The following is a 254,351-nucleotide window of genomic DNA, read 5'->3' as shown; positions in this document are numbered from 1 at the left end:
CAAAATATACGAAAACAGTCACATAATTGTAGAAAAAATTAATTGTATACATTAATATCCTTTGATGATAATTTTCACTAGTTAGGAAATTCCCTTATCGCATACAAACCTACACAACCTTTCCATGACTATTTTAATGAAAGATTTACAGATTGAGAATATCGGAACCATACATTTCTTCCAAATAATAACGATTTTCAGAAAAAGAGACACAAGAGCAATCAAAATTATGCTTCACCTATTGTTATTGCCATTTTTTTATGCTGAAGCTATACTTTTGTTTTATAGTATTCCCAGTTTTATGTTAGCAGTTGATATACAAAATATAGGAAACCAGTCACATAAATGTAAAAAAAACTAATTAAGTCGAGTAGCCATAATTATCCTTAAAGTTTGGTGTTATATTTACACTACTTAAAAAAATACCCTTTAATCACTCAAACCTACATGTACACGAACTACATGTATGCATGCATATTTTATTCAAAGCTTTACAGATTAAAAATCTTGGATCCATTTCAACCAGGTCTGCGTTTCCTCCGCATAAATAACGATTTACTTTTCGAAAAAAAGAAAATAGAACAATGAAAATACATGCATACGACGATTTTATTTATTGACATATTGTTTTATAGTAGTCTACATTTATACAAAGAAAAAAAAAAACGAAATTAGTCTGTCACATCATTGTAAAAAAAGTAATTTAGTCGTGTGCATGTATGCATAACTGTCCTTTGAAGACATTTTTTTACACTAATTAAAGAAATATCATTAAATTAGCTCTGTTAAACCTACACGAACTATTCATGAATATTTTATTCAAAGATTTACAGATTTAAATATTGAAACCGTTTTTTGAAGAAAAAATCAAAGAAAATCAAAGGAACGATAAAAACAATACATGTCGGCAAATGTTCTTAGCGCTTTACTTCTTTATGTAAGGGAGCTACCATTTGATTTTTATGAGGGGGGGGGGGGGGGGGTGGGGGGGGCTAGGATGAAAAATTTTGTCCTGCCTTTTTCTTTTAGTTGTAATCTCTGTCCTGCCTTTTTATTTTTCACACTATTCGGTCCTGCTTTTTTTTATTAGTTTATCCTGACTTTTTTTTACATAAATTGTCATCCTGCCTTTTTTTTTGCAGAGTGTCTCATCCTGCCTTTTTTTTTACTCAAAACTCCTGTCCTGCCTTTTTTTTTTTTGAAATTTCACCCTAGCCCCCCCCCCCCCCCCCCCCACTAAAATCAAATGGTAGCTCCCTCCCCCCCCCCCCCCCCCCCCCCCCACTAAAATCAAATGGTAGCTCCCTAATTGTTCGTGATTATGAGTATGCCACGTTCCTTGCACGTTAAAGGACCCTTTTTTGCAAGAACTCCTTAATTAAGGGTGTATCTAGGTACAAAAGTCATGAAGACTTTTACATGGTTAGATGTTCTGTCATTATCCAACATATCCTATTTGGTCCTTGGCAATATAAATTTCACACCATTCATCCAAGTCAATACACATTAGGAGATCCATCCAATTTAAGTTTTCATTACAATTTGTTCTCGTCCTGAATATTCATGAAATAATTACCACAGGACGTTGAGATAATAGCAAATAAAAGCCTAAACATTGTTAAATGGACGGATCATTTCCATTGATCTTCAAGTCCGTTATTGAGTACGTCGCTGACACCAGGCCCTGATTCAGAACTAGACACACTGGGTGCGCATTCCCTAAAATTGTTATAAAATATACTTACAGCCAATTTTGTGTCAAAATAAGGTCCTTAATCCCTTATTCTTAGGAGCGCCCCTTGTCATACCCAACATCAAATCCTGGATCCGGGACTAGATATACACTCATGTATCAACAGACTTAGGAAAAGTCACGTTATGGGAGGATAGAGCGCTCACAAACATGTTTAATCCCGCCACATTCTTTATGTGCCTGTCTCAAGTCAGGAGCCTGTAGTTCAGTGGTTGTCGTTGGTTCATGTATGCCATTTTTGTTTTTCGTAAATTGTCTTGATTAAATTAGCTCACTATACGGTATAGGCTTGTCTCATTGTTGAAGGCTGATAACCTCAAATTGCTTACATCCACTTCATTAGTACTTTGGTGAATATTTTTCTTTTTTGGCAATCATACCGCACCTCCTCATGTCTATATTAGTTAAGTTTTGTATCATCCACCTAAACAAGAATAAACAACAACAACAACAAAAAAAACAATCCATAAAATTTGAATATATCTATCTTAACCCGAAAATTCTGAAAGAAAAAAAAAAAAGAAGAAACATTCGTCGTATCTGTGTTTACTTATCGTTTGCATCTGCCGCCTCGATAGCAGTCAAGACGACCAAGAAGACAATGTGGATATCGTGGGGTGGGGGGGGGGGGGGGGAGGGGGGGAGAGGGTGTCCGGCCTCCCTTATGGAGCTACATTTATGATTAATCCAGACTTTTTACCGGTTCCACTCCAAACTTTGTCTACTTTGGGGGCCCGCTCACCCTGCCCCTTCCCCCTTTTCTTAATCTTGATTCTGCATCTTCTCAAAAATGTTGAACTTCATTAGTCCAGTCAGTCATGACTGGCACCTTTTGCAGCAAGAGGACAATAACAAATCTGGAGTTATTTATACTATACATAACCACAGAAAATGATACATAAGCCACAATGACTGTCAAACACTAAATTATAGAGTTCAACAACTCTGTAGGATGTTACCATGTTACTTAGAAAAAAGTGTTGTCAGATTAAGGTTAACTAGTATTATTATAAATGATCATATTTCAAAAAATCATGCAAAAGTTGAATATTGATATCATTATTTCATTCAATGATATTTGTGTAAACAAGCACTTGTATATACAAGTACATCAGTTTCCGTGTATTGTGACAATATGACAATGTAAGTCGTTACATATGAGCTTGTGATGTAAAATTCATCATAAAATCCGTATAAAAGTCTAAATATAGCGTGTGAAAATTTGAAAAAATTATCTAAAGATACCTGTGTAAATGTGTGGTGACATTAAATTAAGAAGGAACTTAGTACATGTAATAACGGAACATTTTTTAAGGTGAATTGCAATCTACTGTTTAAGTGATCATTTTAGTAAATTCGGATAAATAACTATTCGATTGCCAATGTGGGTTAACTCGTCTTTTATTTGATATTTACAGGACAAGATGTTGAAAACGTCGAACAAAGTATTTACAGCATTATTCGTACTTATAATGATATTAGTCATAATGGTGAATTTGACAGTGCTATGCTTTATCATTTACAGAAGTGTTAAAAAATCTTCAAATAACATTTTATTATTGTCCCTTTGTATTGCGGACCTTTGTGTTGGTATTTTTGTTATACCAAACCAGATTTTCATTGTCTCAACCGTAGCAGAATGGAGCCCTGTTATGTGTAAAATGTGTCTTTACATGGAATTCACTGCGGCATTTGCAAGTGCAATGACCTTGACCTGTATTGCAATTGATCGTTTCCGAGCGATTATGTCCCCAATCAAATACAAACAAACAAAAGAAAAAGTGTCAAAAATAACGGCCGTCATTGTATGGATTTCTGCTTTTCTCTACTCGTTCAGGGCTTTGTTTGTGTTTGACGTTATTGAAGCTGAGATGACAATGAATAATATGACAGTTATTCAAAAAAGGTGTACCGTACCGATCAAAATTCAACCATATCACAACGCTTTAATTATAACTGATTTCATCCTGTTATTTGGAGTGCCTGGAATTGTATTACTTGTCACCAATATCGTAGTTTCAGTATATCTTAATAAACAAAAACTGTCAAATTCCGATCAGATGATCCAAAAAAGACAAAAGGCTATACGTTTGCTTATTGCAATGGTCGCCATTTTTGTCACATGTCATTTGCCGTTGTTTGTTATAAGACTTTGTATGTTAACACACAAAGTCGAAAACGGAATGGTTTGGATTCGATCTTTTCTCGTGTTGTCTTTCGTTAATAGTTTTATCAATGTCTTTTTCTACAGTTCGCTCAATGAAGATGTAAAGAAACTGAGAAATATAATCTTGAATAGAATTTGCTTTTCTGGTCAGGAACGTACGACTTCATCTGTGCATCCGCTTACGACGTCTGTAACAAACTTGACATAAGTGTTTCCATTTGACCTCATAGATGTTCTTTTAAAACATTAGAGAAGAGACCTAACAGTTATTACAAATACAAACAACGATCCCAGTGCCTCAGACTAGTGCTGTAAAAGAATTTTTTGTTATCTTGAGGTGGAACACCAGAGAACCATTATAAAACATGTTTTATTGTTATCTTAAGGTGGAACACCAGAGTACCATTATAAAACATGTCTGATTAAAAGAACATTTAGCTATAGAAATCGGAACAGTAAATAACAATTCAACTACATATACGAGCTGAGTAATCAGAAAGACGAACTGCTTTAGAAATCGGAACACCAGAGAACAGTTCTAATACGTGTATAATCAGAAAAAAATCAGATCTATATCGGAACACTAGATAACTTCACGAATACTCAAAAGGACAAACTGCTATAGAAATTGGAACACCAGAGAACAATGTCAAAACATGTGTCTACTCTGATTTACTAACAGATATAGAAATCGGTATACCAAAGAACAAATCTAGCACATGTATAATTAGAAAAAAACAAATAGCTATAAATATCGGAACACTAGATACATTTTTTGTAACAATCCAACTACCGGTACATGCACATGTGTACTCAAAAGGACGAACTTCAATATAAATCAGAACACCAGAGAACAATTTCAAAACATGTGTCGACTCTGATCAACAAATAGCTATAGAAATCGAAACACCAGAGAACAATTCAAACACATGATATATAATCAGAAAAAAACCCCGAATAGCTATATAAATCGGAACACTAGATACCAATATCACTACACGTCTACTTACAAGGACAAACTGCTATATAAATTGGAAAACCAGAGAACAATTTCAAAACATTGTCTACTCTAATCAACAAACAGCTATAGAAATCTAAACGCGAGAGAACAATTCCAGAACGTGTGTCTACTCTAATTGACAAATAGCTATAGAAATCAGAACACGAGAGAACAATTTTAAAACGTGTGTATTCTCTGATTAACAAACAGCTATAGAAATCGGAACACATGGACACAATTTCAAAACATGTGTCTACTCTTATAGAAAACTGCTATAGAATTCGGAATACCAGAGAACAATTTCAAAACATGTGTCTATTCTTATGAACAAAAAGCTATAGAAATCGGAACACCAGAGAACAGTTTCAAAACATGTGTCTACTCAGATAAACAAACAGCTATAGAATTCGTAACATCAGAGAACAGTTTCAAAACATGTGTCTACTCTGATTTAAAAACTGCTCGGAACACCATATGACAATTCAAAAAAAAATGTATAATCAGAAGATGTAATTTTATGATCTATCGCTATGAATTTGATCCAAGCATGAGAAATGACATATGTTCTTACCTACTTCCCCGCCTTATATTGGTATCGTCAATTAATTATAATGCAAGTCAACAATAATTAGACTGAAAATGGTGGTAAAGTTTGTTGGTTCTATTGTTTTGTTTGGTAAGAATTAACTTTGTATTTATGTAAAGAAACAAATTGGAAATAAAGGAATCAATTTAGACGTATATACGTACATGTATTTCATATAATTATATGATTACATACGTACATTTAAAGAACAATATTGTTGAAAAACAGATATCAATATAGGGCTGTGAAGATGTAAAAATTTTGACATGAGGGTCTGGATTAGGGTCCTTCATTTCTGTATTCTTTAATTTTTTGGGGTTATTTTTCTCTATTCTTTATATTTTAGCACCCCATTATTCTCTATTCTTTATTTTTTCGGCCCTTTTTTCTGTAGATTTGGCCCATTATTCTGTATTCTGTATACCCACCCAGACCCTCCTACATTGTGGTATGTGTTTGGTTATAAGCCGTATAAGATAGTTATTTCTATTGTTTATGTAATGAATTCAATGGGTTTCTAACCGATAGGACCTCTTAGACGGACAGATGAGGGATTCAATATGTGCAGTTCTCGTTAATGTAGTAAAATCATTTCATACTCGTCTCCCTTGATAAAATGTTTTGAACATAATCTTGTTAGATGCAATTATACTATCTTCTTATGGTGATTCTATAAAAAAAAGATTGAAATCAAACCGTTATCCTATTGCCTATATGAAAGAATTGACTCTCATTTAAAGATATCTTCTGTATTATTAAATTACCAAAAACCCAGCAATGTTTGCTAATAAATAAAAGTACTTATGTTGGCAATGTTGAAATCAGATACTTGAAAAGTACTGATACTAAGTATACGGTACTTCAACAAAATTCGCGATTTCGAAATCCATAAGACACACACAAAGATACGGTTAAACAGTTATCGCCAAAGTTTCCTTATTATTGTATATTTAGTTCTTTTAGCGTTTTCATAATCACGAGACAGCAATTCTACATACTATTGTCTTTTGTCAAAATATTTCGGACTTTTCTGTCTTTTTCATAGCCCAATAATTAATATAGAACTGTACAACGATGAAAAGAAGAATATTTCCTCGTGCACGGTACTGAAAATCAAGAATATACCTACTTGCAAGTATCAATAAAATAAGAAGATGTGGTATGAGTGCCAATGAGACAACTCTCCATCCAAGTCACAATTTGTAAAAGTAAACCATTATAGGTCAAAGTACGGCCTTCAACACGGAGCCTTGGCTCAGTCCGAACAGCAAGCTATAAAGGGCCCAAAAAATGACTAGTGTAAAACCATTCAAACAGGAAAACCAACTGTCTTATCTATATAAAAAACGAGAAACGAGAAACACTTATGAACCACATCAACAAAAGACAACAACTGAACATCAGGTTCCTGACTTAGGACAGGTGCAAACAAATGCAGCGGGTTTAAACGTTTTAATAGGCGCCAACCTTCACCCTACCTGCAACAATAGTGTAACATCACAACATAGAACGACACACTATAAAATATCAATTGAAAAGACTTTTTATCAATATACAGGCGTACTTTTGTTATTATCTACATTCATAAAAAATGAGAACAGTCTGATATTTTCATCCTTTTATTGTTGTTTGAAAAACTGAAGCGTAAGTAAAAATTAGTACAATGCATATCTGTACAAAATTTACAACCCGTACGGTTGCTTATAATTGCTTACATTCAATTAATTTGAACTTTGGTGGATAGTTGTATCATTGGCAATCATACCACATCTCCTTATTTTTATAAAGTGAGTGAACTCTTATAATTACAAACTATAATTGAAAGGTTAACTATAATTTATGAATTTTTTCCCTATCGGAAAAACACTTTAACAATCGGAGATTTATATCTAGATAGTTTCCATCCTGTATCGTCCGAAAGTGAAAGTAAACTAGATATAAAAATTCCCCAAAAATCATGAATACATTACCTTGAATTTTTATTAGCACAACGTTAAAATTTATGCCTTATTTGTATAAAATATGTTACAGTAGTTCTTGGCAACAATTTCGTTTATTTATTACACGTACAACTGCATAGTTTACAAACCTTGTCGTGTATGCCCTTATACATGTATAATTCAGTTCTTAGATACATGTATATATCTGTCCCCCCTATTTTTTCATTGTTGTATGAATTGTATTCTATATCTTATGCCCCCTACACTATTTTACTAAGAAATCTTATATTTTCTGTGTTCAGTGTTTTTGTTTTAATGTTTGTTCTGTTTTATTTGTGTCTTGATGCCGGGCACTACATGTTTTAATTGCGTCTTGATGCCGGGCACTACATGTTTATTTGCGTCTTGATGCCGGGCACTACATGTTTATTTGCGTCTTGATGCCGGGCACTACATGTTTTATTTGCGTCTTGATGCCGGGCACTACATGTTTTATTTGCGTCACTACATGACAGTTTTCAAAAGAGTATTTCAACTGCAATACCTACATGTACTTGTATGCGCCCCGAAGATTTTTCAAAGCATACGCAGCTTTGTTCGTCGTCCGTCTGTCTTTTCCCGTACATTTGTCCCAAACCAATTCTTTCATTTAATTAGAACGAAACTTACCAAGATTTAAGATACACGTATAGGGAAGGGCAGAATCTTATTGATTTTTAGACTCTTTACGTTAATGTTCAAAGTTGCTCTCACTAACTATAATTTTTTTACACAAATGCTTTTTAGAAGAAAAATACAGAATTTTTGCAATTTTCCATTGTTATTTCCATTACGGAAACATCGTGCGCAGCCAAGAAACATCAACATAATTTAAGAGAAGCTTTATTATAACTATTGACATAATCTCACCAAATATAGAGTTGTTTCTTGGGTGCGCACATGCTTTGCCAATCTAAAATATACTAAGAATTTGATGAAAAGCAAGCAAATTTAAGAAATTTTACAAAATATACAAATTTCGTCATGGTTTGTTGCCATGGTCGCTCGTTTAATGTGAAATTTGTTTTTGTTTTTTGAAAACCTTGTACCTTAGTCTAGTTAGGACAAATTTAAGAATATGTATATTAACTTTTAAATTTGCAGTAATATTTTGGCCAAATAAGGGCCTTATTGCCCCTACTCCAAAAAAAAGGATTTTTAGACATACATGTATGTGTGCACCTGCAGCACTTTCTTAACATACATGAAGCTTGAACAAGTGCTTTAATTAATTAAGGTCTATAAAAACATTGGCCGCCATTGACAAAAAATAGTACGGTCTGTCTTGCATCTTTTTTTTTGTATTTACGATTAAAAAGTTGCAGTATAATTTTACTTTAAAAGTAATATAATTATGTATCCTTTATTTGTTACAGTTTCGTGTGTTGATCCGCCTCCACAATGTAACCGGACGTGTAATTACAATATAAAGTAGTCTGAAGTCGGTGTTGATTAATATACTTAGTGCCTGCCGAAACGCAACATATCATATTCTAAGCCCCCTTTGAAACCTTTTTTAAATAAAAATACAAAAATGTTTTTTCAATTAATTCCTCAAACAATTTGAAGACTTATTTGGGGTTTAACTTATTTACATTTTTTCATATCAGTGTTTGCATGCTTGATCAGTCGCTGTACATGTAGTCTTTCATTTGTTACTGTGAAATTTGTTACATTAAAGAAGGACAGAGACCTAACCAATATTAAAATCACTTTGAAAATGCTCAAAATAGAAAATAGCGTTCGATATACAAGGCGACTTGACATTCAAGTATGGAGAAAAGACTTCCGGAGCTGTCGAAATCATAATAAACATCTCCTGATTTCCGAATTTTTTGTGTATAATTACTATTAGTTATCTGTAAAAATTTAAATAATTATACTGTTGGTGTTATTTATTGTTTCCAAAATATCAATAGCAATTAATTATAGTGAAATGGAGAGGATATGCAATGACATTTAACATAAATTGTGATTCTACAACATTTCTAATTAGAGAAGCAAACCAACTCGTCATGTCATAAGGAGAAAAGTAAAACAGGAATTGCAAAAACTACCACACAGAACAAAAGACCGCACTATTTATCAATACCGACTACTCCGTAAAAAACCCAGACATACAAACAAAGGCAAATGACAATGATTAGCATATGGTTTAGATAGCCTGACTTCTTGATACAGGCCCAAATTGGTGGGATTAAACCATTTTATGTGCACACAACTCCCTCTTTTGACTATCTAGACGATAGGTCGTAAAACTCAAACACAATAAAACACATGCATAGTGCAGCTTCCAACATGGCGACAGATTAATTTTGGTTTTTCATGGACTTTGGAAGGGGCGAGAGTATCTTATTTAACTTAGCTCACAATACCTCTAGTTTTGTGTTTAACTCTTATGACCCCTTTGCAAAAATTAAATTTGTTATTTATTTGCTTGCTCTCAACAATAGTTTGAATTATGCTTCAAACTGAACTGACAAGCGGACGAAAGAATTTTTTGTGAGGAATGTAAAAGGGGGAAAAATCAATGGGGGCGATAAAAAACCATAAATCCAATAAAAAAAAAACAACACCATGGTCAAAGAGAGAGAGAGAGAGAGAGAGAGAGAGAGAGAGAGAGAGAGAGCCTTGCAGAAAATGGGGACTAAGTCAGGAGCTCCTGAAGGGTCAGTATTTCCTATTCCAGTAGTGATACCCTCCGTGGCTTTACATTGAAAACACTGACACCCTTATTAGCAAATGAAAAAAGACTAATAAATAACACTTCACAAAACACCAAACATAAAACAAGAGATTGAACATCACAAAAGACATTATAGTCCAAGTCGAGCCTTTGAAGACCTCCTAACTTCTATACAAAGATGCTATCCGTAGACTACTGAGGAGGTGTGTTATATACGTACCAGAAGTTCATGAACAAAACACATACATAACAGACATGAACCAACGACAACAACTGAATATGAGCTCCTGACTTAGGACCGGCATATAAAGAATATGTCTGGTTTAAAAATAGTCATGAAACAAATCAAACTGAAGTAAAACTAGAAATCCGACATGTCAGCCCTTCCCCCGCCTACACAGTTTTGTGCGAGGCACAGACGCAAAATAATAATACTGATGCAAATATAGAAAATACATAATTGAGTATCATTTTTTGTAAATATCAAGTGTCATTAACATTTAAGCAATATGAACTTTTTCATATATGTTTGCATTCCTTAAGAAAAAAGTGACCAACAGATAATTTTTCGCACAGGGTAAATTTGAAATAGCATATTATTCCTATATATCAATTGTCACTGGAATCATTGCACAAAAACATATTTTCTCAAAATTTGAGATTTTTTTTACAAAACTAAATGTCCCCAAAGATTAATACACACACAAACTGTTGTAATCGTCATCCAACCCGTAAATTTGGAGCTTTAGCGTTCACAAAAACTGTTAACGGACAAACGAGCGGACAAAGCAAAATCTATTCGTTGAAGAATAATAAGGACTAAATATTCGTAAAAATGGATGCCACTTTGGTAAACATGATACATAGATAACAAATATAATATAAAACTTTTAACTTTTAATGATCGAAATTAGTTACCAATTACTAGAGCAACTGTTGAAACATAACCTCCTGATTGGTTGAATTCAACCTTAACCTCATTGGAATTTGAATGTAAGAAATTGGCGGGAATTTGATATTCATATATTTCCCATCTGGTATCTTCGTGGCCTCGTCCTGGTGCAAACAGTTGATAAAATGCTGTCACGTGGTGATTGTTGATCAGAACAGTTTTAGGGGTTGGATTGCCACCTGATTTACCGGGCAAACTCACTCCGATTCTAAGTCGGGCGTACTGAACATTCCCAAGTGAATGGACGTTTACATTTGCTGACGCTGCATAGGTACACGATGCGCAGGAGAAAATGCAAATAGCACAGTCTTTTTGTATTCTCATTACCATTTTGTTTCCATAATAGGTAGTTTCCTTAATAGTGTGAATATTGTGAAAGTTATATTTAGCGTGAAAAACAAAAATACAACTACCGTCAGCCGGAACTGTAACATAGCCGTTCGAAACATGCATTGTTTTCCATTCTTCTAAAACTGGTTGTTTATTCGAGTTAAGGTGATGACAATGCGAAATCCCAGAAGATGGAGTAAACCAGTGATGATCGAAATTTAGCTTAATTCTTGCTTGTGACTTGGCATAGTTATGGAGTAAAACGAGTATGTCACCATTACTAGGATTACCCATTGCTAAAGGCGAAATTTTTCTTTCTTTCTTGTCAAACGTACTATCAATTCGTAGAAATTGATTTTGGTAGGATAAATGATGCCAAAATTGGTAAGCCTTGGCAGCATTAGCTAAGCTGCCATCTCGATGAAAAAGGCTGTAATGTAAAGATGCTTGACCTAGGGTGGTTGCATATGACAGTATGAATCCAATAGCCCTGTCAATCACGTTTCGAAAATTCAAATACGTGAACATGTGACTGTTATGTTGATTGATATATGCCCAGTCTATGAAAGGATTAGGTTTATTTACGTCAATTCCCCTAACTTGGCTTAAACCATACTCGCTAATTATTAGAGGAACAGAATGGCCCTTCTTTTGATTGGCGTAACTTTCCACTAAATCAATGAACCCTGCTAATCTAGCTTCATTTATACCTTCAAATCGGTAGTTGTTACCCTCCACTATGAAAAAGTTGTAAGGATGGAAGGAAAAGAAATCTAGATGGTCTAGTGACATATCTAGAAACTGTCGAGAAAACTCCCATACACGGAAATCGCTCTTATCACTTCCGGAAATCGCACCGTTCTTTGTTGGCCCGCCAACTTTAATCCCTGGAAATTGGCTTTTCAGTTTTCTTGCAACTATCTTATGGAAATCAATCACGATGTTCCATTTGATATATTTCCAAGCTGCATCAGGTTCATTTATGACCTCGAAGTACTTTGGTACGATACCATGCGTGCATTGTTTAATAGACTTGAATAACAAAACTATAAATTCAGCGCCTGCATCTAAATTATTAGGAAACTTTCGGCCGTGTTGGGAAGTGTTCATCCACTTTGGCCAGTAGAGCCCTGTAAATGTATTGATTATTTGATTATGTTTAATAATAATAGAATGAGTCTAATCTACATATACGGAGGTAAGGCTAAAGTACATTCGTCTTAAAAATCACCGGCAGGTTTGTGTCAATCTCCGGCGCAGAGTTCATATCCGTTCCTGACGTGCTCCTCTAAACTCCACTTAATATTTCAGTGTAGTGTTACGTAGTATGGAACGGAACAGATATGAACTGTGCGCCGTAGATTAGGGTTGTGCTTACCATTTACAAAATATATTCTAAGCTTCCAAGTAACACATATTAGTTTACTCTGAGTCACACGGCATCTTAAAAAACATCGATGAAACAGACTATTCACAATCAGTCTCCAGCGCAGAGATCATATCCGTTCCGTTCCATATATACTACGTTACAATACACTCAATACAAGTGAAGCATTGCGAATCACGTACGGAACGAATATGAACTCTGTACCGGAGATTGATTCACAGTTTGAACCTCATTTAAAGAAAAATATCCCTTAATCAGGTCTACTCCGATAAACATGGACGAACTAGGCAAAATTTCTACTATCCAACTTTATTGATTGCCAGGGCCAGTTCATATTCCCCCCGCCCTTTTGCCTAGTCGTCCAAATCGACAAAACCTATATTTTTTGTATCTATTGTAGTTACTGTCAATAGTTTGTCATTCTAAATATGCAATATGAAAATTAAGCAAGCAAACAACATCCAAGCAATCTATCCCACGTCAGGAGACTCATCAGTGATAGTCTACAAAAATATAACATATTATCCGTTTTTTTGTTGTTGTAGAGGAAATTGATGTCAATGGCAGATCTTTGATAATGTCGAAACTATTGATGTTTCATTGGCATATCCTCTTTATCTTTTTATGTTTATGCCATTGTATTTGTACTTACATGAGCAGCACGACGGCTGTCACATGTGGAGCAGGATCTGCTTACCATTCCGGAGCACCTGAGATCGGAACCGGTATTTGGTTGTTGGTGTTGCCCAGTCTTTAGTTTTCTATGGTGTGTTTTGTAGATTGTTGTATCCCTTTTGGTTGTATTTCGTTTTTTTGTTCTAGCGTTGTCAACTAGACTAAGTCTTATGTGTTTGAATATCCCTTTGGTATCTTTCGCCTTTCGTTTGGGTTTAATACAGTACGTGTTATAACACTTCGATATGTTTACACAAGCTAAATAAAGCAATGCTAAGTAACCTTATGTTTGAAACACACACACACACAACACAGCAAACTTCTAAGCTCTCCATAGACCACCAATCCTGTCTTATGAGGACTTGACTAAGTGTTGACCTCTGGTTGTCTCTCGGTTGGTCTCGTATTGACGTATACCCCGCATCTCATTTTATTCATTTTTCATGAACTATGAAGAAGAATAACTTGGTTTGTGAATGCAGATTATTTACAATATAATTCTTTGTTGTTTAAAGCGTATAACAAATTCCTCTAAAATGCTACCCAACAGCTTTAAATTCGTCATGCACCGATCATTTTTCTTTTGTGGGGGCATGCTTTCAAACAAAAATTAAAATTTTGAATCTAAATTTCTTGAAAAAAAATTGTTTCAGAAGGCAAGTGATGAAAAACATAGTTTGTTTCCATCGACAATTAGTAGAAAACGTTGAGTTTTAAAAACATTCTTGTTCCTGTATTATTATTGAACAAAAATGTTTGCCTTTGGTTTATTATAAGTCAAAACAAAGGATTGTCCCAAGAAAAAAAATCCATGCTATCATGAAAGATGAAAGAGGGACGAAAGATAACAGAGGGACAGTCAAACTCATAGATCGAAAACAAACTGACAACGCCATGGCCAAAAATAAAAAGACAAACAGACAAATAATAGTACAGATGACACAACATAGAAAACTAAAGACTAAACAACACGAACCCCACCAAAAAACTGGAGGTGATCTCAAGTGCTCCGGACGGGTAAGCAGATCCTGCTCCACATGTGGCACCCGTCGTGTATGAATGGTCGCTGACGTACTACACTTTGTTAGTCATATTTCATTCTTGCTTATTGTAATATTTTACTGTTCAGGCTAGAACACCCTATACATATTAATACTCACCCTTGATTTCCATGACGATATCCGAATTGTTTCCATATCCTTGAAGATTTTGCTTATACTTAGCACATATATTCTGGACAAAAGTTGGGTCTTTAAAATGGTTTGGATCAGGATAACCATGATGATTAGGGTCTTGGGGTGTCTAAAACAAATACAAGATAACTTAAGCAATTATTCATTCTCTATTTTTTTTTAAATTACTAGTGGAATATAATAGTAAAGGGTCAAAATTAATAAAGCACTCTTATTGTAATATCGTATTGATAAGAGCAAGAACCCATTAAATATTAAGTGAAAATAAGTTAAAATATCACAGAATATTTACCCCAAAAAAATAAAAACACCGAAAAAATATTTAGAAAGGGGTCTATTACCCAAGCGCCTGTGATCACCACAACATGATTCTGACTCGCTCAATTATCATTCGATAATCTTGACGACTAATATATTACTGTATTTTCCTGTGGACGTTTTATCTTCAAACAACCAAATAATTAATATAAACTTTAGAAAAATTGGCAATACCAAAAATAAACATCAGTAATAAGAATTAATAACTTAAAACTGTTATAAAAATGGTGATATAAATGCTAGGAAAGAATAAAAAAAAACCATTATAGGGGGAAACCGACCAGATACATACGATGTTTATATTCATTGGCACACACACATTATAAACCGAACATTTACAAAAATTACAAAAGAACATTAAGCAAAGAGTGCATAAAATGTTGGGCTTACATTTTGAAATGTCTGTCCGTTCAAGTCACGGTTCAACCATCTACCACTTTCAGTAGCAATTGACTTAGCCTTGTCAATGAAATTCGCAGAATCCAGTCCATTATGGCCGTCCCAGCGGTCAACCTCGAAATGTGTTCGACCACCTTGCGATAGGTAACTTGGATATATGGTGACTTGGTAGTCAGCCCCTAACACAGAGACTACCAGAAACAGCCATAGCCCGACTTTACCTGACATCGTTCGGTCGTAGAATAATCACATAAAATTGTTAAATTAACACCTAGTGCATTAAAACTGAGGTTATATCTTCACATTAGACACGATTTCCGATAAGAGGTTCAATGAAGGTGTGATTGTTGTCATATCTCATGTACAGTTCGACTTCTACAAAGCTGTAATCCGGCATAATGTAAGTCAACTGTGTCAACAATTGCACTGACTTTATCAAGCGTTATGTAACCGACACATTTTATTTGTTGTTATTGGCTTTCAACTAGCTGTCAATAACTGCGAGTACCTCTCAGATCTGTAATTTGTGTCTTTTGTGTTGTGAGGATGTAGAAATACCCTGTCACGTCTGGTCTGTGTTTTTGTTAGACGTTTTTCTGCTTTGTATCGATCTGATGAGTTAAGCCCTTTTCAACTGATTTTTAAAGGTTGTTCTTCTGCTGTGCTGTACCACCACTGTCCAAGGTTAGAGGAGGGTTGAGCGCTCACAAACATGTTTAACCCCGACACATTCTTTATGTGCCTTTCCCAAGTCAGTAGCCGGTAGTTCAGTGGCTGTCGTTGGTTCATGTCTGTCATATTTGTTTTTCGTAAATTGTTTTGTTATAGATTATGCCGTTAGTTTTCTCAGTTGAAATGTTTCATATTTTTCATGTTGGGACCTTTAATAGCCGACTATACAGTATGGGTTTTTCTAATTGTTGAAGGCCGTACGGTTGCCTATAAATGCTTACATCCACTTTATATGAACTTTGGTGGATTGTTGTCTCATTGGCAATCATTCCACATCTCCTTTTTTATAACAATTTTTTTGTAGGTGTGGAAGGCCTTTTTATAATTAAATTCTTTATTAATCTGGTTCTCTCTCTTTCAACATACGGGAATTTGAGTCACCCTTGTTGTCTTGTATCTGTCGGAGCTAAACAGATAAAGGACAGGGAACCAGTCTAACTCTTTATGTTCTAAGTTTGTTGTATTGTATAATGTATTGTTGTACGTATTTTAGGCTTTATTGATTATCGTTGTCTACTAATATCCATATCCTTCTTATAGTTATATCTTCTTTGTTGTCAAGAATGATAAATACTCCCCATACAGTCAAATATTTATCAAAACAAGATATGGAAAATATTCATTTTTTCTATTTTTCTGAAATGGCCTACGTTACTGAAACCAAACCATTCAGTCCAATTATAGATCTGGAAATTTATATACATGTATTACATGTATGATGTGGTTTAAAATCCGGATATATAATCACTACCAGATAGCTCATTACAAACGCCAAAACCCAACAAATTATTATTGGTATACACATATGTACCTTCACGGTCCTACAATATTTTGCAATTGATACATACCGGTATATTTTGGAATTGCACAAGGTCATGTTGTTCTCTGACTGATAATGACGTCTCTACACTAAATACATTGAATGTTGGATGTGTACTGGTTGATATTTAAGTCTTAGATACAAGATTAGTTAATTAGTTATTCTTGGCTTTCAACTAGCTAGCTTTCAGTAACTGCGAGTACTCTTAGATCTGTACTTTGTGTTTTTTGTGTTTTTGTTAGTTTTTTTGTGTTTTGTATCGTTCTGATGAGTAAAGCCCTTTCCAGCTGAGTTATATATTTGTTCTTATGTTGTACTGTTGCACCACTCTTCCATGTTAATCGTATGGTTGGTGCCAGCAAACATGTTTATCTCTGCCACATTTTGTATATGCCTGTCCCGAGTCAGAAGAGAACTAAAGATTTTGAAAAATGAAATCAACCAAGGTCTTTGTATAACTTAGTTGTCCGGAAATTAAGGGCTAACATTTTATTATTAGCTAGCACCACCCATGTTAAAATTTGATGAGTGATAGTCTATGCTCCATTGAATTGGCAGTTATCTCTTATCTATCACTTAGGCATTACCAAAATCACGAGCCATCAGGCCATTGGTATTTATTATACTATCTAATACATGTGAAAATTTTAAAATAAAAATCCGAACAGTTTCTCAAAACTAAGGATGGGCAAGATAATCGTATGATAGAAACAACACAAACACTGGAAAATAAAATACCGCCAAAACAACACATACAACAGAAGAAAAATGCAACTTGAATCTCACTCTAAAAGAAAGGTGGACACATTCTTTATGTGACCGTCCCAAGGTAGGAACATGTAATTCAGTGGTTATTGTTGGTCGCTGTCTGTTTATTTGGATTTGTTTTTGTTAATTGTTCTGTAATAAATCAGGTTGTGGATTTTCTCGTTCGAATTGTTTAACATTTTGTCATGTCATGAAATTTACATCGCATTTTAGCGAAGTACGATTAAATCAGAGCTTTCTGAAAATTTGTTTTCCGGCTTCATGTGGACATGCTATACCGTATGGTGCATTTTTACACCCATCGCTTACCAACTTCCAGTTTACCGAATACTTAGTTATTCTTACACATAATACCCACGTATGAAATTCTCGTCACATTTTCCTCATTAACTACAAATCAGAGTACTCAGAAATTTGATGAGCACATTCATGTATCACTCAGCATTTTATACCTTGTGATACATTTTCAAATCCATTGCTCAACCTCATGGTTTAAGTTATACTTATAGCAAGGATATCATTAGTGAGCAGTAACGAACGGGGATATAATTAGTGAGCAGTAACTAGGGGATGTCATTTGTAAGCATGCAGTAACGAGCGGGAATATCATTAGTGGACAGTAACGAACGGGGTTATGACTAGTGAGCAGTAACGAGCGGGAATATCATTAGTGAGCTTTAACGAGCGAGGATATCATAAGTGAGCAGTAACGAACAAGGATATCATTAGTGAACAGAAACAAGCGGGGATATCAAAAGTGAGCAATTACGAGCGGATATATCATAAGTGAGCAGTAACAAGCGGGGATATCATAAGAGAGTAGTATCGAGCGGGGATATTATAAGTGAGCAGTAACGAACTAGGATATCATAAATGAGCAGTCAAGATCTGGGATATCATTAGTGAGCAGTAACGAGCAGGAAAATCATTAGTGAGCAGAAACGAGATGGGATATCATGAGTGAGCAGTAACGATAGGGGACATAATCAGCGAGCAGTAACGAGCGGGGATATCATAAGTGAGCAGTAACGAGGAGGGACATAATCAGTGAGCAGTAACTAGCAGGGATATCGTAAGTGAGCAGTAGCGAGTGGGGAGACTATTAGTAAGCAGGTACTAGCGGGGATATGATTATTGAGCAGTAACTAGCGGAGATATCACAGTAAGCAGTGTCGAGCGGGGATATCACAAGTGAGCAGTAACGAACTAGGATATCATTAGTGAGCAGTCAAGATCGGGGATCATTAGTGAGCAGTAACGAGCAGGAAAATCCTTAGCGAGCAGAAACGAGCGGGGATATCATGAGTGAGCAATAACAATAGGGGACATAATCAGTGAGCAGTAACTAGCAGGGATATCATAAGTGAACAGTAGCGAGCGGGGAGACTATTAATGAGAAGTTACAAACGGGGATATGATTAGTGAGCAGTAGCTAGCGGATATATCATTAGTGAGCAGTAACGAGCGGGGATATCATTAGTGAGCAGTGTCGCACAGTTCAACATGTATAATTATAGACTGTTGTTACTGAAAAGTTTACTTGGCAAATACAGAAGATATATAATCTTGGGATAGTGTCTCATATATTGAAAAGTAGGATCTGCAAATAATTTGTTGTAAAAAAATTAGGAGATGAGACTGCCAACGAAACTACCATCCACCAGAGCCTGAGTGTTCTTGTACTTACTTTAAAAAAACATTCTTTTCGGTTAAAGTGATGCCTAATTGCTGTTTTAATGACAATTACTCCACACTTCATTCTATTCATATTTTGTGAAATTGTACTATGCCGTTTAATGATTAATAAGTATTTATAGGTAATTAGTTACTTTGTAAGTTATAAATTTGAAACGTTTACTGAAGAACTCTGGATTAACGCTAAAGTATAAGGGATATGTGTACAACGAGCTCAACAGTAGGCACTTTACAAAAATATTGTATATATAAACAAAGTACAGAAGTAAAACAATCAGTTTAATTATGTACATTAGTTTCGCCCAATTACAAGAGCAACTGTTGAAACATAGCCTCCTGATTGGTTAAATTCAACCTTAACCTCGTTTGAATTTTGACTTAAAAATTTTGCAGGAATTTGATATTCAAAACTTTCCCATCTCGATCCTTCATGACCTCGGCCTGGTTCAAACAGTTGGTAATGTGCTGTCACGTGATGATTGTTGATCAGAACAGTTTTAGGGACCGGATTTCCACCTGAATTACCGGGCAAACTTACTCCGATTCTGAGTCGTGCGTACTGAACATTCCCTAGTGATTGAATGTTTATATTTGCTGACGCTGCATATGTACATGATGCGCAGGAGAAAATACAAATGGCACAATCTTTCTTTATTCCCATTATCATTTTGTTTCCATAATAAGTAGTTTCCTCAATAGTGTGAACATTGTGGAAATTATATTTAGCGTGAAAAACAAAAATGCAGCTACCGTCAGCGGGAACTGTAACATATCCATTCGAAACATGCATGGATTTCCATTCATCCAAAACTGGTTCTTTGTGCGAGTTGAGATAATGGCAATGAGAAATTCCAGAAGACGGCGAAAACCATTGATGATCGAAATTTAGCTTTACTCTTGCTTGTGATCTGTCATAATTTTGGAGTAAAACCACGATGTCACCATTGTCGGGATTTCCCATCGCTAAGGGTGAAATTTTTCTCTCTTTATTGTCAAACGAACTATCGATTCTTAGAAACTTATGACTGTAGTAAACATGATGCCAAAATTGGTAAGCCTTTGCCGCATTAGCTTTACTGCCGTCACTATGGAAAAGACTGTAATGTAACGATGCTTGGCCTAAGTATGATTCATATGAAAGCAAGAATCCAACAGCCAAGTCGACCACGTGACGATAATTCAAATAAGTAAACATGTGACTGATGTGCTGGTTAATATATGCCCAGTCAATGAAAGGACTTGCTTTATTTTCATCCATTCCTCTTATGCCGGCTAAACCATACTCGCTGATGATAAGAGGCACGGAATGACCTTTTTTTTGATAAGCGTAATTTTCAACTGTATCCATAAATGCTACTAATCTTGCTTCATTCATGCCTTCCCATCGGTAATTATTTCCCTCCACTATGACAAAATTATAGGGATGAAAGGAAAAGAAATCTAGATGGTCTAATGACATGTCAAGAAACTGTCGAGAAAAACCCCATACACGGAAATCGCTCTTATCACTTCCTGCAACCTCAGTGTTTTTAGTGGGTCCACCAACTTTTATTCCGGGAAATTGCCTTTTCAGTTTCTGTGCGACTATTCTATGAAAATCAATAACAGTGTTCCATGATATATATTTCCAAGCAGCATCTGGTTCATTTATGACTTCAAAGTACCTTGGTATTATACCATTAGTGCATTGTTTAATGGACTTCAAGAGCAGAACCATAAATTCAGCACCCGCATCTAAGTTATTAGGAAACTTTCCACCATGTTGAGAAGTGTCCATCCAGTGTGGCCAGTAGAGACCTACAACCGACAGTAGTAAAATGAGATTGGTTGATTGAATGATTAAATTGTTGGCTTTAACGTCATTTTCAGCACGCTTGAATATATCTTGGCGGTCAGTTTTTTGGGGGGAGGTCGCCGGATTGACTTTGTCAATTCAGAACGCATTTAGACCATGTGTGCTAACAGAGCTGAAATTTCCTACTGTACATGTACTTCAGTAGTTCTTGAAAAACTAATGTTAAATTGTCTAAAGAAAACTGACATTTTAAAACATGCTTAAAATATTAATTTACATATATCGATCACCATTTCAAAATAACACGAGAACGGAAATGTGAGTTCGATCAAAATATGATGACAATGGAGAACTTAATGCCATAAAAGATTAAAATTTAACGTGTGTATAGAATGCACCAATAACTCATCAATTTTCGTAGCGCGCAGGTATGCCGAATGTTTTGTAAAATTTGGTTATTGTCAAGGCTGGCATAATATCCTACATATTAATACTGTAAATTCAGATATCATTGCGAGAATTTTATTAATGCGAATAATGCGACTGGGTGAGTATCGCAATAATAAGAACTCACATTCTACATTCCAATTAATAAAGTTGTATGCAATTTTTTGCCTGAAATCGTAATATTTAATCTCCCCGCATTTTTGTCCACTATTAAAATATCGCCACGATAATAAATGCAGGCAAATATTTCTGAATTTACAGTATTCACCTTTGATTTCCATGACCATATCAGAATGGTTTCCATATCCTTGAAGATTTTGCTTATACTTTGAACAGATGTTACGAACAAATGATGGATCTTTAAAATGATTTGGATCTGGGTAGCCATGGTGATGAGGGTCTTGAGGTGTCTACAATAAATACAAGAAAGGTTTTGAAAAAACAGCAAACCATTATTATTCTTATCGATATGCTCAATTCAGAATAAAAAAAAATCATAGCTATTAATTTTTACAATATATATTTTCAATCTGCAAAATGTGAATATTTTTGAATTGTTGCGTTTGATGTAATTTGCATATGATTCTGGAATTCTATTGGTGAAAATGTTTATAGATTGAAATTTTATTTCCTTATAAAACCAAAGTTATTTGACACGTCCACAGTTAAACAGACTAATTTTGATCAAATTTCATATACTGTATACCAAAATATATTTTATATTATACTCGACTCTCCGTAACAATCACTTAAATGTAGGAATATTGAAAACAATTATACAGTCATGTACATGTATGTTAAAGATTTTTACGAACCGCTTAATATTAGTATTAATTTCCTGAATTAAGCATGCATATGTATAGAATAGGATGCTTCTTCTTTTATAGGGCTTCAAAAGCGTTTACCGAGGCACATTTACTATGAAGCGCGAAAACATTACACTAAAACTACACAAAAGATGAAATTCGTAAGTAATGATTAATGAAAATCAGCATTTAAGTAACTAAAGTAGATATGAATTATTATATACATTTCATATTTTCAATCTATAATTGCAAGTATGTAGACCCCAAGGATCAGCAGGGGTATAGAAATGTGATCATCTGGACTTCTCTAATCCTGTCGATAAATGCATGTTTAATGCGTCTATTTGGATAAACGGGGTATGTGTATAAATACGCAGCCACGTCCGGTTCGAATGAGAACCTTATATCTGATGCCTCGTTTTGAGAGTGTTCAACACTTTCTGCTGCACGGTACAGAACCACAGCAACAACTATGTTAGGGGTCTGTATGTAGTATGTTGCAAGACAAGATGTCGGTCCCTATCCAACGTATCCACATAATCTTTCGGTCCAGGACGACCCAATATTGCAGAACCTACCTATGATATTATTTTAATTTTTTTATCGTCCTGAATATGCCTCAATTATTTGCTACTGGACATATCATATACAAATCATTCAATTAATCAATCAATCTATCATTCTGTGTCCTTTTCAGTAATTACATGGTCTAAAGTTATCAAATTTAAGAATGTCCCTAGTAGATTATAAAAATATAGATTCTACCACTGCATCGAGTGTAATACGATATTTATCCACTCGAGACAGTTAAATTTTCAAATTTAAAACGCGAGGCTCGCCGAGCGTTTTAAATATTTAAAATTTAACTGTCGAGAGTGGATAAATATCGTATTACACGAGATTTGGTGGTGAAATCTGTTTCTCTAATGATTTTCAAACAATATGCAGACAAACTTATTCCTTCTTTTCGAATGATCTGCAAAACGATGTGTTCTTTCTATGTGAAGTCATCAGGCATGGTCGCCTTTTTTCATGCCGTCACAATAGGAAATTCAGAGGAAAGCAAGAAAATTCGACGTCATAATCGGGTTTTAACCAATGAAGAGCTGAGATCAAACGAACCACACGTTGATTAAATTTTTTTCTCTAATTCTATGGAAATGTATCCCTTTCCGAACCCATTGTATAAAAAAATTTAATCAACGTGTGGTTGCCAGTGATCTCAGAAGATGATTGGATAAGTTTAAGGGTCAAAACCTTTCTCACTGGATGCATCAAAATATGCTAACAGGTGTTAATGAAATTGACAACTTTATGGAAAGTGGAAGGCACTCGAAGGGGATTTTAGTTTAGCAAAAAAGGAAAATTTATTTTTTAATCATTAGAGAAACAGATTCTTACATAGTTACTCGTGGATTATCGGATTTATCCAATCTCGATAGTTAAATTATAAATTTTAAAGTCCTCGCCGAGGCTCGGACTTTAAAATTGATAATTTAACTATCTCGATTGGATAAATCCGATAATCCACTGGTATCAATGTAAGAATCTATATTTATACAATGGGTGCAGAAAGGGATAAATTGACGAGGAATTAGAGAAAGATCGTTTAATGATATAGGAGGAGTGATGTTTAAAAAAAATAATAATGAAAAAAGTAAGAAGATACCAAGGGGGTAATCGATATGAGGGTCTGGATTGGAAAAGGGGGGGGGGGGGCGTCCTTCATTTCTGTATGTTCTAATTTTTTCGGCCATTTTTCTCTATTCTTTATATTTTTTGCCCATTATTCTCTATTCTTTATATTTTTTGCCCATTATTCTCTATTCTTTATATTTTAGCACCTCATTATTCTCTATTCCCCTTTTTTGGTCAATTTTTTCTCTATTCTTTATATTTTCTGCCCATAATTCTCTATTCTGTACACCCCCTTCCACACCCTCCAATATCATACGGCAAAAACGGACGGACAACTGCATGAAAAATAATCTCTTTAATCGAAATGTTACAATCTTTGGCTCAGCGTTTATGAAAATAGTAAATCCAGAAATGAGCAAAAAACGCAACAATAAAAAAAAAGAAAGAAAAGAAACAGACACAATAAAATAATTTGGTTCTTCTTTCTATGACTTTTATCTATAATGCACATGTTGAAATATTTCTAGCTAATAAACTGGATACAATTTTGAAATACAAAGCATCCATTTTCCTTCCGGAAATGTTACCTTAAATGTTTTTTTTTGTTATCGGCACCATGTAGCTAACCCCCGCAAAGTATATACCTTTTAATGACCGAGAAGTTGATTGGGGGGGGGGGGGGGGGGGGAAAGGATAAACATACAAAAAATGAACAACATGCATGGAAATATGAATCAAATTATAGATAAATAAAAAGCCTTACATTCTGAAATATATTCCCATTCAAGTCACGGTTAAGCCATCTTCCACTTTCAGTAGCAATCGCCTTGCACCTGTCAATATTTTGTTGAATATCTAGTCCATTATGACCATCCCAGCGGTCAGTCTCAAAGTGTGTTCGGCCACCTTGTGACAGATAACTTGGGTATATGGTCACCTGGTAGTCATTCCCTGACACAATGGCCACTAGAAGAACCCATACACCAACTAATCGATACATTGGAAGGTTGCATAATATTTACAAGTGAACATATACTTACTATATAAATATTTAGTACAAATGTACACCGCAATGTTGTCAAGGTTAGGCACGATTCAAGATAAAATGTGGCACAAATTCTCACTCTTGACTCATATCCAAGTTCTAAATTGTATATACATGTATATCACAAGTCAATTTTTGAATTTACTAGTATATAATAGAACTTGACCGACATATTTTCTGTCTTTAAGATTTCGAATTCACTTGTCCGTCCGAACTGTTGACAACTTACAAGTAATATACACGCTACTTTCAACAAATAAAAAAATGACCAATGATAATAACAATAACATTAACAATTATAATAAAACAAAACGTATTCAGCACTTTTTTGTCGTCTTAGCTGCTTTTTCAATTCATTCAACTGTTATACAAATTTCGTACATTTGCCAAATATTTCAGGGAGTGTGTTGGCTCTTTTACAATCATAACTTAATTTGCAATATGTATGTGAGATGTATGGAGAATTTAGGGCCAAATTATAAAGAAGAGAGAAAAATAGGTCTACTAAATAAAAAATAGAGAACATGTTGCTAAAATATAAAGAGTAGTTCAATTCCCGTATCTTGACTTTATGATATACCCGTCTCAAGTCAGAAATCTGTAATTCATTGGTTGTCGTTTATACATGTAGTTGTATAGCATATTTGTTTTTCGTTTGTTGTTTTGTACATTATAGATTTTATAAATCAGGCTGTTCGTTTTCTCGTTTGAATTGTTTTGCATGTTATCATGCCATAGTCTTTTAAACGAATTATTCATTTTCAATTGTTGCTAGGCAAATCCGAGCGAAAATATAGTTCTTATTTTTATTAAATAATTTTGTGGTGTGGATTGTTCATTTCCATCCTGTCTTGGCCAAGATTATTCTTTGTCAGTTCTTACCAGACAAGGAACTTCCTTCCCAAAATCCTCCTATCCCAACTCCTGAAAATCAAATGGTCGTATTCTTGATAATATTGGTTCTTACTTTAGAGAGTCGTATATAAAATATGCCGTTGAAGGTTGGTCTACATACACATATACAGTAACAGACAGGCCAAAGATACCAAAGGGACATTCAAACTTAGAAGTCGAAAATAAACTGGCAACGCTGTGGCAAAAAAATAAGAAAAAGACCATAAGACAAACAATAGGTTTCAAAACAAAACATAGAAAACTAAAGACTTAGCAACACGAACCCTACCAAAAACCGGGGTAATCTCAGGTGCTCAGGAAGGGTAAGCATTGTGGTGTCTCAAGGCCAAACACGATTCAAGATAAAATATGGCACACATTCTGACTCTTGACTTATATTAAAGTTCTAAATGGATATATATTACAAGTCATTTTAAAAATTTATTATATATTAGAACGTGACAGAGATATTTTCTGTCTTTAATTGTTCAAATTCACATGTTCGTCCGACCTGTTGACATTTTACAAGTAATGTATGCGCAAATTTCTACAAATTAAAAAAAACAACACCGTAATTAACACTTATGTGTCGTCTTAGCTGCTTTTTCAATTCATTCGTATATTTGCAAAATATTTTAGTGAGCATGTTAGTTCTTTTACAATCATAACTTAATTTGCAATATGCATGTGCGATTATCACAATAGTATGAGGGTCTGGTCTGGAAGGGGTTTACATACATAGAGAATTTAGGGCCAAATTATAAAGAAGAGAGAAAAATAGGCCAAATAAATAAAGAATAGAGAATAAGTTGCTAAAATATAAACAGTAGTTCAATTCCCTTACCTTGACTTTATGATATATCCGTCCCAATTCAGAAATCTGTAATTCATTGGTTGTCGTTTATACATGTAGTTGTATAGCATATTTATTTTTCCTTTGTTGTTTTGTACATTATAGATTTTATAAATCAGGCTGTTGGTTTTCTCGTTTGAATTGTTTTGCATGTTATCATGCCATAGCCTGTTATACGGAATATCCATTTTCACCTGTTGCTAGTCAAAACCGCGAGAAAATATGTTTTCACTTTATTAGAAAATAAATGTGGTGCGGAATTTTCATTTCCATCCTGTCTTGGCCAAGATTATTCTTTGAAAGTTCTTACCAGGTCAGAATCTTCCTTTCCAAAACCTCCCTACCACAACGCCTGAAAATCAGATGGTCGTATTCTTGATAATATTGGTTCTTACTTTAGAAAGGCTTATTATCAGCAAATTAAAAGCAAACTAAATATTATTGTTATATACATATACACATTCATGGATCTACAATCTGTCGAGGTATCTTGGCATTGCACAAGGTCATGTTTTTCTCTGACTGTTTATGACGTCTTTACACTAAATCCATTGGATGTTGGATGTGTACTGATTGATAATTTAGTCTTAGATGCATGATTATTTTTATTAGTTGTTAGTGGCTTTGAACTAGCTGTCAGTAACTGCGAGTACTCTCAGATCTGTACTTATTGTCTTTTTATTGTTGGGATTGACAAGTACCCGGCCAAGTCCACTTGTATTTGTAGTATTTGTATATTTTTATCCATCTGATGAGTTAAGCCTTTTTCAACTGATTTTTATAGTTCGTTCTTATGTTGTACTGTTACACCACTGTTCCAGGTTGGGAGAGGTTTGGGATCCCGTTAACATGTTTAACCCCGCCACATTATCTTTGCATGTTCCTGTCCCAAATCAGGAGCCTTTAATTTAGTGGTTGTCGTTTGTTTATGTGTTACATATTTGTTTTTCGTTCATTTTTTGTACATAAATTAAGCCGTTAGTTTTCTCGTTTGAATTGTTTTACATTGTCATTTCGGGGCCTTTTATAGCTGACTATGCAGTATGGGCTTTGCTCATTGTTGAAGGCCGTACGGTGACCTATAGTTGTTAATTTCTGTGTCATTTTGGTCTCTTGTGGAGAGTTGTCTCATTGGCAATCATACCACATCTTCTTTTTTATATTATATAAAATATATACCGTTGCAGGTTGGTCTACATACACATGTACATGTACATGTACATTAATACTCATTTATATACAATATAACGAGCCTCGTTTTTCGTCCTGTTTCTAACTTTTATATTTTCTACAATGTACATATATTGTTTTATTCTGTAATTAACACCCGGCACTTTAAGGTTTAGTTGCTTCAATCTAAATAGTTGTCTCTGATTATTAAAGAAATCGACACATTTTAAACGCGGACCGCGAAGAGAACCCCAAAATGAACTTTTATCAAAAAAAAATATTCATATTACCGATTGCTTTACTTGGAAGCAGGGTAACAGGAGACTTTATTTGTACAAGGTCACATAAAGCAAAACAATATTTGTGTACATGTTATTTTTACAATTGTTGGCTGATTGCAGTATAAATATAATTGGCGATTAAGCGAAGAATTCAGGACAGTTATGATAATCTTTATTCAAATAACTAACTGTAAATATGGTATTTTTAAACGTTCTCTATATAAATAGGTCTCGACTTATGTGATATTTTTTTCTGGTTATAAATTTGTGGTCTCTCTCTGGTGTAAAGATTTCGAAATAAATCCGATAATATAAACAGGATAATATATTTTTAAGTGAACATGTACGAAATGTGTTTGCATGTTTATAATATAGTAATATTATCATATTCATATTTGTTTTAGAGGGTTGGGGGTATTGGAGAATGTGGTGTTCGTTACAGATCTCAGATTGTTTCTCTTAAATTCATTCTAAAGTTTAAAGACTCTAGACGAATAAGTTAGAGCTGAGCATAACATGTAAATAACTGTTTTTGTGGACGATTACTTTGCTGTAGACTATGGCTGTTTTATTGACGTATACCACAAGTCTCATTGACGAATACCACGCGTCTCATTGACGTATACCACACGTTTCATTGACGTGTACCACACGTTTCATTGACGTATACCACACCTCAATGACGTTTACAACAAGTCTCATTTTAGTCATATAAATGTTATACAAATCAAGGACATCTTTTTATGATGGTTTTCTATGGACATTATTACTTAGACTTTGCAAAGATTTGATTTCTAGTGGCCGGTAACTAAAAGTTTCGTCCATTTTATACCAAGCTTCGATACTGTACTTTGCCCTCTATATATATTTTTGGTTCGATTCTTCGTTGGGTTACTATCCAATTACCCACATCTCCGTTTATCCACATCATTGACCTATATAAAGTTAATACAAATCAAAGATATCTGTCTCTGATGGTTGACCCTGGATATCTATACTCAAAGTTTGCAAAGATTTGATATCTAATTGGTGGTAACCAAAAGTTTCGTAAGTCCTATGACAAGCTTCATCAATAATACGCAAATGCTTTTTGTTGATAGCTGTGCGCCACTTAATTGCTATGAGGGTAGAATTTCCTGACTTTGCATTAAAGTTAATTTCGTGTCCTGTGCCACTCTCCAACATATGGTGCCGTATATAGCTGTCTACTCTTGTCGTGAAAGGTAAATTAGAAAAGCTAAACAGTTTTCTGAAATTCTGTAGTGGATTTGTAACAAGAGCTTCATATTTTAACATGAATATATTATTATGATAAGCTCTTTTTAGAATTTTTGTTGAGTTGAAGTCTGACATCATATCTTCACACAATTCTCTAGAGTGAACTTTGACTGACTTCTGATCAAGCAGTCCTGATTTTATTAACGAATGGATCTGAGCTCTAGGGTCTCTTACGACATAAATGATTTTAAGATTATCAGTTTTTTTCAAGATGTGTTCTACTGATTTCATTCTTAGTCGGACGACTTTCATTATTCGTCTCGTTTTAGGTACACATACGCTCTCCAACATTTTAATACAAAATGGAAATGGTGATTTTCTCAAACAAGCAAAGTATGACTTAGTGGCACGAGAGTGTATTAGATGGTTATTCTTCAGGTCTCCAATGTTTATTTTAGTAAAATAACAGTTGAACCAATGATTTAACATTTCTGTTTGTACTCTGGCTAAGTTTCTATCCATAGAAATATTTCTGGAAAAAATAGAGAATAAATTTGACCAAATAAAGTTTGTACTTTGGGTAAGTTTCGATGCATAGAAATATTTCTGAAAAAAAAAAATAGAGAATAAATTTGATCACGGTAGTTTGAGAAGTCGAAATAAAGTCAAAATCAAGTTATACTTATCAGTGACATGTACTTCCTTCTGAATATCGTGCACATAATTTGAAAAAATGAGAAGAGAACCATGACAAATAAATGTGTACCTGTATGCCTGTTAAGCATTAAACAGGCATAGTACAAAAGCTACACAGAAAATAACGGGTGCCACAGTTGGATCAGGATCTGAAAACATTACGGAGCACCAGACATTTCCATTTACTTTTGATGGGGATCGTGTTGCCCAGTATTTTGTTTGTATGTTATTTTCTATAGACTTTTGTTTACCTTTTCGTCATTTCGTCCGTTTCTCTTCGACTTCTGAGGGTATGGATAGAGAATAATGGATAAAAAGTGCCGAATAAGGATAAAAAATATAAAGAATGGTGAATAATGGAGTGCTGAAATATAGAGAATAGAGAATAATGGACCAAAAATAAAGTAAAGGGAGAAATGACCTAAAAAGTTAAAGAATACTCCTTTTTGAATGATCTGCCTCTTTTTGCGATACTAAAATAGTAGAATAATTTACAAGTACTACTGAAACGGTACAAATGATATTATATGTTCTATACTTCGAGATAATAGCATTTAAAATGTACACAAAAAATTGCAAAAAGAGTATACTTATGATTTTAGAAAGTTTGTATTTGTTTGTTGTTTGAAATACAGAAAAAAAGTCACAGAAATCGAGCCACAACAAAAGGAAAGAATGGCATGCAGTTCTGTTTATTGCTAAATAAACTGACTGATATCATTTTAAAAATTTGGAATATCTACCTTACTGTTCCGTTATAGAAAGTAATTGGCATGTTTGCATAAGAGCTTTCTGTCAGGTTTCGTATAGGTTCAAACAAATAAAAATTACTATTCGTTTCGGCCAATGTATCCAATATCATTGTTGTTCCGCCACGAACATAACCGACAATTAATACACAGGTCACATTATTGCAAAAGTTGTCTGAAAAAAAGAATAATACATGACTTTTATCATGACGTTTTGTACATTTATAGTCATTGAACACAAAAAGACAAGAAATTCATGCATTCCAAAATTAAACTAGAAAGTCCTAAAACATTTTGTCATACACCACGAACAGTTTTAACTTCTAACAAGGGAATACCTCCTTGTAAAAGCATGAGAGCAAATTCTTTTTCATACTCTACTATTTTGTTAGGTTGTGGTGCGTTATCGTGTTTATTTTTTATTTTCCTTTCCGCCATATTGGAGGGAAACGAGCAACAGTTCCATCTTAAATCAACAAAATCAAATTGTTACACTGACTACTACAATAAAGAAAAAGTTTGTTTTCTAAACAATTTTCATTTGCTTAGGCCTTGGATAATTTATCACTATCCAGTAAGGATCTTTTATCAGATTTCTTATGCCCCCTAAACTTAATTAGTGAAATGATAAAAAAAGTTCAAATACTAGATTAAACAAAACTACTAATAAATAACAATACTATTATAAAGCTACCAACCAGGTTCTGGTTTTTCCTCAATCCATTCCTTGTCATTTTTCACCAGAAGAAAAGGTGATGTCATCTCTGTTACAATTTGATTTCTTGCTTTTATCACCGTTCCTGCATTTTGCTTTCGAGGTACAATAAATCCTATAATCATATCTATTTCTTTTAAAGATGTCAGCATAAAGAAAAAATGAAAAAAGTACTACTTAAAGGAGAAGATAATGACCAGCTTAAGACAAAGAACTCATGTTTTGTAGAAAGCAATATTAAAGCAATATTAAGGATTTTGCTACTCCGTTTCAAAATAACAAGCTTTGTAAAAGAATGTTATAAATAGATAGAATCTAAATAAAGGAACCAAAAAAGCAGAAAAGAAAGAAGGGTTCGTGTGCTTGTTTTCGAGATATAAGCCATTATAAATGTAACGGGAAATAATTCTCTCTAGACGTTTCATATATTTAACATTGACACCCTTTTTTTTTCAAAATTATGAAAAAAATAACAAGGATTTTATAGGATTTTCAAATATGCCTTTTTAAACTAAATTATTAAAAGAAAAGTAGGGTAAGTGAGGAATCGTTTTAATAGTACTACATGATAAAACCAGAGGATTCCGAATATTTGGCTAAAAATCAAAAACAAGAGGAGCAAACATCCTTAAATGTTACATGAGGTACAATATCTCTTTTTTATTACATGTTTATGTAAGTCAGACAAATAATTCATTTCTATATGTTCATATTTAAATTCGTCTTTTTAGACTAGAATAAAATGCATGCTTTGAATTTTTGGAATGTAAGAGTATTATTTATTAACATCCGCTTTTGAATAAAATTGAATTTCTTTGGTAAAAAAAAAATACTTAGTGCAAAATGTACTTCCTGAAAATATGCATGACTGTATAGTAGTATAGTAGTATAAAATAGTGAATATAACCAAACATTTAATTATACATATATATTAGAAACGTTGTCGCTATGATGTTTCGGACACTGTTTTAGCGTTTAGAAATGATTTTTGGGTTCAATGGTCTTCAATATAATTTTACCTACTGTATTGATTTATTGTTTTAAAAAATACATCATTCTTTCTTATGTGAACTTATACAGCTTTAAAATACGTGCCACTTAAACAACAAAGAAAGATTTAAGGGAACATGTAAATAAATACTACTGAATATTTACATCGTTAGGAAGATATTTTGTATTTTTTAAATCTATCAATCAAGCTTAGCTTACAACAACAAAAAGTTGCAAAAACTCAAACATTCATACATATACACTAATAACTATTTACCTCTTGATTTGTTATGTGTTAATAACATATACAAATTTCCAAACACAAAAATCACAATTGTTAAAAACATGCATTTCTTTATATTTGAAACTTTGTACAATATTTTCTTCATATTCCTCAAAATTACACACACTTCAATGTCGTAAAATATCGACGATTCACTGATCAGTAGATTTTGTTTATAACAATAACTTTTACTCAACCGAATAAGCAATTCTTTAAATAACTATTTATACTATCCATGTTTTATCGGTGACATAGTATCAAATATGTCGTGTAGATTTCTTTGTCAATTACAAAATATGCAATATTTCCGATATATCTGCTGGTCTTCTCTTGTAAATAATTTATACTTAAAACGTATACCATTTCCGATGAGTTTAGAATAGTGCACCTGAAACTGATATTGTATTTTATGCTTTCTAATTAAATTTTGGTAGGGAGGTTCCGAATGAAACTATTTTTGTATTCATTAATAACAAACACGAAACAGCAAGAATTGAGATTGCGTAACGGTATTTACAACAGACACGAATGCTGCAGGAATTGGACGAAGTGTCATCAATTCATCGATTATGTTTTACCGTTCGGATCGAACAATATTCCTCGATATAAGTGGAATATCCTCATAAATATACACTGTAGTATATCATAAATATCTTTCTTAAAAATCGCTTTCCCTATTCAAGGAACTTTAAATCTTAAGCAAACCTTGTTATTCTCTTGTCAAAGTCATATTTCCTCTTCGTTTATGTTGTTCCCTTCGAAGGATTAATTCCTTCAGTCCTATAAATCTTACTTTAATTTAGTTTACCTTTAAGTTACCAACTACATCAAATATATTGTCAGGTGTATCACATATCTTAACTATCATAAACTCTTCCTTTTGTCTTCAATGATAGTTTAGGAAAAGTTCACAGAGCAATTTTAGGTATGAACATATATATTTAAAACAAAAAGAGTTATCTTTCTTTGTACAAATTTCTATCGAGTCTACTTTAAAAAAATCGAATGTAAAATTTAAAGAGAGAGTGAGAATGTGTTTGTGTGATGGCTGTTTGTTTAAATAGTTTTGTCTTTTACATCTAAATCTGTTCATTACTCTTGAATTGCCTCATTTGATTATGTGATTTTATTCTAATAAATACGTATTTTTGATTAAAATATTACATATTTAGATCGTTTTCTACTACTAGTATCTCTCATATTAACAGATAACCTGTACTAAGTAATACACTGAAATGATCTTAATTTACTCGAGAAGCTCAGTCTTTGTCTCATGGAAGTTTCTTGGAACGGCTTGTTCCTTTTTCCGAATTGCAGGTCTCTTAAAGAAGAAAACACCAACACCTTCTGTAAAATTTCATTGAAAAGATAAATTAACTTGCACAGCTTAAATAACGTCTTTAAATAATAATATATCTTGCTTTCGGAATTACATATGCTTATGTCAGAACGAAAACATTCTGGTTTTTATAATTGTAGGTACACATTTCTTATTTTTTGTCCTTGTAAATATTAGTTAAGAGCCGCACTGATACCAATAACACATACGCCGAAGATTATATCTAAATGATGGATTTTTTATAGCCAATTTATTTGTTGAGTTTGCTGGATTGTCAGTTCGACAAGTTCAACAGACAGTCGGTATTCAAACACTATCTTATTGTCACCCCCTACTGGCCTATTAGATTTGTTCTCATATAAAGTAGAATTCGCACAAAACCTTCATAGACAGAATGAAAAAAAAAAGACATCTTGCAAACCAAAAAGAACCAACAAAAAAGAAAGCTAAACCCGCACAGAGAATCAGAGCTATGGTTGAAGGAGATGTACATTTTAAAATGTACAATTATTGCGTTTTCCATAACATCCAATTTCAATAAAACAATATCTATTAGTTCATGCTAGTACTGAAAAAATTGCTACTTGGCTGATTAAACCCTGGAGACAAGCAGTCCACCAATGAAAATACTGATCCGGTGGTAGTAATTACACACATGGTACAAATGTCCAACTTTAAATACGCATTTCGAAGATTGATGTAGTGATGATATTAGACACGATACTATTTTGAGTAATTGACTGAGCTTAACCAAGTGTGCTTTTTTGAAGAACAGACGACTGTGAAATAAAGATGTTAAAACTTTGGAATTATGAAATGTTTGTAGAGAATTGAATTTCTAGAGAATTTAACTGTGTGAAAATTGGAAATTTCTAACTGCCGAGCTTAGCCAAGTGTGCTTTTTTGAAGAGCAGATGACTGTACAATATAGATGTAAAAACTGTTGAGTTATCAAATGTTTGTAAAGAACTGAATTTCTAGAGAATTTAACTGTGTGAAAATAAGGACTTTCTTACTGCCGAAGCTGCATCACATGTAGCCGTTTTGGGTTTCTAAATTTGTGAAATATTAGTCTCACTTTGTACCCGGAAAGACATATTTTATACATTAAAGATATCTGATTCTAAGACAGTAAAATATTATAAAATAATCTTTTCAACGCAGAAGGTTACGCACCAATAAACACAATATCAGAATGTTAAGAATTTGTTTGGACGTTTATTTTCCAGAAATAAAAGAAGCAATAGTCACGGCTTCCTCTGCCTCATTTTTAGACATATAGCTTGAATTTGACCCAAGCGGTCTTCTCAGTACCAGGGTCGAAGACACACGATTCGATTTTTATTTTGGAAATATCAAATTCCCCCACCTTAGTAGCAATATACCAACATCACCTGCATATGGGATTAACATTTCATAACTCATTCGGTATTCAAGAGCTTGCAGCTCCTACACAGACTTTGTAAAACGTCACCAGTGTCTGAGCAGAAAGTTGATGAACCAGGTTTATATGAAAGAACGTCTCGTCCTTTTTCTAAAAAAAAAAGGTTCATCAGAAAATACAAAAGACCTTGTTTATATATATTCCGTATCAACTTCACAAATAAGACACGATGGTTTAGAAGTTTGAATTCTAAGTACTGACGTTGTTTATCACCATGCTGTTACAAAATTTTTGAAATTATCTAAAATTGAGATATGTTTCTCCCGCATGCAAAGCTCTGGTTCCTTTCCCAGCTTTAGATATGCTTTTTAGTCCTTTTTGGTTTATAGCTCTTCATATTTTTAATAAGCTTTGGATTTTCAAATATTTTGGCCTGGAGCATCACTGAAGAGACATTGATTGTCGAAATGCGGATCTGGTGCAGAAAAATTGGTATCGTTACGTTATAACTACCACTGATTCGATGCTTGTGCTGTAGACTGATAGTCCCCGAAGGTATCACCTGCCCAGTAGCCTTAACTTTGGTATTGGCATGAAAATACGGATTTTGTATTAATAGAATTTGCGGTTACAAAATTTTGAAAATTGTTTAAAAATAAGGAATGTATCTTCCTCATGCAAAGCTCTTTTTCCTCACCCAGTTTTGGCTTTGTCCTTATTGATTTATATTTTTAATAAGCTTTGGATTTTCAAATATTTTGGCCTCAAGCATTACTGTAGAGACATCGATTCATTAAATGCGCATCTGGTGCAGAAAACTGGTACCGTTTATGTTATTAATTACGTGTTATAGTGTTCTTTTTTTTTATTTCTTTGTAAAGAATTACTTTTACCGTTTATCCTATTTTTGGAAATATCCATTTGACGTATCTCGGTACTTATACATCCCGTTTTTGTATTATTGTGCTATCAATGGTGTTTTTTTGTATTTTTGTATTTCGTTTTAGCTAAATAAATATGCTTTGTCTATATGACTTTTTGTCTTTGTTTGTTGACATATTTGTTTGTTTTTATAGTGATTAAGATTATAACAAAATGCTGACTGCTGTGCTTTTAATTTTGACATTTATACCTATTATGTCTGTTTGTTTTTCTCGCACTTTGTTGTCAATATAATGGAATGTTAATGCGACTTTCATACAAGTGAGAGTTTAAGCTAGATCTAAAACCAGCTTTAATCCACCATTTTCTAAATAGACCGTACTAAGTCAGGAATATGACAGTTGTGATACATTCGTTTGATGTGTTTGAGCTGTTGATTTTGCCATTTGATTAGGGATTTTCCGTTTTGAATTTTCCTCAGAGTTCGGTATTTTATGTTATTTTACATTTTACCATATATTTTGAATGTCCCCTTGGTATATTATAACTCTTTTTTCTCATATTGATTATCTGGTCATGTTTTTCAATTCTCAGTTTCAATTAGGAAGTAAATTAGTAAAGCGCGCATACTATAAATTCAAAACTTGCTAAACAATTAAAATCGTACAATGCAAATGAGTAACATACGCTATGAATATCAATAACAAATATGCATTACAATTACTGCAATTATAAAACGATGGATAATTTGAAGCAATGATTTTCTTAAATATATTAGTTTATTTTCTAATGCTTTGATATCCGAACATAAAATTGTGGATCATGATCGTTCTTTCATTGTTTTTTTCCATCCTTGTCAAATTTAGAGTAGTGCAATATGATAAAGCTTGGAACTAAATCTGATATCTTTACCGCTTTCTCGTTTGTTTTTGGTAGTTAGGTTGTTCACTTATTAGCAGATACTGCCATCAACATGAATTAATTTCTAAGGTTGATAAATATAGATGTTTGATTCGTTCACTTTTATCAAAAGTAGCTGGTCAAGGATACGTTATTGTTTGTGGAGTCATCTGCTGTCGTTAATGCAAGAATTTCGTCGTTAATCGTGGGTTTACATGTTAGTAATGTACAATTATATTATTTTTTATGCGTTTCTGTGTGCTGAGTGGTCATGAGTTTGTTTGTACTGTATTCCCGCCATGTAGTGTTGTCATTTAAGCAACATCTTTTAACATTGCCATATAAGCGGCAGGTTTGGCTAGCAATAAAACCTGGTTCAATCCACCATTTTCTATTAAAATGTCCTGTATCAAGTCAGAAATATGGCAGTAATATCAAAGAGTCTGTAGCTATGTATGTTGCCGATCGTTTTTGTTGCTGCACTTCATTGTTTCTGTTGTTACTTTGTTTTAATCTTATAGTTGATTTCTTCCCAGCAAACACAAAAACATCTTTAAAATGTTTTTAAAATGTTGTGTCTAATGTCATGAAAATATCACAAAAAAACGTGAGAAAAACATTAAATGTATGGTAGAATATATATCGCTAAAACGTTTTCTAATATATTTTCTAAAATATTTGCATAATATAATTAAAATGTTGTAAAGAAATATCATGATAATGTGAAAAACAATGGCGTATAAAACATTTTGATAATCTTTTAAAAAATATTTTCTAGAAATATTTTCTGAACGTTTGAAAAACATCATGAATATCAAATAATGTTATAAAAATGTTTTTTGGATGTTTTCTTGCAACTGAGACTGTGCCTAAAAAATGTTTTCAAAATTTTTTAAGAAGATGTTTTTTGTTGATATCTAGATCATATCAATATAAAAATTTCTGTACTTTTGATTGAGTTTCCTGCTTTTTTAAATAACAAATCATTAGTTAAATTAATTTATACACAGTGATTAATTCTGTATACAAACAAGAATAAATCAGTTGTTTTGCTAAGCATATGAAATTCACAATTCAAAGTATCTAAAAATTTTGACACATCCAAAATGGCAGACACAACTCATCATGGTCAAGCCACTTACCAAATATAAAGTCATTCTGTTCATCAGCATTACTAATTAAAGTAATGAAAAATTTGAGAACATTCAACATTTTGAAATACAATGTATAAGCAAACAGGAAACAGGTGCCAGATACAAAAATGTTCACACATCAGAGTTCATCACTATCAAGCAGCTCATTAAATATGAACTCATCTTTATCAGCAGTTTTGGGAAAAACAGTGATGAAAATATTTGTTGGACAAAATCCGACAAATATAGGTGGACAGACGACAGACAGTGCAAGAAGGCCCACATTCCAACCACAATGGTATAATGTTTAGTTTTTCACTCTCAACTTTTATTACCTATCTTATACACATCATGCATATGTCAACCTGAACATGCATGACATATATCCCATTGGACATTATGCAAACATTATACACATTTTTAAGTTCAAGTTACATTGACTAAAACTTGTGTCCCAAATTCAGATTTTTCAATACAACTTCTCTTTCTAAACTAAAACGCTACACTTCTAATAGGGTTACATCTAAAGTCAATAATCATTGATAATTGACTGAAGAGATGAGAACAAAACACCATTTTACATCAACTATTTGATTTATTTAAGAATACATTGAAAAAGTCAATCAATTGTCTTATTCAAAATCACTTGGAATGTCTTGTAGTGTCTTATATCTATTTCTTGCTGTGCCATGCTTCTGAAAAAAAAATTAATCTTACATTCATATATAAACTTCTTGCACATTCCTTTATTATAGAACGATTCACGTTGCCTGAAGGATATACATCCCCTCCCCTTTAAAGTTTTGAAACAAATAACGATGATAGTCTGTCGGAAGGGGACGATAAATGGCTGACCGTGTTAAGAGAGAGCAATATGCCACGCTGAACTTCATTTAGTTATTAAAAAAAAACCACATAAAAACTTTAGACTAGATATGTGTCCAGTCAAGAGTCTTATTTCATTATACTCGTTAATTGTTGTCTATCATATTTTTTTTCTTTTATTGTTTTGTATAAATCAGGCTGTTGTTTTTCTTATTTTTTTTTAGTTTTCATAAAATGCATTGTATCATGTAGGGGCCTTTAAAAGCCCTGCTAAATAATGTCATTAAACATCTTATTGTCCTTTTTAAGTGTTAAACTCTGTACGTAGAGTGACATAGTTTATAACTTGTCATTTGTATCTAAGGGCATATGATACAGTCCTAGAAGTATACTATAGGCACATAATAACTTATCGAAGTGTTACGCATTGTTTTCGCAATGATGATAATAATATAACTTAACTTCCGAGAAACACACAGATGTCATTAAATGAGTTGTTTATATGTATTTGAAATACTTCAAAGGAAAGCAAATGTGTTGTTTATGAAAGCACACTGTTGGACTAAAAGATTGATTTAAATAAACAACTTGTTTCTATTTTGTCACAAAAAAAATAATTTATTCAAATATCCAGATATCTTTTCTGTATTGTATGCCCTTAATCTTGAATGTAATGCATTGTTTATGCTAAATATTTGAATTAATTATGGAATAACAGTCATGACAGTAATTCTGTATAAAAATCTTACTTCAAAAAAAAATTCTCCTGAAAGGTTGTAGACATTCCAAAGAACCTGCGCCACTTCCAAATTGTAAACCTGCATATTGAACTTGTCCTTTGTGGCTTTTCTTTTAGCTCCTGTTAAAAAAATTAAAGATACATTGTATGTACATTGTGTGTATGAAGCAATAAATATAATTTTAAGCAACAGTTTATATTATCTTGCTTGTACTGAAGTCTTCCATAGTCTTTGTAATGTTCATTAAGCTGTTAAGGGAAATTTAATTTACTGTTTTGCAAATACATACATACACTGATTTTACTAGAAAAAAAATCTCCATATTCAAATGGTGCTTATATTAGTGTTATTGTAACTTGTTTGTGTGCCTCGGAAACAAGGTAGTGAGTCATGCTTATTGCAATAGTTGTTGTTGGTTTAAGTCTGTCAAATTTCTTTTTCATAATGTGTATTTAATGTATGCAGTTAGTTGTTTTGTTTCAATTGTGTTTAGAAAAATTTAACATTTGTTTGTCAAGGCTTCAAAGTGGACTATATGGCATTGGTTTTCTCAGTTTTGAAAGCAGTACAGTGACCTAAGGCTTCCAAAACGGTCATGAGTGACCTATAATTTCTTTTATCCAAGTCATTTAAATTCTGGTGGATAGCTGTCTCATACACCTTATCGCTATTTCAGTATTTGGAAATCTGTCCCGCTTGAACTTTTTACGTCAGCATACGTCATACAATAATACACCTGATCGCTATTCCCGCTTGACCCGAGAATCTATCCTGCTTGAACTTTTGACCTCAAACAACAATCACTTTTCCATTGTGGCATCAGATATTTTTTATGATGTCAAAATTTTACGGGAACTTGTGAAGGTTGTGTGATGTCCAGTAATGGCGGACAAATAGCAATAAGGTGTATTACTTTCAATTGTGGAATCAAATATTTTCTAATATGACGTCAACATTTTACTGGAACTTTTGTGATGTCCATGGCCAGTAATGGCGGACAAATAGCGATAAGGTGTATTGGCAATCAAACACACAAGCCACATATCCTTATAATTTTTTTATATCAACAGATCAATGAACAAATTCATAATTGGTGTACGTAGATGCTTGAACAGTGGCGGATTTAGAGGCCCCGACCCCCTTATGGAGCTACTTATAAGATAAATGTATAGACTATTTACAAGTATCACTCCAAACGTTTGCTTGCCTTGGGCAGGGGGCCCCCTTTTTTTCAAAACCTTGATCCGCACCTCCAGAAACAGATGTAATTTGGTTCCGATTATGATTGTGACACACACAATGAATGCACAAGTTTCATCTTAACAGATTAATCATTCTTACCAAGTGAGTATATATCGCGTAACAAACAATTTTCGTGGCTCTCTTTGTTGATATCCTGTCTTCGTTTCGAAATTCAAATTTCAAAATCATTTCCGGTGATAAAACAAAAGTCGATTCCGGAAAAGGTCGGTTTTCCGTAAGGCATATAAACGATACGAAAATTGAACTTAGTACAGTTACAGTTTTCATTTTCTTAATTTCTAAAATATACACGAACGAAATGAATAAACATTAAAGAAACGTGATTGTTTATTAATACATTATTGCTTAATTTAATGTTGACTCTTTTGAATTTTAATATAAGAAGAAATAAAATCTGACTTCAAGGATCTTCAAGATATCAATTAAGGATTTCAACCATGCATAGTATCTTGCTTGTGATGATATTGATGAAATGTAGTACTATATCTTATCCTGAAAAAAAACGAGCTAATTCCACAAAACGTTGTTTGTGGGGTTTTGAATAAAATTTAAATAAAATGTTATTTTTATATCCGTAAAATGTTGAATAAAATATCAGTAAGACTATTAAGTAATGTGTATGTCAGAATATTTTATAGAAAACATTTAGCTGATATTTTTCAGATGTTTTATGTAAAACATTTTAATTTTACGTTATAAAACATTTTATGCAAATAGCAAAACTATATTTTCTGTAAAACATTTTTTTGCAGAATGTTTTTTGGATATTTGGAAAATATTTACTTTAAATGTTGTTAAAATATAAAATACCAATTGAAGAAAATATTATTTTTTTATATTATAAAATATCTACGGGATATTTTAGAACAATGTTTGAGAACATGAATAAAAGATATTAGCAAATAATATTTTGTTAATGTTGTAAAAACATTTTACTTAAATGTTAGAAATAAAACATTTCAAAAACAATAAAATAAACATTTTTTTTATGTTTAAATGATATCTTATTGAAATATTTTGTGAGAGACGTCCATATGACATTTAAAAAATGTTTTTAAAATGTTGTGTGTTTGCTGGGTTGCCCTCTGTCTTGGCTGAGTTTGTAACCCCGATTTGTTTTTTTTTCTACCGATTTATGACTTTTGAACAACGATATACAACTGTTGCCTTTATTTATCATGTTCATACAATTGTAAATACATAATACACAATATTGTTTACCTCTAATATAACTTTTATATTTTTGCCTGGCACATTATACCCTCTATTATTGAGTATATTTTGGAAAAATCGTCGCGTACTGCTTTCAATATTAATGTACATTCATAAAGCAACTTATAAGCGTGCACCTGCTTGTGATAACGATCAGATTTCTCAACAGTTTCAACACCATAATTTGATTCGTTTTCGCTTACGCATTCTAAACTGTGCTTAGAATCATTACTACTCTTCGCATGATTACTTGGCCCGTTTGTTTCGCTCGCTGTCATCAGAACTTTCTGTTGCTACGAATGCACAACTTGGTTGGTTTATAATTTGTTTTATTCTACTTTCTATCAAAGTCATAGCATCTGTTTTAAGCTTATCAATTAGTTTCTTGTAATTGGGATGTTTATCTATAAAAGAAGGATAATCTTCACGGGCGTCATTAAGCTTGGTGATTACATCTGTGACAATTTCTCGGGAACTTTTTAACCAATTGTTTTCCTGAAAACATGAGTAATAAAAATCTCGAAAAAAAAAAAAAAAATACTAACTAGGTATATACAAGTCACAGATTTCGCATTCGCTTACTGCAAGCCTTCTTATAGTATGTAATTATTTTGCACTGTGTTATTTCTTCTTACAACGGAACCCATGTTTGTTAAAGTTTGTCATAAGGATAGAACAATTAATGATTCGGTATATGATATAGACACTCGTATGTCGTGGCAGTCAATGTGCAGTCAATGTCGTTTGTATGATTTTGTTTGGGTAGTTGTTGGGTTGCAATCGTGTCCATGTATACGCAACAATTCCAAGGAATTATTATTTAGATAAAATGCCAAAAAATAGAAGACAAATGGAATGGAATGAAGTACAATGTACCCTGTTTTTGAAAGAAAATAATTATCATGGCTAAAAGAAAAAAAAATACAGAGCGACACATTTTTTGTAAATTCACAATACACGGAAATCGTGGCTAAATAAAACAAAGGTACAATAGGAACATATGCATTAAAACAAAGATAAAATGCTGATGAAGTCCTTTTCCAACGTAGAACAAATTGTTACCGGACGAATTCTGTGTTGTTAAATATATACGAAATGAGATGTAATCTACAACCTCCATGCTTACATTTGGTTTGACGACACCGGTACATGTTTATATCGATATTGTCAAGTTGTTTCCCATTTGGTAGAAGATACCCAAATGATCTATAAAACATTCAATGTGCCTATCAACAGGAAACGATCTCATTATAATTTGACAGTATACTTTAACGTGTACCTACCTTTTGTATATCATTGACTATTTGCTCTGCCTTCTTTTCTGACAGAGGTTTGGCCTCTTTTGACTTTCTTAATTCTTTTTCAACTTTCTTTCTGACAGCATTATTCATTCGGGGACTTTGTATCACTTTGTTTGCCTGATAAATATACGTAATGCTGTTTTAAACATTTTTGCTACACTCAGAAAAATTTAATCACAAATGAGGATTAAAAACTCTAGTTATTTACATTTTTTGATGTCCAAAATGATGTCTACGTAAATAAAACTCGAAAGATTCATGGAAAACATAGAAGAAAATACTCAAAGTAAACTCCTCAAACGAATTTTTTGAAGCTAACGATTGTAGCATTATCAACACCAAAACTGATAGTGCTATCAATTATTTCGAAAGGGATGAATATGCTAATGTGCATTATTTACACAAGCCGTATTTTCTAGTGGGCTAATAAGATAAAGAAATCAAGTCATACTGTGTCAAAAGTATTAACTGAGTACTTGAAGAACTTTTGTCTAATCAATTAATAATCGATCACACTGATTTCTGTATGATATCGATCATAATCGATTACTGTATTAAAAGCAATTCATTTTTGTTTGATTAGGAAACATTTGTTTTCTAGATAGAAGTTCAAACCAAGGATCCAAATCATGGGTTGCTTACCCAATGTTGTTGATATGACAGAACTATAAACAACTATCATACAAGTGGGAGGTTTAGCTAGCTATAAAACCAGATTTAACCCACCAAGTTTCTGCGGAAAATACCTATACCACGTCAGGAATATGGCAGTTGTTTATCACTTTTTCCGTTGGTTGATAGGGTTTGATTTTGTCAGTTTTTATGGACTTCCCCTTTTTGAATTTGCCTTGGACTTCAGTATTTGTGTTATACTTTTTTTATTAACAATATTCTTGTAATAGAGGCACATACTCTAATTTAGGCTAGTTGTCTACTATATATCATATACCAGAACAATTTTTTGAATATTTTGAAGCTTTGTAAGTCATTTGTTTACACAAGCTGAAAATACGTTAAAATCTATCCGGAAATCTGGTTAAACATAAAGTAGCTTTGAGACAAAAACATTTCTGAATAAACCATTAGAAAGAACTCTTCAAGTCATACTTATACATTCTATTTTATCTGTACCAGAAACTAACGGATACCTATCGTTGTCTATTTTCCTTTTAACTATATTACTAAAGTAATCGAAATGTAATCATTTTAGTGTAACCTAAGTAACCAGAATATCAAAAAGGAAGTATTTGAAACTGTCCACATATGAGCTGCGTCAGATAGAAATAGACTTTATGCAAGTGCACATATACATGTACATGTATAGGTTTTTGATTGATTTTGGAACATTCAAATACAAAATAAAAGATGATGTTTGGTCTGTTTTGTAGGGTTATTATATCAACTCAATTCTCAAACAGTTACAGACTTTGCATATAGATTTTGTCAACCCGAAGTAGGTTAACAGATGTATTGATATTCACTTGCATAAGGTCGATTATCCGATGCAGCTCAAGTATTGCCTCAAATCGAACGAAATCAATTTAAAAGAAATATTTTTGTTAGGACTAATGCTGAAGATACGATTCAGTAGATAAAAGAAGATATGTTCAAAAGATGCGCTTAACTTTGTCATGTGTTAATATGTCATGCCTGTGCTGGGCAAGAATGAGATAATTATAGATTTCATTGTTGAATCTAAAACATCTATTAACATGAAGAAGGGCGTATTATAAAACCATAACATTTTGAAGTTTGTCAGCTGTAGATTTATACATTGTTGTAAAGTTTTAACTTCAATGTACACTTAAAATATACACATATGAAACTGTGATACTGATAATGTATAAAAAATAGTTATAAATATGTAGCTAGTGTTCTTGTACAGAGAAAATCTTTAATAACAAGAAAGATTTTTAATAATTTGCAAACTGGAGAAATGCATGTACTCATATAATCCCCATATTGAGATTTTCATAATTGTAGTTTGGAGGACGTGTTTATTCTACAAATGATTGGCATTCCCACATGAACCAAATGTGCTCTCGTCTTCCTGACTTGTTGCTTTATTCATATGAGGCTGACCTCATACAGGAGCTTCTTAGGAAAAATGAAAAGAATCTAGCATTATCTTTTACCTTCACGTCTCGCTATTTATATGATGTCCTCTCAGTAAATGATTTTGTGACAATATTGAACGCATCTATCCCATTAAACTTGAAATAAAAGATACAATAGATACCATTCAGTCTGCCTGATATTTCGACTTAGTCTAATACATTAACAATGAGGTTAGGTTGAGAACAAAACTTTACCACAAAAGGGATGATTTCTGATTACCAATTGTGAACTTTCCATTTCTGTGTACCAAAAAGTAAAATAATTAAAATACCGAACTCTAAGAAAAATTCAAGATGGAATGTCCTTTATCAAATAGCAAAATTAAAAGCTCAAACACGTCAAACGAATGGAAAACAACTGTCATGTTCCTGACTTGGTACAGGCATTTCCTTTTGTAGAAAATGGTGTATTATACCTGTTTTTTTAAGCTAGCTAAGCCCCTCACTTGTATGACCGTCGATTATAATTCCATTATAACAGACATAATATAGACAAATTTCATATGCAAAAATGATAGAAAAAAATACAAAAATGACCATAGCACAATAACACAATCGCCGGATGTATAAATACCGAGCCACGCCAAACATTAATTGCTAAAAATGGACTAAACAGTAAAGGTTAAAAGTATACAAAGACAAATAAAAAGAACACTATATCACGTAATTAAGATGACAAACAACGTCAGTACACATAATCTATACTTCAAGACCATCATGTATTATTTTTGGAAGTTGATACGGAATATTTATCACCAAGCTCTTGGTATCTTCCAATGAACTTTTAAAAAAAAAACACGAGACGTTCTTTGACGTAACCCTGCTTTTTGGTCAGACACTAGTGACGTTTTATAAAGTCTGAGTAGCAGCTGCAAGCTCTTGAATACCGAATGAGGTTAGAAATGTATATCCCATATGCAGATGAAGTTGGTATATTGCTACTAAGGTGGGGGAATTGATAATTTCAAAATAAAAATCGTCTCGTTTGTCAAAGATTCTGGTACTGAGATGACCGCTTATGTCAAGTTCGAGGTATAAGTCTAAAAATGAGGCAGAGGAAGCCGTGACTGTTGTTTCTTTAATTACTAGCTCTGGCGGATATGTTAATGAAACCCAATCAGAAAAGTTTGGATTGTTAATGAAAAGATCGTAATCAATATATCATAATGAGAAATTAAATGAATTGGCTTCTTTGATCTTCTTGTTTTGATAAGTGTCTGAAGGAACTCTGACTCATATGAAAAAAGAAGAGGTCAGTAAGGAGAGGCGCACAGTTCGTTCCCTTAGGAATGCCGACAGTTTGTTTAAAATGTCTACCTCCAAATTCAACAAATATGTTGTCAATAAGAAACTCTAGCATACTGATCACCTGTTCCTCTGTGTAGCATGTTTTACTTTTTGGTTAACTATCAACACAATATGCCGTATGGTATCCCGAAGCAATAAATTGATAGCGTATGCTACCATTTTTATATTGAAAAGCATTGTGAATTTTTCGTTTAGACTATTTTTTAATTTTACATTGGGAATGGTGGTAAACAGGGTTGAAAAATCAAACGTTTTGATAGAACTAATTTCAGAGAAAGATCGAGATTTACAATTGTCCAGAAGTTCTTTAGAGTTTTTTTTTCAGAATCCACATATGGTTAATACCACTACGCGAGTAGAGAGTTTAACAGTATTTCTAAAGACCACCTTTCTCTGCAGAGAGAATTTTTGTCAATCTAATGGACAACATTCTAGCAGTACCTGCATATGGAGTATATATCGTCCAGTTGTTGCGATATTTCAGGACTTGCATTTCTTATCATGATTTCCTCGAAAAAGGATTGTTGATTATAAGGAAGCTTTTAAACCAGGAATTCCCAGCGGTGAAGTTGAAATCATCCCTTCGAAAATTGTAACGACGTCATCAAGAGTTGGTTGACAGTTATGGAATATGACTACATATATGTTCCAATTGTCGTAACCACAATCCAGTCCTCTTCTCGAATGTGACCTAAAAAATTAGACTTATCACCGGGTTTGTACTTTCATGAGCATCACATTGGGTGCCAGACATTGAGCAGGATCTACTAACCTTTCGAAGCACCTGAGATCACCTCCGGTTTTTAGTCTAGTTCGTGTTGCACAGTCTTCAGTTTTCTATGTTGGTGTTTTGTATATTGCTGTTTGTCTTTTGATCGTTTTTCGATTTTTGCCGTGGCATTGTCAGTTTTTTTTTAACTTATGAGTTTGAATATCTCTGTGGTTCATTTTGCCTCTCTTTTATATGAACATTTTTTTATCAGACAGAACAGCCGACGTTAATACAAAGATCCTGTTGTAGGAAGGGATAAATCATACTTGACAATATATTTGTTACGTTTGGATGACATATTGTTAAACAAACAATCGACATTGGTGAAAGCTCGACGCGAATTTTCCCGACAAAAGAATCATTAGTGACACTCGAATTAGCATATCCATAGTTATCTGTAAAATATATATTTAATTCAAAGAATTCGTGAATCTTTCCATCAAACTTTCGAATGAATGACTTAAACTTTACAACTTGGAACCCTTTGTTCAATAGTTCCAAGCAGCAGACAGACATTCCTTCATATTGTTATTTTGTAGCTGATCTCAATTAAAATAAAGTAAGAGCAAAATGACCCAAATGCATTATAATATTGTAGTGTTCAATCAAGGATAGACCAATATCTTTATTAGACTAAATGGGATTTATACGTCAAGGGTTGTCAAACTCATTAAGATAAACCAGAAACTATAAAATGCATATATTCCCACATTTGCCAGTTTAGCAAAATGACAATTTGTAATACAATGTTCAGTTATTAACTTAAAGTATTGCAAGAATCCTATATAAGAGGGTACGAAGATAAGGAAAACTGGCATTCCTAGTCAATTAAGATTGGAGTCGAACTCACATGCCACGTACGGCGTTCGAACTCACAACCTCAATTTTGACAGTCAAGTGATACAGTAGATGAATTACGTAGACCACTCGACGATCGAGGCCCGATTTCTTTCTTTGCTAAAAACGTTGTTTAATATGTTAACAGAGTATCAATTGTAAATACAATGTGTAGGCCAATAAGCTCATAGTATATGCAAAACCAAAAAGGAAATAGATAACTAAAGACACAACAGCATTCCATTCGGACACTTTTCGTCAAGTTAATTAGGAAATGATAAAAAGTAATTCAGTGACATCGTTTTGAACAACAATGAATATCTTAATTTAGAATAAGGAGATATGTTATTATTGCTAATTAGACAACAATCAACGAGAGACCGAATAACGTAGATACAACTTTTTACTTCAGACAATGCCGGCGTCTCATCTGTTTATGAATATCTATACTTAGGGGCGGTTTTAAAAACCGATGATTTCGCAAGTCCATATAAAACAACTGATAAAAAGTGATTTCCTCACCTGTACACAAGCACATTCAAATATAAAGCAATGAATAAACACTTAAATCAACCAGCTGTAAGAAGTTTAAAACAAATGAAAGAAATTCATACTTACAAAATTCTGCTGAAGTTTATCAGCCTCTTCATGGCTTTCATTAAGATAAGTTGTCAAGTCATTATATGTTTCTTTACGATCTAGTGTTTGATGAGTTATAGTTACATAAGATCCCTCTCTTGAAAGAGAACCTACTTTACCAAGAAAACAAAAACAGAGTCCCATTATTTTCTCCTAAAAATAGATATAATAAATCAGCGGTAAATTGAGTAAATAATATCTTTAATATCATAAACTATCTAAAAAAAATAATAAAAAGTAATGCCATGTATTAGTCATGTTTTCTATGTTTAGCTTTGTTTTCGTTGCGTAGTCATTAACCAGTTAGTGTACTGTAACCTTTATAAATAAGTAAAATAGACAAATACGTTGTTATTGACCAAACGGCATCTCATTTTTTTATTTTTCAGTTATTAAACTGTACTATTCATAAATAACTAAAATGGACAAATACGTAGTTTTCACATTTTGTAAAGTCGGGACCTTTTACATACACAATAAGGTACATGTTAAGAGATTATCAATATCCGTGGAAATTTTGTATTGATAATTAACAAAATTAATATGATCCGAATACACTAAATTCGAAAAACATGAATGATATAGATGTTTTTTAGTGATACAAAAATTTAATAATAATAGAGAGAAAATGTACCAAGGGGATATTAAAGTCTCTCTGTACGACTAAAGACTTTGAATATAAGAACCATAGTTAATTTAGACTAAAATGAATGGCGTGCTGTAAAACCTCGTTCAACCACTTCCTTTCATTATATAAATAGCACATAGCTGGGAGGGTGATAGAGCAGATTGTTTACCGGAGAAAACATTGTTAACTGAGTCGAAGCCGAGGTTGACAATGATTTTTCGAGTGTTATCAATTTGCTGTATCACCCACTCAGCTATGTGCTATTTAATTTAAAAGACTGAATGTTCAATCATTATTGTCTTTTACTGTGAAATTTTAAATTGAAAGTACTTAACTATAACGTCACATACACAACAATGCAACAGTTATCAGAAAAACAACAGAAGTGAAGCAAGACAATTTTTCTTTCATTTTGACAGTCGATGGAAAAGTTCTTCTGAGGCTAAAACTTAGACCTTGGGCATTGTCTTTAATTTATTCGTATGAATTCAATTCATTGTCCGTTAAATTATCGATTTTTGATTGGTCTGCACGAGAGGGTGACATTAAAAAAATTGTCTCCCGCTGAGCCTTGGGATAGAGTAAATTATCACCCTCGTATTATCCAATCAAAATCTGGCATTTTTACGTGAAGTATAATAATATAATATACATGTTTCCTAGTCTGCTATATGACATACAATGTCCAAATGGTTCCTAGAGAATTGTTTGAAAAGATACCGAAATTAAATGGCTGTATTGTAATTGGTGAAACTTTTTTTTAAAGAAACAACTAAATGTGATTTATATTGTGACTGATTATGAGGGTCTAGATAAGGGGTGATATCGTTTCTATGTGGCTTTTTTAAAGTTTTATCTTCCTCTATTCTTTATTATGTGGCTCCTTTCTATTTTTTGAACCCCATGCAGTCCCTTCGACTTTGTTTTCAATTACTTTTTGGAGTTATATCTGAGGTAAGAACAATATTGTTCAGATTCAGATTTTTTCTGTCTCAGTGGCTTTTCGCATGCGACAATCAATGCAAAATGCCGCTGTCCTAAGCCAGGTGCCTTTAATTCAGTGGTTATCGTTTGTTGCTGTATATCACATTACTTTTTCGTTTATTTTTTAGTACATAAAATCGATCATTTCTTGCTTGGATTGTTTTACATTTGTCATTGGGGCCTTTTATAGCTGACTAAGTCGTATGAGTGTTGCTCATTGTTGAAGGCCGTATGGTGACCTATAGTTGTTAACTTCTACGTCATTTGGTCTCTTATGGAGAGTTGTCTCATTTGCAATCATACAACATCTTCTCATTTTTATACCGTTCGCAAATTGAATGAACCGTATACATTGACTACACCCGATAATTCTGAACAGTACTGATTTTGTTCCCTGCAAGGATAATAATTAACAAAAAACTTAAACACTTACTAGTCTGATCATATGCATATTCAATCATTTAGAAAGATTTAAATGCATAATGCATATTTAAAGTTAAAATAAATATTTATACACGTTAAACATGATGCATATTTAAAGTTAAAATAAATATTTATACACGTAAAACATGAAAATAACACTTTATAAGTTCTTTGCGACCGAAGCGCTTGTCTCAATTTATCTTCATCAGGAACGCACAAAGCCATACATTTGAAACTTCAAAGTAATATAAGTGCAGAAATACGAGAAAAGCTTTATGACCAAAACGGACCTAGAATAATATCCAAACCCATTAAAGATATATGACCAAAACGGACCTAAAATAATATCCAAACCCATTAAAGATATATGACCAAAACGGACCTAAAATAATATCCAAACCCATTAAAGATATATGACCAAAACGGACCTAAAATAATATCCAAACCCATTAAAGATATATGACCAAAACGGACCTAAAATAAAATCCAACTCCATTAAAGATATATGACCAAAACGGACCTAAAATAATATCCAAACCCATTAAAGATATATGACCAAAACGGACTTAAAATGATACCCAAACCCATTAAAGATATATGACCAAAACGGACCTAAAAAAATATCCAAACCCATTAAAGATATATGACCAAAACGGACCTAAAATAATATCCAAACCCATTAAAGATATATGACCAAAACGGACCTAAAATAATATCCAAACCCATTAAAGATATATGACCAAAACGAACCTAAAATAATATCCAAACCAATTAAAGATATATGACCAAAACGGACTTAAAATGATACCCAAACCCATTAAAGATATATGACCAAAACTGACCTAAAATGATATCCAAACCCATTAAAGATATATGACCAAAACGGACCAAAAATAATATCCAAACCCATTAAAGATATATGACCAAAATGGACTTAAAATGATATCCAAACCCATTAAAGATATATGACCAAAACGGACATAAAATAATATCCAAACCCATTAAAGATATATGACCAAAACGGACCTAAAATGATATCCAAACCCATTAAAGATAATACTTTGAGCGAGGGAGTTAGAACTTTAGTTTCTTGATAATTTCTTAATTCATAAACCAACAATTTATGAAATGTATATTATAAATCATGTAAATATATATTAAATCCGTTCGGAGTTTGTTGCAATATTTATTTATTTAAAAAAGCTATTGAGATGAAATACGATGTTAATGTACAATATGTGTCGATTCAATAATGTTTTACTTACAATATTTAGCTTGTGTCCGATAAAGTATAATGCGTCTAATTTCGTGTTTGCGTCTTTATATAGTGAACGAGACAGTTATTCCTAACGTTAAACAAATGGATAGGGCGTTTTATTTAACATGTGTATTTAAATATTCTGAATGTTTTTTCTCCACACTGATGGTCAATTACAATTAAGGATAGAATCATCGAATACAAGAAGACAATTTTAGGAAACAACACTTCACACAATTTAATTAATATTAATGTACACGAATATTGTATGTAATAGACTAATGTATTTCATTATGTTGTTTATAGTCCTTTAGAAACCTGTCCATGCATTTTTCATTGTTATTCAACGCAAAATAATTATCTAAGATACCTGGGACGATGTCATTTCATACAGGATCTCTTTTGATTACTTATTGTACCTCGAACTTATTAACTCGGTGTAGGTCTTTAAGTTGAGGTTCTATTTACTAAACGTTCATCGTGCATGACTAATTAGACACGCCCACTTAGAATCGGGGGGTCCAAAATAGGATCGGATAAAAACGGCTAGCGAAATACCATAATTTATAATTTCAAAGAATTAAAAGCCTTTGGTTCGAATTTCTCCGATTGGTAATCAGACGGAGTTAGAGTGGCAATCCAAACCTTCCGAAACAGGGAAATTTTTGCTGCAGTAGGAATTTATTTACAAAATATCTCATTTACTTCAAGTGGCCGTTATTGCCTGTAAATTCATTTTGTTTTGTTTTGGCATCCTTCTATCGTGGAGAAAAAAGGGGGTTTATAGCTTAATATTAACTTAAGATTTTCATCATGGTTCAACTTTATTCTAGTAAGGCATGCATACGTTTCACCTCTAGTCAACGCTCCATTTTATTAAAGTGTCACTCTAACATTGTTAACATTTGTTTCAGGTCGACTCACTTGGCATCACGTCATGAATGTGCATGACATATTTGCCACTGGACGTTAAGGGATCAATCAATTAAGTGATGTATAATCATTAGTCTTCAGGGAATAATTGTATTAAACAGATTTCTAGTTTTTGAATATTTGTTTTTTTTAAGCGAGGGTTTCAGTAACTATGAAATTTTTGAATTTCATTTACATGGATAGTTATTAAGACGTCTATAAAAGGGGATTCTACATATGAGAAATACGATGAATATTTTTTACGTATTAAAATCAAAACGATCGATTCGACTTTATTTGAAATAAAAGGTTTATGATGGTAACTTAACATTCAGCTGAATATTACATACAACTCAATAAAACGGTAACTTTGCTTCAGATTTTCGATTATACCAATGATGAAATAAAAAGAATATGTCGAAGGGTAAAAGGGCGACAGCCATAGGGATTGACTTATAATATGGTATTTGAAGATCAAGGATGGAATCATACCTAATCGTGTTAGGAGTTTGGATGTTTTATGATTTTTATGATTTAATTTTAGATTTTTTCACCAATTGAAAGAAGATCTGCAATAAACATTAATTTCAGCATTTTTCCCTCATTTGTCTCTTTCAATTTACTTTTTTATATTAAATAATGTAGTTCACATCAAGGGTTACATTGAATGCTATCCAGCCAAACTAGGGGAAGGGGAGTAGAACATAACAAAATGTTCATTGGGTGGCAATAACTCATATATGAAGCGTACAACGAAGGCAGACTTGTCTAGGTTACAAATTTTGCTGCTTCAAGTTTTCTTTATCTGGTAAAGTTTTCTTAAAGACGAAAATAGATAAAAAGGTGTTTTTAAGGGCAACAATTTATATAAGGATTGAATTTGTACCGTATCATTTATTTGTAGATATTGTCTTACTGGCCGTTTGTGTTATTTTAAGTTTTTCTTCAACTACAATTGTCTTCGCAAAAGGCACAAACAATGTGTTAAAATAAGGGATGTGACTTATTGAAGAACTAACTGACCTAAGTTGCTGTTTACAGATTTCAATCATTTGACTTGTGTGTAGATTTTATTTCCCAATCAAAGCGTTATTCAAATGGTTCCTTAACGTGTATAGAGCGTGAAACTCTCGCTACACGATACGACATCTCCATTTCGACTCGACGTAGCTACATATTTATACATCTGCACAGCAAAACAGACGCACCCCTTTAGCACGGGTTTACTGTCGAGATATTAATATTTTTATACTCGAGTCAATCCTTTAGGTTTGAATTAACGGAGATACGGGTATACATTAATGACAGCAACGCAACGACACAGATAAATTAAAACTTTTTGAGTCAACATACAGTCTTTTATAATAGAAAGATGCCTATACAGAATATCAAGCTCAAAACCACCCCATGACTAAAAAATCCGCAGTTAATTTAATATTGTTTACCGTCAAAATTATCCCAACTGGCAAAAGAACATTTTAGTGGTTGAAAAATATCTTCTTCCCCTTTTCTCGATCAGTGGATATCAAAGGAGGTGTAATAAAAACCAGTACAAGAAAAGCATTTCACTGTATAGTAACGGTAGCTATAATAGAATAAATGACGATAAGGATTGCTGCTTAGCGTCCAGCGACAAATAAAGTCTATATTCAGGACGAGAGCATGTTAATATGATATGAATATCAACCCTGCTTTGTGCTAGACCGACACGTTGAGCCGGATTTGTAACGTGTTAATTCACAAATTAACAGTTCGCAGGAAGAAAAGTCACCCTGCCGGACACATATCTGACTCCGAGCCGATCAGTCTTTGTTCTTACTTATTAATGCCTCGTGTTTAGCGTTGAAACAGCAAATAATAATTTTAACGTCTCTCTTTGACCTTGTCGTTTTTTGAACCTCCGACCTGAGGCACTCTAGGCGAACATGCTCTCACGAGACCACACAGACAGTCGATACTATACCAAAAAAATCAAGTAAAATAAACAATACTTTCACAGAATTCCAACAGCTACTCAAGCGAGCTAAGAGTATCTTACCTTAATTAGGTACATCTAATGATATAATTGGAATCTACACTTAAATATCGATGGCCAACTTCAGAGTAGATTTCATGAATCAATGCTCTCTGCACATTATAAAGCCTTGCACCCATTCTTTCGGGGTCAGTATGTGTCCAGCTGTTGCAAGGCTAAATGTCTGTCCTTATCTAATATACCCTCATTTTCCAGGGGCATTCCAAGTTTCCCGTCCACCCTCACAGTCAATCTCCTATTTCAAGACCTACCTATTGTTTTTAAAATGTATGTTTTCTCGTCATGAACATGAATGCAATATTTGCCACTGGGCGTAAAGCAAACGCTACAAGACTGGACACTAAATTATAATAGAACATGTATTTTTATGGCCCCGCCAATGATTTGGCCGAATAGTGTTACCTTTATTCGTAATTCCGTCATTGCGTCGTTCCGTCATTCTGGCATATCGTTATTTGGAAACAAACAGTTATACGAACTTTTTTTCTTAAACCTTTACATATTGACATGATTTTTATTATGTGAATCTACTATGATGAGTTGCACACCGAGTTTACGTTTGGTTCCGCTCCGCTGATTTTGTGCCGAAAATATGGGCTTTGGATTTTTAAAGTTTCGTTAAAATAACAGTTATACGATTTTTTTTTTTAAACGCCTTCACATATTGAGCTGATATTTAGTATGCGAGTCTACTATGATGAGTTGCAAATCGAGTTTACGTTTAGTTCCGCTCCGCTGATTTTTGCCGAAATTACGGGCTTTAGACTTTGACAATTTCGTGAAAATAACAGTTATACGAACTTTTTTTCTAAAACCTTTACAGATTGAGATGATTGGTTCCTCTCCGCTGATTTTTGCCGAAATTATTGGCTTTAGACTTTGAAAATTTCCACTCCTAAAAATGGCTTCAAATTTGTTGGGAAGTGGGGCCATTTATATGATTATATCAGGCAATTATAGAACGACGAAAGGTAATAGTTTTTTTTTAAAGTGGTTATTGGTTGATTTAGACGTTTAAAGGGAATGGCGGATGACTACACTACAAGTGTTTGTTTTCATAATATACATTCTATTTCAATTTAAGAATGATGATCAATCTTCCTAAAATATCTCATTTATACACGTTTTGAGCGAGTAACTCCCAAATCTACATTACTCGATTCTGAAGATGTTACATGTTGTCTGTTTCAATACGATTTTATTCTTTGAAATTTACAGGCATATTTTTTTTGTCAAAAAAGAACCAAACAAAAAAAGGATTGGTTCAATGGTAGGACTAAACAGAGAACACTAATTATTTTGCATTTGCATGTCACGTAATGTAGGATAATTACATAATCAAAACCAAAATGAACATTAACCTGAATATTCTGAAGTACATATTCACACCTTCCAGTGACATTACAAAATTATCCTTTCCCATTGTAATAATCAAACCTTAATATGAGATCGCTTTAAGTGTTAACATGGTTAAGAAAAGGGATGTAAATCATACCTAATGGTAATTTCAACAGATTGAATGAAATAGCAGAAAGATACTATTGGGAGGACAAAACGGGAAAGTTGTACTAAAATAGAGTTTTTTATTTGTTTTTTTGCTTCAGTTAAAATTAATACATACATTGTATATGTAATATGAGGGGTTCGATTGGATAATGTTTGCAAGGTTCTTATGATACTGCCTCACTGTATAATGCACTTAAAACTTGACGAATGCCCAGTGATAGCTCAACTCACTAAACTCCCTGGGATGTGTTTTAATAGATTTTAGTCTCTGATGCATGATTTGTTTATTTTAAATTGTTTTTTGGCTTTTAACTAGCTTTCAGTAACTGCGAGTACTCTCAAATCGTACTTTCGTGTTAATTTGACCTGTTGACACAATTTGTAATGCATTTCTGTAATTTAATGTTTTCTTATTTTGTGATATATCTCGTCTCACTATTTTTGATAGGTACCACCTTTGATATTTAGTATGACGATAAATTTTCATTTCTGTACTCGTACTGTGAACAACAAATTCATTAATTTTGTAAAAAAAGTTTCCGTACTCCTTATAACAAAATTATTAAATTTAGATTTACCTGTGTACGTTATTTTATTTAACGCTGTTTTGTTCCAGGTTAGAGTTGTCTTTTGGACACTTTTGCTACATCTTTTTTTTTATTAATATTGTATTTATATTGTGTCATAGATCAAACTTATTCGTTCAATGTATGTTTAATTGTTTTTTGTTTATATGTCTTTTTGATCAAGTTAAGCCATTTCAATTCATATTTTTAGTGTGTCTTTTGATGTTGTAATGTTACACTACTATCACAGGTTAGGGTGAAAATTGGCGCCTGTTAAAACGTTGAAACCCGCTGCAATTGTATTCACCTGTCCTAAGTCAGGAGCCTGTTGTTCATTGGTTGTCGTTTGTTGGTGTGGTTCATTAGTGTTTATCGTTTCTCGTTTTTTTTATATAGATTAGACCGTTGGTTTTCCTGTTTGAATTGGGACTCTTTGTAGCTTGCTGTTCGGTGTGAGCCAAGGCTCCGTGTTGAAGGCCGTACTTTGACCTATAATTGTTTACTTTTTATAACTTGTGACTTGGACGGAGAGTTGTCTCAATTGCACTCATACCACATCTTCTTATATCTATTTAGTCATCATAGACCTCATCCAGACGTATTAGTAAAGAAAGATCTAGTGAGAAATCATTCATATCGGGAACCGAACTGCTACCCATATGGGAAAGGAACCGAGAATGAAAGACATCAAATTTTAAATGACATGAGACGGCAAGGGCAGGAGAGAAGGAGATATATGGCAAACACAATCGCGGCAGCAGTTCAGGAAAGAGATTTAAGAACCTTTAATCTTTTGTTTTAAAATTAGATTTGTCTTAGGGGGGGGGGTGGGGTGGGGGGGGGGGGAGGAATGTAGGAAAACGGAGTTATGTTCCATAACAAATGTTTAAATACCTTTTCACTAATTACTTCATCATATGTTCAGTTTTATCTTTGGCATTTAATTCAAAAGCTTTTTACATGAATGAAAATTTCGAAACGTCTTTTCACAAATATCACACTTATGAATTGATATCAACTCTACTTGTATTTTTGTCCAGTGGGCGACATATGCGTTGAAATTAGAGCAGACGAAATTACATCCATCGCCATTACATTTTGAATTGTTTGGGTTCCATACAGGTCTCAGGCTGTGATTGACAAATTTACTGTATTCCTCATCCGGTACATTTATTTCAAACTCATCTATGACGGAAAAAGAGAGGAATCATAAAAAACTATGACAAAATAATCATACTATAGAAAATATAAAATACATATATGTACATTAATAAATTGAACAGAGACAACTAAAATAGATTTAAACAAATGCATACTAGTATGTACAGAGGCACACATGTAGCCTTGGGCAGCAAAACAATTGATCCGATACTAATTTTAAGCCATTACATGAGTTTACTTGAGTTTAAATACATATTTCATTCAGACTTGCAGCAAATCGTTTGAAGGTATGTACCCTTATAAAAGATTACACGTGTTTAAATTTTATTTTATTGGAGAGGGGGATTAAATGTCTCTGGGTTTTACTACTTTTCCTGTCCTGGTAACGTGTCGCCTTGGAGTACTTGTGACATTAGATGGACCTGGTAAATTTAGGTTGTTCAGTGAATCTGGTTCCCCAGGTTCTAATTGAAACTCTGTATTGCAAACATCACTTGGTCTTTCCACAAGTATGTCAGAAATTTCGGACAGATCTGATTCGTGTAACCAGTTTCTAGGGGCATCCTTTCCCGTGTACAACTTTAAATGATCACATGCACATTTACAACCCTACTTTTTTTAGCTTTTTGTTTAGTCAATGTTATAGGACTAATTTTTCTGACAACTGACCAGTTCAACCAAGGCCTATGACGTGTTCAGAATTTCTCCAACATCGGAGATAAATAACATTGTTTTACAATCAAAATGATTTAGGCCCGTTTCAGATGACAAAGGTTCCATACCGCCGGAAGTTGTTGTATATCAATACATGAGACTGGATACATGAACGTTCACATACTTTATTTTTCCATCCAACATATATACAATCACAGTTCATAAAGCATATTTACAAAACAGTAATCATGGCAACATACATTAACCCGCCGCTGCTCGTAGATCGAGAGCGGGGCGAACCGGTGTGTCACATGGTTCTCGCTTTTTTCTCTACCTCCTTTTTTTTGTTTCAAAATTAACCTTTATAAAACATGATCATAGAAACGTTTTGACCAATGAAAATAAAAAAAGGTACTTATAAACAAATAGTTTCCAAACAATGAACTATATCAAAAGCAGATTAAATTAAGACTTAGTGTTAATAGACATTATTCACTCTATATACAGTTTGTGTGTTGACAAATAAATTACATTGATGACCATTGTTGTCAAAAAGTATTGTCACGACATAATCTTAATATTAATCCATAAATATTTCTAAGTAACGCTAAAACAGCTTATAAATGTCTTTTATGAAATTATTTGAAAAATAGTTCAAAATCTTGTTTCCCTAACAAAATGCACTTCTTCCGTAATAAAAATATTGAAACTTAATTACTCATAAGAAATAATGACTTTTGATACCAAACACGACATAAAAAGATGAAAATGCTAAAATGTTTCCAAACAATAAACTATATCAAAAGCAGATTAAATTAAGACTTAGTGTTAATAGACATTATTCACTCTATATACAGTTTGTGTGTTGACAAATAAATTACATTGATGACCATTGTTGTCAAAAAGTATTCTCACGACATAATCTTAATCTTAATCCATAAATACTTCCAAGTAACGCTAAAACGGCTTATAAATGTCTTTTATGAAATTATTTGAAAAATAGTTCAAAATCTTGTTTCCCTAACAAAATGCACTTCTTCCGTAATAAAAATATTGAAACTTAATTACTCATAAGAAATAATGACTTTTGATACCAAACACGACATAAAAACATGAAAATGCTAAAATTCACAATTTTACGCATTTTTACAACATGACAACTCTCCCAACATCCCTATAGCTTCGGACCCCGAAGCTGTATAAATTTTGACATCAACATCTACATTTGACATAAACTTTTCTCAATTTTTATAAACTTGCATATTAATTTTGAAAAAAAATTCTATCATGCGGACGAACCTCTACTTCGTAAACGTAATTGAGAACCATTTACACGAAAATAAAACCAAGTAATATACAAAAATAAAACATCTTCTATTAAATGCTAGGTTTTGGTCCGTTGAGGTTCGAAATTCATAAAATTTTAACCCGGACAGAATACCGTTCGCAATTTCAATAGAACAATATCTTGGTCAAGGTTATCAGAATGCCTTCCTTAGCTTTGGATAACCTGTCAATTGCCTTAATTAGCTTTGTGACAAATACCAAAGATATCCAGTTTTCTGTTTTCGTAGATTACAAGGTGCGTGATCATGCGTTTAAAATCGCTCGCCTTCATGAATTAAAATAAAAAATTATGTTGCTTACAAATTTATATTGATTTTGACTGAGCTTTAAAAATTTTTTTTTGTAGTTGTACAGACTACGTTTAGCACTATAAACATCAAGAAAAGGAAACAATAGACCGGCTATTGGACTTCAACTAGACACGAAATCGTTCAATCAAAAGCAATAAAATATGCAAGTGTAAAATAAAATGTAAATTAGAAAGCAAATGTAATATAAGTTCAAACTGAAGTTCAATACAAGTGTACAGTAATTTCAAATAGAATATCATTTCACAATTCAATTCCAACCGTCTTCTCTGCATACAATACATCACATCCATGGTAGAAATCCACCATACTGCGAATACAAGTGGTCACATCTTCTTTAGAAATAAATCACAAGCGGTTAATCTTATGTTCTTCCTAGTCATGGTCGAGGAATGTCATGTTGTTTCGATATTCTTCAAAAGTCGCAGTTCGTTGATCGTGTTTATGGTCGCTTCGTCAAAAGGTATGTCCATATTGAATAAGTGATTCTGGAAACTAATTTCGGATAACTGGTATAACGTTCTTCTATAGGGACACTCAGCTTGGCAGCGAAAGGTAAACACAGGATCGGCACTCATCCTCCGCCATTTGACATGTTCAGAATTTCTTCAACATCGGAGATAAATAACATTGTTTTACAATCAAAATGATTTAGGCCCGTTTCAGATGACAAAGGTTCCATACCGCCGGAAGTTGTTGTATATCAATACATGAGACTGGATACATGAACGTTCACATGCTTTATTTTTCCATCCAACATATATACAATCACAGTTCATAAAGCATATTTACAAAACAGTAATCATGGCAACATACATTAACCCGCCGCTGCTCGTAGATCGAGAGCGGGGCGAACCGGTGTGTCACATGGTTTTCGCTTTTTTCTCTACCTCCTTTTTTTTGTTTCAAAATTAACCTTTATAAAACATGATCATAGAAACGTTTTGACCAATGAAAATAGAAAAAGGTACTTATAAACAAACAGTTTCCAAACAATGAACTATATCAAAAGCAGATTAATTTAAGACTTAGTGTTAATAGACATTATTCACTCTATATACAGTTTGTGTGTTGACAAATAAATTACATTGATGACCATTGTTGTCAAAAAGTATTCTCACGACATAATCTTAATATTAATCCATAAATATTTCCAAGTAACGCTAAAACGGCTTATAAATGTCTTTTATGAAATTATTTGAAAAATAGTTCAAAATCTTGTTTCCCTAACAAAATGCACTTTTTCCGTAATAAAAATATTGAAACTTAATTACTCATAAGAAATAATGACTTTTGATACCAAACACGACATAAAAAGTTGAAAATGCTAAAATTCACAATTTCACGCATTTTTACAACATGACACCTACCCCAATCTCCGATATCAAACTCTCGTTCTTTTAAACGATTATCGTAATTTCTCATTTGCACTTTAGCATCAGTTTTGAGGTTTTCAGGCGTGAATTCGAATGCACAACTCATTGCTTCCTTAACCCATTCAACAGCTTGAATTGAACACGCAACGTTTGCTCTGTCCGGTGGGGGACCTGCCATAAAATCTATTGGACACCAGATTTCTCGGCCTAACATTAAGAGGTTTGGAGTGCATTTCGTATTACTCTGTTTGGTAGCGGTAAGGTAAGTGATCATCCTAATCGGTCGAATTTTCATGACTTAATATTCCCAATAACTGTTTTAACCTACGGTTAAATCTCTCTATTAACCCGTCTGATTGTGGCCGGTACGGAGTATTTCAGGAAATGTCTATACCTAATTTATAGCAGATAGCTTCAAATAATTCCGATTCGAACTCTCGTCCTTGGTCGCTATGAATTTGAATGGAGCCACCGAATCGAAAGAAAAATTCTGTTACTATTTTATCCGCAACTACTAATGCAGTATGATTTTGTACGGCGTAGACTTCCTTCCACTTAGTAAAACAGTCTCCGATGACTATAATGTATTCATTGGAGTCCCACGTGACAGGAAACTGTCCACACATGTCTATCGCTACACATTCTAATGGCATCGTTATTTCAAACTGGTGCAAAGCAGATCTCTCAAGACCTGGTCCAGGTTTAACGCGTGCACATAAGTCACAACTGGCACACCATCGTTAAACTGCATCCGACATACCAGGCCAATAAAATCTCCGCCGTATACTCGATAATGTACGGTCCCGTCCGAAATGACCTTCTATTCTATTTTCATGTAACTTTTTAAAAATTATGTCACGAATGACTTTTGGAGCAACAAACTGTAGGATAATTTGACCTATCTTATTTTCTTTTCGCCGATAAGTAGTCCATCGACAATTTCTAACGACGGCCATTGGGTTCACAAAATTTTTTGCGTTACCACCTAAATTTTGAATTTGCCGTATTAGGTTTTTTTTTTTTATCAAACTCTAGTCTTAACTGTTGGATCGGACCAATTGCGCGGTCTTCTGATTGCATTTCCTCAAGTGTATCCATTTCCCAAATAGGAAGCTAGTTAGGTTCTGCATATTTTGGTTTTTCTGTATTTTCCGCAACAGAATTTCGACATATGCGGTCAAATTTACTGGTTTCGTTGCTTGATAGCTGACTTTTTTCAACGCAATCTACACAACTTTGATTTGTGCATTTGAAAGGTGGTTGTTAAGACATCGCGACTGCATCTAAATGTTTGGACATCGGTCTATACTGAATTTCGAAATCGTAAGTTTTTAGTACGCTTAAGCACCTAGCCATAATTCCTTGCGGGTCTTTGAAATGTTTTAACCATTTAAATGGGGCGTGGTCCGTCTTTAAAATGAAATGTTGACCCTATAAATAGTGTTTGAAATGCCTGACAAATGTCACTACTGCCAACAACTCTCTTTTTAGGGTGCAATAGTTCTGCTGTGACCGATTTAAGGTTCGACTTGAATAGGCCAGAAGGGGTTCCTCGCCATCCTGTATCTGCGATAGCACGGCACCGATCCATACTTGACTAGCGTCAGCATCTAGTACAAATTGTCCCTCCAATGTTGGAAAACTTAAAATCGGAGAACTAACAAGATATGGTTTTAAATCAGAAAAAGCTTTTTGACCTTAACTCTTTTTCTAGTAAGTTTTGTTAGCGGAGAAGCTATAGTAGAGAAATCTTTTATAAATTTCCTATGGTATCCGACAAGGCCTAAGAAACTTTGAACTCCTCGTTTATCTTTTGGTTCTGTCCAATCCTGAACAGCCTTGAATTTTGAAGGGTCACACTCGATCCCATTTTTTGATATAATATGCCCAAGATAGGTCACTCTTTCTTGAAAAAGAAAACATTTCTGGGGTTTTTAGCTTTAAATTTGCGCTTCGTAACCTTTCAGAGATTTCTCTTAAATTCTGTAATGCAGTCTCAAAATCTTTTATCGTCTAGGTAGCACACACATGTTTGCCAGTTCAGCGTGCCAAAAACATTTTCTATAAGTTTTTGAAAAGTTGCGGGGACATTCGTCAGACCGAAAGGCATGACTCTGAGTTCATATAGACCACGATGAGTAGCAAAAATCTTTTTGTTTTGGTCCCTTGGGGCCATCTTTACCTGCCAATAACCAGACTGAAGATCAGGAGTATGGAACCAACGTGATCCTTTCAGTGCCTCAAAGGTGGAATCAATTTTAGGGAGTGGGTAGACGTCTTTTAATGTACAAGAAGTATTTTGTCTGAAATCTGAACAAAATCGCCAGGTTTTATCATAATTTAAGACAGATTGGGGTTGAGTAACTACTAGTGTTAGGTTGTATCACTTTATCTTTAGGCATTTTCTTAAGTTCATTATCAACTATTTGTTTCTGAGCTAGCGACAGTCTTCTTGGGGGTAATTTGATAGGAGGGTGGTTCCCTGTATCTATCGAATGCATAGCCATATTTCTTTGGCCTAATGGTTGACCGGGAGCTCTAAAGACATCTTGGAATTCAAGCATTAGACTTTTTAATTTATTGCGTTCAGAATCAGTCAAGTTTTCTGATGCGCTATCAAAAAGCTGTTTCCAGTGCTCCGGCACTGTATGTGTTTTCAAACTTTCATCGGCTCTTTAATATCTAAACCAATGTATGATACCATATCTACTTCATTTACTACTCCAATGGTTGTATTCTTGCTCAGCTTAACTGGTCTTTGGTTTACATTCATCAAGTACAGTCTTTGCTTTTGGGTTTTGGAATCAATAAGTGATTTAGCTAGTAAGAGTTCATTGTTTTTAACACAGTTTGTACCCTCTATAAGTCCCATTTCCCCTTCTGGTCTGCCAGCAATATGACTTTCAATTAACAATTCACTATGTTCAGGAATGGTGACGTCATTAGACAGTGTGACTCTAGCACATATATTTCTTTTGCTTTTTTCTAATGGGACATTTTTACCTTTTATTTTTAGGACCTTTTTCCCTATTCTAATCTCAACATCTTGAGTTTCTAACTAATCCCTTCCAATGAAGCCTGCTAGCTCCTCGATGTTAGCAACTATGACATTTTGTTTAAAATTTTCAGTACAAAGTTTAACTTGAACATTTACTTGACCTTTTACCACTAGCTTAGCGCCATCAGCTGTGTACAGAGCGGTATCAGTTTTCTTAAGCTCGGTCCTATCTACTTCCATGGTATCGAAAAGTTTGATGATATTACACATACAGGAGACCCAGTGTCAACTAATAATTTACATGGGGTGTTGTTGATTTCAGCCTTGACATATATACATGAACCCAACAACTGATTCAAGTGAACACTAGGTGGCGTACTTTCTACATTAAAACATGTATCAACCTCTTGTATACATAGGGGTTCCCGGTCCTGACAGGAAATTTTATTTATCCTTTGTTCTAGTCTTGTTGCTTCATTTACAACATCTGCAAACTGGACTTGTTTCTTAAAACTTTCAATTTGTTTTGGACGATTTTTAGAGTCTGATCGAGCTGAATTCACATCCCTGATCTCAGTTCCTCTTCGTTTAAAGAAGTCCTAGGCCCTAGATTTGAATCGAAATAATTTCTCTCCCTTTCCGTATTTAAGTAAGGACATCTAGTCCTAATATGGCCTAATTCTTAGCAATAATAGCAAGTTATATACCTTGGCCTGTCAAATATATTTTGGGGTTGTGAACTTCTATTATAAAAACCTTGTCCTTCATTTCTGTTTGGTTCATTGTATGACTCTATTCTATTTCTGCTTGTACCTACTGTTCTATTCTCATTTAGGTACTCCTTAAATTTATTGTCAATCATTTGCGATATCTGACCTAATATCTTACTTTCAGGGTTCTGTTGCTCGCTTTCAATCAAGGCCTGTAGAGTTTGAATGTTATGAGCGTCAATAGTCTTTAGGTTTTACAAGAAATGCTTCATAGTCACTTGCAGAGCGATGGCTTGACTGAGCGTCTGGTGGTGGTGAAATTGAACATGTTTCTTCAGTTCATGATTATTCAATCCTTGTATATACTGATCAACAACCGTAGTTTCAATTTCATGATAGCGTATAGTGGGATAAGCCTGTTGTGCAAGTCTGCGTAAACCGTATCCGTATTCGGCTACCGTTTCATCTTTTTGCCGTCTTCGATTTCTAAATTCGCACCGATAGGCAACTTTACCTTCTCTTGGATTAAACCGCTGTGACAAAACGTTTTTAGTGCATTGCAGTCTGATAGTTGACCGAGTGTAAGATCACTCAAGATTTTCTGAGCATAGCCGCGTAGAAACATCGTAAGCTGTTGTGCCTTTTCCCGATCGGTCCGTTGATTCCAAGACGCCACTTGCTCAAAATGTATTATATAATCATCCCACTCGGAACATTTGCCGTCAAATGAATCGGGCTCTTTCCGTTTGAGCCTATTATTACCCAGCAAAATAGGGTTAGTTCTGTAATAATCATGAACTGATCTTTCAAAAGTAGGAATAGGACCATAACCTTCATGAGGTAGACTTCCATGCTCCATATAACCAATAGGTCCAACTGGCCTTTGGGGTACATACAATAATCCCGGAACAGAGTTTGATAGTGACATGGATGGCCTTTCAGGTTGTTGGCTTGACAACCTGTAATAACCTTTTGGTTCTACAATATGTGGGCGTAATGTGTCATATTGAGGTGGCACATGCATTGGCCTTCATAGAGAGGTCTCTGCATGTCAACTTTTTGGACAGGGAGTTTAGTATCTCAGTACACACTAGCATATTCATACCCTTTTTGTCTAACATCATTAGGGGCTTGTTATTTTATGATCTATCGCCATGAACTTCTTCCAAGCATGAGAAATGACATATGGTCTTAACTTCTTCCCCGCCTTTTATTGGTATCGCCAATTATTTATAATGCAATTAAGTCAACAATGATGATTAGACTGAAAAATAATTTTATGATTACATAGTAACACGTACATTAAGAGAACAAGCTTTTTGAAAAAAAGTTTTCAATATATAAAGGCTGTTTAGTTGTGAACATATTCCATTGTGGTATGTGTCTGGTTAAAAGTAGTAAATACATTTAAGTTAGTACTTTTTATTGTTTATTCATCTAATGAATTCAATGGGCTTCTTATCGATTGGTCGGCTGAGTCGGACAGAAGAAAGACTCAATGTATGCAGCTCTCGTAAAAGTAGTAGAAATCATTTCATACTTGTCTCCAGTGATAAAATATTTTAAACAAAATAAATAATTCAAAATTTGATGACAATGTTAAACGCATCTATCCCAGCGAACTTGAGATAAAGGATACAACAGATATCGTTATGTTTGCCTCATATCTTGACTTACATCTAGAAATTGACAATGAGGGTCGGTTGAAAATAAAACTTTACGACAAAAGAGATGATTTCAGCTTCCCAATTGAGAACTTTCCATTTCAATGTAGCAGCATTCCAGCAGCGCCTACATACGGAGTATATGTCTCCCTTTTTGATACGATATTCTAGGGCTTGTGTTTCTCATCATCATTTCCTTGATAGAGGGTTGCTGCTCACAAGGAAGCTATTTAACCATGAGTTCCAAGTGGTGAAGTTGAAATCATTCCTTCGTAAATTTTACGGACGCCATCACGAGTTGGTTGACCGTTATGGAATATCCGTATCACCGATGATAGCGGATATATTCCAAATGTCGTAACTACAATCTCGTCCCCTTTTCCCCGAATGTGACCTACCGATTTAGACTTATCACCGGGTTTGTACTAACATGAGCAACACGACGGGTGTCACATGTGGAGCAGGATCTGCTTACCCTTCCGGAGCACCTGAGATCACCTTAGTTTTTGGTGGGGTTTGTTTTGCTCAGTCTTTAGTTTTCTATGTTGTGTTTTGTGTACTAATGTTGGTCTGTTTGTCTTTTTCTTTTTTCGTCATGGCGTTGTCATTTTTTTTTCGAATTATGAGTTTGAATGTCCCTTTGATATATTTCGCTTTCTTTTAAACAGAATCTTGTTTGATGCAGTTACACTATCTTCTAATGTGTGTTTCTATAGAAAAAAAAAATGAAAAGGAAATCGTGTTTTTTTTTCATAACCCTAATAACAAATGTAGAAATGTGTAACGATGACAGAAAGAATAATTCCTCCTGCATGGTACTGATAATTAAGAATATACCTAATATATAAAATTTTCGAACTTCTCGGGTTTTTTCATAGCCCCAATATTTAATAGAGAAATGTACAACGATGACAGAAAGAATAGTTCCTCGTGCAATTTACTGCAAATTCCTACTTGCAAGTATGAAAAGAAATTTATCAGTATAAAGGCGATTTTTTTCTATAATATTTACTTTCATGCAACACTGAAAACAGCATGAAATTTTCATCCTTTTGTGTTTGAAAAAATGAAGGGGTAACATTAGTTCAATGTATAAAGTCTATGCAAAATATAGAAATAGACAAAACATTCCTTTTACAGTCGACTATGCGGTATTGGTTTGTTGTCATTGTTGAAGGCCGTACGGTTGCCTATAATTGCCTACATCCACTTTATTTTTAACTACGGTGGATAGTTGTTTCATTGGCAAACATACCTCATCTCCTTATTTTTATAATGTTTGTGAACTCTAAGATACAAAATACACTTGAAAGTTTAAGCTATCATTTATGAATTATTTCCCTGTTGGAAAACCCTTTAACAAATCAAGATTTATATCTTATTTTTATCATTTTCATCCTGTTTCGTCCGCAAATAATCTAAAACTATATGTAGAAATTCACCAAAAATCAAGAATACGTTACCTAGAATTTTTATCTGCACAACTTTATAGTAGGTCTTTTTTTGTATAAAATATGTGGTTGTTGACAATTTATTGTATTTGTTACATTTACAACTGCATATCTTACCTGCTAAAATAAAATGACATAAAAACGCACGAAACATATTAAGGGAACAAATTGGAGCCAGACATACATTTTCAAAGTTCGGAAATGTACAATTTTTTCAAGATATACGCGTTTTACAGCCTGACTAACAATTACATGTCTCTAGGTGTCTTTTGATTTTTTTTGTATCGTGTGATTCAAACTTATATCATTGATACAAAATGTGAAAAGGGTAAAAATTTAAGGCGAATTTAATGATCTATGAACTTGTAACGATGCATTTTGTATACTTGTAAGTATACTATCATTTGTCAAACAACTCCAAATATGTTACAGTTGTGTGTGTTGATTCGCATCCACAATGTTACTGGACATGTAATTACAGTAGTCGGCAGTGGGTGTTGATAAATATTATACTTAGTACATATAGAATGCAGCACATCATATTCCAAACCCTCCTTAACCGCCTTGGTCTCGTGATAGCGTTGCTCGCTTCGAGTGCGAGAGGTTGTTGGCTAGAACCTCGGTTGGATCAAACCGAAGACTTGAACATTTGTATTTCCTGTTCTCCGCTAAGCACGCGGCATTTATGAGTAATAGAAAAGACTGGTCGGCTTGGAGTCAGAATAATATGTCTGGATAGGGTGACATGTCTTCATGTGGACTGTTACCTTGTGAACAAGCACGTTAAAAATCTGGCTCAGTGTGTCGGTCTAGTACAAAACAGTGTTTATATTTATATCATATTATCATGTTCTCGTTCAGAATATGCATTGGTTTGCCACTGGACCTTAAACAATCATCAATCCAAGCTCCATTTTATCACTTTTTAAATAACAATACACAAATTTCCGTCAATGAATTCCTGAAACAATTTGCTCTGTGATACTTTTAAAGTTTGGTCTCGCATCGACATTTTTACAGTTCAGAAACTTGCGATAAGCCGCATAGCGGTTAAAATCAAAACTAAAGTAATGTCATACAAATGGGATCACATAAAATGCACATGAAAATTCGCAGTTTCAGAATCTTTTGCATTCTGGTGAATATTTTCAAACGCGTACACCGAAACCATGAAAACGTTGTGATTGGTTTAGGCCGTACTAAACAATGGACATTTAACCAATGACATAACGTTATGTTCGTTTTGGTGAACGAACAATGAGATTACCCATAGTCCTTTAGATTTTAAAGAGGCAAATGTTAACCTGCACTTTTTCTTAGTAACCTGTGTCATCGGAGTTCATTATAATGTGAATTTGTCCTCAAAAATTATTTTGTTTTCTATTTTTTGGGTTAAAGATATTGAATTTGCAAACGTTATAAACTGAAAAAAACTAAAAGCTCAGAAAATTGCTGGAAATGCTATGTGTGAATATCCTAAAAATTCTTTACAATTTTTAACGAATAGTCAACTTTCAAAGGATATCTCTCGGTTTCAATTTTTGTCAATTGAAAAATGCAAGTAGAAAGTAAAATAACAAAAATACTGAACTCCGAGAAAAATTCTAAACGGAAAGTCACTAAACAAATGGCAAAATCAAACGTTCAAACACATCAAACGAATGGATAACAACTGTCATATTCCTGACTTGGAACAGACATTTTCTTATGTAGAAAATGGTGGATTAAACCTGGTTTTATATCTAGCTAAACCTCTCAGTAGGGGATTGCGTTCCTTCGGGCGCTCAGTAAATACGATTTTGTAGGTGATATGTACATGTGCACCATATTCTTCGCGTGTATAATAAACTTAACAGGGAGGATTTCTAGTTGCCCATTTACGAGTTTGTAGCAAATTTAAGAACATTTGCATAATCCCCAGCAATGAATGATAATACTTTATTTTAAAAGCAAATACAGCGTATAGGATACATACTCATAATAATAATAATTTTATATGCATCAATGATTAAAATTTTTACAAAATATTCTTGAATTACACAATATATAGATATAAAGGTGTACACGAAATAAAATAAAATACATAATACAAAATACGAAATACGAGCGGAGAATGATATACTTTAATAAAAACAATATGTGAGAACAAATATACTATAAACATGTGATTAAATTCTAAGTTTTTCTGCTGATTTTAAAAATATACCTAACTCATGTAATTCTTCAATATTTCTGACAGATAACAATTGGATAAGTGTGTATGCAGATGGATTTCTCCAATAATACTTTTTTATATACTTTTCTCGGATTTGACTATATTTTTGACATTCAATTATAAAATGATATTCATTTTCAATAGAGCAACTATTACAACTTGTACATAGTCATTATTTTTATCAACATTATCATAAATGCCTATGTCTATGCTTAAATTATGAGCTGATATACGATATTAACAAATATATGGTTTATATATATTTTTATAGGTCTATCTAAATAAAATTGCAAAGCATGTGTACTATACATATATCTATGAAAATGACATTTACTTGAATTCTCAAAAAAAAACGCAGTTACTTCATTAATGAATGCATCAAGCATTATTTCTTTCAATTGTAATAGAAAAATATCTTTACACACTACACTTTAGCCTAACCAAACATCATTAAATCCATATCTAAACAATCTCTAAACTTACAACACCAGTTTTGTTTATTCTTCTTTTTAATACAACTTCTTTCAAACATCTCATCACAGCAGTTCTTTAATATAAGATTTTCTGTACTCACATTTTTTAACCAATATTTGACTATTCTATATTGCCTTTCAATGGAAATAGGCAAACTACCGAATTCACAATAAATCATATTAGTGACAGCACTTATTTTGACTTTACGAACACGTTTTAAATAATACAAATGAACTTTTTCGGTATTTGGTGCCATATGAAATCCCCATTCTTTCGGGCAATAATTCAATATGCTTGCTACAAAAGTATCAAGTGACAACAAAGTTTCATGATTATACTAATCGTCATGTATTTTATCAAATAGGCTTAAACATCCTTTTTACCCCGTTCTGATAGTTTCTTTTGAAAACACATATATTATTTGTTGTTCTTCTGATTTGTTAGGATCGTGTTTTACATGTATTTTGAAGTTTATTTGGGGCTTACCTTAAAAAAAAATTTTGTTATCAGTGTTTGCATGATTGAGTCGCTGTGCGTTCAGTCTTTTTTTGTTATTGCTTTGAAAATTCTTAAAATGGAAAAACATAACATTCGATTTACAAGACAACTTGACATAGAGTTTGGAGAAAACGTCTTCTTGAGCTGTAATAAATCATCATAACTTTTACCAGCTTTCCGGATTTTTCTTAGTAGCTACAGATAGTAATCTATAAAAATTGAAATAGTTATCTTGTTGGTGTTATTTATTGTTTCTAAAATAACAATAAATCATATTGAAATTATTATGAGTATATGCAAAGACATTTTACATTGTTATGTGATTCCACAGCATTTCTAATTAGAGAAGCAAATCCACTCGTCATATGAATTATACAGAAAAGGGTAGAACAGGAAATACAAAAACTACCACACAATTGAAAAAAGCACACTATCCCCTTACATCAACTCCACCGAAAAAAAAAGACCTACAGACAAAGACAAACATATATTCCAAAGAATTCTTGGTACAGGCCCAAATTGGTGGGATTTAACCATTTTACGTGCGCAAAACTACCTCTTTTGACTATCTAGATGATAGGTCACAAAACTAAAACACTATAAAAGACATGCATAGTGCAGCTTCTAAAATGGTGAAAGATTAATTTTGCAAAAAGAAATAATGGACTTTGGAAGGGATGAGAGTACCGTTTTTAACTTAGCTGGAAATACCTCTAGTTTTGTATTTAATTTTTATGACCCCTTTGCAAACATTCAATTTTTTATTTATTAGCTTGCTCTAAATAATAGTTTGGATCATGCTCCAAACTTAACTGACGAGCGGACGAAAGCCTTTTTTGTGAGGAATGTTAAAAAGGGTGAGAAAATCAAATGGGGGGAATAAAAAACAAGAAAAACAAGAAAAACAAACCACACCATGGTCAAAAAGATTGAGAGAAAATGAATCCACAAAACACTACACAGAAAACTATGCGTAATTCTAACCTCACAGAAGAAGGGGAAGAAATCAGGTGCTCCGGAAGGATCAACATTAAATTTTCCTTCTCCACTAGTGATTTCTTACGTGGCCTTACATCGAATGCAGTGACAAACTTATTAGCAAGAGAAAAAAGACGAACAAATAATAGTTCGCAAAACACCAAACATAAAACAAGAAGATTCTACCCGTAGACAACCCAGGGGGTGCGTACCGAAAGTTCTTTAACAAACCAACATAATCAAAAGGAAATACTAATGTTTTGAATGTTTGTAAATAGTCATGAAACAAATAAAACTGAAATTGATGTAAAACTAGAAAAGTGACATGTCAGCCAACCCACCGGTACCCCAACCCCCAACCGCTTGCATATTTTTTTTTGAGGACAAAACACAAAAACAAAATACTGATGCATATAAAGAATAAATCATGGAATATACATTTTCGTAAATTTGGACACAATGACATAATTTAGCATATATGTAAATATAAAGTGTCATTAAAATTCGACCACTATATATGCAATTTTTCATGTATTTTTGCATTCATTTAGAATTTTTGACACAGGGTAAATTTGGAATAGAATGTTATTCCTTTTTCAATTGTCACTGAAATCATAGCACAAAAGTTAAGTGTTAAAAAAAAATGACAGCAAAAATAAAATGCGTATCTACATATAGTGCACAAAAACTGTGTAGTGTAATCAGCATCCAGCCTGTACAATTGGAGCTTGTGTGTATACAAACATTGTTGACGGACAGAAAAGACAATTTTGACTAAATATTCGTAAAAATGAATGCCAATTTTGTAAGCATCATATAAAAATAACAAATATAATATAAAGCTATTAACTTTAATCATCGAAACTAGTTACCGATTAAAAGCGCAACTGTTGAAACATAGCCTCCTGATTGGTTGAATTCAACCTTAACCTCATTAGAATTTGAGCGCAAGAAATTGGCGGGAATTCGGTATTCATATATTTCCCATCTGGTATCTTCGTGACCTCGTCCTGGTGCAAAAAGTTGATAATATGCTGTCACGTGGTGATTGTTGATCAGAACAGTTTTCGGGGTCGGATTTCCACCTGATTTACCTGGCAAACTTACTCCGATTCTAAGTCGTGCGTACTTAACATTCCCAAGTGAATGGACGTTTACAGTTGATGATACTGCATAGGTACACGATGCGCAGGAGAAAATACAAATGGTGCAATCTTTCTTTATTCTCATTACCATTTTCTTTCCATAATAAGTAGTTTCCTTAATAGTGTGAATATTGTGAAAATTATATTTGGAGTGAAAAACAAAAATACAACTACCGTCCGCCGGAACTGTAACATATCCGTTCGAAACATGCATGGATTTCCATTCTTTTAAAACTGGTTGTTTTTGGGTGTTAAGGTATTGACAATGCGAAATCCCCGAAGACGGCGTAAACCAGTGACGATCGAAATTAAGCTTAATTCTTGCTTGTGACCTGTCATAGTTATGCAGTAAAATGAGTATGTCACCATTGTTTGGATTACCCAAAGCTAAGGGCGAAATTTTTCTCTCTTTGTTGTCAAACGGACTATCAATTCGTAGAAATTGATTTTGGTAGGATAAATGATGCCAAAATTTGTAAGCCTTGGCAGCATTAGCAAAACTTCCATCACGATGGAAAAGGCTGTAATGTAACGATGCCTGACCTAGGGTGGTTGCATATGACAGCATGAATCCAATAGCTCTGTCAATCACGTTTCGAAAATTCAAATACGTGAACATGTGGCTGTTATGTTGATTGATATATGCCCAGTCTATGAAAGGATTTGGTTTATTTACGTTAATTCCCCGTACTTGGCTTAAACCATACTCGCTAATTATAAGAGGAACAGAACGGCCCTTCTTTTGATTTGCGTAACTTTCCACTAAATCAATGAACCCTGCTAATCTCGCTTCATTTATACCTTCAAATCGATAGTTGTTACCCTTCACTAAGAAAAAGTTGTATGGATGAAAGGAAAAGAAATCTAGATGGTCTAGAGACATATCAAGAAACTGTCGAGAAAACTCCCATATACGGAAATCGTTCTTGTCACTTCCGGAAATCGCACCGTTTTTTGTTGGCCCGCCAACTTTAATCCCTGGGAACTGACGCTTTAGCTTTTTTGCAACAATCTTATGGAAATCAATGACTGTGTTCCATTTAATATATTTCCAAGCTGCATCTGGTTCATTTATGACCTCGAAGTACTTCGGTATGATACCATGCGTGCATTGTTTAATAGACTTGAAAAGCAAAACTATAAATTCAGAGCCTGCATCTAAATTATTAGGAAACTTTCCACCGTGTTGCGAAGTGTTCATCCACTTTGGCCAGTAGAGCCCTGTAAATGTATTGATTATTTTTAATAATAATAGTACTAGTCTAAGATACATATAAGGAGGTAAGGCTTGTGTTGCATTTTGTAGACTGTTGTTTGTCTTTTTTTTGTTTTCGTTTTTCGTTTTTCAATTTGTCTTAAGTGAGGAGTTTGATATCTTCCGCCTTTCACGATGGAAGAGTACGTGTTATAACGCTTCCATATACATTCACAAGCTAAGGAAACCAACGAATTTAAGTTTAAAAACACACACGCACACAAAATGCAAACGTTTAAGCTCTCCACAGACCACCAATCCTGTCTTATGAGGACTTGACTAAGTATTGACCACTAAATGTCTTTCAGTTTTGTAGTCATTTGATTGCTTTTATTGACGCATAAATACCCAGTATCTCTTTTTATTCATATTTCATGAACTATGAAGAAGCAGAACTTGGTTTCTTTGTTGTTACCAAATTCCTCTAAAAACGATAATGAAACAGCTTAAACCGTCATGCACCGACCATTTATCTTTTGTTGGGGCATGCTTTTTAAAAAAAATGTAATTTTTTAATCAAAATTTCTTTGAAAAATATGTTTGATTGAAGAAAGAAGTGATAAAAAATAGTTTGTTTTTTATCTAAAATTAGTGGAAAACATTGAGTGTCAAAGAAAAAAAATCTTGTTCCTGTATTATTAGTAACTCAAATGTTTGCTTTTGGTTTAATTCACAACACTGAGCACTCATTTGCAAATCCGGCGCCGCACTTTCTAGACATACAGTTTCATCTAAATAACCAAAATGTGTAAAAACGACATGGGATTTACTAAGTACCAAGTTTTAAAGCTCTAGACTATAAAGTGTTTTTCGATTTGAGTTTAAGTAATTCTGCGTTATTCCATGGATTTTTTTCAGTCCCATTGAATGTTTGTAGTCCCATGATTATTTTATCCCATGGGACAAGAAAAATCCCATTGGACAAATAAAATCCCATGGGACAAAATAAAATCCCATGGGATTCAAATTATAAATATACAGTAACATGTATGTTAAAAAGAATTCTGTTTGGTAGTAAACTGTAATAAGATAATTATAAAATAGTTGATTAAGTACAATGTATCAGAAATGCAAGTCACTAAACTACAGTATAAAGGGTTGAAGGATTTTTTTGGAAGTCCATTTACTAAACTTAGCTATTACTTTTTTTTCTCTTCTGATTGTTAAAACATCGTATATTAATGTCTCCTTTAAAAATATTTCCTGTCAACGATTACATTATATCTATTTTCAATTTACAAACATGGCAAAATTATATGCTAAAAATTTCGAGTCAAATTCATGTCTTAAAAAATGAGCTTTGTAAAGGATTATTGATAGTTTTTGATAAACAACAAAGTAAAATGTCTTTTTGACAGATGCAATTCAATTTCAAAATTAAAAGTGATTTGTCAACAGACTTGTGAAAAGTCCGTTAAAACGAATCTGTTAATTTTGAATAGATTTTCAAAGTAACAAGGTTGTAATTTTCTAAAATTTGGGTGTTAGAGCCATTTCATACGCCATAGAGTGTTTCATCTTTAACAAGAATACATGTCTTGGGCCCGTATGCATAAAGCTACTTAAGTTAAGATTTTTCTTCATGTCCTACGATAAATTAGTATTACGATTGGATATCTTAACTTAAGTAGCTTTATGCATACGGGCCTTGCACCTTATACTACTTATAATATTATTAAAGACTTCATACTTGAAGTTTTGTATTTGTTTGATACCATACACTGTTATCATGAATATTAGGAAATTGCATAAAAATATGTAAAGATTAATTTTCATGAATTAATAAATGCTACTGTTTATTTTAAAAAAAATATGTTGTCTTTCCTGTGATGCTGCATTGTTTGTTGGTAATATGTAGTCTATTTATTCACCGATCCTTCTTTTGGGCTATTTAGAAAAGTTCATTACCATAATTGTGGTTTCCATTATTTTTCGTGTCTATTGGTATTTACGACTTCAATTTAAAACAAGAACTGATCTGACGTTTGTCTTTGAATTGATTCTGGTCTTGTTTCTGTGTTTTTATTTCCTTTCTTCTAAGTAATGCATTTCAAACTTTTTGAAAAAGAACCAATCAAATTTTAATTGATGGATAATAAAATCAATTTTTTCAATAAGATACCATGCTAACCTACTAATTATGATATATGAATGCTTGTACTTTTCATTCTATTAGTAGAAGCAACAAATTCAACATAATGATTTCTTCATTTGAAAACCGCATCGGTGGTTTCGTGGTGGTGTATTCGCCTTGAGTGCGGGAGTCGTGGGTACGAACCGCGGCCGGGTCAAACCAAAGACTTTAAAATTCGTATTTGCTGCTTCTCCGCCAAGCACGCGGCATTAGGGAGTAAGGGCAAAGACTGGTCGGCTCGGATTCAAAATAATGTGTCCGGGTAAGGTGATATAGTCTTCAGTCCTGCTGACTGTTACTTTGTGAACTAGCACATTAAAAATCCGGCTCAGCGTGTCGGTCTAGTACAAAACAGGGTTCATATTTATATTACATTAACATGATCTCGTCCTGAATATGCATATTAATTTACCGCTGGGCGTTAAGCAGCCTTCAATCATCATCTTCATTTTCACTTGAAAACTAGAATTTGTTTTGATGGTATAATGGATAAGAAAAACCCTTAAAGTATTCTCACAACTATTTTAGAGGGTGATAATTTGGCACATTATTATCACCGTATAGAAACCATGCATGTAACCTGTAATTCAATGGTTGTCTTTTGTCATATTTGTTTTTCCTTTATTGTTTTTATTGTTTGAAATGTTTTACAATTGTCATTTCAGGACCTTTTATAACTAATTATGCGGTATGGTATTTGCTCATTGTTGAAGGCAGTACGATGACCTATAGTTGCTAACCTTCTATGACATTTGGTCTCTGATGGAGAGTTTTATCATTGGCAATCATACCACATCTTCTTATTTTTATATCATATAACAATTAATTCACGCATTCTTCTTCATAACATTTGGGTATTTTTCCTAGTTGAATATATGCATCACATTTCATTTGTCACAAAAATTTATAATATATACAAAATGCAAACAATAGAAGCAGCAATACTTCAAGCTCCTGTGAAAGTTCAATATGTTTTTACTTCAATGAGAACAAATAACCTTGCTACAAAAATTGTATCTTTGTTTTCCCTTTTTTGTGTTGTTTAGTTGCTGTCTCATTTGTGCATATATACACATGTACCTTAAATCTTTGCTTGATTAGGAAAATTTCAAAACATGATTACTGGGGTACTCTATCAAAAAAATTCTTCAGTGTTCACAAGACACCAATATAAATCATGTATTAACAAGCAGTTACTAGGATATCAGGTTGCACTTCTGTAAATATAGACAATGCAATATCCCACAGGAACTCTTTTTACGACTGTGACACTTTAACTATGAAATTTCGTAAAAAAATATATCCTAGAATGGAAAGTACGTATGTACTTCTATCTATTTTTTTTTTTCAACAGTCAAAACACAGGGCATATTTTCAACATTAATATGCCTCGAACTTCTAAGAGTATAAAGTTATACTGAAATTCTGTACTACCCAACCCTTCACTTAAGGTCTTTCTCAGTATACAATTTGGCCGCAATCCATGTGTATTTATAATGGTAAAATTCCAAAGTTATGTCTCTATGACATGAAACATAGAGATTATTATCTTGGAACCAGTAGGTAAACAAAACAAAATATGTATGAATATTATGTATCTCACCAAAAGAGGCGTGCATGGTGAAACAGCTGTATTTACAAATTGCAACCTGCAAAGTATACACCACTATTATTGAACATTGACAAAAAATTCTATTCTCAGCGGGTATTATCATAATTCCAAGTACAGGACACCATGCTAGCTCACACTGACATGTTCGATGTTCAGTAAATCATGAAATCAGGGTCAAGATCTTAGTTTGACATTAAATATAAAAGTTCGCCACATAATGAACATGTGTACTTAGTTCAACTATATGGTATACTCATTTAAGGCCTTTTATAGCTGACTATTTGGCATGGGTTTTGCTCATTGTTGGAGGCTGTACGGTGACCTATAGTTGTTAACTTTTTTTTCATTTGGTCTCTGATGGAGATTTGTCTCATTGGCAGATATACCACATCGTTTGATTTCTTTATACTTAGGATGGCTCAAACTGCAATTTTGCCAGAATTTAGAAAATTATGAGTATTTATCCAAAAAGGTATATTGAGAAAGATTTTCATGACCAAAGTCAAAATTATGTTGGACTTAAAGTTATGAATTTCTGTTACGTATTGTGTCATACACCTTATCGCCATTTGACCGCCACTACTGGACATCACAGAAGTTCCCTTAGAATTTTGACGTCACAAGAGAAAATGTCTGACGACACAAAGATAAAGTGATTGTTGTATGACGTCAATAGTTCAAGTGTCGGAAATTATAGGGTCAAGTGGCGCAGATTTCCAAATAGCAATAAGGTCTATTATGATTAGTGATGTCCTAGAAACAAAGTATAAACATGACATTTTGACCTACAGTAGACTAAAGGTTTGAACTTTCGTGGCTAGTTGTCTCATTGGCAATCATACCTTATATCCTTATTTTTATATAAAGGGGTCGCCTAGTCCAATAGTTATGACGTCTTGAAAGGCTATTTTAATTTTTTGCTGTGACGCCTTCCTGCGAATTCCTGGGGAGGCATCACAGCCAAAGATTGAAATAGCCTTTCAAGACGTCATAGTCAAAGACTCATTTGGACTACGTAAGGGGTCACCCTACTGGAGTCCCAAGACAATTTATCTTTTGAAAACTTGTTGATTTGTCATGAATATGTGCTATTTCAAAAATAAAATATATATCTAAAAAAATAATTTTACACTAGAAAGGTGTCCCTCATTTAAGAGATTTTGATAATAAGTTAGTCATTTCGGGAACTATTCACAATTTTGGAGTTGTCCTCACCTCACGCCTTCGGAAGTAACGATTTTGGCAAATGAACAAAAGGATCATGTCTATGATATTTTTGTGTGTATGCATACCAGTTTTTGAATTTTCTGTGCCTTCTCTTTGTTTTATTTGCCATTTTTGTGTACTGGCGTCAAACTTGGTTATTTTACAAGTGTGATCGAGAAATGCAGGGGACATTTTAGAACTAGTAGAAACATGAACCCAAACTGACTCCCCCATTAATCTGCCCGGTTTCATATTTTTTCACTTACCTGGAACTAAACAATTGGGAGTAAAGAAAGGCAGGAGATCAGGAGGAATATTTTTTTTATTCTAATATAAACACAAAAAGAGGAATAACTCTTGTAAGTAAAAAAGACTATGGATTATGGATAAAATTAGACAAAACCTTTTTTAATCAAGATTTTGATATTTATTTATCAGTTTTATATATTAAACCCCGCAATCCAAATGTAGACAGTGGGAAGATGTTTGATAACCTTAATAAAGATATTGCAGTATACTCCAATCATGGAAAAACTATTCTATCTTGTGATTCTAATTGCAGTACAGGTGAGCAAGCTGATCACATTATTGATGATACTTTATTTAATAGGGCTGATAATTATATTCTCCCTGAGACATATACTTGTGACACGGAAATTGTAAAAAAAACTGTGACATAAGTATTAAATCACAGGGAAAACTTTTATTGGAAACTTGTATTGAAACTAAGCTAAGAATATCTAAATGGCAGAGTTTTTGGGAGATTCTGTTGGAAACTGTACACATTTTGAGTACTAGAGGAGGTTGTAGTGTTATTGATTATATTATTGTGTCAGAAGATATTTTCACTTACATTACTTATTTTAATGTTCTACCTCCAGTGGAAACATCTGGTCATTGTATTATTAGAATGTCTTTAAAATCCAATGTCCCTATAGTCAATCATGACAGAATATACTAATATGGATTTTTTACCAGGTCATTTTATTTGGGACAACAATTGTCATGAAACATATACAAACGATATTTCATCGCCACGAGTGATAAGCAAATGCAAGTTAGCCAATTGTATGGCAGATGTTGATACAGGAGGTATTACAGATTTAAATCAAATGACAAAACAATTTACAGATATTATTATTGATACTGCTACATCTTGTGTTAAATATAAATTAAACAAAAAGTTAAAGAAAAAACGCAAGAGGTAACAAGAATAGTTTAATAATAATTGTTAATTAATGTGGAAAGGTGTGAGACGTTGAGTTAAAAAAGTACAAAACAACCCTTACAGCCACGACCTTAAAGTTAATTATTTTAGGGCTTGAAAAGAATATAAAAAACTAAACAATAGAACAAAGAGTGCGTTCTTTCAATATATATATTCACAAATAAATGAACTTGACGAAACAAATCCTACTTTATTTTGGAAAATAATTGATAAGTTAAAAAAATGTGGAAAAATACCACAACAAAACCCAATAAAAAAGACCAATGGGAAAATCATTTTAAAAATTTATTTAAGGAAAATGAAAAACATCTGACTCTAAAGGAGAAGGTCCGGTAAGGGATAGTTGTGGCCTTAAATTCGAAGTATATCTAATGAAAGATATTTAACATTTTTTAAACACTAAAGTGTCTAAGTAGTCGGTTGAATTATTTTATGTAAAAGATTTTAACTGATTTGGCCATTAAAGACGCTCACATTCAAGCTTAGATATGGAAAATCTATCAAATATGCCATAAAACGTCACTTTTCAGACGAATTTTGTCTAAAATGTAAGTAGCTGCATTCGTGTTCAGTCTCAACCTTTATATATGTTATGTATTATCATCAAATACAACATAATTTAAACATAAAGACTGCACACAAATGCGGCCACTTAAATTTTAGACAAAAACTGTCTTAAGATTAGCACAAATGCTAAAATTGTGAAGATTTTAGTAATTTTGCATGAATTTACGTTGCTAGTACATTTGTACCTGAATAATGTGCATTGTATTGTCAAAACAGCCCATAATTATGGAACAAAAGTATTCTACTTTGGAATAAATGGCTAAAAGTTTACATTTCAACAAATTTGTAAAAATGCTATATTTTGGGGCCAAAAAGAGGTCTTACCGGCCATGCTCCTTTGAATTTAAAACGTATACATACATTGAAACGTTGAATTCAACCATTTCATGTAAAGAAGTCAGAAACTTATTTTCAGTTATCAGACTAATGAAAAACAAATTTAGATGATGGGTACAAGTCAACAACAAACAACTATGAATGACAACGACATAAATAACCAAAAGACAGCATGTACAGTCCATTCTTTATTGCTCTGTGTGTACTTTTCGTTCCTCATAGGAATTTAAGATTCGCCAAGTAAGAAAATTTCGGTAGATACTTTGTTTTTGTCCAAAATTAATTTTGATAAAAAAATTAGTAAAACAATAATAGTACACATTGACATTTCTGAAATACGGTTTTAATAATTCGTGTCAATTTTCATAGCTTAAGAATTACTGCTATACCAATCCTTTTTGCGTCTTGGGAAACATTTTCTTCACAGATTCATAGAGTAAGAAAATTTTGATAGATATTTTGTTTTTGTCCACAATTAATTTTGATAAATCAAAGTGTATATTGACATTTCTGAACTACTGATTATATAATTACTATATAAATTAACAAACATAAGCTATGACATAAACCGGATAGAAAGTCGGTTCCGATCCGGTACCGGTGATTACACCATGTCCGGTACATAATGCGTACATGGGCGTTTTTCAATAAAAGTGCGAATTTCAGACCTAAAAAAAGGAAAAATCAACTTGTCGAAAATTTTATTTCAAGAGGTATTTGAATACCTCTATTATCATGATTATAGACCTGTTTGTAAATGAAAAGTCCAATCTTAAATACTCTTCAAAATGATATTTTTTTCATAATTTATGTACTGTTTCGAAGTGGACATTTGTCCACTACGGAACTGCTTCTAAACGCACATATTATGGTATTTTAATGTCTCCTTTTGACATTCTAGTTTGTTTTATTTTATATACTAGAAAGATCTCATTTTTACTGAAGGTATAACTCATGTTACGTAGTAGACATTTAGATGAGATACGTAGTTGACAAAAACCGTTTCGTAGTGGACAAAAAGTCTCGTAGTTGACATCAACCCTATTCTATGTTGATAAAAACATATTGAAAATTACACGAAAGTAACCCTTGTTATTTGTTTTGCACGAATATAATTGAAAAAAGAGTAGAAAACGACTGCATGGTAGTGGTAGTGTCCACTACAAAACTTTTTCTCCCATATTTGTTTCGTAGTTGACCGTTACGTAGTGGACATATTCACATGTTTTATTTTTTCCCCACAATCCCTATATTGCAATAGTAACAAAACTGATTCTATTCATCAAAGCACATACTAAGCTGTAGACTGATATTTTTTTTATAATTTTAAAACTAGATACTGAAAAAGATTTGACCCGTTTCGTAGTGGACATTAGAAAAAATACGGTATCACTCTGGTCCATATTATGTGCTCAATTTTGTTTGCCAACAATTTAACTGTCGTTATAAAAGCATCACTTCTATTGTAAGACCATAATGTTTATATCCAGTCCATTTCTTGCAAACATTGATTATATAAAACTGTTTATTCGCAAATTTAATGATTTCGTTTCGTAGTGAACATTTTGTCAGGGACACACCTGCTAAAATTAAAAAATCATTTGTCTAAACATACTTTTGAATAATTATAGCACTTATATTAAGTAAAAATAACATTAATTTCTACCTTTTTTTTTACAATATTTTAGAGTGTGAATGTTGAGTTGGAGACTTAGGGACATGCCATTTTGGTTATTTTTAACCATTCAGGAATGCATATCTTATAAATCCCTCTAAAAATAGTATGTTTCTTTGCTTAAAAATGTTAAATGTAATTAAATGTACTGACTGCACAAAAAATTACTTGTAAAGATCAAAAACATTTTTTTAAAGTGGCTGGGACAAGAATTCTCGTTTTTATTGAAAAACGCCCACTATAATAAAAATCGCAATTTTCATGTTTTTTTAAGTATTATGATTTTTCTTCAGAAATTACATTATTGTCATGCAAAAAATCCAATTAAAGGTCATTTGTGCTCTTATTACATTCCTTTGTGGTCCTTTGTGCTACATTGTGCTCCTTTGTGCACAAAGGAGGTCCTTTGAGGTGTTTAAAGAGAACCTAAAGGAGCACCTGTCTTGTGATATATAGTTATATACAACTACTCAACCGTGAATAACTGCGTGATTGATATGGAAGTTTGACAATTATCTCATCTCTGCTAATCAATATATCTGCAATTCACCTTAAAATTCATTTGTGAGTTCAAATGAAGTGGATGTAAGCAATAGTTGGACAACAAACAGACTTCAACAATGAGAAAAAAACGTATACCGTATGGTCGGCTATAAAAGGCCCCAACATGAAAAATTTGAAACAAATTTAACTAAAAGACTAAAGGGGGGGTAAAACATGTTTGTGAGCGCTCAACCCTCCCTTTTACCTGGGAGAGGGGTGTAACAGCAAAACAGAAGAACAAACTATAAAAATCAGTTGCAATTGGCTCAAATCAAAAGATTTGTCGATGCACAAAAATAAGTAACATAAAAACCATTGGAATGTGTGTTCCTACAATAAGTAAAAAGGAAAGTTCATCATAATGGTTTAGCTATATATATAAAAAAAAAAGGAGCACTATCACAGATGCACAAGAACGCAAATGTGTAAATGCAACGACATAAATATTTAGTGAAAGCTGACAACAAATGTAGAAAGGAGACGAGTCTTTTGTTGTCGAAATAACACTAGTTTTGTCTACTCATTAACATCGCTCCATCCAATCGCAATATATAGAGGAAGATCTTTGAAAAACAAGTTGCAAAAAAATTTTTCTGAGAATTGAAGGAGTATGTCATGTATGTCTGGTGGATGGAATAACATATACTTATACACTGGACTCTTATTTATAGTGGACTGAATTATTTTACACATCAAGCTGAAACAGAAGATATACAACACATGACATGCCAAAGTATCATTTTATTTCAGTTAATTGATTTCATTTCAACAGAAATACTGACCATTTTGGTAATTATTTGAAGTTTCTGAGTGTTCACGTCCTATTTCTCTTTTTATTCAGTTACACTTGAAGGTTGTATTTGAATCTAGTTAACTTTTTACAGAGTTCTGGTTCTTGATCCTAAAGAAAATCAAGAAAGTTTCAAGATTTTTCAGGCTCTCTTAAACATGTTAAACAGATATGTTGAGATCTCACCTGTTCATTGGAAAGACTTTTATATATTTGGTATCAAGTTCCTACTTTATATCTTGATGATGTCTGATAATTTATTGCAGATAGTAACAGCTTTGAAACTTGGAAAATCTATGCAATCTGTTTTTGATGGACTTTTCACAACTGAATTTGAAATATCAGTTTTATTTTGATATAAAATTGCTTCAGTCAAAATGACATTTTACTTTGCTGTTTATCATGTTTATCAAAAACGGTCAATAACCCTTGTACAAGGCTAATTTTTGAAGACATGAATTTTAGCGTATAATTTTTGGGAAAAGTGAAAATAGATGTATAATGATTGACAGAAATTTTTTATCATGTGTTGAAAAGAGACATCAAAATGCAGTGTTTTTAATATCTGAAGAGAAACAGATAGCTACGTTTAGTAGATTGACTTCAAATAGAAACCTTCAACCCTTTATACTGTAGTTTTTTTTAATTACATTTTGGACACGTCATCAACTATTTTATAACTCATTACAGTTTACTACCAAACAGAATTCATTTTAACATACATGTAACTGTTTATTAATAATTTAAATCCCATGGGATTTCATTTGTCCGATGGGTTTATTTCTTGTTCCATGGGATAAAATAAATTCCACGAAACCAAATAAAATTCCATGGGATTTACTCAAAATACCGTGGGATAATGCAGAATCCCATGGGATTATGCTAAATCCAACGGGATCATGAAATCCCATGTTTATTTAAATTCAAATTACAGAAAGAACTTTATAGTCTAGAGCTTTAAATGAAAGGCAACAGTAGTATACCGCTGTTCGAAATTCATAAATCGATTGAGAAAAAAACAAAACCGGGTTACAAACTAAAACTGAGGGAAACACATCAAATATAAGAGGAGAACTACGATACAACAGAAACACAACATTGAAATGTAACACACACAGAAACGAACTATAATATAACAATGGTCATTTTCCTGACTTGATACAGGACATTTTAAGAAAAAAATGGTGGGTTGAACCTGGTTTTGTGGCTAGCCAAACCTCCCGCTTTTATGGCAATGTTAAATATAACATTAAAATAACAACATTACAGGACAGGACTACAATACAAATAAATGGGAGAACATATAGGACAGAGAAACATACGAATAATAGCTAACAAAAAGTAACAGTTTTAAAATCTAATACGCAAGACGCGCGTTTCGTCCACACAAGACTAACCAGTGACGCTTAGATAAAAAAAGTATGAAAGCCAAAACAAGTACAAAGTTGAAGAGCATTGCGGACCAAAAGTTCCAAAAAGTTGTGCCAAATACGGCTAAGGTTATATGTCTGGGATAAGAAAATCCTTAGTATTTAGAATAATTCATACTTTTGCAAACAGTTAATTTATAAAAATGACTATATAAAAGATATACATGATAACACCGAAGTGGTGACTAACTACAGAATAAAAACGGATACATAAAACAACATAAACCAGCACATAGAAATTCACAGCCGAGTTAGCCAAAGAGATCAACGCTAAACAAAGGTGACGTCACATTTGAATTTCTGAAATTTCCCCAAAACAGGATAGAATTAGGATAGAATTCAAGATTTGGTTTATAATACTCATATTACATTTATTAATAACAATGAAAACTAGATTTGTAATTGCTAGCAATAACGGATGGTACCCTCGTTCCCTTATTGCCAGGATAACGGCAGCCATTTTGAAATTTCCAAAGTCGAAATCTACACATGCCAGTCATCATTACTGTAAATTCTCAGAAAGTTTGAAGCATTTTGAAAATTTTTGACATTTTGGCTGTTTCCATACTAACGGCGGCCATTTTGAAAATTCTAAAATTATTTATCAACTCTGCACATGCCAGTTAACATTTCTGTAAAGTTTCATTAAGTTTGGTGCATTTTCAATTTTTTTTAGTTTCCATGGTAACGGTAGCCATTTTCAAAATTCCAAAGACAGGTACCTCTTTGACAAATTACATCTTACATACCCATAAAGTTTCATTGGGTAAAATCTAGTATTCTCCAAGAAAATGCCGCTTTTGTATTTTTTCCCATAGGGCCAATGTTAAACTTTCGCCCTGTTTCCATGACAATGGCGGCCATTTTGGAATTTCTAAATACTAAATTTTTATCTAGGCATACCGGTTAACATTTCCATAAAGTTTCATCCATTTGAGTCTTATAATGAAAGATTTGGATTTTGGATTTTTTTTTACATTTGTGTCGTTTCCATGGAAACGGTGGCCATCTTGGAAAATTCCATAGTCAGATGCACAACTTCAGATGGTGCTTTACATTAAAGCATAGTTTCATCAACATTGGTCCTTTCAATTTCGAGAACTAGCGCGGACAAAAAAAGTGTGGTAGAAAAAAAAAAAGAAAAAAAAAAAGAAAAGTAGAATAACAATATGTCACCCCAACTCCGTTGAGGGTGCCATAATTACAATACTAATTAATATAAAATGTGGTAGTAATAAGATAATTAATAGTATTATCTAGCTATGTCTGTGTTTCTTCTAAATCAAACTGTAAACCAAATATATCGTATAAATTTTGTTGACCCAAACTAAAATCTTATTAACGAACAGGGTGATTAATAATCTTTACCATAACACACGAATACAACAGAAAAAAATAAGATTTACAACTACAAACGATAAGACATTTGACAAAATCCGATGAGAATAACAAATATAACATCAAAACTAAATACATGAATTTTGGATAGAAAGGTACCGTGACACGTCTTATAGCGAATTCACACTCAGTAAAAATAGTCACAATCGGGAATATGTCTGGGATTTTGGTATTTTGTAAATCCCATGTCGTTTTGCACATTTTGGTCAATTACACGACACTGTAGGTCTAAGAAAGTGCGGCTCAGGATTTCCAAATACTAGTAAGTGTTTTGCAAATTTCAAGTGTTCAGTGTTTCAAAACAAAAGATTGTCCTTAGAAAAGAAATCCATGCTCCAATAAAAGAAGAATGTCGGTACCTTACTACATGTTGTAATTAACAAAATTATTATTGCTTATTGTAATGATACTGTTGTTGGGTCCTGAACACACTGTCCATATCAATACTTACCCTTGATTTCCATGACGATATCCAAATCGTTTCCATATCCTTGAAGATTTTTTTTATACTTAGCACATATATTCTGGACAAAAGTTGGGTCTTTAAAATGGTTTGGATCAGGATAACCATGATGATTAGGGTCTTGGGGTGTCTAAAACAAATACAAGATAACTTAAGCAATAATTGATCATTTTATTTCAACATTGTAGACTAGAATATAATTCAGGACTAAATTCTTTTTTTTTGTTAAACTTAAATTGCCGATCATTTTTTCTGTTTACATGTTTTACATTTTCTCTTTATCTTTAATGCTAAAAAAAAATCGATAAACAACGTCATGTAGGGGAACTAACTCCGGACCTATCAAGTGATTCTATCAATATATTATAATTATTAAGATAATAGACAAAACTGCAAAAAAAATAAATAATAATAATAACATTCGTCGTTAAAGCGCAACAAATCCTATAAGGAGTTAACTGAATATTTCGACAAGATGGCTAATTTTTAGACCTTGTCTTGCTGACAATTTTTGCCGGTTAAAGTTTCTGTGTATCTATAATAGTTTTCAAGATAATAGGTAAATCAAATGGTACAATTCGTCGTTTAAGAGCAATACCTACTGCATGTACTATAAGAAGTCGTCTGACAATTTTGATGTTTATAGGCAGTAGTTAGATCACATCATTTTAAACATATTTGGACTGTAAGATTTTCTATATCTGTAGCAGTTTTCAAGATAATAGAAAAAACGTGCATTTCCCTCCCTATGTTCTATTTTAAGCTATGTTGGCAATGTTGGTCTGCAGGTTTGGTCATCAGAATCATTTTGTTTAAACAAGATACCCTAGTGATGATTATAGCTAAGTTTGGTTAAACTTGGCCAAGTCGTTTCAAAGATAAAGATTAGTAATAAGAAATAAAACTTAAACAAACATATAAAAACTATTTCCCAAATTTTATGGGAAAATATATCAAAACGACAAGATCCATGCAATGTTAACATCCATTAGCTTACACTCGTTAGATATGTAATATTAAACATATTATAAACCGAACATTTACAAAGCAAAAAGAAAAAAAAAACATTAAGCAATGAGTAGTTAATATTTTGTGCTTACATTTTGGAATATCCGTCCGTTCAAGTCACGGTTCAGCCATCTACCACTTTCAGTAGCAATTGACTTTGCCTTGGCAATGAAATTCTGAGAATCCAGTCCATTATGGCCATCCCAGCGGTCAGTCTCGAAATGTGTTCGACCACCTTGTGATAGATAACTTGGATATATGGTGACTTGGTAGTCAGTCCCTAATACAGGAACTACCAGAAACAGCCATAGCCCGACTTTACCACACATCGTTTAGTCGTAAAACAAACACTTATCTAGATAACACCTAGTGCATTGAAACTGAGGCTACATCTTTTTATATTAGACACGATTTCCGATAAGAGGTTCAATGAAGGTATGATTGTTGACATAGCTCATATACAATTCGACTTCTGTATATAGCTGTTATTCGGTATTATGTTAGTCAATTGTGTCAGCTATTGCACTGCCTTCTTCAAGCATTTTTTAACCGACACAATTATTTAGTACATTCGGAACCCCTTTTTATAAGTACTTTCTTTATGTTCTTAGTTTTTTGTATCGTATTATAGAATTATTTCTGTTAATTTGACTGTAGGTATTTTAGGTTTTGTTGATTATCGTTGTCTACTAGTATCCCTTTTCATTTTTATATTTTCTTCTATTAGGCTTGCTTTTTTGGTAGATAAAGACAATAGGAATAGTTCTAGCTGTAGCGTAAAATATTTTCACCGATCATCCTTTATAAATATCATAGATACATGAACTTGGGAACAGGACAATTTTTTGTATCCCTCCCCCTTTTTCTAAAATTCGTTATTTTCTTAATCGTGATTCTTTCAATTTGAATTATTTCGCGTGTTTCTGTAATATATGAACCCATATATCAAATATACTAGAAATAACATGTATTTACTATTCACTATCAGCAAACAGGAAGTAGCTGCACGGCAGCTGTATGAAATGATTACACGCTACAACTCAACACTTATTGTGTTTATGACAAGAGACAAATTCTAAAGCTTGATTTTGAAATTCATTTTCAATATATCTTGGGGAGTATTACAACAGAATTATCATATCCTTCGTCTCATTAGGATTAACATTTATTAACCAATATTTAGACCATGTTGAAATATGTTCTAAGTCGCTGTTGAAGACACGCTCTATTTTGTATTGGCTATTACTGGAATAAGAAAAAATAAGAGCTTTCTCAGAAGCTTTTTCGCTTGATATTTTATGCATTTTTTCAACATTGTCACGGATAGCACATACAGTCATAGCTGTATGAGGGTGGTAAAGGATTATTTTCGTGCAACCTGTTTTGCCATTTTTATTTCACGTGCAGCCGTGAAAAAGGTTCGTTATTCACCGTGTTTCGTGAAATCGGTAAAAAGATCAACGTGCAAGAAATTTTTAATTGTTCGTACATCGTGAAATGACAATTTTATTTCGCGTTCTTCCGTGCAGATACCCTCCTTTACGCCCCTCTTTTATATGGAAATACAATATGATATTGGGGTGTCTCGTGATTGTTGTCAGCAAATCAAAATCATGGATTGTAATGAACATACGTGTAATGTAATTATTAGAATTTAAATTGTCAGAAACGTCAAACAATTTTGGGAAATGGAAGACTTCATATCTAGATTGAGATGATTAGATATAAAATTTTAAAACAAAAATTTTCACAGGGCAGAACGTTCTGTTGAATTAAGAATGGATTTGCCATATGTTAAATGCTTATGTAGGAGATTAATTTCATTCATCTCTTTTATTTAAAAAAAACTGATATAGGACAGAATATATATAACTTATATATATATCATACATGCAATATAATAATACAAAAATAATCGATTAAATTCAAATTCAAGAGAATGCTATCGCTTGGGATAAAATAATCGAATATGAATGCCCAACCCATGGTTAAATGGCCACAGACCACAATTAGTTCTTTATAACGCTTATTAAAAAAATGCACCAGGTCTTTTTGTCAAATTTTCATGCCCCCACAACTGAAAATTGGAGAACACATTGTTTTACCCCCGTTCGTCCGTCCGTCCGTCTGTCTGTCCGTCTTTCCGCCTGTCCTTCCGTCCGTCCCAATATGGGTATATAGTTATTCCAGATAACTCCTCCTACAGTTTCAATGCTAGAAAGTTTTCACTTTGCTGGCTGTTTGTACATATATTGAAGGTGTGCATGTGGTCAGTGTTTTGATTTTTATTGATATTTGCTCTTTTGGGAGATAGTTGAACTTTGTCATTTTTTGGAGTATTTACTTGCATAAGAGGTGCATAGCGTTTCCGGATAACTCCTCCTACAGTTTGAAAGCTAGGAAATTTTCAATGTGCTTGCTGTTTGTACATATATTGAAGGTGTGCATGTGGTCAAGAATTTGATTTTTGTTCATATTTGCTCTTTTGGAAGATAGTTGAACTTTATTTTTTTGGAGTATATACTTGCATTAGAGGTGCAAAGCGTTTCCGGATAACTCCTCCAACAGTGAACCATAGACCTATGTGCTCCCATGCTCAATTTTGTGTATTTTAAAATAACACTTTGCATCTGCGGGGGCATCATTTGTGTCTACCAGACACAATAATATCTCTACAGTGAACCATAGACATATGTGCTACCATGCTCAACTTCGTGTATTTTTAAATTACACTTTGCATCTGCGGAGGCATCATTTGTGTCTACCAGACACAATAATATCTCAAAGAAAGTTCTACATTGACTTCGTTATAATACAGTTACTTCAGAGTGGAGTGCGGGGGCATCGCTTTGTCTAGTTTATGTGTGTAATGTACAGGTGCATAGCGTTTCCGGATAACTCCTCATTCAGTGAACCATAGACCTATGTGCTCCCATGCTCAACTTTGTGTATTTTAAAATAACACTTTGCATCTGCGGGGTCATCAATTGTGTCTCCCAGACACAATAATATCTCACAGAAAGTTTTACATTGACTTTGTTATAATACAGTTACTTCAGAGTGGAGTGCGGGGGCATCACTTTGTCTAGTTTAAGTGGGTAATGTACAGTACAAGTCCAAAAATAAATCCAGCATTCAGAAAAATTGCATAATTAGCCAATACACATCAATACCCCTATGGACAAGTCAAGAGATGTTCCGAAAACTATAAATAATACCTTTTTGCATCCGGCCTAATCACTCTTTCCATACAAAATCAGTTAAAATACAACACCCAAAAATTTATTTCAGCGTTCATTTTTCATTTCCAAACCATAAAAACTAAGAAATGAATGAGAAAGGGAACGACAAAAAAAAAGAATAAAGAAAAAATACACTATAATTAAAGGGAACTATAATTGGGGTCTTGGGTCAAATGAAAACAAATTTACGGCTACCATGAATTATTTCTTGATTAATTTTTATTCTTACATGTGTATCTTTATTTATATTTTTTTATTTCTTTGACACCATTGGAAGCTCTCTGTGTTTTATATTGTACACATCTAGTGTTAGAGGTTGATGAAATCTTGCATTGTCTTTACTTTTATTTTTCATGATGTCCCAGTAGTCTTATGGATTATAACTTCATGTTTCTGTCTTTTTATTAAATGATTTGTTTGTAATTTGTTTTCTACATTTTACGCAGTCACACAGTCTGATAACTCAATTATCAGATATTCGTCACAATGATATATATTTGTAAGTTAATATTTGAAGCCTTTTTAAACTCTGTTTGCTTGGCTCATCTGCATACAGGGACTTTACAGCATCAAGATGCAAACAACCTGACAAGTCGGCATGACGGTTTGTACAATTATGTTATTACATCAGAAATCTGCGACAGTCTTGTTTGGATTTCAAACTTCTTTACGGTTTAGTGGCAGTTTTTCTTTTCGCATATTCAACAATATTTCGTGCTCGTCGATTACATTCCAACTTTACTACAGTACCTATTCAAATAAATAATGGAATAGCTATCGTAGACCAATTTAAATATCCCGCTTAGTTTACTGATAAAATTAATGATGAATGATCGTCTATGACGCGATACAAGTTCTAATATATAAACCTTTCCACTTCCTGTCAAAATCCAACATTGTGTAAATTTGTATACAAAAGATTTGTAGAACTGTCACCATTGGCGTATTCAGGCGGGGGCGTGGCGGGCGTGTGCCCCCTAAAATTTGCAAAGCATGGGTTGTCCTCAGCTTAATAAAGAATATTTCGATAATTTTACCTCAAAACAAATTTAAGTATGCGCGACCCCCCACCCAAACCTAAAACCCTGGATCCGCCTCTGGTCACACAGGTCAGGGTTTGTTAAGGGAACGAACATTGGATTTTCTTGGAGGGTCCATTTCACGGACGGAATAATTATTTTCACCTGTTGCCAGGCTGGCTTTTTATTTACTTTCACTTTTGTACACATTTATATCCGGCCTTTATCATGTTTATTTTCTCTAGTGGTAACCCCTGAAACGTAAGTGTGCCATAAATATCGAATGCACGTCGAACGGAAATTAATGCATTTCTTCATTACAAGTTGCATCATAAAATAACTCACTAATGAGTTTTATTCAGTATCCACAATCCAGCACAAACGGAGCATCGCTAAAAATATAACTATCTACAGACGTAAACAACGTCTTAGCATGAATTTGTCATATTGGAGTCTTTATTAGTCTTTAGATCTGAGGACAACAGACCCATATCAGACTGGTTCATGATACTTATGTAGAAAATTTAATCTTAAAATTGTGTATTAAGTTAATTGATTATTTGTATGTATTCTTGTATGCATGTATTTTATTTTTTATTGCTAGACCATTATGGGTGCCATTTTAATCATGTATAGAAGAAAAATGCTGATAACATTAATGTTAACACCGAGGGTCTTGATGGGGACCCTTCATTTCCGTATTGCTAATTATTTCTGTATGTTTTCTCTATTCTTTGTCATTGTTTATTATTTTGCTCTACTTTTCTCTATTCTTTATCCTTGTTTATTATTTTGGTCTACTTTTTTTATTTTTTTGCCCATTATTCTGCAGAATTTGCCCATTAATTATCTAATATGAAAACCTCATCTAGACTCTCATCAGTCTTGGTAAAATTTATCAAATATTTAAATTGATCAAACGGATATCAAAAACACTGACAACCCGTTGTATTACATGTATAAAATACCTTCTTAACCCCAATCTCTCACAACCGGAAGCAAATATTGTTCCTGGGGCGTGGGCCACCTTAAGTATGTATTGTGCGTTATTGTTGTTTAGTTTCGATCTCAAATCACAAGAAGATGTCTCCTTTTTAGAGTTATTGCCCTATATCGACATTTTTTACCGTTTTTCATAGTTTTCAATATCTTCAAATGTATTATAGATTGAGAGAAATTTAAAAGGAAAAATTATAAAAAAAGACATACACATAAGACAGATAGCCGTTATAAAGTAGATAGAAACTTAAACAGAAAAAAAATATCAGCAATTTAAAGATAAAAAAAAGAATTTTTAATAGCGAAATATTTGGTGACTTATTTTTTTGTTGTCATTTCGTTTTTGCCACAGCGTTGTCAGTTTGTTATCAGCTTATAAGTTTTGAATGTACCCTTAGTATTCCGCTTCTTTTTATATTATTCCTGGATCTCGACATTCCATATTGACTCAGTGAATCATATACTAGTAGTTCAATCTTTATGTTTTCATTGTCCGTCTTGATTAAATGTTAAAAAGTGCAGGCTCTATTAATTAGTTTAGTTGTTTGTTTAATCAGTTCGAGTACTATTATAAAATGTTTTCAGCATTACATATAAATATTCTTATTTTGTATAGGTCTTGATGAGAATTGGCAACGTCCACAAGTTTCATCTGTAGCTTGTGTCAAGAAGACGATGAAACCAGTACAGCTGTCACGTGGTGCACAGCATGCGAGGTATTTCTGTGTTCTGAATGTCAGAAACATCATGGCCGATCCAAGACGTCTAAAACCACCAATTCATGTCTGTACATGACTACCAAAACTTACCTGAATTCATGCTGATTATAAAGAACAATTGTGAGGACCACGACCTAAAGTATGAGCTGTTTTGCTCTTTTCATGATTCTGCCTGTTGCATGAAGTGTATAAAAGACAAACATGACAACTGTAAGGGTGTTGTTCCACTCGGTGAAGTTGTAGGAAATATTAAGTCGTCTGCTTTTGTGTCCCAAGTCGAAACGGACCTTGTCAACGTTCTTGAAAATCTAAAGACTATCAAAATATTTTTCTCAGAAAACCTTAGTGCACTGGAAAAGCAGAAAACAGAAGCTATAAGTCTAGTTCGTAACATGCGACTGTCAATTAATGACCACTTAGACAAATTGAAGAATGTTGTAAAATAATATAAGTTCAGAATTCACAAAATTACAAGATATCATTGGGAATTTGAAAAGTAAAATTGTTAGCAAAACTGACCAAGTTGAAGAAAAACAAAGGGATTTTTCTAAAATGGTCACCTTTTCTACAGATCTTCAAACATATTTTCGTCTACATGAAGTAGAAAAGATTATATAGAAAGGAGAACAGTATATTAAGAATTTGAAATCTGCAGACAATCTTCGTGAGAAGAGAATGAAGGTCGACTGTATTGATCTAGAGAAGGTAAGAAGGACAACAACGTAAGTAAAAAAAATGTCGATTTACTTATCACCTGACAATTTACAACTTAAAATAAAAGTGGAAGTTCAAGTTCAGTCTCAACGAAACCCAGTTTCTAGCATAGTCAAACCAATAATAAAGCAAAGATTTGAAATGCCAAAACACCCAATGCACATTTCTGGATGTCAGATATTACCAAACAGTGATGTGTTCGTAGACCAAGAAAAAGTCTTTTTTACTATTCAACAATGCTGGTGTATTTGTAAAAGAAATAATGACTTTTATTGATATGCCATCTGATATCTGTTATGTCAGACAGAGAGAGGTATCTGTTACATCCATCATCGACAAAAAAAGTGTTCATTGTTGATGTAGAAAAAAACAAGGTAGCGAGAAGAACAGTTCTAGATGCCGAGTGCTGTGAATTCGCACTCCACTCTGCAGTAACTGTATTATAACAAAGTCAATGTAGGACCTCTTTGAGATATTGTTGTGTCTGGTAGACACAAATGATGCCCCCGCAGATGCAAAGTGTTATTTTAAAATACACAAAGTTGAGCATGGGAGCACATAGGCCTATGGTTCACTGTTGGAGGAGTTATCCGGAAACGCTATGCACCTCTAATGCAAGTATATATTCCAAAAATGACAAAGTATAACTATCTTCCAAAAGAGCAAATATTAACAAAAATCAAATTCTTGACCACATGCACACTTTCAATATATGTACAAATAGCAAGCACAGTGAAAACTTCCAAGCTTTCAAACTGTAGGAGGAGATATCCGGAAACTCTATGCACCTTTTATGCAAGTGAATACTCCAAAAAATGACAAAGTTCAACTATCACGCAAAAGAGCAAATATCAATAAAAATCAAAACACTGTCCACATGCACACCTTCAATATATATACAAACAGTCAGCAAAGTGAAACTTTCTAGCATTGTAGGAGGAGTTATCTTGAATAACTATATGCCCATAATGGGACGGACGAACAAACGGACAAACAGGGGTAAAACAATATGCCCTCCAACTTTCAGTTGCGGGGGCATGAAAATTTGACAAAAAGACCTGGTGCATTAAGACAAAACGTTAAAAAGAACTAATAGATAACTTAATTGTGGACTGTGGCCGTTTAACCATGGGTTGGGCATTCGTATTCGATTAATTTATCCCAAGCGATAGCATTCTTTTGAATTTGAATTTAATCGATTTTTTTATTATGATATTGCATGTATGATATCAAGTTATATATATTCTGTCCTATGTCAGTTTAAAAAAAAAAAAAAAGAGATAATGAAATTAATCTCCTACATAAGCATTTAACATATGGCAAATCCATTCATAATTCAACAGAACGTTCTGCCCTGTGAAAATTTTTTTATTGAAATTTTATATCTAATCATCTCAATCTAGATATGAAATATCCATTTCCCAAAATTGTTTGACGTTTCTGACAATTTAAATTCTAATAAATACATTACACGTATGTTCATTAAAATCCATAATTTTTATTGGCTGATAACAATCAAGAGACACTCCAATATCATATTTTATTTCCATATTAAACAAAACAGCTATGACTGCATGTGCTATCCGTGACAATGTTGCAAAAGTGCATAGTTAATTTATATGTAGTGTAATAAATTTAGACATGCGCGTCTGCTTTGACCCGCTAATGAACTATTGCTGGTCTTCCTCTGATAACGCGATTTAATGGTCGAGCCCTTTAAATCGAATTATAATTATATGTCACCTTGTTTTTTGTAATAAATATAAGTCACTTTGCTTTTTGTAATCACATTTCATCTTGTTCTTGTTTTTGAATTATATTTCAAGGCCCTGTGGTTATCAGAAATTATCTGACCTCATAGACACTTCTATGAATATTATTGGTTGAGAGCCAACACGTGGAGACCGTGTATATATAATATTTGTTTAGTTGGTGTGTTTTATTTGAACGCACGGTTAGTAGTAGTGTTACATCCCTTTATAAAACCAATATACGGTTACTAGTAGAAAAGGCGTTGTTCTCAAAGTAAGATATATTGTTAACAGACATGATTATGATATGTTCATACTTTTAGACGTAAAAACATGTCTTTGAGACACTGATTTTCTCACTGTAAATAATTGAATTATCTGTTTTATGTGGTGTTAAAATTGTGATATCAAAATTTACAACTACGTCTTAATTACCCATATTAGAGAGTTGGTGAGATAAATTCGTTACATAGAGTGCCAATGACATATTACGATACACAGGGTTGGTAAATTCCATATAGGGTTCGAGCTTCGCTCCCTATAGCCACATATCAAATTTACTAAGTTAAACTCTGTATATGTCGAATAAAGACACTAGCATACGGTGTAACTAATATTATTACGTCATTACGTTTTACCGATAGTAGATAATAACATCACGATACCAATTTTATTTTACCAGAGGCGCATTTCGACAATAAATATATTTAAGTAATGGATACTTTATGGATACATAATGGCCACACGATTTAAACAAACAACACCCAAAATAATTTTTAAATACTAAATGAATATATCCGGGAAGGATTCAAAGGTATAGCAAAACCTGTACAGGAAAAACCTAAATCAGATAGTTAGAAAAGTTAAAAGTACCAGTTTGCCTACTTTATATTTCAATAGAAAATCCTGCCTTCTTTAAATAAAAAAATAGACAGAACAAAATACCAATTAAAGTATATTCAATCACATGTCACGGTAATGGATGTTCTAAATTTTATTGTGAGGATATGTTGTTTACAAACGACCGGAAAAAGTTAACATTGTTGTATAAGGATGTTGACTACATTTCCTCGATAGACAATACTATTTTCGGTTAAAAACTAAGACTTTAATTTTAAAATCTCAAAAGATATTGAGATTTTTTTGTCTATATAACACATTATATATACTGAATAAGTAAAATAATAAAATTTAAAATGTCTCATAATATTACTGATATGGTAGTGTAAAGCTTTCTTTGATAAAAAAAAACTGTTTCCAAACCGAAAAATAAATGAAATATTTATTTAAAAAATACTGCGACAGATCTCTATGATTGAACTATCTTAAGCATTATCAGTAGGTTAAACTGATTTCCGTAACTGCAGGTACGCCCACCACAAAATGGCAGACGGAAAGCAGAGTAAAATAAGGTGTTTAAATCAAAATTATTTTCAGTATTTTCGGTATTTACAAATGTGTCAGCGTATATCAAAACTTTATTTTGGACATATATGATGAACAGGGGTTGTTGTTAAACATGTTAAATGTGAAAATCAACAGTACAAAATATTAGTATGATGTTGTTAAAAAATTTCTTTAGATTTGAAATTGGAGAATTTGAAAAATAAGACAAATTTATGAACGTTTTTCAACGATTTTGTGTACTTTCAACACAAATGTTCACCTATTTTGAAAGCATTCAATATGAATATTTTGGAAAATAAAAGAAATGAGATAAATGAATTATTTGTTTTTCGATTTTACATATAGTTCAAAAGGCCCAAAGTTGAATGCAAAATTGTACGAAGATCTGTGTCAAAGTATCTCCTGAAGATGTACCCAGACTGGATCAAAGGGAACCTTATTAAAGTAAGACCCTTTGGCGACCATGAATATATATAAGCAAGTTTAAACCCAGTTACTGCCATCTGAGATTGCACTTGACTGTTGTGATTGTGGTTTTGTTATATGCACAATTCACCTTTCTCTGTATTCATATTTCATCATGTTTATGTAGTCTAGTTTTTGCCATCCACTTTTGTACTGTCTTAAAACAGTTGAAAATTGAATTTCTAGAACTACGTTCTGAAACTAACTACAAGAATCAATGCCGTCAGGACTGGCTGCTAGACACGACCGATCAGATATTACAAATAATCCATAATTCTATACCTTTAAGTTTCTGTGAATAACAGATTCAATAATTGAAAATAAGTTCCTAGCTGTAATTTCATTAGTTTGCCTATTCTGTATGGCTTTGACAAAGCTAAAATCTTCAGATTGACCATACATTTTATGAAAGAACACAGGAAAATATATCCATTAGGCCAAGCTTTTTTGATTGCCTCACATAATTTTGTTATATTGATATCATTTGTGCTTTTTATTTGAGCTTTGTTAGGATTTCTATTTGGAGTTTAGTTGTTTTGTTTGCTTTATGTCAATTTCAATAAAGCATTATTTTCCCATGTAGCAAGACATCTAGAGACATTTTATTGTTTACTACAAGAAAATATTCAGATTTAAGAATGAAATAAAGATAAGTATGAGAATGTGAAAAAATTTCACCACAAAATTTTACGTTTTAGTAGATAAGGTTTACTTCCGAGCAAATTGTGTTTTGTGAAAACTTCGAAACATCATATTCTTTTCATCTGTTTGACTGAAGACATGTAAGAATAAAATAAGGAGAAATGTGAGAATGTGGAAACATAAAATCAGAAAACATTCAACACAATTGAGGGAACAGGAGGCATCCTTCATGTCATTCAACTAGATGTTTGGCAACACGAAAATTTAGTTTTGGGGAATTTTCGATACATCATACACTTTATATTTGTTTGACATCCCCCTTTTTATTTACCCCATTCATCATATTCATCCCTTCGTAAATTTTACGGACGCCATTACGAGTTGGTTGACCGTATTGGAATGTCTGTTTCACAGATGACGACGGATATGTTCAAATCACCGTCAAATTGTAGCAACATGAGCAACACGACGGCGCCTGATGTCACTCTCGGTTTTTGGTGGTGTTCGAGTAGCTCAGTCTTTAGAACATCATCTATATATCCATCTACCTTAAGCCTTTACGCTTGGTACTTTCTGGAGATGAGTTACAATATCAATCATTTTGAGTAATTGATATTGTAAGTACGTTTTTTTATGCTCGGTATAGACTTCTTTTTCAAGGTACTATATCTTGTAAGAGTCCTGTATATAAGGCACAAAATGTTCATATTATAACTGAAGAATGTATGCAACATTCATTTTAATATGTTTTTTTTCACATGTCTAGATTGAATGTATTTAATATATTACTGGTGTGCAAATGTTTCATATTGTGTTTTTTGTTATATGCTCTGCTTGACATAAATTTGGTGATTGATATTCTTATTCATAGTTTTTGAGTAAAACATATAATTTGTACTGACATTTTGGAACGGGCAAAATTATTAAGTTTACAATTTGAAATCTAACATTGTGTTGTTACCGTAGATTTGATTCTTTTTGACATGGCTTCTGAGGGCTCGCTGCTTCGTGTAGTTTCATCAGAACAACACATGAGATTTCTGTGTATTGCATCGGATGATGCCCTCCTGTCTGCGTGCAATTGGCCCATGTGTTTGCCTCCCACTCCCCATCTAATTTTTTCCAGAGGTTTTGAATACTTCTTAGGATTGGTTCCCCCATAAGATGCACCTGACCATATTTCACCTACAGTTTGAGTTGACAAATGTAACGAACGACGAAGGGCACATTATTTATTTCCAGAGTGTTCGATTTCACAACTAAATTCAATAGGTGACATTTCACAAAGCTTTATAGCTTTTTGCCTATTAGGTTTCAATATATGTGTGCACGTGTGTATGTTTGTGAATATATATATATATATATATAACTCGTCTAAACATCAGCCCAACAATGTTAGATCTGTAAATTTGCTTTCGCAAATTTTTAGTTCTTCCCTCGCCGGGATTCGAACCCATGCTACTGAGATATCGTGACACCAAATCGCCTGCACTGTATCCGACGCGCTAGACCACTCGACCACTTAGGCTTCACAAAAATAAAGCTTTCGGTGGCCGGGTGTTACCTTTCCTCGTCAGTTTTAATCTAGCGTCGTAATACAGTACATGATATATAAGGCATGAAGATGGAATTGTTACAAATCAGCCGAATAATCTATTGTAAAGGATCCTACAAATTAATGCAAGATAGAATTTCTAGGACACTGTAACTCTTTCCACCATTCAATAAAATTTACATATGAATCATCTATGGAGAAAATAAACTTCCTCGACACTACGAGTTACATCAAGAACGGAACCATTATAACGGACCTTCATACCAAACAAACGGACAAACATCAATTCCTTTCTCCTAAAAGTTGCCATCCTAAACACTGCTCCCGTGGCATCCCATTCAGCCAGGCATTGCGAATCAAGAGAATATGCTCTACTGAAAATACGCAAAATGCTAGACTTGGACAACTACGTAAACATTTAGTTGTTCGAGGATACAATAACAACATCATTGATAGCGCTTTCGAAAGAGCAAACAAAACTAGTCGCCAAGAACTTCTAGAGTACAAAGATAAGAATAAAGCAGCTAACAGAACACCCCTTGTACTCACTTACCATCCTGATTTTAAAAATGTGTCTTCCATTGTTCAGAAGCATTGGAAAATTATAGAAAATGATTCAAATCTTAAAAAAGTATTTTCCTCACCACCAGTCATGGCCTTCAGAAGACCTAAAACATCCGTGACAAATTAGTGACATCTGTATTAGCAAAGCAGCCTACTCCATCTTCCGTTTGCTTCACACAATGTGGTCGAAGGAACTGCTTGTGTTGTAAAGCTTCCAATACAAGCAGTTCTTTCATCAGCTCCGTTACTAAACAAAATTATACCATCTACTCAAATTCCAACTGTAAAACGGAGAACTCAATTTATATATTAACATGTGACACTTGTGGCATTCAGTATGTGGGAGAAACAATGGACAAATTTAATATTCGGCTCAATAACCATCGTTCATGGTACAAAACCAACAAAAACTGTCCTCTCACAAGACATCTTCGTTCAACGGAACATTCTTTTGATAATGTTACTTTCCAAATTATAGAAGTCAACACCGAGTGGAACACCACGGCGAGAAGGAGAAGAGAAAATTTTTGGATCCACCAACTCCACACTTTAGAACCTGATGGTCGTAACGAAAAAGATGAGAAAAGATACAGGAAAGATAAAGAATAATTTAGTCCCCATCATCGTCCTTTTTATCCTGTAATATTGGCCAATGGACGTTGCTAACTTCAACTACCAATTTTGTAAAAATCTTGAACGTCATCCAAATTATGTATTATTTTCAAGGCAGCTAAATTCAAGTGCAACATATACATTGAGCTGCAAAATTTTCTTATCATCTACATCCGATTTCACCTGGATAGAAGCACGCTTGATAAAGCTAGTTAGTCTAGCGAAATATTGCGTTTAATTTCATCATTTTGTAAATATTTTAAACATTCTTATATTTACATACTAAATAGTGTGTTAAAATTACATTGTTAGGCAATCTTTATATATATATATATATATATATATATATATATTTTGAGGTAAATTATATGGCCTTCCAAATACCGTTTCGATACTTAACATCACTGAAGAGACATTAATTGTCGAAATCCGGATATGGTGTACAAATTTTTGCACCTCATGTTTGCGGTATACCATCTTTTCCGCAAGTTTATTGTTTTCTGTTTGGTATTTTATTAATAAATTAAGATCCATTTTTACATCTGGTGATCCGTTTATTTGGCAATCGCCATGGCAGTCAGCAGGGTTTAAGAACATCCGCTGTTCGACCTGCTAGTCAAATGCGTTTTGTTAAAATATACTTTTTCACTTTTTTGGTCTTTTGGAAAATGTTGTTTGTGCTGTATTTAGACCACTCTACCAAGAAATTTGTTTTGCATGCACACGTATAAAAATTGCGGTTTTTATCCAACGCAATCATAGGGTTGAACGTTGTTTTCAATTTAGACTTGTTTATATTTTTTCGTTTGGGTTTGTATTATATTTGCCTTCGGGTTTATATGTTTTGACTCTTCAAAATTCAAGAGTCAATCCCAAATTGAGGTAAATTATATGGCCTTCCAAATACCGTTTCGATACCTAAAATCACTGAAGAGACATTAATTGTCGAAATCCGGATATGGTGTACAAATTTTTGCACCTCATGTTTGCGGTATACCATCTTCTCCGCAAGTTTATTGTTTTCTGTTTGGTATTTTATTAATAAATTAAGATCCATTTTTACATCTGGTGATCCGTTTATTTGGCAATCGCCATGGCAGTCAGCAGGGTTTAAGAACATCCGTTGTTCGACCTGCTAGTCAAATGCGTTTTGTTAAAATATACTTTTTCACTTTTTTGGTCTTTTGGAAAATGTTGTTTGTGCTGTATTTAGACCACTCTACCAAGAAATTTGTTTTGCATGCACACGTATAAAAATTGCGGTTTTTATCCAACGCAATCATAGGGTTGAACGTTGTTTTCAATTCGAACTCCTGAGATATCGTGGCACCAAATCGCATTACACTATGCCCGACACGCTAGATCACTCGACCACCTCGGCTTTAAAAATTAAAGATTTCGGTGGCCGGGTGTTACCTTTCCTCGTCAGTTTTAATCTAGCGTCGTAACACAGTACATGACATATAAGGCATGAAGATGGAATTGTTAGAGATCAGCTGAATTATCTTTTGTAAAGGATCCCACAAATTAATGTAAGATGCGGTCACAAAAAGTACGTGTGAACAAGTGACGACTCTTCAACATATTTTATCCATCGGATCACCAGCAGTTATGGTGATACAAGGCTGAAAATACATTCTGTATATATAATTCGTCTAAAAAACAGCCCAACAATGTTCGATCTGTAAATTTGTGGAAGCATATTTTTTGTTCTCCTCTGGCCGGGATTCGAACTCATGCTACTGAGATATCGTGGCACCAAATCGCATTGCACTATGCCCGACGCGATAGACCACTCGACCACCTCGGATTTTATAAAATAAAGCTTTCGGTGGCCGGGTGTTACCTTTCGTCGTCAGTTTTAATCTAGTGTCACTTGATGTGGAATTATACATGCATTTTTGATTTAGATTTTAATACGGTCATTCAAATTCTAAGATACTATTTCTATTTTAAATGTTATTAATTCATGTTTGAATTATTAAGCATTGGGTGAAAAGTGTTTTCACTAATATTTTAAAAAGACCGAAACCGAAAGCGAATATTAGAAAAAGGGCCACTTGGGTCCATCCAAACAAGTTTAAACCTGCACATGTTAATATCACCTATCCAAATTCAAAAGCCTGTAATATAGGGGTTGCCGTCTGTTGCTGTATATCGTACTTTTTTTTTTGTGTATATAAATCAGGCCGTTGATTTTTTTCTCGTTTGAATTGTATTACATTTTGTCATGTCGGGTCTTGCACAGCTTCATGTGCAGAAGGACTTTTGCTCATTTTTAAAGGCCGTTAGGTAACCTATTGTTGCTAACACCTATGCCATGTGGTCTTTAATTGATAGTGGCTTCATTGGCAATCATACCACATCTCCTTATTTTATATTGAATCCATGAAATATATTTAGAAATAATTTATTCTGAATTTCAGATTTGGTATAGAGGAAAAATCTAAAATATACAAGAAGTTTCATGCACAAGTAAAATATGTTTGCACTACTGTTTTTCATGACATATGTACGTTACGGGATATGAATTTTGATATCAAAATTATAGGTAACAGTTTTGATGTAAGAATATACAAATCAAGGTAACAAACAAACACTGAGAGTTTTGCAAAAGGAGCGACACCGATTTCGCTGTTAGGGTGAGCGTCTCTTGCTATACGTTCATCACCCGCAATGCCAATCCACACACACTCAAAAGGTCATAATCGGGAAAAGGATTATGTAATAAATACATACAGGATATTTGTTTTATTTTTTAAAAGCAATAATTGTTGCATGAAAATTTGAATACAAATATGACAAACCACACATACATTGATAAAAACAACTAAATACCTTAGCAAATTATTTTAAGTAATTTATAGCCTACAACAGCAATTGGAAATATTAAAATGTTGTATGAATTCGTAATCATCGAAAGCCTCAAATAATATTATAAACGCTCTTTTGAACTCTTATCAAATTCAGATTGGTCTCATATGACATAGCCTGCAAACACAGTTCACTTTTGAACAACTGCCTTCTTGTGGTGTTTTGTGTCTTTGGGTTGCTGTTACTTCCATAATTTAATTTATTCCAAAGAAACATGGATACGAATATAGTATATTTTCATTACAATTTACACATCTATCATTCTTTTACGTTGTTGTATAGTAGCCTCTATATTATGTAATTACATATTTGAGATATAGTTATTGCCTTCTGTTTCCAATATCAGTGTACATCTAAAAAGCAACCCAAAATCCTCTATTTGGACACAACGACGGTCCAAGACATTTTTACCAGTTTCCACACCACAACTTGAGTTGTTACTTGAATCGTTATGTTTTCCCTCACTTGACCTGTCTGTTTCATCTTCATCTGTAAGCTGTGTATCATCGAAGTCATTAATTGGTTGGTTATAAGTAATTGCAGGGTTAAGCAACTGTAGACAATCTGTTTCTAATTTCCCAATTACCTTGGATAAAGGATTTTGTTGATCTGTGCTGACATTGCCATGTTTCTTGACGTCTTTAAGCCTGTTAATTACACTGTGAATTGATAATATTGATAATACAATTCCCTGTAAATGATAATAATATGAGTTAATCAGTTCATTTAAAGAAACACATGCTGTACTTTATATAGGAGCCTTGCCTTTAATGAATGTCAAAAAACTTATGATATGCGGTATATTTGTATCATTCTTCTTCTTTGTTAAGGAAAATTGAGATATGATGAGTAGGGCAATTTTTATTTTGAATTCTTATTTTACTTTCTTGGTTTTTGCATTGCTTGGTTTTTCCAATTTATGGATTTAACATTTCTACGTTAGTTTAATGTTTGCGTGTTCGTAGTGATGAATCATATATCCCATCATGAGATGTATTAATTACAATGTTTTTTTTACAATACTAGAGATATCTAAAAGTTATCTTGATTCGCTTATATAAAGTTTGAAATATGGGGAAACATTTCGTTCCTTTAGTTTTTAATATTGCATTTGATGATAAAAACCTACCGAATGGTGTTCAAGAAAATGATCTTAACCTATACTGTTCATGACGTAAAAAAAAGGAATACTCTCTCTAAATTAGTAGTCTATATACTTTCAGCTGACATCCGGTTACTGTAAGCCTTGTCAGGACAGTTAATTATTTTGAATGTTGTTGGAAAAACTCTGGTAGTCTCTTTTTCACTACTAGCCTAAGAATCGGAACTAGGAATGATACATATAGCATAGTTAATTAACTAATGTTGAAACAATGATTCATCTCTAAATGTCATTTGTATTATTTGATAGTGCCATGGAGCTGCTTGTTTATTCATGGGTACCCAACTTTTCTATTCTTTTAGATTGAAGATGATTTGTATATTTAAGTTAAAAACGTGAAATTATAAGAAGAAAGAAAGATCATCAATTTGTGGAAAGACAACAAGTTATAATGGTCAAAAGAAGATAAAACGAAAAAAAAAGCCATTAGTTTTCAATATATTAAGGAATAATAGTTAAATAGTGTAAAACATATGAAATCCAAAGGAACAGATTGATATTTCACAGTTTAAGGTGTAAATTTATGAAATAATATTTACAAATTCACAAAATTACCCGGGCATATTATAGCTACATATTAGCTTAAACTTACCAAGACAGTTCTAACATAATAATGTTTAACAATATTGGTTCATTTCTATACTTATATTAGCCATGTTTTGGCAATTATTCAGATGGTCTGTAGTCTGATCAATACATCTATTGATGGAAAACGATCTCTTGAAAATTGACAGGGTAGTTAACGTGTTTACTTACTAGTACTTTTTTTGTGTCGTTTAATATTTGCTCTGCCTCTTCAAATGACAGTGGTGTCATCATTGAATATTGTGTTTCTGTCTGTTTCTTTATTCGAATAGTCTTTTTGTCTTGGATCACTTTCTTTGCCTAATTAATACAGATTATAACAATGATATTGTGCTTCTTATAACAATTCTGAAATGTGAATCTGAAATTATTCGATGCAATAAATCTCTTGTTGTCTTTATTTAAAAAAAAAAACAGTCTAAACATTATTTGCTAATCTGTCTTAAAACGTACAGATTTAGAACTCATAACTCATGTTAGTTCCATGAATTGATGCTCCTTTGAAATAAGTAATACACACAGTTGCGTATTCAAAGTCTAATGAATAGAAAAACATTTCTGTAGAAAATACTTGTACCAATACGCGTTACTTTTTGAGTGTCAAATATTTCATACATAATCTGAATTAATTATCAGTATATCTATTGGTCGAATCTGAACACTCAATTGACATTGACATGGAGAAGGGGCATGAACCCCGCGCATAAGAAAAAAAGACCAGAATGTTCATTAGTGTTTCTCGTTTCTCGTTTTTATACAGACTAGATCGTTGGTTTTCCTGTCTGAATTGTTTTACACTAGTCATTTTGGGGGCCTTTTATAGATTGCTGTTCGGTGTGAACCAAGGATCCGTGTTGAATGCCGTACTTTTACCTATAATGGTTTTCTTTTACAAATTGTGACTTGGATGGAGATTTGTCTCATTGGCACTCATACCACATCTTCTTATATCTATCTAAAGACAGGAATTGATAATTCTATATTTACAAGACATAGATTTGCTTTCTATATTAGTTTGCATGTGATTAAGAATGTCCTTATAATTTTAGGGATAAAAATTCACATTTGTCAAAATCTATAAAAATTGCAGTTTTCATGGTAATTGATCTTATAAACTTGATGATAATATGAGAAGAACATACCAGAAAGTAGGTCATATCTAAAATAAAATAGTTCCTACGCATGGGTGTAACTTTCAAAATATGTAGAATATTTGGGTAATTGATGTATCAAATGAAAGCTGAATGACTGGTGATCAAGGTAGAACACTTTTTGACTGATAATTTGAATAATTAAAAAAATTGCAAGAAATTTAAAAAGGAGGATACATTTCGCCTGTTTGTCAGATCTGAAGTACCTGTTTTGGTACATCCGAAGAGCCGGGAACCAGTTCTTTCTTATGTGCCATTAAAGGTATGTTGATTTTTTCAGTACAATACACCATAAGGTCACTTTATTTGAACTTAAGACAAAAGAGTCGTGCCAGCTTGAAATTGAGGTATTTAACATAGAAAGCAATGGGGCCATGAATTAATGGTGTACTTCCTATTACAGAGAATCATAGAAATTCAATTTTTAGGAGTTTTACCCATTCCTATGAAAATTGGTCATATCTAATGTCAGTAATCATGCTTAATCAACTTTTTTGGATGAACAATTCTGTTTATGGGAAATTTCAGTTCTTAAATTGCCATAATAAGGTATTTTAGCCTTTTTTAGTCATACAACATGCATGCAGTTAAGACTTGACCTAAAAGTCTTATTTTTGCATGATTTTGGATTGAAATTATTGAAACATATATATTATGACTTGTTTATTGGGAAAAAAAAGCTCTTGGTCAAATAATCCTATGATTTTTTTCAAATTTTATTGGTTTTCTTATGGTAGCATTTTACAATTTAGGCAATTCGTATATACTCATATAAGAATTCCAAAATCTCACTTTATATGTAATGGAGCCATGAGCTAGTGATGTGCTTTCTTTAGTGGGTTTTATGTTGGTCAGTTTTTGGTTTTTGTATGTATTGCTTGTAGATAGGTATTTGTCATTCCGTCATTTCGACGTACTTGTTTACCTTGACTTTGTAGATCCTAGACTTATTAGCATGTATTCCCTCTTTGGTATCTTCTGCCACTTGAACAATGATAAATATACATAAAACCTTTTTACTTCATACTTATAATACAATATAGACGTATTATATGTTCACGCATATCTATTCTGAAGGGTCAATTCCAAAAAGCTAATGTAAAATGTATTCATTATCTATAAAAAGAAAGGCAATTTATAATCTGAGGCCATTCAAATTCATAACAAGCTGTAAAACAATGATATCAATTTGTTCTTACAAAAGTCTCTTGAAGATCATTAGCCATATCACAGCATTCACGTAATATAATTTTCAAGTCCTTATATGTTTCGTCAAGATCAACTGGAGGAGGAGAACCCATTTTTGGAAGAAAACCCGAACAGTTTCCAATTATTTTCGCCTGAAAATAAGTAGAATGAATCAACATTAAATGAGTAAATGATAACTTTGATACCTTAAAAGATCTGTAAAGTCCAAAAGATAATGCGTTGTCATATGTATTACTATTGTCTATGTTTATTGTTTTTTTTTGCATAGTAATTAGTTAGTCTTTTAAATGTTTATATGTCATGTCATGGCTTTTTATAGCTTACTAAACGATAAGGACTACGATCAGTATTGAAGGCTTTACACTGACATATAGTAACTTGCATCTACGTCTGTTGGTCTTTGGTGGAGATTTAGTAATCTTAAAACGTTTTTTTCACTTTTATATATGATATTTAGTTTATTTTGTCAATGAAATATTCAATATCTTTATTTATTCGAAATAATTCAGAGCTGTGAAATGTGTTTTGCTGATGAATCTTTTTTCAAACGAAACAACGACATATTATTAATACTGTAGCTGGTTATGTTTTCGGTAAATTAATATTAAATCATCTGTGGTACACATGGTACATGTTATAACAATTCACTCAAAACATTTCTCATGCGGTCAATTATTATCTGTTTAGTCTCTGATGCTTTTCACATATGAAATTCAAAGATTTATAACTTTTTTGAATAGCGAATAAGCAGGAATTGATTCGCCTACAAGCGAGTTTGCAAATACAAATACTCATTTTTACAACAAGGATAATGTCTGCCAAAAACTTAAAATATTAATAATAATTATCGTATATCTTTAAAAAAAAAATGTTGCCAAAAGTAAAAAAAAGAAAATGAAAAATTGCAAAAATTATAACAGAAAATGCAAAATTCCCCAACAAAAATAACAATAGGCTTACAATTTAACTCTCTCTGACAAATTTGGCCTGAGAAAGGTTTAGCTAATTCTTTAGATTCTTTTTTTTTGTCTTTAATACAGAAACGCGCTTTGGACGCATAATTTTTTAACGTGTTATATTCATATTTTACAGCACTAGGTCGATACCGCTGCTGGTGTACTATCAGTCCTCGAGGGTGTCATCAGCTCAGAAGTCAGTACTTCGATGCTGACATGATTTATAATAAACCTTTCTAAATTTGTCCGTTAATAAATTTTAAAATTATAAAGAAGCGAAGGTTTCAACTCCGTCAGTAAAAAGTAAAATAACAAATACCGAACTGAAAGGGAAATTCTAAACGGATCGTCTTTGAATAAAATGGCAAAATCAAAGCGCAAGCACATCTCGCGAATGGAAAACAACTGTCATATTCCTGGCTTGGTACAGGCATTTCCTTATTTAGAAAATGGTGGGTTAAACCTGGTTTTATAGCTAGCTAAACCTCTCACTGGTATGACAGTCGCATTGAATTCCATTAAATTGACAACAATGGATGAGCAAAACAAAGAGACATGATAGGTAAAAACGTCAAAGTTAACCTTCGATGGATTTGGCTATTTTTTTAAGGTTCCTTATCATGTTTATGGTCTCATAGCTGTTCAACTGTTTCTTTACTCATACATCCCTGACTTTCAAATATTCGGCTTTGAGCGTTCCTGGTGAATGTAAATCCAGGAAAGTGCTTTCGACGCAAAACATTTATAAAGCGTTGTTTTCATATTTTTCAGGTTATTTCAGTAAATGAAACAAAAGAAGACGTACATTGTATGCTTGAGGCAGCGGAAACCTTAATTTCTTTATCATTAAAAAATTTATTAACGGACAATGTCAGAAATATTTGTTAAAAATCATTTCAGTACTGAAATACTGACTACTGACCTGATGATACCCTCGAGAATAACAAAATGCAACTGTTCTGCAGTTAAAGACAATTTACAAGGGAAAAACATAATTTTATCATGAAAAATAACATATCTTAGACCCTGCTTGACTTGTACCGTATAAGCGAGTAAATAAGTCGGTAACTGTGTAAGAATCAGTAACACGAAATTTATGAAAGTATTTTTTTAATTGACATATACCTTTGCTGAATAAGTAATCTTTCAAGGAGATATTTGACAAGGTTGGTAAAGTGAAGCATAGTTTGAGTCAATCAACAGCGACTTGTTCTGGACAAAACAAAATTTTGATAAGGTTTAGTGTATTTTTCTTTCAAAAGGTGAAAAAGACAATTTGATAGTTTATGAAGCGCTTTAGAAACCACTGGCGTAAAGGTTTTACCCCCTAATACCGTCTACTCTTTTATTGGAAAAGTCATTTTGAGCTACCTTTGGGGGTTTAAAAAACAAGGTGTCATATTTCTAACCTAAACTTTTACAATATCATTTTGAAATACCTTAATGGAAACTGGCGTTTAAACTAGTTTTATATTAATTGAAATTTCAATTTCTCTTGAAATTCAAGGAATTCTCCTAAACCAACGTATTACCCAATCAAAATGTGGCTTTTAACGTAAAATAAACAGTAATTTTGCATTCCAATGTAAACATTGCTGAGAGTGTTTTTGTGAAACAATAACACTACAAATTAAGTATTTAGAACATGACTAAAGCTTTGTGTACCGAGAGTAAATGTTAACATTTCATTTTTGTTGAAAATTATATCATTCCACTATTAACGACGCTGCAATGATATCATTGCATTTAGATAACAAATAGTGATATGGGTAACTACTTTCAAATATACTAGCCAACAAAAGAAACAAGGCAATGCATTTTCCATATGTAATGAAATTAAATACACTGTACAAAGGTAAATAATTGCCCAATTTGTCTAATATTTACAGAGTGTTATTTTCTTATCAAAACAATTCATTTAAGGCAAATACGCGAATTTTTTTTTTGGGGCTATTTTTGTTATTTCGAAAGTCGTATTTTCACCCAAAAATTCAGAAATCGATATTAGATCTTAAAACTTGTTATACTATGTTAACTTAAACATAGTCTGCTTAAAATTTTGAATGCCTTTGCGGATATTTAAATACTTAATTCTCATTTTCGAAATTAAGTGCTGACTTTTGTCATCATTTTCCGAAAAATAAATTTGACCCTTATGTTCAATAACTATCAAATTTGGTCAGATTCTTTTCATCATATGCATTTGCTTTGTAAATGATTTTTTTTCATGTGATAATTTAACACTCAGTTTTTCCTATTCATTATGTTTTATGATAAACTGGACTTGAAACTTGTGTATCGTTACTTTTGTTGACTAGAATATGATTACTGTTTTGTACGCTTGATCTTACACCATTAAACATGACTTTAAACACATATTGTTGTTACATAATGCATATTTTATGCTGCGATAATATAAATAATGGAAATTACACTTTGTCACTTTTATGCGTCCGACGCGTTTTCCGAATTTTCTCCACATAAGGAACTATCAAAGCCAAATATTTTAAAGCCAATTGTGTATCTAAACCAAAAGAGAGGCGAAAGATACCAGAGGGACATTCAAACTAATAGATCGAAAATAAACTGACAACGCTATGGCTAAAAAGAAAAAGAAAAACAGACAAACAATAGTACACAAGATACAACATAGAAAACTAAAGACTAAGCAACACGAACCCCACCAAAAACTTGGGGTGATCTCAGGTGCTCTGGAAGGGTAAGCAGATTCTGCTCCACATGTGGCACCCGTCATGTTGCTCATGTTAGTACAAAACCGGTAAATAGTCTTATTCGGTAGGTCACATTCGTGAAAAGGGAACGGGATTGTAGTTACGACATTAGGAACATATCCGATATCATCTATGAAACGGATATTCCATAACGGTCAACCAAGTCGTGATGGCGTCCGTAAAACACATGAAAACTGATATTATCTAATCCGTCTTAGGCAAACTTTGCCTGAGGAAGTTGCAACCTTAGTTTTATAAAAATTTCTCAATCTACAAAACAAAAATTTCAGAAGCATTTGTTATCATTTTTAGATCGTGATTTGTTGCAATATCTATTTATTTATAAAAAACTAAATTGAGATGATATATGATGGCAGTTATACCATGAACGTTTCTTTATTCTCAATAAGTCATTTGTCGATTCAATAAGGTTTTACTTACGAATATTTGGCTAGTGTCCGATATCATATTCTAGTAATGTGTGTAATTTCGATTATTTATATAATAAACAAGAGCCAAAATACGGTTATCCCTTATGTCAAAGAATGGAAGGGGAGTTTACTTAATTCGTGAATTTGAATATTCTGAATGTGTTTTTTCACACTGCTGATCAATTACAAAAGACTCCAATCATCGACTACAACACGCCTAGTATAGGAAACACGACACCTCACACATTTTAAATCATTAGCGTACACGGATATTGCATATGGGTCATTTTAAAAAAATGTCGAATTTTCAGTACACCCATGCTAAATTTTTTATTTCTAATGGAAAATGCAGTTGTAAGTGTTTAAATGAAAGTTTGTAGGATTTATGAGTCAGAACATTAATAATAAACACGATTTAGATCTATTTTGATAAGATTAAAATATATTTAAGTCCGATTTTTTGCGTAATTTATGTGCGTACAGTGTCCGAGTTACAAATTTCAAATGATTTTTTTCCTATTTTCTGATCGCCGTGATATCTGCAAAAGGGACTTTTTTAGAACGTAAATAATAACTCTAACAAAAAATAGTAGCTTCTTTATTATTATATGCAACATTTTTACTACAAACTAAATTCAATCAGCGTACATGAAGTTCATGACCATCCTGTTACCGCTACTTAAATCAGCCGATAAATTGTTCTCCCTATGAATATTGAACTAGTCAGTGTTGATTTCAAAAGCGCAAAGTAACCTAAACATTTAACACATCACGTTTCTTGTATAACAGTGTAGAGAAAAGACATTTCAAGACATTTAGTGAAAAAAAAATAGTGGGTACTTTTTTGTCATGTCTATGCTGTTACCAACATATTGATTAATTACACCAATATTATACTTGCAAAAAGTGCAATAACGTGTTGGAAACCAAAATCACAACAGAAAAACATTACCACTTAATCAAAAGAAGTAGTTATTTCACAACAGCATTCAAAAATTAAGAAATTTGTCTTTCCTGTTATGTCTATCCTGTTACTATGGTTGCTATGGTTACAGTAACAGGATGGACAATAGTAGACAGAAACGTCTTTAAAAAGTTTACAATAACGTATAATTGCACACATAATGAAATGTGTCGTTGTTTGAACTCATCTTAAGGTTATAACGTCTTAATCTTCGCAATTTAGCATTTGCAGGTGCAATACTGCTATCGGTAACAGGATAGACAAAAAGGTAACAGAATAGAACTTAATATAGTGATATATCATTAACGTACGTTCCTGTTACCAATGAAATAAAGACAAGAATAAACCAACGTGCGAGGGATTTACTTGGTGTTGGGTTTATTTGAAAGAGAGAACAAATGCTGAACTTTATGAATTGCTATCTTAGATTTGCATTACTGGTGGTTGTTTTTATAACCTTTGAAAACCAATTTTTAGAGGCATTTTTCAGTACAACATGGAAAATTGGCAAATAATCTATTATTTTACAGTATATATATATATATATATATATATATATATAGAAGATTTTACTCTTGAAAACCATCTTATTGGCTATGAAAAACAAGCTTAAAATTTTATCGAAACCTTTTCTAAATAACTCGAAATTTCTTTTAGACATGGTAACAGGAGAGACAAAATATTGCACCACCTATCAAAAAATGTTTCAATATACTCTTGTATGACATTATCAAGATTGCATCTTTTTATATGTTGTTCTTTAAGTATTGTTTGTTTTGATTTGCTTATGACGAGGGTTGTTTGAAGAAGTTACTTAAAATCAATTTTGTAATTTCAAAATTTTTTGAAAATGACCCATATAATAAACTTTTGTAGTCACCATGTCACTATATTCCTTAAATTGGTAAAATAACATAGTGTTTGATTGTCTTCAATAAACATTGTTATCTTCCTACTGTCAAAGAGTATTATCTACATATTTTTGTGAAATATCATTTGTAATTATTAGAAGTGTGGTAAAATCATCATGATTATAATATTTCGAGTAATTAAAGTAAAATGTGTTTTCATTTGAAATTCCGAAATTTGGTTAATTTGTAATAGATAATTACATAAAATATAGTTTATTCTGATACACATTAGGTAGACCAATGATAAGTATAAAAAAATGTACTTATTTATTTACGGGAAATAGAAAATATGTTAATATTTCTTCTCCGGATTAGAAAAAGTATTTTTTATATCAAACCGTTTTCAGTAAATTCTTATTTCAAATGTAAAATAACTTGATAAGATTGTAAAAATATAATAATACACTATAATACTTAGTATGTTGTCCCTTTATTTAAATGCGAAGTGTGTCAAAATTCATCATGTTTATTCGGTACGCCAGACTCGAGTTTCGTTTAAATGTTTAAATATACAAATCAATGTTTTGTGCACACTAGACACATAAATCATGTTAAATATAAAACTTTTAAATATGTCATTCTTGTTCAAATCATTGACTTAAATATTATAAAAATATCATTTCCATTTTTATTTTAACGATTGAAAACAAAATGGATTTTTTTTTATTTTATTCTTTAGACAAAAATTTGAAACAAACAACAATTTCTGATCAACCTTATGTGGAATCAATTACAAGAATAGAAACCAATTTTCGTGGATTGAAGAATACTTTTATTTACGTGAATCTTTAATTTCGTGGTTAAGCCAAAGTTCACACACAAGACTGTAGGAAATGTGTTTCCTTGAACATTTAAATTTGTGGTTTATCTATACCCACAAAATCCGCAAAAATTGGTATCCCACGAATACTGATGAATTCACAGTATAAAAATTCAATTCAAAGAAAAAGAATTGATCCCGAGTTTCAAAGAACACTGTTTTTACCGATGCGTATTAATTTTCTTATTTTCAAAGCCTTCACATTCTACCCAACAGTCGTAGAATCAAGTAATTTTTTTACATGTTTAATATGTGTAGTATATCATGTTTTTATTCATATCTTTGCCTGTGACCATGTGTTTTGTTTTGAACAGTTATACAATTTTATATACTGTCTTAAGTATACCTCCTGAGACGGTCTTCCGAGCATTGAGTTTTTGGACACTGGTTTCCAACTTGTTCCACTACATATTCAGTTTGTAATGTATTTGACCGAGTTAACTCGATTAAGTTGTTTGTTTCTGGCCGTCGGGATCGTCAATGATAAAGATTTTGTCATTATTTGGTGTTAACTTAAAATACAGCTTACTATCATTTCATCATTTATAATTGTATAGATTTCTTATGGATATATGCTTATGCTTATGAGTTGTATTCATGCATATGTTTTGATAATTATTGAAATCCAGTGTCCTTCAAGCTGTTTGGGTTATCGGCAATAAAAATATATTGTTTGTTTTGTTAAGCATATATATTCAAGGGAAAGAAGTTATGGTAAAACTATTTTTTTATTATATACCTATTTGATTACTGGGACTCAATTATAGGTTATTCTGTTTTGTTATCATTTATATGCCTATAGCGTTTCGTTATAGTTATATGGAACTATGTTTTTGTTATAATCAAAATTGTATTTATATTTATTTTTGGAAAAACTTATATGTCATTGAGATTTTATAATGTGCACCTGTATGTTTGTTATAAATCTATGTCATTGTGCTTAAATACATATATGTCACTTTGTTTTTGTAATAATTAAATGTTACTGTGGTTTTTATATATATATATATATATATGTCACTTTGTTTTTATATCGTCATACTTTGTACCACACAATTATTTTATTGTATTTATTAATATTACTTTTACTGTTTTTTGTTATATCCATTTTACGTGACTCTGTATATATGTATCCTGTCATACTTTGAACGACAAAATTATTTTATGTCTACCTGTGCGAATTTCAAACGCGCGAGTTTACGCCAGTACTCAAATCCTTCCATCCTTTATTGGTGGATTTTACATAGATAAATAGAATCGTATAATATAAGCAAAATGAGGATGTTAAATTTGATGTATGCCTTTTTGTGCTTCTTCGTTACATTTGTTTGTTTTTATAGTGATTAAGATGATAACACAATGTTGACTGCTGTACCCCTATTTTTGACATTTTTACCTATTGTGTCTGTTTGTTTTGTTCACGCATCGTTGTCAATATAATCGAATTTGATGCAACTGTCATACAAGTGAGAGGTTTAGCTAGCTATAAAACCAGGTTCAATCCACCATTTTCTACATAAGAAAATGCCTTTACCAAGTCAGGAATATGACAGTTGTTATCCATTCGTTTGATGTGTTTGTTTTTTTGATTTTGCCATTTGAATGGGGACTTTCCTTTTTGAATTTTCCTCGGAGTTCAGTATTTTTGTGATTTTACTTTTTTGTAATAAGTATAAGTCACTTTGCTTTTTATTATCATATTACATCTTGTTCTTGTTGTTGAATTATATTTCAAGGACTTGTGGCTATTAGAAATTATCTTACCTCAAATACACTCCTAGGACTATTATTGGTTAAAAACCAACAAGTAGAGACCGTGTAGATTTAATATTTGTTCAGTTGGCGGGTTTAATGTTAATACATGGTTAGTAGTAGTGTTACGTTCTTTATAAAATCAATACACAGTTACTAGTGGAACTACTTTCTTTTTAAAAAAAAGTGATATTCTCATAGTTGTTCCTAAAAGTGACACATAACAGACATATCCTTTGTATTTCTATTATATTTATAATATATGGTGATATTGTGATAACAAGGTTTACAACTACATCCTATCCTAGAGTGCTAGTGACCTATTACAATATATGCAGGGTGAGTAAATTTCTTATAGGGCCCCAGCTTGGCTCGCTATCGCCCCATATCGAATTGACTGACCCTGTATACATCATAATTGGTCACTACCACGCTGTGTATCAAATATAATTACGTCTTTACCGTTTACCAATAATAGATATTTAACATCACGGAACAAATTCTATTTCACCAGATACGCATTTCGACAACTAATGTTTCTTTAGTGATGATCGATGCCACACGATATAAAAAACAACCTATACAATCTTTGAAGAATGAATATAACCGAAAAGGACATAAAAGTAAAACAAGACCCGGACAAGGAAAACCTTTAACAGATGTTTTGAAAAATTGTGCAAATACCGGTTAACCTACTTTATATTTCAATAGAAAATACTGCTTCGGTCAAGTTTAATACAGAAAAAAAATCAATTAAAGTATTCAAAATCATATGTCACCATAATGGACCCAAATTAATTATTGCGAAAGATTAAATTATGATCGTTAAATAGATCACAGTTTGATTCTGTCATAAAGAGCACTTTGTTTGGGTTAAAATGAGTTTTTTATTTGATTCTTTCATAAATACGTCTACATTAAGAACAAATTGTTTATGTTAAATTACTAAGTAAACACAAAGTACGTGTCCATGGACTCAGAGGTGAATTGTGACTAGCTGTCTCAATATGTCCAGTATCAGGAACTTAAACCGTAGATGTGCTAATGAACAAGTCTTTAATAAGTATGTTAGGCCGTTAATTTTCTTGTTTGAATTGTTTTACATTTGGCATTTTGCGGCCTTTAATAGCTGACATGCGGTATAGGCTTTGCTCACTGTTGAAGGCCGTACGGTGACCTATAGTTGTTATTTGTCTCATGACCACTCATACCACATCTTCTTGTTTATATGTAAATTGACGTATATTACTTTTGCACTGAATTTCAAAAATTAAGTTAACTAGCTTAAAAATCAAAAAGAAAAAAGAAAAAGGCCATACCACTTTTCATGTGTTTTGGATACATATTGTTAAGTGGTTGTCCTCAAGATGAATGCTAAATATCTGTATTCAAATTACGATACCAACAGAAGATAAATAGTAAATACGCAAACAAATGATTATTTAAAAGTTAATTTCACCTTTCCTAGAAGGAATTTTATCTGAAAAAGATTTCCCTTTACCTAATCTGATGACTGGTATATATTTCGACAATGTAAAAATGACGACTTAATGGGTACATACGTTAACGGAATAATACAACCTTTATACAGATCAATCCATTTTTTATATTTATTAGATTTTGAATTGTGAGAGGTTGACTTAATACATATCTTTTTATATGAAATGTTAACAATTGTGAACTTGTACAAAATATATCCCAATGGTTAATCAGGAATTAAACATCATTTTATCAAGTTACATGTATTTGACAATTCAGCAAACACTTTAATCAAATACACAATTATGGTATCTAAGGATGTACTTAGATGAAATTAAAAAAATCTAGAATTTAAAATTGAAATTATATGTCATAAGAACATCAGTTAAGGAACAAAATAAGCTAAAAAAATTGATAGGTTATGGAATTCTTTCTGATATATTTGAGTTTTAAAAAATGGCGGCGGGAAAAGGCTGTTTCGGACTTTTATATTTAGCATTGGCATTAATAGGGTCTCAAATCGTAAGAAAAAATCTAGAATCTACTTAAAGTTGGGTAATGACCTTTTTATTAGCTAACACTTATTGACAAAGCAATTAAGGAAATAAACTCATCATAGATTTTGTATTTGCGCTAGACGCGCGTTTCGTCTACATGTACAAAAGACTCATCAGTGACGCTCGAAAAAAAAAGTTAAAAAGGCCAAATAAAGTATGAAGTTGAAGAGCATTGAGGACCAAAAATTCCTAAAAGTTTTGCCAAATACAGCTTAGGTAATCTATTCCTGAGGTAGAAAAGTCTTAGTATTTCAAAAATTCAAAGTTTTATAAACAGTTTAGTTATATTTATTGACAAAGAAATTAAGGGAGTTTAAGTTTAAATAATAAAAAATGAACTTGACTTTAATTTTTTTCACCAGTATCAAGGAACTACAATTTTAAATAGATTTTGGCAACACTTTTAGAAACAACTGTCGGACCTCTATTCTCTTCAACTTTGTACCTTATTTGGACTCTTTAACCTTTTTTGGTGTGAACTTCACTGATGAGCCTTTTGTAGACGACATGCAAGTCTGGAGTACAAAATTGTAAGCCTGGTATCTATAATGAGTTTATTCTCACACTTTGCAATGACATAAGGCATGATTTCAACCAATCAAGGACCATAACATTTGATCGAAAAAAAATCTTAATTCATCGGATTTAACCTCTATTTTTTTCTTCAGACATACATTAAAATTGGAAAAATATCAATTCAACCACTATCTGAAATTATTACATTGAAACCACATCAAATGCATTTTTTCAAGCCGTAAAGGTTTATACCTCCTAACATGAGGTACATGAAGATCGTTTATAACATTTATTTTAAAAGATCAAATATTAAAATTTGAAATGAATTTGTAGACTAGTTTGCAAATTATTAATCGGAAATGACACGGCTGTTATTGCTGAATTAAGCTAACAGTATAATCGCCCCCAAATCCCTTTCCTCAAAGTTCTCAATTACCGTAACTGTCTGAAATTTGACAAACATAACTGTAGTTCTTTTGAATACATAAAAGATTAATCAAAAAGAAAACACAAACATAAAAGATCAATCGAGATTATGTTTTACCATATTTTCAGTCAGCTGTTGTGTAACAGTTGCTAATTTTTGCACATTGGCATGTTGCATACTTCTTTATAACATTTTTCCTGCAATCAGCAAACTACTGTACAAATAAAAGGTACACAAATACATGTTTTGTTTTATTTGCACTCTTTTAACGTCTCCTGTTACTTCACTTCCATGCTAAGCAAACAATAATTTGAATATTTCTTTTAGCTTTACAGTTCATTTTTGGGGTCATTTATGGGTGCGCTTTTAATTTATGTTTAGTTCTTTGAAAAATATATGGATTTAAAGAACTAAACCTTAAATACCAGCTGTAAATTACAGGACAAATTTGTTTATACTCGCTACGAAACAGGAGAAGAGTTCGATGAGCCTCGTTCTTCGTCCTGTTTCTAAAGCTCGTATATAAATAAACTTCATATTTTCAGATAATGCACATAATTTATATTGTAGATATAGATTACAATGAGGCTGGGGATAGATCTATTCATTTCACATTTATTCAACCCAGCATCTTCAAAATTTTCGATTGAGGTGGTACTGAACACCTTGACTAAAATTTTTTCGGCTCGTTTAATTTTTATAAAATTTGACAAAATATTTACTTTGACCCTTTGACAAAAATATAAAAAATTAAAAAACTTGAACCACACACTTTATCGGAAAAATTTCATTGGATATATACATGTAGCAGTTTGACAAACACTAATTTTGATCATTGAGAAGCTTAATATTTCCGAACGTGATTAAAACGTTCAGCTGATTGTTACAGAGTTATCTCCCTGTAGTGTTATGCACCACATCAATTCCTTTTTCTCTAGAAAACGATTCGACTTTATTATATTCTAAGTCAAGAATATTACGGTTATGTTTCAGTCGTTGCATTGGCGTTGGATTAAAAATTTTTGTCAGTTTTTATGGACCTCCCCCATTTTGAATTTACCTTGTAGTTCGTTTATTTCAAACCTTTCCGTCATGCCCGTCCAAGCTAATCATTGCAATGCATTGTTATAAGTGTGATATTTCATATAGATAATGATATTTAATTTGTTTGGGCACATCGGTAGGGAAAATAGTCAAGATTGTTTCATTTGGAATTTTCCAATTTTTACACACTCTAGCGTACAAAATGTACTAAGCTGCTTTACAAGTTCAATAAAATTTTCATTTAGTTATTACAATGCAATATCGCCATTTTTCTCCAAAGAGAAGATTTATTTATCATGGTTGAATAATAATAATAATATGCAATAGATGCAGTCTTACAGAGCCAAGTTTAGGTAAACAAATTAGAAACAAAAATGGTGTTAACTAATTGATGTGTGAATATGTGTCAGAATGTCATTGAAATTTTCCCGAGGCCGTACAGTCACCTTTAGTTGTTAACTTCTACGAAATTTGGTCTCTGGTTGGTATATGGTTGTCAGTAAATATTTTTTGTGCATTGCACTCCTTTGTTTCTTACAACCTTTTCATTCAACATGATATTACGCAGAGTTACAGAAACAGCAGCAAAACAAAACACTGAGAGTGCGAGTTAGAACGCGCCTGGGGCAAGGTGCGTTCTATTCTGATCTTGATTGACTAGGATTGTCAGGTTTCCTGTCAGTGGTTCTCTCTTGCTACTCCGGGTACTCCTGGTTCCTCAACAGATGAAAGTTGCCTCCATAAAATAGACAAGAGTGCTGAAAGTGGCAATAAGCACCAACAATCAACCGACTAACCAATAAACAAGCAGAAAAAAAACAATCCAAAGGCAAAACTCTTTTTGACCTGTACTTATTACAACGTTTTGATATATATTCATTAAATGAATTTAAAAGATAAATTTAATGGAAGTGCAGCTTCGTTTATTTCAACTGTTGCAAAAATTTAAAATTACATTTGTTTGTTACTTTATAGTTTCTCATCTGTGGTTAATTCACCGAAAAAAATCTTGTTTAGATATCAAAACTTACATATTGTGTTGATTCTTTTGGGTAATTTGGTAGAAATTAACACGCTTTTCGTTAATGGAATTCTAAAATCAAACAAAAATATAAATCTAATTTTGAAAGGACTTGTTCATCAAGCATGCAACTATGTAAATTACTCCCGAAGAAAATAAATAACGGTATTTTGAAATTTGAGAGACATAACTATACTACAAAAAAGAAGATGTGGTATGATTGCCAATGAGACAACTCTTCACAAGAGACCAAATGACACAGATATTAACAACTATAGGTCACCGTACGGTCTTCAACAAGGAGCAAAGCCCATACTTCATAATCAGCTATAAGAGGCCCCAAAATGACAAATGTAAAACTATTCAAACGAGAAAACTAACGGCCTTATTAATGTACAAAAAAAAAGGAACCAACAAACGAAACGATACAAGGCAATGTATTTTCCATATATAATAAATTTGGATACACTGTACCAAGGTAAATAATTGTCCAATTGGTCTAATACATGTATTTTCAGAGTGATATTTTCTTATCAAAACCATTGATTTAAGGTAAATACACGAACTTTTTTGGAGATTTTTGTTATTTCAAAAGTTGTATTTTCACCCAAAAATTCAAAAATCAATATTAAAACTTGAAACTTAAACATGGTCTGCCTAAGATTTTGAATGCCTTTGCAGATATTTGAATACTTAATTCTAATCTTTGAAATTAAGTGCCGATTTTTGTCATCATTTTCAACAAAATTAAGACCCCTGTGTTCAATAACACGGTATTTTTTCACTTTGGTCAGATTCATTTAATCATGTTCCTTTACTTTGAAAATGAATGTTTTTCATATAATAATTTAAAAGTTTTTCCTATTTGTTATATTTCAAACTTGTGTATCGTTACTTTTGTTGACCAGTATACAATAGGGGTCAATGTCTAGGTCAGAGTGACATAATTTGGCAATAGACACATACCGATACAATGATGCATCTGCATACAAAGTTTTGTTAAGTCAGTGCTACGGTTCAAAAGTTAATAACCGCACACAAATCAGGCAATATTTTACTATAATAGGGATCAATGGTCAAAGTTAATTAAGGTCAGTACGGTGTTTCTGTATACAAAGTTTCATCGATTTAAGTGCTACGGTAAAAAAATAATGCACCGAACACAATAGTAACATAAACGGTACCATTTTTTTCTGCACCAGATGCGCAAAATATTTGAAAATCCAAATAAGACATTGTTTTACAATAATACGGGGTCAAAGGTAAAAATCAATGTCAGAGAGACATGACTTCAATATAGGACACACCCCATTCCCATGATGCATCAGCAGAGGGAGAGAGAGAGTCACACTGCAATTTTCAACAACTCTTGAATGAAGGTTCCATGTTGTAAGACTAACTTTCTGTCCCTGTCCAAAATATATTAATTTTGCAGTGGCATTAAAAATTTCCCATCCATCTTCCTTGTTGATCCCTTTTTGCAGAACATACATAATGTAGTTATATTAAAATGTGTTCGTCCAGAACATGCATGAAATATTTACCACTGGACGTAAAACAAACAACAATAAATCAATCAAATGAAATTATGATTGCATTTGATAAGCACTGAAGTAGTGTACACTAGATCACCAGAAATGAACAATACGCCAAAGGGTTTATGTTATAGATTGTATAAAAATGTTTTTAAATTTTAACACTTTTTGTCAGTGTAACCATTCAATTTATTATAACCTTGTGTAAATTTAGATGTAGGAATAACCGTTTGCCACTTGAGATGGGAAGGTGGCACAACATACCAAGATCTTATAGATTGTGTCACCTTTGCGACTCAGTTGACATCGGTGACGAATACCATTATATTATGTGTAATTTTTTCAAAGATGAAAGAAACAAATATTTACCACAATATTGTAATACTAATATAAATGTTATTAAATTCGAACAAGTATATTCAACCCGAAATTGTGTTGAACTTGAGAAACTCTGTAGATTTATTAAATGTATTTCCATGATTTCTGTAAAAGTTTATTCTCCTGGTTAAAACAACTATTGTATATGTATTTATCTTTTGTCCAAATATATATTATTATTATAGTATTAATCAACAATAATTTGTATTTCACACATGCTATATTCAATATTTGTTATTATTGTAATATTATCTTCTCTGTAACTATGTATTTGGTTTACGAGAATAAAAATCATTCATTCTATATATGTAAACCTTTTGTTAGATACATGTATCTGTTAAAGATTGAGGAAAACCGTGAAAGAAATAATAAAAGCTCTCATGCAGGTATTGGAATCATTTCAATCAGTATAATATATACAATTATTTTACATATTAATCTATATTTTTCCAATGGTTAATTGCATACAACAAGAGTTATTGCGCACAATCGAGATCTTATATTGGTTTTAGCTTTAACGTTATTATAAATTAATTACATGAAAGCATCCGATAGGATCTTGAAAATACGTCACATGATCTGACAATAATGTGACAATAATGTGCACAAATGTAACGTTGCCACTCGTTTTGGAAAGCACCTTTGCGTAACGAAAAGACCCAACAGAAGTCAAGGAATTCCTAGGAAAGGTAAGACATATTGTTAAATGTTATTAGTATAAAAAAATAGAAGATGTGGTTTGATTGCTAATGAGTCTTAACACAACGAATGCAAAATATACAATAATCAGTCTCTTATATAATTGTAACAACAAACTAATCTAGTAGTGTTTACATGATACATATTCTTTGATGACATTTTTCACTAGTTTGGAACTTCCCTTTTGGAATTCAAACCTACACAAACTTTGCATGACTATATTGTTGAAAGATTTACAGAATAAAAATACAAGAACCATTTCAAAAGAGGGACAAAAGACACCAGAGGGACAGTCAAACTCACAGATCGAAAACAAACTGACAACGCCATGGCCAAAAATAAAAAAAACAAACAGACAAATAATAGTACAGATGACACAACATAGAAAAATAAAGACTAAGCAACACGAACCCCACCAAAAACTGGGGATGATCTCAGGTGCTCCGGAAGGGTAAGCAAATCCTGCTGCACATTTGGCACCCGTCGTGTTGCGTATGTTATTACAAATCCAGTAAATTGTCTAATTCGGTAGGTCACATTCGTGAAAAAGGGAAGGGTGTTGTAGTTACGACATAAGGAACATATCCGATATCATCTGTGAAACGGTTATTCCATAACGGTCAACCAACTCGTGATGACGTCCGTACAATTTAGGAAGGGATGATTTCAACTTCACCATTTTGAACTCTTGGTTTAATAGCTTCCTTGTGAGCAGCAATCCTCTATCAAGGAAATCATGATAGGAAATACAAGCCCTGGAATATCGTATCAATTGGGAGATATATACTCCGTATGCAGGCGCTGCTGGAATGTTGCTTCATAGAAATGGAAAGTTTACAATTGGGAAGCTGAAATCATCTCTTTTGTCGTAAAGTTTTGTTTTCAACCGACCCTCATTGTTAATTTCTAGATGTAAGTCAAGATATGAGGCAGACTTAACAGTGTTTCTTCCAAATAAATAACGATTTTCTTTAGGGGAAAAAGAACATAACAGAATATTATTATCCTCCTGAATATTCGTGAAATATTTGAAAAGGAACGTTGACTTACATGTAATAGCAATTTAAAGGCCATGATAAATGGGCGGATGACCCTTTCCACGGATCTTCATTTACGTTATTGAGTACGTTGCTGACACCAGGCGCGGATTTACATGGGGGCACACCCTCTGCACGCCCCATTAAAAGAGAAAATATGTAATAAAGATAAAAATACAGCCAATTTTGTGTCCAAATAAGGATCTGTACTTCTTATTATCAAGAGCGCCCCCTTTTCCACACCCAACTTTTAAATCCTGGATCCGCGACTACTGTAAAAGACTAAGGAAAAGTTAGGTCGGGGGAGGGCACTTACAAACATGTTGACCCCAGCCCTAGTCATGTGTGCCTGTCCCAGGTCAGGAGCCTGTAGTTTAGTGTACGTGTTTGTCGTTGGTTCATGTATATCATATTTGTTTTGCGTAAATTGTATTGTATAAATTAGACCATTTGCTTTATCGTTTGTATTGTTTCACATTTCTCGCTTCGGGACCTTCAATAGCCGACTATACAGTATTTTTCCCTCATTGTTGAAGGCATACGGTGACCTATAATTGCTTACATCGTCTTCGTTCAATAAAACACTGGTGGATAGTTGTCTCATTGGCAATCATACCAAATCTCCTTAATCTTTTCATTAGTTAATATTTGTATAGTCCACCTAAAAAAGAAAAATTAAACCAACAAAAAAGCAATCCATAAAATTTTGATATATCTATCTGTACCCGTTATTCTGAAGGAAAAAAATCGCCGGATCTGTGTTAACTTACCTTTTGCATCTGTCGTCTCGATAGCCGCCAAGAAGATCAGATATGTTGACATTCGTCAGTCATGTCAGACATGACTGGCAAATAGACCACTTTACAGTCATATTGAAATGGGGGCAGATTTTCTGAATAGAGATGGAAATAGTATGAAAGTATGGGAAATCCTATGCATGTTCCCAAACAACTGTTCTGTTTCAATGATGTTTCCCGCAATTTTTAAACCATTTTCTACTCTTATGTGATAATCTGCCCCTATTCAAAATGGCTGCACTGACCGTAAAAGGGCCTATTATACTGCATGAGGACCACAAAAAATCTGAAGTTATTTGTACAATACATAAGTACAGAAAATGATACATAAGCCACAATAATTGACAAACGCTAAATTATAGAACCCAATAACTATGTAGGATGTGACCATGTTACTTACTTAGAAAAAAGTAGTTGTATTTACTATCAAATAAGACGTAGTTTTGACTAAAGTGTTCATTAAGGTTAAAAAGGATTACTATAAATGATCATATTGAAAAAAATCATGCAAAATTTGAATATTGATATCATAATTTGAACCGGAAATTGATACAATGATATATATGTAAACAAGCACTTGTATATACAAGTACATTAGTTTCCGTGTATTCTGACAATATGGAAATGCAAGTCGTTACATGTGAACATGAAAGCTTGTGATGCACTCATCATGAAATATGTAAAAAAGTTAAAAAAAAAAAATAGCATGTAAAAGTTTAAAAATGTTGTGTAGTGACATTAAATCAAGAAGGAAATTATTAATAACGGAATATTTTTAAGGTGAATTACAATCTAATGTTTAAGTGATCATTTTAGTTTATTCGGATAAAAACTATTCGATTGCCAATTTAGGAAGAAATTTATATGCTAATTCGTCTTTTATTTGATACTTACAGGACAAGATGTTGAAAACGTCGAACAAAGTATTTACAGCATTATTCGTACTTATAATGATATTAGTCATAATGGTAAATTTGACAGTGGTATTTTTGTCATTCCAAACCAGATTTTCATTGTCTCAACCGTAGAAGAATGGAGCCCCGTTATGTGTAAAATGTGCCTTTACATTGAATTCACTGCGGCATTTGCGAGTGCAATGACCTTGACCTGTATTGCAATTGATCGTATCCGTGCGATTATGTCCCCAATCAAATACAAACAAACAAAAGAAAAAGTGTCAAAAATAACGGCCGCCATTGTATGGATTTCTGCTTTTCTCTACTCGTTCAGGGCTTTGTTTGTGTATGACGTAATTGAAGCTGAGGTGACAATGAATAATATGACAGTTATTCATAAAAGGTGCACCGTACCGATCAAAATTCAACCGTATAACAACGCTTTAATTATAACTGATTTCATCCTGTTATTTGGAGTGCCGGGGATTGTATTATTTGTCACGAATATCTTAGTTTCAGTGTATCTTAATAAACAAAAACTTGCAAATTCCGATCAGATGATCCAGAAAAGACGAAAGGCTATACGTTTGCTTATTGCAATGGTCGCCATTTTTGTCACGTGTCATTTGCCGTTGTTTGTTATAAGACTTCGTATGTTAACACACAAAGTCGAAAACGGAATGATTTGGATTCGATCTTTTCTCGTGTTGTCTTTCGTTAACAGTTTTATCAATGTCTTTTTCTATAGTTCGCTCAATGAAGATGTAAAGAAACTGAGAAATATGATCTTGAATAGAATTTGCTTTGCATGTCAGGAGCGTATGACTTCATCCGTGCATCCGCTTACGACGTCTGTAATGAACTTGACTTAAGTGTTTCCATTTGACCTCATAAATGTTCTGTAAAACATTAGAGAAGGGACCTAACAATTATTCCAAACATAAACAACGATCCCAGTACCTACGACTAGGGTTGTGAAATGATATTTTGCTACCTTAAGGTGGAACATCAGAGTACCATTACGAAACATGTCTAATTAAAAGAACACTTAGCTATAGAAATCGGAACAGAACATAACAATTTAACTACATATACGAGCTGAGTAATCAGAAACTGCTTAAGAAATCGGAACACCAGAGAACAATTCTAATACGCGTTTAATAAAAAAAAAAAAATTATAGCTATATCGGAACATTAGATAACAATCTAACATTACGAATACTCATAAGGACAAACTGCCATAGAAAACAGATCACCAGAGAACAATTTCAAAACATGTGTCGCCTCAGATTAACATACAGCTATAGGAATCGAAACACTAGAGGACAATTCTAACACGTGATATATAATCAGAAAAAAACCGGAATAGCTATAGAAATCGGAAGACTAGATACCAATACTACTATACGTCTTCTTAAAAGGACAAAATAAATGGGAAAACCTGAGACCATTTTCAAAACATTGTCTACTGTTGTAAAACACTGATATATATAGAATTCGGAACAGATGAACATAATTTCATAACATATGTCTACTTTTATAAAAAATAACTACTATAGAATTCGAAACACCAGAGAGCAATTTCAAAACATATCTCTATTCTTCTGAATTACAAGCTATAGATATGGGAACACAAGAGAACAATTCTAACACATGTATAATCAGAAAAAAACCCCAAATATCTGTATAAATTGGAACCCGAAAAAAATACATTCTGTTTCAATACATGTGTCCACTCAGATAAACAACCCGCTATAGAATTAGGAACATCAGAGAAAATTTTCAAAACATGTGTCTACTCTGATTTAAAAACTGCAATAGAATTCGGAACACCATATGACAATTCAAATAATATGTATAATCAGGAGATGTAATTTAATGATCTATCGCCATGAATTTGATCAAAGCATGATAAATGACAGTATGTTCTTGTCTACTTCCCCGCCTTATTTTGGTAACGTCTATTAATTATAATGCAAGTCAACAATAATTAGACGGAAAATGGTTGTAAAGTTTGTTTGTTGTACATGTATTGTTTTGGTAAGAATTGACATTGTTTTTATGTCAAACAAAACATTGGAAATAAAGAAATTATTTTAGACGTACATGTTTTTTTCAAATAATTATATGATTACATACAAACATTAAAAGAACAATCTTGTTGAAAAACCTTTATCAATATAGGGCTGTGAAGATATATTTATTAAAGGTATTGGTCACATGACGTAGTTACGGTCAAGTGATTGTTTACTATAAACACGTGTGTGTGTTTACATCAAGCACATGGTGTGTGTTTATGTTCTATTTGATTGGATGGCATATACCCGGAATGCGGTTTTTACGGGTATATGCGCTCATGAGATTCGTGAAAAGCATGATTAAGTATTACTTAAGGGGTTCGTTTGAGAAAATAAAGTTATTCGAAGTTTGCCTATAGTTAACGTAGCAGCAGTTCGTTATATGTTTACCCACCCACCCACCCCTTTTATGAGTTGGTTATTGTTAACGTGGGCATATACATATATTACACTATATTAATATGAATTTTTCTTCTTTTGTAGATAGTTTTTGATTGTGTTACTGTATATTATATTATATGATTGGATTGGTAGTGTGCTTGTCTGAATTATAGTGAAGGACTTTAGTTTGAAGAATTGTGAATGTAAATAATATTAAAGGATGCTACACCTGTAGGCACACTTATCCTATTTATGTGTTGTTTTATTTATTAAATAATTTATATTCGTTTGAGCTGGCGAATTAGAATATAAGTATAAACATTTATACATAAAGGTCTGGATTTGGGCCCTTTATCTAAGTATTTTATTTTTTATTGTTTGGGGATTATGTTTCTCTTTACTTTATATTTTAGCACCCTATTATTTTCTATTTTTTTTTCTATTTTGTTTATACTCTTTATTTTTTCGGCCCATTTTTCTGCAGAATTGGCTCATTCTCTATTCTGTCAATCCCATCTAGATCCTGTAGACAGGTAAAATAAAAGGGGTCGTCTCAAATGTGAATTTTACGGTGCACGTGATTCATGAAGTATTGTGTCAATAAAAACAGTCCCCATGGAAGGAGCGTACTATCGCTCCACCGGCAATAAGCAGCAAAATTAGAATAAATTATTAGAGTTTCCGTTACAGAACATTTCAATCGGATGTATCGTCAAGGTCGTAACTTATACATATGATTATTAAGCCAGATAAGTACTTTTATAAACGATTTTTTTTCTACAACTACAATGCTGAAATTTAAAAAAAAATCCTGTTTTCTGAAGGAAATATCTTCCTGTTCCACAGATACGAAAATAAAAAGCAATTTATTTGAATCCAATCAAATGTATATGAGATGGGAAGACGCGGCAACAGATAACTAATTGCTTATTGTTTAGTACACTTTTTATGTTGAGACGACCCCCTTCCTGATTCCTGTCAAAGGTGATATAAACAGTCGGTACCGAGACTTTCCGTAAATTTCTAATAATTGGAAATCATACCACATCTCCTTATTTTTATAAAGTGAGTAAACTCTTAACTACAAAATATAATTGAAAGTTTAAGTTATAATTTATGAAACTTTATCTATCGGAAAAACACTTTTAATTAACAATCGGAGATTTATATCTTGATAGTTTCCATCCTCTATCGTCCGAAAAAGAAATTAAACTAAATATTAAAATTCCCAAAAAATCACGAATACATAACATTGAAATTGTATAAGCTCAGCGTTAAAATTTATGATTTTTGTTAATAAACCATGTTACAGTAGATCTCAACAACAATCACGTTTATTTATTACACTTACTCATAGTTTTCAAACCTTGTCATGTATGCCCTTATACATCTATAATCTAATTCTGAGATAAATATATGTACCCCATATTTTTCATTGCTGTATGCATTATATTCTATATCATCATATTTATATGTTATTCCCCCTACACTATTGTACTCATCTTCGCTAGTCAAGGATTACGATGCAGTCCCCTCCGTCGCTCTGGCTATCGAAGATGTATTTACTAGTAACTAAGAAATCTTATATTTTCTGTGTTCAGTGTTGTTGTTTTAATGTTTGTTCTGTTTTAGTTGCGTCTTGATGCCGGACACTACATGACAGTTTTCATAGGAGTATTTCAACTGCACTACCGACATGTACTTGTTTTCTCCCTGAAAATTTTTCAAAGCATACAATCGTCGATATGTCAATCCGTCCGTCTGTCTTTTTCCGGACATTTATCCAAATTAACTTATTTAATTTAATTAGAACGAAACTTACCAAGATTTTAGATAAGGGTATAGGGAAGGGCAGACTCTTTAGGTCAAAGTTCAAAGTTACTTTCAGTAACTACAAAATATTTACACAAATGTTTTTCAAAAGAAATCTTGATTTTTCGTTCTTTAATTTGAACGATACGCAACCGTATGGAAGATACATGTAATTGATATTTTATAGTGTGTTTTTCTATGTTGTGATGTTATACTATTGTTTCAGAAAAGGGAGAAGGTTTGGTACCATTAAAACGTTTAATCCCGCTGCAAATGTTTGCACCTGTCCTAAGCCATGAATCTGATTACAGTAGTTGTCGTTTGTTTATGTAGTTCATACGTGTTTCTCGTTTCTCGTTTTTATATATATTAGACCGTTGTTTTTTCCGTTTGAATGGTTTTACACTAGTAATTTTTTGGGGCCCTTTATAGCTTGCTGTTCGGTGTGAGCCAATGCTCCGTGTTGAAGGCCGTACCTTGACCTATAATGGTTTACTTTTATAAATTGTAACTTGGATGGAGAGTTGTCTCATTGGCACTCATACCACATCTTCCTATATCTATATAGAAAAGGAAAAGAAGCTATTGATTTTGCTCAATAGGCCAAAGTGCAAAGGCACTATTGCCAAAATGGATTGAAAATTGGTTTTTTGATGAGAAATTGAGTTTCAGTTGTTGGTTTAAAATGAACCGTATATAGGTTAAATGTAAATGTATAAGGAAGGAGAGAAACCTTACAAAAATTAAGGTCAGCGGTCAAAGTTCACAGCTGCTGAAATTTGAGTGAAATTATACAAATGTATACATGCTACAATTTCTTGTTTCTTCGTTACAAAATGTAGTATTACTTGATGTTCATTTGATGGATAAAAAAGCTTATACGAATGATTGAAAAGGGAAAGGGAGGAAGTCTATTGGTTTTGAGGTCAGTAGGTCAAACGGTAAGTTCGCAGCTACTAGAATAACTGTTTCAAGTATGAATTTCTTTTTAAAAAAAATTGGCTTCTAGATAGAATATCTTAACTATGGCTTTTAGCTTTCTAGGTATATTTTAATTGGGCCTTTGTCTCAAGCCCTTCCGGGTTCGCAAGGGTCATGGGAATTTTACCTCTGACTTAAAAACCAAGGACCGAATAAGAGTTTTCTGTATATAAAGAGCCAACAGAGTCGTTACAAGTCATATTGCATTAGAATATATGAGTTGTGTCCCCTTTCATGAGTAAAGAATGATAAAAATTAACACGCATAAGGACATGTAATTATATGTCTCTTGATGCCTTTTGTTGTTGTTTTTTTTTGTTGGTGTCGTGTCGTTTGTTTGATATACTTATTTCACAATATCTATTTTTTATTCAGACTTACACCATTGATACTAAATATTTAGAAATGTATTTCCTATTCCACTAGTGACACCCTCCGTGGCTTTACATTGAATTCAGTAACAACCTCATTCGCATCTGAAAAAAGACTAACAAATAACAGTTCACAAATCATCAAACATTAAACAAGAGATTGAGCATCACAAAACCCATTATTATCCGAGTCGAGCTTTTGAAGACCTCCAAACCTCTATACGAAGATGCTACCCGTAGACTAATGAGTAGGTGTGTTCTATACGTACCGGAAGATCATGAACAAAATACAAATATGACAGACATGAACCAACGACAACAACTAAATTACGGGCTCCTGACTTGGGACAGACACACACAGAATGTGTCTGGCTTAAACATAGTCCTCAAACAAATCAAACTGAGGTAAAACCAGAAAGCCGACATGTCAGCCCTTCCCCTGCTTGCACATTTTTGTGCGAGACACAGACACAAAATAATAGTACTGATGCAAATAAATAATTAATAATGGAGTATAGTTTTTGTAAATATCAAGTGCCATTACAATTTGAGCACTATGAACTTTTTCATATATGTTTGCATTCATTTAGAAAAAGTGACCAACAGATATTTTTTTCGCACAGGGTAACTTTGAAATAGCATATTCTACCTATATATCAATTGTCACTGAAATCATAGCACAAAATATATTTTCTCAATTTTCTTTACAAAACTAAATGTTCCCTAATATTAATGCACACACAAACCGTTGAAATCGTCATCCAACCCTGGAATTTGGAGCTTTTTCGCTCATAAAAAATGTTAACGGACAAGGAAAAATCTGTTCGTTGCAATCTAATTAGGACTAAATATTCGTATTCGATGCCACTTTTGTAAACATGATACATTGAAAACTAATATGAAATAAAGCTATAATTGACTTTTTATCATCACAATTAGTTACCAATTATTAGAGCAACTGTTGAAACATATCCTCCTGATTGATTGAATTCAACCTTAACCTCATTGGAATTTGAACGCAAGAAGTTGGCGGGAATTTGATATTCATAAATTTCCCATCTGGTATCTTCGTGGCCTCGTCCTGGTGCAAACAGTTGGTAAAATGCTATCACGTGGTGATTGTTGATCAGAACAGTTTTCGGGGTCGGATTGCCACCTGATCTACCGGGCAAACTTACTCCGATTCTGAGTCGTGCGTACTGAACATTCCCAAGTGAATGGACGTTTACATTTGCTGATGCTGCATAGGTACACGATGCGCAAGAGAAAATGCAAATGGCGCAATCTTTTTGTATTCTCATTACCATTTTGTTTCCATAATAAGTAGTTTCCTTAGTAGTGTGAATATTATGAAAGTTATATTTAGCGTGAAAAACAAAAATACAACTACCGTCAGCCGGAATTGTAACATATCCGTTCAAAACATGCATGGATTTCCATTCTTCTAAAACGGGTTGTTTATGCGAGTTAAGGTAATGACAATGCGAAACCCCCGAAGACGGCGTAAACCAGTGATGATCGAAATTAAGCTTGATTCTGGCTTGTGACCTGTCATAGTTATGGAGTAGAACGAGTATGTCACCGTTATTAGGATTACCCATTGCTAAAGGCGAAATTTTTCTCTCTTTGTTGTCAAACGGACTATCAATTTGTAGAAATTGATCTTGGTAGGATAAATGATGCCAAAATTTGTAAGCCTTGGCAGCATTGGCTAAGGTGCCATCACGATGAAAAAGGCTGTAATGTAACGATGCTTGACCTAGGGTTGTTCCATATGACAACATGAATCCAATAGCTCTGTCAATCACGTTTCGAAAATTCAAATACGTAAACATGTGGCTGTTATGTTGATTGATGTATGCCCAGTCTATGAAAGGATTTGGTTTATTTACGTCAATTCCTCTTACTTGGCTTAAACCATACTCGCTAAGTATAAGAGGAACAGAATGGCCCTTCTTTTGATTTGCATAACTTTCCACTAAATCGATGAATCCTGCTAATCTCGCTTCATTTATACCTTCAAATCGATAGTTGTTACCCTCCACTATGAAAAAGTTGTAAGGATGGAAGGAAAAGAAATCTAGATGGTCTAGTGACATGTCAAGAAACTGTCGAGAAAACTCCCATATTCGGAAATCGCTCTTGTCACTTCCGGAAATCGTTCCGGTTTTCGTTGGTCCGCCAACTTGAATTCCTGGAAATTGACTTTTTAGTTTTTGTGCAACAATCTTATGGAAATCAATGACAATGTCCCACTTAATATATTTCCAAGCTGCATCAGGTTCATTTATGACCTCGAAGTACTTTGGTATGGTACCATGCGTGCATTGTTTAATAGACTTGAATAGCAAAACAATAAATTCAGCGCCTGCATCTAAATTATTGGGAAACTTTCCGCCGTGTTGGGAAGTATTCATCCAATTTGGCCAGTAAAGCCCTGTAAATATAATGATTATTCCTGATAATTATAAAACGAGTCTAAGATACACAGAAGGAGGTACAAATGTTCTAAGCTTCTAAGTATCTTTTTTTCTACAGGTATGGATCGCCCTTCTATATATATCGGCGAACTCCTACAAAGTAGGATGGCTTATGCGCTATATGCAAATATAAACCCGCACCCACTAAAAACTCATATTCACACACACAAAAAAATGTGCCACTAATACACCAATTCATGCATATATATTTAACGGTAACGGTAACGGTAAAAGCGTTCTGTACATATACTGTTTTGTCATTTACATGTTTTACATCGTGCATTACAGTGCAATCGGTGTAACATAGATAAATTTACTCTGTTTCACATGACATATTTATGAACTGTTATTTGTCTTACCGTTGTTTTTCTTTTTTGCCATGGCGTTGTCAGTTTGTTTTTGACTTATGAGATTGAATACCCCTTGGTATCTTTCGTCCCTCTTAAAAATAACATTTATAAAACAGACTATCCAAAATATGTACCTCATTTAAAGACAAACATGTATAGACCTTTCTCAAGGTCTAGTCCGATAAATATGTGGACGAACAAGGCAAAATTTCTACTCCTGTCCAACCTCACTCATTCGTCACAACTCGGCCGATTCCGTACCTTCGGAAATAAGAAGGATAGCGGATTCACCCGAGGATTGCCGATTGCAACCTCATTGTTTTCCAGTGGACTTACAAATTTCCTGCCCTTTCATTCATGTCCAGTGCACAATGTAAAAAAAATATTGTCGACATCGCGATATTCACAATGTTAACACAATATCGTGTCAACATCGTTAATATTGTAAGAACTCTTATATACTGTTGACATCGTTAACATCGCGATGCATACAATATAGCAACGATATTGTGTTTACATCAATTACATCTCGATATTAACAATGTTTAAACGATATCGTGTTAACGCCGTTTACATTGTAAGAACTCCTATATACTGTTTTCATCGTTGAGATTGTTAATATCACGATATTTACAATGTAGTAACGATATTGTGTTTGCATCGCGATGTTATCAATGTTGACACCATATCGTGTCACCATCGTTTAATTGTAACAACTCTAACATACTGTTTACATCGTTGACATCGTTAACATCGCGATGTATACAACTTATTATCAATATCGTGTTAACATCGTTTACGTTGCGGTGTTCACGATATCGTTTCAACATGATTTATATTGTATGAACATGTATGACTCATTATAAGAATCATTACCAATTAAAGTCGACTTTCCTCGTTAATTTTTCAATTATTGCTTATCAAATTTCAAAAGTGTAAACAAAATCAATTATTTTTTTGCAAAAATATGGAGTTAAAAATGCCTATAGAACATAGCTATTATATGAGTATGAGTATTTTAATTAAATGGATTTTTTTTTTTAATTTAACAGTTTCTTATGCACAAAACATTTACAGATAAATAGCAAATGAACACAATCAAATACACAATAAGCGAAATTATTATTAATATAAATTATTGAATTACTCATTATTTTTTTAAGGTATTGTCATTAACATAAGCTTCACTAGGGGACTAACACTTTGACTTTTTTTCTATTTCTTACAAGTCGATCCCCAAACGATCTAAACACAAAGGTAAAGACTCGTAATACAAAATTAACACGATGTCGACACAATATTTTAATTGCGATGTTGACGATGTAAACGATGTAAACACAATATAAACACAATGTTAACACGATATTATCAACATCGTGATGTTGACGATGTGAACGATGTTAACACAACGTCTCTGTTTACGATATAAACAGAATGTTAACACAATATTGTCAACATCGCGATGTTGACGATGTAAACGATGTAAACACAAAGGTAATGACTCGGTATACAATATAAACGATGATGACATGATATTGTCATCATCTCGATGTTGATGATGTGAACGATATAAACACAAAGGTAAAGACTCAGTATACAATATAAACACGAGGTTGACACGATAATGTCTACGATGTAAACAATATAAACAGAAGGGTAAAGACTCGGTATACAATATAAACACGATGTTGATACGCTTTTGTCAACATCGCGATGTCTACGATGTGAACGTTGTAAACACAAAGGTATAGACTAGTCAAATAATATAAAGACGATGTTGACTCGCTATTTTCAACATTGCTTAGTCTACCATGTAAAAACAATGTAAACACAAGGTATAGATACGATACAATGAAAACACAATAATGACACGATACAGTAGACATCGTGATGTTGACAATATTGATAAAACATCGTGCACTGGACATACTTTTGCCCTTAGCACAGTCCCACCCAGCAAAATTTACATTTTTGGAACATACTTTAAAAGCTTTTAATTTAATCAATCCCATGTCAGGAGACTCATCAGTGATCTTCTTATATCATATCATACAGTTTATTTGTTATACGTTTGAATCTAAATTTCTTGAAAAAAAAAATGTTTCAGAGGGAAAGTGATAAACAAAAATGTGTTTCAATCGAAAAAAAATTCGTGAAAGAAATATATATTTTTTTCATGAAGGAAGTGATCGAAAATAAAATAGTCTGTTTCTATGCATTGGAAATTATGTAGGTAAATCAATATTTAGTTTAAAAAAAAAACCTTGTTCTTGTATGTTATTGAAGAAAAAATGCTTGCTCTTAATTACTGATTCAAGGAAAAACGCATGCTCCCATAAAAGATGAACGGTCGGTGCCTTACTACATTTTAAAGTAACACTTATTTTCACTTATTGTAATATTTTACTTGAACAACCTATACATATTCATACTCGCCCTTGATTTCCATGACGATATCCGAATTGTTTCCATATCCTTGAAGATTTTTCTTGTATGAAGCACATATATTCCGAACAAAAGTTGGGTCTTTAAAATGGTTCGGATCAGGATAACCATGGTGATGAGGGTCTTGGGGAGTCTAAAACAAATACAAGATAACTTATGCGCTAATTAATCAGTTTAATCCAACATTGTAGACTAGAATATAATTCAGGCCTAAATCATCTTTTTTGAAACTTATATTGCCGATCATTTTTTCTTTATCTTTTATGCCGACCTATTTGCAGAACTTGTCTTGTTGATTATTCTTTCATTTCAAAGATTTCTCTTTTTATTATAGTTTTCAAGATATTCGGCAAAAAACGCAAAAATCGGTAAACAATGTCATGTAGGGGCACTAACTCCAGAACTATAAAGAGTTTCTTATGTTTTTTTCCTAGGCAAAACTGAAAAAAAAATAATATTAACAGTCGTCGTTAAAGTACAACAACTCCTATTTGGAGTTAACTGAAAATTTGGACTAGATGGCTAATTTATAGATCATTGTCATGCTGATATTTTTTTGCTGTTAAAAGTTTCTGTCTATCTATTATAATTTTCAAAATAATAGGCACATCAAACGGTAAAATTCTTCGTGTAAGAGCAATAACTACTATAAGAAGTCATAGACAGTATATAGATCTCATCATTCTAAACATTTTTGGCCTGTAAGTTTTTCTCTATCCAAAGCGGTTTTCACGATAATAGACGAAACGTGCATTTTCACCCTATGTTCTATATTTAGCCACGACGGCCATGTTGGTCGGCAGGCGTGGTCATCGGACACATTTCTTTTAAACTAGATACCCTTATAATGAATATAGCCAAGTTTAATTAAATTAGGCCCACTAGTACCAAAAATAAAGATCAGTAATAAGAAATACGAACGTAAACAAACTCTTTTTATAAAAATGGTGATGTAAATGCTTCATGTAGGAAAAAGAATAATAAACTATTTCCCCAATTATATGGGAAAATATATCAATACGACCAGATCAATACAATGTTAATATTCATTGGTTTACTCTCATTAGATGTGTAACATTAAGCACATTATAAACCGAACATTTACAAAGCAATAGACTTAAGAAAATTGAAGTAAAGAGTGCATACAATTTAGAGCTTACATTTTGAAATGTCTGTCCGTTCAAGTCACGGTTCAGCCATCTACCACTCTCAGTAGCAATTGACTTAGCCTTGTCAATAAAATGCGCAGCATCCAGTCCATTATGGCCATCCCAGCGGTCAACCTCGAAATGTGTTCGACCACCTTGTGATAGGTAACTTGGATATATGGTGACTTGGTAGTCAGTCCCGAACACAGAGACTACCAAAAACATCCATAGCCCGACTTTACCGCACATCGTATAGTTGTAAAATAATTATAAGATCACAAATACTTGTCAAATTAATTTTAAGTGCATTGAAACTTAGTTTATATAGAACTTCATATTAGACATGATTTCTGATAAGAGGTTGCATGAAGGTGTGATTGTTGACATATCTCATATACATCTCGACTTCTGTATATAGCTTTAATCCGGAATTATGTAAGTCAACTGTGCCAACTATTGCACTGACCTCATCAAAGATTATGTAACCGATACATACTTATTTAGGACGTTCGGAAGCCTTTTTATAAGTAAATTCTGTATGAGGCTGGTTCTCTCCCTTGTTGTCTTATATGTGTCGGAGTCCCAAACATTTAAAGGACAGGAAACCAGTCTAATTATTTATGTTTTACGTTTTTTTGTATTGAATGTTATATTGATCTATTAATTTGACTGTATACATTTTTGGTTTTGTTTATTATCGTTGTCTTTTCGTTTTTCTTTTTTATTTTTGTATCTTATGCTTGCTCTTCTCCATCTGCTGTTAAATTTTAGCTTTGTGCTTCTATCATTGAAAAAAAACCCTGATGAAGTTCAATGTTAATATGCTTATTTATGAAATTTTTATGCATAAAACGATATATATTACTTAAAGCTATACAAGTCATGTAATATACAAAAAAATCGAGTGAATTCATATCCAAGGGAATGCTATCCGTATGGCATGTGCAGCTTCAACCTAAAATATCTCTGGTTTCGAAAAATTGAATTACCTCTTTATAGTTATATATGTCTTTAAATAGTTTCTTTTAAATATTGTCGACTGTTCTATTGTACGGGGAACGGAACCCCCTTTATTTTGACGATCAACGCTTTTGAATGGGGACATATGGTTGGAACCTCCCTTTTAAAAATGGATGGATCCGCCCCTTTTTTGTATTTATATTTATGATTACTTTGACATCATTGAAAGCATGCTGTGTATGTTTATATCTACACGTCTATTGTTTGAGGTTGATGATGTCTTGTCGTCTTTATTTTTATTTTTTTATGATGTCCCAGCAGTCTTATGGGTTAAAACTAAATGTATCTGTCTGTTTATAAAATGATTGGCTTGTAATTTGTTTTCTAAATCTTAAACGATCACACAGTTCAATAGCTCGATTATCAGATTATCGTCACAATGATATATTTGTAAAATAATATTTGATATATAAATAGATAATCTGAAAATGGAATAGCTATCGCATACCAATTTAAAATATCCCGCTAAGTTTACTTATACAATTAATGAGGCGAATGACTGTCTATGACTCGATACAAGTTCTAATAAATAAACCTTTGAACAACTTCTTGTCAAAATCAAAATTCAACATCGTGTAAATTTGTAAACAAAAGATTTGCAGAACTGTCACACATGAGTGTCACACAGGTAAGGGTTTGTTAACGGGACGACCATTGGAATTTTTTGGAGGGTCCAGAAGAATGTTCTGCGGACGGAATAATTAAATTCACCTGTTGCCAGTCCGGCTTATTTTTTATTTTCACATTTGTACACATTTATCATGTTTATGTCCGGCCTTTATTTTGTTTGGTAGAATATTTATTTATCACCCTGTCTTGGCCAAAGTCTCCGCAACCCCCGAAAATCTAATGGTCTCCCCTGAATCGTAATAACTGTAAAGCTGAGGTGTGCCATATGTATATATATATATATATATATATATATACACTATATGACATTTTTCAAAAGACCAACCTAGTGACAAAGTATATTTTAACAAAACGCATTTGACCAGCAGGTCGAACAACGGATGTTCTTAAACCCTGTTGACTGCCATTGGCGATTGCCAAATAAAATGATCACCAGATGTAACAAAATGGATCAAAAATATTAATTTAATATCAAACAGAAAACAATAAACTTGCGGAAAAGATTGTATACCGCAAACAAAAGGTGCAAAAATTAGTACACCATATCCGGATTTCGACAATTAATGTCTCTTCAGTGATGTTAGGAATCCAAACGGTATTTGGAAGGCCATATAACATGTATAATTTACCTCAATTTAGGATAGTTTTACATGCACACGTATAAAAATTGCGGTTTTTATCCAACGCAATCATAGGTTTGAACGTTGTTTTCAATTTAGACTTTTATATATTTTTTCGTTTGGGCTTGTATTATAATTGCCTTTGGGTTTATATGATCCGTTCATCCTATTTCGACTCGTCAAAATTCAAGAGTCTATCCTAAATTGAGGTAAATTATATGGCCTTCCAAATACCGTTTCGAATCCTAACATCACTGAAGAGACATTAATTGTCGAAATCCGGATATGGTGTACTAATTTTTGCACCTTTTGTTTGCGGTATACCATCTTTTCCGCAAGTTTATTGTTTTCTGTTTGATATTAAATTAATATTTTCGATCCATTTCGTTACATCTGGTGATCATTTTATTTGGAAATCGCCAATGGCAGTCAGCAGTTTTTAAGAACATCTGTTGTTCGACCTGCTAGTCAAATGAATTTTGTTAAAATATACTTTGTCACTATTTGGTCTTTTGAAAAATTTTGTTTTTGCTGTATTTAGACCCTTTTGCCAAGAAATTTGTATTGCTGTATTTAGACCCCTTTACCAAGAAATTTGTTTTGCATGCACACGTATAAAAATTGCGATTCTTATCCAACGCAATCATAGGTTTGAACGTGGTTTTCAATTTAGACTTGTATATAAACTATATGTATGTACTCAGATCCTCACGTGAATGGAGCACCCCTCTATTGCTGCGAGGGTACAGTGGAATCCATGTACACACCCTATCATAATTTAGGGATGTCGAATGCACGTCGAACGGAAATCAATGCATTTTTTACATTACAAGTGACATCATAAAATAACTATAACTATACCAATTACTAATTACTAATTAGTGTTATTCAGTATAAAATCCATTTAAAACGGAGCATCACAAAAAATATAATTATCTTTAGACGTAAACAACGTCTTGTATATAAGTATTATTACGTATTCTTGTACAAATTGTATGTATGTATTTTATTTGTTACCATGCTAGATCATTATGGGTGCCATTTCACACGATTCTGATATAATCTATGTATAGAAGAAATATGTTGAGAACATCAATGAGGGTCTTGGTGGGCGCCCTTCGTTTCTGTATATTTTTATTATTAAGTCATTTTTTTTTCACGGCCCCAACATTTTTGCGGGTCGTATAGTTATCACGTCAGCGTCGTGCCCTAACTGTTTAGTAATTAGAGGCCAAAAAAGGGTAAAAAAAACCTAATATTTTCTTGTTTCAGTACCATAACTTGTGTATAAGTAAATGGGTCTCTATGAAATTATTCCACACGTTTCCATGCCTTAAAAGGAAGATATAGATTGATTTTTGGGATTATGGCCCAATTTTTTAAGAATTAGGGGCCAAAAAGGGGTAAAACAAGGATTTTCTGCTTTCCGGACAATAACTTGAGTATAAGTCTATGAATCTCTATGGAATTGTACCACAAGGTTCCATACCAAAAGAGGACGATTTGGATTGATTTTGGGGGTTATGACCCTATAACCGTTTAGGGAATAGGGGCCAAAAACAATGCTTTTCTGATACTTTGAATACATTGTTTATTTCTTGACCAATTTTAATTAAGTTTAATTCAACGTCTTGAATTCTTCGAGTTCTTTAATGTGCTGAATCGAACCATGTATTTAGATTTTGGATTTTGGGGCCTCGTTCTTGAATTGTCCACATTGAGGTCCAAATGGTCCAAAATTAAACATTGAATCTGATCGTGTATTTAGATTTTGGATTTTGGGCCCATTTTCAAATTGGTACAACGGGTCCAAAATTAAAGTTTTGTTTGATTTCATCAAAAATTAAATTCTTAGAGCTCTTTGATACACTGAACCTAATCGTGTATTTAGATTTGGACCATAATAGATACATATCCAATTTCAAATTTTTAAGTTCTTAGACTACATTCCTTCTGTGTTAGAAACCTATGATTTGTCAAATATTTAAACACAATCCAAATTCAGAGCTGAATACTGTGTCCATACTTGCCCCAACTGTTCAGGGTTCGACATCTGCGGTCGTATCAAGCTGCGCTCTGCATTTTATTTTCTGTTGTACTCGATTCTTTATATTTTAGCACTCCATTATTCTCTATTCGTTATTGTTTTGGTCTGCTTTTCTCTATTCCTTTCCCCCCATTTTTCTGCAATATTGGCCTATTATTCTCTAATCTGTAAACCTCATCCAGACCTTCACCAGTCTCCGTAAAATTTATTAAATATTTAAATTGATCAAACGGATAACAAAAACACTCACAACTTGTTGTACATTCTTTTACTATAATAATCCTCCTCAACCCAAATCTCTCACAATCTAAAGTACATGTTGTTCCTGGGCTGGGGGCCACCTTCAGTGTGTATTATTAATGGTAGATCTACAAGGGCGTTACTGTTGCTTAGTTTCGATCTCCAATCACAAGAAGATATATCTCCTTATAGGAGTAATTGCCGAGTAATTGCCCTTTAACGACGATTTTTACGATTTTTCATTGGTGTCAATATCCTGAAATGCATAAGATTTTTTTTACTAGTTGTTAGTGGCTTTGAAATATCTGTCAGTAACTGCGAGTACTCTCTGATCTATACTTAGTGTCTTTTTGTTGTTGGGATGTACAAGTAACCGGCCACATCCACTATGTGTTTTTGTTAGATGTATTTCTATTTGTATCCATCTGATGAGTTAATCCTTTTTCATATAATGTTTATAGTTCGTTTTTATGTTGTACTGATACACTACTGTCCCAGGTTAGGGGAAGGGTTGGGATCCCGCTAACATATTTAACCCCGCCACATTCTGTATGTATGTGCCTGTCCAAAGTCAAGAGCCTGTAATTCAGTGGTTGTCGTTTGTTGCTGTGTTACATATGTGTTTTCGTTCATTTTTTTGTACATAAATTAGGCCGTTAGTTTTCTCGTTTGAAATGTTTTACATTTGTCATTTCAGGGCCTTTATAGCTGACTATGCGGTATCGACTTTGCTCATTGTTGAAGGCCGTACGGTGACCTATAGTTGTTAATTTCTGTGTCATTTGGTCTCTTATGTAGAGTTGTCTCATTGGCAATTATACCACATCTTCTTTTTTATATGATAAACTGAGAAAAACTTTAAAAGCAAATATTAGCAACAGAACAAGATCTACAAATAAGACCGACAGCCGAAATAAAGTAGATAAAAACTTTTAAACAGAAAAACAAATTATCAGCAATATAAGATGAAAAAAGGGATTTTGAGGCAAGAAATGCTTGTGTTTTGTCGTCTTGTTTTTGCCATGCCGTTATCAGTTTATTATCAGCTTATAAGTTATGAATATCCGCTTCTTTTTATATTACTTCTGGATCTCGACATTTCATATTGACTCAGTGAATAATATACATGCACTAGTAGTTCAATTTTTATGTTTTAATTGTACTTGTAAATAATTGTTAAAAAGTGCGTACGCTATTAATTTGTTTAGTTGTTTGTTTGATCAGTTCGATTACTATAATAAAATATTGTCAGCAAATACTTTAAATATTCCTATTTTGTATAGGCCTTGATGAGAAATGGCAACGTCCACACGTTTCATCTGTAGCTTGTGTCAAGAAGACGATGAAACCAGTACAGCAGTCACGTGGTGCGCAGAATTTGAGGTATTTCTATGTTCTGAATGTCAGAAACATCATGGTCGGTTCAAGATGTCAAAAAACCAGTCTTTACATGACTACCAAAACTTACCTGAATTCATACTGAATATAAAGAACAATTGTGAGGACCACGACTTAAAGTATGAGCTGTTTTGTTCTTTTCATGATTCTGCCTGTTGCATGAAGTGTATAAAAGACAAACATGCCAATTGCAAAGGTCTTGTTCCACTTGGTGAAGTTGTAGGGAACATAAAGTCGTCTGCGTTTGTGTCCCAAGTTCAAAAGGACCTTCTTGAAAATCTAAACACTATCAAATTATTTCTCTTGGAAAACCTTAGTGCACTAGAAAAGCAGAAAACAGAAGCTATAACTCGAGTTCATAACATGCGACGGTCAATTAATGACCACTTAGACAAACTTGAAGAATGTTTGTTGAATGATATTAGTTCAGAATTCACAAAATTACAAGAGAAAATTGGGAATTTGAAAAGTGAAATTGATAGCAAAACCGATCATGTTGAAGAAAAACAAAACGATTTTTCTAAAATGGTCGAATTTTCAACAGGTCTTCAGACATATTTCGGTCTACATAAAGTAGAAAAAATTACAAAGCAAGGAGAAAAGTATATACAGAATTTGAAATCTACAGACAGTCTTCGTGAGAAGAAAATGAAGGTCGAATGTTTTGATCTAGAGTCAATTGTAAGAAGCACAAGACCGTTAGGAAAAGTATCGATTCAGTTATCACCTGAAAATTTACAACATAAAACAAAAGGAGAAGGTCAAGTTCAGTCTCCGCGAAACCCGGTTCTTAGCATAGTCAAATCCGTAATCAAGCAAAGATTTCAAATGCCGAATTATCCAGTGTACATATTTGGATGTCAGATATTACCAAACAGTGATGTTGTGTTCGTAGACAAACAACGCAAGTCTCTTTTACTATTCAACAATGCTGGTGTATTTGTAAAAGAAATAATGACTTTAAAAACTATGCCATCTGATATCTGTTATGTAAGACAGAGAGAAGTTGCTGTTACGCTCATCTACGACAAACAAGTGTCCATTATTGATGTAGAAAGAGGCAAGGAAGTGAGAAGAAGAGTTGTAGATGACGAGTGCTTTGGAATTTGCGCCTATGAACAAATGATGTATGTTATAGTTAAATCGAAGTCTGTTCTTGCGTTAGATTTTGACCTTAATGTAAAATATTCAATGCCAATAGTTGGGAAAAGTTTGAGTCGTATTGCAGTATACGGAGACCGACTTTATTGTACCCACTCGATGGACAATATTGTAGTCTGTTACAGCAAAGAGGGAGGAAAGTTATGGTCTTTTAATCACCGTATTCATTCTCCAATTGGCATTGATATAGATAAAAATGGTTTTGTGTATGTTGCATGCAAAGGCAGCAACAGCATTATAGCATTGTCCCAAGATGGAACAAAAGCAGAAATTATAATGTCCGAGGACAGTGGTGTAAAGAAGCCATTTGCTATAAACATTGACAAAGAATTGTCCGTTCTTGTGTTCAGCAATGTGAATGACGAATCTTTTCTTCTTTCAATTTAGGAAGAAATATGAATTTGACTCAATCATGCTAACTATATATACAAAATCAGAATATATTATGGAACTGTATGAAATTTTGGTAATTCCCGTTTGACAATAATTGTTTATTTGATAGGCTATTTAAGACAACTAAAAATGAACGTGTTTTTCCCAATCGTATTACATGAACATATTCTTACACAAGTTATACATTGATAATGATTTACAACAGAACAAATTGTTATTCTAAATAAAGGTTATAAAGAATTAAGATAATTTTCCTGAAGTCTTGTGAATAAGCTCAAGAACCGACTAAAAATCTCATATTCACAAAATCAACAGCTATTTGGGACTTGCAAATCAATTAGGAATTAGAATAAAATTTAATGTTTTATTTTTTCTCTCTTTGAAGAAATAACATCAAAAATGTTGTGCACACTGAATAATCCTCGTAGCGGGTTATTTAAAAGTGTGCACCACAATTTTGAGGTAATTTTGAATAGACAAAATTAAATATTACAGTCATTCCTTAAAATTGAATTCTAAACTCAGAGTAAAACATGAAAAAAACATTGATTACGTCACAGTCACATGCGAGCTGATAAACAAAAACATTCAGCCAACCTGAAGACGTGTTACGTCCAAAATTAATTGTTTGATGAAAACCATTACTATAATGAACTACGTTATTTAAAAGCAATACAGCTTATAGAATATACATAATAATAATAACAGTATTTTTGATACATAGTTTATACATATGGCGGTTATTAACAATTATTGAAAATTATTATTTGATAATTGAGGGATAACTACAAATTACGTATTGGTTTTTCCATTCGACAGAATTTGACCTAAATTATCAAGTTATTTCACTTGTAAACAATATCGCTGTTTAAAAGTAAATCTTAAAACTTTTGTGCATTGAGTATTAGTTGACGTCTTAATCATCTGCTAAAGATAAGTACGGCCTTCAAAAATGAGAAAATCCCATACCGTATTGTCAGCTATAAGATGCCCCGACATGAAAAATATGAAACAATTCAATTGAGAAAACTAATGGCCTTATTTGTTACAAAACAATTTATTACGAAAAAACAAATATGACAGACATTAACCAACGACAACCACTGAACTACAGACTCGGCTCCTGACTTGGAACAGGCATATAAAGAATGTGGTAGGGTTAACATGTTTATGAGCACTGAATTTTGATAGATTGTGTTTTGGAGGCAACAGATCGATTAAAATTCCCGCAAGAATGAAGTCTTATAAATAAATAAAGGATGATACTTGGTAGATTTATTAAACTTTTTGCTTTTTGAATTCAAGATGCCAAAGATATGTCCTTATCATACAGTTCATACTTTCCTTAAATCAGATCTTTGCAAACGTTTTTTTAATACAAAACAGTAAATTACTAACATGTTTGTAAGCACTTTCTCCAAGTATTAATTATTTAATAGGGTATACATGCGACTAGGCTAAACAGTCTTTTAGGTTTGTAGATTTTACTATAGCAGAATTTTGTTTTGAAGAATGAAGAATAATTGTAGATTGTACGAGGAAATTAAATTAGATATAACATTACGAAACCTTCAACTTAACTGCTGTAAACCAACTTATTTTCGCAAGCAATTCCTTTTCGCGACTTTTGCGAGTAGAAAAATAACGCGAATATAAATCGTAACGAATATGTAAAACTTGGATCTTTTCTCATTTAACCAGATCAAACAAAGTTGAAAATCGCAAAATTAAATCGCCGCGAAATTGGCTAGTAAGGACTAAACGCGAAATAAATTATCCGTGAAGCCCTTCATAGAAACTTAAAGACTGAGGAAACAAACAACTTGGGAGAACTAAGTTAATTCTAAAGGGTTAGCAGATCCTGTTGTACTAGATTGACCTGTTATGTTGCTCATGTTAAGTACAAAGTCAGTGATGTCGCAATTGATGAAAAGATGACGGGAATTTTGCTACAACAAAATACAGATATTCCATAACGGTCATCCATTTCAAATTATCCCAATTATAATAACATATCCAACTCCTGTGGTTTACACTGCACGACGTGAACTACCTCTACCCATTTATTCAATTTTGAGTTGACGTTTTAACTTTTGTATCTATAAAATATTTCCCGATGTTAGATTTGTATTATGACACTGTCGGTAATCGCTTCTATACTTTTTTGTTACGTTCAATTCTCTTCATCTTGCATATCTCCATTGTAAGAAATTCCAAAACAGTTCATGACAAGGACTTTAGTCATATGTTTATTAATAATTGTTAATTGGGATGTTGTCATATTTGTTTGTATACCAGAAACAGAAAATTAGATATTTGAAAATAAAATCATCTTAATCTCAAAACAGTTTTGTGTTCAAACGGCCAATGCTGTCTATTCATATATGTTAAATTGTAAAAAGATGCAAACTAGATTGCAATCAAAATCCAAGAGTGAAGAAAGAGGGTTTATATAGCGATCAAGGGAAAAAAGACTAAAAGACAAATAACAGTCCGCACAATATTACACAGACCAATAAAATTGTGCCACATGCATCCTACCAAAATCCATTGCGGAGCACCTGTGATCATCCCAAGGTTTTGATTAGGTTAGTTTTTGCGCAGTCTTATGTATTTTGTGGACATAACCACATTCATAAGGCTTCAGAACACATACATATATCCTCTTATTCTAACACTTTACCCACATGAAATTTTTAAATGAAAATACGATCAGTATCTCTGAATTGAAATAATAATAGATCGAAACATCACAGCCACTAAAGAATTAAACATTCCGAGACACAACACCTAAAAATGTAGAAAAAGCAAGATCTTTCTGACTCAAAAAGAAGGGAACTCATTATTCCAGAAATGAATGTAGTTCCTGCTCAAGATCTGGCACATCATGTTGTTCATTACTAGAAGACTTAATGTTATAAGTCGATTTCGGTGAGGTCATAAACAAAGAATGAGTGACGAGATTGTTGCTACGACAATGAGAACATAAAAAAACCTACAATACTGGAATTCAATTTTATACCAGTATTTTTAACAATGTACCAGTATTATGATCGCCAAAGTCATGTGATCAAAAAATTATCCTTTGCCTTCTTTGACACAAAAATTCATTAACAGTCAATCAAATTATGGTTACGGTCAAAAAGCTTTTTAACAGGTGACTTCAGCTTTGCAATTAAGAACCCTTGGTTCATTAGTTTCATTTGTACATATCTGTTTAAGAATGTGGACTCTTATTATAGGCTGTACCGAATTCCGTCCAATTTATTTAAGCACGCCACATTCTTAATGTGCCTGTCAGGAGCATATAATTCAGCGGTTGTCGTTGTTTCCTGTATGTAATATATTGTTTTTCGTTAATTGTTTTAAAAGTATGTCTTTGTTTTTCTCGATTGAATTCTTTTACATGTTTTCGCGTCGGCCGATCTGTTATTGCGAACCAAATGAAAGTTTTCCACAGAGTCGTCTGCTCTTGACCAGGGTTTTTTTAAAACTTTTGTCTATTCTCTTGTCCTATTGAATAAATACAATAGCTATTGTTCTCTGAGTAGTTTTTTCACTGGGACCTTTAAGTTTCTTCTAGGAGAAATCTATCACCCATTGATTAATTTACCTGACCAAAAAATTATCTTCTTTTTTGGGGGAAATAGTTGTATAAACTGGCATAAACTGCATGCAATATTGTATTTAATCAATATCAATAACATATTTTCAATCTGTTCAATATAAACACTGATTTAATTATAAAAAGTTTATTTCTGACAAAATTTTTAGTATTGTTCCAATGAATTTGCATGTTTTTGTTGTTGTTCAGTTATAGAATACATTAATTAAGACCTTAATTTAAACACAATAATTTTCAAGTTTTTATTTGTGAAACACACAAAAAAAAAGCAAATTTTAATAGGGAAAATATAAAACATTTGTTCAGAAATCAACTTTTAATTTTTGAATCAGTGTATATATTAAAACTATTAAAAATGAAATATTGATATTGAATAAATACAACACCACATGCAGTTTTTTGAGACCTTATTTAGTATTTGTACATGTATTTTCATTATTGACAGTTCAATTTTTTGTTCAGGTAAATTAATCAGTAAGTGATAGACTTCTCTTGGAAGAAATTTAAAGGTCCCATGAAATAAACTACACAGAGAACAATAGCTATTGTATTTATAAGATGGGACAAAAGAACTTACAAAAGTTTAAATTGACAGGTAACTTGCAGGTGAATCTGTGGGAGAGTATCATTTAGCCTTTTCATCTAAATTTGGGGTTTTAATGTAAAATTAGAATAACAGGTAAAAAAGCTTTTGTGAGACCTTGAAAATGAAAGTATTATCCTTTTTCTTTTATTTAACTATTGTTTATCAATAAAAAATCACAAAAAAAATAATTGTGCTTTGGTACTGGCTGTTATCAAAGGGAGACAATTCAATCTCAATCTCAATGTGTTTTAATCACAGGAGAGATAAATCTTGTTACATGAGGAGTTATCTCATCAACTAAAGACTATTCTATAAAACATCTTCTAGGTATTTAGTTTGCTTACCCATGTTTTATATTTAGTTCCTCACTTTGGAACCGCAAAGTAAACTTTAATAAAAAACCTTTTATATTTATTTGCTATGTAATCTTTGTGGATTTAAAAAAAAAAGATTCATTATAGGGTAATAAATAGATAAGAATGACAATTTAAGACATTGAAAAATTCAAAATTAGATTGAGTGTATGAAAGTCTGATTCTTTTTCAATTTATTCTATAGAAAATTTTAAAAGTGACTATGAATTTATCTATTGAAAGAGTACATTTTTATTATTTTGACAACTCATTTGTGAAGAGATATTTTGTATTGTTCTTGTATGCGTTGATGCCATTTATATAGTTGACAGTAAAACATACGCATGGGAGTTAAAAACCACCTTGACTGGCTATAAAGCCTGCGCTAAGTCAGCCCTACATAGCGCCTTATAGTGTTTTTTAAGAATTTAATTCAATATCATAATTCCAAACAACTTATATAAAATGATTAAGTCTTTCAACGAAGGTTACAAATGATTAGCAAGGATGCAAATACTAAACTTTAGAACCTAAATAAATATCTTTAACAAATTCTAAATAGCAATATCTATTCAATTTAACAATTTAACAAATATGTACTGAATAAGTGTCATGTAAATCGTTAAATATAGAAACACTCAATTTCTATTTTTAAACAAGGGAAATAACAATTACATGATAATCCTATCTGCCAAATATATTTAGAAACAATTTGTTTTTTATAAACAATTACTAATTAGAAAAAAAAAACCACACACACTGAAGATAACATGTGTTTTAGTTGCAACAACTTTTTTGTTAATAAACAACTGCCAACCTGTACAAGAAACAAACACTGGTTTGGAACAAACTATACACTACGAACGACAACTCGACCTAGTATGTTACTCTTATTTGTTTATAATATAAACAAAAATTGATTTTAAAAAAGCGGTAATAAGTAGCAATTAATAAAAATCAGAATGCCGTAGTAAAAATCATCAGGAAATTGATTTGCTTTGACGCCTGGAGATGCCGATAAGTGATTTTGTACAAAATCATGTTTTCAGGGGGAAGTGATGAATTGTCCTTGCCAAAATAACAATTAATTCAGGCATCTAACATTGCTAACATATATTGATACCACGATAATACATTGATAATACTGTCTTGTTAAATATACCTTATTGTCAAAGAATGCAGCAATAGTGTCGTCATCGACGGCCAAAGAAAAAACCGTGATGATAAATCATGCAATTCCGGAAATTGACCGTCTCCGAAAATATTAAGTTCTAAAATTGAGTTATCATCCTTTTCGCGCCAGACGACTATTGAACATGCTATATCATTGGGTTTACAATAAATCTGACTATTCGTTATGAGTTTTGCTAATTGATGAAGGGCGTATGGAATCATATAGTTGCTTTCATCTACTGTATTTGTTGGATAGTTGTCACATTGGCAATCACTCCGCATTTGTAATACCACACAATAATGTTTCAGCCCGAAAATTAGATTTTAAATACCTTTATAAATTGTATAGCTAAATAATAATTCTTTAATTGATTTTGTGTCCAATATTGGTAAATTTCATGTTGGAAGATTTCGCCAATATCACGACTCCCATATTTATCCTGGTCAACTGTTTGTTAGTATTAAGGTGTTGTTTCTGTGAAGTGTGCTTAGCAAATACTGGAATAATGTCTGACTTATTATTTCTATGAGTCATACTGACTCATTTGTTTTGTTGAAAGTGTTGTTGGAATGCTCTCTCACTGACATTTACTCCACACATTCACTCTTTTTGTATTATGTGAATTTCTATGACAACATTTGACGATTTATAAGTAATGTTGTGCTTCGATAGCCATTAATTTGAAACGTTTACTTCTGTACCGTAGATTAATGCTATTAGTAGGGTGCCCAGTCAACGAATTTTATCGATTTGGGTTAACGGAATAACACACGGCTGTATGTGATATCATTGGAAAGAGGAGAACAAGCCTCATCGAAATAGTGATGTCGTCGTTGTCTACAGTGGTCACGATTTTTCTTAAATTTGGGTCATAGGTCAAAGCTAAAATTTCAAGGAAAACGCAGAGTCACGTTTAGACAGCTAGTCACCCCATCATATATGCGTTTATAGCAAAATGAATTCAAATAATTCAAAGGATTATAACTATAGTTTCTATATTTAGGACTAATTTGATATTCATGTTGCCAAATATGGTTCGAGATTGATATTTGTACTTATAGGGTGCACATTTACAATTTGCATTCAGCTGTTAAACAACAGTGACCTTGACCTATTAAAATTTCCAAATTTGGATTTTTTTTCATAAGATTCAATACAAGTGATCTCATGAGATGTTTTTTTTTTAGATATTAACATGTATAAGTTGTCCTTCCAAAATGTAATTTTTCCGACTTTTGAAAGAAGGTGTTGGTAATGATTTTCTGGGAAAATATCCAGTTTTCTTTTGGTGAGTGTGGAAGCACATAAAATTGTACTTAGTTCCAAAACTGGTGTAATATTAACGTATAATGAATTGAATGAGCATGTCTGAGTATATCTATGCTTTATAGAAATAAGAAAGACTGCAAACGTTGAAAAAGGGGGAAGGTTGTCCGTCAAAGTAATGAAACAAAGTAACAATTACAAACAGATCAACCAATCTATCTTACAAACTTATATGCCATATTGAGCATAAATTGGCCTACAATTGACATGGAGTTAAAAATTGTCTACAAAAAGAGGGTTGTAACAACATCAATCTAATTAAAATATAAATCTCTGATTTCCTTATCCTCATATGAGTTTATATATACGAGCACACGAGTTAATATAGTTCAGAATTTTATTCAGGTTGAAACAACATAGAACTAGATGTGTCGGAACGACACGAATGGCCCCGTCTCAAAAAGTTGAAAAATCGGCAATTTCAACAACACATGTGGACACAAACATGCATGGATAGTATTCAGCTCTCAAGACCAATACTAGTTTGATGAAAAATTTCCTTGATCAATGAGTATTTAAATTTCAAACTATCAGCAAACAGGAAGTGGATGTACTGAAGATGTGTTGAAACGACATGAAAATCAGCATATTGGAACGAAACAAAAACTTGATCTGTAACTCATCATGGTAGACTCACATATCAAAAATCAGCGTAAAATCTGAAGGCGTATAGAAAAAAATTCTGTATAACTGTGATTTTCAACAATTTATCAAAGTCCAAAGTCCGTAATTTCGGCAAAAATTAGCAAAGCGGAACGAAACTTAAACTTGAACTGTAACTCATCATGGTTAACTCACATACCAAAAGTCCAAAACCCGTAATTACGGCAAAAATCACCAGAGCAGAACGAAACTTAAACTCGATCTGTAACTCATCATGGTTAACTCACATACCAAAAATCAGCCCAATATCTGAAGGTGTTTAGAAAAAAAGTCTATATAACTGTGATTTTCAACAATTTATCAAAGTCCAAAGCCCGTAATTTCGGCAAAAATTAGCAGAGCGGAACAAAACTTAAACTTGATCTGTAACTTATCATGATTAACAACATACCAAAAATCAGCCCAATATTTGATGGCGTTTAGAATTAAAAAAAGTCCGTATAACTGTGATTTTCAACAATTTATCAAAGTCCAAAGCCCGTCATTTCGGCAAAAATTAGCAGAGCGGAACGAAACTTAAACTTGATCTGTAACTTATCATGGTTAACTCACATACCAAAAATCAGCCCAATATCTGAAGGTGTTTAGAAAAAAAGTCCGTAAAATAGTTTGTTGCGGAATGACGGAATGACGGAATGACGGACAAGGGTAAAACTATATGGCCCCGATACCTGTGTTGCGGGGCCATAAAAATTGCCTAAGCTAGCAGTAGCTATTACGTTTCATTGTCGACTGTTAAGTTGAAAGCCCACCGAACAGGTTTTAATTAGAGAGCTAATTTCAGTTGTTTTTTTAAATCGCATTCGAAGCAAGTTGCAGAATGCGAGGCATACAGCATACAATCTGATGGTGGAGGCGGAATCGACGTAAACTATTTGTATATCTTTATATTTCAGAGGGTACAGGAATGGGATGAACCATACTTTGTATATAGATCCATTGTGTTACGAAGTTCCCGTCTGTCATATAATTATTTTCCTTGACCTCATTTTCATGGTTTAGTGACTGCTAAAAAACTGGGTTTTTTTTCGTCATGTGAATGTCTCACTTGTCAGTTTTAATGTCCCTTTGATATCCTTCGCATCTCTTTTATTATGAGTTCTAAGATAACAATATTTGGTTACTAATACATGTGTATATGGCATCCTTGCAAGGTCAACATTTCAGTCAAACATGGTTCACCTGGCCTCGACCTCATTTCATGGATCAGTGAACAAGGTTAAGTTTTAGTGGTCAAGTCCTTATCTCAGATACTGTAAGTACATGAAGTAGTGGGTAAAATATATTTGGTGTATAGAATGGTAGCAAAGTGTACATGTCTTTGTGACCAAGTTCATCTGTCTTTACCTCATTTGCATGGAACATTGATAATGTTTATTTTATGTAATACAATGTACTTGTAAAATATAAAAATAAGGAGATGTGGAGGTAAGCAGTTATAGGCAACCGTACAGCCTTCAATAATGAGAAAAACCCATACCGTATGGTGGGCTACAAAAGACCCGGATATATAGGCCTCAGATTATAAATTGATAACGTCCATTCATTAGCTTTCAGTAAGGGACCGACCATTTGATTTCGAAAGGAGGGAGAAGAGGAGAATTTTGAAAATCAATAACTTGACCTGATATGAACTGAAAATCAGTGACTTTGCACAAGACCGGATGAAAATGAATACTCTGCAACATGAAATGCAGGATATTTAAGGATATAATTGTGTACAAAAGTGAAAATAAATTTTCGCGCAGCAAAGCCGCGGAAAAAATAAGAATGCATAGTAAAAGATGAAAAAAAATGGTCAATCCGGAAAAAAGTTTCCTGCTGCCAGCTTGGCACATATAGGTCATGGGCTTCAGTGGTTTGCTCCAACAAACCTATTGGCAATTCAGCTTTGCAATTATTGCAGTTGTTTCTGCTGGTGTATAATTTATAGCAGGAACGGTGATACATTTCTGTTGTCTTTCACACCGAGGGGGGTTTTGGTCCAAAACATCATGCAAGACCATAACATAGATTTGATGTGCCATATTTCGGATGTGTTACGAAACCGACTGATTTGATTCTTATACTACAATTATAACAAAAATATCTTTTCAATAAATAGTTGAAAGTATTAAAAAACAGACAAAAACATATTCCTCTGAAGAAAATAATAATTCACAAAGTTAGCTGGCTATTCAAAACAAATAAATCAACCACACAACAAGCAAAAATGAGAAATGTAATGAGTGATCACTGTCCTTGTTAATGACATAATAGTGTAAGCAACAAAATGATTGATGTCACGGGATAATCCGTGTTTAATCTATGCCATAATGTTGACTTAATTTGTGTTTTTAATTGCTAATTTCTTCAAAACTACTTTATTTCACACATGAAATTTGACACACACATGCACCGTGTCTTATTGCTTTAATCAGAGTAAATATTATTGTGATGATACACGTAATAATTTTGCCTTCGAATAAAATGTGGTAAATTTAGGGTAAAATTTTAGTCTGACTAAAATGCTGAAATAATTATACTAAAATCACTTAAATACTTTCCGCTTTTGTTATATGATATATTTAATATATAAACTATATTATAAGTACTATTTTAACAACCAACAAAGAGCGTAATATTTATATTTTTCATGTTAAAGATTTCCCGTACAATACGGTATCTGGGGGTACCCTGTAAAACACGAAATTTAGAAAATCGTGACCATGGGAACTTACGACGACAATCATGATTGTAAAATATAATGATTTTCCTATAATTTGCAAACAAAAATAGCCGTGTGTTATCCGTTAACTTAAACTCGTTAACTAGAGGACTTTTTGGACACTGGGCACCCTACTATATACGAACATATTGTATATAAACAATAAACATCAAGTCCAAGTCAAACCATGAGTTTAATAATGTTTATTAGTTTCGCCCAATTACAAGAGCAGCTGTTGAAACATAACCTCCTGATTAGTTGAATTCAACCTTAACCTCGTTTGAATTTTGACTTTAATATTTGGCTGGAATTTGATATTCAAAACTTTCCCATCTCGATCCCTCATGACCTCGCCCTGGTTCAAACAGCTGGTAATGTGCTGTCACGTGGTGATTGTTGATCAGAACAGTTTTAGGGACCGGATTTTCACCTGAATATCGGGAAAACCTACTCCGATTCGGAGTCTTGCGTACTGTACATTCCCTAGTGATTGAATGTTTACATTTGCTGACGCTGCATAGGTACACGATGCGCAGGAAAATATGCAAATGGCGCAATCTTTCTTTATTCCCATTATCATTTTGTTTCCATAATAAGTTGTTTCCTTAATAGTGTGAACATTCTGAAAATTATATTTCGCACTAAATACAAAAATGCAACTACCGTCAGCCGGAACTGTAACATAGCCATTTGAAACATGCACAGATTTCCATTCGTCCAAAACTGGTTCCGTGTGCGAATTGAGATAATGGCAATGAGAAATTCAAGAAGACGGCGAAAACCAGTGAAGATCGAAATTTAGCTTTACTCTTGCTTGAGACCAGCTGTCATAATTTTGGAGTAAAACTGATGTGCTGATTGATATATGCCCAGTCAATGAACGGACTTGCTTTATTTTCATCAATTCCTCTTATTCCGGCTAAACCATACTCGCTAATTATAAGAGGCACGGAATGATCTTTCTTTTGATAAGCGTAATTTTCAACTGTATCCATAAATGCTACTAATCTTGCTTCATTCATGCCTTCCCATTGGTAGTTATTTCATCAACTATGACAAAATTATAGGGATGAAAGGAAAAATAATCTAGATGGTCTAATGACATGTCAAGAAACTGTCGAAAAAAAACCCATACACGGAAATCGCTCTTATCACTTCCTGCAACCTCAGTGATTTTAGTCGGTCCACCAACTTTTATTCCGGGAAATTGGCTTTTCAGTTTCTGTGCGACTATTCTATGAAAATCAATAACGGTGTTCCATGAGATATATTTCCAAGCAGCATCTGGTTCATTCATGATACCAAAGTACCTTGGTATTGTACCATTAGTGCATTGTTTAATGGACTTTAAAGCAGAACTATAAATTCAGCACCCGCATCTAAATTATTAGGAAACTTTCCACCATGTTGAAAAGTGTCCATCCAGTGTGGCCAGTACAGACCTACAACAGACAGTAGTAAAATAAGATTGGTTGATTGATTGATTAATTGTTGGCATTTAACGTCATTTTCAGCACGCTTGAATATATCTTGGTTGTCAGTTTTTTGGGGGGAGGTCGCCGGATTGATTTTGTCAATTCAGAACGCATTTAGACCATGTACGCTTACAGAACTGAAATTTCCTACTGTACTTGAATCATTTAATCAATAGTTTTTGAAATCCTAATGTTAAATTGTCTGAAGAAAATTGACATTTTAAAACATGTTTAAAATATTAATTTACATGTATCTATGACCATTTCAAAAATAATACGAGAACGGACATGTGAGTTTGATCAGAATATGATTACAATGGAGAACTTAATGCCGTAAAAGATTAAAATTTAACGTGTGTATAGAATGCGCCAATAACTCATCAATTTTCGTAGCGCGCAGGTATGCAGACTGTTTTGTAAATTTGGTTATTGTCAAGGCTGGTTGATATCCAACATATTAATACTGTAAATGCAGATATTATTGCGAAGTTTTTATTAATGCGAATAATGCGACTAGGTGAGTATCGCAATAATAAGAACTCGCATTCTACTTTTTGATAAATAAAGTTGTACGCAATTTTGTTCCTGAAATCGCAATATTTTGTCCGATATTAAAATCGCCATAATAATTGCAGGCAATCATTTCTGTATTTACAGTATTCACCTTTGATTCCCATGACCATATCCGAATGGTTTCCATATCCTTGAAGATTTTGCTTATACTTTGAACAGATGTTACGAACAAATGATGGATCTTTAAAATGATTTGGATCTGGGTTGCCATGGTGATGAGGGTCTTGAGGTGTCTACAATAAATACAAGAAAGATAGAGAAAAAATAGCAAAACATTATTATTCTTAACGAGATGCTCAATTTTGCAGAATAAAAGTTATAGTTATTAATTTTTACAATATATGTTTTCAATCTGCAAAGTGTGAATATTTTTGAATTATTACGTTCGATGTAATTTTCATATGATTCTGGAATTCTATTGGTGAAAATGTTTTAAAAAAATTGAAATTTTATCACCCTATAAAACCAAAATTATTGGACACGTCCAAAGTTAATTAGACTAATTTTGATCAAAGTTCATATACTGTATTTATGTTTTACTCGACTCTCCATAACAATCACTTCAATGCGTAGGAATATTTAAAACAAATATACAGTCACGTACATGTATGTTAAAGATTTTTACGAAACGCTTAATTTTAGTATTAATTTCATGAATTTAGCATGCGTAAATCCAGAAATGAGCAAAAACGCAACAATAAAAAAAAGAATCAGACACAAGTAAACAAAACAACACAAATCTATACGTTTTATTGAATGTAGCTGTCCAAGTGCCAACTCGGCTGGAATTCGTTTATATATTTTCTTTATTCTAAATTATGGTTGCAACTTCCTCAATCAAATATTTTGGTTCTTCTTTCTATAACTTTTATCTTTAATGCACATGTTGAAATATTCCTAGCTGATAAATTTGATACAATTTTGAAATACAAAGCAACCATTTTCCTTCTGGAAATTTTACCATGATACATTTTTTGTTTTTTGTTGTTACCATGTAGCTAACCCCGCAATGTATATACTTTGTAACGACGGAGAAGTTGATTCTGAGGGGGAAAACCGTGGAGGAGAAAGAATAAACACACAAAAATGAACAAACATGGCTATTCTAGTAAATATAAATCCAATTATAGATAAATAAAAAGCCTCACATTCTGAAATATATTCCAATTGAAGTCACGGTTCAGCCACCTTCCACTTTCAGTAGCAATCGCCTTGCACCTGTCAATGTTTTGTTGAATATCCAGTCCATTATGACCATCCCAGCGGTCAGTCTCAAAGTGTGTTCGGCCACCTTTTGACAGATAACTTGGGTATATGGTCACCTGGTAATTGGCCCCCTGACACAAGGGTCACAAGAAGTAACCATATACCTACTATTCTATACATTGGAATGTTGCATAATATTTACATGTGAACATACTATACTTATTATATAAATATTTAGTACATTTACACCGCATTGTGTCTCAAGGTCAGACACGATTCAAGATAAAATGTGGCACAAATTCTGACTCTTGACTTATATTTAAGTTCTAAATGAATATATATCACAAGTCAATTTTTGAATATATTATATAATTGATCGTGACCGACATATAATCTGTCTTTAAGTTTTCGAATTCACGTTTCTGTCCAAACTGTTCAAATCTTACAAGTATTGTACATGTATATACAAATTTCAGCAAATTAAAAATTGACCAATGATAAAAACAAAAACAAAAATTATTTTTCCCAAAAATCCGTATTCAGCACTCTTAGCTAATATAGCAGCAAAACTGCTGGTGCAGGCAATTTCACGGAAATGAATATGTTTTTGCTGTATTCGGTGTTTATGTTTCGTGTTTTGATTCTGCTGCTCGTCTGTGTTTCTGGTGTTGCCTTTTCTCTTGAATATACAAGATTTTACTGTGACTTTTGTATGTTCTTTGCTTTTCTTTCATATTTTTTTTTTATGTTATGCTGTTTTCTTGTTATTTTGTTTATCTCTATGCTACTCTTCAAATTTATTTTAAACATAATCTACAGCATTTTTCAGCTATATTACAGCGACTACCTGTACTATTGTAGCAAATAATCTTTCTTGAGATTTGGAAACTAAAAAAAAATCTGTCATAAATTTCTAATAACTATTTACATTATGTTCAGCTATATTGATGTCGTATAACTGTATTGTTGGAGAAATTAGGATTTTTAAAGAAAGCCACTTGTTTGGGGCAAGTCATTGGTCATTACAGGACTTTGACTTAAATCGTCACTAGTTCAAAACGATTTATTAACGCTCAAATAAATATTCGGTAAAAAGTCAAAATGTTTAATTCTTTTCATACAAACTGCTTTTTGGGTTGTTAAGGGATTTGGTTAAATGACAGTCTACCAGGTACCATGCACATAGTAGGAAACGCTTATTCTCCCGGAGCACATCATTTCACTCCTTAAGTCTGTACTAATGTATATCACTTCCTTACTAAGAAAATTTTATGGTTGTCATCACAATTGGTTGACCATTATTCAATGATCACAAATGGTTATGGATATGCTCCCGTTGTCGTACCTCTAATCCGTTTTTCTTATACTGGCTTTTAATTAAAAGTAGCTTTTTCGTTACCTTTGGATATTTCCACTTGTTTAAGGCAACTTTGAAATCATTGGTCAGATATGTACTGACTGGTCCTCTATTTGCAGAAAATCTGCCATAGATTTGAAAACTGGAAATCCACCATAGATTAGGAAACTAAAAATTTGCCATAGATTAGGATTCTAAAAAATCTGCCATAGATTTTGGATGGCCTGACGTCAAAATTACCATAGATTAGGAATCTGCCATAGATCTCGAACCCACCATAGATTAGAGTCCTACAGATATATATTCGGTTCATTTTTTTTTTCATGGGGTTGCTGTCTCATTACCTTTACCTCCGTTTATCCACATATCAAAAGAACTTTAATACAAATCAAAGACAACTGTTTGTGATGGTTTACTCTAGATATCTATACTCAATGTTTGCAAAGATTTGATATCTAGTTGTCGGTAACCAAAAGTTTCGTAAGTCCAATGACAAGCTTCATCAATAATACTCAAATGCTCTTTGTTAATAGCTGTGCGCCACTTATTTGCTATAAGGGTAGAATTTCCTGACTTTGAGTTAAAGTTACTTTCATATCCGGTTCCGCTTTCCAATAGATGGTGGCGTATATAATTATCTACCTCTGCCGTGAAAGGTAAATTAGAAAAGCTAAACAGTGTTCTAAAATTCGGAGGTGGACTTTTAACAAGAGCTTCATATTTTAACATGAATATATTATCGTGATACGCTCTTTTAAGAACTTTTGTTGAGTTGAAATCTGACATCATATCTTCACACAATCTCTAGAGTGAACTTTGACTTTCTTCTGATCAAGTAGTCCTGATTTTATAAACGAATGGATCTGAGCTCTAGGATCTCTTACGACATAAATAATTTTAAGATTATCAGTTTTTCTCAAGATGTGTTCTATCGATTTCATTCTTAGTCGGACGACTTTCACTATTCGTCTTGCCTTAGGTACACATACGCTCTCCAACATTTTAATACAAAATGGAAATGGTGATTTTCGCAAACAGGCAAAATACGACTTGGTGGCACGTGAATGAATCAAATGGTTATTTTTCAGGTCTCCAATGTTTATTTTAGTAAAATCACAGTTGAACCAATGATTTAACATTTCCGTTTGTATTCTTCGTAAGTTTCCATGCATAGAAATATTTCTGAAAAAAGAACAAAATAATTGGGAACAATTGAGACTTAAAGAAGGATTTGAGAAGTCAAATAAAATCGAAATAAATCATATATCGATAAAAGTCGGATAATGTAATGCAAACATGACCCAGTGTACGTCCCTAGTTTTAGGTTAATGGTAATATACTATGAACACTTGACCATAAGACCTTCAGATACAGGAAATGAGCAAGACCTTTGTAATACATTTCGTTGCAAAGAGTTATAAGTTTCATTTTTGAGAATATTTGTTGAAGCTATAACTGATGTCTTATGATTAAAATGGAATCAAGCAAAACAAAGTAAATATTGAAAAATACATGATTTGAGTACGTTTACATAATACATGCTAAATACTCTAGATCTTTTAAATATTACATGTACATGTACATTTTTGAGTTGCGTATACATGTATCATACATGTATTTGCTTTAACGATATACAAATGATTCGAAGTTGAATATATTTATCTTTCTATGCATACATGTATAATGTTCACGGTATTCTAAAAAATCATTAAAAAACTAAAATACAAGAAAATAAGTTCCAGACAGCTATCATCGACAAGAAATGGCCTGCAGTTCTGGGTATCGCTAAGACAGACGATCTGAAGTCTGATATCAATAAAAGAATAGAAAAATATCTACCTTACTGTTCCGTCATAAAGAGTTATTGGCAGTTTTGCATAGGAGCATTCTGTCAGGTTTCGTATAGGTTCGAACAAATAAAAAATACTACTCGTTTCCGACAGTATATCCAATATCATTGTTGTTCCACCACGAACATAACCGACAATTAATTCACAGGTTACATTATTGCAAAAGTTGTCTGAAAATAGAAAAATACATTATCCTACTGTACAAAATTTGTTTGCTTTATTTGTACTTGTAAAAAAAGTATCCTGTTACCCCGCTTCCATGTTGAACAAGCGGTAATGTGGATATTTCTTTTTTCAACAGTTTATTTTGGGGTCCTCTTTGCGGTCCGCGTTTAAACTATGTAGATTTCTTAGAAAAATTACAGACAATGATTTAGATTTGAACAACTAAAGTGTAAGTGTCGGGTGTAAATTTCGGGATAAAAAAAAATATTTGTACATTGTCGGAAAATATCTGTACTCGCTACGAAACAGGAGAAAAGCTCGGAGAGCCTTGCTTTTCGTCATGTTTCTAAAGCTCATACAAATGAATTTGATATTTTCCGACAATTTTCATACATTGTATATTAACATTTCTCATGACGTTTTGTATATTTATAGTCATTGAAGATGTCACAAGAAGATAATAAGAAATGCATACATTCCAAAATCAAATTAGACAGTCATAAAACATTTCTCAAGCATTGCAAACAGTTTTAACTTTAAACAATGAAATACCTCCTTGTAAAAGCATGAGAGAAAATTCTATTTCATAGTCTATTATTTTATAAGTTGTAGTGTGTTATCGTGTTAATTTTTTTATTTCCCTTTTCCGCCATATTGGAGGGTAACGATCAAAAGTTCCATCTTAAAATCAACAAATTCAACTTGTTACACTGACTGCTACAATTTAAAAAAAGTGATTTTCTGAACAATTGTCATTTGCTTAGGCCTTGAATAATTCATCACTTCTATCTAGTAAGGATAGTTTATCAGACTTTCTTATACTTCCGAAATTTAATTAGTCAAATAATAATAAAAAAAAGATTCTTTTCCTCCAACATGACGACCAAGGAAAATAAGTGTAAAGATCAACTGAAATAACTTCAATCATTATGGAAAACTATCTATTATCAAGTATGTTATTAATGGTTCAATCTTTACATGTACTAGTATGTTAAATTGAACGAAATAACACTTATAAACATTTGTCTACACTTTCAGCTTCGTTGATATAATGAAAAGGCTAGGGTGTTCCGTAGCTAAGTTTGCCTTAAATTTAACTACCCTCATTTGCATATTTGATAGTGGAGACGTTTTTTTCTTTCTTTTTTTTTTACTCTGTAGAAGACATTATTATTATATTCCGATCTGTATATATATACGACTTTGATTATTTTTTCTTAGACTCTTACACATTGTTACACTCCATGGAATGTGTATTTATTCTTGCATGTCTCAATTATATTATATACATGTATGTTTAATTATGATTGATTGATTATTTGTCGGTGTTGAATGCCACTTTAATTACTATTTGCTATATCATGGTGGTCAGTTTTTATTGGTGGAAGAAGCTATACTACTTAGAACCAAAATCTGACTAGATTGTAGTCCAACGCCAATGCTACGCGTGTGGTTTTGAACTCAAAACCATAGTGTTGACAGGCTAGTGATACAGTAAATGAACTACTTAGAGCACTGGACCAACGAGTACCCTACATAGATATAAGAAGATTTGGTATGAGTGCCAATGAGACAACTCTCCATCTAAGTCACAATTTGTAAAAGTAAACCATTATAGGTCAAAGTACGGCCTTCATATGTATACAGTAGGAAATAATTTTATTATTTGGGTATGAGATTCTGGATATTGAGAGTGTCCACTTTTGATATTTAATTAAATTCAAATATTAGATTTAACAAAACTACTAATAAATAACGATACCATTATAAAGCAACCTACCAGATTCTGGTTTTTCTTCAATCCATTCTTCGTCATTTTTCACCAGAAGAAAAGGTGATGTCCTCTCCGTTATAATATGATTTGTTACTTTTATCACCATTCCTGCATTTTGCTTTCGACGTACACTAATTCCTATAATCATATTGATTACTTTTAAGAATAACACGGTGACACAAAAAAAAAGAAAAAAAAGTACTACTTAAAGTAGAAGATCATGACCAGCTAAAGTCAAAGGACTCATGTTTTGTTGAAAGCAACATTGAAGGCAGCATTAAATGTTACTTGAGGTACACTATCTTATTTTTATTAAATTGTTTTGTAAGTCAGGCAAATAATTCATTTCTACATGTATATATTTTAATTCGGCTTTTTAGACTAGAATAAAATGCTTTGCGTTGAAGTTTTCAAATGAAATGTTATTATCTATTAATAACCGCTTTAAATAGAATTGATTTTTTTTTGGGGTTCAAAAATAAATACTAGGTACAAAATGTACTTCCGGAAAATATGCATGTATAAAAACGATATAGAGAGTATAACCAAATATTTAATTATAATATATGAGAAACCCTCTCGCTATGATGCATCTGACACTGTTTTCATTTTGGCCTTTATAAATGTTTTTTTATATTCAATATAATTTTACCTTGTGTATTGGTTTATTATGTTTTGAAATACACATCATTATTTCTTATGTGTACTTGTACAACCCTCAAATACGCGCCACTTTAACAACAAAGAAAGTTTGAAAGAGGGACATGTGCTACTACTTTATATTTACATCGCTAGGAAGATCTTTTGTGGTTTTTCAATCAACCAATCAAGCTTATCTTACAACAACAAAAAGTTGCAAAAACTCAAACATTCATATACATGTACACTAATAACTATTTACCTCTTGATTCGTTATGTGTTAATAACATATACAAATTTCCAAACAGAAAAATCACAATGGTTAAAAACATGCATTTCTTTATATTTGAAATTTTGTACAATATTTTCTCCATATTCTTCAAAACTACAAACACTAAAATGTCGTAAAATATCGGCGGTTCACAGATCAGGAGTTTTTGTTTATAGTTTTTGTTTAAAAAAAACAAATACTTTTACTCAACCGAATGGGCAATCAATTCTTTAAATTACTATTAATATAATCCATGTTTTATCGAATATATCATTGTATGATATAATATCAATTATTTCGTGTAGAATATTTTGTCAAATACAAAATGTGCAGTATTTCCGATATTTGTACTCGTCTTCTTTTGTAAATATACTTAAACGTATACCATTTCTGATGAGATTAGAACAGTGCATCTGAAACCGATATTGTATCGTATACTTTCCTATTAAAGTTTGATAGAGAGGTTCCAAATAAAACGATATTTGTATTCAACCAAACCGAAAGATAAAAAAAAAACAATTGAACGAAATATCACCAATGTTGCCGAAATATTTGGTAGTGTATCATAAAAGTGGTATTGCGCTATATTATCACAAGAAATATACTACATTGCACTCACAAATTCATAAAATATGTTTTACTGCTCGGAACAATATTTCTCGATAAAAGTGCAATATCCTCATAAATATAGTATGCATATCTGAAAGATCTATCTTAGAAATCGCTTTTCTTATTCAAGGAATTTAAGTCGTTAGCAAACCTTGTTATTCCCTTGCCAAATGTATGTTCTCTTCGTTTTTGTTGCTCCCTTCGAATGATTAACTCCTTCAGTCCTATAATTTATTATTTAATTTAGTTTACCTTTAAGTTAGTAACTACCTGAAATATATTGTGAGATGTATGGCATATCTTAACTATCTTTTTCCCCCCTTCAGTGATAGTTGAGGGCAAGTTCACAGAACGAAAATATACAAATACCGATATTCGAACCGACGAGTTTCCCATTCATCTATGATTGCATTTTCAGCGACACTTTTTATTCATGAAGATATTCATAACATTTGTGCAGTATGTTAACTCGGATTCATTCAAAGATTGAAATCAAAATAACATATTAACTTAATATCAGTACTTAATTTTCAATATAAAAAACAAGAGTTATATCTCTTTCCACAAATGCCTATCGAGCCAGTCTACTTTGGCTAAAAAAATTCGAATGTTTGTGTGTTGGCTGTTTGTTTTAATTGTTTTTTTGTGTATATACACATCTGAATCTTATCGTTGTTTATGATATGCCTGATTTAAAAAAAAACTTTAAGTAAAGTTGTATTTTGGATTGAGATATTAGAAACAATTGGCCATATGTAATTAACTCAAATCGATAATAAACTGAAAATTCACTTGATAGATCTAATTTAATGCAAGCGAAATGCCCGAGAAGCTCAGATATATCTCATGGAATATACGTCTGTAAATTGAGTAATATTTGGTAAAACTTGTTCCTTTTTCCGAATTGCAGGTCTTTTAAAGAAGAAAACATCACCACTAGAAAAAAATTTCATTCAAAAATGTGGTATTTTAACTTGTAAAGCTTAAATAACGTCTTAAAATAATAAAACCTCTTGTATCCGGAAAAACATATGCTTTTGTAAGAACGAAAAAAATTTGATTTTTTGATATTGTAGATACAAATTTCTAATTTTGGGTCCTAGTAAATCTTAGTGAAGAGCTGCACTGATTCCAATAACAAATGCACCGAAGATTATATCAAAATGTTGGATTTTTTACAGTCAATACATTTGTTGAGTTTGCTGGATTGCAATTTCAACAGACAGTTGGTATTCCAATAGTAACTTATTGCCTACTGGCCGACTAGTTTTTGTTCTCATATGAAGTAGAATTCTTACAAAACCTTCATTAACAAAATAAAAAAAAACAAACATCTTCAAATTTCTTTAATTACACTTTCAGATATATGTATGCCAATAGTGATGTCGTTTTACTCAATAATCTACTATTCAGCAATCACTTGCGTCCCTGAACTTAAGATTAAGGATACTGCCGAAATTAGATGATGTTTTTTTATACAGATTTTTACATCGATTTTTTATTGATGAACGACCTCGAACAAGACACATTCTAATTGTCAACTTCACCCTTTGCAGCCGTACCATCTGATCCATCATTTGTCGTTTACATATCTCAATGGATAATTCCCACTGTTTAATGTTTATGAAGTACAAACTTCATTAGCAAGGGTATGTTCCTTACTCAAACACTGCTCCAACAGAGTTACGAGAAAGAACGACTGAAATCGCCACTACATGAGTGTTATAGATATAAGAAGATGTGGTATTAGTGCCAATGAGACAACTCTCCATCCAAGTCACAATTAGTCGAGAGTAAACCATTATAGGTCAAAGTACGGTCTTCAACACGGAACCTTGGCTCACACCGAACAGCAAGCTATCAAGGGCACCAAAAATGACAAGTGTAAAACCATCCAAACAGGAAAACCAACGGTCTAATCTATATATAAAAAAAAAGATAAACGAGAAATACTTATGAACCACATCAACAAACGACAACCACTGAACATCAAGTTCCTGACTTAGGACAGGTGCAAATAAATGCAGCGTTCATTAATTGTTCATCATATGTTCATTATCACGAATTGGTTAACCAATACGATATATCTATGCCTCAGCTCATGCGCGACATGTTTTCGTAGTCTTAGATCTTTCTATTTAATATAGTCGTCTTATTTGTTATTTTACCGAATGTGTCCTATTCCGGATTCTTATATTTTGATAAATGTGGATAACATTGCAGAAGAGGCCTTTTATAGTTTATAAATTTGAGCGTCACTGATGAGTCGTTTGTAGACGAAACGCGTGTCTGACGCACAACATTGTAATCCTGGTATCTATGATGAGTTTATTATGCATAGCAGGAGACGTTTACACTATCTGCGCACCCGGTCTATCTCATATAGAAGTTCATTCATACCCTCCGTTTGTGTTTGATACCCTGATTTTTCTTCTTACTCGATTTATGAGATTTGGAAATCATTAAACTACTGTTTGTCTTTTTGTCGTCTTTCGTTATTTTGTCATGATGTTCTGAATTGCTCTTCTACTTATGAATTTCGAATGTCCTCTTGGTATAATTTGACTTATTTTCTCATGAGGATTATAAGGTTAGGGTTTTGAACCTCATTTTCAATAAGCTAGTAAAAGTAGAGTGTGAATTCTTTTAAATTTGAAGCATAAGTTAAACCACTAAAACGTAGAATTGCAAATGAGTAGCATGCGCAATAAATATCAATAAAAATATATATTATAATAAAAAAGATGAATTATTTAATCAAAATTTTGCTAAAAAAATACTTTATTATTTATTAATGTATGGAAATCTCTTCATGATCTTGTAAAACATGAGTTCTATCATACTATAGAATAAAGTAAAATCACAAAAATACCGAACTCTGGAGGAAAATTCAAAACGGAATGTCCCTTATCAAACGGCAAAATCAAAAGCTCAAACACATCAAACGAATGGATAACAACTGTCATGTTCCTGATTTGGTACAGGTATTTTCTTATGTAGAAAATGGTGGATAAAACCTGGTTTTATAGCTAGCTAAACCTCTCACTTGTATGACAGTCGCATAAAATTCCATTATATTGACAACGATGCGTGAACAAAAGAAACAGACATAATAAGTAAAAATGTCAAAATAGGGGTACAACAGTCAACATTGTGTTATAATCCTAATCACTATAAAAACAAACAAATATGTAACAAAGAAACACAAAAGGGCATATAAACAAAGCACATAAGCAACAATGAAAGACAAAAATACAAAAATTTACCATTATAGCACAATAACACAAAGACGGGATGTACAAGTGCCGAGCCACGTCAAATGGATAGTGCAATATGATATAGTTAGGAATCAATCTGATTTTTCTTATCAACTGTCTCGTTTGCTGTTTTGTCGTTGAGTTGGTTGCTCATTAAGGTATACTATAATCATTTTTGATAAATATTTAAGGTTCATTGATAACATGGATAAGTATTTTGAGATCTTTCACTACTATTAGTAACTAGTAGACGATACAATCAAATATACATGATGCATAATTTGTTTCCCTTTTTGACAATTCTTACAATATTTGGCAAATGTGATGCTTTTTCACTAATAAGTAAATTTTTAAAAAATTGTTGCGTTCACTTTTCAATGTTAATGTACATTCATACAGCAACTTAAAGTCGTACTGCTGGCGTTTACTACAACGAGGTTTGTCATCAGTTTCCACACCAGAATTTGAATCGTTTTCACTAACTTGTTCTTGACATTTACTTGAATACTTATCCATGTTCTTACTTGGCCCGTCTGTTCCGCTGTCATCTGATCTTTGTGCATCTAGGATTGAACAAATTGGTTGGTTTCTAATATATTTAATTCTTTCATCAAGCAAAGTAAGAACATCTGTTTCATTTTTATAAATTAGTTTGACGTAATCTTTGTGTTTATCTACAAAACGGGGTTCATGATCACGAACGTCTTCAATTTCGGCGAGGACATCTGTGAATATTTTGTGACGTCCAATTAACCAATCTTTTTCCTGAAAACGAGTGTCATCAAAATATTGAAAATAGCAAAGTATAAAAATTGATATATACTAGTCCTGTGTTTACTTAATATGTAAAACAAAACTACAGAAACCGAATGGTATGCCACTTTTTCGGTATCTTTCCACTTTCAACTAGGCGATAAAGTGCAAAAGAAACCATTGTAAATATGTTTGCGAGCATGATTTTCTCTAAATTAGATTTTCTTTTTTTAGTTTCTGCTCTGTTTTTTCGGTACTTGTCTATACTCTGGCCAATTTCAAATTTGGAATATAATATTAACAAACCTTGTATATAGTTTCAGTCAATGTGTTGGCTTTTAAATTTGTATTTTTGCTGGTTTGCAATCTAGTCTGTGTATACCCCACAATTCCGTTAATTCAGACCTTCGAAGAGTATTTTCTTACAATAAAATTCCAAAGAATAGACAAAAGGTACTGGAGTGGAATGAACATCAAATTGTAGAAGAAAAATACTTAAAATAGCTAAAAGAAAACCATACTTAGATACAAACATTTATTCAAACACATGTCAGACAGAAAGTATGACTAAATTGGAACATGGAGCAAAACGAACCTAAAAAAAAAACAAAATAGAAATCCAAAGCGACAGCAGAAATATTTTCACAACGTAGCCTTGAAGTTACCGCTTTGCCACAAAAGGACTATACTTATATTTTAAATTTTGTTTGTTACCGATGACTATCAATTTCGATCGTTAAATATATATTTTATGTGATGTTATCTAAAACACTGCATGCTTAAATTTGTTTTGACGATATTGGAACACGTTAGTGTCAAGATGTTACCTGTTTGGTAGAAAATAATACTAGTATGATATATATAACAACTTTAATTTGTCTATCAACGGAAAACGATCTCATTAGAATTTGACAGGATACTTAAGGATGTAACAAACACCTTGACAAAAAATAGTTAAGCTCGTTTAATTTTCATAAATTTGAACAAAATATTAATTTTGACCCTTTGACAAAAATATAAAAATTTCAAAAAACTTGGCCATACACTTCATCGGAAAAGATTCATTTGATATACAGCAGTTTGATAAACAATATATTGGATCATTGAGAAAGTTAAACTTTCCTTAACATTAGAAAGCGATGTAAACGTTCAGCTGATTTTACAGAGTTATCTCCTTGTAGTGTTATGTACCACCTTAAATATTTTTTCCTACCTCTTGATCATTCTTGACAATTTCCCTTGCCTCCTCATCTGACAGTGGTATTGCCTCATTTGATTTACTCCGTTCTTCCTCGGCTTTTTTTCTTATAGCATTTATCAGTCTGTTACTTTTTATCACTTCGTCTGCCTGATAAATATACATAATGTTATTTTAAACATGTCTACTACACCAGTTTCATCAAAAATGTGGATTAAAAACAATTTGTTTACGTCACAGTACCGAAATTGCACCGAGTACCCAAATTGCTCATATTTAACAAAATCTTACAAGTTTTCTTAGGGACTCAAAAATTTGTATTCTTTTTTTATTATTTCATGCATAACGCCCGTCGTTCAAAATGATATGTTTAAATATTCACAAAACGTTCACAATTAATTTCAATAGATAATGTATTGTCAAGTATTCACCGGAAAAAGTCAAAACTGTAAACATGGAAATTTTTCGCGGCAGTTTTATTTTCGCTATTTTCGCGGTAAGAATTGAAACGCGAAAAAAAAACGACCGCGAAAATTTCATGAAAACTCTATTCTTAAGATGAAAACCATACATAGGATATTTAGAGGACAACCGTATGACACGGATTTTACAGACGACAGATCGATAACTCAAATCATGAGTGTATTTCTAAATGAAAAGCAATGCTAGAAATCATGACTAAAACTCAAGTTTATTTTATTAACATGGAAGACATCTCAAGCAAACGGACATTACGGATATTGTTATGTAAACAACACTCGTTAAAAATAGGTAAAAAAAACCTGTCAATCATTTTTAAAAGTTTTACCTCGTTGAATCTGCTACACAGATTAATCTGTTATAATTGTGCATGTGTTTTTACAAGCAAACAAGACACAACTTTTAATCTCCTTTAACATTAATGAACCGAAAGCACATGATTTTTGATTGATTTTATCACTTAATTTACAAAACATGTAAAGCTGTTCACTTTCTAAATCATTTATGAAAATATGTATATAGGCCACAGGGAAATCGCGAATTCAAAACGGCGCGAATTTAGATTATGTTAATAAATCGCGAAATAAAGACGGCGCGAAAATTTCCCGGTTTACAGTACAGAAACGCCGCTATGCGATGGCCACAAAAAATCATTTTTTTAAATTGACCAAAGGAGATATGTTACGAGCATCCAATTTTTCAAAAATGAATAGTAAGCATGGAGTAATGTCAAATTCTTCTAAATATTTGAAGAAAATAAAACAAAATGTCTGTTATTTGATTGTTAAGAATGTGAATTGGGTACTCCTCATTACAGAACCATGGATAGTTTGGAGATAGGTTCAAACCCAATTTCTATAATTCAATATGGATTCAAAATTAAATTAGTCGAACTATATAGTAAATAAGGATACATCTACAAAATAAACACAGAATGGAAACTTTTGTCTGGATCATTAATAAACGTAGGTTAAAAACTGTCAAAAACGGTGCAATTTGGGTACTCTCACGTTAAAACATACCAAATTAGTGAAATGACCGATAAGATTAAAAAGACGTGAAAGACAAATACAAAAGGCAAAAGTTTAAAACGATTTTTACAAACTACCAATTTCAGCAATATCAAAACGACAACTGATAGTACTATCAATTAGTAAGAAACCATTGCGTATCCTGCTTCGCATTTTTTACACACAAACCGCATTTCTTAGTAGGCTTAGGAGATAACAAATTCAAGACAGAGAGTGGCAAAAGCAGAACAATTAAATGAATGATTTATGCCATCGATTACAAACCTTTAAAGAATCTAAAATCTCTATCCGTAATAAGCTTATAACATAAGCTTAGGGTGGATGTTATTTTGATTGAGCTTTTTATGTAACAGAATATTGTAATATTCGACTGAAAGCAATTATTATCATGGATTTATTATGGATATATGCCCGTCAGGGGTACATATAAAAAATGAAGAAATAGTCTTCAACTAATAAAATATTAAGGAAACAATTTTGACAAGAGAAAAAGCTGCCAGTCATTATAATGGTAAATCTGCATATTTCCGAAAAAAAATAAATTGTATGATTGTGTCAAGCTTGCTATTCTTTCAGAACAGCTTTATTGCTGCATTATTGGAATACATTCGTTTTGGGTGATTTAGGTATAAATAGTACCGGTTCATATTTCTTGTGATAAAAATATTAGCATAACTTTGTCAATGCGACAGTTGACAGCGTGTGATTATCAGCTAACAAATTTTGTCATAACAAAATGTCATGGAGATATTGTCACATAATACAACAAAAATGGTCACTGACCTGAAAATGGGAACATAAAATGGTTGATGAAATATGTTTCTTACTGATCAAGTTAAGATAAATATAAAACTAAAATTTAAAAGCAAGAAATATCTTAAAGTCAATAGTGCAGAAAAAGAAGAGTTGGGACTAACATGTTGTGAAGGCCTAGTTAAAATCGTTTTCAACGCTATCTCGACAAGTTCAATAGGTGAGCAAAAAGGTACAAGCCTCGGGAAAATATTAAATTTGAGTTAAAATCTTCAAACAATTTTCCTAAATTAGAGCTATTGAAATAGTTTGAACTGTTTCGTAGTTTAAAGAAACAAGCCGCACATGTCTCTAAAATGCATTGAGGTTTAATGCAAAAAGAGAGCAAACAGAGGTTAACTGAAAATTAAAGTCCAGGTTTGAACAACCCTATAGTGGGTTTAGTTCAGCATAACATAAACTCAAGGGTATAAAAACCAATTTCATTAATGAATTAGCATCACATCTAATGATTTTCATATCTCACTCACACCAAATAAGATTACAAAGAAATACTTTCAAGCAAACTACACACTGAGCCGCTGCTATCATATATATTTTTCATCTGTCGTTAGCATTATCTTGTCATCATCCTCTGGTGGAGCAAAATCTGCATACCATACAACTGAGATAACCCCCATTTTTTTGTGTGGTGAATGTTTCTCAGTCTGCAGGTTTTTTTATACAGTGGTTTGTAGATTTGTTTGTCTTGTATTATTTTTTTCGTTTTGCAATGGCATTGCCATTTTTTTCGAATTATGAAATTACAATGTCCCCTTGATATATTCCGCCTTTTTTTCAAAGAGTAACGCAGACAGACACTCCCTCTCATTGTTATTTTGTAACTAATTGCAATTAAATACAATAAGAACAAGACGAGCTAAATGCATTACAATGTACACATGATGTAGTAATGATCAATAAAAAAAAATTGCCAATATCTCTATGATACTAAATATATTTATTCGTCAAGGCGTGTCACACTGATGAATGTAACAAGAAAATAAAATAATAAAAATAATGCATATCTTCAAATATTACCAATGACATATAATGACAATATGTAATGAATTATTCAGTTATAAACTTTAAGTATCGCAAATAACATAGAAGGTATGAAGATCCCGAAAATTGGCAATTCTTATTAAATAAGAAAGTAAAATAACAAAATACTGAACTCCCAGGAAAATTCAAAACGGAATGTATCTAATCAAATGGCAAAACCAAAACCTCAAATACACGAAACAAATAGATAACAACTGTCATATTCCAGCCTTAGTATACTAATTTTCTAATGTAGAAAATTATGGATTAAACCTGGTTTTATGGCTAGCTAAACCTTTCACTTTTATGACGGGCGCATAAGATTCAAATATATTAACAAGAATGTGTGAACAAAACAAACAGACATAATATGTCAAAATGTCAAAATAGAGGTAGAGCAGTCAACATTGTGTTATAATCTTAATCACTATAAAAACAAACAAATATGTCAACAAAGAAAAACAAAAAGGCATATAGACAATTGAAGTCAAACACACCTTCGACACACGGGGTTCGATCTCACATCCTCAGTCGTGAAAGTCTGGTGCTACAGCAGATGAATTACTTAGACCACTGGACCATCGATGCCCATACAGAAAGTTTGTTAGTTTGTTAAAAATGTTGTTTAACACAATAATGACTAACAATTATAAATATCAGACAATAAGTTCATAGATAACCAAAAATGAAATTGAAATTGAAAATATAAGACACATCCACTCTCCATTCGAACGCTTCGAAATATTCGTTAGGAAACTACTACAGGTAAATTCAGTGACATTGTTATGAGCAACATTGAATATATAAATTTGAAATAAGGAGATGTGTTATTATTGCCAATGAGACAACTATCAACGAGAGGCAACATGATGTAGATATATATATATATATATATATATATATATATTTATTCTGACAATGCTGACTTTGCATATGTTCATAAATTTCTAATAATATGGACGGCCTTTAAACAGATGATTTAAGAGATAATTCATGGGGGCTTGAATTTATACTGATTTTATCACAGGTTGGCCCTTTATGCTAAATATTTTACCACGAGCGACAGCGAGGGGTAAAATATCGGCATAAAGGGCAAACCCGTGGTAAAATCAGTATAAATTCAAGCCCCATGAATTATTTCTATTCTAATAGGACAAATACGGCAATTCTTTTGGATCGAAGCGCTCTGGGTGAAGGCAAATATTTGCCATTCCCATAATCAAACGCACTATTAAATTGACGTAAAAGAACGGAGCAAACTGAATTATTGACATGCTTTAACCATTTACCATTACGTTTTTAGATAGGTTTGGATGAATTTAAATGATAATTTTACTTGTATGTCTTATATGTATAAAAACAAATGGCTTATTACACATTTAGCATCGTTTGTTTACGTGTCCTTGTTGTGATGATTTTCGGTTTCACAAGCGTGTATTTTCCTGTAAAATGCTTATATTCGTACGTCATCGTCTATGACTTCGGGTAGCTCATTCATAAAAAAAGCATAAGACAGGGAGTACAATCAAAACAGCCCAAACAATATATTCATATTTTACCACGGGTGTGTACTCAGAGCGTTTGAAGAACGTCATGTTAGAATTTGTGAACTACCAACTAATACAAACATGTATTCCTCATCTAGAAACAAGGAAATTAAAATTTTAGCAACGCATAAATACTTTAACATATCAGCTGTAATTTAGAGCTAATGAACGAATTTCATACTTACAAAAGTCTGCTGAAGTTTCTCAACGTGTGTATAGCTTTCCTGAAGATACATATGCAAGTCATGATATACCTCTTCACGATCTTGTGGAGGTGGAGGGGGAATAGAAACTCCTGTCGAAGTATATCCCACTTTACTAGAACAGATTCCCATTATTTGTCCTTAAAATATATATAATGATTCAGATGTTTATTGAGTAAATAATAACTCTGATATCTTAATCTATCTACAAAACCAAAAGTTAATAAAGAATGTCTTGTGTAAGTTATGTTGTTAAGTTTTTGTTTTTGCTTTCTGTGTGTTGTCTTATGCCAGCTAGTGTAACCTATATAAAATAACAGTGACAAATATAGGCAACAGTAGTATACCGGTGTTCAAAGTCATATATCGATTGAGAGAAAACAAATCCGGGTTACAAACTAAAACCGAGGGAAACACATCAACTATAAGAGGAAAACAAAGGAACAACAGGAACACTGAAGTGCAACAAAAACAAACGCCAACATACATAGAAACTAACTATTTGATAACAACTGCCATATTCCTGACTTGGTACAGGAGATTAAAAAAAAAATGGTGGGTTGAACCTGGTTTAATGGGTAGCCAAACCTCCCGCTTTATGGTATATTTCTAATAACACAGTTAAACACATAAGTTTCAAATCTAACACTGTAACACTGTAAATAACAAATTATCAAAGACTATTGAATTTAAAAATGTTTTTTAAAACATTTTACGAAAAGATAGTTGAAGCTGCAAAGATAAGAACTAGATGTAAATGGTTTGAATATTCGGCTTTGAGCGTTCCTGACGACGGTTCATCCAGAAAAGCGCTTCTGTCGCATGAAATTTATATAGTGTTTTTAAGAAGTTGGAAAATCTTCGAGATATATCTTTCAATACGTCATTTCTGGAATCATGTCTTTCACCGGAAAAGATCGTCAATTTCGCACGCCTTTATGACGTCATTTACCAGATAGAAGGCGCGCCTGTATCCCTGCTCTATCAAAAGTTTCCAGTACTTTCATAATCGTCATTCTGTATGGTAGTATAGAAATAATTTATGTTCCGTAAGTTCGTAATCTTGATTCCCGTACGACTGAGGAAGGGTGACCATCTAATTATATTTTAATTTCCCAAATATTTTGTGCAGTATAAAATCAAACTTTTTCCCCCGTTTGCCCCACATGTGTTGGAAGTGATGATGCCTATATTTTGTTCACGTGGTGATGGAAGTCACATGACAGATTCAACTAAAAACCGTATCCCGGAACTGCCGTATTAGAACAGTCAAACGTGCAAAGTAAGTTATACAATAGGATAAAATAAAGATGGAACCTTAGAATCTGATATCGGTAAATTTATTTTAAAGCGAGGCTTCAGTTTATTGAAAGCAAGTTAGACGAAAACGAAAAATCAAGCTTAGATTTTTTTCAGAATACCCAGGAATTTTGCATGCTGTAAAAAGTCTTAAAGTTTGAAAGTCAACTGATGAAGACGATATTATAGTCAAATTTTTTAAGATATATTGGGATGTTAAGGAAGACCAATTAACTGATTCACTCAATGAAATTTCGAAACTGGTTCACTTTGGGAATCGCTAAGACGAGAAATAATATTCTTACTTTTTAAACATGTTAAAGGGGACGACGATAACTTGGAAAAAATGGAAACCACTTGCTGTACTTAATTGTGACTATAAAATAATTGCAGAAATCTCTTATCATATAGATTAAAGGATGTCTTACCTAAGTTTAACCGGGTTTGTACTAACAGGACGGGTGCCACATGTGGAGCAGGATCTGCTTACCCTTCCGGAGCACTTCAGATCACCCCCAGTTGTTGGTGGGGTTCGTGTTGCTTAGTCTTTATTTTTCTATGTTGTGTTTTGTGTACTATTGTTTGTCTGTCTGTCTGGTTTTTTTTTCTTTTTTAGCCATGGCATTGTCAGTTTATTTTCGATTTATGAGTTTGAATGTCCCTCTTGTATCATTCGCCCCTCTTTTACCTATGTATGTTCCAAACCAAAAAGTTTTCGTAAAGGGTTTCCTTCGGTTTTAGTTTGTAACCGGGATTTGTTTTCTCTCAATCGATTTATGACTTCTGAACACCGGTATACTACTGTTGTCGTTATTAGTAGACATATCCGTGAATCAATTAGACTTATTCAAGATAAAAAACACATCATTGTTGACGAAGACAAAGAGGAGGTCAATGTTTTCTTAGATCAGGAAAAAGATTTCGACCCAATATAAAAATGATGGGTCATAGTCTACATTTGTTTGTGAAAATTTAATTTCGTACTGAAATTTTGTAAGTGATCAACATGCTTTTGAAAGATTCGAGGATAAAACAAAAGGTATGACAGACAGAAAACATAGGATTACTAAAATGAAATAAAATAAAAACTCTATGGGTTCAGGATGGCTATGATATAGACGATATTATGAGTTGGAGTGCTAAAATAAAAATAATGAAAGTTGTTTGGAGGTCTGAAAAAAAAACAGAAATATGACATTTGCAGGAAAAACACTCATCGTAAAAAGTATGATTTTGTCCTCAATATAATTTGAATTTGACAGTTGTGGGACACTAATCTAAACGAAATAAACAAACTAATTTTGGAATAAATTTATCTTACTTGAGTATATCATCAATATCACCGTTCTAAATAAATGCCTTTAACTCCTTATCCGAACAAAGAAATAAAAAAACCCTACGCAAAGGAAAAAAAATACTGAAAATTATACTTTTTTGTAACTTTTGATATTAAATTTAAAAGAAAATATCTTTAAAGGTGGTAATAGTGAGACGAGATATACCATGACATAAGTAAACATTGAATAACAAAAATGCATTACAAATTGAATCAACAGATCAAACTAACATTAAAGTACGATTTGGGAGCCCTTGCAGTTACTGAAAGCTAGATAAAAGGCTAAAACAATGAACAATGAAAAAATCAATCACAGGGATTAAGTGTTTTAACGTCAAATAAGACACTAGTGCAATGCCAAAATGAAATTATTTACTGAAATAATACTGAAATTATCATATGAAAATGTATTTATGTAAACAACGAAAATAATGCTTTATTATTTCTATGCGTACGCGTCCAATGCACTTTGTCTGGATTTATCTGCACCTGGAACGCTCAAAACTTATATTTGAAAGCCAAGCATGTATAAGTAAGGAGACACGTGAAGAGCTTTATGACCAAAACGGATTGTAAATAATACCCAAACACATTAAAAAGAACACTTTGCCTGAAGGAGTTGGAACCTTAGTTTCTTCATTATTTTAATTTATAAACGAGCATTTCAAGAAATGTTTGTTTCATAAAATATCACCTAAATATGCATTGAATTGTGGTTAATTGCAATGTATATTTGTTATAAAAAATACTATTGAGATGATAAATGATGGTAATTGTACCATATGAATCTCTTTGTTCTAAATTAGTCAATTGTCGATACAATTATGTTTTACTTACAATATTTGGCTATTGTCCGATATTATACTAGTAATGTGTGTAATTTCGAGTATTTATATAGTAAGCGAGAATAAAAAAACCAGTTGTTTCTAATGTCAAAAAATGGATGGGGAGTTTACTTAATATATGAATTCGAATATTCTGAATGTGTATTTTCCACACTGCTGATCAATAACAAAGACTCGAATCGTTGAATGCAACAAGACTGATATTGGAAACACAACACTTGACACAATTTGAATTAATATAAACGTACACGGATATTGTATATAATAGAATACTGTTTTTATTACGTTGTTTATATACATTAAATTGGTCAAATTACATAGTATTTGAATGTCGTCAATAAACATTATTATTATCCTGCTGCCATGGAGTATAATCTACATAGATTGTTTGTGAAATAGTTATTGTCAGAACGAAACACATTGGACAAATTATAAAAAAAGTATGGAGATAATGATCTTATTAAAATGATATTGGTTAGTGTTATGCAGTATTTCGTTATTCTTAATACCTTTACCGAAGCGTATCTATATTCAAATGAAAATGTAAGTTGTTGTTTTTTTGTTATCATGTGCCAATAACGTGCTGTCTCATAAATATAGGTTCTACCACTACATCGAGTGTAATACGATATTTATCCACTCGAGCCAGTTAAATATTTAAGTGGCTTTAAACACCAATAAATATCGTATTACACGAGATTTGGTGGTGGAATCTGTTTCTCTAATGATTTTCTAACAATATGCATGCAAACTTATTCCTTCTTTTCGAATGATCTGCAAAAAGATGTGTTCTTTCTATGTGACGTCATCAGGCATGGTCGATTTTTTTCATGTCGTCACAATAGGAAATTCAGAGGAAAGCAAGAAAATTCGACGTCATAATCGGATTTTAACCAATGAAGAACTGAGATCAACCGAACCACACGTTGATTAAGTTTTTTTATACAATGGGTGCAGAAAGGGATAAATTGACGAAGAATTAGAGAAACTACTTTACCACTAGCCTGTCTACAATGAGGTTGTGAGTTCGTTTACAGCATGCGGCTGGTGCACTCGATTATCAACTGGACTCGACGTCATAATCGGATTTTAACCAATGAAGAACTGATACCAACCGAACCACACGTTGATTAATTTTTTTCATACAATGGGTGCTGAAAGGGATAAATTGACGAAGAATTAGAGAAACTACTTTACCACTAGCCTGTTTACAATGAGGTTGTGAGTTCGTATACAGCATCGACTGGTGCACCCGATTATCAACTGGACTGGACTCCAACCTTAATTGACTAGGATTGCTAGTTTTTCTAACGAAGGTCGATGTTTCTTTCCGGGCACTCCGGCTTCCTCCACCAATGAGAACCAACTGCCACGAAATAGCACAACAGTGCTGAAAGTGGCTTTAAACACCAATAAATCAACCTGTCAATCAATTATCAAAAATTATAATGTATGTCTTGTTTTATTCACATTTAAATAAACTGAATGATGAAAAAAAAATGTCACTGGATCTGCTTTACAGACCATTTAAGATCCATTATTTTGGGTCTCATTCTTCGGTACAATGTTTCTCTCGAATTTAGGACCGTATTATACGAATTATTGACATGACCACACGGACAAATGATTGTTCAAAATAATCGGGATAAGTATGCTAACCCTTGAATAGTCTCTTATACAAGACTGTTTATGCATTTTATGCATAGTATTGTCAAAGCTTTAGTTTCCAGCCTAACAGTATTGTGGTTTTATGAATTTATTGTTTATACATTTTGATGGATAAGACTTGATTTATTGTATACCCTCTTATTTTGAAATAACATCACATTCTGATAACTTCTAGTAGACATTTGCGGAAACTAGGTCTATACCTAGGATTATACTTAGACTTACGGCAGAAGATAAAGTTTTGCAAAAATTCAACAAAAATATTCTGTTATTTCTTTTATCTTGTAAATAAGTTTTTCGACGACACACACATGCACACACATGCATGTTTTTTTTTAATTCTCCGATGGCGTGTTCACCCTCTACTCAATAGTGTGTAATATGTCTATTTAATTTTCTGCACTTTCTCTGCATATTCTGGGGTTTGTCTTATGTAAGGTGTCAATACTTGAGATCTGTTCGGATATATTTTTTCGCCGAACAAAATAAAAAAGCTCAGTCGGGAAAGGTTATACTTGTCCTATATTTGTCATCAACATATATTGCTGATGTAAAAGAAATCCGCACTCAACATAACATATCCTGTGTTCGTTCAATACTACAACTTCAGTGTGAATGCAGTGACAATGTCTGTGTCCTGAGAAATACTGTTGCTGTTGTTTCGTTATCGGGCACAAATTATCCGTAGATAGCCCTACTGGAAACGGAAATTTTGGCCACCCACCTTGTAATTTCTGCCAATCATCCAAGGAAGGCCAATAAATAAGACGGTTATATGTTTCTTGGAGTAGGTAAACATGTAGTGTTTCACCTTTGGTAGTCGAAACACTAAAGTCAACAATTTCAGATATCATGATATGATAAGATTGTAACCATAACATAAAAGAAGAATTCTATTTCCCGGGGAAAGCATGCAATGATTCCGACCGGTTATCTGTCTGAAGAGACGATTAACATCGGTTAATGCAATTTGCCTAGGATATTTTCATGATTGTAAAAGATTGGTTTGTCGGTGGTCAAGCTAGGACTACCAGGCTTAGAATCAGATGACGAATGAATTGTGTACCATAAGAACTGGTGGGATCTGCATCAGGGCAGGTAATGCTACCATGGTTAATCTGTGTTCTTCATACATAAAGGAGGGAAATAAAATAAATTCTCGAAATACACTGATCATTTTTTTCATTTTTCCGTATTAATAGTTCCACTCGCTTTTCAAAAGCGGAAGGTATATAGTAATTGGGAGTCGTACATTTTTTATACGATTATACTTTTGTATCCGCAACTGCTCTCTAACCGACTTATATAGTATGTGATTTTATTTTAACAAAAACGTTAAAATCTTGCCAAATAATGTAAACGGTATTTTTCTACTGTTTATGACGTTAACGATACATGCAGTAAATTTCGCGTAGGCGATTTATGTTTAAATATCAGTTTATAATTGATTCCTACTGAAAAATTTAAAAAAAAACATCTTGTCGTAAATGTCATAAATAATGTGTCATGTGTTTGATTAAGATCCAATTAATATTCGTGTGCATTCAAATATCTATTTCAGTCTGAAATGATGTAATTCAGTTTATTTGATAACATATAACAACTTTATTTCAAAAGAAATATATAAAAAAAAATCATCGTTTGACAAAATTGTTTGACTTGCATTAAATCTAAAATTGGGTTCACAGACATCCGTGAATTCTTTAAGAATATTTAAACGAAGTTCATGTGGTATATGCATTGAAATGCTTGATGTAGTTTAAAATGTAATGCATGTATATGTTGAATGCAACTTAAATTAGTTTTATTTTTTTAAAACGTGAAAACGATGCAAAGGGACATTTAAAACTCATAAGTCGAAGGAAAAAGACTCCGTCATGATAAAACAGAAACAAAAAACAAACATAAGTCCACAAAAAACTCCACAAAGAAACATAGAGTTCATTTCTCCATGACGATAAAAAAAATCAACTGTTTTTTTTCTAATTATAACGGTAACGTTTAAATAATTGAGACCTCTGACAAAAAATGATAACTTGATAAACCACAATATAAATTGAATCAAGTTGACGCTAACGATACTCGAAAATTACCATTTGGCGCCGACGGTAAAAGGCATTTCAACCATCTTGAAAGATTTTATGATCACTTACTACAACACGGACCCGTATATGTTGAGACGAATATATATCTGATTTATATTTTCATTGCATTGTAAGATATTTGTTGTTTTATTTTTAAAATTGATCTCGTTAGGCCGTCATAAAACAATTTATAGTTACAGAACTTATTGAAATGAGACAAACTGACAAGTTGTCACAGCAAGCTAAGATGGTCAGTTAGGGGAAACTGAGAAGAAAAAAACCTAGACAAAAACAAACAAAAATCATATTAAACGATACATCCACGAAGAGTCAAACTGGTCCGAGTTGTATTTCAAACTGGTTCGAGCTGTCTATCAAAGAGGTCCGAGTTGTCGTTAAATTGGCCTTATTTATCTTAGTCCGATTTGCCTTTGGTCCGAGTTGTCCTTATTCCAGCTCAAGCTGTCAAGATGCTATTTTTTACCGATATGTCTTTCGAATCCCGTTTTTCAACTAAAGAAAACATCAAAGCAGTTAGTCTTTGTTTTGAACCGACGGTTTATATTTACACTTTGAGACGACCCGAAATTAAAATGTTACCTGTAAGTGTAATTGTTATCCTATTCGTAGGTGTATGACAGTTTCCGCAAATGTCTAATAGGAAATGTTCTATATCAATTTGGATGTGTTTTCCTGCTGGCTTTCCGAAATGCTCTAAAACAACAATAGAATATATTATGCATTCAGAACTTAGTACCCATTAAAAAATATATAATATTCTAGTCAAAACGTTCATACAGAATAATTTCTTAGAATCTAATTGCATTACCTAAATGTTTCTTTTTTTCAGTTCAATTTTATAATTATATGATTTCGAAAAATAAAACAAAAATATCTAAAAAATTGAAAATAGTTAAAACAACAACGTTATCAATCGATGTTTCAGATCATGAGTGAAATATTGACGTTAACATTAAATGTAATGAAGATACTTCGGTTTGCCAGACGCGGGTTTCGTTAAAAAGTTTATATACATATAGGTCAATGTATTTGTTCACCCTAGACAGACAAATAAACAATGTTAAACACAAGCCTTTTAAAGATGCCATACTTATACGAATCATCAACTTAAATGTAATATGAATATTGTTTACATTTTTATTTTAGATCTGAATAGTTAAAATTGGCAATAATTTATAATATATTCTGTTTAACAGAAATTTGATATAAATATCAGTTGCTGTACTACTTCTTAAAATGCAAGTAAACGAAAACATGTAATTATTATTTATATGACTGTTTGATTAAAGGATTCAATAAAATGTTAATCTGTTTTGTTAGAAGTTGTATGTCGTTAGCGTTTTTTTGTTATAATTATATGTCATTGTGTTTTGTTCTATGCAACTGTGTTTTTGTTATAATTATAAGTATTTGTGTTTTTGTTACGTTGCTATGTCACTGTGGATTTTGTTATATAATTATTTGTCACTGTATACTTTGTTTTTGTAATAATTTTATGTCATCGTGTTTTTGTTATAATCATATGTCACAGAGTTTTTGTAATAATTATATACATGTCATTGTTCTTGTGTTTTAATTATATGTCCCAGTTTATTTTTTTGTATACTTATAAGTCAATGTGTATTGTTATAATCATATGTCATCTTGTTGTTGATTTATATTTGAAGGACCGATGGTTAACAGCAATTGTTAGGGTCAAACGCCTTAACCGTTTATGCCTGTACCAAGTCAGGAATATGACAGTTGTTATTCATTCGTTTGATGTGTTTGAGCTATTGATTTTGCCATTTGCTTACGGACTTTCCGTTTATAATTTCCCTCGGAGTTCGGTATTTTTTTTATATATTTTTTTTACTAATAATTGATAATAACATCACGGTACAAATTTTATTTCATCAGACGCGCATTTCGACAATTAAACCAAAAAAAAAACCAAGCAGGTTTGATGAAGTCAGAAAGAAAACGTAATATATGAACAAATTCCCTGAAACTTCAAGAAACAGATTCTGAATACTGAAAAAAAGCAAAACGAGAACCTCAAAACGGTAATGTTAATCATACCAAAAAATTTCTATATTTAGGACTTTTGCCTCTATATGTCTAGTTTCAGGAAGTTAAATCATTAATTAGCGCATGGTTAATTCTTAAATAAGTATGAACATTGACTTTTATTATTTGTACATTAAATTTCCAAAATAAAGTAGGCTAACTTAAAATAAAAACACATAAAAAAACATTTAAACCCTATCTACTTTTTTCTTTTGTGTTTTTATTGTTGGGTTGTTGTTTTCAAGATGAATGTCAAATATCTATAAACAGAAGATGGAGTTAATAGACATGCAAACGATTATTTCAACGTCAATTTGATTGTTGCTAGAAGATAGTTCAATTCCATAAAGATTTTCCTTTACCTAAATCCCAGTGGTAAATTAAGAATTAAACATTATTTTAGCAAGTTTCCTTCCTGTATTTGACAATTCAGCAAACACTTGAATCAAATACATTATTATGTAATTTAAGGAGACCAACATGGATTATACATGAAATAATATATATAAGTCATATAAGAAAAGAAACAATTTAATATGCACTAAATTTGATTTTTTTTCGACGGGGAATTTTAAAACGGATATAAAATACCAGAATTTTCGATTACTTTACCTCACGGAATCTATTTTGTCAATTGTGTCAGCAATATAATGAACGTAAATGAATTTAAAATCAGTAGACCACGTTAAAGGCTATTTCAACTTGTCGTTCCGTAGGATTAATATATCATAGACAAATTTGAGTAATAAGAGACTTTGTATTGACAACGAACCGGATGTTAATAACATTTAAATGGCCATATGAGTAAAGAAGAGACTTTATTTTGTCAACAATCCGGATGTTACTAACATTTATTGATATTAAAATAAAGGAAGTTTAAGTTAAAATCGTCAAATTTGACCTTGTCTTTGATTTTTTCACCAGAAGCAAAGAACTATAATTTTGAATAGATGTGTTGAATGGTCTTGACAAATCTACTAGCTCGACTACGTAGACCACTCGAAAATCAAGGCCACAGTGAATTTAGGATATCAACCAAATAACTAAACATAACCGAAAGGCAACCTATTCTTAAAATATAAATTATGAGTGGCAACGACAGAGACGTTTGGTCAATAAAACTTTTAAAAAAACTTACTCAATAACAAACGACAATAAAAACAAACATGTCATTATGTAATGCAACATATTTCGTTGAACATACAGAAAATAAAAGGCTTTATCATGTTGTTTACAAGGCGGAAAACAACACAGTATATAAAAGTTGTACAAAAAAAACCCAGAATATTGTTCTGTATATTTAATTATGTCATGGAAGGATTCATATAGATTATTTATCATTAATTGAAAATCTGTGTATTTAATTTTCGTATCATTCTTTTTTATATATTTAAAAGCGTTCGTAGTCATGCTTGGTTTTGTTCAAAAATTATCTGTTTTTTTTTGCCTTTGGCGACATACAATACACATGTTAATCAAAACATTACACGTAATTACACTTACCTTTAATATTTTCGATGATGGTAAATTAAGAAATTAGTAAGGTTTCTACATCCTCAGCCAATTTTGGTAGTATACGTATACAAGTCTTTATACATCTTTTGATTTAATATTTTGTGGTTTGAGCGTTCCTCATAAAGGTAAATGCAGAAAAGCACCTTTTACCTATTTAATCTATAAAAGGTGTGCGTATGTAGTGTGTGTGTGTGTGTGTGTGTGGAGGGGGGGGGGGGCTATATTCATTTTATATGTAGTTTTTTTGTATTTTTAAGTACTTTGAAAAAGAAAAATAGATAAAGTTTTTTTCTTTTATATAGTGGTTACCTACTCTTAGGTCACATGCTTCAATCGCAGTCTCATTTTAGATGGTAAAGTATACAAAACAATCGTATATCAATATGTCAAAGTGACTTTTATTGTTGTTTTCCATAAAAATAAGTATATGAAGTTTCGTTTTGTTATATACTATTGATTGCCTACACTTGAAACTCAATCTTCAGTTTACATATATATAGTGTTAACGAAAACATTATTTTTGGGTCTTTTTCATTTGATCTTTAACTTGACTGGGTTTGGCCATGATATTTATTCAATGGTTATATTGCTATATTTTCCATGAAAGTCATTTTTCTGCTTATTTATTTTAGTAAACATTTTACGTTTTCACTGTACGTATTGATATGAATATATAAAGATTTGGGATTATTTGAAATGATCTGAATGACAAAGTTATAATTCAAACTTTTACTGCTTAATGTAGAAAAGAAGCGAAGGATACCAAAGGGACAATCAAACTCACAAGTCGAAAATAGACTTGACAACACCATGACAAACAAACAACAGTACACAAAACACAACATAGAAAACCAAAGAATGAGCAACACTAACTCCACCAAAAAATTTGGGTGATCTCAGGTGCTCCGAAAGGGTAAGCAGATCCTGCTCCTGTAATGAGAGAATTGGTCCTTGTCCACTACTCTCTTGAGTAGTTGAGAGAGAATAATCTATTACATTCAATTCTAATTATGTTTTTATGCCTTTTACAATACTATTTATCGACAAAAGGAATGAACTTTCTTAACTGACTTTTCTTCAGTTCAACACCCAATAAAAAACTCTAGTTAAATTTCTAATAGGAGTATAAGTATGTGTAAGTTGTCATCGCAGCTGTTATACAGTTATGTCTACACAAAAGAAGTCAATCAGAATGTTGTTTAAACTTTACATTGAAACAAAAGATATAAATATGCATCTGTTTATCTAAGTTAAATTAAAAACAACGATGTCAGATGTTGTCTTCTAACGTCAATAACAAAGTAAAAAGAAAATCAGAACACACTTTAAGTATTTTATTTCGCCTAAAAAGTCTTTTAAGTGCTGTAAAAAATACACATGAACGTGTTGCATCCATTGTAAATGTAGAGTCAATAGAAATATTTTCAAAATAAACTACAACAAAAAAAAAAGAAAAATATGATATGTAAATTAATATATGGCATATCCAAAATGAAAATAAATTTAGTAGAAAGCGATGTATATAATAAATATCGTCATCCTGCGTTGGTTGTTACAAATATTTTTTCTACCGGATTGTAAATTACAGAATAAAAAGGTTATTGGTGGTCTTTTAAACCCCTGAATAGTTGGCTGCAAATCAGGCTAAATAAGTATATTTACGTATTCAAAGGAAACTTCAGTTTTACAAATCAATATCATGAATGTCCAGTTTTATATTGCAAATACCCGAAAATAAGTCATAACTGATGACATTGGTGGTTCAGGATCTGCTTACTATTCCGCAGCACCTTTGATCACCCGAATGTGACCAACCAAATTAAACTTATCACCGTGTTTGTACTCACAAGAGCATCACGACGGGTGCCACACGCGGACCAGTTTCTGCTTACTCTTCCGGAGAACATGAGATCACCCCAGTTTTTGGTGGGGTTCGTGTTGCTCAGTCTTTAGTTTTCTTCGTTGTGTTTTGTGTACTGTTTTTTTTTGTCTGTTTGTCGGCTTTGTCATTTTTTCGACTTAAGAGTTTGAATGTCCCATGGGTTTCGATTCATCGCCTCTTTCTTTTTTTTTTACTATTAACACAAAGTAAAAAGATTCTGAAGTTATCAACATGGACAATGCAAACATCAACAGAGAAAATATACAATAAATTAAACTCAGCTGAACTCTTAATATCAGAATATTACAATATTACTGTAAAAATAAGATATAATCTATTTTTAAATACTTTTTCTACAGGAACATCCAAACTTCAAAACTAAATATTTGTATCTTTGAAAGAATTGATGAATGGTTTTGAGTACTAGGTGGTAACGAACGTCTTGACTTAATGATTAGCAAGTTATGCATGTATAAAGATCATCTTAATTAACTAAAAGATCACTACAGTCACGGATATATCAAACTAGTTAGGAAATAAACGAATGAAAGGAGAAAGGAGTATTACCGGCAAAATAAAAGGAAATTAAGTAAAAATTAAACAATAGGGATTGACACATCGTCTCCTTTTTTGTTGCTGTTAAAAGGGGTGCAAATGCCTACAGGAATGTCTACAACATTTTTATTACCGTAGCGTACATGGATGATATCAAAGAGAATAAATAGATTTCATAGTTCCAGGTAGTATATTTACCTTTTTTACATAACAGAAACATGCTTTTTACGAGAACGCTGTGTCTAGTTTTCCTATCTTTTAAAGTGAAGTGATAGTTGTACATAAACAAGAGGCGAAAGATACCAGAGGGATATTGAAACTCAGTCGAAAATAAACTGACAACACAACATAGAAAACTAAAGACTAAACAACACAAACCCCACCAAAAACGGAGTGTGATCTCAGGTGCTCTGGAGATTCTGCTCCACATGTGGCAACCGTCGTGTTGCTCAGGTTATAACATAACCGGTAACAAGTCTAATTAGGTAGGCCACATTCGCAAAAAGGGGACGACATAAGGAACATATCCGCCATCATATGTGAAACGATCAACCAACTCATGATGGCGTCCGTAAAATTTACGAAGTAAATGTTTAACATTTGTGATAAACGGAAGTTGAATATTGATGAAATCTATAAATCTGTATTGATGATGTCGAAACAATTTAATTAATATCAATCATTGAGAGTTGTTGTGGTTTACATATCAGAATGGACTTGATAATATGTGAACAAATTACAAACGTTCACCGATCCACTTGATTCTTTTGAAAAAAATATCAGGTATAAATGTCTGTTTCAATGGAGTTCAAATTTCGAGATATCTTTTAAAATAATATCTAAACCAAAAGATATACAAACTGCACTCGGCAATTTATCTTCATCAAGAATTAGAGGTAATGTCTGAATTAGTCTGTGATGATAAGATAATTTAAGATCATCAATTTACTTTATTGAATTAAGTTGACTTAAATATATTCTCTCCTCTGTTTCAAATTAACAAATGTTTTTAAAAGACTGTTTTAAATTGATAGTATATAAATAACGGAACTAAAAAGTAGAACAAAAATGAAAGGTCCGTGTCCTTGTTTTTGAGATATAATCAATTGAAAATTTGGCCGGAAATGATTCTCTCTAGATTTTTCTTTTATTAAATATAAGAATCATTTTTTCTTTCAAAAACTATGAAAAAATTACATAGATTTTATAAGATTTTCGAAAAGGCAAAATTTTTTTTGGCACTTCATGGACTAAACTAGAGGATTCCGAATGTCTGACAAAATGTAAAATAAAGGGTAGATAGCGTGCTTAAACAGTTTTCCATTAAAGTGTTAAGTGCTCAGACAAGTGTGCAATCGTTGTTAGTTCTAAAACATAATTTTCATGAAAACAATACAAACTAAGGTAACTTTTTCAATTTGAATGTAAATGTCGTGATCCGAATACAATTTTCTCAAATATTAATGCCTAATAAAAAATGAAGATAATAATGATAATTGTGGTGTCGGTTAATTTGGCATGACAGAGGCGGTCGATATCAAAGGGATATTTAAACTGATTAGTAAAAGGCAAACTGAGAACGCAAATATAAAAAACAAAAAAATGAACAAAAATTCAACAATTTACCAAAAAATTTTAAAAACTCAAGACTGGGCAATATGAACCCCACCAAACACAGGAGAGGTACTCAGATGCACATTGGAAAGTGTCATTACAATTACTTTTTTTTGGTGAAAACGTCAACTTGACTTTTATTTGGATTCCATGTTTAATCAATTACAACTTGACCATACAAATTGAAATTGCAGAAAGTAGGAGTATCAAGATCAATTTTAAACTTTCACACTTGTTTCATTCGGTGAAAATGAAAAGGGCTGACACTTACAGTCGATATGTTGGCTGCGAATTAATCTAACTTACCAAATAAAGATGTCTTTGTTTACCAAATTAGTAAATTGTTCAACATATTACAAATAAATATAAACGGGAACATTTTTTTTCTTTTCTGACAATTTTAGTACTTCATATAAAAACATTGGCTTTCCTCGTACGATTAATGCTTCTACAATTTTGTATGATAACACATTCCTACATTTCACGTAGCAATCAATGTAAACGGAAACAGAGCTTGTTTCAGGTAGGATATCGATAATCGATAAACCTCTACTGGTGGAAAACCCCCAGTTTGTTGTAACACCTGGTGATTCTTTGTTGATTATATTTAGCTTCTCGAGAAGCGATCACAATACGTACGATTGGTTCAGCATTCAGTGAAAATGCCGGATCAGGCTAATTGGATATAGTATCTCTTGGTGGGAGTGAGTGTTGAGCAATTTGACGAGACACATACAAAATGCAAACCAACAAACGTATACATAATTACACTTCCCCTTAAAAATGTCTATGATTATCTGTCTATAAATCAGTAAGTTTCCAACTTTAAAAGAAAAGGTTGTTCGCAAATGATTTTGTAGGATTTGAATTTCCTGGTGGAGGTAAATTCAAGATAACAATTTTCATTTTCCTGCTAATAAATTATAATTATATATCTTTTTGAATCATTAATACTAGTAATTAATATCTACGCGGATAAAGGTCATTCAGTGCCTAACTTTTAAACCTTCTTTTGAAACAATAGCAAGAAATAAACCTCTGTTATCAGCCTAAAATTATAAATCGATGTCAGATGGTTTCTTCAAACGTGAACAATAACGTACAAAAGTAGTACCAGGTCAAGTTGTTGTTTTGTCTTAGAAATTTACTATTTCGAAGTGCAGAATAATAGACATCAATGTGTTGCGATTATTGACATGGTAAAGTGATTTGGTTTATTTACTTTTTTAACAAAAACACCAAGGTGAAATCCAAAGCAATATAATATGTTACATCAAAAATAAAGTATAAAATAAACCCAATCTGCTTTGTGAAATTAAATCCGATTGTCTGTTTACTCAGTGTTAAAATATTCGTTTTCGACAAATCCAGTGTCTAACATGAAAATGTATGCTGTCTTATCAATCTTGTTCGTTTTTTCATGCTTTTAGGAAGTCTTAGGAGCTGCACGTTAGTTATGTAAATAATGTGTGATCACCACTAATTAAGAACATTTAGTTTTATGATTACTCGTCGGATTGATCATAGAAAGCACGGATATCCGATGATAAAACTATTTTTTTTACAGAAAATACAAAACATGTGGTATGAATACTATTGCCCTTTACAAGTCTGTTGATGCCTCAATAGCCGACTATACAGTATTTTTTTCTCATTGTTGAAGGCGTACGGTGACTTATAATTGCTTACATCTTTATCGTTCAATAGAACACTGGTGGACAGTTGTCTCATTGGCAATCATACCAAATCTCCTTATTTTTTTTATTAGTTCATATTTGTATCGTCAACCTAAAAATGAAAAAAAAAAAACAACAAAAAAGCAATACATCAAATTTGAATATATCTATCTATACCCGTTATTCTGATGTTAAAAAAAAACGTCGGATCTATGTTAACTCACCTTTTGCATCTATCGTCTCGATAGCCGCTAAAACGATAAGATATGTTGACATTTATCAGTCCTGTCAGGCAAGATGGGCAAAAAGACCACTTCACGGTTATTGCAGTCATATTGAAATGGGGGCAGAATTTCTGCACAGAGATGGAAATAGAATGAAAGTACCGGAAATCCCATGCATGTTCCCAAGCAACTGTTCTGTTTCAATGATGTTTTCCCGTATTTTTCAAACAATTTTCACCTTCTATATGATAATCTGCCCCTATTCAAAATGACTGCACTAACCGCAAAAGAGCCTATTATGCAGCACGAGGACCATATAAAATCTGAAGTTATTAATACAATACATAATTACAGTAAATGATACATAAGCCACACAGACTGACAAACGCTAAATTGTACAGCTCAATAACTCGGTGACCATGTTACTTACTTAGAAAATAGTACTTGTATTGACTATCAAATATGACGTAGTTTGGACTAAAATGTTCATTTAGGTTAAATAGGATCATATTTCAGAAAATATATATATATGTAAACAAGCACTTGTATATACAAGTACATTAGTTTCCGTGTATTGTGACAATATGAAAATGCAAGTCGTTACATGTGTACATGAAAGCTTGTGATGCATTCATCGTGAAATGCGTATAAAAGTTTACAAATAGCGCGTGAAAGTTTAAAAAAGTTATCTAATATAAAGATACCAGTGTCAATGTGCAGTGACATTAAATTAAGAAGTACATTATTAATAACGAAACATTTCTAAGGTGAATTACAATCTACTGTTTGAGTGATTATTTTAGCATGTTTAGTTCATGCGGATTAATAACTATTCGATTGCCAATGTGGGTTAACTCGTCTTTTATTTGATATTTACAGGACAAGATGTTGAAAACGTCGAACAAAGTATTTACAGCATCATTCGTACTTATAATGATATTAGTCATAATGGTGAATTTGACAGTGCTATGCTTTATCATTTACAGAAGTGTTAAAAAATCTGACTGACAAACATATTAGACCGTTGGTTTTCATGTTTTAATGGTTTTGCACTAGTCATTTTTGGGGCTCTTTATATATTGCTGTTCGGTGTTAGCCAAGGCTCCGTGTTGAAGGCCGTACTTTGACATATAATAGTTTACTTTTACAAATTGTGACTTGGATGGAGAGTTGTCTTATTGACACTCATACACATCTTCGTATATCTATATAGAAATCGGAACACGAGTGAACAATTTCAAAATGTGTGTCTACTTTGATTAACAAACAGCTATAGAAATCAGAACATCAGAGAATAATTTAAAACATGTATATTCTCTGATTAACAAACAGCTATATAAATCGGAACACACGAACACAATTTCAAAACATGTGTCGACTCTTATAAAAAAAACAGCTGCAGAATTCGGAATACCAGAGAACAATTTCAAAATATGTGTCTATACTTATGAACAAATAGCTATAGAAATCGGCACACCAGAGAACAGTTTCAAAACGCGTGTCTACTCTGATTAACAAGCAGCTTTAGAAATCGGAACATCAGTCAAAAATGTTAAAACATTTGTCTTCTCTGATTTACAAACAGCTATAGAAATCGGACCATATGAACACAATTTCAAAACATGTGTCTACTCTTATAAAAACACTGCTATAGAATTCGGAACACCAGAGAACATTGTCAAAACATGTGTCTATTCTTATGAACAAAAAGCTATAGAAATCGGAACATCAGAGAACAATTTTAACACATGTTTAATTAGCAAAAAGCAAATAGCTATATAAATCAGAACACCAGAGAACAGTTTCAAAACATGTGTCTGCTCAGATAAACAAACAGCTATAGAATTCGGAACATCAGAGAACATTTTCAAAACATGTGTCTACATCTTATTGAAAAACTGCTATAGAATTCGGAACGCCATATAACAATTCAAAAAATATGTATAATCAGAAGATGTATTTTTATGATCTACCGCTATGAATTTGATCCTAGTATGAAAAATGACATATGTTCTTATCTACTTCCCGCCTTATTTTGGTATCGTCAAGTAATTATAATGCAAGTCAACAATAATTAGACTGAAAATGGTGATAAAGTTTGTTGGTTGTATTGTTTTGTTTTGGTAAGAATTGACTTTGTATTTATGTAAAGAAACAGATTGGAAATAAAAAAATCAATTTAGACGTATATACGTACATGTATTTCATATAATTATATGATTACATACGTACATTTAGAGAACAATCTTGTTAAAAACATATATCAATATAGGGCTGTAAAGATGTGAACATTTTGACATGAGGGTCTGGATTGGGTCCTTCATTTCTGTATTCTTTAATTTTTTGGGTTTTTTTTTTCTATTCTTTATATTTCAGCACCCCATCATTCTCTATTCTTTATTTTTTCGGCACATTTTTTCTATAGATTTGACCCATTATTCTCTACTCTGTAAGACCCACCCAGAACCTCTGACATTGTGGTATGTGTCTGGTTATAAGCCGTATGAGATAGTTATTTTTATTGTTTATGTAATGAACTCAATGGGTTTCTAACCGATTGGACCTCTTAGTCGGATAGATGAGGGATTCAATGTGCAGTTCTCGTAAAAGCAGTAAATTCATTTCATACTCGTCTCCCTTGATAAAATGTTTCGAACTGAATCTTGTTAGATCCAGTTATACTAGTATCTATTGATGTTAATTCTATAGCAAAAAATATGAAACTGTTATCCTATTGCCTATATGAAAAAATTGACTCTCATTAAAAGACATCTTCTGTATTATTTAATTACCAAAACCAGCAATGTTTGCTATTAAATAAAAGTACTCATGGTGGCAATGTTGAAATCAGATACTTAAAAAGTACTGATACTACATATACGGTATTTCAACAAAATTCGCGATTTCGAAATCTATAAGACACACACAAGGATACGGTTTAACAGTTATCGCCAAAGTTTCCTAATTTTTTTGAGAGTTTTCATATTCACGAGAGAGCAATGCTACACACTATTGTATTTTGGCAAAATATTTTGGACTTTTCTGTCTTTTTCATAGCCCTGATGATTAATGTAGAACTGTACAACGACGAAAAGAAGAATATTCGTCGTGCACGATACTGAAAAGCTTGAATATACCTACTTTCAAGTATCAAGAACATTTTCATCCTTTTATTTAAAAATTGAGTGCTTCTTTTTGTAAATTTATTGGGGTGTAAAAGCGTTGACCGAAGAACATTTTGTATGAAGCGAGGAAGCGCTTCATTCTAAAAATGTGCGCATGGTCAACGGTTTTACAACCCTATAAAAGCATTCAATACTTATAATGGTTTGTTCTCATTTTGCCTCAGCTGTCAAAATCATTATATAAATTTATTAGAGATGACAAATAGGATACAGAATATTTCATATTTCAATGAATAAAATAAAGACAAATATCACCTAAGCATAACAAATATTTTATTTCTGAATTACAAGCACAATTTAAAGTTAACATACTAATGACTGATGTTCCGATTTCTATAGTAAAGAAAATGTTCAATGTAATAAATAATCGCATGAGAAAAAAGCACTAATACATAAAACATAAGAATTATTTCCCTAAACATAAATAAATAGTACTATGATAGTTCATATCATGAAAAACAAGGCACTGATGGACACATTGGAATGTTCAAAATTACATTTTTTCTTTGTATTGAGTTGGAAGTCCATATTCTTATGTCTTTTTCCATATGGCCTTTGCGTAGTGGAACAAACAACCTTTGAGTTTTGTGTTTAGAAAGACATAAGCAACTGCATTTCTGGATGCACATTCAAGGTCAAGGCTAACTGTGTCTGGCTGGAAATTCAGGTTGTGTTGGTTGGCGATGTTTTTCAGGAGATTGAAAAATCTTATATAAGTGTCAGCACCTTGCTGTGGTAGAAGAGAATACTCCAATGGAACCATGGCTGTGCCTACAAATGCATGGATGGTGAATATGCTGTAAGTTTGATTCAGTAGTGACAAAGCTAACTAATGAACTAATCATTGGTAATTTGGACCAAGCTTGAAGAAGTCAAGTCATTATATACCATGGATTATCCTTATTATATATAATTAGATTTTTTATTAAAATTTCTGTTATATATGTAAACAAGTCTGTGGGAAAACATGTTTTTTGTTTTATTAAACTTTTTGTGTTGCATAATTTAAAGGATAATTGAATTATTTAGATTTTTCTAATTGAAGAGAAACAATTCCCGAATTACATTTTGTTTAAATTGTTATAAAAACACAGAGTTTCAAAGTTCCTCTCACTAACTATAATTTCTTTACACAAATGCTTTTCAGAAGAAATCTTAAATTTTCGTTATTTAATTTGAACGATACGCAAACGTACGGAAAATACATGTATACATTGTAGAAAAGGGAAAGAAGATATTGATTTTGCTCAATATGCCAAAGTGAAAAGGCACTATTACCAAAATAGATTAAACAATTGGTTCTGGATGATAAATTGAGTTTCAGTTTTTGGTTTAAAATGAAACTTATAAGAAAGGATAGAAACCTTACAAACATTTAGGTCAACGGTCAAAGTTCATAGCTACTGCAATTAGCTTTGAAAATATACAAATGACATATAGTTGTTAATTTCTGTGTCATTTTGGTCTCTTGTTGATAGTTGTCTCATTGGCAATCATACCACATCTTATTTTTATAAATACACGCTACAATTTGTTATCATTACTTGATGCTCACTTGTTGGATAAAATAGCTTATACGAATAAGTAAAACAAAGAAAGGAAGAAAATCTATTGATTGTGGGGTCAGTAGGTCAAACTGTAAGTTCGCAACTACTAGGATAATTGTTTAAAGTATGAATTTATTAAAAAATCTTTGGTTTCTAGATAGAATATCTTAACTATGGCTTTTAGCTTTCTAGGAATATTTTAATTGGGTATTTGTCCAAAGCCCTTCCGGGTAGGCCAGGGTCATGGGAACCTCTGAATTAAAAATTTAGGACCCAATAAGAGTTTTCTGTTTATAAAGGTTCAATGAAAAGTGACGTTACATGCCATATTACATTTGAATATGAATTGTGTCCTCTTTCAGGAGTAAAGAATGATAAGAATTAACACGCATAAGAGCGTTTATAGCCTGACTCATAATTATATGTATCTTTATGCCATTTGTTGTTGGTTTTTTTTGTGTCGTGTCGTTTGTTTTGATATACTTATTCCACAATATCTATTTTTATTCAAACTTACACCATTGATACAGAATTTTGAGAAATGGGTATATAGTTACATTTTGTACGACAAATTTAAGGATCTTAGACATATATGTATGTGTGCACTTGCAACACCCTCTTAACATATATGAAACCTGAACAAGTGCGTTAAGGTCTATAAAAACAGTGGCCGCCATTGACAAAAAATAGTACGGTCTGTCTTCTATCTTCTTCTTTTTTTGTATTAACGATTAAAAAGTTGCAGTATAAATTTACTTTAAAAAAAGTAATATAATTAAGTATCCTTTATTTGTTACCGTTTCGTGTGTTGATCCGCCTCCACTATGCAGTAGGTGTAAATTAATATACTTAATGCCTGTAGAAACGCCACATATCATATTCTAAGCCCCCTTTGATCCTTTTTTTAAAATAAAAATACAAAAAAATTTTTTTATGAATTCCTCATACAATTTGAAGACTTATTTGGGGTTTAACTAATTTACATTTTTTCATATCAGTGTTTGTATGATTGATCAGTCGCTGTACATGCAGTCTTTCATTTGTGACTGTGAAATTTGTTACATTAAAGAAGGACAGAGACCTAACCAATCTTAAAATCACTTTGAAAACGATTAAAATAAAAGAAAGCGTTGGATTTACAAGGCAACATGACATTCAAGTATGGAGAAAACGACGTCTGGAGCTTTCTAAATCATAATAAACATCTCCTGCTTTCTGGATTTTTGTGTATAATTACAGATAGTTATCTGTAGAAAATGAAATAATTATCCTGTTGGTGTAATTTATTGTTTCCATTATATTGATAAATCATAGTGAAATGGAGAGGGGAGAGGAGAGAGGATATGCAGACATTTAACATAATTTGTGATTCTACAACATTTCTAATTAAAGAAGCAAACCAACCATACGGAGAAAAGTAAAACAGGAATTGCAAAAACTACCACACAGAACAAAAGACCACACCGACTACTCCGTAAAAAACCCAGACATACAAACAAAGGCCAATAACAACGAACAGCATATGGTTTAAATAGCCTGATTTATTGGTACAGGCCTAAATTGGTAGGATTTATCCTGTTAACCATTTAACGTGCGCACAACTCTCCCTTTTGACCATTAAGACGATTATCATAAGTCGTAATACTAAAACACGATAATACACATGCACACTGCAGCTTCAATTAGGGCGACAGATTAACTTTTGGACGATTTTCCAAAAAGAAATCATGGACTTTGGAAGGGACGATCGTATCGTTTTTTTTACTTAGCTTGCAATACCTTAAGTATTGTATTTAAGTCTTCAAACTGAACCGACAAGCGGACGAACGCCTTTTTTTTGTGATGAATGTAAAAAGGGGGAGAAGATCAAATGGGGGCAATAAAAACACTAAATTCAATAAAACAAACAACACAACTGCAAAAAAGTGAGAGAGAGAAAAAAAAAGATTAAAAACAAACTACTCAGAAAACATTGAGTAACCCTAACCTCGCAGAAAATGGGGATGAAGTCAGGTGCTCCGGAAGGGTCAGTATTTCCTACGTTACTAGTGATAAACTCCGTGTCTTTACATTGGATTCAGTTACAACCTTATTAGCAAATGAAAAAAAGATTAATAAATAACAGTTCACTAAACACCAAATATAAAATAAGAGATTGAGCATCGCATAACCCATTATGAACCGAGTCGCGCTTTTGAAGACCTCCCAACCTCTATACAAAGATGCTACCCGTAAACTACTGAGGATATGTGTTATATACATACCGGTAGTTCATGAACACAACACTAATATGACAGACATGAACAAACGACAACAACTAAACTACGGGCTCATGACTTGGGACAGGCACATAAAGAATGTGTCTGGGATAAACATAGTCATGAAAAACTAGAAAGCCGACATGTCAGCCCTTCTCTCTTTTGTACAGTTTTGTGCGAGGCACAGACACAAAAAAAAAAAAATACTGATGCAAATAAAGAATAAATAATGGAGTATCAATTTTTGTAAATATCAAGGGTCATTAAAATTTGAGCACTATGAGCTTTTTCATATACGTTTGCATTCATTTTGAAAAAAAGTGACCAACAGATAATTTGTTGCACAGGGGAAATTTGGAATAACATATTATTCCTATATATCAATTGTCACTGAAGTCATAACACAAAAATATATTTTATCAAAGTTTGAGATTTTTTTACAAAACTAAATGTTCCGAAAGGTTAATGCACACACAAACTATTGTAATCGTCATCCAACACGTAAATTTGGAGCTTTTGCGTTCACAAAAGCTGTTAACGGACAGACGAGCAGACAAAGCAAAATCTATTCGTTGAAAAATAATTAGGACTAAATATTTGTAAAAATGGATGCCACTTTTGTAAACATGATACATAGGAAACAAATAAAATATAAAACTATAAAATTTTTATCATCGAAAATAGTTACCAATTATTAGAGCAACTGTTGAAGCATAACCTCCTGATTTGTTGAATTCAACCTTAACCTCATTGGAAATTGAATGTATGAAATTGGCGGGAATTTGATATTCATATATTTCCCATCTGGTATCTTCGTGGCCTCGTCCCGGTGCAAACAGATGTTAAAATGCTGTCACGTGGTGATTGTTGATCAGAACAGTTTTCGGGGTCGGATTACCACCTGATTTAGCGGCCAAACTCACTCCGATTCTAAGTAGTGCGTACTGAACATTCCCAAGTGAATGGACGTTTACATTTGCTGACGCTGCATAGGTACACGATGCGCAGGAGAAAATGCAAATAGCACAGTCTTTTTGTATTCTCATTACCATTTTATTTCCATAATAAGTAGTTTCCTTAATAGTGTGAATATTATGAAAGTTATATTTAGCGTGAAAAACAAAAATACAACTACCGTCAGCCGGAACTGTAACATAGCCGTTCGAATGGATCCATACTGTCATTAGCGTGTTGGATGACGATTACAACAGTTTGTGTGTGCATTAACCTTTCGGAACATTTAGTTTTGTAAAAAAATCTCAAACTTTGATCAAATATATTTTTGTGTTATGACTTCAGTGACAATTGATATATAGGAATAATATGTTATTCCAAATTTCCCCTGTGCAACAAATTATCTGTTGGTCACTTTTTTTTAAAATGAATGCAAACGTATATGAAAAAGCTCATAGTGCTCAAATTTTAATGACACTTGATATTTACAAAAATTGATACTCCATTATTTATTCTTTATTTGCATCAGTATTATTATTTTGTGTCTGTGCCTCGCACAAAACTGTACAAAAGAGAGAAGGGCTGACATGTCGGCTTTCTAGTTTTTCATGACTATGTTTATCCCAGACACAAGCGCGACTCGGTTCATAATGGGTTATGCGATGCTCAATCTCTTATTTTATATTTGGTGTTTAGTGAACTGTTATTTATTAATCTTTTTTTCATTTGCTAATAAGGTTGTAACTGTATCCAATGTAAAGACACGGAGTTTATCACTAGTAACGTAGGAAATACTGACCCTTCCGGAGCACCTGACTTCATCCCCATTTTCTGCGAGGTTAGGGTTACTCAATGTTTTCTGAGTAGTTTGTTTTTAATCCTTTTTTTTCTCTCTCTCACATTTTTGCAATTGTGTTGTTTGTTTTATTGAATTTAGTGTTTTTATTGCCCCCATTTGATCTCAAAGCTACTTCAAGTTCAACCAGATTTCCGGATAGATTTCAACGTATTTCCAGTTTTTTGCTTAAACAAATGACTTACAATACTTCAAAATACTTCACTGGTATATGGTAATAGTAGGAAACTGTCCTAAGTAACGGTTTGTGCCTATATTACAAGAATGTTGTTAATAGAAAAGTATAACAAAAATATTAAAGTTCAAAGCAAATTCAAAAAAGGGAAGTCCTTAAAAAACTGACAAAATGAAACCCTATCAACCAACGGAAAAAGTGAAAAACTGCTGTCTTATTCCTGATAATGTACAGTCATTTTCCGCATAGAAAATGGTTAATGAAACTTGGTTTTATAGCTATCTTAACCTCCAACTAGTATGACAGTTGTTTATAGTTCTGTCATATCAACAAACATTCGGTAAGCAATCCATATTTTGGATCCTTGGTATGAGCTTCCAAAAATTAAAACCAGGTTTAATCCACAATTTTATACATAAGAAAATGCCTGTACCAAGTTAGGAGTATGACACTTGTTATCCATTCGTTTGATGTGTTTGAGCTTTTGATTTTGCCATTTAATTATTGACTTTCTTTTTTGAATTTTCCTCGGAGTTCAGTATTTTTGTGATTTTACTTTTCGCATTTAAAACAAATGTTTCCTAATCAAACAGAAATGAATTACTTTTAATATAGTAATCGGTTGTAATCGATATCATACCGAAATCAGCGTTATATATTATCAATTGATTAGACAAAAGTTACTCAAGTAATCAATTAAACCTTAGACACCGTATGACTTGATTTATTTATCTTGTTAGCCCACTAGGATATACGGATTGTGCACAGTAGCGTATATATCCATTTCGAAGTAATTGATAGCACTATCAGTTTTGGTGTTGATATTGTTCAAATCGTTAGTTTGAATTAAAATGTGTAAAGAGTTTACTTTCAGTATTTGTCTTTCAATATTTCCATGAATCTTTCGCCTTTTATTAACCCAGACATGATTTTATAACTTAAAAAATGTAAATAACTAGAGTTTCTAATCCTCATTTTCTAAATGTAGCAAACATGTTTAAAACAGCATTGTATATACTTATCAAACAGACAAGGTGATTCAGAGGCCCCGAATGATGAAAGCTGTAGGTAAGAAATTTTAAAAAGAATTAGAAAAGTTAAAAGAAACAAAACCTCTGTCTGAAAAGAAGGCAGAGGAAATAGCCAATAATATACAAAAGGTATGTAAACGTTTAAATATACTGTCACATTCTAATACGATCGTTTCCTGTTGATAGGCACATAGAATGTTTTTATATATCAAATAGATATTTTTTATCAAACTAGAAACATTTTACAATATCGATATAAACATTTACCGGTGTCGTCAAACCAAATGTAAGCATGTAGTTTGTAGATTGCATCACATTAAGGTAATACTTAACAATCCGAAATTTGTCCGTCATTGGTAACAATTTGTTCTCGAATATGAATAGAACTCGTTTGTCGGAAATCGGTAACTTAAAGGCTACATGTATGTGTTCCTATTGTTCGTTTGTTTAATTCAGTCATAATTTCTGTGTATGGTGAATTTATAATAATTCTGTGTGTCTCTGTATTTTTTCTTTCAGTCATGATAATTGTTTCCTTTCTGCAACGGATATTTCATTACATTCTATTTTTTCTATTTTTTGGCGTTTTATCTAAAATGATCGTTGAAAGTGTTGCGTATACATGCAATCCATCAGCAAATAAACATTTTACAAACGGCATTTGGAGGTCAACACACATTGACTGCAACTACATACGAGTGTCTATATCATATACCAAACTATTATTTTTTCTGTCCGAACGACAATATTTAACAAACATATTTACATGCTTCCGTTGACCAGTTATTTGTGAGAAGAAATAAAAAAAAATGAAAATTAATACCATACCATAAGAAGGCTTGCAGTAAGTGAATGCAAAATATGAGACTCTTATATACCGTGTTAGTATTTTGTTCTTTATAAGGTTTTGATTATTCTTGTTTTCAGGAAAACAATTGGTTAAAAAGATCCAAAGAAATTGTCACAAATATAATCACCAAGCTTAAGGACGCCCGTGAAGATGATCCTTCTTTCATAGATAAACAACCCAATTACAAGACATTAACTGATAAGCTGAAAACAGATGTTATGACGTTGATAGAAATTAGAATAAAACAAATTTAAAAACCAACCAAGTTGTGCATTTGTAGCAGCAGAACGTTCTGATGACAGCGAAACAGATGGGCCAAGTAATCATGCGAAGAGTGTTTATGATTCTAGTCAAAGTTTAGAATGCGTAAGCGAAAACGAATTAAAGGTGTTGAAACTGTTGACAAATCTGATCGTTATCACAAGCAAGTGCACGCTTATAAGTTGCATTATGAATGTACATTAATATTGAAAGTAGTACGCGAAGATATTTTAAAAATATACTCTATAAAGGCAAAAATATGAGAGTTGTATTAAAGGTAAACAACAGTCTGTATCATGTTCTTACAATTGTATAAACATGGTAAATAAAGGCAACAGTAGTATATCGTTGTTTGAAAGTCAAAAATCGATAGAGAAAAAACAAATCCGGGTTACAAACTAGGACAGAGGGCAACATATCAACTATAATATTAGAATAAAGGAACAACAGAAACAATGAAGTGCAGCAACAAAACAATCGGCAACATACATAGCAACATACTCTTTGATAACAACTGCCATATTCCTGACTTGATACAGGACATTTTAATAGAAAATGGTGGGTTGAACCAGGTTTTATTTCTAGCCAAACCTCCCGCTTATATGGCAATGTTAAAAGATGTTGCTAAAATGACAACTCTACGTGACAGGAATACAGTACAAACAAACTCAAGACCACCTAGCACACAGAAATGCATAAAAATAATATAATTGTACATAACTAACATGTAAACCCACGATTAACGACGAAATTCTTCCATTAACGACAACAAAGTATTGATAAAAGTGAACGAATCAAACATCTATATTTATCAACCTTAGAAATCAATTCATGTTGATGGCAGTATCTGCTTATAAGTGAACAACCTAACTACCAAAAACAAACGAGAAAGCGGTTAAGATATCAGATTAAGTTCCCAACAATATCATAGTGCACTACTCTCAATTTGCCAAAGATGGTAAAAAAAAAACAAAGAAAGAACGCTCATGATCCACAATATTATGTTTGGATGTCAAAGTATTAGAAAAAAAACTAATATAGTTTAGAAAATCATTGCTTCAAATTAACCATCGTTTTAAAATTGCAGTAATTACAATGCATATTTGTTCTTGATATTCATAGCGAATGTTACTCATTTGCATTGTACGATTTTTTAGCATGTTTTAAATTTATAGAACTCACGTTTTACTCGTTTACTTCCTAATCGAAATTAAGAACTGAGATAATCAATATGAGAAAAAAAGAGTCAGAATATACCAAGGGGACATTCCAAATATATGGTAAAATGTAAAATAACAAAAATAACGAACTCCGAGGAAAAAACAAAACGAAAAGTCCCTAATCAAATGGCAAAATCAAAAGCTCAAACACATAAAACGAATGTATAACAACTGTCATACACTTGACTTGGTACATTCTATGTAGAAAATGGTAGATTAACCCTGGTTTTATAGCTAACTCAACCTCTCACTTGTATGATAGTCGCATTAACATTCCATTATATTGACAACAATGTGCGAGAAAAACAAACCGACATAATACTAGTAGGTATAAATGTCAGAGTGAAAAGCACAGCAATCAACATTGTGTTAAAATCTTAATCACTATAAAAACAAACATATATTTCAACGAACAAAGACAAAAAGGCATATAGACAAAACACAATAGCAAAAACGGAAGACAAAGGTACAAAAATTTACCATAGCACAAAAAAAAAAAACAATGACGGGATGTACAAGTACCGAGCCATGTCAAATGGAAACGTCTCATTGGCACTCATACCACATCTTCCTATATCTAATTACCAAAAATAGACTAAACGGTAAAAAGTAATACTTTACAAAGACATATGAAAGAACACCTAATTAAGATGATAAACAACGTCAGAACATAAAATCAAAACTTCAAGACTATCGTGTTTTATTTGTGAAGTTGATAAGGAATATTTCAATTAGGTCTTTGTATCTTCCGATAAACTTTTTTTAGAAAAAGGACGAGACGTTCTTTGATATAACCCTGGTTCATCAACTTTCTGCTCAGACACTGGTAACGTTTTACAAAGTCTGAGTTGCAGCTGCAAGCTCTTGAATATCGAATGAGTTGGGAAATGTATATCACATATGCAGGTGAGGTTGGTATATTGATACTAAGGTGGTGGAAATTAATAATACCCAAATAAAAATCGTCTCGTTTGTCATAGATCCTGGTACTGATATAATGTCAAATTCGAGGTATAAGTCTAAATATGAGGCAGAGGAAGCCGTGTCTGTTGCTTATTTAATTTCTGGCAAATAAACGTCTCAACAAATTTATAACATTCTGAATTTGTGTTAGTTGGTTCGTAACGTTCTGATTTTTTTTCTCAGTATATTCTTAAATTTTCTGATATTACCGTATCCTTAAAACAAAAATCTTTTAATATTCTGAATTTTTATAGTATTGAATAGTTTAATTCCGTGGAATAAATTTACGTTGAAAAAAATATTTTGAAATATTTACTGTTTGGAATCAGTCATCTAAGGACAAAACTACCATCACATTGATACATATGAGTTTTAACTTTTACGAAAACGCATTTTGGGGAGGGGTATGGTTTTTTAAGAGAGGGGACTTACATGAACAAACTCAACATTGATATGATTGAATTCATTTGATATTCATTTTGTATTTGAAACATTTATTCTGTAATTTATAATCATACAATTTATTAGAAATCATAAACATATTAACGAAAAATAAACGTATCATTGCAGAACTCAAACTGTATGACTTAAAAAATAACTTGATCCTCTGTGATATGTGTATCGGACCTCCATTTTTGTGTCAATTAAACAATGAATTACCTACCGCCGTTTCTACAAATAACATACCATAATTAGCAATTATTTTTTGTGTACCTGTTCATGGACCAAATTAAAAACATGCTAATAAAACCATGAATATTTGCATATTAAAGTCCGACAAAGTAGACAATCTGTATCATCTGTTCCTGTGGAGTTCATATTATTAGTATAACGACTTGTCCATTAATTTGTCAACAACAGTATTGGAATTCAAATAACTTGTGCTTGTTCGTGTTGTGAGCAGTCTTAAGTTTTTTGTGTTTTCTTTTTGCAGTATCGTTTGTCTTTTGTCTTTTTATTTTTTTTAGCCATCATGGCCATAGCATTGTTAGTTTATTTTTGACTGATGGGTTTGAATGTCGCTCTCGTACCTTTCGCCTCCCTCTCTTTAAATTATAAATTAAACAATAATTAAGTTTCAAATAAAGAGTAATTACATTAATATAAATGTACATCTCATACCAATCACGTTTACATACAGTCCCTGTAACGTAAAAGTTAACACTTTTTTCGTTCGGGAATCGTACGTACAGCGTGCGGGAATCGTTCGTATAGAGTTCGGTCATCGTTCGTACATCATTCGTATAGCGTACGTACAACGTTCGGTCAGCGTTCGTTCATCGTTCGTGTATCGTATGGTAAATGTCATCGTTTAGGGTTCTGTATATCGTTTGCATCATGGTATCGTAAAGCGTTTGATTTGTCGTATTGTACATGGTATGGTTTAGCGTTTAGCGTTTAGCGTTCGTTTATCGTATATGGTATATGATATCGTTTAACGTTTCATCTATCGTATGGCATATCGTTTTGTAAAGCGTATGAAATATATATTAGGTTTTTATTTCAGAAAATTATTTCAATTATTTTATTTTTTAATTTATTATAACAAAAAATGCGGGATAAAAAAAAACAATTATTAGATTGGATTGATTTATAGTTGGTTGCGTACTTGTATATCCCGAACAACCAAATGGATGCACCTCTTTGACATGGTTGATTTTTACTGCCAGCCGGAAGAAGACCTGTAGTGACCATATTTCTATCCCCCTGTCACCCTTTGGACTATATTAGATTGGAAAGATTGGATTGATAACATTTCACTTGTTAATTAAATAATTAAAGCAAGTAAGTTATCTTAATTATTTTACTTTTTGTTTTATACTAATTGCGTAATTTTTTATGTCTTTTTGTAATTTTGAATCATTGTGTTAATAACATTTCAAATTCGATCATTATAAAATTAAAAAAAAAAAAAACCTAAACAATACCCTTAGTTCAATCAGAGATATATATACACATGTGTATATATGTCTCTGGTTCAATGGAACGTGAACTATCTATTCTAAATAAGATTTATTCAGTCGCAAAAAATAGTATTGGTTGTAAACGTTTTATCTTGATTGAGAAGCGTTTAGCAATGCAATAAACTTACTTTAAATGTACTATAACTTAATGTAGATAATTAGATTTCGAACTGTATACCATTTCTTACCGATAGAAAAAAAAACTGTAACTAATATAATTACACTATGGAATACCCTGCTATAAAAAACGAAGGGAAAACATTTCCTTCCATCACCTTTTGACATGAGTAACACGAGACCAAATACCGCGAAAAATATTAGTCTCTCTCTCTCTCTCTCCTCTTCCTCCTCCTCCAAATATTTCTTTGATCCAAATATTTCCTTGACACAATATTATATATAATGTTCTATAAATGAGGCTTTATATGAGATACACGTTTTATATCTAAATGTATTAAAAAAGACAAGACATCCATGGTAGTATATGTTCCCCTCAATATCAGAGTCTGATATAAACCGAAGATGGTCAGGGATTTATAAAAATTCGTGAAAACTTATATGGAACCAGCGTCGCTTGCAATTGCTGCTGTCGGTGTTAAAACTGTTATTTTGACTGTAAAAAGTGCTTAAGTTCATGTATGAGTAAAATACAGAAGAAGAAAAAATAACTCTTCCTTTTTTTTTAGATTTCTTTATTTCAGAGGTAAGCTTCACAAACTTTCATGCATATCATCAAGATCGAATCATCTGAAATAACCAATCAAATGTATTTTAAAAGTTTTTGATTTGTTCTTTGTACGAACTCATGAAATATTTGTCATATGCATGCAATCAATGATCAAATACAAATCTACAGTATTTATAAGCATACTGCAATTGTATATATGAAAGAAACTATCAAAGAATATTTTACACATATTTGAAGGATCAAAAGAATCAGTTCTACAAATGGTTCTTATTTTAAAATAGACTAATTCAATTTTACAATTAATACATGCCTCTGTAAAATTTCATATAGACGCACCAGACTATTTTCTTTTATCGTGCATAGCTCATTTTCCGAAACACTTCAGGTTTTTGACGATCTTCTTATTTGTTCGTTACTTTCTAAAATTAAAATCCTACACAAATTGCCAAAACTTTCAATCCCATGCTAGACAGCGTAAAAGATTAATACACGTTTCTTAGTGTACAAACGGTGTTTTAAAGGCCGATATCCATTTGCACAGAAAAAGAATCAATTTTCGCCACAACTTAATTACGCCAATTCTTCTTTTGCGTCACTATATTTTGAAAACTGCAGCATTCATTTGCGTCAATAAAACAAGTATACAATTGCGCAAATTTTATAGACTTATATACTTTTACTTTGATATTTACTGAAAAACTGGATTTCCTCCTCCTTTTTACGGGCTAGTTTCTGAGTGCTTAATTCATCTAAAACTATATGATCTTATTCACCATTCAAAATGATTGTGTACGAGTCATCGGTAAATAGCCTTGAAAAGCATGATTAAACAGCGTGCATTATATTTCCATTTATAATTTCTCCATTTTCCCTATAAAAGCCTGGCGGAATTTATAATCTTTACAACCACGACAGCTTTCAGGCCCTATATCAGACTCTTATCTTTTAAAAAAAAAATCAGTCATCCTTTCAAGTGAGTATTCTAATGTTACATGTGGTACAGGGACACAGTTATCGTCCTTTGGTTTTTATTGTCTACGAATATAGTCCCTAGTGTGAACAGTGTATCAGAGGCGGATTTAGGGGGAGGGCCCAGGAGGGCCGGGCCCCCCTTTTCTGTAAAAATTTGGTTGATTATATAGGGAAAAACTGAAGCATGACCCTCTAAGCAGTCAGTAGGCCCCCACTTATGAAAATTTCTGGATCCGCCACTGTGTATAACTTGCATTTTTTATTTGATACACTTTCCCAATTTATTTCTTGATATTTAATGCATGAAATATTAAGTAGGGGGATGAAATTACATGTTAAAAAAATTTAGGTGCTGAATCTTTATGTTAAGTAGTGATTTGGTCCAGTTAAAAAAAGGTCAAATTTTATTACGTCTGAAGCTGTCAAACTTAACTTAAGACCCCCTTAACACAGAATTGTCAATATTTTGAGTTAGAGCTGGTAAAAGTTTCTATAATTTTGATATTATTTGTCCCACTAGTAGTACACTACACTGTAAAAATCTTTTTGAGATAGAGCAGGTTCGATTTTTTTAATTTGAATTTATTGTCTAAAAGAAATGCACTACGAAATAATTGTGTTCTCGGGCCATGTAGGTTAATCGTTTGGAGGTAAATATGACACAATTAAGTTCCATTTATTGGTGCAATTTATACTATAACACTAGCGGATTTAGGGGGTTTGGGGGGGGGGGGGTCGCAACCCCCCCCCCCCCCCCCCCCCCCCCCCCCCCCGCTTGAAAAACTTAAATTAATTTTTGTAATTACCATTTCTTGTTTTAATGTTATCTTTACTATAAATTGAATATCCAGCACTGAATAGGGTGACACGTTGTCGCTACACTCCTTTAAATATACACATGTCATAATTACATTGGCTTGAGGGTAACTTGATAATTAGAGGATCAAAGGATTTAATTAAGACAATCAAAGGCAGCTATCCCTATATTTTATTACTTTGTATTTTTATGATTAAAACGACGTTTTTTGTTAGCTTGATTTGAAGAAAAATATTTTTCACCCTATCATATCCATAAGATTTTTTTTTTAGAAAATGACACCAGCTGAATTTAAGGATATTGCAAACTTTATTTCCACATCTGTACCTAGTGCTCAAATGTATAGCATTCTAAATGAAAACTGGAATCCACCTAGTTCTTTTCCTTTTCATAAACGTGAAATGTACGGATTGAAAAGATGTTTCTAATATGCGTGGCTGCACTATTTCCCATGCATTGTCTATTCAACTTCACAGGACGGAATTTATTGCAAATTTTGCGTTTTGTTCGCTACTGACGACAACCGCGGACAGTTTGTTAAAAAAACACGTTCAGAATTGGGAAAAGCAAATGGTGAATGTTAATCTCACAAACAAACAAAAAAAATACCACTAAACAGCCTTATTAAGATCACAAAACTTTATCAACACACATGATAAAACGCGGCTAGTGGAATAGATGCAAGGGGTGATACAGCAATTGCAAAACGGGTAGATACGATCTGTAATTAAATAATTAAACTAATCTAAAGAGTTTATTTAGAGTAACCATATGCCGGATGAACAAAAAGTGTGCCAATTATTGAAAAACATATTGTTTGGTATAACAAGAAAACTTCTCTAGTGTTCAAAAACATTTCTCACAAACCCCCCTCCCGCTTCAAGCTCTGGATCCGCGCCTGTATAAGAAAAGAAGAGATGGGCGCGATTTATACATTTTCAATATGGTAGTTGGAACAAATAACACCTAACCGTTCTGACAAAGCGGTAATTTCTTCGCCCGGGGATATGAATTTGACATTAATCTTCCTTCAGTAACTTTACAATACCCAGCCGTGTCATTTCTGTATATTGTACATGTAGATAGTACGTGTGATACATGTATATGTTACAGGGAATTTGTGAAATCAAGGATTTTGTAAAATCACTGAATTTCAGGGAATTTGTAAAATCACTGAACTGATTTTACAAAATCCCTGAAATAATTAAGATTTTTTTTACAGATTCACTGAATTAAATTCAGGGAATTGGTAAAATAAATTCATTCATTTTTATTAAGAATTTCTGTGAAAAAAACCTACAATAGTAACACTCAATAAGTTTGAGGTTAACCTAGCCTTTATTTTAATACTAAGTGAGCAGTTTGCATGCACTATACAACTGACATACAGTAGAAAAAGGCTCAGGTACAGATGTCTTTAAATCAAGAGCAAAAATACAAACAAAAATTACTTCAAATAATTGAGGTAAAATCAAAGTGCAACATATGGAACCGGGGAAAATATGATGAAATTTTGGAACATGTTGTCAATGAGCCACAGAAAGAAGACAAAACAAGCTCTTATCACTACCTTGTTTGAAAGAAAGTTACTGTTTATTATATTTTTTCTGTAATTACTGTAAAAAATAAAACCAATTATATCAAATTTTAAAAAGTCAAATATAAAAACGGATCATTAGGTTGATTGCTGTCATAAAAGAAGAAACACACATATGTTAGGTATAAGAAATTGAGTGGGTTAGGGTATGTGATCCAGTGGCAAATATTACATGCATTTTCAGAGCAAGAGCATCTTATTGCTGCATGAAAATTGATATATAAAAAGCAAATAAGTGTTGTATTATTAATTTGCTGCCTACAAAATAACATTTATATTCACAAAATAATAATAAAAAAAGACAACAGAAAATATAGGTAAGAATACTTTGTTTTGTACTTGCATGTTTCTGAATAGGTTCTAACCAAGCAAAAATAAAAAAAAGTTTTACTTTGGTTGATTTGATACAAACATGCATCGAAAAGCAGGGCAATTATGTAACAATAGATGTCACCCAAACTTGCCATGCAAAAATAAGTAAATTTACAGTGGTCTAAATATCCGTTTATATGCCTTTTAGTCATTATCATTATACACTAGTTCTAGCTCAAAGTGTTTATTAAACAACTATATTTCAAAATCATTAGTGATGATAACTCTATTTTTATATTAAGAAAAACACATTTCTAATAGCAAGTTATACTTAATTGTAATCAGGGATTTTACAAAATCCCTAGCTCTATTTTCAGTGATTTTGTAAAATCCCTGACAATTTCAGGGATTTTACAAAACCACTGAAACTGTTAGCGATTTTACAAAATCACTGATTAGTCCAGTGATTTTACAAAATCCCTGATTTTACAAATTCCCTGTAACATATATACACCAGAAATACCAATTCAAGTGAATTTTATCTTTAAGAGGACTCCATATCGGGTAACATTAAATATACATAAAAATAAAATTACAAATAAAATAAAATGATAATGATAAGTTCAAACGTTGATTTATTAAATGCACATAGTACGTATTTGTAAACTTATATTGTTACTTTATTTAAAATTTTATTTTTCTCGTTGGGTTGTCCATTTACGTTTACCCAATATTCTTTTTTTCGGTATTTGTATTTTTGTAAAAGGCGCTCAACAATCAATTTCACTAGAAATTTAACAAGAAAAATACTCATAAGTCATGAACATTTAAGTATAACTTGCTATCAATTTTTGTCGAAAAATTGTTTTTGTGCACTCATGACTCGTATATGCACACATGACGAATGTTAATATTCGTTGAACGCTTTTTTTTTCAGTTGTTATTTTGGAAAATGTTGATATTTAACTTCGAGAGGTATCTAATTTTTTTTATAAAATATTGAGGGCACGTGCCACTGATTACACAACTATTAATCCGTGAATTATCCAATCAACAAAATTGATTGGATTATCCTTATTGCTTATGAATATTATATCATTTTTATTAAAACAGTGTTTTGAGTAAAATTAAATTACACACATTATACTTTATTTTTCAGTTGTTGCGGAATTGTTTCATGTTTACTTTATGCGTTGTTTATTTGTACGATTATGAAGAAAAAAATGCATTTTTCAGTTTCTCGTATAATCTTTGTCTGTTACATGTATATATTTCTTGCATGTAGATACATAGTTCTCGTATCACACTGCACGAACGGAGTGTGATAAGAAAATTATTCACAAAAAACTTAATTTTACTTATTAGAAAAATACCCAAATATGATAAATGACAGAAACTGAGTGGAAAACGGAGATTATCTAAATTCCTTCCAGGCTTTTGATACTGGGCCCGTATGCATCATAAAATTGAGAATGGAAATGGGGAATGTGTCAAAGAGACAACAACCCAACCATAGAGCTTCTTCAGTTAAAATTCGTTCATGTCCTACGATAAATGACGATACAAAACAAAATCTTGCTTCATGAAAATTAAGGAGAAATGTTGATGAGAAATTCAAATCTTATTTCCCTTTTCAAACTCTGGTCGTTCGAGGAATTCATTATTGGACAAGAACGAGTTAATTGTAAATAGGGGAATAAATCTTACTTCATACAATTTGAAATTAAATCGTACTTTTTTTCACAAAAAGGCTATCGTAATAGAGATAATTAAAAAAAAGATATTTCAGAATTTCACTCGTTCAAGAAATGTATTAATAGACAAGAAGTCTTCAACTTACCAGTTTATTGTGTCCCTGTTTAGCACATACCTAAATATCATTTGATCCCAAAATTGTCAACAACATTTGATTTGTCGTAGTAAATTCTATTGAGCACAAAACAAATCCAAACCAGATTTGAATTATATGGATATTCATTTTTTGTCTTAAAGAAATATAAAGAAAAATAATAATTCACTTGTTTGACTTTGAAACACGGAGTTAATGCAATGTACTTTAAATTACATTTTGCACAAAATATCAATTTCATCCTAGAAATGAGAAACTCTTTCTTCATAGAAATGTATGAAATAGTTAACATTGGACATTAAACAACCGACAATCAACCAACTAAAATATATCCAAGGGATTATCATTATGCATGTATATGTATATAAATGCCGGATACCATAAAAATATATTGAAAAATCAACAAAATATAAGTGCTGTCAAAAGAAAAATAATTGATTATCATTAGGATATCAAAATAATTCGCGTACAAAGTTTATAAATCGATCTATTTAACACACTATATAGATGTAGTTAGAAGTCACAGTAAGCATTAAACTAATGCATGGCGAAAAATAAATATACGAAAACAATAGGTACAATGTGCAAATTATATTTAAAAAAATAACATTTAATTTATAAAACTTATGACTTTAATTTAAGTATTTTTGATGGGATGTTGAAGTTTCCAGAACATAGAAAATACACAAGAAAACCTCTTATTATACTATCAAGATGTGCTTGTGGTACATTTAACTTTATATAATTGTTTAAGAATTTAGTTTATTCTTACTCATTCGGAATCTGTGTCCCTGGGTCTGAACAAGAAATTGCGAGGACGTTATGCTGATCAGTTTACCTATAAATTGATTTTTCAACAGAATTTTATGTTTATAAAATTTTTAAATTTTAGTTTTTTCTTTGTGAAAACAGAATGGCCCTAAAGCTAAATGTCATCGTCAGATGTACAATGGAAGGCGCTAAACATTTTAGAATATATACCACCTGCTGGTTATTTTTTTACCTGGACACAGATCTTATTACGTAACAAGTACGAATGTAAAACTATCGATATGGTTTAGTCAGTAGAATATACACGGTATCTCTGGACAGGGGTTTTTAAGATATTTTGATCTGACAATGTATGTAAATTTCTTTGTGCTTTATGTAAAAAAAATCTTTTAAAATGTGTTGACTTGGCGCATATATATATATATATTCAAAATCGGAGAACTGATTTCCAATTATAGACCAATCACATTATTATCAGCAGTAGGCAAAGTATTTAAAAAAAAATGTACTTAAAAACGTATTTAATCACTTAATTAGTTATAATATTTCAAATAGACAAGAAAGCGTTTTTTTTTAAAGTTTATATTTGCCTTTTGAGAATACTAATGCAGGAGTGCACAAGGCTCTGTATTAGGTCCCCTACTGTGATAATTCCTTATTCATGTATATGACATAGCTAGTAATTTGATAAGTCTAACTCGATTGTGTGCTGATGAAACATCCCTTTCTTATTAAAGTAATAGTCCTTACACGATAGAAGATGTCTTAAATAGCGACTTAGAACAAATCTCAGCATGGTCTAAAGATTGGCTTATTGATTTTAATCCTAACAAGACAAATGCTATGCTATTCTCCTGTAGTTCTTGCTCAGATGATATTGAAATAGAACTTCAAATTAGTTATTAATTTATCCTGACTTGTTTTAAATAAATTATCATCCTGCCTTTTCTTTTTGGCAAGTTGCCCATCCTGCCTTTTTTTTCAAAACTCCTGTCATGCCTTTTTCAAATTTCACTCTAGCCTCCCCCCCTAAAAATCAAATCTTAGCTCCCTTATTTTGAATCAGTTTTCCTCCGACAATAAAGTACAAACTAGCAGTAGTGGCAGTTTGACATTCCTTCATAAAATGAGCAGCGTGTCGAATTACTTTTAGATATGCTTATTGTGATGTATAGTTAAAACTTATAAATTTCATTCTTCTGAAAACGTAGTTTCAAACATTAAAATGTTATGAAGACTAGTACACTGTGTGTGTCCATGTAGCAGTGAGATATGGGACTACGTATTTTCACGCCAGACAAACTTCTTCGTGCATGTGACTTCATATTCGATTAAGTAATTTGAAAAGGGAATTGAATGCCCATCGATTGATAAGTGGGTACAGTAGATAAAAATAAAATTAGTCCATTCGATCATTCTTAAGCTCATGTATAAAACGTATATGTTAATTCATTATTGTGCACTGTTCAATATAGTCAACAGGGAATGTAACTTGCTGAAAGTCACAAATGATAGCTGAAATATATCATGAAACAATTACCCTTATGATATTTCATTTGACTTCTCGGGTCTTCATGAAACAAAGAAGTAATTCGTATAAGGAATGTCTAAATTAATAAGTTCTACATTGCATTTAAAAAATCCATCGCAAGAATATTGTATAATTAGAAATCATTGCCCGCTGTTGGAAGTTCAGTTTCGCCATTTTTCGTGCTTGTCATGAGAAGATATTCAGGGGTTTCGATTATTTAACTCATTGAATCAAATAACGAACATATTCCATCTCAACCTGAGAAAGAGTGGCTCATTTACCTCTATCAATGTTTATCGTTTATAAGATGTTGTACGTTCAATGCTATTTATAAACGCAGAGTAAAATTTTAAATGTTTGGTATACAAATTTTATATTATTCATCTTAAAAAAATCAGAACATAATGGAAAATATCAAAGAACCATGATGTAAATTTAAAGAAAAGAAGAAAACCCAACACATTTTTTTTTTTAAAATTGAAAATCCAACTGATTAAAAGTCGTATTGACCTCTACAATTCTATACACATAAAACGAGTTCTTATAGTATCTCAAAATGTACAAAAAGAGCCCGTTTTATAAACGCGCACTGGACATAATTGTTATATTTCTATTTAGACTTTCCACATTTCATCAACCGTTTGTGAACTATTTTTGAAAATTAAGAATCCGTGGCTTGATTGCACATTTAAAGCAAAATACATTGACTTTTTTTTGTTTTGTTAAGAAAATAAAATACGCAGTTACTTGTGTTTAAAATAATTTAAATGGAAGCTTTCTGAAGGTATTTGATAGGACGTACGCCAATTCACGAGGGCGTGACAAATTGTCGCGAATGTCCAGTCAGCTTTTATGTTGTACAAAGTTTGACGTGCGTTGATGTTTGAACAGGGTAAATGGCATTGTTTATTGTAAATTTTACGGACGCCATTACGAGTTGGTTGACCGTTATGGAATAATCGTTTCACAGATGATATCGGATGTGTTCCTTATGTCGTAACTACAATCAACTTCCCTTTTCACTACGAATGTGACCTACCAAATTAGACTATTTACCGGGTTTGTAATAACATGTGCAACACGACGAGTGCCACATGTGGAGCAGGACCTGCTTACCCTTCCAGGGCACCAGAGATCACACCCAGTTTTTTGGTTGGGTTCGTGTTGCTTAGTCTTAAGCTTTCTATGTTGTGCCTTTTGTATTATTATTTGTCTGTTTGTCTTTTTATTTATTAGCCCTGGCGTAGTCATTTTATTTTCGACGTAGGAGTTTGACTGCCCCTCTGTCATAGTATTATGACATTGTCTTTTAACATGAAATAAAATTGAAAATGGAAATGGGGAATGTGTCAAAGAGACAACAACCCGACCATAGAGCAAGCAACAGCCGAAGGCCACCAATGGGTCTCCAATGCAGCGAGCAACTCCCGCACCCGGAGGCGTCCTTCAGCTGGCCCCTAAACAAATAAGTATACTAGTTCAGTGATAGTGGACGTCATACTAAACTCCGAATTATACACAAGAAACTATAATTAAAAATCATACAAGACTAACAAAGACCATGCAGAGGCTCCTGACTTGGGACAGGCGCAAAATTGCGACGGGGTTAAACATGGTTTTTGAGATCTCAACTCTGCCCTATACCTCTAGCCAATGTAGAAAAAACAAACGCACAACAGTACGCACAGTAAAACTCAGTTTAAGAGAAGTCCGAGTCCGATGTCAGAATAGTAAACAAAATGACAATAATACATAAATAACAACAGACTAATAGCAGTTACTGACATGCCAGCTCCAGACCTCAATTAAACTGATTGAAAGATTATGTCTTCATCATATGAATATCAGGCACAATACCTCCTGTTAGGGGTTTAGTATTATACTATCATGAAATATATGAGAAGAACATAACCCGTGTCATGCCAACACAACTGGTTTTAGAATAAATGTGTTTAATTCCGATGCAAAGACCCTATAAGTGAATCAATACTAAAGCTAAAATATGCAATCTTTAATGACCTGACAACAGTATCGTACCTATATCTCTTCTTAATAAGGCTATTTACTGTATACTGTTGTGGCTGTTATCCTGATTCAAAACTTAATTGATTTTGATTTATATTTGTCATTTCGGAGCCTTTTATATCTTACTAAGCTGTATAGATTTTGCTCATTGTTGAAGGCCGTACAGTGACCTTTAATTGGTCATTCTAAGTTATTCAGTCTCTGGTTAAATTCTCTCATTAGACTTTATCCCATCATAGATGATCATGTGTAATTAAAAAAAGACAACTACATTATCGTTTCTCGTATACATATCTATTAAATATAATAATGAAAACTTTAGTAAGATTGAGTACAACAAAAGCTTTGCCTTATTAAATCCTTGTTGCTATCTCCTTCAGACTGTCAAACACCGTCACCCTTACTGTTAACGTGGTATTATATGTGATAAATTGCTGTTAACAATAGTAAACTGAGTATTTATTCACAGTACGCCATTCAATTTAAGTTGTGGTGATAGAAATCTTAATATCACTGATACACGTTTGAGACATATGTGCAGTTCTTAAAATTCAGATTTAAACCTTGTTAATATTAAATCCAATCCCGCATGCAGCTATATGGCCATCCTGTTGAGGATGATATTCACTATTATTTTAGTGCCCTTTTCACAACGAAGCAAGAGAAATATTGTTTTTCAAAATTAGAAAGATTTACTATATCCATTTTGCATCTATTGGCTGGTGACGGTGACCTTTCATTTCAGCAAAACAAAAAAATTGTTGACTCTGTACAATCATTTATCAGAAAATACACAAAGATTTCAACATGAGAACTTTCAATTAAAATTCGGAATTCCTACTTTCCAACTCTTCACTCTAGTCCAGTTTTATATATTACTCTATATTATATTTTATTTTTTTGTTTTTGAGACAAGGCCATATTTTGTCAAACGAGAAGCACAAATACTCCAAAGCGAATTGCGAGAAGTGGTTTCGTATTTCGTTATAGAAAAAAAATACCAGAAGTTTATGTAAAGTAACGACTCTCGTACGATGATATCTTTTTAATAAATTGGTGCAATTGGATGCAAAAAATAATGACCATAAAATGTCAGGTTTGCGAGATCAGACAGTAACCCAACACCAAAACAATTGAAAATCTATAGGGATCAATAGTTAACATTCGTCAGCAATACGAAATTTTCATAAATAAAACATGATTTATTCGAATACTGTTTAAAAAAAGTAATGAAAATAACTATCTGGTTGTTTTTTTTTTTTGGCAAATTAGTAAAATGACCGTTTGATTTAAAAACGTTTGAAATAGATTAACGAAAACAATTTATTTACATGTGAAAAGACTAGACTTTGTGTCGTATGGATGTGATTTAGTGGATTTGTTTACAATAATTTCCCATTATTTCAATAGTGAAAATCTTCAATTGTTTCATTATGCTGTTTGATAAACACATTATAACAAACCTAAAAATATGACGGATGAATTTATAGTTAGCTGTTTAACGTCCAGTGGCATCTATTAGATGTATTATTAGGAGGACATTTAAAATGTTATAAATATGAACAAGGATATCTTTTGTTATGGAAACATGTGTATCACGGCACAAGCGATGACCTATAGACACTGTGTATCATATGTATATTTAGGATGGGGTTGCTCCGAATAAAAGAGGGTATATATATATATATATATATCGATACAGGAAAATAAAGCAATCAAATATAAAATAAGAATAGAATATAACGGGCAAAATAAAGAATAGAGGACAATGGTCTTAGAAAATTAAAGAATAGAGGGAAATGGTCTAGTTTTTTGTTGTTTGAAAATACAAAAATGAAACGCTAAATTATAATTTCACTTATGAATTAGAATTTTTCACTTGCCGCACACGCTCTTTTTTGATGATTGTTTAAAGTGCATTTGTAGTAAAAATAATACACAATCGTTTGTACATTGGTAGGGATTTATGTTTAGGGTTGATAAAGTTAGTATAGAAAGTCCCTGGAGGCACATAACGGGTAATTGTTTCTATTTGAAATTTCTCGAATAAATTGGTTTTTTTTCGACTGATTTGATAGATGAATAAAAAACATATCTATAATCTAAAAAAAAAAAATGGTTTAATTACGATATATACTTTTATTCAGTCGATGTTAAAATACATGCGATAGAAGAGAATACATAAAAATAATTGAACCTTTTGAACAATAGGTCAACCTTAAGACCCCGAATCAGGGACTTTCTATACTAAGTATAGAAAGTCCCTGCCCGAATATACTTTTGTAAGAACATTAGATTAATTCCGAATTCCATCTAAAATAAATTGTTCATTTAGGTAAAAAAAAAATGTTAGTACCTAACTCGAATAATTCAGCGCCCTCTATCCACTACTTTTCTCGGAGTGATCGTAGTGATCGTAATATAACGACTGGATTAGTTAATACCTTAGACTATTTTCAAAAACTGTCTGAATACCCTGCAGACTGTAGTTTACGCGCACATTCACCAACTACGTATTTCCACGGCTAACAAAATTCATAATCGTATCTTTTAATTTGTTTCAATTTATGTCAGTGTTTATTTTTCAAACTTTTTATGTAAATAATTTTGGATCAACATCGAGTCAGATTAAATTATGATTTACTAAATGATTAATTAAAACTGAAATATGCATCCAATCTAAATTTTACGCCTATTATCACCTATATAAAAAGATTTAACAGAACACAATTCATGTTTTATATTTAAAGAAAAACATGTACGCTAAACGAAACTATGCACGTCAAGAAACGATGTACGCTAAACGATACGATATACGCGAAACGAAACGATATACGCTAAACGATACGGTATACGCTAAACTAAACGATGTATGCAAAACCATACGATGCACGATAAAAGGGCGCTTATGTTATCGTTTATGGTACATGGTTTCGTTCGTACATCATTCGGTCAGCGTCCGTACAACGTTCGGTCAGCGTTTCGTTTGCATTCGTACACCGTTCGGGAAGCGTACGTACATCGTTCGGGCATCGTCCGTACATGATTCGGGCATCGTTCGTATTGTTAACTTTTAAGTTACACGGACTGTAGAAGTTTTGATTAACAAACAAAGGTAAGTTTACGGCTTGTTATGAGTTATTAATCCGTGAAAGTATTAATCCGTGAAAGTGTTGATCCGTGTACAAACACCGTTAAAAATGTCTCTAATTAGTTGTGTAGGGTTCACCGAAGGGCATTTTGATTTTTGTTCTTGTTTAGAAATATGATCTGGTCAACAACTTCAGATGAAAGACTGTTTGACTTTCTATTTAGTGTTACAAGTAATACAATGAAAACATCCCCTCGGAAGGAACGGACGTTGCTGGTACTACTATAACAAATAGAAATCTCAGGATAAACGTATTTTATGTTGTTAATGGATTTTAAATAGTATTACGAAGGGGATATTTAAACTAAAATGAGCAGAAATGTGAGGAGAAATATCTCAAGATTTATAAAAGGCAAACGAGTATCCGAGTACTAAAATTGTACCCGTGTACTCGGCCTTCCGAGCGAGTACCCGAGTACACATAATAAATTGCTCGCGTCCGAAGTTTCCTTCATCAGGAATGTTATAAACCGAATATCTGAAAGCCAAGAATGTATAAGAATCGTAATAGTTGAAGAGTTATATAACCAACAATGACATTTTTGCCTGTACGAGTTGAAACCTATGTTTTTTGTCTACATTTGAAAACGGACAATTTTAGATAGGTTTCTTATAAATTACGTCAGTATCGAAGTAATGAGTCCTGAGCTGATAACACCCTCGGTGACTGATCACCAGTCCACCAGCAGCTGTGTCAATTCAATTCAAGTAAGCGACAATAGTAGCCATTTCGTCCATTTTTCTGTCCATTTCGTAAAGTTTGATATGGATGATGACTATTTTTGAAGCTACCTACTATACACAAAAACAAGAAGGTAAATTTTCTGGTACGAAGTGAGACTAATAATTCACAAATTTAGAAACCCCAAACGTGCCACATGTGATGCAGCATCGGCAATAAGAAAGTCCATATTTTTACACAGTTAAATTCTCTAGAAATTCAGTTCATTGCAAACATTTATTAATTCCAAAGTTTACATCCTTATTGTACAGACGTCTGCTCTTCATAAAAGCACACTTGGTTAAGCTCAGTCAATTACTAAAAATAGTATCGTGTCCAATATTATCTCATCTCTACATTAATCTTCGGAATGTGCATCTAAAGTTGGACATTTGTACCATTTGTGTTATTACTACCACTGGGCCAATATCTTCTTTGGCGAACAGTTTGTCTCGAGGGTTTTATCAGTCAAGTAGCTACTTTTTCCAGTACTAGCATGAACATATAGAAATTGTTTTATCAAAATTGGATGTTAAGGTATATATCTCCTCCAACCATAGCTCTGATTCCCTGTGCGGTTTCGGCTTTGTTGTGGGTTCTTTTTGTTTTGAGCAATGCTTCTGTGTGTATAAGAGTTTGGTTTTACAAAAAATAGTTTAGCCTCGAGCAACACTGAAAAAATAACAATTTTCAAAATGCATATCCGATGCGGGAAAAATGGGGCCGTTAAAGTTAGTACTGCCAGTAGGTCGATATCTCTGTTGATGCAATGTTAGGCACGCTTGGGTCGCACCAGCGTAGAAGCAATTACTTCGGTACTGGTTTAAACATACGGATATTGTTGTTGTACGTTGTATTTAAATTTGCTGTTATAAAATTTCGAAATAATTTTTAGAAAAAGAATGAATATCCCTAATGCAAAGCTTTGCTTCCTTGTCTGGAATGGATTTTATTTTATCCTTTTTGGTATTAACAGCTCTTCAGCGTTTGCCTCATGTTTCGGACTTTCAAAAAATGTCTTCAATAGCCGCAAGCATCAATAAAAAAACATAAATTGTCGAAATGCGCATCTGATGCAGTAAAATATGTACCGCTTATGTTATAAAATTTATCAAGTTAACACATATCAGTAGTATAGAAACATATCTACGAAGTATTTTCCAGCTTTGATAATACGGAATAAGGAATAATACAGCTATATGCAAGTTCAATTCAATTATGTTAATTAACTATATATGTGGCATTCTTTTTGTCATGTTGGATGGAATAAACTAATTCGAAGAAGTCACTAAACTTTGGACTATTTACTGAACAGACTTATCTTTATAGCGGAACGTTTACTAGTAATTCAAAGACAATGTTAGCTTCTTTTAATTCTTCCAATGAAGCTTCTGTATGAAATAAGACTCCTATGAAAGAGTAGATAAGGCGAGGAGCACATTGCCATACTTAAAAGTATTCACATATTTTCCCATCTCAAAAATCGATGAAGAAAACAAGTTGAGGAAACAAACACAAATTCAGTGAATCGAGATAGATAGGGTGCATAGACTGTGAAAGTGTCTTCAGCTAAGTGTCTTGTTTTACGTCGTCCATCTTTAAAATATCGAGAAAAGGATCAGTGTGAAGTACATCTTCTCATTTTGGCAGTATCCTTAATCTTATGTCCAGTATCAGAGATGCAAGCGCTCGCTGAATAGTAGATTATTGAGTAAAACGACATCACCATTGGCATCAATATATTTGAAATTGAAATTGAAGAACTTTGCAGATGTTGTTTTTTTCATGTTGTCTTTGAAGGTTTTGAATAGTTTTTACTGCATATGAGAACAGAAAATAGTCTGCCAGTAGGGGTGACAATAAGTTAACATTGGACAACCAACTGTCTATTAAATACTATTAGCAATCCAGCAAACTCAACAATTATATCGACGATAATTAGATCCAGAATTTTATTATATTTGTTATTGGAATCAGTGCGACCTTTGGTTAAGATGAACTAGAACCAAAAACAAGAAATTTTTTTCTACAATTATAAAAATCATAATGCGTTCATTCTTACAAAAGAATATGTATTTCCGAAAAGAAGATATTTTATTATTTTAAGACGTTATTTTTAAGCAATGCAAGTTAAAAATCCATCACTTTTGAATGAAATTTTCGAGGGATGATGTTTTCTTCTTTAAGAGACTTGCAATTCTGTTAAAGAAACACGTCGTTCTCAGACCTTCCATGAGATGAAGACTGAGCTTCTCGAGTAAAATAAGATCATTTCAGTGCATTAATACATAATATAGGTTATCTATTAATATCAAAATACATATTTACTATATTACAAGGACGTGTTTAAGTGAGGCAATTTAAAAGCGACGATAAGATTCAGATGTGTACAAACATAAAACGATTAAAACAAACAGCCAACACACAAACAAATAATCTCTTTATAATTTCTACTATCGATATATTTTATCCATAATTGACTTGATAGAAATTTATACTAATGGATGTAACTATTTTGCTTTAAATAAAAAATTAAGTGCTGTTATTCCGTTTTAAAATACAATGATGAGGAAAGGATTGAGGAAAAACCAGAACCTGTTTGGTAGCTTTATAAGAGTATCGTTATTTATTAGTAGTTTTGTTAAATCAAATATTTAAATTTAATTAAATATTAAAATTGGAACACTCTCAATATCCAGAATCTCATATCCAAATAATAATTTATATATATAATGAGTTATCTCATACTGTATACATATGAAGGCTGTACTTCGACCTATAATGGTTTACTTTTACAAATTGTGACTTAGATGGAGAGTTGTCTCATTGGCACTCATACCACATTTTCTTATATCTATGAAGGGTACTCGTTGGTCCATGGCTCTAATTAGTTCATTTACTGTAACACTAGTCTGTCAACACTAAGGTCGTGAGTTCAAAACCACACACGTGGCATGTGCGTTGGACTACAATTTTGTCAGCTTTCGGTTCTCTCCGAGTATTGCGGCTTCTTCCACTAATACAAACTGACCGCCATTGTATAGCAAATAGTACTGATAGTGGCATTAAACAATGACAAATAATCAATCAATCATATACATACATGTATATATGTTATATAATGATTGCTACATACAAGTCTACATACACATCTCATGGAATTAGACCTGAAGAGTCTAAGGAAAATTAGCCAAGTCGTCTATCTATACAGATCGGAATATAACAATATCTTCTACAGAGTTAAAGAAAAAAAGAAAGGTAAAACATCCTACTATCAAATATGCAAATGAGGGTAGACTAAGTTACGGAACAACTTAGCTTTTTCATTAAATAATGTTGTTTTACGTCGTCCATCTTTAAAATATCGAGGAAAGGATCAGTGTGAAGTACATTTTCTCATTTCGGCAGTATCCTTGTAGAGATGAGATGATATTGGACACGATACTATTTTTAGTAATTGACTGAGCTTAACCAAGTGTGCTTTTATGAAGAGCAGACGTCTGTACAATAAGGATGTAAACTTTGGAATTATTAAATGTTTGCAATGAACTGAATTTCTAGAGAATTTAACTGTGTAAAAATATGGACTTTCTTATTGCCGATGCTGCATCACATGTGGCACGTTTGGGGTTTCTAAATTTGTGAATTATTAGTCTCACTTCATACCAGAAAATTTACCATCTTGTTTTTGTGTATAGTAGGTAGCTTCAAAAATAGCCATCATTCATATCAAACTTTACGAAATGGACAGAAAAATGGACGAAATGGCTACCATTGTCGCTTACTTGAACTGAATTGACACAGCTGCTGGTGGACTGGTGATCAGTCACCGAGGGTGTTATCAGCTCAGGACTCATTACTTCGATACTGACGTAGTTTATAAGAAACCTATCTAAAATTGTCCGTTTTCAAATGTAGACAAAAAACATAGGTTTCAACTCCAACAGGCAAAAATGTCATTGTTGGTTATATAACTCTTCAACTATTACGATTCTTATACATTCTTGGCTTTCAGATATTGGCTTTTAACATTCCTGATGAAGGAAACTTCGGACGCAATCAATTTATTATGAGTACTCGGGTACTCACTCGGAAGGCCGAGTACACGGGTACAATTTTAGTACTCGGATACTCGTTTGCCTTTTATAAATCTTGAGATATTTCTCCTCACATTTCTGCTCATTTTAGTTTAAATATCCCCTTCGTAATACTATTTAAAATCCATTAACAACATAAAATACGTTTATCCTGAGATTTCTATTTGTTAAAGTAGTACCAGCAACGTCCGTTCCTTCCGAGGGGATGTTTTCACTTGTATTTCTTGTAACACAAAATAGAAAGTCAAACAGTCTTTCATCTGAAGTTGTTGACCAGATCATATTTCTAAACAAGAACAAAAAACTTAAGACTGCTCACAACACGAACAAGCACAAGTTATTTGAAGTCCAATATTGTTGTTGACAAATTAATGGACAAGTCGTTATATAAATAATATGAACTCCACAGGAACAGATGATACAGATTGTCTACTTTGTCGGACTTCAATATGCAAATATTCATGGTTTTATTAGCATGTTTTTAATTTGGTCCATGAACACGTACACAAAAAATAATTGCTAATTATGGTATGTTATTTTTAGAAACGGCGGTAGGTAATTCATTGTTTAATTGACACAAAAAAGGAGGTCCGATACACATATAACAGAGGATCAAGTTATTTTTGAAATCATACAGTTTGAGTTCTGCAAAAAGAAAACACAAAAAACTTAAGACTGCTCACAACACGAACAAGCACAAGTTATTTGAATTCCAATACTGTTGTTGACAAATTAATGGACAAGTCGTTATACTAATAATATGAACTCCACAGGAACAGATGATACAGATTGTCTACTTTGTCGGACTTTAATATGCAAATATTCATGGTTTTATTAGCATGTTTTTAATTTGGTCCATGAACAGGTACACACAAAATAATTGCTAATTATGGTATGTTATTTGTAGAAACGGCAGTAGGTAATTCATTGTTTAATTGACACAAAAAAGGAGGTCCGATACACATATAAGTTATTTTTGAAGTCATACAGTTTGAGTTCTGCAATGATACGTTTATCTTTCGTTAATATGTTTATGATTTCTAATAAATTGTATGATTATAAATTACAGAATAAATGTTTCAAATACAAAATGAATATCAAATGAATTCAATCATATCAATGTTGAGTTTGTTCATGTAAGTCCCCTCTCTTAAAAAACATACCCTCCCCAAAATGCGTTTTCGTAAAAGTTAAAACTCATATGTATCAATGTGGTGGTAGTTTTGTCCTTAGATGACTGATTCCAAACAGTAAATATTTCAAAATATTTTTTTCAACGTATTTATTACACGGAATTAAACTATTCAATACTATAAAAATTCAGAATATTAAAAGATTTTTTTTTAAGGATATGGTAATATCAGAAAATTTAAGAATATACTGAGAAAAAAATCAGAACGTTACGAACCAACTAACACAAATTCAGAATGTTATAAATTTGTTGAGACGTTTATTTGCCAGAAATTAAATAAGCAACAGACACGGCTTCCTCTGCCTCATTTTTAGACTTATACCTCGAATTTGACATTATATCAGTACCAGGATCTATGACAAACTAGACGATTTTTATTTCGGTATTATTAATTTCCACCACCTTAGTATCAATATACCAACCTCACCTGCATATGTGATATACATTTCCCAACTCATTCGATATTCATGAATATTAAAAGATATTTTTTTAAGGATATGGTAATATCAGAAAGTTTAAGAATATACTGAGAAAAAAATCAGAACGTTACGAACCAACTAACACAAATTCAGAATGTTATAAATTTGTTGAGACGTTTATTCGCCAGAAATTAAATAAGCAACAGACACGGCTTCCTCTGCCTCATTTTTAGACTTATACCTCGAATTTGACATTACATCAGTACCAGGATCTATGACAAACGAGACGATTTTTATTTCGGTATTATTAATTTCCACCATCTTAGTATCAATATACCAACCTCACCTGCATATGTGATATACATTTCCCAACTCATTCGATATTCAAGAGCTTGCAGCTGCAACTCAGACTTTGTAAAACGTTACCAGTGTCTGAGCAGAAAGTTGATGAACCAGGGTTATATCAAATAACGTCTCGTCCTTTTTCTAAAAAAAGTTTATCGGAAGAAAACAAAGACCTTATTGAAATATTCCTTATCAACTTCACAAATAAAACACGATGGTCTTGAAGTTTTGATTTTATGTTCTGACGTTGTTTATCATCTTAATTACGTGTTCTTTCATATGTCTATGTAAAGTATTACTTTTTACCGTTTAGTCTATTTTTGGTAATTAGATATAGGAAGATGTGGTATGAGTGCCAATGAGACGTTTCCATTTGACATGGCTCGGTACTTGTTCATCCCGTCATTGTTTTTTTGTGCTATGGTAAATTTTTGTACCTTTGTCTTCCGTTTTTGCTAATGTGTTTTGTCTATATGCCTTTTTGTCTTTGTTCGTTGAAATATATGTTTGTTTTTATAGTGATTAAGATTTTAACACAATGTTGATTGCTGTGCTTTTCACTCTGACATTTATACCTACTAGTATTATGTCGGTTTGTTTTTCTCGCACATTGTTGTCAATATAATGGAATGTTAATGCGACTATCATACAAGTGAAAGGTTGAGTTAGCTATAAAACCAGGGTTAATCTACCATTTTCTACATAGAATGTACCAAGTCAAGTGTATGACAGTTGTTATACATTCGTTTTATGTGTTTTAGCTTTTGATTTTGCCATTTGATTAGGGACTTTCCGTTTTGTTTTTTCCTCGGAGTTCGGTATTTTTGTTATTTTACATTTTACCATATATTTGGAATGTCCCCTTGGTATATTCTGATAGATATAAGAAGATGTGGTATGAGTGCAAATGAGACAACTCTCCATCCAAGTCAAAATTTATAAAAGTAAACCATTATAGGTCACAGTACGGTCTTCAACACGGAGCCTTGGCTCACACCGAACAGTAAGCTATAAAGGGCCCCAAAAAATTACTAGTGTAAAACCATTCAAACGGGAAAACCAACAGTCTAATCTATATAAAAACCGAGAAACGAGAAACACTTATGAACCACATCAACAAACGACAACTACTGAACATCAGATTCCTGTCTTAAGACACGTGCAAACAAATGCAGTTGGTTTAAACGTTTTAATGGTACCAAACCTTCACCCTTTTTCTGAAACAATAGAGTAACATCACAACATAGAAAGACACACTATAAAATATCAACTGAAATAGCTTAACTCAATCAAAGGACATATTAACACCATTGAACATACACTGAACAAATAAATTTGACCTATGACACAATGTAAATACAAAATAAATAAACTAAGGGAAGAATAATGAAAGTAACATGTTATATCGGTCAGAAATGTTAAACAATTAAAGAAAAACAATATGCTCGAACAAAAATATCAGCCATTTGCAGTAACTTTAAACACAGGTAAATGAAAATAATTTGGTTGTTAGGTATACGTGTATAGTACCAATGGAGAAAGGAAATATTTTAACATAATAAATAATTTTGATGTTCATAGTACGAAGTGAAAATTTATAGTTATACCTAACACTTATCAAAGCTGGTATATAGACCAGATATAACCCTGAATAACATTAAATAACAAAAAAGCAATACAATTAGTATCAACAGGTCAAATAAACAAGATTTGAGAGTACTCGCAGTTACTGACAGCTAGTTAAAAAATGTTAAAAGCCAAAACAATTAATAATAAAAAAATCATGCATCAGAGACTAAAATCAACTAAAACACATCCCAGGGATTTAGTATTTTAACGTCATGGACAGTCAAAGAAGACATGACTAGTGCAATGCCAAAAATAAATGTATCGACAGACAGTAGGATAGTTAGGAGTTTAACCTCTTTATAGATCTAAACGAACGTGGGTGTGTCTTTATACATCCCGCTTGAAAAAAAATACAAATTTAGTTATGTTTTAATTTGCTGATGACAAAATCGATATTAGTGCCAATGTAAACTATATTCAAAGATCTAATTACAACATTGGTAAGATAACCTTTACTAATAAGTTTGTTTAAAGGTTCGATGAGTTTACACGGATCACATAGTGATTTCCGCGCTTTAAGTACAATATTACCGTAAAATATAGGATGTGAAAGACCGTTTTTAATCAGTTTTCTACAAGTACAGCCAAATTTACTAATCAAATCTTTGTATCTATGAAAGAACTTAGCAAAAGTTTTACGTAATTTATGGTAACGAAATCCTTGATTTAATAATTTACCAGTGATGCATTAACGAACGAGTTGGGATATATAAACACCGTATGATGGAGACAAAGGAACATCGCCGTCTAAAAAAGGAAAATTAACAATAGGGAATGAAAAATCGTCTCTTTTGTCGTAAATTTTCGTATGGAGTTTTCCTTTAGAGATTGAAATGTCCAAATCCAGAAAAGGACAACTACTGCTGTTTATGTTAGATTTAGTTAAAGTAAGTTCTATTGGGTAAATTTCGGTAGTATATTTAGAGAACTCTGGATTATTTAACGAATAAATATCATCTAGATAACGAAAAGTATTGTTGAATGTATCAACCAAATGTAACAATGACGTATCTTTACTGAGTTTGGTCATAAACTGAGATTCATAGCAATACAGGAATAAATCTGCTATCAAAGGGGCGCAGTTAGTGCCCATAGGAATACCTACTACTTGTCGATACACTCTATCGCCGAAACGTACATATATGTTGTCCAGGAGAAAATTTAAAGCTTCAATCATATCTTCACATTTCCAGTAAGTGTATCTAGCATACTTTCTATTTCGTTACAGAAAAAGGCTTTAAACGAGTTACAGCAAATAAATTTGTAAAGATATTTTTCAAAAGACCATTTGATTAAATATGAAAGCTTTTTCTGGATAAGATTGTGTGGAAGTGTAGTATAGAGAGTAGAAAAATCATAACTGTCAACAGAATTAAAGGACCATCAAAAGCATGTATTTTATCTAAAACCTCTAAAGAATTTTTAACACTCCAAAAATAATTAATACCATTATTTTCATAAGCTTTATTACAAAAGTTAATAACAAGTTCTTTGATAGTAGTAAGGGAGGTAGTTAGAAGCACTAATAGATTAGTAGTAGAACACTTACTAGATGCGGAGATGAAACGGAATTTAAATGGTTTTTTTATTGCAATTTAGGTAACCAGTACATAGTAGGGACTTTCAAATGTTCGGAAGAGGATTTAAGCTGGGTAGTCTGACTCTTTTTTTTCTCATATTGATTATCTCAGTTCTTAATTTCGATTAGGAAGTAAACGAGTAAAGCGTGAGTTCTATAAATTTAAAACATGCTAAAAAATCGTACAATGCAAATGAGCAACATTCGCTATGAATATCAATACAAAATATGCATTGTAATTACTGCAATTATAAAACGATGGTTAATTTGAAGCAATGATTTTCTAAACTATATTAGTTTTTTTTCTAATACTTTGATATCCAAACATAATATTGTGGATCATGAGCGTTTTTTCGTTGTTTTTTTTACCATCTTTGGCAAATTGAGAGTAGTGCACTATGATATTATTGGGAACTTAATCTTATATCTTAACCGCTTTCTCGTTTGTTTTTGGTAGTTAGGTTGTTCACTTATAAGCAGATACTGCCATCAACATGAATTGATTTCTAAGGTTGATAAATATAGATGTTTGATTCGTTCACTTTTATCAATAGTAGCTGGTTAAGGATACGTTATTGTTTGTGGAGTCCTTTGTTGTCGTTAATGGAAGAATTTCGTCGTTAATCGTGGGTTTACATGTTAGTTATGTACAATTATATTATTTTTATGCATTTCTGTGTGCTGGGTGGTCTTGAGTTTGTTTGTACTGTATTCCTATCACGTAGTGTTGTCATTTTAGCAACATCTTTTAACATTGCCATATAAGCGGGAGGTTTGGCTAGAAATAAAACATGGTTCAACCCACCATTTTCTATTAAAATGTCCTGTATCAAGTCAGGAATATGGCAGTTGTTATCAAAGAGTCTGTTGCTATGTATGTTGCCGATTGTTTTGTTGCTGCACTTCATTGTTTCTGTTGTTCCTTTATTTTAATCTTATAGTTGATATGTTGCCCTCTGTCTTAGTTTGTAACCCGGATTTGTTTTTCTCTATCGATTTATGACTTTTAAACAACGATATACTACTGTTGCCTTTATTTATCATGTTTATACAATTGTAAGTACATGATACAGACTATTGTTTACCTTTAATACAACTCTCATATTTAAGCCATTATAGAGTATATTTTGGAAATGTCTTCGCGTACTACTTTCAATATTGATGTACATTCATGAAGCAACTTATAAGCGTGCACTTGCTTGTGATAACGATCAGATTTGTCAACAGTTTCAACACCTTAATTCGATTCGTTTTCGCTTACGCATTCTAAACTGTGACTAGAATCATAACCACTCTTCGCATGATTACTTGGCCCATCTGTTTCGCTTTCATCAGATCGTTCTGCTGCTACAAATGCACAACTTGGTTGGTTTTTTAATTTGTTTTATTCTAATTTCTATCAACGTCATACCATCTGTTTTTAGCTTATCAGTAAGTTTCTTGTAATTGGGTTGTTTATCTATAAAAGAAGGATCATCTTCACGGGCGTCCTTAAGCTTGGTGATTATATTTGTGACAATCTCTTGGGATCTTTTTAACCAATTGTTTTCCTGAAAACAAGAATAATCAAAACCTTATAAAGAACAAACTACTAACACGGTATATTAGAGTCTCATATTTTGCATTCCCTTACTGCAAGCCTTCTTATGGTATGGTATTAATTTTCATTATTTTTTTTTTATTTCTTCTCACAAATAACTGGTCAACGGAAGCATGTAAATATGTTTGTTTAATATTGTCGTTCGGACAGAAAAAAATAATAGTTTGGTATATGATATAGACACTCGTATGTAGTTGCAGTCAATGCGTGTTGACCTCTAAATGTCGTTTGTAAAATGTTTATTTGCTGATGGATTGCATGTATACGCAACACTTCCAACGATCATTTTAGATAAAACGCCAAAAAATAGAAAAAATAGAATGTAATGAAATATCCGTTGCAGAAAGGAAACAATTTTCATGACTGAAAGAAAAAATACGGAGACGCACAGAATTATTATAAATTCACCATACACAGAAATTATGACTGAATAAAACAAACGAACAATAGGAACACATACATGTAGCCTTTAAGTTACCGATTTCCGACAAAAGAGTTCTATTCATATTCGAGAACAAATTGTTACCAATGACAGACAAATTTCGGATTGTTAAGTATTACCTTAATGTGACGTAATCTACAAACTACATGCTTACATTTGGTTTGACGACACCGGTAAATGTTTATATCGATATTGTGAAATGTTTCCAGTTTGATAAAAAATATCTATTTGATCTATAAAAACATTCTTTGTGCCTATCAACAGGAAACGATCGTATTAGAATGTGACAGTAAATTTAAACGTTTACATACCTTTTGTATATTATTGGCTATTTCCTCTGCCTTCTTTTCTGACAGAGGTTTTGTTTCTCTTTACTTTTTTAATTCTTTTTAAACTTTCTTACTTACAGCTTTCATCATTCGGGGACTCTGAATCACATTGTCTGCTTGATAAGTATACACAATGCTGTTTTAAACATGTTTGCTACATTTAGAAAATGAGGATTAGAAACTCAAGTTATTTACTTTTTTTAAGTTATAAAATCATGTCTGGGTTTATAAAAGGCGAAAGACTCATGGAAATATTGAAAGACAAATACTGAAAGTAAACTCTTTACACATTTTTATTCAAACTAACGATTTGAGCAATATCAACACCAAAACTGATAGTGCTATCAATTACTTCGAAATGGATATATACGCTACTGTGCACAATCCGTATATCCTAGTGGGCTAACAAGATAAAGAAATCATGTCATACGGTGTCAAAGGTTTAATTGATTACTTGAGTAACTTTTGTCTAATCAATTGATAATATATTACGCTGATTTCGGTATGGTATCGATTACAACCGATTACTATATTAAAAGTAATCATTTCTGTTTGATTAGGAAACATTTGTTTTAAATGCGAAAAGTAAAATCACAAAAATACTGAACTCCGAGGAAAATTCAAAAAGGAAAGCCAATAATTAAATGGCAAAATCAAAAGCTCAAACACATCAAACGAATGGATAACAAGTGTCATACTCCTAACTTGGTACAGGCATTTTCTTATGTAGGAAATTGTGGATTAAACCTGGTTTTAATTTTTGGAAGCGCATACTAAGGGTCCAAAATATGGATTGCTTACCGAATGTTTGTTGATATGACAGAACTATAAACAACTGTCATACTAGTTGGAGGTTAAGATAGCTATAAAACCAAGTTTCATTGACCATTTTCTATGTGGAAAATGACTGTACATTATCAGGAATAAGACAGAAGTTTTTCATTTTTTCCGTTGGTTGATAGGGTTTGATTTTGTCATTTTTTTATGGACTTCTCTTTTTTGAATTTGCTTTGAACTTCAATATTTTTGTTATACTTTTCTATTAACAAAATTCTTGTAATATAGGCACAAACCGTTACTTAGGACAGTTTCCTACTAATACGATATACCAGTGAAGTATTTTGAAGTATTTTGAAGTATTGTAAGTCATTTGTTTAAACACAAAACTGGAAATACGTTAAAATCTATCCGGAAATCTGGTTGAACTTGAAGTAGCTTTGAGTCAAAAACATTTCTGAATAAGCCCATAAGATAGAACTCTTCAAGTCATATTTATACATTCTATGTTATCTGTACCATAAATTAAGTGAAATATATCGTACCAAAAAAAAAGGAATAGATAACATAAGACACATCAGCACTTCATTAAGACGCTTTTCATCACGTTAATTAGGAAATGATTAAAGTTCCATTTAGTGACATCGTTATGAACAACAATGAAAAAAGTTATAAGTAATGCCATTTATTAGTCATGTTTTCTATGTTTAGCTTTGTTTTCGTCGCTCATTTGTGTACTGTAACTTTTATAAATAAATAAGATGGACAAATACGTAGTTATTGACCAAACCGCATTCCAATTTTTAGTTTATTATCAGTTATTTAACTGTACTATTCATAAGTAACTAAAATAGGCAAATACGTAGTATGTCAAATTTTGTAATGTCGGGACCTTTTAGATACACTATAATGTATTGGTTTTGCTAATTGTTAAATCCCGTGCAGTGACTAATAATTGCTTATATACACGTCGTCGACTATTAAAGATAGTTTGAACATTTCAATATCTTTGTCGATTAGAGATTATCAATATCCGTGGAAAATTCCTTTTGATAATTATCAAAATTAATATAATCCGAATACACAAAATTCGAAAAAAACATGAATAATATAGATATATTTTCAGTGATGCAAAAATGAATTAAAAATAGAGATAAAATATATGTTAGAAATTATATTAAAGAATCTCTGTACGATTAAAGACTTTGAATATATACTAGTAGTTCATTTAGACTTAAATGAATTGTGTACTATAAAACCTCGTTCAACCACTACTCACACCCAAGGGTGACTGGGGAAAAGAAGTATGGTCACCATTGGTCTTCCTCCGACCGGCAGTAAAACCCTTGCTAAAGTGGGGCGTCCGTTTGGCTGTGCGGGATGTACAAATTTGCAGCCACGTCCGGTCAGAATGGGGACGTTAAATCCGATGCCTCGTGTAAAGAGAGTGCCACGCTCTTTGCACGTTAAGAACCCTTGCAACAACTCTTTGAGGGGTCCGTAGGTGACCTGTTGCAAGGCTAAATATCTGCTCCTATGCAATATTCCCTCATTTCCCGTGGCAGTCTAAATTTCTCCGACCTTAAACCCGGACGCCTCTATTACAGAACCTACCTATTGTATGTATTGATAATGTGTTCTCGTCTTGAATATGTATGAAATATTTGCCACTGGACGTTAAGCAACCAACAATCAAACAATCAATCAACCATTACTTCCTTTCATTATAAAACACATTTTACCTAGTCTGCAATATGACGTAAAATTTCCAACTGTTTCTTAGAGAATTGCCTGAAAAGATATCGAAATTAAATGGCTGCATTATAAATGTTGAAACATTTTTTGGTTAAGAAAAACTAAATGTAATTTACATTGTGACTAATTATGAGGGTCTAGATAAGGGATGTTATCGTTCTGATTTTTTTGTTTTTTCAATTTGATCTTCCTCTATTCTTTAATATGTGGCTCCTTTCTATACTTTGAACGAGATGCAGCCCCTTTGACTTTGGTTTTTGTTGACCTTTAGAGTTATATATTCGATGTAAGAACAATATTGTTCAGATTCGGATTTTTACTGTCTCAGTGGCTTTTCGCATACGACAATCAATGAAAAATGCAGCTGTCCCAAATCAGAAGCATGTGAATTGGTGGATATCGATTGTTGCTATATGTCATATTTGTTTTTCGTTCATTATTTAGTACATTTATTCGAATGTTCGTTTTCTCGTTTGAACTGGTTTACATTTGTCATTTGGGCCTTTGATTGTTGACTAAGTGGTATGGGTTTTGCTCATTGTTGAAAGCGGTATGGTGACCTATAGTTGTGAACTTTTATGTCATTTGATCTTTTAAGGAGAGTTGTCTCATTGGCAATCATACCACATCTTCTTATTTTAATACCGTCCGTAAATCGAATGAACCGTATATATTGACTACACCGGATAATTCTGAATAGTACTGATTTCGTTCCTTGCAAGGATAATAATTGACAAAAAATCTAAACACTTACTAGTTCGAGCATATTCATATTTCATTATTTAGAAAGATTTAAATGTATAATGCATAAAATAAATATTTGATCAGGTAAAAAATGGAAATAACACTTTATAAGTTCTTTGCGACCGAAACGTTTTTCTTAATTTGCCTTCATCAGAAACGCACAAAGCCATATATTTGAAAGCAATGGGAGTGCAGAAATGCATGAAGAGCTATTTGACCAAAACGGACCTGAAATAATATCCTAACCCCACTTTGAGCGAGGGAGTTACAGTTGGGTGCAGACAAAGCATTACTTAAAGTAAACGCAAGTTAACGCCGCGTGCACATATTTCGTTAGTTAACTTCAATTTTTGCGTTTACTATAATTACGTTAACGCCGTAAAAATGGATATTTCAAATGTCTACCCGAGTAAACGGGCGTTTACTCTGTGTCCGTTTAGTCAGTAGTAAACGGGCGTTTACTTCAGATTTCACAAGTTTATTTTTACGTGCACTTAAAAGTAAACGGGCGTTTACTACAGATTTCCCAAGTGTATTTTTACGTGCACTTGAAAGTAAACGCGCGTTTACTTTTCGCGTTAACTGATTGTGTAAAATAAGAAATAAACTTCGTGTTCATTTGTACATTTATTTTATTAAAACGACTTTTATCTTAATATTTTACGTATATGTGTTTTAAACCAGAACAATTCAAAAACACTTTTAATTCGAAATATTTACTTTTATTAATTACAAAAAGTCAGTTCCAATTACTTTACTGAGTAGCAGATTTTCTATATTTTCTTTTCAAAAGTTAAATGTACAAATATCGAGGCGGATAGAAAGGTTATCCAACACATCGGAAAAATATTTTTATAAAAAATTATGATGTGATATAAACATCATGGTTTACGTTGCTTCGTTCCCCATTTTTAACAGTCTCTTCCTAAATATAACTTTAATACAAGGATTTTTAATCGTAATTCACCTTGTTTGCCTTGGATTTACATGATTTAAGATTCTGTTTTGCCAAATGTTTAAACAAAAGTTGTACAGTGTATATATAGGGATATTAATAAAGTGTTGTATAAGTAGCACATTTGTATCAATTTGTGTCAATTTAGTCAGACTTATCCATAACGATTATAAATGATATATGGGACGCCCGACAAATATACTCGATCTGAACATGAATGAAATATTTGCCCCTGGACGTTAGACTGCAAACAAAATCAACCAACCTACATAATATATTAACAGTATACTATTCCAACAAATAATTTCGTTATACGAGTCAGTCTGAGATATCAAAACTACAGAAATTTGTTTTCGATTCAATTTTTTGAATAAAAAGTGGACATGCTGGCACTCTAAATTGATGCGGAAATTTTTTTGTAGTCATTGTGTTCAAATATTGCTGTCATCGTTATTATAAAATCTGTCTTGACATAAAAATATTACTGATTTACTATGCGAGTATAAGATTTACATAATAAAGTGCAAATATGGTCAGTTTTGGTTGATGCAGACAAATAATTTTGTTATACGAGTCAGTCTGAGATATCAAAACTAGCGAAATTTGTTTACGATTAAATATTTTGAATAAAAAGAGGACATGCTGGCACTCTAAATTGATGCGGAAAATTTTTTGTAGTCATTGTGTTCCAATATTGCTGTCATTTGTATTATATAATCCCTCCTGACATAAAAAATATTACTGATTTACTATGCGGCTTTATAGATTTACAAACAAAAGAGCAAATACGGTCAGTTTTGGTTGATGTGGTCAAAAAATTTTGTTATATGAGGCATCCGGAGGTATTAAAACTACTGAAATTTGTTCACGATTCAATATTTTGAATAAATAGAGGACATGCTGGTACTCTAAATTGATGCAGAAAATTTTTTGTAGTCATTGTGTTCCAATATTGCTGTTATCTTTATTCTACAATCTGTCCTGACATAAAAATATTACTGATTTACTATGCGACAATAAGATTTACATAATAAAGTGCAAAAATGGTCAGTTTTGGTTGATGCGGACAGATAATTTTGTTATACGAGTCAGTCTGAGGTATAAAAACTACTGATATTTGTTTACGATTCAATATTTTGAATAAAAAGAGGTCATGCTGGCACTCAAATTTTTGTATTCATTGTGTTCCAATATTGCTGTCATTTGTATTATACAGTCCATCCTGACAAAAAAATATAACTGATTTACTTTGCGGCTATATAGATTTACTCGAAAAAGTGCAAATATGGTCAGTTTTGGTTAATGAGATCAAATAATTTTGTTTTACAAGTCATCCTGAGTCAGCCAGTCTGAGATGTGAAAACTGTTGGATTGTGGTGATGATTAAATTATTTCATGCTTGAACTGTTTATTTGCGAAGACAAAAATCACTATGATTAATTTTCAATTAATTAAAGAGGTGTAATAACATTATTAATTAACTGTAATCGTCAATATGTCAATCGAAAATGACCAGTTGGTCATTAAATTTTGATGTACCTTAATTATCATTTGATATTTAAGGTCAGTGTATCCAGGATACAATGACAATCTGCGTTAACGAACGCTTACCTTAAACAGTAAACGTGCGTTTACTTTTGACGAAAATAGAAGACGCACCTTTTTCACGTTAACGCGGAAGTAAAAACGAAAATAAACGCCCGTTTACTTTTCATGTCTACTGAAATTTAGGAGTTAACGCACAGTTAACTCGGCGTTTACATAAAGTGCACACGAGAAAAAGGCCGCGTTAACTTTTTCCGCCCGTCTACATGTAATGCTTGGTCTGCACCCAACTGTAGAACCTTAGTTTCTCGATAAGTTCTTAATTTATAAACGAACGATTTCAGAAATGTCGTGTAAATATATATACATTGAATCGTGGTGTTTTGCAAATCTATTTATTTATAAAAAGGTATTTAGAGATTAATGTACAATAGTTGTCAATTGTCGATTCAACAATATTTAGCTCGATTCCGATAAAGTATAATGTGTCTAATTTCGTTTTTGCGTCTTTATATAGTGAACGAGACGGTTGTTCCTAACGTTAAACAAATGGATAGATTATTTTATTTAACATGCGTATTTAAATATTCTAAATGGTAAATTTTACCACACTGCTGGTCAATTACAATTAAATGTAGAATCATCGAATACAATTAGAACTTTATAGGAAACACAATACTAGCATAATTTAAATTAATATTAACGTACACGGATATTGAAATAATAGACTAAGGTATTTCATTATGTTGTTTGAAGTCCTTTATAAAACCATCCATGCACTTTACACTGTTATTCAACACAGAATAATTATCGTTAATATACATGGAACGATGGAGGATCTCTTTTGTTTACTTATTGTATCTCAAACTTATTACCCCGATGTGGGTTTTTTAAGTTGTGGTTCTATTTACGAAACGTTAATCGTGAATGAATAATAAGATAAGCCCTTTTCGAATCGAGGGTCCAAAATAGGATCGGATCAAAACAGCTAGCAACATACCATAATTTACAATTTCAAAGAATTGAAGTGCTTTTGATCGATTTTCTCTGGTTAGTAATCAGACATAATTTTAGTGGAAATCCAAAACTGTCAGAAACCGGAAAAGTTCAGATGCAGTAAGAATTTGTTTACAAAACAAGTGCATATCTCATTTATCTACAGTGGCCGTTATTGCCTGTAAATTTATTTTTCGTTTTCATTTGGCATTTTTTATACCGTGGAGAAAAAAAGGGGTCAATAGCTTAACGTACGATTTTGTTCATGGTTCTATTTTATTCTAATAAGGCATGCATACGTTGTGCCTCTAGCCAACGCTCCATTTTATTTAAGTGTCACTCTAAAAATGTTTATATTTGTTTCAAGTCAACTCACTTTGCATCTCGTCATGATGTCTTACTTACAATATTTAAATCGTTTCCGAAAAAGTATAATGTGTCTAATTTCGTTTTTGCGTCTTTATATAGTGAACGAGACGGTTATTCCTAACGTTAAACAAATGGATAGAGTATTTTATTTGACATTCGTATTTAAATATTCTAAATGGTAAATTTCACCACACTGCTGGTCAATTACAATTACAAATAAATGTAGAATCATCGAACACAATTAGATATTAATAGAAAACACAATACTTAGCATAATATAAATTAATATTAACGTACACGGATATTGAAATAATAGACTAAGGTATTTCATTATGTTGTTTGAAGTCCTTTATAAAACCATCCATGCACTTTACACTGTTATTCAACACAGAATAAATATCGTTAATATACATGGAACGATGGAGGATCTCTTTTGTTTACTTATTGTATCTCAAACTTATTACCCCGATGTGGGTTTTTTAAGTTGTGGTTCTATTTACGAAACGTTAATCGTGAATGAATAATAAGATAAGCCCTTTTCGAATCGAGGGTCCAAAATAGGATCGGATCAAAACAGCTAGCAACATACCATAATTTACAATTTCAAAGAATTGAAGTGCTTTTGATCGATTTCCTCTGGTTAGTAATCAGACATAATTTTAGTGGAAATCCAAAACTGTCAGAAACCGGAAAAGTTCAGATGCAGTAAGAATTTGTTTACAAAACAAGTGCATATCTCATTTATCTACAGTGGCCGTTATTGCCTGTAAATTTATTTTTCGTTTTCATTTGGCATTTTTTATACCGTGGAGAAAAAAAGGGGTCAATAGCTTAACGTACGATTTTGTTCATGGTTCTATTTTATTCTAATAAGGCATGCATACGTTGTGCCTCTAGCCAACGCTCCATTTTATTTAAGTGTCACTCTAAAAATGTTTATATTTGTTTCAAGTCAACTCACTTTGCATCTCGTCATGATGTCTTACTTACAATATTTAAATCGTTTCCGAAAAAGTATAATGTGTCTAATTTCGTTTTTGCGTCTTTATATAGTGAACGAGACGGTTATTCCTAACGTTAAACAAATGGATAGAGTATTTTATTTGACATTCGTATTTAAATATTCTAAATGGTAAATTTCACCACACTGCTGGTCAATTACAATTACAAATAAATGTAGAATCATCGAACACAATTAGATATTAATAGAAAACACAATACTTAGCATAATATAAATTAATATTAACGTACACGGATATTGAAATAATAGACTAAGGTATTTCATTATGTTGTTTGAAGTCCTTTATAAAACCATCCATGCACTTTACACTGTTATTCAACACAGAATAAATATCGTTAATATACCTGGAACGATGCAGGATCTCTTTTGTTTACTTATTGTACCTCAAACTTATTACCCCGATGTGGGTCTTTAAGTTAGTGGTCTATTTACGAAACGTTAATCGTGCATGAATAATAAGATACGCCCTTTTCGAATCGGGGGTCCAAAATAGGATCGGATCAAAACAGCTAGCAACATACCATAATTTACAATTTCAAAGAATTGAAGTGCTTTTGATTAATTTTCTCTGGTTAGTAATCAGACATAATTCTAGTGGAAATCCAAAACTGTCAGAAACCGGGAAAGTTTAGATGCAGTAAGAATTTGATTACAAAACAAGTGCATGTCTCATTTATCTACAGTGGCCGTTATTGCCTGTAAATTTATTTTTCGTTTTCATTTGGCTTTTTTTACCGTGGAGAAAAAAGGGATCAAAAGCTTAACGTACGATTTTGTTCATGGTTCAATTCTATTCTAATAAGGCATGCATACGTTGTGCTTCTAGCCAACGCTCCATTTTATTTGTGTCACTCTAAAAATGTTAATATTTGTTTCAAGTCACCTCACTTTACATTTAGTTATGAATATGCTTGACATTTTCCCACTGAACGTTAAGGGAGCAATCAATTAATCACCTTCATTAAGTGATGTATAATAATTAGTCTTCAATGTATAATTGTCTTAAACAGATTTCACAACAATCCTTTTTTGTGCTGAGGTCTTTCGATATGAATATTAACTTATCATTGAACTTTTACAATTTCTAACTTAGTCAAATTACGTAGTATTTGACTGTCGTCAATTAACATTATTGTCGCTATATACTAAATTTTGCTTTGATCTTTTTTTTTAAATACTTTTTCATATCACGCTACTAAATTGATATAGGTTTTTTAGTCCATTAGATAAGGGTAATGTTTGACGTCATACCTCTACGTCTTTGACGCTACCTAGTAAAATGGATGAACATATTACCAATTGTCTTTGATCCGGTAGATTTTCTACAACGTTCTGACTTCATCAAATCATAATGGACGCCTTTCGAACGCGTATTATAGGTCCGTTTTGAAGTACAATAGTTCTAAATGTTCCTATTAAAATCGAAATAAATTCTATAATGCCATGTTCTATGCTCATTTTAACAAGGGTACGCATTATAAGTGTCAACATTTTACAACTCACAAAATCTTGGTATAAAGTTATTGACAAATATAATGCCTACCCATGTTGAAATGAGCATAGAGCATGGTATAAAAGAATTTCTTTTTAAATAATCTAGGATTATCTTACTGCGTGTCTATGAGGATAATCTACATAGTTTTTCTGTGAAATTCTTTATTAAAATATACTTAAATTTTGCTTTGATCCTTTTTTTTTAGATAATTTTATATCCCGCTACTCAATAGATTTAGGTTTTTCTCAGTCCATTAGAGAGGGGATGTTTGACGTCATACGTCTATGTCTTTGACGATACCTAGTGAAAAAACAGCGATGGACATATTACCAATTGTTTTTCGTCTTTATCTCATCTTGGGTCTATCGTTCTTAGATGAGATTGAAGCTGAGAAACCCCTACTTGTTTGAAAAACAAACTGGAATACTTATGTGTTATTCTTCTTTCGCTTCGAAAACAAAACATGTTCTACTTCATATAAAACACAGGATGCGCGTGAATCACGTCGCAATTGAAATTTATCTTTGAACGACGACGGATGAAGCAGTTTCCATCTAAATATTTTATATCTATTATCATCTAAAAATGTAAAGATAAATTTCAATGTTTCATATGCTAGATTAGTATTTTCTAGTGTCAAATATGATTTCCATTTTAAAAAGCAAATAGGTGTTTGTATTTCCTTTGTTTTAGGTAAGAAGTTATAAATGTCATGATTATTGAGGGTTTGGATAGGTTTTTTGTTTATGATGTTAACATTTTTTTTTTTATTTATATTAACTTGGGTATGTTTAGATGGAGAGTTTTTGATGATATTGGTCGACTGTTTTGGAAAAGCTTTCTTCAGCTTTGTAAGCTCAGCAATTCAGTTTTCCTTATATTTTAGTTTACTTAGTATGATGTCTGAGGATATGTTTCCGTCTTTATCTAATAAATCATTTATAACCAGATTGTTGCTTTGTATCCAGTTTTTAAACAGTAAACATTTATTGTTGATGTTAATATATTTATTGCCCCATATTATTTGTTTCCTTATTTCCCAAAACATGGTAGGATTTTGTTTTGTTTTTTCTTTTGCTTTTATCCAGGTCTTTATTAACTGCAGATAAAAATCTGGGATTTGTTTTATTATATTTTTTTCAATAATATTTATATTGTCTATATTCATCTTGAATATTAAAAATTTATCTCCTATCTTATCCAGAAAATATTTTGGTATTATCTTCCAAGTTTGTTCAGCATTTTCTTCAAACAATAATTGTTTAATCCATTTGAGTTGAATTGTTGATATATAAGTATCTATACAAATCATTTTTAATCCCCCTTCAGTATAATTTTGTGACAAAGTATCTCTTTTAATCATATCTCTCTTTTCCATTCCAGATATAGTTATATATCATAGTTTTAATGTTTTGTATAAAATCATTTGGTAATATCATATTGCTTGCTATATATATGTTATATTTGGGAGTATGAGAGACTTCACTACAGTTATTCTTCCTTACATGCTTAGCTTTCTTTTTGACCACATACTTATAATCTTTTCAATTTTATCAGCTTGTTTTTGACAATAAAGCTTTTGACACTTTTCTTTATTATGGCCAAAATAAATGCCTAAACTTTTTATTGGTTCTTTCGTCTTATTGATTCTTTCGAATTTATCTTTATTATGTTTAAGTCTGCCTAGCCAAATTCCTTCAGTTTTAGTTCTATTTAATTTCAAACCAGAGAATGAGCCAAATGTTTCTATTGGGTTCATGACTAACATGACTAAAGATATTTCCTTTTTGGATTTTAAAAATAAGGTTGTATCGTCTGCCAATTGACATATTTTTATACTACAGTCTTTTCCATTTAATTAAATTTGGAACCCTTTGACGTTTTTTTTTAGATCTAATTATGCATGCTAGTACTTCCACCGCTGGTATAAAAATCAGAGCGGACAACGTACATCCTTGTCGAATTACACGACAGATCTGAAAGGGGTTTGATATCCACCCATTATTTAAAATGCACCCTGATATGTCATTATATATAGTCTCAACCCAATGTATAAAATTTTTTTTAAATCCAAATTCTTTTAATGTTTGTATCATGAAAAACCTTTCAATTGAATCAAAATCTTTTGAAAAATCTAGAAATAAAATTGACCCCTCTGCATTGAAATTTTCAGCATAGTCAATGACATCTTGAATTTGTCTAATATTGAAACCAATGTATCTATTTTTTACATAGCCCTTCTGGTCGGCATTAACAATATTGGGTAAAATTATTTTTAGTCTTTGTGCAAGCGTATAAGCAAGAATTTTAACATCTACATTTAATGAAGTTATTGGCCTATAGTTATCCAGAGAATTTGATTCATTCTTTTTAAAGATCAATGAAATTGCCCCCTTTTTTGCGAATTTGTCAAACTTTTCTTGTTATAGGACTCATTATATACTTTGGGTAGTAACTTTTGGATTTGGGGCCAAAATTTTCTATAAAATTCTACATTAAGTTCATCTAAACCTGGAGCTTTACTAGTATTTAGTTTCATTTTAAACACTGCTTCTGTGATTTCTTCTGATGTTACTAGCCTTCTAAACTATTACTATCTTTATCTGAGAGTTTTTTTTTCTATTTTAGTGTTTTGAATACGCTCTTTAGTCTGTAATTTATAAAATTGAGAATGGAAATGTGGAATATGTCAAAGAGACAACAACCCGACCAAAGAGCAGATAACAGCCGAAGGCCATCAATGGGTCTTCAACGCAGCGTGAAAATCCCACACCCGGAGGTGGTCCTCAGCTGGCCCCTAAATAAAATTGTGTACTGGTTCAGTGCAAATGGACGTCACACTAAACTCCAAAACATATAAAGGAACTAAAATTAAAAAAACATACAAGACTAACAAAGGCCAGAGGCTCCTGACTTGGGACAGGCGCAAAAATGCGGAGAGGTTAAACATGTTTTGTGAGATCTCAACCCTCCCCCTATACATCTAGCCAATGTAGAATAAAGAAACACATAGCAATACGCACAGTAAAAAACAAAAGAAACTAAGCAAAATGACAATGATACATAAATTAACAAAGGACTACTAGCAGTTACTGACATGCCAGCTCCAGACCTCAATTAAACTGATTGAAATATTATGTCTTAATCATATGAAAATCAGGTACAATCCCTCTCGTTAGGGGTTAAGTATCATACCATCATAAAATATATGAGAAGAACATAACCCGTATCATGCCAACAACTGCTTTTAGAATAAATGTTTATTTCCGATGCAAAGACCCTATGAGTGAATAAATATTAATACCAAAATATGCAATCCTTAATAACCTGACAACAGTATCGTAACTATATCCCTTCCGAATAAGTCTGTTTAAAGGTTTGGTTCGCTTTTGAGGTGAATGCCGACATTTTTGTGCTTTGTAAAGAATATTACCATAAAATATTGGATGTGAAATACCAGAACGTATAAGATGTCTGCATGTTGATTTATATTAACGAATGATGTCCTTGTGCCGATGATAAAATTTAGTAAATGTTTTGACTAGTTTGTGATATCGAAAACCCTGGTTTAATAATTCAGTAATACAGAGATTTCTTTCGTTGAAATCAAATACGTTTTTACATACACGAGCAAATCGAACAAGTTGAGATATATAATCACCATAATATGGTGACAAGGGAACGTCACTATCTAAAAATGGATAATTAACAATAGGAAATGAAAAATCATCTCTTTTATCATAAATTTTGGTATTAAGTTTCCCGTTCATCTGGATTTGATGATTTATATAGCTTTCCATAATATTTTACTTCTTGTTTTAGAATTTCAGTTTGATCTGTTGTAATATTGCCATCATTGTTATACAATTCTATTATAGTTTTATTTACTTGTCTTGATTTTTCTAAGTTCAAGAAAAAAGCAGTATTTTTTTCACTTTCTTCTATCCATTTTGCTCTTGACCTTATTTGAGCTCCTTTTGATTTTTCAAGGTATAATTGATCTAAATGTTCAGTTATATTATTTATCTGTAAAAGTAATTCCGAATTATTATTACTCTCACTTTGATCTAATTTAATATCTAGCTTATTGAGGTCTTCTTCATAAGTTTGAATTTTATCTCTTTTTTGTTTTGCTTTTCTTTTGCAAAAATCTAAACTTCAGCTTTAAAGTTATCCCACAATATACCTATATTTTCTGCAGTTTTTTCCTTGTTTTCGTAATATTTTATTAGTTTTTCTATATTACAACAATAGTCTCTGTCATTCAGTATTGAGGAGTTTAATTTCCAGTATCCTTTCCCTTTGTTTACTTTTTGAGTCCTGATGTTTAATGAAATACCGTTAGGGTCTGTTGATTTTAATATGATAGGCCTTATATCTACATTTGACTACTTGTGATCTACAGTCTTTACTTTCAAGGAAGAAGTCAATTCTAGTTGCTTCTAACCATGATTTTTTACGCCAAGTATATTTAATTTATGCGGGGTTTTTCTCTCTCCATATATCTATAAATTGAAATATTTTATGAGCGTTTTCAGCCCGTGAACTGGTTTGTCAAATTTATTTTTTGTATCATTAATTGTTAGAATGTCATTAAAATCTCCTCCCATTATAATTTGTCCTAAGCTTTGTTCTTGAGTCCAGTCTTTTACTTTTTCAAAGAAAGCGTATCTTTTGTTTTTTTTGCTATATTTAGTGCATATATGTTTATAAGAGAATAGACATTATCTCCTAGTTCAACATTGATTAATAGATAACGTCCCTCCTGATCTTTAAATTCATTTATAATATTATATTTTGTTTGTTTTGAAAACTAAATAGCTACACCTCTTGATGCACTACTACCCCAACTATGAAATATTTCTCCTGGAAAGTCATAATTTAAATTGTCATTCATACTCTTGGTGAAATGAGTTTCTTGCAACTTTTATTTTTGTTTACAAACTTATTTTTGCATTCAATACATATAATGTGACATCTTTTTTGTCGCATTGATTTCATTAAACCACATGCCGACTAAATATTTTTGTACATTATTTTTTGTTTAAACATTAGAACATTGTCATAACAATGTGATATTTACAATTTAAAACATACATTGTATATTTTATTTGTTATTGTGTCATAATACTATTCTTGGAGTTACTTTTTCTGCTTTTTTGAACGATTCTCTCTCTGAAGTAATTCTTCTGGTGGTGTTACCGGTGACTTTTCAAATACATTTAAAAGACATTTTACATTTGTTGACTTTGGTGTACTTGGTTCTTTTTCACTTGTAATATTTGATGTTTTAACTACATAGTCTGACATATTGCTTTGAGTTTGATTCTGTTTTTTGCTTTCTTTTTTCCACGTTTTTCTTCATTTCCACTGACACTGTCCTTTGGAATGTTTTGGGCCAGAATTGACTGCGATGGATTTATATTGCCCTCGTCACTTAGGATTTGTATCACCTTCTGATTTTCTTCATAATTTTGATTTTCTTTGTTTTCTGTTGATTGACTATCAGTTTCATTTCCTTCTTCGTCTCGTGTTTGTGTTTAGATGATTCATCCTCTTTCTTTCCTCAGATTCTGAACTTTCTGTATGGTCTGTGTGTTGTTCCTCCTCTGAGAACATACCTTCCGTACACGCGTCTTGCTTGTGACCCAACTTCCAACATCCTTTACATTTCTAGTCGTTTTCACACTTACTCGCTATGTGTCCTTCTTCAAGACATTTTCTACAAATTATTTTCTGGGGACGACACTGTAGTTATTATAATTGAAACACATCCATTGTCGTCTATTAAACGGATATTCTATAATGGTCAATCTACTCGTGATGGCGTCCATAAAATTTACGGAGAGACGATTTCAACTTCACCACTTGGAACTTTTGGTTTAATAGCGTCCTTGTGTTCAGCAACCCTCTATCAAGGAACCCATGATAGGCAATACAAGCCTGCAATATTGTACCATACTATTAGTTAAATAGTGTGCTTGTGACCTACGATATATATGGGGTCAGTAAATTCCATATGGGGTGGGCAACTACCCCCTTTGATAAGATTAATAGTATACAATTATGGCCCTCTTTGGAGAGGATTATCCAAAAGCTAAATATAACGTCCTCGGGGAAATAACCCTTAGCTCGTTGACTACTAGTATTTTG

At 32.5% G+C, this 254,351-nt stretch overlaps 5 protein-coding genes and 1 long non-coding RNA gene across 7 annotated transcripts; 1 reads left to right on the top strand and 5 right to left on the bottom strand.

The window, feature by feature from the left end:
- Nucleotides 1-2,975: 2,975 nt before the first annotated feature.
- Nucleotides 2,976-5,661, top strand: LOC127736643 (somatostatin receptor type 2-like). The gene is made up of 2 exons (XM_052247202.1): nt 2,976-4,257; nt 4,307-5,661. The coding sequence occupies exon 1, from the start codon at nt 3,178-3,180 to the stop codon at nt 4,126-4,128; it is 951 nt and encodes a 316-aa protein (XP_052103162.1). The 5' UTR covers nt 2,976-3,177; the 3' UTR covers nt 4,129-4,257; nt 4,307-5,661.
- Nucleotides 5,662-19,706: 14,045 nt separating this feature from the next.
- Nucleotides 19,707-22,089, bottom strand: LOC127736635 (beta-porphyranase A-like). The gene is made up of 2 exons (XM_052247197.1): nt 21,951-22,089; nt 19,707-21,237 (listed from the first exon to the last, which is right to left on the bottom strand). The coding sequence occupies exons 1-2, from the start codon at nt 21,967-21,969 to the stop codon at nt 19,733-19,735; spliced, it is 1,524 nt and encodes a 507-aa protein (XP_052103157.1). The 5' UTR covers nt 21,970-22,089; the 3' UTR covers nt 19,707-19,732.
- Nucleotides 22,090-28,528: 6,439 nt separating this feature from the next.
- On the bottom strand, nt 28,529-33,274 carry LOC127736636 (carbohydrate sulfotransferase 3-like). Its single transcript, XM_052247198.1, has 4 exons — nt 33,015-33,274; nt 31,731-31,862; nt 31,027-31,207; nt 28,529-30,119 (listed from the first exon to the last, which is right to left on the bottom strand). The coding sequence occupies exons 1-4, from the start codon at nt 33,124-33,126 to the stop codon at nt 29,315-29,317; spliced, it is 1,230 nt and encodes a 409-aa protein (XP_052103158.1). The 5' UTR covers nt 33,127-33,274; the 3' UTR covers nt 28,529-29,314.
- A 5,959-nt stretch (nt 33,275-39,233) lies between these two features.
- On the bottom strand, nt 39,234-41,734 carry LOC127736639 (uncharacterized). Its single transcript, XR_007999089.1, has 3 exons — nt 41,565-41,734; nt 40,233-40,342; nt 39,234-39,353 (listed from the first exon to the last, which is right to left on the bottom strand). It is a non-coding gene; the product is annotated as an uncharacterized LOC127736639 (long non-coding RNA).
- Nucleotides 41,735-42,641: 907 nt separating this feature from the next.
- LOC127736638 (uncharacterized) lies at nt 42,642-244,775 on the bottom strand. 2 transcript variants are annotated; one of them, XM_052247200.1, is made up of 4 exons: nt 244,772-244,775; nt 49,652-49,825; nt 43,982-44,116; nt 42,642-43,193 (listed from the first exon to the last, which is right to left on the bottom strand). In XM_052247200.1, the coding sequence occupies exons 2-4, from the start codon at nt 49,814-49,816 to the stop codon at nt 42,945-42,947; spliced, it is 549 nt and encodes a 182-aa protein (XP_052103160.1). In that variant the 5' UTR covers nt 49,817-49,825; nt 244,772-244,775; the 3' UTR covers nt 42,642-42,944. The 2 variants fall into 2 exon arrangements, with proteins under 2 accessions (XP_052103160.1, XP_052103159.1); XM_052247199.1 differs by lacking the exon at nt 244,772-244,775 and adding an exon at nt 52,973-53,046.
- On the bottom strand, nt 71,576-90,976 carry LOC127736634 (beta-porphyranase A-like). The gene is made up of 3 exons (XM_052247196.1): nt 90,701-90,976; nt 89,589-89,730; nt 71,576-76,184 (listed from the first exon to the last, which is right to left on the bottom strand). Exons 1-3 carry the CDS (start codon nt 90,935-90,937, stop codon nt 74,683-74,685), a joined length of 1,881 nt encoding a protein of 626 aa, XP_052103156.1. The 5' UTR covers nt 90,938-90,976; the 3' UTR covers nt 71,576-74,682.
- Nucleotides 244,776-254,351: the final 9,576 nt, after the last annotated feature.

Source organism: Mytilus californianus, unplaced genomic scaffold (assembly GCF_021869535.1).
Source record: "Mytilus californianus isolate M0D057914Y unplaced genomic scaffold, xbMytCali1.0.p SCAF_34, whole genome shotgun sequence".
NCBI classification, from domain to species: Eukaryota; Metazoa; Mollusca; class Bivalvia; order Mytilida; family Mytilidae; genus Mytilus; species Mytilus californianus.
The sequence above is the reverse complement of the archived record's forward strand: the minus strand, read 5'-3'. Positions and strand labels throughout refer to the sequence as shown.

Coding starts and splice junctions, on each gene's coding strand:
- LOC127736638 (XM_052247200.1), bottom strand. CDS start 49,816: ATGGGACTCTGTTTTTGTTTTCTTGGTAAAGTAGGTTCTCTTTCAAGA. Junction 44,117..49,651: donor ATAAACTTCAGCAGAATTTT/GTAAGTATGAAT, acceptor TATATTTATCAG/GCAAACAAAGTGATACAAAG. Junction 43,194..43,981: donor TAGTCAATGATATACAAAAG/GTAGGTACACGT, acceptor TCATGTTTTCAG/GAAAACAATTGGTTAAAAAG.
- LOC127736634 (XM_052247196.1), bottom strand. CDS start 90,937: ATGTGTGGTAAAGTCGGGCTATGGCTGTTTCTGGTAGTTCCTGTATTA. Junction 89,731..90,700: donor ACGGACGGATATTCCAAAAT/GTAAGCACAAAA, acceptor TATTTGTTTTAG/ACACCCCAAGACCCTAATCA. Junction 76,185..89,588: donor TATCGTCATGGAAATCAAGG/GTAAGTATTGAT, acceptor ATACATTTACAG/GGCTCTACTGGCCAAAGTGG.
- LOC127736636 (XM_052247198.1), bottom strand. CDS start 33,126: ATGAAGAAAATATTGTACAAAGTTTCAAATATAAAGAAATGCATGTTT. Junction 31,208..31,730: donor TGAGGAAAAACCAGAACCTG/GTTGGTAGCTTT, acceptor TCTTTTTTTCAG/ACAACTTTTGCAATAATGTG. Junction 30,120..31,026: donor TTCTATAACGGAACAGTAAG/GTAGATATTCCA, acceptor TATTTTTTCCAG/AAATATTTCTATGGATAGAA.
- LOC127736643 (XM_052247202.1), top strand. CDS start 3,178: ATGTTGAAAACGTCGAACAAAGTATTTACAGCATTATTCGTACTTATA.